Raw genomic sequence first — 288,358 nt, forward strand, 5'->3', positions numbered from 1 at the left:
GTCATTCACAGCTGATGTCCCTCTGCCCACACCCCTTATTTTCATTAAAAAGTAAATTGCAGTCTCTCAGGGCTTTCTAAGGGAGAGGTAAAAGTAGATTCAGGTTTCTCTCGCCGAGGTTAAGCTAGTCACATAGAAACCACATGCAGTCTAAGGGCTGTACAGAGGAATGCTATGCACAAACTAGCATGTGCTGCTTCTCAGGCAGGTTTCAGAGGACTGTCCCAGTACAATTGCGTCTCTTCTGAACTGGACCCCGTCCATGTCCAAGTTGACCAGAACGTGGGCAGAAAAGATTGTCACTTGTAGCTATCTGACTAATTGCTCTTAACTGACCGCTTCTGCCAAAGCTTTAATCACAGAAGTAGTAGTCAGTATTATCTACAGTTTTACAGGTCAAAACTCAGATTTAAAATTTCGCTAAGGAACTGACTAGCAGCCAGTGTAACAAGTTGGATAGGTTTTATTGCAGTTAATATATATTATCTGACATTTTTAGAAATATTCAAGAATACACTTATATAAAATTACTGCAGTAAACATGGCAACTGTACCATGCTTAGCTGCTATAAGATGGACACTCAATAGGAAATTTCCACCAGATATATATGAAAAATACGTTTTCTTCTGTTCTTTTTACATGGACATCCAACAGAACCTATGGATCCAGCATGACCTGAAGTTGTGAACCTGCACAACAGACTGTTCACATGATTTCTCAACTCTGTTCTTTTCTAGTTATTTCCAGCCCACATAAATCTGTAACTCAGTCTGGCCATATATGCAGTAAGCTGCTGAACAGCACCAGCTGGATCTGATGAAATCGATATGTACAGCTGGGTATTATCCTCCTACTGAAGGTACCATAACGCTCATATCATCACGGATTTCCTGTGTGGCCTCATACATACATTGTACTGGCTGGATAACAGAATGAAACACAGGAGAACCCCAGCTGTAAAGTCATCCACAGCAGATTACTAATTATCCAGTATGCAGGTGAGCAATCACCTATTGTTTGTTGTACTCAGTGCCAACCTGTAGAGGCTGACACTATAATAGGTCTACAATTATCACCGTTTGAAGTGGGTATATATAATAATCCACTTTTCCTCAAGGATTAGTGCAGCTATTGAGTGCCAAAGAAATCCTCAAATGAGAAAGTTCTTAATGTGCTGGAATTCTTATCGGGATCTCTGGGGTTGATCCCTAGATCTGTTTTGGGCATCCTGTATGACTTAAGGTATGCCACTCACTTTCCCATGCCTTAGTTTTCCAATATAAGATGTGAATAATACGTAGTCTTACGTAGGTGCTGAAAACAAAATTCTCAGATATTTTCAAGGTATTCTAATGAGATGGCGATGCACAGAAAAGCATCTGAAAATGAAAAGGCACTGACAGGATGAAAGTGGATGTTTGGACTGTGTAGCAATTCATCACTGAGATATACAGGCTGCCTTGTTACCTACAGGGGGAGTAAGATAAAATTCGGAAAGTGGGCGATCAGCTGAATTAAAGCCACTTGTTTTTTAACTTAAAAACAAAATACAGATTGTCCAGTGAAAAAGTATATCCGTGAAGGCAGGAAGCTAGTAACAAATTATGTTAGGAGATACAGCAGAGGACAGGATGAGGAGAAATGTTACTGCTTGGGGAAGGAAGCAGTTTGAAAAGAATTCACTTTACCTTATTTGAGTGCAAGTTATGCATTTGGACTAAGATAGCTGCAGACATTCCCTCAACAGTCAGCTGAGAGGACAAAAGACACTTCCAGAGAGTCCCTCACCTCATCTGGGGTTAGACAGTCTCCCCTGCGCTGGCTGCAAAGGGAACATGGGTCACTAGCTTTGTCTGGCTATCTACCTTTCAGATAGCTCAGAGAAGGCGAAATTAACCCTACCCTCCCGTTTTGATTTTTTTTTTTTTTGATAGTAGCCAAAAGCTTAATGCTAGCAATTATCTCAAATTGTAATAATGAACAATCAGACATTGCACCACCATGAGTAAAGATGTGTCCTTATTATAAGAGGAGTATAATTAACCCTGTCTTCTCCATAGTGCTCTCTTGCGCAACTGCTAGCTGTTTTTTAGCCAATAGCAGAGGTTTATATCCAGATTAAGCAACTCTTGTTTGATAGATTTTGAATATTATTTGAGACCAGTGTTCCTTAAGCAGCAAAGCAGAAAGCAAAGAACAAAGAAAGAAAAAGAACAGAAAGTGGGAGAACCAGAAACATAGATTTATACAAGGGGTAAGAAGATTCGTCAGAAACTATTTCTCCGATTCCCCAGGAAGCAGATGCTGTGGCAAAACAAATCTGACTGAAAGAAACTTTGTAAGATGAGACCCATACTTTCCACGTGATAAAGAATGCTGATCAATTCTTGAACACCAAGGATACGTCTCCCCCAAGTCTTATGGATTCATGGAGTTCAAGGTGGAAAGGACCATTGGATTATCCAGCCTGATCTCTTCTTAGCACAGTTTAGACATTTTCATGTAGTGGCTCTACTAATGATCAGAGTAAGTTATGCTAAACATAACATATTGTACTACAAGCCTTAGCTTAACTGTGAAAAGCAAGAAAACGTATGCATTTCTTTCCAGAGCTTATCACCTCTTTTCCCATTTCTCAGCTCTTTTTTGCTGCCCCTGTGCCTCCCTTTCCCTGTCCCAGACTCCTCCCAAATACTGAACCTGCCTCAAATTCCTTTTTCTCCATTGGCCCCAGATTTGACAAATCTATACTGAAATCTGGTATGGCTGGCACCATTACTGAAGTGATCTCATACTTATGTGGTGGTATTCCTGACGTGGTTACGTAGGTGCTCTTGGTGTTATATGACTGTACTCCACAAAAGATGCCCTTTTCAAAATACTCCACTTCAAATACCCGTGAAGTTTGTCTGTTCCTCACATAACTCCCCAGATGTGAGATCCGGTGACCTTTCAAGGTGTGATCCGTGGCTTTCGTCAGCTTCTCACCATGTTATGTTCAGCAATTTCACATCCCATTCTCTAGATTTCCATGTCTCCTCAGTCGGCTTAACCTCAGGCCAAAGCCTTGTCAACAGCCCCATCATTTGCCTGCAGCCTTAACAGCATCTTTGCATCAAGTTTATTGGCACCTAATTCCTATCACCAATAGAACACTCAAAATACGTCACGGTTAGAGCCAATCCCTGTGGTATCCTTCTGAAACGAACAGCTTGAACGCTTCTCACTGACCACTCCTTTTTGGGGCCTGGTGATTAGCCAGTTTCTAAACCCGTGTGTTGTGCGTGTATTTTACAGACTTCCAGCAAAAACCGGTACCGGGCTCCAGGAAGAGGGGGACAGCTCAGAGAAAGAGCCGCTTTTAGCGGCCTCCGGCATACTGCAGGTGTGGGATCAGTCAGCCCAGAGCCCGCCTGAGGAGAAGGCAGGCGGACCGAGCGCCGACCGCCATCCCCAGCCGCTGGAAGGACCCGCCCCCGTTATGAAGAGCGCGGCGGCCACGGCGCCCCTCCAATAGGCGGGCGGGCTCCGCTGTTTTTCCTTCCTCCGGCCAATCAGCGCTCGCTTCTCCCCCCGCCACGTGAGCCGCTCTGACCAATGAGAAGCGGGCTCTTTGGGCGTCGGTGATATTCAAACGGAGAGCGGCGGGCGCGCTCGGCCGGAGCCTCGTCCCGGCCCTGAGGCGGCAGCGGCGGGCGGCGAGGGTGAGTGCGGCCGGGCCGGGGTCGTAGCCGTCTACCGGCGAAGCTCTTGGCGGCGGTGGCCGCGGGGCCCGCTTTCCGCTCGCCGCCGGCGGGAGGCCCGCGCGGCCCGGCGCACGGCTGAGGGAAACGGCAGCGGGCGGGCGGGCCCGGCGGGGCGGTGGGCTGCGGCGGGGAACGGGGCCTGCGGCCACGCTGGGCTGCCGCCCCTGCGGGTGAGGAGAGCCGGTGTGGAGTCTGTCGGCTCGTCTCCCTCGCCACCGTTTCTGACGGCCTTCCCCCTCCCGGGATTCCTTCTGGGCTTTACCTGGGTGATAGAGCCGGTTGCAGGCTTGGCAGCCGGCGAGAGCATACGGTTGGGTGAGGATCGCAATCCGCTGTGCAAGTTATCCTCGGTGAGGCCGAGGAGTAGTGCTTTCTAGAAATAGGTGTAAAGGAGAACTGTGCTTAGTATTAATTTACGCAAATGGTTGTAACAAGCTGACACATTTGGAAGTGCTTGCCCTCAGTCCAAAAGTAATCTTTGAGCTTTTTTGTTCTGTTTTTATTACTAACTAGAAATAGTTTTGCTGATTAAGGAAAGCTGTATTTCTGGCATGTCATGAAGATTAGGCAAGCTTACAGGGTGTACTGATATTCACTTACTTGTCAATGTCTAACCATTCCATTTTTCATACACAGGAACTTCAGGATGAGGAGCTACATTTCTTGCCTTTGCTGGATTCTTGGGATCATCTGAGATAGTCTGACCCTCATCCATGTTATCTTTTTGACAAGGCATATCCATTCTTCAGGAGTGGTTTTCTCCATATAGTACACGTTGAACCTTGAACAGTTAAGCAGCACTCTGGAAATGTAAGTTTGATTCATATTGATGAGAGTTAAGATCAAATTTATGCAGAAAATGATTTTTTTTGTCTACTACATTTGACAAGCTGTCACTGCAAAAGAATAATGAACCTTTTACATTGGTGAGGAAAATATTTATATTGTGCTTAAAAAAATAAAATCCACCTGGGAATTATTAGCAATTACAGTTGTAATGAGAGATCACAGTATTGCTAAACATGAGGTGAATTTCTTTTGATCTTGGTGCTTCAGGTTCTGGAGAAGCTGACTTTGTCCATACTTTGAGGGAATGGGTACAGTTTAAGGACAGATCTTTAAGGTTTTTCTCACCCATAAAGAGGAGATTTGGAGTATGAGTTCCTGTAGCCCCTTCTACTGTATTTATAAAAGTCAAAACTGGAACATGTACCAAAATCTTCCTTATGAAGAGACAAACCTGTTTTTCCCTATGAAGTAAATTAGTATCATCTTCAGAATGGCATGTGAACAGTCTTTGCTACAGTAATCACCTATGTAATTTTTAGCAACACAATCTCCAAGTGATGGGACAGTTTACAGAGCCAGTCTCAGAACAGCCCAAGTTGATTTTTCTCTATGCTCTTTAGGGAGAAACAGATACTGAAGGAAGTTCCAAACAAGCACTGAAATTAGAATTTATTCAGTGTACTTTTCTGAAGAAAAATGAGGGGAGGCGCTTTTTTTGTCTCAGCTCAGTGAAACAAAAATTGTATTCCAGATTTAGTATGCCGTCTCTAGCCTTCACAGGGTTTTTTTTCTGTATAGGTCTTGCTTCCAGCTATATTTGGGGATGCTTGTTTCTACTTTTCTTAGACCACTGAAAATATTTCATTTTGTAAAGGAAGGAAGGAACCATCTTCAGAACTCAGTACTTTTTTTGCTTTTCTGCAAAGATATTATGAAGTCACATCTTGAACATTTCACCAGACTCTGAGTTGTTAAAGTGATGCTAAGACCTTTTCATAGTGGTAATGTAGATGATGCTTTTGGCAGACTAAATCTTGGAGTTTACAGAGAGACCTGTGTTTTGAACCTACTAAAACAATACTTCTTTATAGACAAGAGCGGACTTATTCTTGGTGGGCCATTTCTCATACAGGAAGAACATGAAGAAAGCCTACTTCTGCTGTATAAGCAAGCTGTGTAAACATGACATCTAGTTTATGGTCTCTGCTTGGGGAACGCTGGGAATCTGCTGCTCTTAAATGCAAACTTGCCATGACTAAAGCTCTAAAATGCACATGGGTCAGAGCATTCCCAAGCACAAATCCAGGCTGGGTGATGAGTGGATTGAGGGCAGCCCTGAGGAGAGGACTTAAGGGGGTGTTGGTTGACAAGAAGCTCAACATGACCCAGCAATTTGCAGCCCAGAAAGCCAACTGTATCCTGGGCTGCATCAAGTGTGACCAGCAGGTTGAGGGAGGTGATTCTCCCCCTCTGCTCTCCTGAGACCCCACCTGGAGTACTGCATTCAGCTCTGGGGTCCTCAGCACAGGAAAGACATGGACCTGTTGGAGCGGGTCCAGGGGAGGGCCATGAAGATGATCAGGGGCTGGAGAACCTCTCCTATGAGGACAGGCTGAGAGAGTTGGGGTTGTGCAGCCTGGAGAAGAGAAGGCTTTGGCGAAATGTTACTGCAGCCTTCCAGGCTTCCCCTGAACACTGCCAGGGATGGGGCATCCACAGCTTCTCTGGGCAACCTGTGCCAGCGCCTCATCACCCTCACAGTGAAGAATTTCTTCCTAATATCTAATATGATCTACATCTATCCTCTTTCAGTTTAAAACCATTACTCCTCATGCTATCACTACACTCCCTGTTAAAAAAGTCCCTCCCCATCCGTCCTGTAGCCCCCCTTTAGGTACTGGCAGGCTGCTGTAAGGTCTCCCCGGAGCCTTCTCTTCTCCACGCTGAACAACCCCAACTCTCTCAGCCTCTCTTCATAGGAGAGGTGCTCCAGCCCCCGGTCATCTTTGTGGCGCTCCTCTAGACTTGCTCCAACAGGTCCATGTCCTGGATTCAGGATGTGATTTAATACAATAGACTTATAGCTATTCAGGCAACATATCCCACCCCCCATTTTATTCAAACACAGGACATAATTGTTGTAAGGGGCTACTGTGAAGCATGGACTAGTATTTGGGCAGATCAGTTAAGTACCAATTCCTTTTGCTCATCTAAGTTGGCTTCTGCTAAGAAGTTTACTTGTATAATGAGATTGACAAAGGCTTAATAGAATATTTGTTACATAATGTGGTTGAGGCTCAAGCTGCAAAATATACAGAGGCTTTTGCATGGTAATTCCAATTAAGGTGAGCTACAACAGGGTTGTTCAGTAACTTCACTGTTTTTTAACCTTGTGTCTGCAGATGGAGGAGGAGGACCTAAGTGAAAGAGGATTGCCACAAATTGCTTCAATCATGAATAGAGTTAGAGACTTGAAAAACAAATACAGAAATGAAGACAATAACACAGATGAGCTTAACTGTACTAAAATCTCGGCAGATACAACAGGTGTGTGTTTTTGTTGCTCGATTGACACTTAAGCAACAGATCTTAACCTAGACTGAAAGAACCATTAACTGAAAGGATTTAAGGTTTAGCATTTCTTCAGTATTAATGACCACAAAACATGTTTCATCTGTTTCTTTAGTTAACTGTGTTGCTCTAATATTAAAAAAAAAAAATCACTAATCATCTTAAATGAAAGGTTATAAAAAGTGTTTTCTGTGCATGTTTGCTGCAGTTTTAATTAATCTCCTTTGTTATTTTTCTGTCAGATAACTCTGGAACTGTTAATCAAATAATGATGACAACAAATAATCCAGAAGATTGGCTGTGTTTTTTGCTTAAGCTAGAGAAAAAGGGTTTTCCTCAGATGGATGTTAGCCTGCTGAATAGACTCATTGGTCGTTACAGTCAGGCAGTGACTGCATTACCTGCAGAAAAGCATAGTCAAGATGAGAGCTATGCTCGCATCCTTGTGAGATTTGCTGAGTTGAAAGCGTAAGTATAAATTTTCAATATAAGAGCTCATTACAAATTCTTCATTTGAATGATAAGTAGCTTGTTTTCATTAGTGGTTTCTGGAACAAGTTATCATTTTGAGTGTGGATGTTTTCATATCAGCTCCTTGAAACTGAGCAGCTTTGGCTAGTCAGTTTATCTGTTGTCTCCACAGTACTTGCATTTTTTTAATATATGCTAATAAACATGATTGTTCAGAGCTATTTGATTTCGAGATGTTAACACATGTTTTTTTCTGGGTTCTATGTGTAAGGTACATGGGGAAATAGCATGAGACCCTTTTTTTTTTCCAGCTTTATACTTCAGCTCAAAAGAAGCTGCATGGGTGAATTCTGATATAACTCTGGGTAACTATAATCTGTATAGTAAATTGTGTATGTTGTAAGTTAGGATTCATTTCCCTGTGGACTTCTGTAACTAATTTGGCTGTGAGTTAGACAATTTGCTATTATCTATTCCATCTAGTCAAACCATAGTGGTCTATCGTTCTCTAGCCTTCCTTACTAGGAGAGACTCATCCCAGCTACATTAAATTAGCTGCCTTTAGGGTAGGAAGAATGTCCCAGAGCATCATTCCATACCTTTATACTTATGAACTTAGTTTTGTGCTCCTTTATTGCTTTATTCAGTCCAAATTTGAACAGTGTGGTGGTTCAGATGTCTTTCAGACATAATTTGGGACAGGGTTATAATTGGATTTTTATTGTACGAGTTCTCTTGTCAATTGAAATATCATTATAGCAAATATCTTGATGAAGAGCTGTGTTTTAACATTGCAGCAATCAACAATTAGAGTGGAGCAGGTGGTTTTCCAGTGAATATAGCTAGTCTTTTCTGGTTTCTTGTATGTCCTCTTATTTGGCTTTTTGGCAGGTGGCTTGATCTTGCAGTATGATATTGTTTACTTTGTCTGTACTGTCATTTGCATGGATCTTGCTGCATCAGTGTTTACTAAAAGCATACAATGTAAGTAATCTGTTGAATCTACTCTTGAGAAACCAGCAGGAGTGAGTAATGACCTGCTGTGAATCCTTAGTAGGATTGAAGAGGTAGGGTGGTTTTATGTAAATGGTGTAAAGTGTATCTTCCAGAAAGACCTCCTGTCTTTAAAGATACTGAGAGATGGTGTTCTTGTTCAAAGGTGTTAGTTGCTTTTCCTCAGAACAGAAATTGCATAGCATAGGCTTCCAGCTCACACTTCCTGGAATTTTCTTTTCCAGAGTGGTGATTGGATGTTATTATCAAGTCGCATCTGTTACCTCATTAGGTACAGTAGGAGTTTAAGTTCAGAAAGATTATTTCCTACCTCCCTAATCACTTCAAAATTCTTGGACCTATTTCCACTTGATCTTTAAAACACGGTTTTAAAGGTGAATAGTTTTAAATGGATACTAGAACTATGTTCAGTATTCTGTGTGTTGTATTGCAGAAAGCAAAACTGAAGGTACTGTCAGTAGCCTGTTAATGCTAGAATGCATGAGTTATTGACAGTTTTAGTTGTGGTGTCCCACTGAAATGTCTTTAGTTGCTTCACTGCTATAGCCTTTAGGGACCTTCTTGGGAGAGTAGTCTGTCTTGTTTCACTACTAAAATGCCATCTCTATAGCTATACTAAAATACCTTCCACTTTGGAAGCCAGCCTTGCTGTAGAATCTACCTAGCTCACTGGGTAGTTCAGATCTGCCCTTTTTGTTTTCTGCTTTGTATTTCTGGCTGGCAAATACCATCAGTCATGTTTCCTGACTTGCTAATGAAAAATAGGATACTGTGTTTGGTGGGAGAAGAAAGGTGCTCTTCAGTAGAGTTCTGTTTGCTGTTCTCCCAAATGTTCCACCTAACAGGAAAAGCAAGTCAGAGCATAAATGTCAGAAACAGTGACAATGGCTTGAGATTTTAGTGCCTATTGGCATCAACACTGTTTTCTTCTGATGAAAGCTGGATTATTCCATTCTTGGCACCAGATCTGTATTGTCCTGGTGTCTTCTCTAGCTGCAGTCTGACAATGCCAAAATCTTTTGACCTGTTATAATACTGAGGTTGTTTGAAGAACCCTTGAATGTATGCTGAAACAGGCAAAGGTGAACAGTTAGCTGCATCTGTGAGTGATTATCTGTAACTATGCCAGGCCTGCTTTTATGTAATGCTTCTGGCTGTAGCACAGTGCCACCAAGTGTGGGGCACTTGATGCCTGTTGCTAATGTTAGGTCTTGTTCTGCATGTTGCTATCCAAGCTGTCACTGCTTTCTGCAGGAACTTAATTTTTAACATACTTTTAAAAAGTGAATGTAATTCATGTTAGAGCTTGATTTCTGTTACTCTGACTTTGCTTGCAGATGGGTTATTCTGTGCCTGTCTGATTGCTTTGCGTGATCGGAGCTGAGTCTGTTAAACTTACTGGAGTCCAGTAACACGCCTAAACTATGATAGAGACTTTTCTCATTATTAATTCCATAGAATTCTAATGGAAATATTTTCTCTTTAGCTTTCCGTTTTCTATTTTTCTGTACTTATTTTTTAAGGCATTGTCATAAATTTTTCACCATCCCTACTTCTATGCACTACCTTTGCTTACCTGTTGATCCAGGGTGGAATTTTGGAAGAAATTCCTTTATTTTTTGATTGTGGATTTTACTAGTAGAAGTGTTAAAAATTCTTAAAAAAAAAAAAGGGGGAGGGATTCAATCGAAATGCAATGTTAATTTATTATTTCATAGTCATATAGATTCAGGCCTTTATCTTGACAAGTATTTCCTTAAGCTGTAGATAGTCTAGAATATTTAAGTGTTGGTGTACTGTGTGCAAGCATCTCTGTTGTCCTACTTAGCAATCTCTGGCTGAATGTAAAAGTAGGATTAAAATTTAGTAAAAGTAAAGAAACTTAAATGTGAAGTATCTTGTCTGGACTTTGTGGCACTATCTCTACATTTTTGAAGTATACCATGTTTGCTATTGCTGCTTCCAGTTTGTCTGCAGAAAATGGACTTAAATCCACTTTGTGATGCCAAATTTAACTGATAAGACTGTGTTGCCTAGGAGTATGGGGAAAACGGGATGAATTCCCTACATTTTGTAAGGAGTCAATGTTCCCATAGAACCCTTGATAGAGGTAGCTATTGGACAAATGTTCTTGTTATGTCCTAGTTTTCTATAGCTATGGTATTATAGATGTACCAACAACCAACTTCCTTCAGTGACCTCCATCTCTGCTGAGGGAATCTGACAGTTTGGGTGCAGTTGCGGAAGCTCTTCAGTGTAGAAAAGCTCATAACCTGTAGCAAAAATTTTGGAGTTCAGTATTACTTTAATGGATTGGAAACTTTGTGACCATATTGCTGCAGGGTGTAACTAATAGTGTATGTAATATTTCTTCAGACTGGATTAATACAATATATTTTTCCACCCTTGGTGTTTCTAAAGCAATTTCCTCCTTGTCCTCCTGCCTTACAACCTCCTTAGTATAGGAGTGGATGCATCTAGAAGAATGGAGATTTTTCTCTGGATAGTGTTAGCATGTAGCCTGGAAGGGCTACAGTGAGTGTTCTGTACAGGTTAGTGGGCATTCTGAGGGAAAATATCTACATATTTTGAGGAATAATATAAGTGGTGACAAAGAATGAGTCCTTAATCTTTCTCTTCAGGTTTGAGCACATTCTGGCTTTTGGAAAGGGTCAGCTTGATATCTTTCAATTATCAGCTTTTAAGACTCTTTGTTTATTTGTACTTCACTGATGGCTATAAGGAAGAAGAAAAACTTCAGCTATAGATGGATTACTTTTCCAGAATTATCTAAAGCCATCACCCAGCACATGGAACTTCATTGTTGTTACTCAGGCTCTTTACCTTTTTTAACTGTTGATATGCTGTCTTTACAGTCTTCAAGATCCAGAGGAGGCACGGGACCAATTTCATCTGGCCAGACTGAACTGCAAGAAATTTGCTTTTGTGCATGTGGCTTTTGCACAGTTTGAGTTATCACAAGGTGTGTAGAAAAAAGTTTGGTGGTGTTCTTCTGTGGTGTTCTAGGTTTTGTTGTTTTAAACTTCTGCTCTGTTACATAATTCTTAAGGAAACTGATGGGTATTAAATCAGAAAAAGAAAAATCCGGTTTTTCTTTTTTGATTGAAATTTAATGACAGCATGTGTGTTCATTTTTTAATGAAAATATGTGCACAGTTCTTAATAGGTTTTTCCTTTTTAGAAATAACTTGCAAACAAGTTGAAAATTGTCAGTGATTTCAGTTTGGTTTTTTTTAAGCTTAGATCTTACTTGGAAGATATGAGTAAGGTTCTTGCTCTGTTGAAAAATGATGCTCAAATTTGGGCGGTAGTTTCCCTTTAGATACTTTCAACTTGCTTGTGGAAGAAATTCTCGCTCCTTCCAAACAGCAACTGTAGATTCTTTGTGTGGTTTTTATTAAACCAAAATATACTGCAAATGTGCAATTTGGTGCAATTACTTTTTTCTCTCTGCCACTCAGGTTCTTAAGTTGCTAGCAATTTGATTTCAATTGATTCTTCTGTTTCCCATTCCATTGTTGAACATTCATATTGGGATGGTGGAGATGGTTCATATCTTCCGTTGCTTCATAAATGTCATGGACTGACTTCTTTGACAGTATCATAGATGCCATGTTCATCATGGGGAGTCAGTTGGGGAGGGGGCAGTTTGCCAGTATTCAAAATAGAATGGTAGTCTTTGCTGTATGTCGCCATACAACAGTGTTTTAGGCAAGCCATTCTGATATGAGAGTGATAATGTCTCTTAAAAATTCTGGTTCCTTTCTTTAAGGTTCCCTTCTTTAACCTGTTCCTTGGTGTACTGGATCTGGCTTGGGTGGTGTTAATTTTATTAACAGCTCATATGATGCTGTGTTTTAAGTCTGTGACTACAACAGTGTTGATAACACACCAGTGTTTTAGCTGTTGCTGAACAGTGCTTGCACAGTGTCAAGGATTTCTATTTCTTTCTTGGCCTTTCCTCTGCCCAAAGGCTAGGGGTGGGCAAGAGGTTGGTAGGGGATGCAGCTGGGACAGCTGACCTGAATTGACCAAAGGGATATTCCATGCCATATAGCTTCATGCTCAGCAATAAAAAAATGGGGGATAGTCTTCACACAGTAGCAGATGATTGGAGACTGGCTGGGTGTTGGTCTGCTGGTAGGAGGTGATGAATGATTGCCTTTGCATCACTTGTTTGTTTTTTATTTTCCCTGTTTTCCTTCACTTATTAAAGTCTTTGATTTTTTCTTGCTTTTGCTCTTTCAGTTCTGCCTCTAGACTATTCTAGACTATATATGTTATGCTGTAATATATCTAGAACAATAGGTCTTCAATACTTTGGGCCAGTAGTCCACAAAGTTCACCTGGGCTTATGTCACTTCTTTCCTATTGTGTGCAGGGGAGGTGGTCCTGGTACTTGGTAGTAGGGCTGTGCTGCCTACCCACAGGCTTGTGGTTTTGGGTGTCTTTTTTAATCTTCTTTCCATATGTGATTTGAGCAATGATCTATGTCACCCTGTTTATCTCCACCCTTTAAGAGCTTGCTCTATGCAGAAAGACAAGCACATTCCATTAAAGCTGTTTTCTTCTTTGAAAGAAGAAGCCTTGGTGGATATATTTTGAGTTTTTTGTGGTTTGTTTTTCTTCATGGCTTTTATCAGTATCATGCGAGCTGTTGTATACTGCCTAGTATGAGAAATCCTCCCCAAAGGTAACTACAATAAATAAAGGAGATTAAACTGTCTATTCTACACTCTGGATTCTGAATACATCTTACTAGTTATTCCTCTTTACATGTACTTTTGTTTATAGACAAAACCACTACCAGTGGAAAATAGACTTTTGGTCCAGTACTTTTTTAACTGTATTTTGGAATACAGTTTAGATGTTCAAAATGTGTCCCATGAAGCAGAGCCGTATTATTAAAAGCAGTAAGTAAATACTCATTTGTCTTCTCAGGTTTTCCAGTTTTTTTTAACTAATAAGTTTATTTGTAATGGAGCAGGAAAGGCTGTGGAAATCCCCCTCAGATGCATGCCATGTAAAATAATTGATGGAGGAAGGATACTGAATTTGACTCCTCCCCAGGATGGGGAGGAGAAGGCAAAAATCTGCATATTTGTGACTTGAAATTCCATGATTTCTCTGTTTCAGATGAGTCAGTTATCTGACTGGTCTTGTTCTAATATAAACTTGTAGTGTTGAATTTATTAGCTACTTTTTACTACTGTTTATAATTTCAGTGAGCAATGTATGCTTATTAAAAAATAATAAAACAGTAATACTGCAATAATAATAAAGATATTGTCAAGTATAATAAACAAAGCCTATTGTGTAAGTAAAGTGTAGAAATGTTAGTACTGTTTACCAATGACTAAATTCATCCTTCTATCACAATCACTTATGAATTTAATTACCCTGTAGCTATGGGATGTGTTCATGCAATAGTTTCTCTGACAGCAAATAGTCAACCTAAAATGAAGTCCTAATCCCAAAGGTATGAGCCATTTATGATTGGCTTTGTTTTTACCTCCAGTGTGCTCTGTGATTGGTATCTGTTATCCTTGAGCTGCTCTGTTTGACATTTGGTAATGCGTATGGTGCTATAGTGTCCCTGCTGGGTGTTTCAGAGAGGATTAATGCAACTTGTACATTACTTTAAGAAGTGCTGTTTCTTTTTCACTGAGTGTGTCCAGCTTAGGCCAGAGGGAAAGCAGGAAGCTAGTGCTTTGTTACTCCCTCATCCCTGTGATTTCAGCAGTGCTTTGGCACACCCGCTAGTTGCTTCTGGGTTAATCTGTATTTCCCTTTTCGTCAAGAAGGATAAGTTAATTATACATTCACTTCCCTATATTGAGCAAAATTGTGACCTAAAGCTCAATTCTGAAATTATGGTTGGCAAATTGATATTGATTTCCTTACAAACTGAATATTTATGACCTGAAAATGGAGTGACACAATAAAGGTACCATTCTGTTTTGGTTTTATTTAAATGCTGAATACAACTTCATTTAAATAGGTCAGATGAGGAGCTGTCTCTTCCTTACTTTTGGCATGCCTTGGGTAGTGTACTGGAAGCCAGATTTGCTGTGAATTGCTCTGAACTCATGACCATAAATAAAACTCTACTTTTGGCTATATAAAATGTTATGCCTAGGTGGATCATTCAGGCTTTTTGTATGTGATGAAATGGACTGGTTGAAACTCACAGATACTTCTGGCTTTACTTTTGTGCCTTGGTTCCTCCTCTGTTAAGGGGGATGGAGCAATTCATTTTTCACATAGGTGTTTTGGTGTCATGTTATTTCTTATTCAATGTGGCACATAATACTAGGAGGAATTAGTTTCATTTTGAGTAGCAGGTCTTGTTGAAGCAATGTGTGGTTACTAAATATAGCCAAAAGTAGAATGCTGGTTAAGGTTTCTTGAAAAAAAAATACTAAGCCTATCCACTTGCTAAAGATTTGGGAGAAAAATAGTATTTGATTATATGATTAAAAAACAACTCATAACTAATATGCACAAAATTTAAATGAAATCATAGCCATTCTTACTTTGGTGTTTCCTTGTGTCAGTGTCCAACATCACCCATTTATTATTCTTAAAATAGGTTACTTAAGTGTAAGTTCCTAATGTATATGACCCTACTCCTGCCCCAGTCTGAACTGCAGGTGATATTGACATCTAACTAGAGTTAATCAGTGGAGTTTTGAGTGCTGGAGACCTCATGAAGCTCTGAAATATACTATTATATAGTAAAGAATTAATTATATACATAGGTAGCACCTGTAAGAACAAAAGTGGTTTACATTTTGCTGCTTTGGGACTGAGGAAGAAGGTCATTTGTGACTTCAGGGGCATTAACAGCTGTAAGAAAACATCGTATCATTTTGCGTGGTGCTCTCTAAACCAAGGAGAAGATATTGGTTGCAGTACACTTTCCTTATTTGACTGTTACTGTTTTTTTAATAGCTGTATGTGTACATACTTATATATGTAAATTAATTGCTTTCAATATGTCTTGTTAAAACACCTGCTCTTCTCCCTCCAGTTCTCTTCAGTCTCCGTTTAGGGCATTTAGTAATGTGTAAAACTAATGAAACAATATCCTTCCTTTTCATTCCTCTTTTCTTAACTGTAGTGCTGTCTGGAGTAATGATGTTTGATTTAACAGCTGCTTTTAACCTTGATTTCTACTGAGTGCATTAAAGATGTTTTGTAATGCATATGCAATAAAGTTTGTATCTGGTCAGATCTAAATGAAAGTCCCTAAAGGTGGTTGTCTTGCTAGTACTACAGAAAAAAATGGATTTCAGAATTTATGTTGTATTTTCTTACAGTTCCTATAACACTAAAAAATACTGAGAATGCAGTTTTGTGGGTTCATAAAGCATATTTTGTGACTTGGTGTTCAACTTCATGTGAAAAATTGACTTACATGATTCACTTGTCACTAGTTGTAGGCAGTATCCTTAAAGTGAATGCCTAAGGCAGGGGGAAGTGTCTAATGAACAATGGCTTCAGAGAATAATACAAAGTGAATATAAGACAGCATGAATGTCATCACGTCTTTAAAAAAAGACCACGTTGCCCCGGTGTAATTGTTTATTTCCTTGATTTCTAACTCTGTGTTCCTTACTACTTAGGAAATGTGAAGAAGTGTAAGCAGCTCCTTCAGAAAGCTGTGGAGTGCTCTGCTGTTCCACTAGAAATGCTGGAAACTGCTCTACAAAACTTTCATTCACAAAAAAAGCAGTTGCTTTCAGATGAGGAGAAGGAGAACTTAGCAGGTAGTTGCAATTTCTTAAAATGTTGCTTGAGTTTATGCATGTTGTAATTCTAGATTGGAAATATCTTTCTAATGTTTGTCACTTTTAGATATGAACTCATAATCTGCTATCATCTAATAAACAGTCATATTTATATTATAAATCTTATTCCTTCAATACTTGCTTCCATCTTCAATGCAGTGACTGTAGTTTGCAGGAGCCATAGGATGGTTAATTCTCTAACTCTGCAGAGGGTGTTCCTCTGACTGTCATTAGGTGTTTGTACTTTCTAATGGAGACTTACAGCTGAAAATGTGAAATAAGAGCTACTGGTGGTAGAGAAGAATTGGAACTAAACCATGCAGGCTGAACTATACAGACAGCTTACTTGGAGGTGTATCTTGTGACAGGTTCATGAAGTTCTGGCATTCATTTCAGTGAAGCTAAATCTAGGAAAAATAATCCATTTCAACTTAATATTTTACAAATGGACGAAACCCATGTATTAGTACAAAATCGAAGTGCTTGGCTTTATCATAAAACATAACTGATACTGATTGCTGGGTATATAACTTCAATAAGGGAACAGTTAACCTCATGAAGTTTTCAAGAGATAAATTTGTTTGGAGTGGAATTGAGCAAAAAATGGTTTGACGTCACTATTGAAGTGCATGTGACTGACTCTTCCAAGAGTGATATCTAACACTTCTATATTTTTGCTTTGTGTAAGGACAGAATTAGTCTGATTTCATTTCCCTAGGGATATGTCTTCAGGAATGTGGCTTGAGATTTGGCTGGCTTCTGTTGAATCAACCTTTGTGTGGAACACTAGTTGTGGTAGGGGGGAGACACCAAACATTTGGTAACACTTGCAATAGTATTCAGTTATGGTATTAATTTTTTAATAAACTTTTATTTTTGGTCCTATTCTGTTTACCACTAATCAGATATAGACAACATAAGTGCCACAGCTGATGTACTGTGCTGCAGAAGAATATCCTGTGGAATATCCTTCATGGATTGTACAATTTCTATTTGATGATATTGGCTTTATATGCTGCAAAGCTAAGGGAATACATGTCAAAAGTCTGTTTGCTATTTAGGAAGCAGTGAACTTTGGGGGAAGAGTAGGCTGATGTAGTATTTCATTTATATGAACTTGTAACATTAAGTATTTGAAAAATGCAAGTATTAATCCAGCTATTTAAAGATAAAAGTTTAAAAGGCAAATAACACTGGACTTGAAATATCTCAAAACTCAGGGATATATGTGGCCTGAATTGCTGAACTTGGCTTTAAGTGAATTTGGTCCTTCTGGAACAATAGAGACTGTTTTAGTGCATAGGCATTTAAGTCTTGTCTGTTTTGTATTTGCATTTAAAGAACTGCTTTTGAAAGCTTTTTTATTTGCAAACAGGAATGCTGTACGTGTAAATGCATTTCTTCACAGCTTCAAAAGATTGTTCAGAAAGCTTTTGACAAGAGCTATATGCAGTTAGTGTAGTGATGCAAATATAAAAACTGTGCAGCAAATCTAGAAGCCATTGGTTTAATTCCTTTTTCTCTTCTTTCATTCATGCACGGAAATCTAAAGTATTTGACATACCAGGTGCAATCAAATATATTTAATTGGGAAAAAATAATACTTAAATGTAGGTCATTAAAATAATTTTAGAATCATTTACGTTGGAAAAGACCCTTAAGATCACAGTCTCTGACTGTAGTCATGAATAGTATGAGAGGCAGATAAGTGTTCTCAGCCTGAAGGAATAACAGTATTGCAGATCACCAACTGAATGTGAGAATCCAGTGGTAAGCTTGGAGAAAAAAAATCTTTCTGTGTATATGAAAAAAAGTGTGGAGTGTGTGTGTGAGCTGGTGATGGTACTGGATTGGTAAACTGCTAATTCAAAACTGAGTATCAATGTTATGTAAAGAAAAACTTAGAACTACATTATATATTGAGGCACTTGTCTTTTTTTATTTAACTTAGTTTGGTCTATTGGCACAAGTAGTTTATAAAAAAAATTAAGGACTAGAAAAATAGCTAATACTGCTGTGTTCATCTGTCAGAAGTCTGTCTTCTGCTGGCTGAAGGTAGAAGGGATACATGGGAGGATTCAAAATAAAAATCAAATTAATTTTAATGAACTGATCCAGAATTTAAAAATCTTAAGAGAAATGGTATATAGAAGTCCTTAAATTGTGATTTCTTGAGAGGCTGTGTATAGCCATGAATTATTCTGTTTATTGGTCAAGCAAATTTCCTATACTGATGGAAAACAAGGCTTCTGTGATGTAGAAGACCATATTATATAATAGTTGTCTTTGAATTTTTAAAAATACATGTTCCTTGGTGTCTGACTGTCTTTAAAAAAAAAAATCTTGTATTGTGGAAAAGATCTTTCTACCTGAATAATCAGATATTAATTTCAATTTTTAAAAGGTTTTGTCAGGAAAATAACTGAATTTAAGATGTTAGTGTATATCTGAAGGCTCTTAAAATAGCTTGTACTCAACAATGTTCCCTAAATGAAGAATTAAGCTACCTTTTCTATATTGTAACACATGAACACAGCGTGTTCATGGGCAGTTACTAAAGTGTTGATGTATTTGCATCAGTGTGTTCTTCTGGTCATTTGTTGTTCTGAGAAATGACTTTCCCTTCACCTCTAGGCAAAAATAGTTTGGATGATGACCATGTTATGACCTGTGTATTTGTGGTTTTGAGGTTCTAGAATGACTTTTCAAATAACTTGATTTCTGCTTCTGCTTACTGTAAAGTACATCTGAAATAATACTTCATTTTTACAAAGCTCTATTAATAATGTGACTAGGGGTTGACTTAACATTTAATTTTAAGATGATTGTACAACTTCACGTAACTTTTGCCAGATCTTCAATAACTGAGCAAGATTCTCTACTGGATTAAGATGGGGCTGGTAAATGAGCTGTTTGCTATTGCCCACGGTGATCTTTCCTGATCTGGCAGTAGAGCATGGTTTATAAGACCACTCTCAAATTTGCTATCAGTGAAATCAACTGGTTTAATTTAACCCAACTAATTGCTTAGACTAATGCAGTTGAATTTACCTGATATGAATTAGGGATTACTCTCCTAAGTGCTGTGTTGGCAGATTCAGTGAGGTGGAGGGATAAGCAAAATGACTTTGGTAACAAGTCACTGAGTTAGTAAATTCTTCAACCGGTTAGTAGAGTTGGCTCTAGAAGGAAATGTGTCTGTGGCCTAACTCTGTCAGGAGGCTTGGAGGTGAACTTTGAAATTTCTTTCAGCCTAGGATTTGTCAGTATGAAAAACATGTTTAGTAACTGAAATTGGGAAGCTTCTTAGGGTTTCAGTGACTAGAACTGTATTTAAAGTGCCTTTCTTTCTAAGAGCAAGAAGGAGAATATGAAGGAGAAAAACAAGTGTTTAATTGATGATTGGTAGTTCTGATGTCCTGATTCCTGTCTTCTACCCCTGACACAGTAGGTGGTTAGGGATTTAGTATGCAGCCTTCCAGAAATTATACTGAAAAACCTAAAGAAGGTATGCCTGTGAAAGACTTACCTACACATGTTGTGATTGCAAAAGTGTCCAGCCTTTTCAGTTCTAGTGGAAGTTATAAAAAAGTAGCGATTGCAGGCACCCTTTAAGTCCTGATGGCTCTACAGAAACATAACTGATGTAGCACAAAAATGGTCTATCAAAATGAAACACCACATAAATGAAGTCAGAGCCCTAAAGCAAGTGCTCAACATGAGGACAACAAGGCAGGTCAAGGATATTATCAATATCTTGGGTCTCTAGTAGCAGGGTCTTTTGTAGGGATTGTCTAGACAGTTGTACCTTTGAGATACTACCTCTGAAACAAGCTAGGTTTTGATGCTTAATTTAGTATTTATTGTAGTTATTTAGGTGTGGGTGTCCTCATCATGTGTAGTGATAAATAATTGGAATGAACAACAAAAGAATCCAAATGTAAGCAGTTTTAAATCTTTTGAGGAATCCTTGCGGAGCAAGCTTCAGAGGCATCCTTCAGATGATGCTGTTTTGGAGTGGAGGTTTATTTTGAGAATGTAGATTTGGAAAATCATCTTGTTCTGAAAGCGTGGGTTTCTTCCTCACTCCCCCAAGATACTATTCAAACCAGTGTTTTTGGTGCTCGTATTCCTTCTGCATATAGGATAAGATTAACAGTGAGGTTTTACAGTTAGAAGTTAAATTGCTTTGGATAGTCTTTGGACATCTTGAATCTCCCTTTTATGTGTTTAAACATAGTTTACAACTATGACTGTGTAGAAAACAAGTAGCTAATATATTTAACAATTGTTACAGGCCATTTTGTGCTTATCCTGGAAAGCTCCTTCTGGTTGTAAGTCTGTGTTTGTTTTTTTTCTCTTTTTATCTGAATTAATGTATCTTATATAATTACATAAAATATCTGTCTACATCAGTAGAAAGTGGTGATGTATGTCATTGATACTAGATTACTGCAAATGTATGTATTTTTAAATTTCACTTATGAAAGAACATTTTTTTTCTTTTGAACCAAATACAATCTTTAGTATTATCTGAATAATTCTAACTAATTTACCTACAGTATCAAGTACACAAGAGTCTGGACTTCAGAGCATAGCTGGAAATCACAGAAGCATAAAAAGGAATGATTCTGGTGAAAATTCTTCTACTGTTACCAGACTTTTGCTTGGGTAATGTCTTGATTTCTTATTTTATTTCTTAAAACATCATTTAAACCAAAACCTAATGCATGCTACAGTGCTGTGGTTTTTTTGTTTGTTTTTTTTTTCTTGCCTTCAGGGAGGAGAAGTCACATGAACTTGATGCTCTAGTTAATTACCACAATCCCTTAAGACCACTAAACAAATCTAACCAGGTAACACATGTAAAATTTTGGTTCAAAATCTTAAACTTTTCATTCTGCTTTACATACCTGATGATAACTTTCAATTTGCTCTTAGGCTTGCCCCTTTGGGAGGGTTCCTGTTAAACTGGTAACTGATGCTGGTGATGATGTGAAGATGGAGGTACCACTTACAGCTAGTGTTATGAAGAGGTATGGTTATTGGGTTTACTACAGCACAACAGACTTTAATGTTCCTTTTCAACAGTGTTTTTACTGGATAGTGGAAATGTCAGATGTTAAGAATGTTAACATTGATCTAAAGATTTTTGACAAATAGTCATTATAGTTGCAGTAGGAATTGAAATAACCTAGTTCATATCTTACTACTCAGATTCTTTGTATGAGAGCATGCAAAGATCAATTTCTTGTTCTGGCTAATCAGTAGGCTCAAAAGAAATGGAGAGTAAGGCAAAAATAAATTTTGTTCAAAGTAACTTACACTTGTGTATTCCAGTTTCTAAAATTAGATATAAGGCAGTCTTGTAACTTCCAAAAGATTTTTTTAAATCCTCATTCTTAACATAATCTATATGATAATGATTATATTAAGAAAGTCGTTAGGGTCACTCTATTGTGAATAACTGTTCAGCAGTGGAAGAATCTGCCAAGGAAAATAGCATTTTGCTACATGTTATCTGACTGTAGCATAGCTTGAAAGTAAACAGAGGAGAAAGCTTTCTGCTTTCCACCCTGCTAAATCAAGTCTGTTACACTAACTTTCTTCCCTTATTGCTGTGTGATTAAATCTATGCAGAAATGGGAACTTTGGGGAGAAATACGTAACCAAAGAGTGAAAACTGCTTACTTAGCCTCTCAGAAGTTAGTTAAAGCCCAATATTCTGAATCTGTGAAAGTAGTGGGATGATGCATTTCACATAAAAGTATTGTTCTGTATTTCAAAATTTACTTCGGAACACACCATTGGGGTTTAGGATCTTATCCATAGCTTATTACTGTTTTCTATGGAAGACAACCAATTAAGTGATCTGTCATTTCATAGGATGATGGTGGCATTGTTAGAGCTTTCTTGTATTGTTTCTCACTGGGCTGTCAGTGTGCCTGCTCTTCTGTATATTAAACTTGTAGCCAAAAGTCTTCACACAACCGTGTTTTTCATCGGGTTCACAAAAGGCAATCGTTACATTATATACTGGCATGTGATATAATTAACAGTGTTATCTCAATAGGCAAATACCCAGTTCCAGATGTACAGCCTTTGTTGCACCTTTTCCACCATCAGAAGTGAAATCTAGTGGGGGTGACTCATACAACCTGGGAGACTTACAGGTAATCTAAATCTCTTTAAAATAGATACAAGGAACTCTACCTGGCTGTCCTATGGTATTAGAAAGGAAAAAAATAACACTTTCTTCAATTCAAGAAAGAAATAATGTAGAATTTGCCTTTATGTTAAGTAATCAATTGTGAATAGAAACATTCATTGTGGTTTTAAATTTGAAAATTGTCATGCATAATCAGGCATTAAGAGCTTTCTCTGAACAATACATCTGTCATATGATTTATGAAGAGGGGATAAACACATTTCATCTTGACTATAGGAGCTCTTTCAGCCATGAGTTTTATCATGGGAAGTACTGTATTCAATGAAGTCCATTTAATTGAGTTCATTAAGTGCTCTATGGAGCTGTAAATTATGGCTTTTGATAAAGATTAATTTTGAGCTATGCCTTGCATTTTTATGTCCTGTGCCCCCTGAAGGAAAATTCAAGAATAGAAAGCATTTAGGTCTTTGTAATAGAAACTGTATGATTGGACATTCAGAGTATTGATGGATTTAAAAATAGTAACAGTAATACTTGTCTGAGTACCCTGCACTGTTTTCTGAAGCGTGTTTCCTTTGTGGTGCATTGTTCATTAATTATCATAAAGAAAAGTCTTTTGGACACTGTACTTGGTATCTCCTTTGATTCTTTTTAAGATGCTTTTTGTTTTCTTTAGTCCTTACAAGAAAAAAATTCTTTACAGTTGCAGATGTTGGATGAGGACAGCTTAGAAACAGCTACCAATTCAACTATAACTCTCAAAACCAAAATGGATGCAAGTCTTGTGATGAAAAGAGAAGGTAACTATTAATACATGATGTTTCAGTAGTTTGAAATAGAATAAGCATTGAAAATTAGCTCTTTATTTTTAAAAAAATGCATTCCTAAATAAAAAATTCTTCAAAAAGTGGAAAAGTTGATCTGCTTGGAATTGAGGAGCATTTAATTAAAATTTGGGTTTTGAGTGGTACCTGTGAAAGTAGTAAAAAAACCCAAGCAAGCCAACCCACCCTCCCCACATCCACCCTGCCAAAACCCACAAAAAAAAATCCTCACTGCAACACTGCCCAAAAGTATGGAGTGCTGGGCTTAAAGTAAAATGCCACAGTATAGTGCTAATTCATTATGTCCTTAGCTCTTACAATACACATGACATAAATAGGCATTGGCATAGCAACAATGCAAGGTTTCAGATTAAGACTTGCCAGCCTAAGTGTAGAAAAAATATTGCCAGAATATCAGATAACAGTGCTAGTTTATACAAAAAAAAAAGTGGATGTTGGCTGAGGGAAATTCAAACTAAGCATTATAATGTTCTTGACGGGGTTGTTTAGATTTTTTTTGAGACAGACTCAAATTATAGTAGTTTGCTTCTCCTGTGACTTTCCTTATGCATGCTCCTAGCTTACCCTATAGATGCTATAGCTCTAATTTCTTTTGTTGAAGTTTAATCTGAGATTGTTTTGGCTGAAGTAAGGTTAAAAAGGTGAGACCATGACATTGTCTTTCACTAGAAAAAAAGTGCAAAGCTCCTGCAATTCTCTCTGAATTCAGAAGGTCTGTGTCATCTGTTGCTTTCAGTGCTCTGCTTTCTATCCTGTTTATCCATTACATGAAACTAGCTTTTTCTGCTGCTGTTTACATATCAGACTATTTCTCAGATTAGGATTCTTCACATATCTGAATTAATTGCTTCTGCTTTGGTCAGGCTTCTCTTTTTCTTGGTTTCAACTGTTAAGTATCTGTTGTCTTTGGTCAGCTTCACTGCCCCATGTACATGTTAACTTTATGTGACTTTGGGGATTTCTTAACTTGTTGTAATATAGTGTTTTCCTCACCTGAGTTTTACCACAGCATATGCATGCATCTTAATCTTTGGGCAAAGTATAGAATAAATAAGTTTCTTTAATGGCATAGTTACTTTCTTATGAGGTTTTCCAAAAGTGTGAAAATGCTTTGTCAAAAGACAAATTGTTTTCCTCTTCTATGTCCTGTGAAAAACCCCTGAATTATTTTCTGTTCTTTCCATATACTCAGTGCAATCCAATTTATGAATTTGTACTGCAGGAATCCTTTGTGTGAATGACACTTGTACTAAATAAATGTGTACTCTTTAGAGACTTAGTAAATTTCAGTCAATCAAATGCACTGTTAGACTTTTGCTTTAAACAACATAGTGTTTCAGCCTTAACTGTATTGTAATTTTTAGAAATTTTATTTTTAAAGAAATCTAAGTTTTGCTACTATTCGAATGGCTGAGATTCTCATTGCGTTATTAACGTACTTTTGAGGAATGAGTTTTAACTTATTTTAGAAACAGATGTTTTTGGTGTATTTGAGAAATAACCTAAGCTCTACTTATGTATTTATCTAATGCATGGAGAGGTGACTTCACACAACAGTCAAACATGACATAGAAATAGTGGTGGTGTGAGACCACTTTACATTGTGGTCTTTCTGGGAAATGTTACAAACAACTCAGATTTATAGCAAGTATTTCAGGGCTGGTAAAATTTAGAAGGTTACTACTAATGACTTAGCACCAACATTGTGGAATATGGAATATGTGTACTAATCTTTTACTGTTACTTGCCAGTTCTGTGCTTCATTAGAAATCTAGTTCCCTAGATGGCTTTCTGATTTCTGATCTTCCTGAAGAAATCCAGTGAAAATGTCTAATATTCCAAGAGCTGGATTTAGGATTATATATGTACCTACATATTGTAGGAAAGAAAAAGATTTCATTTGAAAAATGGTGATTTTTTTTAACTTCAGTGTCCCCTCAACCCCCTGTGAAACCTTTCCCATGGACTTGTATTGGGAACAGTTTGAGCTTCAGGTCATGCTGTCCCTGTTTGTGCTTCATTCAAGCTTCCAGATGAGATCCCGGTCGTACTAGCTCAGTCCTTTGGTAGCTGAATTGCACTCAGCTTCTCCTTAGCATGGAATACTGCTTTCTAGTCATTGGAAAAGAAAACTGAATGACCATGTGCAGGAGCATTCTTAGGCTGTGCTACCTGCAGCCTGTCCTGCAATCTTCTACCAATTCAATGTCCTATCATGTCTGCAGAAGGAACCATGAGATGGAGCATGCTTTCTCCCTTTATGCCTTTGTCTTCAGTCATTACAGCTTGTAGGCTGCCTGTTGTCACACACAACAGACTTCTGATTTGAAGTATTGCAGTAAACTTATCTTCAGTGCTTTATAAACCTGCTCAGTGTCCCAGGATGTTGTAGTAAAAATTATGAATATGATCTTGTTCTGTGTGTTGGTGAAGGAAATAGTTGTATCTCTGTTACTGATATAGTAGTATCCTAAGATTCTGAATAAAGTTGCCATATCACTACACTGAACAGAATATGAATCCTGAAGATTACATTAATGCCTTTTAATGCCTGATTCCAGTAAGTCAGCTGTGTTCATTTATTCTGATACTGAAAATGAGGTAAAATTATTCTAGAAACTATGGGATAAATCTGCCAGAAACTGTTTCAAGTACTAAATATCAAGTCTTTATCTTACTTCTTTTTTTCTTCCAGAAAATAAAATACAGCATCAGGAGCTGAAGATACCACAGCCAAGGAGTCTGGAAAGTCAACAGCAACAATCTAGTTCTGGTGAAAGCTATAGAAAGCAATTGGATCAGATTAAACTAAACTGTGTTAACGCCAGAAAAAAATGGCCAAGTCAAGAAGTGACACAGAAAAGCTGCTACAGAGAGGTAAAGTAACAGGAATACGTAGTGGTTTTCTAGCTGCAGCAGCCTTTACATGTTGAAAAAAATGATTTCTGTGTTCTCAATTGTGGCTCCTTTTGTGGAATAATACCTTGTTTTGCCCTCTGTAGGGAAAACAATCGAGCCTTGAACAATCTGGTCATTCCATTTCAAAAGGATTATCACCACCAGATGCTGTTTCTAAGAAAAGTGATCCATTACATGTTTGTGGAACACCAAGCACCACATATAGTGATTATATGGACTGGTAAGCTACTTTGAGCTATACATTCATAAATGGTAGTCGATCTCTGGAAAGACTTTAACAGTTTTCAACAGGGTTTCTTAAGCTTTTCTGTTCAGATAGCAAACTAGATTTGAGTGCTTCCAATGCTTGATGTCAAATGCCTGACTTCTAAGATTCAGATTTCATTTAGAGAACTTTGTCTTCCCTGTCAGCTTTTCAGCATTTGGAAGTACTTCAAATCAAGAAGGCCTTGTTACAGCATTTACCTCTTTCTCTGATCCCTGCTATATGACACTTTCTTCTGGATGCCTTGCTGTTCGTGGCTGACAGGCTTTTTAAATTGATAACTGTGTATCAGTCTGGTTCCCATGATGCAAATGTCTGGGTTTTATTTTTAGAAAAAAAAGTATAAGGAATCTAGAGGCTTGCATAATTGAGCACTCAAGTTAGGAAATGCTAGCATTTGTTTATCCATGCAGTCTTAAATTAGGCATAAACCCCTGTGCATATGTTAATAAATCTTTCTAATTACATGATTACTTACTATTTTTATAAGTCTCTAGGATGAATCATATAGGTCAAGGCTATATGATGAGTAAGCACTGTTCCTGTTGGTAGGACCTCTGTCTCTGTAGCTGTAGAATTTAGAATATACATAGTGAATGAAGCACATCATCTCATGATGGACCTTGATAAAAGTAGTCCTTGAATAGATTCTGTTCTTGTTTCTTTCAAACTTGTGATAATATGTAAATTTTTTAAAAATAAATTCTCATTACACACCGTGTGTATGATATGTGGTAAACATGCAGAATTGTTGAGTGCTTTTGTGTTCAGTGAGAACCGTGCTTTTGACTGGTTTTGACTGTTTTTTTTTCCCAACTTTTGTCACTTTATTCTCTACAAAAAAAGCCCTAGGCTTATAAATTCTTATGCAGTTCTAATCTTAGCATCAGTTTCTGTAAATACTGTGGAAAAAACATTTATTTTGTAATATAACTAAATATATGGTAGACATATCAAGAGAACAAATAAAAAAAATAAAGGGTTTCTTGCAATCTTTAGTTTTCTGAAATACACGATCTTTCTGCTAATATACAGCATAGCTAAAGTTCTCATCCTCTCGTGATTGCCTTGAAGTTGTTTGTCTCAATATGCTCACTTTAAAAAAAAAGTCTCTTCATCTAAAAAAGTTTTGAATAAAGAACAATAAGCTAAGGAAAACTGACTGTGGCTTAAACTATCTTGCTGTCTTATGGTCAGCTCTTCCAGTTATATGGTGCTTTCATTTACCAGTTTATGCAGAGTGCTGGCTAGTATCTGAAGATGGGGATTTAATTACTGTTTTAAGAAATGTTTCCTAAGTATGTTATAGTTTAAGTGTACTTCTAAAGGACTTCAAAGTCAAGAAGTTGAAGTGGTCTTAATGCTAATTATTGAATGTAGCAGAGGCTTGGGCTTTTGCTAGTCAATAGCGTTTAACTTTCAAGCAGCACTGAAAATTTCAACTTTGTTAGAATAATCTTTAAAAATATACAGCTAAATGCAGATATTGTTCATAATTTCCTTTAGTTTCAGAACACCAGTTGTAAAGAACAACTTTCTACCAGAATGTCAAATTTCTACTCCGTATAGCCAGCTCCCATATTTCTTGCCACATACTCCAGCAACTCCATTTCAGAATCAAGCTGGCCTGCAGGTAATGATTTTAGGCTGTCTTTTGCCATTTTTCAGTGCATATTTTCATTGGAGACTACTCTGTTAAATATATGCATGTATGTATATTTTTTAATCTAAAGTTGCTGTTCATCTTCCTGGATGAGTAATGGAAAGTAGTCTGTATTGCTTATTCTCAAAAGAACTGTTTCTTCATATGTATTTCTGAATTTAGGTAGAATAAGTCATCTCTTGAAAAGTCAGTTCAGTTGTGTCAAAATCCTGAAGCCTTTAAGTCTGAAATCTAAGCAGTTTCAGATTCTACTTCGTGGCAGAGACAAGAACTAGAGTCACTATTTTTGTTCTGCTATGCTTTTATAGTTGTACTACACACTACAGTGGAGTACCCATAAAGAGAAGCGGTGTGCATTGCAAATCATAAGAGTCTGAGGGAGGTAAAAGAATGAAGAATTGCATTCATTCTGCATTTTGTTAGACTTCACAAATTTTGATGCATTTGTAGTGGCCTGAAATCATGTAAAAATGGATTACCTTAGATGGATTGCACATTCAGGTAGGAATCTTCCTAACTGTAGACAGAATTGGGGGATAAGTTTAAGCTTCCTACCAGAGGATTAACATTTAAAATTTGTGGGTGTTCTACAGTTTGGTATAGCAGGTATGGGCAAGACAGGCTGTTTCAGCTTCACAGCACTTAAGTCTGCTAGCTAGTAGTTAACTTCAAATAAAATAGTAGGTGATTTGAGTACAGCTCTAAGTTAGTTGTGTGCTGTGACTGAAAGTGTCTTGGATTTAAAGAAAGCTTCCAGCATTATCTGTAAAGAGGGAGGTGTCTCTAATGATCTGAGAAACCTTATAAAGAACACCCTTTTCTTGATTTCCAGGGTGAAAAGCATTGGTATCTTTTATAAGAGTTCAGTGATGTTAACATGCCAAGTGATGATCATTATACAAATACTTCTGCTATTGGGAACCTTAGCTTTCAAGACATATTTAAAGCTTAGCTTTACTACACTTTATCTTGTTCAGAAAGACCAAGACAACTTAAAGCATATTAACTTGATAAAAAGTAGAGCTCTACCAAGTTCCACTGCATGTATATCAATGTTTTCTTAACTTTTTCTGTATGTACACAGGTTCCAGCTTCTATACCATCACATGAATGTCTTGCCATCAAAGGAAGAATTTATACAATATTAAAGCAAATAGGTAGTGGAGGCTCAAGTAAGGTAAGATGCTCTTCTATCCTTTTAGACAGTCACTCATTTACACAGTAGTAGTTGTAAACAAACATGTTGAAGTTACCTAATAAGGAGTGCGTAGTACTAGCATGTACAAAGTGTTTGAGTGACCCAGAGAATCTAGGAATCTGTCACTTTAATGCTATGCTTAGACTTTCTCCCTCATGGATGCAGAAGAAACAGCACACATTACATTTGGTACAATGCTGTTTTATCTGAATCTTCAGATAGCCTGCAATAACAACTGAATTAATGTATTATGAAAATAGTGCTTCAATTATTACAGCATGTTAAGCATAGTTAGCTGCTTTTTATAAGGAAATTTGGGGTCACAGGAGCTTGGGAAACAGTTTTGGCAAAACCTCTTGTTCAGAAGATAAAGAATTATAACAAAACCAACATAACCAGTTTTGCGTGAGTTAGATTTCTCTTCTGTCGGCTTTCTTCTGTCTCCCACACCTCTGTTTCACCTGTATTATTAGTCACAGGGACAGCCTAAGAATTTCTGTAAGGGAAATTTGATTCATGCAGTCATTGGTTAATCTTCAGTAACAGCCTACGTAGTACTTAGTCTGCAGCACACAGAAAGTGAAATGGTTACTTTGAGGCATGCAGCGAAATATGAATTGGATCCTTAAGTTCAGTGATAACATTTCTGTTTAAAACTCTCTCTTTTTTTTAAAGTATCTTTTTGACTTGCCAAAAATTGCCCAGAGAGCTTTAGTTAGAGCTAGTTTTAGAACTATCTCTAATCTTACCCTTAAGTTCAGTCCACTAAATCATCTGGTGTTTTGTTTTAAATGCATGGATTTTCCTGAACTGGCTTTAAGTATCTGAGATAAGTACTTAAGATTGACCTTGTTTTATACTTTTCGATTTTTTAATTAAAAATATTTGATAGTTGCCATTTCATCAGTAGCTTACTTGGATGGAGGATGCTCAAGCTCTCATGGTGCAATTACCATACTCACTTAAAATAGGCTTCCCTTGCAAAACTGAGGAGTGCAGAAGTGCTATCTTAGTGACAACTATTGTCAACAGCATGTATACTTTATTGGTTTTCAGGTATCTTACAATCCAGTAAATAGTCATGGAAAAGAGCACTAGAATTTTGTTTAAAAATCCCCATATGTCTAGACTTCACAATTTTAAACACATTTATCTAATCATATTTATTTAAACTTGGCTTATATTTATGACCCTTTGTGCCTACTTTTATTTTGGTTTCATGTTTGCATATGCAGAAACTGACAGAACCGAAGTGGTACTGAGCAATCAAGCTATGTGCTTTCTAGTGATAGAAGAAACAGTCTGGGTGTGTTATAAGAGATGGGAAATTGCTTTTAAAAGTTGCAATATCTTAATCATAGAATAGTTCGGTTTGGAAGGGACTTTTTAAAGGTCATCTAGTCCAACCCCCCTGCAGTGAGCAGGGACATCTTCAACTCGATCAGGTTGCTCAGAGCCCCGTCCAGCCTGACCTTCAATGTTTCCAGGGACGGGGCATCTACCACCTCTCTGGGCAACCTGTGCCAGTGTTTTATCACCTTCCTGGTTAAAAATTTCTTCCTTATATCTAGTCTGAATCTACTTTTTTGTTTAAAACCCTTACCCCTTGTCTTACTGCAACAGGCCCTGCTAAAAAGTTTGTCCCCATCTTTTTTATAAGCCCCCTTTAAGTACTGAAAGGCCACAATAAATTGAGAAGAATAACAATAGAATAGAATATTTCAGTTGGAAGGGACCTACAATGATCACCTATTCATTCCAGTTGGACAACTTGTCCAGAAGGATGCTGTGAGGAACAGTATCAAAAGCCTTACTAAACCCCAGAAAAACTACATCCACTGCCTTCCCTTCATCCACTGGGTGGGTGACCTCATGGTAGAAGGATATCAAGTTAGTTAAATGGGGCTTTCCCTTTATGAACCCATGTTGACTGTGCCTGGTGATGGCATTTTCTTTTAAATGCCTTTCGACAGTACCCAGTATGATGATCTCTAATTTTTCCAGGAACTGAGGTTAGGCTAACAGTTCTGTAGTTTCTTGGGTCTTCCTTCATGCCCATATTGTAAATTGGAATAACGCTGGCCAGCTTCCAGTCAGCAGGGACCTCCAGGAGGAAAAGCTTCCTGTGTTGGCAGTGTACAGTTGTAGAATGAGGTAGGATGGAAGGGGCCTCAGCGTGTCTCTTGGTCTAATGGTCTGCTTAAAGCAAGGCCTAAACAGAGCAGGTTGCTTGTTGTCTTTTGCAGTTGAGTTTTGAGTATTGCCAAGCATGGAGATTTCACAGCCCCTCTGGACAACCTGTTCCCCTGTTTGACTACATGATGGTGGAAAAAATTTCCTGATATCTAATTGGAATTTTCCTTGTTAGCTATGCATGTTGCCTCTCATACTTTGATGGTTCAAGAGGAGTCTGTCTTTTTTATACCTTCCCTTTAAATAGTTGAAGACAGCAATAAGATTCCTTGTAGCCTTCTCATCTTCAGACTGGATGGACTCAGTGCTCTCAGCCCCTTCTCATGTGCCATGTGGTCTAACCTCCAAATCATCTTGGTGTGACAAAATGGATGTGCATTGGCAGGTCAAACCCTTACCTCTGTGGGAAGTGTAATTTTGCATGCTTCATCTTAGGAACAGTTCAGACTTGTGATCAAATACACCTAGTGAAATATAATGTGGTACCAACATGGCTTCTGACAGAGGGTTGTTTCTGTTGTTAACTGGTGGCTTCTTAATTTTTCTTCATGCTGACTTGTATGAACTTTCTAAATGTAGTGTTGCTTCTTCCTTTCAAAAAGGTACGCTTTTCCTTTGAAATTCTGGCTGTGGTGAGATGAAGGGCCATGGTAAATCAGAATTGGGATTGAATGAAGTTATTAACTGATACTGTTTTACAGGTGTTTCAAGTACTGAATGAAAAGAAGCAGCTGTATGCTGTCAAATATGTGAATCTAGAGGAAGCTGATCAACAGACTGTTGAGAGCTATAAAAATGAAATTGCTCATTTGAGTAAACTGCAGCAACATAGTGATAAGATCATCCGCCTTTATGGCTAGTGAGTAAACGCTAATTTTATTAAACCAGTATCTTTTTATATAAAGAAGTTGCCTTAAATTTTAATGTAAGTATTTTTATTTATTTTTAGTGAAATTACTGAGCATCATATCTACATGGTAATGGAGTGCGGAAATATTGATCTCAATAGCTGGCTCAAAAAGAAAAAAAACATTGATCCATTGGAACGAAAGAGCTATTGGAAAAATATGCTGGAAGCTGTTCACACAATCCATGAATATGGTATTGTTAAATAATTCTAGGTATTTGTATAGGCTGTATGGGAGAGATAATGTGTTTAAGTTTCGGAGGTGGTACTGCTTAGTTTTGGTGGAAGCCTAGTGATCTTCAAAGATGGGTATTTACTGTATTGTGAAAAAAATTTTTCAGTGAAACAAAAGACAAGAGTAAATATTGATGCAGAAGCAGACTTGCTGACTTTGCTAACTCAAAGGGATCTCCAAGTATCACTGTTGCATAATGCTTTCTATTTCCTTGCAACAACCAGAAAATAATCTTTTCTGTATTGGACTACGTTGTATACTCCCAATACTGCTTGTTCTCCATTAGACTCAAATTTCAGCTACTCATCTTCTCCAGAGAAGCTTTGATGTTAATGACAGCTTTTACACAGCTCTGTTGTCTTTCCTTTGACATAATGTTTCAGCTTTTCCACATAGTTCTTCAGGTCTTCCTTTCATCTTTACCTGTAATTGAAGTGCATGCATCTGTATGCTGTTTGGCTGTGTAATATAAAGGAGAGAGCAGATTTGGATCATTTTCCTATTTAAGAAAAAGTGAAGAGACCTGTACATATAGCAGAGTATCACCTCTTTACAGCACAAGAACCCTAGAACATTCAATAAATAGAAAGACAGCAAAACCTACTAAAGCACAGGCTACATGATGTGTCCTTGAAACAAACAGTTTTGCAAAACACAAAGATGGATTGACTGATTATATGAATAATAATCAAAATTAATAATAAATCATGTGAGTAGGGTTTGTGAGAAGTCAGTCATATGTAATCCTCAGTGAGTGGTACCTTTGAGATCAGGAGGCAGAAAACATCAGACTAAGCAATATAATTCTTTTATTTTAAGTACCTGCTTAGCTGATTATGTAAGAGAAAGCTACAGGAGTGGACAGGGCATTGAATTGCTCCAAAACAGCAGTTCAGTATGGCAATGTGTACATCCAGCCAGAGGGCCTACCCCTGAGAGAAAATATGCAACTCGAGTCTTTTAGAGCTATTTTGGGGTGCATGCAGATTTGAATAAGTAATAATTCAAACTATAAGCTCATGCAAGTCATAACTGTTTAAAAAGAAATGGAAACACTTTATGAAATCTGCAAAGAATAATTAGGTTTTGGCCAAGTAAAGCTGATTGGCAACTTCTCTCTCTGCAGGGGTTATGGCAATTCAGCAATAAAAACCCCCACAGTAGTAACTTGGGTTGACTAAACCTGAATTGACTTTAAACTTTATTTTACAGGCATTATTCACAGTGATCTGAAACCAGCAAACTTTCTGATAGTTGATGGAATGCTAAAACTAATTGACTTTGGCATTGCAAACCAAATGCAGCCAGATGTGACAAGCATCATTAAAGATTCTCAGGTGAAATACTTTTGAAAAATTCATGCACACTTTTCTGTAAAGTGCTATAGTACTTGCTGATTATGTTGATTAATGTAGTAACATCAATGAATACTGAAATTTTATGCTAAATGGTTTTATATGTATAAATAAATATTCATATATATGACTCTTTTACATGTTTTTATTGAATGTAATAACAATGGCCTTCAGCCTTAGTAGAAACAAATTTTCAAGATGCTTTTCAGTGCTTCAAGAGAAAAATCTATCAAGTGAGTTAATTTAAGTGCATGCTTCACTTAAAGGTATATTTTTACATTTTAATGGCTAGGTTGGCACAATGAATTATATGCCACCGGAAGCAATAAAAGATTTGTCTTCCTATGGAGAAAATGGGAAATCTCGATCTAAGGTAACAATCTTTTTTCTCCTGTTCTCTTCATGTTAAGAAGAAAGTAGTTCAGGCATATATTATAAGATTTAGTTTTCTCAAAAACTTCCACTGAAACTAGAACACAAGGAAATCCATTGTGCCACAGTGATGGTGGGCAGAGAGTGAAGGCTAAGTTCATTCCTCTCAACTACCTAAAAGCATTTTGCAGATGGTGTTTAAAAAAAATGTAAGTGCTGAATTAATAAGTAAAATTGAAAACAAAACAGATGCACAGGCTTGGGCATTGGAGGAGCTGATAATATAATGATAATACCTAAACTGAATAATAAATGTAAGAATATTTTAAAATCCATTTTTATGGATCAATATAAAAGTCTTCCACTATGTTATCAATGTGAATGGCATTGAACAGCAATATAGAGTACAGTGAAATGGATGCAGCCTCTCACATATCAGAGGCTGTACCATTGACTAATGTTACAAAAGCCTTTTGATCATCTTAAGGGTCCATCATGCTGTGCATCTCTGACAAGTCCTTCTTTGCACTGAAATCACTTCACAGGCTAGAGCTTTCAGCGGGTGTTTCTGGGAGGTTATTCTGTGGTGTCAAGTGAAAGAATCGTTCCTTGGTCACTTCTTAGTTGCCTATTGTGCTGCCAAAAATTGGTGAAGCTCTTATGGTACTGCTAGCTGCTACACATCTATATTTTAGCATTCTGCATAAATAACCATGGCTTAGAGATCTTTTTCTGAAAGCAAGAAAACTTGCTTTCTGATATAAACCATTGTTAGCATGTTTGCTTAAACAACAAGATGTGATGATGCTTGTATCATTGTCCTATTTTTGAATTCTTTTGAGAGGCAGGTGTTGCAAGAAATGAGTGATACCTAATAAGGTCTTTTATAAGATTATACAATGAAGTCTAGTATGTTAGGGGGCACATGTACGAGTTCTGTGTATCCTATTAATTTTTCTATGCTATAGAGTACTGTGTATTGTAGAGCTTTTTATAACTTCAGTAGGGCAACAATGTCAGTTGTGAAGAAAGTACTGAAGGAAAGCAATTTCACATTGGCAGTCAAACTTCAGTTAAGGAGTACATAGTTTTGTGGAAAGGTATTGAAAAAATCCATATTCATATGTAAGTGCATCTACACATTCAAAGATTGTGACTTAACAGTTCAATGGAAGTATTACTATGTAGCAAAACAGAATTTTGTCATTCTAAACACAGAATACAGTGTTTTATAGATGGATTTCTTTTGTTAAGGATGATACTTCTTACCTCTTTTACATTTTAAAAAATTGTATGCAAAGTGCAGACTTGTTCTGGAGCTCAGCTTATCCAAGCAAAAATCTAACCATTGTGCTGGGAGTCAGGCTGTCTGTGTGCCTCTTTCCCCACCTCCTTCGCCTCCCCTACTCCCCCAACCTTATGTGCTTTTCTTAAAAATGCTTCAGCTTCAACAGGAGAAGTGGAAAGTCCTCCTGTAAGGAACAGCCCAGGTGTGGTGGTTGAAATCTGGATCCTTTTAAACCCAGAGGAACTGAACTATGGCTTCCCACCTTGGGGACATAGCTGTGATGTCTCACTGGTTTTTGGATTAAATTAATTTAGTATGCTTTTATTTACTCATAAAACCAAAATTAGAATCCTGCTGTTCAACTTGTTAAGGACTACCTTTAATTTTATTTTAAGTTAGTTGTTCGAGTAAGTTGATTTTCAAAAATAACTAATAAAAATAGCTTTCTTATGGAATATTAGTGAATGAAGCCACATCACTGTCTTAGTAGATAATGGCATGCTGGTCTGGTGATTTTGTGTGATAGTTACTAAGATCTGTTATCCAATGTAAAATAGATATACTGTTAAGTGAAATGACTTTACAATTACATGATAAGGAACTGACCCTTCAATCAATTTAAGTGAGTAATCTTAGTTTTTTTGTTTTTATATTAGATAAGTCCCAAAAGTGATGTGTGGTCATTGGGATGCATTTTGTACTGTATGACATATGGAAGGACTCCATTTCAACATATAACAAATCCAATTAATAAACTGCATGCTATTGTTGATCCTAGTTATGAAATAGAATTCCCAGATATTGCTGAGAAGGATCTTCAAGATGTGCTAAAGGTAACTGTCCCTTAAGATTAATTTTGATTCAAATAATGGCAATTTCTTTATTTAAATCATATTTTCTGAAACTGAATGAGTTGTGCTTGAGAAACTTTTTAACAAATAAATGCTTGCTGCTACTTGTACGAAGAGGCCTTATTCCAAAAGAAGACCTAATGAAGCTAGAGCTATTTCATGTAGTTTCCATATTTAAAGTCTATTTTCAGCTCAGTAGCAAATAAACAAGTAAATACTTAAAGTGGTCTGACTTAACTCCTTTGGCTGAAAAACGCAAAGTGAATACAGTAGCTTTTGTACATGCCATCCCTTTCCCTAACCCTGTATATTTGTCTGCTTTTGAAACTTGGCCTATGCTTTAACTTGAGCCCTAATTCTGTTGCTCAGCAAGTAACAAACCGAAATCCAGAAATGCTTATCCCCTTAACTTTCAAACCTCGGGGTCAGGTTGTGTCATTTGGAATAAAAGGACATTGTAGGTACTGGGCTTCACCTCTTCCGACACTGTTGCTTGAGTAAAACAGCATACCAAACTTTACTCTGAAGATAATTGCTAATGAAGGCAATTAGGTTAATCTGTTATTGTATTGTGAGTTGAGTCTTTCTGAGTATTTAGTTTGGCAGTAAAAAGTTCTGACATGCATCTACAGGGTCTTTTAAAGATCCTCACTCTTAATTCTTAGGAAAATTCTTAATTTATAGGCAAAGCATTCTTCTTTTTTTCATTTGCAGCGCTGTTTAATAAGAAATCCTAAACAAAGAATATCTGTTTCGGAGTTGCTGGTACATCCCTATGTTCAAATTCAAAGTCATTGTCAAACAGGTACATTTATTTTAAAATACTTTTTTATTAAATAGTATTTATGATTCTGTTTAAGAAAACAAAATGCTTTACTCTTACATGTACTTTGCACTTGCTGGTGTAACAGTATTTTGTTTGATGCCTAAGTATGTTTCAGAAAAGACTTCAGTATTTTAATTCTTAAACCTCTTACAAACTGGTAATTTATACATAGTTGTATACAACTTTATCATAATTATAAATTAACTGCAGGTGTTCCAAATGCAAAAGGAACAACAGAGGAAATGAAACGTATCCTTGGCCAGCTTGTTGGCTTGAATTCTCCCAACTCTATTTCTAGAGCTGCTAGGGTAAGTAAACTTTCTTTTCCATTTTGTATGGTAGTATGTGTTCATGCAAACAAAGGTTAGAATGTTTGGTAGTGAAAGCTGAAAGGATGCATGTATCAAAGCTTCAACCACAGCTGGAAAAACATGACTTTGTAGTGCTTTTGTTTGCAAGCATGCAGAATCTCTCCACATCCTTCTGAATGGGAAGGGTTGAAAGGATGATGGTAATGTTGATTTTCTTTTTTCTTTTTTCCTTTCCACTTCTCAGTACATCTGTATAGTTTTATTTCCAAATACCCGCTGCCCCAGTATCTCCTCTCTAAAACAGTCCTTACTGTGCTGCTTTGCTTTTAAGCTGCCCAAAAACTGTAGTAGGTCTTCTAATTTAAAAACCATCATTATGGAGAAATGATCTAAATCGATCTGTCAAGTGTGCAAGCTTTTGAACTGTATTTGTTCTTACTTCCTGGAAGTTACTGAACTGTTAATGCATTGCTATGTGTTAATTAGTCCCTGTATGTTGAGGTATTATGATTCTAGCCTCTCAGTTTACTGCCTGAAAGAGAAGCTTGATAGCTCTTCAACTCGGTTCTTTCCACGTGTCTCTCAGAAGAGGTGGTGATGGCGGTCAAATATATAATAGGTTGAGATGGAATGCAAAGCTGCTTTCATAGGAAGGAAAGCAAATTCAGTATGTTTAAAGTAAATCTAAAGAAGTTTATTTACACTTAGACTGCTAGTCATACCTGTTTAAATATTGGGGCAAACAAGATATTAACCTTTTAACAATATTGTGATGTGGCTATGTTTCTGGCCACTGATTTTCCTATCTCATATGAAACTTGCTCACCCCAAGTATGCAAATACCTCTCTCCTTCCATGCTAGTGTTTCTATATCAGAGACAAGTAATGGAGTAAACTTGATTTTTAAATTTCGGTAATTAGTTTGTTCTCTGCTGACTTGTGAAGCTTTATACCTTTGCTCATGCTGCTAAGTCAGCATATGTGTTTTCTTTATGCGCTGCATTGCATTACAACTGGTACAACTAAGCAGTCTTAAGTGTATCTTTATTCTCTTGAAAGAGAAATTTTAGTATGGAGTTTGGAATACTTCAGTATGAGATGACTTATTTCAAGTGGTAATGTTTGTTATAAAGATATAGTTTGAATCTGTGTGATACAACTGTGTTCACCTGAATACCTGTGTTTTTATTAACTTTCAGACTTTATATGAACAGTGCAACAGTGGTAAAAGTCTCGATGTATCAGCATTTGCAAAACTTGGGAGTCAAAAATCATGGACAACAAAATGACACACAATTCAGGATGCTACAGAGGTGTCTGGTCTGTTCAGAAATTTTTGTGCTGCTAGCTTTTAAAAGGACACTCAGCATAAAGTTCATATTTTTAAATGTTCTTTGTGTCTTCTGATAATGCTTGCAGATCATTAAAAAGAATTTAATTGAATGCTTTTCATTGTGGGCTGTTTCACTCTTTGTGCCACTTGGATTGAACGATGACAATTGTTAGTTGGTGACTTTGGTCTTTGTTACTCACAAAGCACTACAGTGTTTGGAGTACAGAAACTTTTCTGAGTATCTTCAAGTTCTTTTATCCCCCTGAAGCTAAAAAAAAAAGTTCCTAAAATGCTAATTGGTGTACATGAAAAACATGCAAGTATCTCTTGAAATACCTACTATGACATGAACACAGAGTATTATACTGTTCTGTCCTTTGCCAACAAATAACCTTGTGTCCAGTTTCAATCATAACTAAGGAAATAAGCACTCTGTTTATGTAAGTGATCAGTTACAATACAGGCAGATACTTGTAAATGTCATCCAGTTTTTGAGCTGTTCCTGTGGTTAAGTGACATGGTGGAAACATCAGTACTGCTATGAAGTTATATGAATAGAAAATGGCTTTTGTTCTCTTAAATGCTACTATAAATCCAATATGCTTTTCAAATCTCAAAATAATAGAAAACCCATCAAGATTAATGATGGTCAGAAATCACTAATTTGGATTTTTAAAAGCATTAATACAAAGCACTGTTTAAAATGCACTGATGTAGCCAGACTTTTTTATATGATTGTTAGCAGATTGATCAGGTTTCCTTTTAACTGAGTTACATTTCTGGTGCAAGTGTATTAATTTTAAATATACTTAAATCATTGAAAGGTGTTGAAGTAATATCTAATAGTTTTAAATTGGACAAAACAATCTTGCCTATGGTTTCATGACAGCTGCCATGCTGTTCTTGGATGCCTTCTAAAACATGGAGCTTGTCAGCTCTCTATCTTGATCAAGCATTTTGAATTAGTCTGTTTTGCCTTTCTTTCATAATAGCCCTGCATATAAAGAGCCCGACTTCATTATTAAAGTGTCTCTTTCCTTGTTTATCTGCATGAATTAAAGAGTATGACATACTCCTTGATCAGTGATGGAAAAAGGTGAAGGTCAGCACTAGGGAAGCTTTCCTTGACAATTTCTGCACGTTAGATTACTGAGTTCATGTTTTCTTAGCTTCAGAAGAGCATTGAAATATTTTAAAGGCTTTGTGATAGCAGGTCAATTAGGTCAGCTGTCTGTGGGGGTGTAGGGAAACTGGTCATTCTTGCTGCAGGAGGCTTACTTAAGCCAACACATCTTGCTGCCTTGGAAGATGTGGCTAGAGTCCAGAGAATTCTTAAAGTGATTTTGAACATCATGAAATACTGGGTAGTTTGATGTTCTGAGGATGTGGATATTGTTCTTGAACTTTCAGTTTGACCCTATAAAAAGGGAATTCCCCCTGCCTTTGCCACGTATATTAGCAGTGCTGAGATACCTTTATCTTCCTTTTGTCTGGGTGAGCTTGTCTTATACCTATAGAAATAGGTATATTGTACTGCATGCTCTATTCTACTTGCCCTTGGTGTTTATGGGGGATGACTCTTTACTGACAACTTCAGTTAAAGAAAATGCGTTACCTTTTTATCCCTGGAAGATGCAGCTATGTCTGCACTGATCCAGATGCAGAGTGACAGCTGTACTTTGTGTCATTCTTCAGTTCACAACATACCCTTTTTCCTTGCTTGCACACTGAGCAGTAGTAGCTTTATTGGTATCACTCACAGCACTATCATAATGTTTTGATCTGAAGTTAATAGCAAAGAGAAAGGTAGCGAGTTGTAAATACTGATTTCAACAGCAATATTGGAGGAAAGGCTTTATTTCAATGTGTTCTTGCTATCTTTCCTGCCTTTGATTTATCAGTTTTTTGGATGACTTTATAGCCCTGTAAGAACTGAAGCATGAGAGAGAAGAATAGCACACACTTTGATCTCAAATAATACATGAAACTTGGAAGTATTGTATTTTTTTAAAAACTTTAGTAGCTTTGATTTTTAAATGATATTTTCACAGCTTGCTAGTATAATAAAAGCACCCCTTGATAGGTGGGAAACTTTGTTCTTAATTATTTCATATTCAAAGTAGCAAAACAATTCTTCAAATTAAATTAAAAAATAAATACTTTTTAAAAAAGTTCTTTAATGAAGAATAGTAATTCTGTAATTTTATCAGGCCTCTGATAAAATTGTGTGTGTTTCAAAACTCCCAAGTCCTCACCACCTTCATATGCCAGTTAAGACTATCCTCCTGTGACAGAGCAAGTGCTTGTAAAAGAGCATTAATTATTCTGGGGTGTGGTGTTCCTGTGTCTGTTCAACACCTGCCCACCTTTGTTTCAGGTTAGCAGTGATTCTCTGGATTACACAGGGAGAGTCACTCCTGATACCGGCCCTTCTCCCCTCAGCCTGGTCTGGGAGGAAGGCTGAGGCAGGGGCAGAGAACGTGTGCTTGCTTCAGTGATGGGGCACACACAGGAGCAGCCCGTCTCCCTTGTAAGGGCAAACCTGGAACGATAAACTTAACTTTGTTGTTGATCTAATAGATTTTAAAATCCCAGACTTTAGTACTCCTGTGGAAGTTCAGTGGTAGTACAAGCATAATGAGTACATATGCTAATTGTATTCCGCTTGTCTGTTAGATAAATGTTAAAGTTATAAAACTTGAAGCTACTGAAGAAAAAATGTTAACGTTCTCTACCTTTCATATTCTAGACAGTTTGGGAGACTACTTACGGTGTGGGAACTGAAACGCTTTCTCTGGAGAGGGGGAAGGAAGTATCAACCTCTTCAGAGGAAAACTTGTGAAGAAAATATTTGCTCTGCAGAAACATCTTTTCATGAAGATATTAGTGAAATGTCTCCTAGCTACTTGTCTGGATTACAGGTTTTGAAATGTTTCTGCATAATTATTCTAATGTTATAATTGTTAACTTTCATTGTTTGTTTCTCTGGTTAGTGTTGAATATGCAGAGAAGCAGTGTTACATGCCTTATTTTTTTCTATTGTAGCGTATGGTTTATCAATCCTTTCTCTCATTCCATGACTACTAAAGAACTCATAGGAAATACAGCTGACATGGGAGGGAGATTATGAAAGAGGACTGGGGCTGGTGAGAGGCAGTAGGTTGTTACCAGTTGTCCCTTTGAAATAAAAAGTTTCCACTGCAAATGCATAATTGCTTTATACTCCTTCCCTGCTGCAGTGATATGCTACAAGATGTCAGCCTGCCTTGGCAGCTGCCACTTACTGGCCCTCAGTCTATATTCCTGTTGGATTTTTTTTGCTTCACAGACAACCATCTCCCTTTTCAGATTCTGCTGGGTTCTTAAAAGTGTGTGTGAAGTACATGAGTAGCTTTAAAAGACAGAAAATACCAGTCTTAAATGTTGGGTAACAGAGGTCGCTGCCTGAAGCTTTCTCAAGATTACAAAATGCCCATCATGCATTATTGTCACCTGCAAGGCCACAGTTCAGGACATTGTGTATGTATAAAATGGGGAGAGAAGATGGCTGACTAAACCAGAGTATGTCTGTCTGTATTCACTGTTACTGGGTACAGATATAGATAGTATAATCTTGAGATACATTGATATAGTATAATGCTGAGGTACCACAACTGCATGAATAGTAGAAAGGTAAATGAGAACACTTCAGTAAGTTTCCTTCAGTAATTCTTATTTGAAAAATGGCCTTGGAAACTTGCAACCTTTAATACTGTGGTCCAAAAAACCTTTACTCAGCAGCTAACACTACGAAAAGCCTAACTGCAGAAGGGTGACTTTTTTTTATTTATAGGTGGGTATAGCATTACTCAGCCTGAACAGCTGTATGTATAGTTGGAATTCAAAGACTAAATGGAGTTTAAGTTTTGAAGGCTCTGCTCTTGCAGTCTGTCTTGGTGTACTAACACGCAGACTGAGTCCTTGACAAATGTAAGAAAAGGAGGCTCTTCTCTTGCATAACTACCTGCTCTCAGGACACTTGTCCAAGGAGTAAGACAAGTCTATTCCCATGGCCCTGGAGGAGTCGGAGTTCTGCTTCTCATCCAGCTTTGTTGAAGGCACTCTAAGCTCCTGGTGCTGGATGGGAAAGGAATGGTTAAATCCCTAACAGTAGAGAGTGCAGAGCAGGGTATGAGTTAGTCTGAAGGTAAGTGGTCAAATTGTCACCATTTTGGTCCCTCCCATGGGTTTCTGCTCTTTCTTTAAGCACCTGATAGTGGTTTCATGCTAAACAGATAACTAATTCTGGGAGTGGTGAAACGTATCAAATTAAAAATTAAACAGTTGAAGTAAACTTAAGTTTTAGTCCACCTCTGAAGCCTAGCTTTCACTCCTGAGCTCCTCAGCAAGGACCACAGGCTAATCCTTGCAGGTGCCAGTTATGGCAAGTAAGAGCTGAAAACTCTTTGCTGCTTCCTTCTTGTTGTCTGCACTCTCATATTGCCTTGCTGCTCCCTCAGTTTGAGTTCTCAGCAGCAAGCATGAAACAAATACTACTTTTTATCATATTTGTATCTTAGACACTCTCACAGCTAAGTTGCATCCCTTTTCAGCTAAGTATAAACTGCTAATGCAAAAGTATTCCCTTCCTGTTCAACGCATATATTGTCTCCCAGCTTGGTTATCTGTGCCCACCTGCCAAGAGCACAAAGCCTGTCTGTCAATGAGCTTGCAGAGTATGCCCTTGTTTCCTCACTGCTCCACATAAAGTAATTAAGAGATAAATCTTCTTGGAAGATAAAGGCTATAGAGAATGGAGCAGGCAATGTAGTGTGATTACTTGTAGGATATAGAGGTGTGCACCTGTATGGAAACAGAAGGAGTCTTTGTACAGCCTGCCCATACACTTTCATGGGAGTTGCTGAAATGAAACCAGAGATAAAAATCTGACTTCTCACCTCAATTCCTCCCCTTGGCAGATAGAATATCCACAGCTAAACAGTGGTGCAATTCTAAGATCCCAGCTCTAATCAGATGAACTGCTAAAATCCAGGCAGCTTTTGCAATGAGAGAGATGACTAATGAGGAATAGTGGTGCCACTTTTTTGAACCCTTAATAAACACAAGGAAAAGGTCAATGATTAATAAGCATCAGCCCATTGGTCTTGACTCTTACAGTATTGTAAAGACCTCTGGCTTGTCTCTGTACCCACTTAATATGCACATTATGTGGTAAGTGCAAGTAAACTTTGAATACCTGCTTGTTAAATGCTTTGTCTGTCTGTTTCAAGTTTTTTTCCCTATTTTACATAGCTGTTGAAAACCAATTAAAAATACAACTAAGTAACTATATTTAAGGAAATATGAATTAGATTCTTGGCATTGATGCTTGCTTCCTGTGTGGTCTTGGATAGAATCTAGAATCGTTTAGGTTGGAAAGGACCTTTAAGATCACCAAATCCAATGGTTAACCTAACACTGCCAAGTCAAGGATAAAATATTTCTGGGAGTCTTTGCTCTTTACATTCCTTGTCTGCTTTCAGTTTGGTAGAAAGCTGTTTCATACTACAAGTCTGTACAATGGTTGTTGCGTTCAGTGACTGTGGGGGACAGAGGTCTTGATGCTGCTTTTGCAGAGTGGTATCATACTTTTTGAAATATTCTTACCGGGGGTAAAATTTGTCATCCACGTGGTGTTTGGATGTTCATACAATGGGGGTCTGATTTACAGATGCACAGTTCTGTGCAGCAGAAGGCCTCTGTGGTGGCTGAGGAGTGCTGGACACTGCGGTGGAGATCCGGACTCCTGAGCCATCCACCAGGAAGCACTGTCCAAAACCTGCCCCAGAGGCAGAAGGCGACCTGCAGCTTATGTGTCTCACTTGGCTGAGGAATGTGCTAGCTATTGCGCTGTAATGCAAAACAAAACTTCCACGGCCGCCTCTGCTGCATGTGATTTGGACATATCTAGTGGCCTGGGCCCTTCAGGGAACTTGGCTGCTGAGACAGGGTTTCCAAATTCATGATGGTTTGGATAAAAGGCAGCCAGGTGCTCCTTTCCGACAAGCCAGCGGTGCCTCTTGGCATGGGCAGTGGTGGCACTGTGGTGCTTTGAGTTTTGCAGGTGAAAGTACCCACAGGCAATAAGGTACCTCATGAATGAGACAAGCAGGAGTTTTGAGTCTTGAGCAGGGCTTGGGTACCTGACTCAAAGGTGAGCGTCTCCCTAAATCTCTTCTAGTCTGATCTTGGGACTTAGCAGAGGTACAGCTCTGCAAAGGTGAAGACACTTCCTAACTGCGGTGATTTGTGCTAGGCAATGCAAGTATGAACAGAGAGCAAATGAAGATTCAAAGAAATCCTGGCTTTTGGCACATTGTTTGCCTTGATGTAGAGAATGTTGCTGCTCTTGCTTCTCATCTTCTCTGGGAAGAGAAGACTGTGACAGAAAAAGCAAAGTTACCTGCTTCAGTATTCAGAGCAGAGGAACTCGTCAGTTTTCATGGGAGAGCCTTGTAAGAGGTTAGTCCAAGGAACTATTTGAAATTGATGTGCCAGTAACAGCTTTCTAGGGCAGTTGATAAAATGAGCACCAACAGCTCTCCAGGCCCAGATGGTATTGACTAAAAGAGTCTAAAGGAGTTTGCAGTAACTGTGCTAGACGTTATACTGTGTGATTTTTAAATTAGCCTTATGAACACAGAAGTGGAAGGCAGTAAATGGGATACTGGTCTTCAAGAATGTTGGAGCTTGTAAATTAGACTACCACGTATGACTTCCATAATAAATAAATCAAAGGGAAAAAGTATATTCAAGAGCAGAGTGAAGGGGATACACAAATGAATATAAACTTTCAAGAGAGAATCTTTTGCAGAGAAATAATGCTTACAAATCCACTTAGTTCTTTCCAATGAGTCCATAAGCGTGATCCTCATATATGGCATATATGGATTTTTCAAAAGCTACTACTGCAAGGTCCTTCAACAGCTCTTGAGAGTAGCTAATATGCCAAGACAAAGGAGAAAAATCTCAAGGGTAAATGGATGGGAGAGAACTATGGAATAAGTAGTCAGTCATTCCCACTGAAGGAACATTACCAGTAAGGTAGATCAAGGAGCTGTGGTAATGCACATTCCCAAGTGGTCTTAGGGTTAAATAGCAGATTGATTGTTGATACAGGAGTATTCAGAAAAATAAAACTTAGAGCTGCCTATGGGAAAACAGGTAGAAGAATCCCATATTATTGATGAAATAGAAGAAAGCCTACATTGACAGAACACAAAGGAATTCACATGGGAGGAAAGTATCCTAATACATGTGTAACACAAGGGGCTTGAAGTGGTATTTGGGGAAGGTTTTTCTGCATTATGCATAGTTCTCTGAAAATGTCTGCCCAACCCTTGTACTGAAGGAGCCAATTAGAATATTAATTATTGGGAAAGGAAGAGAACAAAACAAAATATTGATGTGCTGCTATATAAATGTGTTTGGTTTGAATGCTGCCTGCAGTCCTTGAAAAGGATCTAGTTAAACTAGAGAATAGGGAGAGAACCAGTGAAGGTGTCCAAAGAGATGGAACAACTTCCATACAAGACTGCAAGCTGTATGACTCGCTTAGGAGACCTTATCACTCTGGCAGGGTGCTGGAGAGGAGAAATCAGCATTGCATGGGGCTAGGAGCTGATGAAATGATCAGTCAGAACTTTCAAATGGATGAAAGGAAGAGACCGGTTTAGTATGCAAAATGTAATTACTTTCGAAATGAGGCTAATGGGGGATATTGTGGAAGCCAAAGGTATGAGTGTGTTCAGAAAGAGATTAGATACATTCAGGGAGGTTAGGGTGATCCTTGATACTGAACAGAAGTGGTGCGGATGTAATCTCTGGTTTGGGAATTCCCTTTAAACCTCTGATCTCAGGTGTCTGGGATGTTTTGCCAGAAACGCAATTGCTTACCTTGCTGAAAGGGTTCATGTTGGAAAAGGATATCAGAACACACTGCCTCTTGCTCTGACCAACTGTGGCAACAGATTCTTTAATTGGAGCCCTGTGGTTGGGTTTCTTTGGGTACTAGATACTTGATTTCAATCTCCATGCCTGTCAACACAACAATTTTCGCAAGCAGCATTCAAATGTATTTGACTAGATACATCAATCATTTGTGTACCGGCAACGGCTTGACTGTATCTGTACAATGTTATCTGGCATCCCAGCTTCGCCTTCTACCTGAGCCACTGCCTCAAGCAGCCATGCAGGTTTTGTGACTTTGCTGTAACTTCCCTGCTGAGATCATATGCCGAACCTCAGAAGGGCACCTGGAAGCTAGGATCGTGGCAAAGACTTTTGCCTGGGTACAAGCAGCAGAGTCGTCAGCCACAGCACGTTGCGGTAGGAGCAGGGCTCAGGTCTGCTTGTTAGAGGTTTGGTCGTACAGGTTCACCTTTAGGTCCTGCGTATGCGCTATAACATTCTCTGCTCGGCTTGTAACCACGTTCTGACACAGTTGGCACCAGGTCACATTTTGTGCAGAGCCTGCTGATAATGCTGGCAGCAATTCCTGCCGGCAGCTTAGGTCGGTGCAGGTGGTGATGTTCCAGTAACCACTTTGGCACACTGGTGGGTTTTTTTTTTCTGCATGGGCAGGTCTATAACCAGTCCTGCAAAACTTGCTCAACTGGCCCTTCCTTTGGAGAGTTCCCTGCGTGCTCAGCCTTCTTCCCACAGCGCCTCGCCTCACGTGTTGCTGTATGCCTGTCCTTATTCCCTGTTTCAGGGCAATAGCTGGAAGCTTTCCAGTGGTGGTTTCATGGGGAAATGCCAGTTCAAGGAGTTCACTGTTCCTTTCAAATTCTTCTGGGTTTCACTTTTGACAGGTGCCTGGTATCATTTGGGTAAAGTCCTGCATAAGGCTTCCATGTCCTGGAGTTTAGGTCCTTTCAGGATCAGGAGTAAGCCTGATGGAAAATAAGGTGCCCCACAGCATTTGCTGTTCACTGTGGGGTCTGTCATTATATTGGAACGTTAAATCTTGCCCCTTCAGCCACTGGTCAAGGATGTTTTTGAGTTTAGGGAGGCTCTAGTTCATGGAAAACTAGTGAAAAATAAACTTTCCTGCATATCGGACATCCTGCTTTTGACTATGTCTGGAAACCTATATGTTCCCAGAAGGGATGTACATAAAGACTGGTTGTGTAATAAGTTAATCAGTAAACATTGCTAATGCATGAGTTGTGCATCCAAAGCTAGAGCATCCAAGCACACTTTCCATAACAGCTTATTCATCTTACCTGCTTACAGTAAACAGGAGTCATTACAAGTGGAGACTTGCTCATTCTTATTAACCAAAATATCACATCTTTCTTAATTTTGCAGTTCTAATACGACCTTATCTCTATACAGACTTCAAGTTATCACAGAGGTTAATTGATTTTCATTTTAAGCATCTCTTGGAACATCATAGCTTAATAATGAAGAATTTCCTTTCCCCAAGACAGGCCAAGCATAAAAGAAAAATGAAGATATTGATGCAGGACTAGATGAAGCATCCACTTCTTTCTGCAGCAAAACCATACTGTAGTTCCTGGTGTGAATGGAGCCAGTTTAAAAAAAAGAAAAAAGCACACAAAACAAACAAAAAAGCCCAACCAGAAACAGGGATGTGCTGCGTCTCCACTGTTCTGCCTTGTGAGCTTGTGCCTCTCTGGGAGGGTGACAATCTGTCTGGTGCCCTCCTGCTTTCTCCCAGCCTTCCTCCTGCTTGGCTAAGGGAGTTGGGCTGTTCTGTAGAGTGTTTTCCTGACCTGCCTGTCTTTGCCCTTTTGCACATTGTGGTTGGCCACATTCAGAGAAAATGAAATTATTTCTGAAGTCTCACCAGGTGCCTTTTAGAGGGAAATACTAATGCTACTTTGTCTTTTCAGGGAAAACATTTCTGAGTACAATCCCGAGGCTGCCTCCTTTTTGTTGGCTTAAGCAGTTGTGATTGATAACTAATAAAAAAATAACTAATATGGAACTTCCCCCTGCCCTTTTTCGCCTCTGCTAAGCTCACAGCGTGCAGGTGAAATGCTTTGGCTTTGGTTCTAGGTCCTTGACCTGGGCTTTGTATGATTGAGTTTGCTGCAACTTATTTTTATCCCTACCCAGTAGACCTGAATTGACAAAGGTAGAGGTAATGATAAATTTCATTAGAATGCTCGTTTTGTCACTAATGAAAACAGCTGTGATCCTTAAACTTTGAAGGAACTCAAGAGCCCCTTTTTAGCCTACTGAAACTGGTCTTGCTTTGCGCCGAGCTCCTCAGGCTTCTGATTTCTTTCTGACCAGCAGGATGACAGCCAAATTCACAACAAGCAAGACCAACGTTAGTGCTGTATGTTGTCACCTGTCTTAACGGTTCACTTTTTCCCTATTTCAACCAGTAAGAAGGTGGTGTGCCACAAGTTGTATGTGAAGATATATGTGATATGTCCTGATCTCCTGACTGTCAGGAGGAAAGAAATTCTTCAGTGGGGTCTGATTTATCGTTAAAAAACCCAAGCTGTATTTTGTCACTTTCCACATTATTATCGTTACATACTTTTCTTAAATCTAGACATACTTTTGAGATCAGGCTAATTAGTCTTGCATAGATCAGCACCCTTTTGCCTTTTTTTTTTTAATCTTGGTGATCTTCAAACATGTTACGTTCACGTTAAAATGAGTCTACCTCACCTGCAATTTCATATGCCAATCCTTTTGGAATTACCAAAGAGCAGCTTGTTGGGGTCAGAATTAAGGTCCACGTAGTCTAATACCTTGTACCTGACCAGTACTGGGTGCTAAGGAAAGAGTGGCCTGGGGCAAGCGGGCAGTGATGCTTCCGAGATGGCGATCAGCACCTTCCCTTGAGTGCAAATGAAGCTGCCCTTCCAATTCCAAAAGGGTGAGTTGTGCAGCACCACGCTCCATTTCAGGACATTAAGGTCCTCACTGAAAACTGAGGCAGAGAATTGGTTTCTTTTGGGGTTTTATGTAAATTTAGTTATCTGTATATTGTCCTCATTTTGCCCTGTTGTCTTCTGTGTATGAGAGAATATCCTATTTTTTTAATATACTTTGCAAGGTCAATCTTAGCTTACCTTTTAGATGAGAAATAATTTTTCTGAGAAGTCATCTCGCTGTACCTCCCCCCCTTTTTATTTTTTGCAGGTTCTCAGATTTTTTTTATGTCTGGAATTCATGCTCTTTCAGGTTTTAAAAATCAAAAACCATATTTTTAGATCTACTTTTGTTTGTCTGTCCTGCCATTTTATTTTAACCTGTGATCACTTGTTATTTCTAAAAGAAAATCTTGCAGCCCTTCTACCCTTCTTGCTTAACAAAATGAAATAACTGGCTTTTTCCTTACAGATTTAGGGGCTGTTTGGTAAAGAGGAATGTCCCTCTCCAGGTTGTGTCTCAAACATTTTTTTTAATTTTTATTTTTTCTCCTATTTTTTTGAGGATGTCAACCTCCCATAAAGGTATAGTATATGGTGATATTTAGTCTCTGGACAGCGGTCCTCTCCTGTAGGCAGTGCTGCTGCCCAGGGTGGCAGATGTGGTCAGAACGGTCAGACAGGAATCGTAACCCTGAGGAGCTTGGTCTGAAGCAAGACCATAAACCAGTGCCGTCCCCACGCTGCCGGTGTGGCGTGGCCACAGATCCGCCCTGGGAAGACCATTTCAGCTGCGGCCAGGACTGGAGCTTGGTGAGCACTGAGGAACCGACTAGAAGAGACTAATAGCTCAGCAGAAGGATGTTCTGCTGCATCTTCTACGCCCCAGGATCAACTGCTTGCCCTGATCATAACATTGTCTTTTAATTGCTTAACGTTGCATTTCTGCTGTAACTGCTGCTTCCTGGGCTGTCCTTGCATTAATGACCGCCAGCTTCTGATGAGTGTTGTGACTGTATTAAAATCGGATCTGTACCAGCGGCAGCCAGAGCGCAGGTTTGCTTCCTTTGTGGTTATTCAACTCTCCCGAAGTGTCCCGGTCAGAACAAAGCAATGCCGATGTGTGGGGTGGTTTTTCTCTTCGTACTGTTGTCAGGTACTGTCCTGGGGTGTGTTATCATCAGTGATGATGTTCTAGAGCAATAAGTCATTGTCCAGCCAATATCAAATTAATACCAGCATTGGTATAAGAGCCAGTGTCACCAGTCCCTTCTCTTTTCCACATGGGCCTCCATTTTTAGCATAAAACTGGCAGATCTTGACAATGTCTTCAATCTACCTATTTGTTTCAAGCTTAATGTGAAATGTCTTTTAGCCTTCTTAGATCTATCTATTTATTAGTCAGAGTCTAGGTGTACTTAAACAGGTTTCTGCCTGTACTGACACTTTCCTCATATGCCAGTAAGAGGTTGTTCACAATCTTTTGTACTCATAGCTCTGCCTTTTTCTTTTTGGTATTGGTTTTGTTTTGAGTTACAGCTCTTGTTGTTGTCTGAGCTGTACAATACTGACACACCACTGCCTCTGGACTATACTTTAGCTCGCTTCTGATGGATCCTCAGTGAAAAAATTCTGAACTCACCAAATCTCTCCCAGGTTGGCATTTGATTTGCAAATTACATGTGTTGACTTCAAACACGCAGAGCCTTTTGGTGATGTCTGAAAGGTGTCCTTGAGGCCATTGATCATAAATTATTTTTTTGTCCAGAGTCAGACAATGCTGGTCTGCCAATGAGCAGGTTTAAAATTTGTTATGACTATACACTGACCAAATCTGCTGGTTTTGCTCAGAGATGCTGGTTTGGTGTCTGTTGGTGCCTGGTCCTCATATTACCAGCCCCTTGGGCTGAACCATGTGCTGCTAGTGTTTCAGGAGTACGATGCCCATGCACTCCTTCGATGCATCGCTTACTGTAATCAGGTTCTTTAACTCCTTCAAGAGTTAAATCTTTCCTAGGGTTTGTGTAAGTGTGTTGGATGCTTTTGCATGGGAATGCTCTAACGCAGCTGATTCAGAGAGCTAAATTAGGTACTCATTTCTGAACTTAGTTTACTGTTTTAAGGAAGTTTGTATTCCTTCCTCCTCTGCTAGACAGCTGTTTACGATTGACTCCTATTGACCATGATTTCTCTATATACCTAGGAATGCTCCTTCTAATAAGTACAGTTTGCTGTAGCTCTAGTCTTATATTGCCAGTTCTTTCCACAGCTGCTGATTAAGTCATACTTGATGAACCTGATTGCCTTCTGTGATGAAATGACTGGATCTGGGAACGAGGGGAAAGCAAGGGATGGTGTTTACCTTGACTTTAGCAAGGCTTTTGACACTGCCTCTCACAACACTTCTGCATCCAAGGCATGATATTAGGGACTTGGGTGGACGGACGGACAGCTAGATGGGTGAAACGCTGGTTGGATGGCTGGGCTCAGAGGCAGTGGCTAATGGGTTGTACTTTACAGTTCTCTGCTTGTCACTGGTGTGTCCCCTCTTCAACATCTTCATCAGTGGCCTGGAGGAGGCGATGCAATGCGCCCTCATCCCATTTGCAGGTGGTAAATGCTTGAGGGCAGGGCTGCTTTTCTTGGGCAGGCTGGAGGAACGGATCAACAGGAACCCTGCAGAATTCAGCAAGGACAAATGGCAAGCCCTGCCCCGGGGAGGAAGAGCACCAGGACAGGCTGGGACTGCCTGGCTGGGGAGCAGCTCCGCAGAAAACGCTGCGGTAGGCAGCGAGCTGAGCATGTGCGTGAATGTGCACCAGCACCTGCAGTGCTCTTCTAACAGACCTCTGCCCATGGAGTTGTTTAGCTGAGGTGAATTAGCTAAGCGTAGCTGTTAAGATTTACATCACCCACCGTGATTCAAGTCCTCTCTAGTAGTAGCATGACTTGCCCTGTGACCTCTGAGCGGTAAGCTCAGCCAGATTTATTGTATAGCCTTAAAAGCGAGGGAGTTCTTAAAATTATGTGAACTGGGAGTCAGGGTCTTTTTATTTCCAGTCCAGCTTCCCAAGATCTTTCCTGTCGTCTTTAAGGGTGTCTCTTGGAGCCTGTGCTGCCCCTGTATCTTTCTGATATGACAAAGAGCAGGGTGCATTTGTAACGTAAACATGGGAAGGAGGAAGCCATAAATGGGGCCTGTGGCTTTTCTAATGTGCTGTTAACCTATAGGTGTCCGGTTCACTGCTGATTATCTTCATGGTAGTATCTTTATTGCTGCTTCCTGTCCATCCTCTGCTGTGACAGTGCTGTTACTGTGAAGAGCGGCGATTCTGGCATCTGTTTCCAGTTACGTGTTGCCGTATCTCTTGATGACGAGCAGTACGCCTGGCTCAGGACTCGTGCTGGCTTGACAGGTCTGCTTCGTGCGGTGCCCAGATTGCAGCTTCACCCGTGTTACGTGACACAGACCTCCCAGAGAAGCATCCTTCCCTCTGCCTCCGTGCCTGTGTCCGCTCTGGCAGGTAGAGCAGACCAGCACCCCTGGGGTGCTGCATGGCTCACGTCCATACACCTGAACTCGCTTCTGTCCTGGAATAGGGTCATCTCACCCCAACTGCTTCTCCTGAGCTTGGGCTGTCCCTTGAATTTTCTCGGAAGGGAGTAGTTGGCTCAGTGAAAACTTCTGGTGGGCACTTTGCCACCAGCGAAGCAGGAGGGGATAAAACAGAGTATTTCACAGCTGCTGGCACAGCGAGGTGACTGGATGGCACATGGGCAAGGGCTGGTGTCAGGCAATTCGGCATCAACCACTGATTTCCAGAGGAAGGCGAACAATACTGCATCTGGGAAGGGAATCGAGGTCAATGGAGTTTGGTCTGCGGTTGGGCTCACAGTTCCCTCAATTTTCTGCTTAGCCTTGGAAACATCAGGAGGGTAATGCTGCAACCAAGGCTTTTTTTTGGTTTTTTTTTCCTTCTCCTTGCCCTAAATCAAATAATTTCTTGAAAAAAAATTTCTTTTACATATGTGAGAAACTTCTCCTCTGGCACTCTTTTAATGTTGAAGCGCGTTGTCATGGTTTAACCCCAGCTGGCAACTCAGTCCCAGGCAGCTGCTCGCTTGCTCCCCTCACAGTGGGATGGGGGAGAGAATCAGAACAGTAACGGCAAGAAAACTCATGGGTAGAGATAAAGACAGTTTAATAGGTAAAGAAAAACCTGCACACCAGCAAAGCAAACCAAGGCATCCATTCCCCACTCCCCACGGGCAGGCAGGTGTTCAGCCATCTCCAGGACAGCAGGGCTCCATCACACCGAACGGGGACTTGGGAAGACAAACGCCATCACTCCCAACGTCCCCCCTTCCTTCTTCTTCCCCAGCTTTATGTGCCGAGCATGACGTCCTGTGGTCTGGGATATCCCTCGGTCAGTCGGGGTCGGCTGTCCCGGCTGTGTCCCCTCCAGCTCCTTGTGCCCCCCCAGCCTCCTCGCTGGTGGGGTGGGGTGAGGAGCAGAACAGCCCTTGGCTCTGGGTAAGCCCTGCTCAGCAGGGACCAAGACAGCCCTGGGTTATCAGCGCAGTTTCCAGCACAAATCCAAAACATAGCCCCATACCAGCTACTATGAAGAAAATTAACTGTGCACGGATTTATTCCTCTAGCATTGCAAAGGGCTCTTAGGGTGGAAACATGCTGTGTTTGCAGTCTGGGGTTGCAAACCAGAGAGCACAGACCACGCTCACAAGGACTGTAGCATGTTTCTGAGTGTTTTGCATCCACTTGAGGGCACCATAGTATTGCCAATAGCAGAGTTTTTGCTAAATCTTTTAGGAAAAACAATTGCTTTATTTAAAGCCACCACCATCTTGTAAGAACGCCTATTTCTGATCTGTTTTATCTTCCTCTGGATTATGGGCATCTTGCCCTAGCACACAAACTCCTCTGTTGTGGTACACGTCTTATACCAACCCTTTCAGTGACTCCAAACAGGGAGATGAGCTTTGTGGGTGAACAGACTCAAGTGGAGAGAAAGTAAGGAGTAATTTAGCTCTGAGCTCTTCTGAGATACAACCTTTGCCTGGAGAGCCAGGGCTGTGACAAGTCACTCACTTGAGAAGGGCCTGAAAGTAAGGCAGCCGCTGTGTCCAGCATCATGGGTGGGCTGGACGTGCAGCTCCCTGCACCGTCGCTCCAGGAGGCAAAGTCTCCTCCACTGAGATGCCGAACTGCTCCTTCCATCCCTTCTCCTCCCGTGCCCACCTCCTGCCCTTCCTCTCCCTTCACGCGCTGCTTCAATCTCAGCCTCTGACATTTCCAGCTACAACCAGGCTAACGCAGTCGTGGCTTTTTATCATCCTCTGCAACAACCCCTGCGGGCAGGGGCAAGTCCAGATTTGAGTGCAGCTGCATTTGCTCAGCAAAGAGTGCCTTTAAACGAGAAGGTCACCTTCACGTGGCCGCGCAGGTCTGCCCGGTATCACCCAGCTCCCGAGAGCAGCAGAGGCTGAGCAAGCCCCAGGACCAAGCAGAATCGAGTCGCCCTGCGTCCGCTCCAAGATGCAGCATCTTGGCTTTGTCCTCGAAGGAGGGTGATGCTGATGGATGGTTCCTTGCTGGTTTTAGGGGGGGGGGTGTCTGAATTTCGGCTTGACTGAGTGTTGACTGAACTGGAAAGGACAAAAGGGTGTTCTGCTCCTGCTAGGGACAATTGCTAACCACACAGGAGCGCTTCGAAGCACTGCGGAGAGCTGCCCAGGGAAACTTCTCGAGGGGTGCTTTGAATTTAAGCGTATTACCTCAGAGGAATAAAAAGGAGGAGGTGCGTGCTTCTCTGGCAAGTGCTGCGGCCTTGGCATTGTGCCCGAAAAGTGTTTCTGTTTGTATTTCAGACGCTGGGCCGCTTCAGGCTTGTCAGCACAAGAACAGGCTCCCGAATGCATAAAGCTTCAGTAGGAGAGATCTGTCCTACAGAGCGAGAAAGACCATGAGTAGATTTAATACGGGGCTCAGTCGGGGACTCCGAAAGGCCCTGGCTGGCAGGGCACCAGGCAAAGAATGAGGAAAAATGGTTTTGAGTCTCAAATCTACCACCGGTTGTGTGACAAGCTGCGTGGCGAGCTTCACTAGCTGCGCGCCGTACTTAATTATGCTCGAATTCAATGGCCTAAAATGTAAGGGCGACATAGCTGTCTAGATTTGCTTTTGTTATTTATGGCCTCGTTGAGGACCTTATCTTTCTCAGTGACTCATCTGTTCCAGAGCTCCTCTGCAACAGATGAAATTTCACCCGGATAAAAGGCTTTAGGCAGGCGAGCGTTGGTCCGAGGGGTGGGAAAGATGAATGTCTCTTGTCACTGGGCCAGCTACTTGCTCACCAAATATTTATGTCTCTGAGATTTTTAGCTTTGTTGAATGAGGCTGGTGATCAGGCTGTGAGATTTGGGACTGCCAGTCATTCTGGTGAGCTCGTGCTCTCCACAGAGGCCGCAAATCGGGCAACGGCTGATTTTTATGAACTGTTTGGAGAAGGAGGATCGATAGAAGTAATTCCCTGGCTTTCCACGATGAGAACCCAGGTGTCTCCCCCTCGCAGAGCTGTCGCGGTGGGAGAGCTCCACGAGGGTGTCCCGCCGTCCCAGTCAGCCCGTGGTACCTGGACTGTCTCTTGCTTCGCATACTCCATGTCAACGTGTGGTTTGAAAGCCCAGGGATCAACTCCACAAGCCGTTGTGTCCATTGTCCCCTTCCTCTTGTCAGGCCGGCTAACCAACCGATATTCTGTAAGGAATTCGGAACTGTGAACTGTGAACGTTGCCTCCAGGACCATTTCCGAGTCACCCTTTCAAAGCAGTTTGGTATGGGTGTCAGAAGAAAATGGCTCCAGTTCGCCAGCATCTAAGAGATGACTGTTAACAGGCACCTGCACAGTTCAAAAAGGCACTGAGAAACGGGCTTGACTGTATGCTTTTGTGGGGTGTTTCCACCACCTTCAGAGGCCCGCAGGCTCTCCTCTGGGTGTCTGTGAGCTCTGCGCTCTCCCTTCAAGGTGCTGGTAGCTCAGCTCTGCTCCTCAGTCTTCAGCTCCTTTCCCTTCCTGCCCAATTACTCCATCCGTGCTACACGCAGCGCTTACCTGCAAACCCCTCTCCCTCCTTGTTTTCTTTCATATAAATCCATTAGCTTGGCAGCCTCATCTTCTCCAGTGCACGTCTTTCATGTAAGTTTTTACGTTATTGGAGGTGCTCCTCCTGGCCACCATCTCTGATGGGCTGAGATACAGATTCTATCTGTGTCACCACAGAGCGGTCATTGCAAACCTGTTTTGTATTTCTAGCTCTATGTTGTAGGGCAGCACTACCTAAAATAACCTTTGTGGCCCTGTTTTCATTTCACATGGAAATCCTATTCATTCAAACTGACTGAAATATCTACATGCAGTGGAACGTAGGGATGAAAGTGTGAAGGACTTCTTCAGTAAATTTAGGAGGGGATACACAGCTTGCTTTTTTTTTTTTTGTGTGCCCTATGTCTCTTGTAAATATAAACTGGGACATTAGTATTAGAATTACATCACTGGACAGAGGTGCAGAGGTGCAGCAAGAAGGGATCAGTCATAGGTGATGTTAGCTGGGGAAAGCTGCCCCTGGGCTTTCTCTTGGACTGCTCTAAAACACTGCAAGGCATATGCAAAAACCTGATTAGAGAGGCCTGCTTATGCTTAAATACATGTATGTGTAAACGATGATTTTATTAAAAAAAAAACCCCAAAGTTTGGTGCCTTTGCAAAGCTGACATTAAAGCACTGGTTTCACAGTGTGAAGACAAAATCAAAGCAATCCTACTTGAGGCTTGGTGTCAAATGGTACTCACTGCACTGTGGCTTTATAACATAAACACGGTCGTGTCAGACCAGAGATTAACATTTTCCATCAATTTTACTTGTTGCATAAACAAAATGGGATTATGTATATTTTTCCTTTTGAAACAGCATATTTAGCAAGCACATGCTGCTGCTGCTGGATCCCAATTAAAGGTTAACTACAGTCAGCTGTCATATTGGTCTCTTATCAGCTGTTTTCTATCTGTGAAGTCAAGCTGCGTATAATTCTCTGTCCTTGGATTTTGCAATTACATCTGGGTAGTTTGGTTTACCTTTAAGACGGTTAGACTGAAAATAAATAATATACTCATGGAGATCATTGTCAGACCAAAAGTCACTGGGTTCATGCATAGAAGTACCAGGTGCGTGGTCATCATCCTGTTCGTAGCTAATCCCTCTGCACGTTCAGGGACTCAGAAGCGTACCTGGATTTGTCAAATGACGGAATGAGAAAAAAGAAGTCTTGGAAATAGAGTGACAGCGCAAAGCTTCATAATACTCCTACCACAGGATGGGACCTGTTGGTCAGCTTAGTACATCTTGTCCCAGCAGCCTCTCCAAACACTCAGCTGGGAACTGGGTTGAGGTACTACCCTGGTTTCGGCTAGGATAGAGTTAATTTTCTTCTTAGTAGCTGGTACAGTGTGTTTTGGATTTAGTGTGAGAATAATGTTGATAACACACTGATGTTTTAGTTGTTGCCAAGTAGTGTTTATACTAAATCAAGGATTTTTCAGTTTCCCATGCTCTGCCGCCAAGCAGGTACACGAGAAGCTGGGAGAGGGCATGGCCAGGACGGCTGACCCGAACTAGCCAAAGGGATATTCCATACCATACAATGTCATGTTCAGTATAGAAACTGGGGGGAGTTGGCTGGGAGGCACAGATCGCTGCTTAGGCATTGGTCAGCGGGTGGTAAGCAATTGCAGTGTGCATCACTTGTATTTTCTTGTTGTTGGTTTGGGTTTTTTTTATTATATTCATTTTCATTACAGTTATTATTATTGTTATTATTATATTGTATTATTATTGTTAGTATTACATTTTATTTTACTTTAGTTATTAAATTGTTCTTATCTCAAGCCATGAGTTTTACTTTTTTTTCCAATTCTCCTCCCCATCCCACTGCAGGGGCAGTAAGCAATTGGCTGCGTGGTGCCTAGCTGCTGGCTGGGCTTAAACCACGACAGGTACCCTCCAAAATCCTGTCACCTCCATGTGTGTGGTTGCCACCAACTCTAGTCTCCAATGAGATCAAGTAATGAGCTGTGTCATTTGTTCACACTTATGAGATTGTACAAAACATGATTATCAGGTGTGGTTTAACCCCAGGCAGCAACTAAGCACCGTGCAACCGCTTACTCACTCCACCCCCCCGCCCAGTGGGATGGGGGAGAGAATCAGGAAAAAAAGTAAACTCGTGGGTTGAGATAAGGACAGTTTAACAGAACAGAAAGGAAGAAACTAATAATGATCATAATAACAATAATAAAATTACAACAATAATAATAATAAAAGGATTGGAATATACAAAATGCAATTGCTCACCGCTTGCCCACCGATGCCCAGTTAGTTCCCGAGCAGCGATCCACCCCAGGCTAACTCCCCCCCAGTTTATATACTGGGAGTGATGTCCCATGGTCTGGAATATCCCTTTGGCCAGTTTGGGTCAGCTGCCCTGGCTGTGTCCCCTCCCAACTCCTTGTGCCCCTCCAGCCTTCTCGCTGGCTGCGCATGAGAAGCTGAAAAATCCTTGACTTAGTCTAAACACCACTCAGCAACAACTGAAAACATCAGTGTGTTATCAACATTCTTCTCATACTGAACCCAAAACACAGCACTGTACCAGCTACTAGGAAGAAAATTAACTCTAGCCCAGCTGAATCCAGGACAGCAGGGTACAGAATAGGAGGTTTAATATGAAACATTTATATCCTGGGATTTGGGCATTTTCCAGCTCAGCTCTACTTCCCAATGAGCTGAGAGCTTGTTAAGGGTCTTGGCCAGTTATGGGAATAGCTGAGACCTGCCTGACCATGGACAAACCCTCCAGCCCTGTCCAAAGGAGATTCCCATCTCCACAACAGATGGTATCAAGTACTGGCTTAATGGAAGGAAGTGCTAGGACCTTTCCTGCTTGACCTAATGAACAAGGAGTATACGGGCAGGAGGAGGGAGGAAAAGGGGGAGAGGTTTAGACCCTCACCGTTGGATCTGAGCTATAAAGGGAAGCAGGTCTTGAAGGTATAAATGCTTCAGTCCCTCTGAGTTGGATGAACCCTCCTACAGGACTGCTCTTCCAATCTTGTCGGAGGAACCCGGGGAGGGTGAAAGGATTGTTGGGCACTAACCTAAGCGCTCTGCAGACACGCGCTTCTCTTGGTCTTTTGTTTCTTTTTACATGTTCACCCAAGCCTTGCAGCTCTACTGATGGAGCTGGATTCTCCAACACTCTGAGTTGCTTTCAGATGAATCTTGCCTTTCTGAACACGATTTCAAGTACATGGCTGGACTCTAAGGCGTCTGTTCCCTTCAGGGTGGTAGTTGTAGGTATCAGACACTCTCTCGAGGACAATGCTCCTCATACATGTGTTTCCCCGGGTAGCTAAAGGAGAAAAATCTATGTCTCCGCTCAGTTCCAAAGGCCAGTTTGAGAGGTGACAATGCAGGCATGTCTGAAGGAAAAATACCTTTTGGTAGCCACTGCAAGCTAGGAGCAGTCACTGGCATATAGCATGATAAAATCACTCCTCAATTGTGTGGGTCCTGAAGGAGAACATTACACTAAGACTAGAGAACACACTTGATTTCTTGCCTACTGTTTTATAACATGTTTGAAATCAGTACATTGCATACATTTCAATTTCCATTGCTCTAATGATCTGATGATTTCCTGAAACACTTTCATGGAGTTTCCACTGACCTTAAAATAATAGTATTTTTTCTAAAAGTGGTTAAGTGCAGACTTTTATGAGACAAATGGAGCCAGACTTCTCTTTCAAAAATATGATTTTTGCAAATGTGCTTGCTTCTAAAAATCTCAGAGCTGTTTTTCAGAGTGACAGGAATAACATAAACACCAGAGAAGCAGCAGCTAATCTCGCAACACTGAAATCTCAATACTGAGTGAGCAAAGAATTCATTTACTGCATAGAGAAACAGATCCCAAAGAAGGTCTGAATATATTTCAAACTACCAGTGAACAGCATGGAAATGCTTGTGTTTTCTGTCCACCTTTGACTCCACGGGCAACTTGCATCTTCATATGAATATCTGCAAATAATATTTATCCCGTCATAATCTGCTCTTATTAAATGTGCTCAGGTTTACCTTTTCCTCCTTTCCCTTCCTTCAGTTTTCAACCTGTACTATTTAAAATTTCAGGATCTTTACTCTCTCAGCATCCCATTTCTTTCTACACAGAGGCACTGCAACTATCTTACTCCGGGTTTGAGCACATTTTCTTAGCCTTAGTTTCCTAATCCTATTTGCTCAAAACCATACTGATCTTTGGCAAGGTTTTCTTCTTCACTCCTGCTGGACTTCATGGTTATCAGAAAGCTGGCTCTTTCCCCAAAGAATCTTGACAATAGAGCCTCACACATGGAGATAGAAGGATTTCCTTTACAGTTTCCAACATGTATACGACAACATCTTTTCTTCTTCCCCAGTTTTGTCAGGCCAGCCTATTCCTAAAGGAATGATTGCAGAAAGTTTGGCAGACTCTTGCCCTTATTGGTCTTCAGTGGTGCCAGTTAGGTAAATGTTTAACAGATTGAATATCTATTGTATGTAATACCAGAGAATCTCTAAAATCTGAAGTAATTCAAGCTCACACAATCGAAGATGTGCTTAGGCTTGGATGTACAGCTTTTGCAAAGATGTTTAAGCTCCAAAAGTGGACTGGGTTTTGTTATTCCTCTCAATTCCAGGGATCCCCTGATGTCCTAGTCCTTGAATGGAGCGGGTTTGTGAACTGCTCTGTCCCTGCCCCTTTGGGAAATAGGAAGGAAATAGATCTGCAATAAGATCCTACCACAGCTGTGTCTGAACTCTTCCCACCCTTACTTCAAATCAGATGGGAAACCAGCTGTGAGAGAACGAAGCAGGTATCTCCTTGGCAGGGGTGTGGTAGAAGAAAGTCACAGCAATCAAGGTAGGGAAGATGGTCGAAGACAGACAGAGGAAATGGGGCTTTTCTGGGTAAAATGTGGTGAGGAAATATCAGATGAAGAATCTGAGTGAACACTTGGAGATTTGTACCTACATGCTCCATGAGTCATAATCAGTAACTGATTATGAAGAATCAAACCCAAATGATGTAGATTATTCTATCAGGTTTTAAGTAGTCTGAGCTCTAAGAAAATCCAAATTTTGAGGATAGAACTGTTTTCTTCCTTTCCTTTCCCCAATCTGAATAGATAGATATTTAATTTAAGAGTCACTGATAGAGAAGTTATCCTATGGCAAACAGGGAGGGAAGTTCGGGCATGTTAATTTTGTCACAGGGAAAACTCAATGCATTAGTCCTACACCTCTGGTAGAAGTTAGTCGCCCCTCATATATTTCAAAATAAAATGGAAGTGTTTGAGATTTAGTTTTTTGGACCACAGATTACTTGCTACAACCTTGCTCATTTTATCATAAATAAAATGTGTAAAGACAGGTCTGAAGATGTACTCCACGTATCTAATCTGCTATCTAACCTTCACTTGCTAATCTGTGGTATTTATAGAGTGCTAATCACTAGATTAGGCATTTATCTTCAATGATATAAGACAGACTTAAGTTTAATATGATAGTAGGCTCCATACCATGTTAAAACGTTTATCATCTCAACCGCTCTTCTCAGCAGGGGAGGGGGCTGAAGGGAAGAGTCACCTTTGCAGTGCCACTCTGGAGACGGTATTGCTAGCCAGGGGCATTTTCTAACTTTGCTTTTTCAAAACTGTGCCCATTTTCTACCTTGCTTTCCAGCATTTTCCACTTGCTGAGCAATAGTAAATGGTATATGTGTCTATATTTAAAATGACAGATGGTGCCTGTCCCAGTGCTGATAAGGGTGACTGTACAAATACCATCTCCTTGGTGGGGGAGCCATAGAAAAATGGCACAATCTGTACGAGGTCATTTCTGGTTTATTTTATAATGTCTACACCGCCCCCCCCCCCCCAAGGTGTGCCCTTATAAAAAATTGCCAATTTACCCTTATAAAAATTCACCGACTTTTCTAGTATGAAGAAAGTGAACAATTGGGCATCTTAAAGGCTACTCATGTCTCCAAATTCATGCCCCTTTCCATACACTACTTTAACCAAGGGAGAAATGACCCAGTAGCAGCGTGTCTGCCACAGCTCTGCTGCAACTGCAAAGTGATGACTGCTTTTAGGTGAAGAAGGCTCTGACCCCATGTTACTGAGAGGCAGGGTAAGGCTGTTTAAAAATCATGGAAAGAGTTTACTTGTCCAGCTGTTTTTTGTTTGTTTTAAACAACCATGAAAGCCCTTTTGGGTTTATGCACTTGCATAGATGGAAATCCATTGCTGCTTTAGATTCATAAGAAGCTGAAGAGTTAAGAAATATGTTCCTCTGTCACCCCATCTTCTGCCCAAGGAGTATCACTGAGCTGATTATTTATGATCTGTTCTAATATTTTAGTCTCAGATTGGGTTATAGCTCCAGATGGCATGTGTGTTTGCATTCACATTTGCAACAGCTAAAGTATGGTCAGGCAGCACAAAGTCTCTAACAAAATGTCCTCGGTCTAAAATGAAGACAAACACTCTCCCTTCTTCAGCCAGCGACCAGCACCTGCCAAAAAAATCACTTTAAATGCTACTCTAGTGTGTTTGGAAACAAAGAACAGCAGAACATGAGTTAAATGTAGATGCCTGGGGTAGGCTTTTAGGAAGGGGGCTTCTCTGAGCTCCTACTTCATGTCAAGATGTGGGGCAGAAGTTGAGAGGCATCTGCCTTTCCTCTAACTTGGTCACCAGAGGCAAGTTTAAAACAGGCCTAGTTTCCGTGATAGACAACATTTCACTGCAGGGCCTCCGGGGCAGCTGCCTCTCTATTAATTTGCTACTTCTATTCAAATGACTATCATCAAAAAGATGCTGATTTTAGCAGACCTAATCAAGCAAAGTATTTTAAGCACATGCTTAACTTCAATCACTTGAAAAGTTCACCCGCTGACCTTCGAGATAAGCTAGATGTGTTTAAATTAACTGGGTTTATAATTTACATACCCTTGCTTCAGATATAAGGGCCAAATCCTAGTTTGCCATGGCATTACCTGTTGGAGCATAAGCTAAAGGCACTGTTTCAGAGCTTGTTTCAAAGCTGAGCAGGCTTTAACTTGGAGATTATACTTCTCAATGGCAGCTCTCGGTTCCTCTGGTTGAGAAAGGAACACCTTTATTGCTCAGGAAAAGTGGTGTGCACCTTGGGACAAGGAGGAGATGGAGCCCTTCTGGAAAGATATCGGTTTTATTACTGGCTCCTTTTGTCATCATTAAGGCTGTTAGTGAAGTCAGGTGTCCTCAAAAGTACCAGTGACACGAGATTCACCCAACTCCTCCCAGAAAACAAAATGTATAAAACTCCTAGAAAAAATCCTGTTCTGAAGTCATATAGATGTTTATAGGCCAATTAAATGTTTGTACTGGAGACCAGAGAGATAAGAGATCACTGAATCAAGGAATATGTGCATGTATCAGACTGGTGTGACAGGATGACCTCAGAAAGGCTGCTGTCAGCTTCCTACGAAGGTGTTTCCTTCTTGTAGCCCATATGAAATAATAGTAGAAGATTCTTCTCCTCCTGAAATGCATCTGCCTCCAGTCTCACCTTTTAGGAAAGTTGGAGAGCTCGCATCGCTGCTTAGCAATAACTTAGTTACTATATACATTGTGCACCAATGCGTATAGTCCAACATATATGTACTTGTATATATAGACACTGCTGCAAGGACAATGTCAGATTTTCTGCCCCGTAGTTAAATTATGATAGTCTTTTAAAGAACTCACGGCATCGAGTGAACTATTCTGAAGAGCAGTGCCTTCAAAGTTTCAGAATATGAATGTTTGCTGATGATACAAAATTATTCAGAGGAAGACTAGGGCTGTCAGAAGAATTGCAGAAGGGCTTTATGAAAATCATCAACTAGGTGTCAAATGATAATTCAGTGTATATATATATATGGCAAAAGATGCAGATAAGATAAAACACCCCTGACTCCACTCCTGACTAAGATGAGAGCCTCTGAACTGATGACTGTCACTCAGGAGTAAAACTTGGGGCTGCGACAGTTTCATGGCAACAACAGCTCAGTGTTCAGGAGTGACTTCTGGGAAAGACAAAACAATGAACTTCATTCTGTCCCTGTATAAATCCATGCTCACCTAAGTCCTAGGTACCGTGTCCTGTTCTGATACTTTCCCCACTTCCCCTTAAAGAATATCTTAGAAAAGATACAGGGCTAAGAAAGGTTCAAAGAAGGGTAACAAGATGATCAAAGGCATGGTACCACTCTAAAGAAAGAACAATTTTGGAAGCTACATCTCTTTAGTTTGGACAAAGGAAGACTGTGGTAGTCTTACTGAGATTTATAAAATAGAGAAAGCTATAGAGAGGGTGAATAGGGATTGACTGATTCCTTTTTTTTCCCCAAGTACAAGAGCAAGAAGGCATCAAATCCAGCAAATGTCAGGTTTGATCAAGTTTTGTCTCATGTACAGCATCCACAGAGCTCCTTGACATAGGCTGATGGGGGTATTCATGTGGCTTCAGGAGCAGACTGCATGAGATCATAGGGTAGAAATTAACTGAGAGTTATTAAATGCATAAAATCACTCTGGTTCAGGAGTTCCCTAAGCTGCAAATGACTGAAGGCAAGAAAAGTACTCACGAGAAGAGTAGTATATATCTCACACTCTTCCTTGAAGGACTCAGGTTTGGCTACTGCCAAGGTAAGGACGAGATGGCCACGTAAGGTCCTATATTATCTGACAAGTCTCTTCAGCCTTCCAAGTATTCTACTAGGCGAATTAAGACTATGGGCTAAGAGCCAAAAATACTATATGTCCTATACTTTTGGATATTTAAGAATGTGCATAAGTCACCGGATATTTATATAGTAACAAATATCCCTCAGCTCCTGCTGACTTCATTACACTGACCCTGCTGCTGCACACTGGTCAGAGAGGGTAGAAGCCTGGGACCGTCTATGCCGAGCAGACAGCTTGTGCAAACCTGAGAAATCCAGGGATTTTAGGAAAAAGGTAACAACAAAGATGAAGAGCTATATCAAGCATATATTACCTGTAACAGTAATATACAGGCATGCAAAAAACCATTACCTATGGGAGAGACAGAGGATGGCAGCCTTGCTCGGAGAAGGACAATTCCCAGCAATGGTGTGAATATCCACAAGCTGTCTGTAGCAATTTTGTGTGTGGACTTAGGATACATTTTTCACTTGTCCAAATGGTGACACTTGTGCTGGAGGAGCAATTCTGATGGTTTCAGAGAGAATGTGGTGGCAGCGGGTATTTGTGGGTGTGTGTGCTTTGTTGATTGAAAAAATATATAAATGCAAAACAGAAAAAATAACACCGATGTAACTGTGTCTTACTGTTCTCAAACCACCATGCTAGAAACAGCTACAATAGATAAAAGTCCATGGGGATTTCTCATATCCCAAAATTGTTTTTTGTACATTTGTACTTCTTAATATTTGAAAGTAAGAAGCATTGCTACTGTAGCAAGAAGACTGTAGCTGCTTGATATCTAGGTGCATGTAGCTTCAGCCATTCTATAGGTAAGATTTATAAAGAAAAAAATAACTATTGTCTAATTTATGAGCATAGAGCTAAATTTAGCTGCTGGTCCTCTATATTTGAGAAAAGCAAGTCACACAGAGAGCTCATTTCAGACAATTTTGAATCAGGACCACCAGGATCAGTTTCACCTGCAATTCAGTATTGACTCATAATTCTAAGTAATCATTCTCTCAGAAAAAGCTGATGATGTGTTCTTAGCAGTTATACTGAGGCAGTAACTTTTACGCTGTATTTTTGGTAAACAGTCATAAAGCTATTATAATACACCAGGAATTCCTGTTAGAAAAATACCATTTGCTTCTGCCTCTTAGAACTACATACAATCAAAGGAAATCAATTATGATAAATAGAAATGGTATCCAATACCATGTTACTGATATCAGGAGTCTCTGCATATGACTAATTGAAGATCTCAGGAAAAAAAAAAGAAGTAGGAAAGGAACCAATTTAATGTGGAGTAGAACTTTAACAAGCACAATTAATAGGAACAGTGAAATGATGACATGAACCATGAGGGTGAAATGATGGTGAACTGTGAAATGGTGCTGATTGCAGCTGAAGTAAAAATTTTTTTCCTTGGAGGAGTTGGGTTTATGAGAGGTCACTCTCCTACCTAGATTACTGAAACACTACCACGCTCACCAGCAATTAGGAGACAGAACTTCTTTTCACAAGCAAACTCTGTGTAAGAATGATTTTAGCAAGCTCAGTCTCTCTTTCTAGTACGGCCATTAGCCAATCTATGTAACTCATGGAGAACCTCAGATGGCATTAGCCCTGCAACTGGAGTTCATTCCACTCAACCTCAGCCCAGTGAGAATTTTACAGTGAGAATAAGAAGAACGGGACTTCCCTGTTGCTGTGCCACTTTTAACCTAAAAAGCTCTTTGATACCCCAGCAATGGACAACAGTAGAGAGCTGCTGAATGGCTGGAGAGATGGACAAGCAAATCCCATCAGGCATCCAGTGCCCCGTGACTTTCATTGCAGTTAGTGGTAGTTGCAGCTCAGCAGCACTAGATTGCTCAACTTTGGAGCAGTCATCTCTTCCTCCACTTTTTATCTCCTTGGAAGGGGAAAATTTTGCAACATAAATATCATGGAGATGTAAAAAAAAGGAAAATTTAAAATGGCCCAGCATGGAAAAATCAAACAGTTGTAGCAAAGGACAAATTTGCAGTTATTCATCTGATGGGATAGCCTTTACACACCTAAGGCTTGGAGATCTAACAGAAGTAGCTCTTGGAGCTGTTGTTTTTAACGCTCATTTTTTGTTAAGATGTCCTAAGAGCCTAGATGGTAGGAATGCATAAACATTATGCTTGGTGAAAAAAACCTTAGTACCTCTTCCCCTATATAAAAGCAAGCAAGAGAGTGCGAAGTAATGAAAACTTGAAGTATCAGTTTCTTCTTATTAAGGCTGAGTTCCTTGCATTCCAGCTACTTAATGTTCCCTGATGCTGACTGAAGAGTCCTGAGAATTCTATCACTCAGCTCTTGCTCTGCTACAAAAATTCACACGCACACCAGTACGAATTGCCATTTTTCTCTCTTTCTTCATCAGTTTCATTTCCACAGCTTGTATGAAGAATATTTAATTACACAGCAAGTCTGGGAGAAGTCGGTGTGTTCTGTGTTTGAAATTATCATACGTGAAATGCAGGAGATATAACACTGTCATGAGCTATGGCAGCAGGCTTTCTCTGAAGTTTCTCTCAAATCTCCCAGGAATGTGAAATAATTCCTATACATGGGATTTCCATCCCCGGGACTTTCACCTGTGAGCTCCTTGACATAGGTGTCACATCCTATTAGCTACAGGGTAAAGTACGAACACCGTTAAGTGCTCCGTGAAAAGTAATGGTAGACATCCATGGTGTCTTCAGGTGACTCCTTTTAACGCGAAATAAAAACGTCGATTCAAGGGACCGCTCCCACAGCGTCATTCGTAAGTATGAATGTATTTCTGTGCGCTCCAGAGCATTAGCTAGCGGGCAAGGTCAGTGTATCAATAAAACCAGAGGCAACTTGTTCCTTCTTCACTTACAGAGTTTTCACTAGAGTCCCCTCGGGGGCTGGTGGTGCGTGTCCTACAGGTGGCCTTTGCTGCTGGTGGCAGGAGCAGAGACCCTCCGTGGCGGTGGCAGTGGGTGACCGTCACCGGCTCACAGCGGCCCTGCCTCGTTCGAAACGGGCCGGTGCAAATAAAGTTCAAGGTAACTTCACAGATCAGGGTCATATTACTTCTCAGCCGCCCGTCTATATAAAAAGCGGGCAGCGCCTCGCTGCGTGGCAGAAATGCTCTCCCCTGCTGCTGGTGCAGAGCTCCACGTGCACTGTTGCCCGCCGCGGGGAACGCTGGCTCTATGGCTACCGAGCTGCCAGCTGAGAAATTTGGGAAACGTCAGTGGGAGACGGACCACGGTAAGAGCATCCTGTACCAGAGCCTTAACAAAGAACATGGAAGTGAGACCCAGTGGCACCAGCAGGATCGCGGTCCTCACCGCTCCACGGGAAGCAAGGGCTGCTCTTGTATGGACAGGAGAAGAGTTGTCCTGAAAACACCAGAAGTCACGTGCAGAAGAGCTTCTGAAGTGCTCTTGAAGACTTTAACTTTTATTAGAAACTTGCCTTCTTTTTATCACGTGCCTTGGGAGGACCAGCTTGTCCTCATACAGCAGAACTGGGCCCCTCTTTTTGTCCTGGGCATGGCACAAGAAGGGGTGGATTTTGACCTGAGAGAGATTTCAGCCCCTAGTTTATTGAAAAAAATCCTCCTCAATCAGTCTTTGACAGCTAGCAATGAACTGGGCAGTTCGTCACTGGGAGCATCTTTAGCAGAAGTTCAGAAGATGAAGAATTTATTGTGGAAATTCTGGGACCTGGACATAAGTGTAAAAGAATATGCCTATCTTAAAGGAATTATTCTTTTTAATTCGGGTAAGTCCTCCTGGAAATTACACAGATGATTATGTGCCTAGAAGGTCATGTGGCATTTTCATTTACGTATAGACAAATGCTTAGTTCTACTCTTTTCTATTAATATAGCTGAATGTTCTCAAAAATCTGTATCCCACAATTTAATGATCTTCTGCCTGAAGTAGTTTATTTAGGTTCCTTGGATGTGTGCAGTAGGTCACCCACTGTAAGCCAAAACAGCTTCTATTAAACAAATTTCAAGTCATAAAGAATTAACCGTGCCACTTGAAACTGATTTCCAGTTCAAAGGTAATACAGCAGCCTCACCCATAGTACAGCAAAGGAGAGATGGTACATGGGTATGTGATGTGAGTATTAAAAGTATTTTAACAAAGACTTCCTCTGTAGCAAGAACACTGGAGAAGAGAAAATAATCTCTATCATCTGATTTTCATCAAGGAAGCAAAAGGATATTGTGTTGAGGTTACACAGCTTTTATTTATTTATATATTATTTATCTGTCTATCCTTTAGTATCTCTACATGGGACTGCAGTCACGGAGCAAACTCAGACTAGTGATTGCATCCTCTCACTTCTGGTGCCAAGTTCAGCCTCTTTAGGAAGGCAGGTTGCCTAGGTCAGCACCACGGAGTGCGTGAGTCATTAAAAGCTGAGCTCTAAGTCCACTAAAGTAAATGGAAAGACTTATTGACTCCAGTTTGCTCTGGCTCAGATCCCCGTCTCCTTCCACAGCAATCACTGCTGTTGGCTGCTCTGTCAGCAGCATGCTATACTTGGGACTGCACCAAAAGGATACTTGAATGCTTCAGTTATTCCGTGGTATTTCTTGTGGTGAAATGTTTATAGGCTGCTTAAAGGCTGTAGTGACTTTATATTTGTTTCCAATAGGATTCAAATTCTGATTCTTGAGATGTAATGTCATCCAGATGTTTGGTATTGTCTCGTGTGTCTATGCCACAGCATCAAATCAGTGGAGTTCGTTTCAGTGCAAGTTATTTTCTGTTTTTTCACAATAAAATCAGGCTGAAAGAAATGACCGGTTATATCCAGGGTGATGCTAAGAGGAGAAATCCCTCATCTGCAATGGCTTACACAGTTTAACTAGCAGGCATTTTTATTATCTCTGTGGATAAAATGCGATTTTCACTTAAGGAGAAAGCAGCAGAAGCAGTGTTATGTTCTGGTTTTGTGCCTTCTAATGCCTGCTACTTCCCCAGGGTGCCATATGAGAAGCCCAGCAACCCTTCATGCTGTGCAGACACTGTCCAGAGTTTCGGGGGGACTCCCTAGTTCTTAGGTGGGATGACCCTATTCTGCAGAGGTGCCTTTCTCCACGGGCTGCAGAAGGCAGCTGGGAGGACTGCAGTTAAGCCTAGACTGACTCCAGATGAAACAAAGAGTCACAGTCTAACTCTGGGCTGAAACAGGTACTCAGGGCTTATACACAGCCCAAACCACCCTTTCTCTACCTGTTTTGCTGCAAACAAATCTGTACAGCTGTCTGTTTCACAGTTACTATTTTTAAGAGTTTTTGAACACTTTCCACCAAACTCAGAAAATGCTCTCTACATACATGCAGCACATTTTCAGCTGCCCTCTTAGTTTTGGCTTGATGTTTGGCCAAACCTTAATATTTTGCAGGCCTCAGTGCTAAGAGGATTTCAGGCTGCCACCAGCAGCGACAACACTAAACCCTCTGCTGGATCATGGATTACCTCGTGTGGGCTCCCACCCTGAATGTTTTATTCCTGTTGGGACCACCAAAACTGGCTGAGGCAAAGGGGAAGGACGAAGCACGGAGCAGTCCAGAGCTGGGTTATGAGTTGGAGTTCAACAGAGTGCCCAGAAATGCAGCTGTAGCAGCACAGCTAGGACAGTGCTTGGGCAAGAAGCATGACAAACAAGCATGCCAGAGCTTTGCTTGTGCCCTAAGTCATCTCTTGTGTTATAGAGATTGTGCTTACTATCATAAAAAAATCCCTTTGGGGACAGGGTGGCAGGCAGCATGGAGCGTAAGTCCTCCCACAGTACTTCTGTGCGGGAGGCTCTGGCTGGGTCATTGATCGACCACATCTGGACCAGCAAGAACCTGCGAAGGAGAAAGCATGTGCCCAGCCCCGGAGGGGAAATGGGCAGCCTTGCATCAGCTGAATCCAGACTCTCCAGAACATCTTGCCATCCCTGCTTTTCGCAGGATGCTTTGGCCAGGTGGCTTCGGAGAGGTCAATGTGTGTACGGGTGAAGGGTCCGGCTGCAGGACCTTCTCTAGGACCCAAGCAATAAGTCAAAGGAAGGAGCAGGTAGGACCGTCCTGCCATGCATGAACTGCACAGAGTGAGGTGAAACTGCTCTTGCTGCTTTTGACAATTGTCTGAAAAGCAATGAGAACAGCGAAGAGATGGGAATCGTGAAAAACAGTGCTGTTATTGTATCAGTGCCATATATATATGTTTATGGAGTTATATATATATATATATACACACACATATATATATATGTATATATAAAAATAACTCCATCAAGGCTGTGACAGGACTTCTGTTAAAAAAAAACACTCTTAAGAGGTTTACAGTTCAGCTGGAAATACGTGTTTCACTGAATATTATTACAACAGATCTCAGAACAAGAAGTTTCTCATTATTTGTAAATTAAAGCCAGTGTCTGATTACATATAAAAGAAGACCAAATGGGGAAATTAAGCAAATTTGAAGGGATATAAGCAATTGCAATTTCATCCTGAATATATAAAATCTTGACAACTTCCTTTCCATGAGAAGTCTAACACTTGGAACCATCCTCACAGCTTGCAGCTGGTGGTAATCCTGGGAGAGAAGATGACTTTTCCAAACCCTTCATTTCTGGCTAGCCCAGTTGCAGGCTTTGCTGAGGCTTCTCTTCCTCTGGCAGTGATGTCTGGGGAGAAGAGAGCTGCTGAATACTGAGAAAGGGCAGCCAGCCACAGACTGAAGAAAACCCAACCTGGTTGGTTTTGCCGTAGTACAGGGCACTAGGCAAGAAGGCAGAACCTCCCATACTTAAATGAATGTTCCTATATGAAAGACTCCCTGGTCTAAGCTGTTCAGATCCCATCCCAGGGAGGCATGGGGTCGGTCACTGTAAAAGATGCTAAACAGGCCTGAAGTGTGTGTTGGGAGATGGGTTAAAATAGGACATGGGAGGCAGGAGAGGCAGAAGTCAAAACCTGGGGATTCATGCTAGCCCTGTCCAGACTGCAGCAATTCTAGGCAGGAAAAGATGGTGTCATCCTCAGGTGGTGAGGACAGGAGGCAACAGGTTGCTGAGAGCTACATGACAAAGCAATCCCACCAGAGGCAAAGGATAAACACGGGGTGTCCTTTGAACTGAGCCCCGGCACCCACGAAGACCCTCAGCGAGCCAGCAGGTTTGAAGTCACGTGCTGTGGGAGGTATGGGATTGAGGGTCCAGACCACGGCTCTCCAGAGCAGAGACCTCTCCCTCTTCAGAAATGGCTGAGGAAAGGGAGTACGAAACCAGGAAATAAAATTATCTACCCTACTCCTGTGGGTCGTGATACATCTCACAGAGAACCTCTATGCTCTTTTCAGACTGTAAATGAAGATAGCTAGATAGCATGGTGAACCACAGTGCCCCAGCTTAGTCTAGCAAGCAGAGGCAACAGTAGGAGGGAGATGGGGCTGGGTAGACTGGAAACCTATGTCTTTAGACCGCCAGCCTGCTTGCTGCTCCAAACCACCCCCTCTATCTTCCTGATGTTACCTACCTATTTTAGATTAGAGCTGGAATGTTTCCACCTACTCAGACTACGGTCTCAGCATCATTTGGTGGGCAGACAACACTATAAAGCTGCTTCTCCGTCTGTACTGAGTGAAAGTTATTTCCTGGTACCATTTCAAAGCTGGATTTAATGTAATGGGCTAGATTCCAATGTGCCTACAATGCTGCTCAATGTTCCTTCAAATTATTGAACTAGACATATCTTCCTTTTCCAAAAAGTATGTTTAGAAAGTTTTTATTGTTTTCTAGAGAAAGTAGTACTATAAGCTAGAAAGCCAGACACTTACCATTATGAAGGGCACAGAAGAAAAGCATTTACTCAAGATTTATTATTTTACTTTTTGTTTTCACAGGATGCCATGTCCTAAAATGTCTCCCCTATGTACAAACACTGCAGCAGGAAGCTCAGCAAGCCTTGACGGAGTTTATCTCAACAATGTTCCACAGAAACCTAGGCAGGTTTGCTTGGATTCTTCAGCTAATCGCCTCTCTTCAAGACATCAATGCAGATGCTATTGAAGAGCTCTTCTTCAGGCCCATCCTAGGACAGGCCACCCTAAATGTATTACTTCTAGAAACCCTACATATCAAGCCAGACTAGCTTTGAAAACAGATGACATCTGTGCTCTCAAATACTTATTTTTGAAGAGATGAGAGGATTTTGTGAGCTAAACACATTTCAAACAAATCATTGATGCATCTTTGTAAGCCATATATATTTTTTGTACGATGAAGTAATTTTGTAACATTTTAGAATTAAAAGCAGAGAAATCTAAGAATTTCATGATCCTGTGTGCTTTCAAAAACCTTTAGTCTAATGTATTCAAAGACTGTCTAGGAGCACCAGAATTCTTTCCAGTTGTGCTAGGTTCAACTGTATTATTTCTAGTGAGCATTTTTATGGCTGTTTAAAACTATACTATATGCTTTTGACTTTCCAGAAGTTTTTGCTTTCAGGAAAAGGGGCAGTGGCACATTGTATTCAATGCGTCACCAACTGAAAATGAACAGATAGATAAAAGGCTGATCAATAGTAAAATCAGTATAAATCCTTCCTTTTCCTGCGATGTCATTCCCCAATCCCAGCCCCTTTTCTGTTCCACTGAGAACTCTAGTCCTTGGCTGTAATTGCTTGATAGAGCTCCCCCTTATTAACTGCTTTCTTATAGGCTCCTTTTCTAAGTCTTGCTGTAAACTGTGGGCATTAAAACTCTCTCCCATTATTCACAAAGTCCTTCCCTGACTAAGAAACTGAACAAAATGATTAAAAAATTTGTTGACTACACAAAAGCCGCTGTTCAGAATTGTTTCTACGATGGGAATAACAAAGGCTGAAAGCTACTATGCTATGCCATAAACAGTAGAACTAACGTAGCCCAGTTTCCTACATATTTAAGACCTTTGCCCTTTAGCCCTCCCTGCACTGTTTATAATTACCCTCACTTCCCTCCAAACAGATGGTAGATGTTCCTCTGACAGCAGAAATGCTGAAATACGGTTTCCTACAGATGTGTACAATCTGTTCCTCCATCTCTCACTGCAAGAGTTCCACGTCTCCACCTCTGTGTGTGCTGTAGCATGCCCCACAACATCTCACTGTCTCCTGTCCGGCTGGAGAAGGGGCAGCATGTGTTGGGGCTGGCGCCAAGCTATGTGTGTCCTGACTGGTCATCCGTCAGGTTAAAAAAAACATTGAGCTCATACTTTAGTTGCAGCAAGGGAAGCTATTTGTATCTTTCCCGTCCCATCCCTCCCCCAGTGGTTTCCATGAAACTTAGAGGAATTAATTTCTGCGTTGTTTCAGTAGAGAGTCCAATCTAGTTTTGTTTGTCAAGGGGGCTCAAATTCACCAAATGGGGACTGACAGGCAGGTAGACAGACAGGAGGAGGACAAAGAGTATGACAGCTTAATTCATGCTTCCTTAGGAAGTCAAGCTAAAATCATAAGAACTCACATATACACACACACACACACACACACACACACATCAACACATGTTTACATACAGAGATGGATGTTCAAAGGACTTTAAAAGAAAGTCAGTCAAGGAAAAAAGATGTTTAAATAATAAGAAGAGTTTACTACCTACCCATTTTGACTAAATACCACACATTTTTCCCCCACTTTGGTAATTGAGGAATAAACTATAAAAATAAAGGGAAAAAAGTAAATCCTAAACAAGACAAACCAACTAAGCCCCTGGGTACTAGTGATCATGGAAGTAACAACCTCTACAGTAAATACAACTCACCTTCCTATGTTACAGGCTAACCAAACCTTTCAGAAATTAAGCTTTTTGGACTGATATTTTCCATTGAAAGCCTTCAGACTAGCAGTTTTCAGTAGGTTTTTGTTAAAATGGTTCAATAGTACTGCCACAGATCAAGTGGTGCATAGTAACAGGATATTCCGTGGTTAGTTAGTTGTGTTAGTGAATGGAAACATTAGTTCCAGAGATTTGCTTTTCGTCTGTTCTTTTTAAGATTCGCCCAAGCAGTATACATCCCAAAATTGTATTTGTGCATTTGGTATTGACAACACCATATGGTAGTAGACATACGAGTTTGTCTCTCTCGGACACCTCAGAAGTCCTGACAGCTTCTACTAGAAATGCTCCACTTGCACAGGTGACAGCGCAGCGCAGGCCAGGGCTGCCTGAGCGGGAGGCATTGCACATGCAGCAGCTTCTGCGATGAGAATGGGAAGAAGTTCCCTGCTCTGATCTCAGTGCTCCCACTGCTGGGTAGAAGAGAGCAGAGAGAAGAAATGCCCTCAGCTCAGTGGGAACAGTGAGGAATTTTGCATAGAGGTAAAAAGTACAGAAAACATGTAAAATGAGAAATAGTCATGGGTGGTTAGAGACTGGAGCAAAAAGGGAGATCAAAAAAAGCAGAAGAGCGGGACAGAAGCAGCTTATTAATAGAGCTAATTTCTGTGTAGTGCCTACTTTACCTTCATAAGCCAAAGGCCTGCTCAGTGACTCACCAACAACCTGAACCAAGGACAGGGTTTACGATTCAATAGCCTGAATTTCAGGCTACTCAGAGCACATCAGATAGTGTCTGCTTGAATCTTTACTTCTTATCAAAATCTTCTTCAAGGTCTTTGATTTTATCTTCAAGGTTGTGGTGGTGCGTACAATGGCTTCAATTCAACTTCCTTTGAATTGGAGGGCACAGTGCCAACAGTTCCCATGGCTTGGCTCACCCCGATGACAATGCTGTATTTGCTGACTACTCTTTTAGCTTGATGGGTGTCTATGTTACCAGCTGTCTGAAAAGAATGCCTACCACTCCACAGTGAAGATTGTGGTCAAAACTTTGGGTTTTCAAGATGGCATTACCTTCTACCGTGAAGGCAAATACTAGGCTTCAAAGGGAACTCCCACAAGATCTGATACTCATGGACCTCACCTCACTGTGCTCTGAATACAAGATTCAATCCTTCAGGTCTTTAACAAAACACATCTTCATTAGTATGTACACAATTAAAAACCTCAACAACCTTGAGCTAATGCTCTATGTGACTAAACAGTTCTCATCGCACAGACCTGATCACAGAGAGAGCATGACTGTTAATAATAATTTGCTTGATATCCTGTTCAAAGGGGTTGAGATACTACTGTCTTGCTGAGAACAGAGTAAGAATCTGTATCTAATGTAATTAAGCTGCATATGAAAGTGGAGGCGGTGAAGGTACAAGAGGCAGAAAGGAACAGGAGAGGTGAGCAATCATGAGCAGAAGTTAGGGGCAAAAGCAGGAGCTCCCTCTGGAAGGAGGAAAGGCAAAGTGCAAGACAGCCTTTAAAAGTCAAGGGAAATAACCCATTGCAATGGAGAAGCAGAGATAGAAATGAACATACGGCAAGAGGAAGATAAGGGAAAACTCTGTGCCCCCCCCCCCCCCCCAAAAAAAAAAAAACAAACAAAAAAACACCAAACCCCAAACCAATGACGAGACAAAGGTTTATCAACACTTTCTTTAGCTTCTGGAATTGAAACCAGAAGCAGAAGCACTGTTTCTCCGGCTGTGAAATCCACCATCAAAGTATGTGTTTCCATCCCCCTCTAGTGCCCAGGAGATGACAATATTGCCACCAGAATGTGAGCTTTGCTGATGAAGACCTGCCAATTACAGTACCTAGCACTGTTGATGACCCAGACAGAGCTTTCATTCAGACACCTCTCTCTTCCCAGTTGGTGATTTTTTCAAAATACTTTATGACAATGTTTTTAAATTGTTAGAAGAAACCTACATTTGCAAAATCAAGAATGAAAAAATAATTTCAATTTTTTTGTGAAATCTCACTCCAGCCTCCTTCTGAATATTACCATAAGCTCTTTTAATGACCTGGTTGTGAAATCCCATCGTTTCCCCTCTGGACTCCCTGTCTTACATGGGGCAAAGAATGGCCTGTACTGTGGGAATTTGTTATAACTGTGCAATGGAGGAGGCTGCTGTCTGCTAAGGCTCAGGGGCTTGTGCTGCAGCACCAACATTGCAGAACCTGGATTAAAATGGGTCTGCAGTGACAGAAACAATGTTTTTACAGTTAAATTGGATGAATGACAACTTACAGACTGTAGGGCAACCCACATAAACTCAAGTGGCATTACTGCAGGCACTCCAGAGTCGTACGTGTCTCAGAAGAAAGCTGCTACAGTGTTAAGTGGAATAAAAGTTTTTCATTTTTCATAGTGGTAAACACAGGGCCTAGCGAAGCATGGTTTGCAGAAGTCAGTAGGCTCTCACAGCTGCAATCCAGGTCACAACAAACTGCATCTCACACTTCCAAAATGCTGTATAGTGCTGTAAGCACTGAAAAATCAGTCTGTGCACACCCACAGTGCAGGGAAGCTTCCAATGGCCCTAATCTTGCTGCTTTAATTCCGCTTTTGCAAAATGAAATCATAATAATATTGCCTCCTTTCATGACAGATCTTTGAAGATATTAATCAGTGTTTGTAAAGAGCTAAAATGCTGTACCTGAGCACCTTAGAAAGTCCCACTGAAAATGAATAATTCTGTGTTCTATGCTATATTTGATAGCATAAAGTAATGCAGAGGCCTACACATTACAGGGAAAGCATAAAAAGAGAAGATACTGAAAAGTAAGATTTAGTAAGCACTGAGTAAGGCAGTGAACCTGTGGCAAAAATAACATGCCATTTGCTTTGGTGGGATCCACTTGCAAGTGAGTCACTTGCACTCTAGAGCACAGGCAGAGAGATGAGCATGCTCCGAGGGAGGTACGCCTCCCTTCTCTTACACACCTGTCTTAGGTTTGGATGAATCACACTATGAAGTGCTTTACCTCTGCCTATTGATACAGCTCAGGAGCCTACCTGACCATTTGAGATTCATCACCTAACTTTCAGATGGTAAATGTGAGATTAGTCCCACCTCTACAACATATACAGAAGTGGTCTGGATAATACTGCACATGCAGTACTAACATCTTCTGATGTTAGCATGCTTGGCTTTGTAGTCCTGATCTTCTTTAAACAGTAGGTTTTAGACTTACGCTTCCAGCTCAATGTGTATTTCTAATAAACAACAGATATCTGATATGGGCTTGGAAACAAAGATAATTCAGTGATTTTATTCACCTGCCCAGAAAGGACTAGGAAGACACACTATTCCCTGAGAAAACATTCATCAACTTTGTTTAAGTAATACCAGATTTCAAAGTCACATGGGACATCACACTCATACATCTGTGTCCTTATCTATATCAATATTTCTATGTTTTTTTTCTGTGGAATGACTTCATTAACTCTTTTGTAGAAACGAAGGTATTTCATTCAAAACCTAAAATTTCACTTTTGCTAGAAAGCCCTTGCAAGTCATAATCTCAGTCTTAGATATAATTTTATTTGCAGCTGAGCCAACTATTGTAGGGTACAGATATGTGAAAAATGCACTGCTGTACTTCATATTAATATAGCCACACAAGGAAGCATGTCACTTATTTCCATCACAGCTCCACTAATAAAAGCAGCCTAACTCAGGGAAAAAAAACCTGGAGACAAGTTTCTATAATAAAGTATAGGCTAAAGAAGCTCCAATTCTTTTAATGACAAAAAGGGATCTCACTGAAGCCATTGTTACCAATTGTACAGAAATCCTCAATCTTTTCCAGTGGGCCAGGAGAGGGGAGGGTGAGTCAGTAGTTCAGTTTTGCTTGGGCTTGTTATCAACTGTTGTCCTAGGTAAGGCTGTGATTTTGAAAGTACAAGTTGTCATTATTCTTGTGTTCTCTCTCTGCCTGGGGGGGTAGCAGAAATGTTGCAAGATGAAGCACTCCACATCTCACCTAAGATAAGAACTTCTTCATCAAAGGAAGACATGGCCACAGCTATCTGCTAGCAGGTAATCTCAGGAGCCAAGAATACAAAGTTTCAAGTAGCGTGGGAATGGTCCCATTTCAGTCAGGCACACTCACATAAGCATAAATGTTTACTTGGAGGGCAAAATGGAAATTTAGTGTGCTTGAGACAGCAGTCAGGATGGCAGGAGAGGAATTTGCAAAATAAAGGTCTTGTTTATGCAGATGACCACATAGTGAAGAGTCTAACAATCTTTCCCCACCAGGATGTTATTAGCAATTAAAAATAATCTGTCATATGCCTATAATATACAAACATTTGCTTTGAAATACACAAATATCAGTCAGTGCATTGGAGCATACCTTGATGCAGTAGATGGCTGTGGTCACTGCAGCATGAGCAGGGGGCTGCACATTTGTTGAAGACCGATGCAATTTATGGGAGCATGATGTGAAGTGTGACGACAGACAAGGAAGGGATGCTCTGACTAGGAGGAACAGTGGCATCATCTCCACTGCGCAGTGTTGTCTAGGAACTCAGAACAACTGGGAGGGCAATCAAAGATGTAAGAGTAACTCGTTACTGGTGACATCATACACAATGTTGGTGAATCAGACTTCTAGTCTGCCACCAAACATCATGCTGTCATACAGAAGTGACCAGAGAGATGTTGCACGTGTCTCCTGAGAGTGCCGCTGTGGTACCCTGGATTAGTAGATGTTGCTACTTCATTTCTTCTGGGATCTCGAGTCCCCTCAGCCCTGCGACATCAGCTTGCCCAGTCCCTGCACCCCTAATCTAAGTAGTTTTCACACTCCTCTGAGGCACTGAACATGTGAGCCCTGCACAGCCCTCTGAGGGTGTATGGATAGGTGTGGACTCCCTCGCCCACGCTCCAAGGTAGGCAAAAGCAAGCCAGTTCAGATCTGAAAGTCATGTATTTGCACAGATTTAACAGCTTGGGCACAGCCCTGGGCCACTCCAGCTACATAGATTCCAGAGGTGGGTGGCATCCAGTTGGCTTGGAAAGTGAGTGAGGCAAATATGTGTCTGTCTGCACCTGTCCTGGTCAATATATATAAGTCAACAGCATCATTATTAGGAAAATAAGATTTGGGCAGGTCCTCCTACAACATTCAGTCTGGTCTCTCTCTTTGTGGATATCAATCTTGTATACAATTACATCCCCAAACTTATCAAGCTCCACCTGAAGATAAACTAGGATGTGTTTGTATGCTCTATTCCTAATGGGAAAGCACCCAGAGCCTCCTGATTTGATGGCTAGGAACTTTCTAATTCCAATTTTAGATTATTAAAGACTAATATATCTGCACATTCTTTCTTGTATCAATATTGTCATTCAATTCAAATAGCTTTTCTCACTCCAAGGTGTTCATCCAAGACATTTATAGAAAACAGTTGTGTCCCCTATCCTTCTGACTCTGTCACCACCTCCTGCCATCCCTACTCTGATAGTTTTCAACTTCTGGTCCATATTTCATTTTCTTGTTTTTGACCGATGGCCTAACATTATGTTCACTTGATCTGCTTGAGTCAGAGGATGAATCTCTCTGGTACAGAGATGAATCTCAGATTTGCTCCCATCTGTTCTCTCCTTCACCTGGAGGTCATTTTGTTTCCTGTTCTGTGTTGTAGTCTCACATACAGCCTCATTGCTCTGTCTTAGGCTCCATGTCTTAGCTATCTCAATCATATCTTCCTCTCCTCTGCTGCAACTGGCTTCCCTAATTTTCTCTTTTGCCATTCCATCATCAGCCTGCCTTTTTCACATCCCTTTCCATTACTGCAAATTCATTTCTCAACTTATTCTTCTCTATCAGTTAGTCTTTTTTTTTGTTTTGCCACTGCATCCTTCTTCCTCTCTTACTCTTCTGGTTCTTTTTCTAGATCCCAGCCTTAAAGAAAGGATGAAAATCCTCAGACCTTCTCCTATGAATCGCTATACAAGACACCCATGCTGTTGTTTGTTTTGGGCAGGTAAAGCATTGCTTGCAAGAGTAGTTTTTCTTTTGGTCTTGTCTGTAACAGTCTTTCACAAGAAGCTGAATGTGTGTAGTCGTAGGCAGTAGCTCTGAGAGTACATATGAAACCATCACTAGGTCTTGTACCACCTCTTGGCACATCTGAAGGAAAACAACCCTAGGCATTCATCTACTGCAATGTAGATCATCCCAGTATCTTGCAGACCTAAACAAAACTACTCCTGTTTTCTATGTCATCCTACTTCTTATCATCTTCTCAGCATGCTAAGAAAAGCGTACTAAGCAAGCATACTTCTTTCTTCCCACTAATCTTATTTCTGGGTGATGTGAGAAGCCTAGCAGAGAAGACAGAGCAAGATGGTTGTCGTGGTTTAACCCCAGCCAGTAACTAAGCACCACACAGCCGCTCACTCACTTCCCCTCACTCAGTGGGATGGGAGAGGGAATCGGGGAAAAAAAAAAGTAAAACTTGTGGGTTGAGATAAGAACAGCTTAATAGAACAGAAAAGAAGAAACTAATAATGATAATGATAACACTAATAAAATGACAACAATAATAATAAAAGGATTGGAATATACAAATGATGCACAGTGCAATTGCTTACCACCTGCTGATCGACACCCAGTTAGCTCCTGAGTGGTGATCCCCCCCAGCCCCAGTCCCCCCAGTTTATATACTAGATGTGACATCTAGTCACATGTATGGAACACCCCTTTGGCCAGTTGGGGTCAGCTGCCCTGGCTGTGTCCCCTCCCAACTCCTTATGCCCCTCCAGCCTTCTTGCTGGCTGCGCATCAGAAGCTGAAAAATCCTTGACTTAGTCTAAACACTAGCTAGCAACAACTGAAAACGTCAGTGTGTGATCAACATTCTTCTCATACTGAACCCAAAACACAGCACTGTACCAGCTACTAGGAAGACAACTCTATCCTAGCTGAAACCAGGACAGGGGTATAGAGCTTGAGTCTTCACAGAGTCATCATATGCCTAGAAAAATACACTTTGTCCTGCTGCTCTCCTGAATTTTTTGACTTCTCCAACTAACCTGCTTCTACTGTCCTGCCTGAGATCCCCCTTTCAAAGGAAACTCCTTCTGTCACTAATTTGAGTTAGTTCAGACCAAGGGTTTTCCTCCTATCCTACAGTGAAACGTTATCCCTTCTTTGCGTTCTGAAATATGTTTTATTTTACTGGGGGCTCCTCAAAAGAAAGTACTGGAAAGTACAAATTTACAGTTTATTACTGAGAAAGTTCAAGAAAAACAAAACCAAACTGTTTCATGTTCTCTATAAAAGGAGATGAGGCAGAAGAACAAAAAAAAATTAATGACTTTTTTTTTTTTGTGTGCTGAAGCAGGTAATTGTCATGTTCTTGTCTTTATTATACCCACCTCAGAAAGCAGATGGAAGATACAAAATCCGACAAAGGGGGCTGAACTTTGTCCTCTTGGACACAGCTCAGGAGAAATCAAAAAAGTGTTTTGTGACCACTCTTGCAAATAACTATAACTTCTAAGGAGGATCCAGTGAGACTGAATCTTATTTAGGTCCTTGTATTCTCAAAATATGACGATATCTCAGAACATGTTTATCCTCTTCAGGGGCAGACTTCCACATCTGATTGTAAAACAATGAAAGGACAAAAGGCACAAATGGAAATCTTCAGGCTTTGGGCCCAGCTGAGCAAGCAGCTCTTGACATTTCTGATACAACTGTAAAGAACATCATATGGAAAACAGTCTGATAACAGATGAACAGTCTTCTCTAGCTTCAGGCATATGGTAACCCACACGTGAATCATGCAGACTGAAAAGACCTTTCCTTTCTGGAGATCCAAATATTTCATATTACTTATCCATGGTTTTAAAAACATAAGGCACAATAAGTGATCAGCTTGATCTTTATGATTGTTCCTCCCTTTTCCACAAAGATAAGTAAATCACCTCTGCCCCAGACCCAGTCAACAGCATTAACCAATGTACTGTTAGGCACCAAGCTAGTGAGAGCATAGCAGCATCATTAGTATTTACAAGCAGAGATCACTTAATGTGAAATCCAAGCCAGGGGTCACAGTGAGTTGCGGACTCCAAGGGCAAACTGTAACGTGCACACAGCTTGCATCGTATATTGCATTGCATGACAACTACCTGTTCACAGCAGCCTGTCCTTCAGAGAGCCTGGACAGCCCCACTGAACACAATTCCCTCAGAGAAACACACTTGCTTAGTGACTCCCATTTTTCATCAAGTCTTTCAAAAAGACAGCAATTCCTGCCTATTGAACGGCTCACAATGAACCAGAAAAAATATTGCTTGTTTGGTTTCACAAAGGGTCCAAGTTCAGTCTCCTTACACACCGCAGCTCCTCTCCCATGACCGCCAGGGCTATGCTGCATCTTTCCTGGGATATCCATAACCTACAGAGTTACAAGGTAGAAATAGGGTAGGTGATCTATGGACTGACTGCAAGACTAATCCATTTGGAGTACCAAGACTGCCGTCAGATGCTAAGGCTGATAGCATGCTGAATTAGCTTCGATCCTGTTTGACAGCTTTCTGAAATCTGTATCTGTGAGTTATTTGTGAAGGAAACAAATGGCTGTTGAAGATGACCCACCTTTTATGCCAACAGCCATGGTGGCCATGGGACTGTGACGGGCACAGGCAGTAAGTATTTCTATTTGGAAGGAATCTGATTTTCTGCAATCAAAATTACTAGAATCTGTTGCTTAAGTCATCTTGTAGTACCATCATCATTATTGGGTTTGAGATTTTTAACTATTAAAGATTCCTGTTTGGATACACAGTTTCCCACAGGATTGCCTATGCCTGGACTGGGCGAATACAATACAGTCACTGAAACTCAGGGACTAAGATGAAAAATACTGAATCCAAATCCAAGCAGACATGTAGACCTCATGAATAGTGACATGACAGGTTGTGTGCTTACTGTCAGTGTTCTCAGGCAACGCCAGGGCTGAACTGGGGGAACAAAAGACTCCTTGCTTCCAGAAGCGACTGCCTGGGACGAGAGACACACTTTAAGAGTTTTGTGAGTTGCTACCACACATTTTTCTGTGAATAATGGATTTCAGTCTCTCTACTGTCACTCACACAGTCATGTTAAAACTGCATTGAGCTGAATTTCTCTGCATATCAGCTTAGTCAATAGCAAATCAACAGAATGTCCCTCCTGTGCTCTTCCTCCTCTCAAGTGTTAGCTTAACAAATGGGTATGGCAAACTGCAGCTGTATCATATTTTCTGGAATTATTACTTCTTTCCTTGGCATGAGTTTATTACATAAACATATGGAAAAATCTGCACTTGGGACTTTCCAATTAAGCATATGTGACAATATCTGTGGCATAGTTCCTACCAACAGCACTAGAAGAGTTCAAGGGAATAAGAGTAAATCTCTTAGGGACTACTCCTGCCAGGGACTTGATTCTACATCTCTGGGAAATGCTGAGCATAAGCATCCTTAACTCCTACAGAGTCACTAGTAGTGGAATTAACTTCCCATACATCAATCATCGAATGAGTTAGCAAGCAGACAAATCTTGCTCTGTGATTCCTGCCACGCACCCTCTCACCCGTGACATCCACTGCAGTTCTGAAATCAGCGGCCATCTAGATTTAGAGAAGCAAATATTGCTGGCAGTATAAATTCCCTATCTTTTTACATACACCCACCTGCCTGTCAGCCTGCGTATCTAAACCCCATCACTTCAAGCTTCTTGCACCTATGCTATGTAAAAAGTCCTTATTTATAGCTGGACCCAGAAAAAAGCCTAGTCCTTACAACCAGTTTAGAATCAAGGCTCCCAAAAGAACAATAAAGTTCTTGCCTCCCACTAATGCCTGCTGGCATTAGCCTGGCCTAGGGGCTACTTCCAGCAGTCAGATTTAGCCTGACCAGAGGGAGAAGTACAGGTTAGAAGTAGAGCTACAATTGTGGTGAGATTTAATTTTTAGAGAACTCCCAGTAGGATGAATATGCCTTGTTTTTTTCTCATTTGACAAAAGGATTGCACAGAAATGAAATCTGAAACACTCTTGATGAAAGCAGTGAGCCCTGTTGGTAAGTCATTTAATAATTAACTAGACAAAGCTCTTGACAGTTCACAGTAGGAAAGAATTCTGATTCAAAAAGGGTGGAGAGAACAATCTGACAGATCTGTTTTTCAACATATGTATGACACTTCATCAAGCAAATTTTTATTGTTCCCTGCCACCTAATGGTGCATGTGAAAAATTACAAATCAGTAAGACAATTCTCAAGTTATGCTACTTCTAATAGACTTTGATACATTTATTTAGATATAAGGAAGGGAAGAGGTTATGGAAAAAAATGTGAATTACTATTACTGGTTTTCAGCGATATCCAGGCTGCCTAATTTAGACTAAATTCTGGGTGTTAGGGAAGCTGTATTATTACATTAAATGCCTGTGCTGCCTATGGATACCTCTGAAAGCCTGCTACAAGACATTCTGTTCATCTAAATTAAACTTAAGCAGAAGTCTGTCATAATCCTACTTGAAACAACTCTTTATATGAAAATTAGAAAGAATCAATGTACAGCATTTCCCCAGCCTAGTGGTTTTTTGAATGAGGCACAAAAACATTGAACCGATCTTAGATTTCTCCAGAGCCATGTGAATTGCACGAGTGTTAAGCATTCCTGCTTTGAGTAGTAACCAACAGAATTTGTAGGTACTCTGTGGTGATGAAAATCTTTAGTCAAAAGAGCATATAGAAAGATACACTCTTTTTATGTTAAAATTAAAAATGCACCTACATAGTTTTTTGCTGGGATGAAGAAAAAAGATTGGGTGAAGGAAAAAGGAAATAATAATAAAAACCACAACCAGCTACCTTATTTACAGATGGCTGCAGGTGGCTGACTACATTGGTGCAGACACCAGTGCCACACTGACTGCAGCATTAGAATCTGAATACAATCCAATACCTGAAACCTTTGTAAACTAGCCTAGGAAGAAAATACCTAGAATGTCCTCTAACTGCAAAGATAGCCAAACTAAAAGGGAGACGTACATAGAAGGAAAAAAATATGCCGTTTGGATTAAATTTAGCAGAACTGACAGCCGAGTAGGGGGCTTTGCTTTTAGAAAATTAGCATAGGAGTCCCTAGAGTATGATCTATTTTTGGGTAGCTTTGATTATTCACAACCTGAATACAGTTCTTTTCAATCTTCTCATGTTTGAGAGCAATGAAATGTGGGCCTGGATACTGCACTGACTTGAGCAATATTGCCTCTCTGGCTGTTGATACTAGTTCAACAAATGGACAACTGATGCACAGAAATTGATGTCTCCATACTTACACCTCTAAATTTTACAATTGTATGGCAGGACTATGACTTTTAATTGTTCACTTGCTGGTAGAGTACAAATTCTGTATGTTTAATTTACAGAAATGACTATTAAATTTATGGGGTGAGATTCAGTATTTTTGTAAGTGATCACAGCTCCCACTCTGATCAGCAGCACAAAGTCAGTCTGTGGCAAAGTGAATGGAATCTCAAACACTTATTTAAACCTGTGGAACATGTTGCTTGGTACACGGTTATCTCTAGAGCAGTACCTGCCAGCGGCAGGCAGAGCACCGTGGAAACCTGTAGGGAACTCATGTGATCCAAAGGTGACTTCTTTAGATCACATGACTGTTACTTAAAGCCACCTAAACTGAATAAAACCTTATCTTCTGACAAAAGACAATTTACAGACAGTGGATTTTCCTTTCTACTTCCTTCTACCTGTACATGTGATAAGGTTTACAGTTTATTATTATTTAAATCAGAGCTAATGCTATCAGTCTGAATAAGATAAGCAGATAGTCCTCTAATAAAAATAATAGCAGCAAAAATACAGAATTATGCTTCAGACTTACTTATCTATAGAGGACAAAGTGCTTCATAAAGGTAGCTCTTTTAAACAGACACGGGAACTGCATTGTGCTCTAGGGGAATGACTATGGGGAAACAGCGAGACTTTGGCTCAGTAGGTTCCTGGCATGAGCTGATCCATCATACTTTTTTATTCTCCCTTTTTTAACTTCCACTGAACACTATACTATAAGCAGGCATCAAAACTGACCAGTATACTGTAGTGGATTATCAAAATACCAGAGGGCCATTCCAGCATGTTTTATATATGACCTGCTGGATGAGTATGTTTTGCCCCAAGAATCCTGAATACCGGACTTCTACATATTTGCTTTTTGAACACTGCTTGTAATGTCAGTTGTATATATATATGAGAAGAATCCATCTCTCCACTCGTGTCTGAATCTGATTGATTGAGATTTTCTGGCATACTTTCTTGATCTGTCAACTAGCGATTCTCGCTTATTACTGAACAACAACAGATATTTTAGAGCTGGAAGGTATTAATAGAATTATTTCAGTATGACCTCACCCAGCAGTTTGGGTATCAAGATCATAACTCTTGTTTGAGTTATAGTACATCTTCTACAAAGAAATCTAGTTATTATTGAAGAATGGAAGTGATGAGAATCCAGTATGTTCTCAGGCAAATTGTTCCTACATTTAATTATCCTCGAGTTAAAAATGTGGTCCTTATTCTTTGCACAAATTGGATTTCACTATGATTTTTTTTTGCATTAGAGTTATGAGCTGTCAACTATTAGAAATCATTTCCCTGTACAGGTATTTCTAGATTGAGTCACAGTAGAAAATAGAGTTAAATATGCTCTGTGGTTTCAAAGCAATTAAAACTGATTGAATTAAACAGAGGAGAGTGGGATTCTCTTCCCGTAATTATGATACACCAAAATGTCTTATACAAAAAGCTGAATAATGTCTCTGTGGATAGACACAGCTCTTTCTAGCATTGCTTCACTTAATGTTAGGAATTACTCATATAATTTAAAAATAGGATTGTCTTTAACTGGAGTGTGATCATCCTGGTGAAGTGTTCAAAAATCTAAAAAGCAATTGGGGATGAAAGCCACAGTTACTATTTTAGACTGAATGAGAAGCACTGTCTTAACAGAGGTGGGTGATATGGCAGAAGTAACTGGATGATTTCTGACCCTACATGCAAATGAATACACAACTACTTCATTAAAGCTTCTTTTCCTTTTTTTCCTGCTCTCTTCTAGACTACAACTTGGCTGGGTCCAGATGCAGTGCTCCTGGCCTGCTTTTTATTAAAGTCTAAAATAATAATTTCTCTTCTGAACAGCAAAATTGTCCCTGGCTTTTATGCCACCTAAGATGAAACCATTTGCTTCTAAGTCCTTTTGCTCAAAACCATTGCTGCTCTGCTCTTGTTCAGTTTGTCTTTCTTGTTCCTAGGGATAAGACTACCCTTTCTGTTCACAGGTCTAATCTGTACAGGACTTTTATAATAAAAACAGACAGGCCAAAAGCTACATCTTCTTCTTTCCACGGTACACTTCAGAAAACAGTTCCTTGGTTATACATACACAAGAAAGATGACTGTCCCTAACCAGCAAAATAACCCATTCGTGTAAGTGAGGAAGTAGGGACAGGGGAAAAAACAGCTTCAAAGTACCAATAAATTACAGAAAAAGAAGGACAAAGCAGATTATAATTAGGGTAGGAGGAAGACAGAAGACAGCAAAGGAAGGAAGAAAACAGCTGTAGTGCCAAGATATAGTATTAGTGTGACAAGAGTGCTTACTAGCAGCTCCTATAAGAGAGGGTGAATCAGCTAATCGACTGTTGGGGTGGAGAACATGCTACAAAATCCCTTCAATGAACCACAGAGCAGAGAGGAAAACTTACAGCGACACTATAGCATGACAGACAGAATTGACAAGAAAACAACAGTGAAATACGCTCGAAGGAATACAGAAATCACCTGGATGCCTCATCATCTACAGAGATGTAATTTAAATAAAGCAACACCTACTGTGAAACGTGACAAGCTCAGAAGGTGTCTAAGGTTCAGCTGCAAGCTATGTGCAAATTTTGAGAGATTTTGGAGTAGAATAGTAGATGTGGAGCCCTATGCTCATGACAGAGTCCAATACTTGCAGTTCGGTTACAATTAGATCAATGTCAATCATAGGTAACGACACGGACTTCAAAGGAGTTACATCTGATTAATGCTGGCATAAGCATGGGCATAATCTGGTCCACGTCAGTAGGGTCTGCAGTCATCATCAGATCCTCATTAATTGCTCTGCATGATTATTCAGAAATAATAGTAATGACTGCCACAATTTTTTAAAGGTTGCCAGCAACACTAAGGATGTGCATAATGACTAACACACAGAGATGGGGAACGCAGCTGGATTTCAGCTCTTAAAAGTCTGGTGTATGGATTTAACAGAAGTGGCCCTCAGTGACTGAACAACTCCCAAAGCTGAGAAAGCTGTCTTCAAAATGTAATTGAAGTTGCTGGAATACCATAACCTATACCAGGAACAACATGGATGTAATTATTACCCCATCACAGCTGGAAAGACAAATGCTAGGACTCATCTCTGCTAACATGTTGGTCAGCCAAAGTACATTTGCATAAACATCCTTGATTGCCCATTTCCCTTTTAGTACCAGTGCAAATCCCCAAAGCCATGTGGACAAACTACCTTTTGTACTCAAAAGGCAATAATAATTTAGGTGGCAAGCCCCATCTCCAGAGTTTTTTTCTCTTTCACTTAGGTCTGAATAGCAGGTGAACAGCTCTTACTGAACATATTTCTTCTTTCCACCCTTCCATCATAAATGCCATAACGTCCTCTGTAAGATACCGGGCTGCACGACCATTCTTTTCCTTTTCAAGTTCCATATATATCCAGATGTAAGAGACAAGAGTCGCTGAATTGAGACAGCAAGGAATATCCTTTCTCTGTCTGTGTTAAAAACTGGAGCACCTCCTGGAATATCTGACCACAGTTATTGCCACATTTTATAAATACTAACTGTACATAAACCGAATATATCTCATAGCTTATAGTTTGAGTTTAGCAATTCACAGGTCCAACAACTGATTTATTAAAAATAGATGACGGACTTACAAGTAAAATAATACCTCCCTATACTATCTGTTCTCCATTTGTAAGTTTTGCAGACCTGGCCACAATGATGTGCAATATATCTAAATTCCTCCTACTTGAATACATTACTCACTGAAAGAAATACAATTATTTGAATAATAAACTTCGATATGTGTAACCTCTTATACTATTAGCCATACAAAAAATGGTTATATATCATCTGATGGTTGTAATGTTTGCTATGTACTAAACTTTTTCAAATATTTACGTTTTGCCTTGCAGTAGAGTTGGAAGCAATCTCAACATTTGACATTTATACTCCTCTTTCATTGGAGAGATTGCTTTTCTATTGTTTATTAAAATTCTCACCCCCTTTAGATACTCATCAGTATTTTGCTTCCATGGGATATACTGGGATATGTTAGAAGAACTTGTTTGACCCCATGATCTTGAGACCTTTGTCAGCAGTCTCTAAGGATAAAGGGCATGTTAAAGAGTGACTAGTCTCCCCAGTTAGCAGTAGGATTAAGCCTTTTATCTTGCATAAATCCCCATGATTAAGAAATTCAAAATCAACATGAAAAGAATTTTTTTTCACACAATATATAATGAAACAATGGTCTTCACTGAAATGGTCCTGTGCTCATTAACAGGGATATTCAGTAATGGCTTGGAACTCAGGTAGAAAAAATAGTATCTAATCAAAATAGTGATACATATTTCATATTTGATGTGAAACCACATATTCCAGTGTTTAAAACAAGGCCCTATTCAGACGGGGTTACACATGAGCTCTCTCATTTGAAAGAGATGATGCCATATATACATCATTGAAGTGTCTAGTTTTTTTCTCCGAGGCAAGGTTTTGGAGTTAGTAGTTCTTGGAGCAGACTAAAAATGCCTTCCAGTAGGGTCAGTCTTATTGATGATATCAACACAGACAAGGAAGAACAAATCAAAGGGGCTCGTCACACGTGCTGGACGCTGTCTGAAAGGGGTTGATGGACAAGCACGTGTACGGACAAGATGTGATGTGCTGATAAAAGGGAAAGGATTGACACAGAGGCAACTGAAAGGTGGCAACGATGGATGTACAGACGAAGAAAAGCTGCAAAAGTAGAGCAAGAAGATTCACCTGGGGGACAGGAGCATCTGGAGAAGGAATGTGAGGCGGTCACTTTGGTAAGGAAAACATTAGAAGGAATGTTTTATAAAACCTGACAAGAAAAATACATACATCTGCAAGACTGTAATTTCAACTGCTAAAAAAACCGTAAAGAAGGTGCGAGTGGGAGTGTTTGGAAAAAAAGACCTTGGACAAGAAGAATAATTAAAAATAAGACAGGCTGAGAGAAGTTGGATGTGCAGTTGAGAGAGGGTTTGAGAGACGCAGAACAGGTAATACCTGCAGGTGTCTCTATTAATTCTTTTTACCCTTCTGGGCCATCTGCTGGGGCAGAATTTGAGGATTTCGGACACTTTTTCAGCATTTCTCGATGCTGGGACGGCAGTATGAAAATCCCCGCGGTAAAAAAAAAAAAACCGAAAAAAACGTTTAAGGCAAAAGGTGATGACTTTTGTTTCAGCCGCGGCTGCGACGGCACCGAGGGAGAGGCGAGGCTCAGTTGCGCCTAGCCCACCCTCATCGTCAGCGGCGACCAGACGGAAGAAAAGCACCCGCGGAGCCGCCCCTCACGGCGTGGCCGCCCCTCACGGCGTGGCCGCCCCTCACGGCCGCCGCGCGCCACCGCGCAGGCGCTCCCGCCCGCCTTCACTCCCCCGCGTGCCACCCCCACGTGCGGAGCACGTAGCCTCGCCCCGCCCCGCCCCGTTCCCCAACGGCGTGCCTCCCGCGCACGCGCAGTAAACCCTTTCTCCTCCCTCCCACCCCCCTCCACCCACCGCAGAACGGCTTCTGATTGGCCCGTCCTCCACCCGCCGCTGGCCAGTCAGGAAGCCCGCCCAGGACCCCGCCTCTTTAGAACGCGCGGCGGCCGCGGCGGCCCCTGAGAGCGGCGGCGATGGCGGCGGCGGGGACGGGGCTGGCGCTGCGCGGGGCGCTGGCCTCCGGGGCGGCGGCGGTTCGCCGCGTCGGCGGGCTCTGGAGCCGCCTACCCCCGCTGCCGGCCGCCCCCCGCCGTTCCGCGGCGCACTTCTCTTTCCAGCCGGACCCGGCGCCCAGCGAGTACGGTGAGAGAGGGGCCGGGCCGGGCTCACCCTCGCTCTGCTGCCGGGTCCGCCCCGCCGCCGCCGCTGCCGCCGCCTTCTCGGGGGAGGCTCCCGCCCGGCCGGGGTGGAGCGGAGCGGGAGGGAGGGAAGGAGAGGGGTGGGCGCTTCCCGCCTCCGCCGCCTCGGGCCGCCCTGCCCGGCCGAGGCGGTGGCCACGGGAGCGAGGCGTCCCCGGCCGGGCAGCCGAGGCCTCCGGCCCCACCGCCGGGGCTGTGTGTGGGGGGCGAGACCCCCGGTCGGCGTCCGCGGCGCTTCCACCTGCTCGGGCTGTGGGTGGGGAGGCCCCGGCGGGGGCGGGGGGGGCTTCTGGTCCCTTCGGCGCCTCAGCGGTAGCGGCCGGGGCGGCTCGGTGAAGTGGTTTTTTTTGGGCAAGAGTTGCGATGGGCCTACCCGTCATCTGCTCGGACCCCTTCCTCTGCCCCTCTCCTGCTTCGGTGGTAAAGCTTCTAGCAGTGCCTTAATGCCTTACATCCGCCCCCGTACTTTTATCGCATGCTGAAGTGGTAGTAAACCTGTGACTAATAAAGACTGCTGTCTAGCGAAAGGTTTGAAGTAATCTTCACGATCCTGCGATTGAGAGTAAATGCAGATCACTTGGGAATGAACAGCTCGGGACGAAAGTTGGTGTTTTGGCTTTATTTCCGAGATGCCTCCCTGCAGATGTAGCTAGTGCTGAGTTCTCCTGGAAGAAGCCTGCCCGCTGCAGAATAGCTGTTTCTCTTGCGTGAACCACGCTGTCTTGTAGAAAGGTGTTACTTAGTGGGATGCCTTGGTATCCTGGCTTGGTCACTAAGTCTGAGAAAACTCTCGTCCATTTCTGTTAGTCATTGGGAGATACAGGCATCCAAGGTGTCGCAGAGTAAAGCCTGTGTGCCGCAGGTCTCTGCTTGAGATCATAGTGAAGAAGCTCTAGTAGGGCAGGGCGTTTTTTGTTGCCATTTATTACTAGAACACTACTTCCCTTTGATTTAAAATACGCTTTGAAATTCTGTGAAAAATAGTGAAACAGTTATGCCTTTACTGATCCTGATGTTGTTAAGATAATGCTTCTCCAACTCCACAGTTCAAATCTAAAGGGTGCAATTAGCTTCTCCTTTCCCACAGGGGCTGATACAGAGGCCTTTGTTATAAGCAAGAGCAGCAGGTCAGAACAGCCAGTGTGAGGAGTTTCTGACAGTTGCTTAAATAATAGTCATTTATTTATATCAAATACTAGAAGGATTGTATCTTTGTGCTGGTTTTGGCTGGGAAAAGATAACCTAAATACTAATGTGGATGACTTGGGAAAGAGAGAAACAACTACTGTTCCCCAGCTTTCCTTCCCTTGAATTTGTAAATGTTGATTATTTGTAGCTTTCATATAATTTGAACAGTTTCCAGCACAATTCTTTTTAGTTTCTTCTTCTTAAAGGGCCATGTAAAGTGTAACAAGTGAAGCTACCAAGCACAGGAGTGTGTAGGAATGCAGCTACTCAGCTCTGGTGTGGCATGACATGAGTCTTTAACAACAGATGCTAACATTAATTAACAATTTAGGAAGAAGAGAAGCTGAATGGTTTTTGAGAGATACTGTAGCTACTAGAAATGGAATTTAGTTCTCCTTTCTGATTTCTAACACCTAGTCTCATGTTTGCCTGGGATCATCAGCTAACCATCATTTTTTTTTAATGTGCTGTGTGTGCTGGTAGGTAGTATTCTCCTGGGCTGTGGCTCCTAGAGTTTGCTGGTTAAAGAGCTACCAAATGTCAGCCAGGCAATTTCACATTGCTCAGTTTCTGATAAGGCATTATTTTATTTGCTTGAAGAATCTGAGTTGGTCACAGTAGTGGGGACTGGACTGTTGTTTTGTTCCATCTTTGCTTTCGGGACTGTTTGTTTTTCCTTGCAGTGCTGGAATGAAGAAGGGCACTTGGGTGGCCCTCTTGGTTTTGAAGGTTTGCTTTCAATCCGTGCTGCAGATTTTAATACAGCAGTCTGGTGCATTTGCTTTACCTGTTTTAAATATAGCTGTTCAGCATCAAGTTTTCTTTCTTCGAAGTGTGGGTTTGATGCTTCTGACACTTTCTAACTGCAGTCCAGAGAGCAGGCCAGTGGTCTAGAAAGCTTCTGATAATAATAGGTATCTGTAAACTGGAAAGGCTGGAGCTTTAAAAAAAAATAATAATAAAAAAAAAATTAAAGAATGATGAAGTAAGCTTAAATGAGATCTGGTGAATCTTAGCTGAAAGGATCCCAATCCTCAAAACAATAAGGCTTTACTATGGTTTCTTCCTTTGAAAAACTGTTGCATTAGTCGTTGTTCCTAGTGTTTGACTAAGCATTGCAAAGCTGCATTTGCTTTAGCTAAAAGCATAGTATTTGAAAAAAAGGTTGAATGCAGGGTAGTAGAATAATAGTCCTTGGGATTGCAAGGTATACCTTGCTCAATCCCATCTATCCCATAATTTAAGTTTACTCTGGAAATGAGTCTTGGGTAGTCCTGACAGGGATCTTGTTTATGACTGTTAGCTAAGGTTTTAGTTGTGTTTTGCACCAGTGTTTTCTAATGTACTTTATGTTTTGAATCAAATTAAATGGCTAAATAATTGCTTTCACACAGGGCAAACTCAGAAGATGAATCTCTTCCAATCCATAACAAGTGCCTTGGATAATACTTTAGCCAAAGATCCGACTGCAGGTATGCTATACTTGTTAGTGTGTTTTGCTTTGTATAAATAGCATTTTATTTTGCCTATTTGTGTGCCATATTGAACACATTTCTTGTGGCCTTTAAAGTTTTCTAAGAAGTTATTTCTACACTTTGATCTCAAACAAAACTTAAAACCATGTTGTATTTACAGATTATTAATGGATTATGTGATCTAAGATGCAGTTGTGTCTTCTGTATTGGCTGGGTGTATTTTGCTTGAAAGTTGGGACAGGAAGATACATTGCTTCACATACTTCTGGTATTACTGATGCGAAATATACTTCAGGGCAGCTTGAGTCCCACAAGGAAGTAAAGGAGTTTTTAAAATGTAAATCTTAGTTTTTAATTCCTTCAACTCTCTATGCTCTAAAAGTGGTATTTTTTAGAGACTATATATTCCTTGCTCTGTTCATTCTCCCTGCTCTCCTTCCCTGCCCTCCAAAATTCCTTTCCAGCTTTACTGATTTCTGTTCGTAATTGTGCATAGGCAACATAAGATTTTCTAGGCTTTTGCAGTCTGGATAACCTATAACTTTGAAGAAGCTAGTTCATCATAGCTTGATTTAAAAGAGTTATCCTAAACTCTTTTGCACAAAACTATTTACTCCACTTTTAATTCCTTATAACTAACAGGAAGTCTATTACTTCTGTTGTTGTAACAAAGGTGTGATGATGGCCAGGTATTTGAAAGAGATGTTTAATGTCATGAACACAGCTGCAAAAGCTGTATGATCTTGTGTAATTCTGGTTTTTCTTTTTAGTGTGTTAGCAAGGCACTGCTTGAACCACTGCTCAACATGAAGTCTGACTAATCGTCTAATCTGTTAGGACAAATTCCATGTTGTCTGTCCAGTACTATGCCCGTATACATTCCCTCTTGATCTACAGCTGTGTTATAATCGCCTTTTTTAAATTAAACTTGGACAACAGAGGGTAAATTAGTGCCAAGAACAGATTTTAGGACCATTTCTGTAGAATCAGCCATATAAAAGTAAGTAGAATGTTAGTCCAGCAGGGACCTAAACTCATATTTAATCTTCAACCTTTCAGTCCCTCTGAGGTTCCAGTCTTGCTCCTGAGCTTTGCAAGGCTGGATCTTTGCAAAGCCCTTTGCAAGACCGTGTTAAAATTCTACAGTCAAGACATGTGAGTTGTCAGTATTACCCTACTTACTGAATTAATTAGTACTTCTTGCAATAGAAAGCATGTCCTTCATATGTTTTTAGTTGTATGGGAATTGAGCAACTGTTGTCTAAGTAGTGGAAATCCTCATACTTGTGTTGAGGAGAATTAGAATCTGTCCAGGAAAATATTTTCAGTGGCTGAATAGAATGAGTAAATCCACACAAGTTTGCTGATACCAGCATTAAATGGGATTTTTTTTTTTTATGCCAGCTGCTCAAAAGTGAGTAGCCATATGGTGATGGAAAGGCCTTACAAAGATTCTAGAGTACATAAAAAACCCAAACAAATTAGTATTAAAAATGAATTAGAGAGGTGACCGGGGGACACACTTCAATCATATACTCCATGACTACTTTGGTTTTACATCATTATACAAGTTATTTTTCTTTAAGTAGTGCCATTAATACGATTGTCAGAAGTGTGTTAATCCATTTTAGTGCTTCCAATCAGAAATGTATTTTATTTAAATAAAAATAATATTTGGAAGGCAAGGAGGTTAACTTATTATTTTGTATCCTTCAGAATATGGAGAGTATTGAGGAATTTGGGAATTATCACAACTGATCCCGGTTCATGCAAGCTGCTATTGGTGATACTGCTGCACATCTCTTACATGCTTGAAAAAATTGAAATGGGCAATAATGTGAATTAAATAACAAAACTGTTTTAAGAAAAATTAGACATCACCATTCCATAAATTCAAAGAAAAAACCCTCCAGATTAGTTGATATGAAGCTAAATTTTAAAGGCAATTACTTTTAGTGATAAAACTTTATTGGCTACATCCCCCACACTATAAGGATAGTAGTGTTGAATGCTGAGTGTTGTCCTGGTTATTAGATATCCATCTTTTCTGTAGAGGACTTCCTCTGAATTCACTTTTCAGGTATCTGGCAAGTATGTGTGGAGAAGGCTTGAAATTTCATGTTGGATTGATATTTTGAAGAAAACAATTTGACATTTTTCAAAACACTACATTTACTGGAATCTGTGGATGAAGAGTGCAAATGGTTACTGGTTGAAGCAGAACACATAACTTCAGTGACTCTTTAGTGACTGAATATAATTGTTTCTTGGAATTGCTTTTATTCATTTAGATTTAGATATTGTGATATTATAGAATATTTCAGAAAAATAAATAGATAATTTAATGAAAGCATAGATGAGTTGGTTTCATGAATTCTGTTCTGAGATGATTCCTCATTAACCTCGGTTCTTTATTTGGTACAGTTAGGCTGTGCATGAGAAATGCTTAGGTGTAGATAAATTTTGAAGTAAAATGAAATGTTAGGCACTACTTACGTTAGTGTCTCGTATAAAAAACCTTTGAAACACGTTCATTAAAAATAAGATACGTTGGAGTAACATTAGCCTCCTCTACTGTTCTTATTTTTCAGTAATATTTGGTGAAGATGTGGCCTTTGGTGGAGTCTTCAGGTGTACAGTTGGCTTGCGAGACAAATATGGTAAGTTAACTTTTAAATCTGACATTATTTTCATATTAGCATTTCTGTTGTTTTGTAGCCCTCTGTGGTTTGTGGGAGAAGAGAAGAATATGTGGGAGAGAAGCCTTGTAAATGGACTTCTGTTTTCCTTTCTGTCCTTGAAAATAGGAAAAATTTTGAATGAGTTACCATTTATGTAAGCTTTCAAAGCTTTTGAAACTTGCTGACATAGTTTCAGGAGTCTTCTATTTCTTCAACTAACTTTATCAATGTAACTTCATTTTTTTTAAACTGCAACTGGACCAGATATTCATCATCGTGACCCCATTTAATTACTGTAATCAAGTTAATGCCTCTTAGCAACAATACATGGTGATGCTTTTTCATCCTATCTGTCAAGAACTGTGAAGGAATTGCATTAAAAAGGATTTAAATGCTTTGTTAAATAGAGTAATTTCTAGCATGGCCTGAAAAGCCAATATAGAAATGATGTGTTACAACTATGCTTGTGCTTCATCTAGAATGTGATCGATTTACTTGTTTGGGAGACTCATGTGAAGGCATTCAGAGAGATGGTACAACCTTTGTCTCGAAGAATCTTAGAAGTAGCCTTTATCACTGGATAGGAAAAACAGGTTTGCAAAAGTACATGGGAAATAAGATGGTACTTAATCATCTCATGCCTCAGACAGTTGAGGTGAGCTCAGTGGAAGAGGAAAAATAGTCACTTGCAGGAGCTTTTTAACTTTGTTGCAAACTTACTTTTTAATTGAGTTTTAAATAGGCAATTTCTTTAAAACTTGCAGGAGCTTTAAATCACAGATCACACAAGAACTTTTGAAAATTAATCTGTATATTGTGTTCATTTTGGGAGGAACTTAGTTCCACTATTTCTGGGTGACAGTCTCCTACAGCTGAGTATCAGTGGCTTCTAAAAGTCTTTTTCTTTGCCCCATCTTTCTTTCAGACCATATGTTGTTGCACAAGCATCTAAGTGTCATGTTAATCGTTCTTGATGGATAGAATTTAACCACCTAGTTAGTGATACCTGGTTGGCAAATCTAGAGCATTTTTCAAAGTCCTTCACTGTTCTAATTAAGTTTCTTCTTTGGTTATCCATTTGGTGTGGTTTCATTAAGTACCTATTTTGCTGCGAGAAATACTGTTACTGGAACGCTAAAAAAAAAAATAATAAAAAAAATCAATGTTTCATGTATGGCACGCTGGCTAGTACACAGCAGTTTACAGGTCTTGGAAACTGCTTGTGGATACAGTAACCTGATAGCTTTTAATTTGGCAGTTGCTGTCTCCCCCACTGAGCTATTAAACAGAAGAACACGTTATCGAATGTTAAGTTTCAGCAGCTTACTTTCTTCAAGACACAAAGATGACTGTGATTGCTAGCAGCCAGTGATTAAATCTATTTCTTTTTTCTCATCTGGAGGAGATGAGTTACTGCTATCTTGGAGATCACCAAGATCTACTTTTTTGGAGTGAACCAGATGAAGGAAGATGAGGAAGACTATACTTTTAAGAAGCTTTAGAAACATAACCATATTTTGTTGTCTTGTTTCTCTGCTTCAATTATTATGTGGATGTTTTCTCATGGTCTGGTTTATATGTTAATGTTCAAATAGTTTGGATAGGACTTTTATTAGCAATGATCTTTAGTGCTGCATGTTGAGGTGGAGTTAGAGTTCTGTAACTCTGGTGTGATATATTAAGTCTGTTTACTAGACTTCATGTGAAAACGAAGCCCCTGAAACAGCAGTCAGTTGCTGGAAACATGGGCAACAGAAGACTTCATTTGTGAAATAAGCAACAGGAGTAGATGGCTCCATAAGCAACCTTTTGTTTTTTAGTGAACATCTCCAGCTTCAAAGACAAAAGGAACAAACTTTATATTGTTAGAGTGTTGCTTTGAGGGTCGTTTTGAGGGTGCTTTGAGGGCCTGATAATTGTCCTTATGGACAGAGGAGTGTCCTGCTTAAACAGGCCATCTCGGAGATAAACAGTTCACAGTTCCTTGAGATGACTGTCCAGTCCCTCGCACCTAACAATCTTTGAGGCAAACGGTTGGAGATAACAATTCAGTCTCTTACAGTACGTAAAGTGCTGGTGAGATCAAATTGACAAGTTAGGAAACTATCTCTTCACATTTATTCAGAGCATTGCAAAGATTGTATTTGTTAGAGGAAAAGTGTTAGCTGGAAGAGGAAGTGAAATCTGAAAAGCTTTTTGCTGTTTTCCTACCTAAAAAAAAAAAAAAAGATTTGCCTTACAGTTTCATTATAGAAAGATCTTCGTAAGATCTTTCTATTCATTATAGAAAGATCCCTTTGTCTTGCAGATTCTGAGTTTATGGTCTAGGTGAGAAGTGAACTGGAGATGTTGATAGTAATTGAGAGAGAAGTTAGTGGAGAAGGCATGACAGGAAAAATAAGTAAGAGTTCTTTATGCTGCTGATGAGATGCCCATAAGTAAATGGAGTCAGTATCATGGATACAAGTTTGGACACAAAGAGATGTCTACAGATAAAAGGTGAACTTAAGAGTCATTCACATAATGATAATTCAACTTTGTAAGGCAGATAAGATGACACAGGTAACTTTTGGCTTCTTTCTTTACTAATGGTGAAATTCTGTAGAAAACAGGCAGTGGCTGGAGAGGGAATAGCAAAGATGAATTAGAGTACATATTGAAAATATAGTTACAATGCTGAGGAGAACAGGAAAGGCTGAAAGTGCAAAAATTGAAGGAATCCAAAATTTCAAGAGGGGTGTAGGTGGCTGTCAGTGTTGTCTTGGAGATAAGTAAGTTCTGGATGCAGTGCTTGTTTTATGCTAAGGCTAGAGTCCATGTAAAATAAGGAGAAATTCCAGACAGAATTGATGAACAAGCAAGCAACCTTATGGATCTTACCTGTACAAGGAAGACTACATACACTTACTGACTCTTCTTCCCCTGTTCCCTGCCTGAATTTACCATCAACATAATAATTGGAGATACAAGTGATATAATACGAGGTTGTTTCCATATGTTGATGTAAAATATGATAGAACGAATGTTTTTTTCTCCTCTCCTGAAAGAGGTATGCGTTTGGGTTTTTTTTCCCCTGCTGTAGCTAATCAAAATCACTAGGTGGCAGTCTATGCCTATAAGTAGTTATTCTGATACAAATGCTAGCTCCTTTTTAAGCACTTTTATAGAGGTCAAGGTCTAAGTATCACCTAATATTATAGTAGGGAGAATTTAGTATATTAATACTCAGTAGTAGTACTATACAGATGTTGCTCGCTATCCAGACTGTTACTGAAGTCTCTCTGGAGAGATAAAGAAATTTGCTTTTAGAATAAATCTGTCATGAATCTAAAATCTCTTTTTTGCCAGGAAAGCCGTTTAAGCCTGAGTGTAGAGTAATGTAATATAAACACAGCTAGAGGCCTATAGTAATAAGTGAAAGAAGTCAAACTTATTGACTTTGTAAGGAAATAAATCCTAATTTTTGATTGGATGAATTTTTTACATGCTACAAAGAGTTTTGTTTGAAAATGTTTAACTGAGGAATCATATATAAACAAGTCATTATGTGGAAGTTTCTTTTCCACGATAGCTGTGACTCAGGATAGTATATTTGTTCATATACATCTTGTATCAACATCCAAAATAAGCGATTCTAGTTTTCTGCATTGCTTTGCTGTTCATGATCCTTCTGTTGGTGTTAGTGTGTTTTGCAGGAACTGAATGCTTAGAAACCTGTTGCTGTATAATCCTGCTTCCTGAAAATGAGTAGAATCCCTGAATTTTTTTATGTGGAAAGTTCCTTTCAGATAAGGGAAGGGAAGTAAGTCTTGTACAATTTTTTCCTTTGTCCCCTCCTTCCGGCCTTGCACACTGGAAGGCACATTCTTGTTTTATTTCTTGTCTCCTTCCCCATCACCCCCTGCCGGATTTTTAGTTATCACCATTTTGCAGATGTTACATACTCTAACCTGTAGAGTGTCTTTATTGAAGTAATGAATGTCTGCTGTTCCATAGTCCTGCTGTCTTGAGATGTTTCCTGTCTCTAGAGCAAAGATGTAAACTGCATGATTGATAGCCTGCTTCCTTGCCTGCTGTATTTTTGTAGCCTAGGTAATGTGTGCAAACATTTTTTACTTTTATTTTTTAAAAGGGAAATATGTATTAATTTCAGTCTTTTGAAGAAATTGTTATCTGAATAAAATAGCTGTACATTTGTCTTTCAGTCTGCAGATGGATTTGAAACAGTGGTCTTGAGTGTGGGTACATGTGTCCTATTGCTCTGCCTGAAGTGTGAAATAAAGTTGCAGCATGTAAAGATCAGACTCATCCACATGACGACAAAAATACAGACATCAGAGGTAGGGATTAGATGACAGGCGGTAAAGAAATGATGGGAGGAAAAACGGAGGGTAAGGTAAAAATGGAGAAGGGGGACAGAAGTAAAGACTTGAGAAACAAGAATAGCAGAAACAGTGATTGACAAGGAAGGCTACTCAGAAGAATGCCAGAGCAGGGTTTTTTTTGGTAACTCCAAAAAAAGACCCATCTAGCCTACTGTGGCCAAAAGTGAAGATTTTGAGATTATATAAACAGGGGAAGTGAAGTGTATATATAATACTTTTCTTGAATACTCTTGCTGCTGTCCTCCAAACACTTACAGCTTGAGGGCTTCCTTATCCCGAAGTGCCTCTGCGTAGTCATCGGCCTCAGTAGAGATTTGTCTTTAATACCATTCTGGTCTACACTTGAAGGGAGGCTCTAATGTGCACTTACTGCCATGTTAGAAGTCTATCCTTAGTGAGCGTAAGGATCAAGAGCCTCCTGATTATTTCAAAGCTTGATATTCTGAGAATGTGGAATAGGATCAGTCCTTGCTCAGAACTCTGAGAATCCAACAGCAGTAAGATTGGCTTGGCAGGTCTTTCCCCATAGCAGTGCTTTGGGGAGACTGAGTTTTTTTGGTTTATGTGTTCACTTTTATAGATGAGATTTGGGTAGGTGGTAGAAACCAAACCCGGAAGAATTGAATAAATTTAAAAATTTGGAATCTTAGATCAAGTTATTGCCCGTGTTTGTTGTCGTCTCAAAAAGTAATATACATCTTCAGTAATTCGTGTCTCTATGCTAAAAAATATTTGTGTACAGGCTTTCCCATACTAGCACTGTTTGTAGGTCTTATCCGTTACATGCAGATGTCTCACACAAATGAGATGCACGCAGTTGTATGTATGTGTTTGGATAATATGTTTCAGTGAGGTTATGTTTCACTTGAAAGCTGTGAAGTTGTTATACTTGCCAAAAAGTTTACGCTATGGAGAGAAAAGTTGACCTAGTAAAGAAACATGAAAAACCAGAATTTAGTTTTTCTTGTTGCTAAGATTTCATGCAAGCCAGGGAACTAGCAGTTTCCCTTTAGAACAGGAGTAGGGTTTGAGCCTTATGTCTCCTTAACTAACCAGATTGCAGTTCATTTTAGGGATTGCTTTCCTCAGTATATCTGATGTCTAATTAGAGCTCAGTAAAGCTTTTCATGTTCCTGTTAATGTATCTGAAAAACTAGAGTAAAAAAAAATAATTTTGAGTGTAGTCCTCTGAAAGTAGTCTTGAATTATCCACCTAGCAGAGATTAAGGGAGTTGGAAGAAAGGTGGTCAGCAGGTAAAAACGTGAAAAATCTCTTTGTCCTGATGACCAACTCGCAGAGGGTCACAGCGGCTTCAAGAGCCAGCAGGTTAAGTGTAGTCGTGTTTGATCAATGCTCGAATGAAAGAATGATGTTGGGAAGAGAAAATACGTTTCTGGAGTTGTGTGAGGCAAGGAAGGAGCATTAGACTAGTACTTGTAAGATGGAACTTTCTGTGAATGGTGAATTTGGGTAGGAGAGAGATAGTTATTGGAGGATTTTAAAAGTTCAAAGAATCACTTCTGTGATTCTGTGATATTTTTAGAAGAAGTTTTTAAAGAAATTAGAAAGGGGTCTAGTAGTATCGTCAGTCTTCTGCAAAGCCAGCTGTGATTTAGGTATGGATGCAGTGAATCCATGTGTTGGTACCCAACATAGGTTTGTTTGTTTGGTTTTTTTTAATGTGAAATTGGAAAAAATGTGATCCTTAGTAAGGGAAGTTTTAGTCTAACTATTATGTGTGTAGGATTCATCTTGGCAAATGCACCATTTAAAAGCTGGATCTAATATAAGCAAGTAGTTCAGGTTTCCTCCTGGTTCCATATCAATTCTAGCAGGTAATTTGTGCTTTTGAGACTAACTATGATCATAGAATTGTTTAGGTTGAAATAAACCCTTAAGATCGAGTCCAACCGTTAACCTAGCACTGCCAAGTCCACCACTAAACCGTGTCCCTAAGCACCACATCTACATGTCTTTTAAATACCTCCAAGGATGGTGACTCCACCACTTCCCTGGGCAGCCTGTTCCAATGCTTGACAACTGTTTTGGTGAAGAATTTTTTCCTAATATCCAATCTAAACCTCCCCTGGCACAACTTGAGGCCATTTCCTCTTGTCCTATCGCTTGTTAACTGGGAGAAGAGACTGACCCTCACCTTGCTACACCCTCCTTTCAGGTAGTTGTCAGGAGTGATAAGGTCTCCACTCAGCCAGGTTAAACAACCCCAGTTCCCTCAGCCATTCCTTATAAGACTTGTTTTCCAGACCCTTCACCAGCTTCATTGCCCTTCTCTGGACACGCTCAGTGTCTTTTCTGTAGTGAGGGGCCCAAAACTGAGCACAGGACTCGAGGTGTGGCCTCACCAGTGCCCAGTACAGGGGACAATCACTTCCCTGCTCCTGCTGGCCACACTATTTCTGATGCAAGCCAGGATGCCTTCTTGCCCACCTGGGCACACTGCTGGCTCCTATTCAGCCGGCTGTCGACCAGCACCCCCAGGTCCTTTTCCACTGGGCAGCTTTCCAGCCACCCTTCCCCAAGCCTGTAGCACTGCATGGGGTTGTTGTGACCAAAGTGCAGGACCTGGCACTTGGCCTTGTTGAACCTCATACAGTTGGCCTCAGCCTGTCCAGATCCCTCTGTAGAACCTTCCTACCCTCAAGCAGATCAACACTTCCATCCCACTTGGTGTTGTCTGCAAACTTACTGAGGGTGCAGTTGATCCTCTGTCACACCACAGCCTGCACTTCTCTTTCATGGCATGTCTTTCTGTTTGTCATCAAGGGGGTCTAGGTGACTGCTTAAGTTAGATTCCTAGTATTTGGATGCCTGATTAGATTACCTTCAAAGTTTTTGAGCTATTGGAAATTATTTTTGGACTGAAAGAGCAGTGTAAATGAGTTGTTTTACTCTTCAATAGGGAATCCTTGAACAATGCCATTTTAGTTCACTTGCAACTATTTGGAAGTATGGGTAGAATGTGAATACTTTGGATGGTAATTTTTATTTCAAAGATTCTTTCAGTTCCTGGAGGATGCCACTGTGGTGTCTCCCACCAGAAGTGAGTGCTTGTCCAGGGTAGAAGAGACTTGGCCTCAGTTCTGTCCCTCAGGAGTTCTGAACTTACTCCCAGAATTGTTGACTGAGGTATCAAAGCTCATCTCTGTGGAGATGCAGCAGAAATGATTTTGTCAGCAGTTGTTCTTTTGGAATGTTTTGGAATGAATTTGTCTTTTGCTTATGTGATTCATTTGTTGCTGTTTGGGATCCTTGGTGTGATAGCAGAGTGAACAAGAGGAAGATAGGTTTCCTCCTTTCTGTATTAATGTCCCATCACTGGTTGGAGGGTCTCTTACTCATGGCTTTTACTTTTGTCTGTTCTGGTTTCTTTTAGCTGTTCTGTTTGGTCTCTTTTACTGCTCTCTTCCTCTTTTTGTTTGTCAGTGCTTACAGAGGTGTACTGCCCACAGCAGCTTATGGTACTCTGTCATGCAAAGTCAATTAGAACAAAATGCTTTTCATAAGGTTTCTGTGTAACATTGCTAATATGTTCTGGAGTGATGTTTGCTGCCTTTATTAGCAGTGTGGTGTTGACTGTCAGTTTGTGACATGCTTTAGTCCCTAAGTCCTTTTGTATTGTACTGCTCTGCAGCCCGTAATTGCTTCTTTTCTGTGTGGACGCCTGATAAAACGAAACTCAGTAGGAACAACTGTGTGTCACTCCTATACATTGGGTAAAACAAAATCAGTCTCAGGTCACTTCCTTTCAGGTAATTCTGAATTACATACATGGCTAGAGACATTCATACATGCAGACAGTAGTAGATGAGGGCTAAGCGGCTTCAATTTTTTTTCTTCCTTAATAATTTTTCATAGCTAATGTAGATTTCCTCACATAGAGTAGAAAAGGTGCACATGTAACTTGAAATTTAATTCTCTTCTTGCTGTATTCTGTTCAAGCATGTAGGCTTGTTTTGTAAATAATACTTGCTGTCCTTTATTATTTTGGTGCAGCTAGAAGCATAGATAAAATTAGTAGGATTTTTTGCTTCTAAACCATGTTTAAAAAAAAAAACAAGTGTGAAATAGATGGGGAGCAGATTGTAAACAGTAATTAGCGTCTGTCCAGTTGGTCCAGGATATTTTCTTGCAATTTGGAAAATCATGGAAGAAAAGGAAGAGAAGAGATAACACTTTTATTGAATCCTGTGAGGGTGGGGGAAGTTGAATCAAAGATTTCCCCTGTGGAAAATTTCAAACACATCAAAAAGCAAGTGACTGAACTGCATATGAAACCACAGTTATAGCAAGAAAATAACATCCTTATGTCAGGATGACCTAGCCACATTAGCAATCAGCTGGATGCTTTAAAAATGATTTTATTTATCACTTCCATATTTGTTTTCCTCTGCTTTCTGCCTGCCTTACAGATTTAGATCCCTGAAGCACAGGGTATGTTTTGAGACAGATCAGCTGGCAAAGACTGTTCTTAGCCTTCAGTGATGGAGATTACCTGGCTTCCCTACACACACAGTCTCAGTGCATGATTATTCTTATGATTTGAAGCTTTTTCTTATTGATCAGTTTTCTCTGGATGCTGGTTGCTGCATCTGAAGGATATGGGCCATCCAAAACTGGACACATTACTCTGGGTCTTACTGAGTAAAACCTGGTTGCTTGCAGCTTTCTGGTGATACATCTCATGATAATGCTAGCTTGTCTTGCAGCAATAATGATATTTCCAATGTCTGATCCCCTGTAATCCCTGGTTTTCTGTAGACCTTGTGTCTAAGGTGTAAACACCTGTGTGAGTTTTCAGGGAACACTTCATTCTCAGTAAATGAGTCATTTGTTTATAGTCCAGTAAAATAATTTAGTAGTTTCTGTTTATTTGGCCAGGAGATGGCTGTACCTTGCCATGCCCAAGGGACACCAGCCTTTCTAAAACTGTGGTAGTCATTCTTTGAAGAAAAGTATTTACTTGAACACAGTGTTATTATATAAGCTTGAGCTGTAGAAAACTCCTGAAGGGAAGTTCTGTGTTTAAGTGAAATGCCTATGGGGGAAAACATGGGTGAGAAGACAAGGTTGTCCTGAGGTTGTTATGGTATTTGGAAGTTTCTTGGCTAAGGAGGATTGGATACGCTTGCAAAGATTGCTTAATGCCCTGATGGCTTTTAGTGGCATGAGATAATGGAAGACCCTTTTGAAGCTAAGCTAATAGAGGTAGATAGAGTGTGTTTTAAAAAAAAACAAAACCAAACCCCCTAATAATTTGCCTCCAAAATCCCTAAAATACTTTAAAATGTTTATATTGTAAATCTTTTTTTTGTTAGTGATCTCAGGAAATTGTTTATTGTGAAGACTTCACAGCATGTTACTGGTGAGGGAGCAGAGGTCTGTCAGTGGAAGTTCTGGATCTGTTCTTGGGGTGCCAAGTGTTACAGTGCAAGGGCAAGAACTACGAGAACACGATATGGATAGGCTGGTTGGGGCAGTGCATTAAGGTAGTGTGTTCTGCCTCCCAGAAGTTACTAGTGGTTGGGTATTACTTCAACAGGGGGGGAGACACTCTGAGTTTTTTCTGTGAGTTTTTTATCAATAATCGTGGGGTCTTTTGTGTGCTTTAAGAACATGGGAATGTGCTATTATAGGGAGGAGAAAAACTCAGCCTAAAGTAGCATAAGAAATAAGTGTTAGGGGTTTATTTTATAAACAGATAGATAGAAAATGTTATAAGTTCGATGGTTCAGAAGCAGACTGCAAGCTTGTTGCTTCCTCTTTTATGTAGGTGCTGGTCCTTCCTAACATATTGCATGTGGTAGAATGAAGTAGTTCAGAATTTTTGACATGGACTTAAGCTGAGGGTGGAACACATTATTCAGAGTTAAAAATGACTAGTTGTTGTGTATAGACTGAGTAAAACCTAAGTAGTCTGGAGTTTGGTTATCTTTGTTTCTTTGTGGATGGATTTAAGCGAAGAATTCTGTAGCTTGCTTGCCTGGTTCTTCCAGAGCAGTTTGGCAAGATCTGGCTTTTGTTCTGATTTATATAAATGTCTTTGAACAGTAACATCTGGAGAATGTGTTCCAGACTCATTACACAATAGTACATTTTGTTCATTTTCATCTTAAATAGCCAATTCTTTTTTTAAGATTTACAGTTGGAAAAAAAGAAAAGTTATTTGAGAACTTGATACAGTGTAATATGTCCTTTTACATCGTTTGAATCTGTGGGATAGTGATATAAATCATTCTGTGTCAGAGTAGCTGTGGGGTTGGTTTCTTTTTTATAATTGTTCTGATAGTGTCCCTGGTGTGAAAACAGTATTTTATTTGTTTGGGACTTACTAATATTCATTATGTTTCTTTTCATATGTTGCAAACCTGTTTGAGGGAAAGATAAGGGATATACTTTTAATACAGAACTTGATACTCAGTACAGAGCTTAAGAAAGCTGTTCTAACAAATTTTTAAGATATTTCAAGATATATTGCTGGGCAAAAAGTATGTGCTGCTGAACTTAATAAAAATGGAATTTTCCACTTCAGGAAATACTTTAAGTGAAACACTTAAAAGTAATATTTTAGTAATATAGTGTCAAGGAGAATAAAACTTTATGTATTAAAGACACAAGATGGAATTGATGAGCATAACTAGTATTCGCAGTTGGTGTTAATACCAGGTCTGCAAGCACAGGTTGTGTACCTTGTTTTAGATGTCAGTCTTTATGCCTTTACTATCTCTCAGGTGGAATTTAGTGATTCTCAATTTCCTTGGTTAGTCCTGCAATCAGTATGCCCTCTGTTTCATTTGTACTTGTCAAGTGGGACTAATTTAGTATGTCCGCTGTTTTTTTTGCCTCTGAGGTTGGTGATAAGAGTGTGGTAATTATCACCACTTCAGTTTAAGAAGGTGTTGCAGACTTTATTACAGGGACTAAAACACTTGAGTTTTTTTGGAAATAATTTGCTAGAAGCCTAAAAAGGTCAAGACTACCACCCCAGTCCAGTCAATTGTCTAAGCAGCTTTGCCACAGAACCACTTTGAGGAGCAGGTTAATTTTAATTTAACTTGATGCAGAGCCATCTTGCAGTGTCCAGGCTGACATAACATGCTAGTCATTTATTAGAAAGATCTCCTTTCTTTTTAATTTGTACAAACATTAAATCCTCAAAACCTGGTAAGGAGTTTTCACGCTTGTATGGAAGCACCAAGTATAGATCAATTTATTGATTTTTCTCATGCACATGTGTGGTGGGTTGACCCTGGCTGCACACCTGGTGCCCACCAAAGCTGCTCTATCACTCCCCACCTCAGCTGGACAGGGGAGAGAAAATGTATATCCCCACACCCCTCTCTTCTTCCTGGGCTGAACTTCACTCCCAATTTTTTACTACCTCCTCCCCACCAGCAGGTCTGGGGGATGGGGAATGGGGGTTGGGGTTAGTTCACCACATGTTGTCTCTGCCGCTCCTTCCTCCTCAGGGGCAGGACTCCTCACACTCTTCCCCTGCTCCAGCGTGGGGTGCCTCCCACGGGAGACAGTACTTCCTCCATGGACTTCTCCGACGTGGGCCCTTCCCATGGGCTGCAGTTCTTCACGAACTGCTCCAGCGTGGGTCCCTTCCCCGGGCTGCAGTCCTTCAGGCACAGACTGCTCCAGCGTGGGTCCCCCGTGGGGTCACAAGTCCTGCCAGAAAACCTGCTCCAGCGTGGGCTCCTCTCTCCCCGGGCTGCAGGTGGAGATCTGCTGCCCATGGACCTCCCTGGGCTGCAGGGGGACAGCCTGCCTCACCATGGTCTTCATCACCACAGGCTGCAGGGGAATCTCTGCTCCGGCGTCTGGAGCACCTCCTGCCCTCCTTCTGCACTGACCGGGGGGGCTGCAGGGCTGGTGCTCTCACATCTTCTCACTCCTCTCTCTGGCTGCAGTTTCTGTTGTGCAGCAGCTTTTCCCCCTTCTTAAACCTGTTCTCCCAGAGGCACTACCACCGTCACTGATGGGCTTGGCCTTGGCCAGCGGTGGGTCCGTCCTGGAGCCAGCTGGCGTTGGCTCTGTCGGACATGGGGGAAGCTTCCAGCAGCTTCTCACAGAATCTGCCCCTGTAGCCCCTCCCGGCTACCAAAATCTTGCTCCCCAAACCCAATACAACGTGCTTTACATTATCAAGGGCCAGACATGGTTACAAGTGAGACTCATAAAATGTTTTTCATTACTGCGGATCACTGGTCATTCAGCACTTTGTTCCTGAGTACTACTTTAGCAGCATTAAATCCTTGCTGTTGTGTTAAGAATAGTTGCTTCACAAGTTAGGGTAGAACCAGCATGCTTTCAAATTTACTATAAAGTATTCCTACACTACTGATACTGAGAAGTGTAAGAGACAGTGCCTTGTATTTGGCACAGTATTGCTTATTGCTTGGTTTGTCATCCAGATAGTGTACCCAGTCTATTACAGCAGAATTTTCATTAACATGTTGCAGCACTTAGCTTTGGTAACTGTTGTGCATTTTCCCCTTGGATCTTTTGTCATGTCATGTAATGTTACGCGTAGCCTGTAGATGCATGGAACTGACCTAAGCAGCTTAAATAAAGCTGATATATTATCCCTTGGTTATACCTGCATATAAGTGTTTGGTAGATGTCAATTTTAGAGCGTATTTTTGCAAGTGAGTGTTCTGTCATCTGGTATAGCTTTGCACATCTAACTTTATAGTCAGTTATGCTTTTTTGCAAGTGTGCTTCTCACAGAGCAAAATTTTTTGTGGTTGAGCAAGGAATGTTATTAATCATAGCTGGAGGAACACTTGAATGCCTTGGTGCAGTTAGGCATCGTGCTTTTTTTCTTTAGGCTGATACAACTGGGTATATGAGCCAGATGATCAGAATGAATTCGATGTGGACTGGGCTACCTGCATAGTCATCAGTAAAACAGAAATTCTGGTGAGCAAATCTGCCACTTTCATGTGAGCTGCTTATTGAATATTTTTCTAACAATGTGGAGCTGAATCAGTACTATTTTATCAATGTCATGAAATGCTTCCATCAGCAGGACAGGTACAGACTTAAGAAGTTTGGGCAGTCAGCATGTAACCCTGCTTGGGGCTGTTAATGAATCATAAAATAATAAGGGTTGGAAGGAAAAGACCTTGAAGGTCATCTGGTCCAAACCAGTACTCAACATGGAGCCAGTTTAGGTTGGTTGTGGTCTTGTCCAGGTGAGTTTTGAATATGTCCAAGGAAGGAGCTCATACAACTTCTGGGCAGATTGTTCCAGCATTTGACTACTGTCATAGTGAGGTTTTTTCCTCTTATATAATCAATTTCCCTTTTTGCGTTGTTCTTTCACCTGTCACTGTGTACTTGAAAAGAATCTGATCTCCCCCCTGCTTATACTACTGCTTGACTGCTTTTTCATCATGGAAGGATTAAATGACATGCAAGTTTACCAGCATTCAAAGCTATGCCAGAGTTTTGCATTAACCTCCCCTGACCCCTCCTGTTCCCATTTCTTCCCTGAGAAAGGGAGATCATTAGATAATATGTTTTAATGTTTATGCTTTAGCTTTTGGTGGAATGCTACTTTGTAACAAATGACAGGAAATCTGAAGTGAGGGAGAGGGCCAGAAAAGCAGGTTTTCCCTATTTGATTTAGGAAGGTAGAGCTGTTTATAAATAAATTTTCCTGGGTCCTCCTTCATCCGGAGGGCTATAAGACTGACAATTGAGTAAATGCTTAATGTTATGTTCATGCTCTAAACAACAATTTAAGAATTTACTAAGTTTTACTAGAAAGCAAGTTTCCTTTCCTTCCAAACCTGCAATTCAGTAACTGCACAGATTTATAAGTATTTGTAGATAATTGAGGAGGTTGCTCCCCATCCATGGTAACATTTTCTTTGTACTTCAGAAGTTCTCCTGACTCTGGTATTGTTTAGGGTCTTTGAGAGTGAGGATTAAATGAAAAAGCAATAAACATGCTTTTCTCCTAAGGAAATCTTGGGAGAGAGGAGGTGAAAGTACAGTTTGGATCTATGGAGCTCTTGTAAAAAAATCACTGTCTCAAGTAAGAGAATGATGTGTTGAGAACACTTAGAACTAGAACTGCTAGTTCAAATATTCATGTCTATTCAAATGTATGAATGCCTTGGAATTAGTGACTGGGGGAGACTTCAAAGGAAAACTTACCCTTCAGCTGTTTTTAATTTCCAATTTACTTGAAGTACTCTTCAGAAGTGTTGGTTATGTCAGTGGAATAAATGATAAGCTTCTGAGGAATTCCTGTTCTTACCAGTTACCTGTCAGAACAGGTGTCCTTTTCTTTGGGCAATACTGTTGTGATTAGTCCTTCAGAAGTATACATTTTTTTTGTGCAAGTGATTTTTTTTTTTTCCTCTCAAATGGAGCTTAATTAAGACTCCTGTAAACAAGTGAAACCAAGTAAGAAAGACTTATCTGTCATTTGACCTTTATAAATCTTCTGTCTAGAATAAGAAGTTGAGTCTTTTGTTGCAGAGTAGAACGTAATAGTGGATTTTGCAGCAGCAGAAGAGGAAGCAGCTAATTTAGTTTAGTGCATGCAAATCTCTATTCTGACCTTGTTCTTGATTGCTCGCAGATTTCTGAAGTACATTTTTTTTTACTAATTTATATGTCTTATTGCCATTGTGTGACTTTCTGGAATATTTAAGGAAAAAGTAATGGCAATATTTACTAATTAATCAAAATTTGAATGATTTTTTCATTCAGGGTAACTAAATGTTGAAATTCTTTTGAAAGCATAGGCTGTTTGTACACAGTGATATTTGTGTGTGTGGATATGTGTGTTTATCAACACAACTCATCATGCTTGAGACCTCACGGTGACTTAAATGGGGGCTGAGACCTGGCTGCCATGTAGTTGGCTGAGTCCTTGAAGCCTGCTGTGAATGTCTGGGCACACACAAATGTTCTTGGCCCAGTCTGTGCAACTCCTGTAGGATACAGCGTTGGGGAAGGACATGAGGAGTAAAGCTCAATTCTGTAAATTGTATTATTCTACGCACAGTAGGTGAAATTCATCATAAGAAGTTATGGGCTACTTGCGTATGAAATCCTTTTCATATAATACTTTTCATCTGTTAGGTAGGTGAAATGATCTATTCAAGATTGAGAGGTAAACCATCTCTGTGCTTGTGAAACTGAAGCCCTGCTTTGGACAAGTAGATTTGAAATTTGCATATTCACCTGGAAAGCTAATGTGCTTTTACTGGCATTTGCTATAGAGGAAGAGTGCCCATCGCACACCCTTTCTTAAAGCTGAAGAACTGCTATTAGGATATCAATAGAAGTACTTGTACAACAAATTGATTAAAATTAATAAGAAATTACTAGGACCGTTTTGTGTTCAACTGGGAGCTCTAAAAGAGCTGAGTATGAATTTACCAAACCACTAGCTGTGATGCCTGCCCTCTCATAGTATCAGAGAAATGGAAGATAGCAAGTGTCACCAGTTGTAAAACAGGGCTTAAAAGGGATTGTGGGACCAAGAAAGTCTGAATGCTGGATAGATTGTGTTAAATTATGTTAAGGAGTAGAATTAGCAGGCTTATGTAGATGTACATCTATGAAAAATCCTAGATACTCTAGGATTAGAACAGGTCTTTAGAGGCAGGACTGATTTGAAATCAGTCATTTCCATTTGAATTTTCTACATGAAGTCCCCAGTGAGTAGCAAAGAAGCTAACCTGCTGACACTTCCTTTTCTCTCCGGTCCTCTGTTTCTCCACGTGCATCCATGATTGTTGCAGTTGAGGACAGAATATATTTAGCTTGTTGGACTCTTCTATTTGACTTCTAATGGATGTTTTAAATGGAAGTTAATGAGATCATGGGGACAAATAAAATTCTGTCCAGGTACATTGTTAATACTACTCAGTGCTGACATCTTTTAAGATGTCTCTTTTAACACAAGTGATGTAGAAGTATCTTAAAACAAAACATCCTCCTTTGACTAAATCACTGGCAGAACTCCTTTAACCACTCAAATCGGCCAATGTAGGCTCTTAGTGATGTGAAATTACTTAGAGTTGGAGCCTTGGGTGGTGTGTTAACGTTATAGGAGATTTGATATTGTTTGAATACCTCATCTTTGAAGTTAAATTAAGACAGGAACAAGTTTCATTGCAGATACTGAAATCTGAAATACTTTTTTCCTGACAGCTTGGAACAAATAACGATGAAGCAGGCCAAAACATTAATGCACAATAATCAACTACATGTGTCTGTAAACATGTTCTGTTAGGTTGCTATGAAACTTTTTATTCTTGGAGGATGAGAAGATGACTGTAAGACAGCCTTAAAGCTGTTGCCCCTTAGAGGGTCAGTGGTAATTTGAACATTTTTTGGGTACTTAACTCTTTGTTCTGAAAATCACAAAGATCAATCTTTTTTTCTTTAAGTAAAAATAGATCAGGGGAGGATGAAGTAATTTTTTAAAAATTTCTTTTAATCAAATACTTTTTTCCTTAATGTTTTTAATCTTTTCAGATTTACCTTGTTAGGCAACACTTCTAGTGTATTTATTCACTTGCTCAACATGCATCTAACCTTCTTCCTGAGTTATTGGGATGGAGAGATGAGAAGAATCATCCTTTTTTCACATAGCCCTGTTTGCCATATTGCTTCCCTCACTACTTGGAAAAGGGCACCAACCTGTTCAGATGGCTGAAACTAGGGATGTTTGTAAGGCCAGGCAGGTTAATTGAAATGGACACCAGCGTAATGTCTTTAGTCAGAGGCTGACGCACCAGGTTTCAGATAACATAGAGGTACTACTTTCACCTGGAGTGACAAGTCAGCTCCTGGAGTTTGTGATAGCTTGTTTTGAGCTGAGTGGCTGATGCAAGTAATAGGAGAAGAGTACATTTTAGGAAATGTTTCTTCATTGATGTGGAAATGAAATATGGAAAGACAAAATATCTCTGGATTATTTGTCAGCTTCAGTCAGATTTCAGCTGAGACCTGACTTGGGTGGTTTGCAAAGGATGGTGTGAATGGCTGTTTATCAAAGTTGACTTCCTTTTCACATTTTGAAAAAAATGTAAAAAATAAAATGTTAAATAAAAATAGATAAAAATCCATAGGCTTAATGCCTTTAAATGTTCAGTGTTTGAATATTTTGTGTTAGTTTTAGTAATGATTTTCATATTGTATCAATAGAAATAGGAGGTTAAAACCATGCCATACAATTTTTAATGTTCAGGGAAATTAATAATTTGTTTATTCCTAATGATGCGTATATCTTCTTGCCTTAAAGGGCTAGATTTTATAAAGAAAACCGTAACCCTTGAAACTCTATCCAAGGCTTGTTTTTCCATCTAATGAATAGTAAATTGCTTTAGGTTTTGCTCCTAAAGGTTCAGTATTATTGTTTTAAATGTACAATCAAAACAATTCCTGAGTAATGAATCTCATTCAGTGACAGTTACTCGTTTCTTTCTTTACTGTTTTAAGCCATAGTACTTCAGGATTATGCCTTTAGTTCTGAAAGTCCAAATCAGGTGCTTCAAGCTGATCATGTTATAGCAGTCATGTTGTATTTCACATTTGGTGTTATTGATTCTCACTTCATTTATTTCATCATATTCCATTGACAGCAGCATGCTGCCTCTGATTTAATATCTCAGTGGTATTTCAGCAGTTTTAAAAGGATGTGTTTTATATTTTGAATCATAGAAGTGCACACTAGTGTGGTGGATCTAACATGCTTTTAAATACATTCACCTACCCTAGATTGATATTAAAGAATTAATTTTGAAGTTTTTATCAATTATTAGTTAAAAGCTCATTTTACAGGATTGTTCAAATACATATCAATTTTTGTGTGATGATATAAAATTATTTATGGAACCAATGTGTTAGGCTATTTCAGTATACTCTGAAAAATCTGTTAATAAGATTAGGTAAGCTTAGTATGATCTGACTTCTGGGCACTTCTCAACAATCTGGGTTTTTTTGTTCTTCTCAGACATTAGTCTATGTAGGTTACGTGGTAGAGTTCTTAAAGCAGACCTACCTGCATTTCAGTAAATTGGTATGTGTTAAAAATAGAATAGAAATTCACAAGGAAAAAAAATGCTAATTGAATATTTTGATTTCAATATGAAATGCTATATTTTGAAATTTACTGTGAATTTAACTTTTTTTTCTTCCGTCTCTTCTGTAGTCTTATTTTTTCAGTGTTTTCTTTGCTGGCTATGTCCTATATCAAAATATCACGTAAGCAAGTGAAGTGAAATACATTGATCTGCCAAGGGACTTTTAAGAAGTAGGAAAGTGTAATATGTCTTGGTAATGTTCATGCATTTTTAGTTTATTAAAATAGGAGTTGTTTTAAATGAAATTAAAAATTTAAATGCATCAGTGAAAGAGAAGGGAAACAAGATGTCTTATTCATGGTACCCTAGATTAAATAAAAAAAGAGGGAAGGGGATGTTTGCTATGTGTTTATAGTGTTACAGATGGATATGGGTACAGGGACAGCTCTTGTGGTTGCATCTGAAGCAGGGCTTCCCCACCTTCACAGATGGTGGTGAGGCCTGGGGCAACTACACATTTGCGTAGGTGGTTTATGCTTCTGTTTCCTTGACTGTGACGCCTGTCAGTGGAGGGAGCACACCAGAGGATGCTGTATAGCTTGGGAACTGAGATTGCAGCCATCCTTCAGGGATGAGAACAATTTACACAGTATACATTCTCTAGGTTCAAAAATAATCTTGCATTCCCCTTGTTATAGAAGTTCTTTCATCTTTCCACGGCATTGTTTTCCTTCTTCATCCTATGGATTAGTTTACTGATCTATTTACTCTGTAGAAGTGGGACTAAATAGCCCTGAAAGCCGAAGTTTCTTATTCTGCATGGGAGAAGCATGGTACTGAGGTGACTGAAATATCCCCCTTTTGTCAGCTCTTAAGGGAAGAGATAATTCCTGCGTGAAGCTTTTTGAACTGACTTTTAATTCTTGGCAGAAAAGCCAAGACACAATTGATGTCTGTCAGAAGTGAGTATAACTTAATTATGAAGACAATAAAAACAAGTTACATATTCAATAAATATCTTGCCCAGTTCTGGGTTTCCCAGAGCATTCTGTCTTTCTGCTACTCAGAATGAGAATCTTTCAGGGCTTGGGCTGTTTTTATGTAGTGACATTGCCAGGCACATTGGTAGTACTAATTAAGAAAGAATAGAAATATGCAGACTATTAGTGTTACTGCAGCATGCTGGTAAAATAAATGCCCAGCAATAATAAATGGCAGTGCTATGAAGTTACTACCATTCTCACTTCCTATGCCATTTTCAGTCTGAACAACTTTTAAGCACAGTACCTGCAGAGATTATTTTTTTCTTCCAAGAGATATGAAGCAAAGTACAGATGACCCACATCTGGAAATTACTGAGATCAGCTTGCTCATATACCTTGGAAATGAGAGCTAGCAGGTTTTTCTACTTGTAAAATGTTCTCTCATCTGCAAGGTACTTCACTGTGATTAAGAGCTGGTCAGGGTGATACTGGGTGTGTTTGAAATCCAGACAACAAAACCCCGCTTTCTTTCAAAAGCTATGCAATAATTTTGTTAATCTGGAATTCACTGTTAATTACTGAGCTAGCAGTGGTAACATTGTTATCTCCAGTGTCAATAGCAGGACTTGTAAGTCATAAGAATTTAAAAATGTTTCTTGGTAATTTGTTTCTAAACAAAAAGCAGCCCAATGTGCATGTATTTTAAAAGTACTGTAAGTCTCCAGGATTTTTGTTTCAAATACTGATTTATAAGAAATGGGTAGAAGTCACAGAAGTTTGGAATGACCAATTTGAGAAAATGGTGCTTCCCTTCAAAAAGGTGATCTTTAAGGTGGTTGAAAACGTTTCCTCTGTCCTGTATGCAAAATCGTGGGGTGTCCTGCAGTTGTGGTAGCCCTTTGGACTTGTGTTGGCTTGTGTAGCCTCACTGACAACACCAACATTGTATCATTCCATGGCATTTTTTTCACTTGCCTTAAATGAGTGGTGTCTTAAGTTCCTTGTAGAAGGAGAAGAGAGGAAGGCAGAAGGAGAGCCAAAACCTAATTACTGATGTATCAAAAAAAGATCGCTCCCAAACAAACAAACAAAACTCCAAACCAAAAAACCAACCCAAAACAAATTAACCCTTGAAGTATGAGATTCAAAACACCAGGTGAAGCATATGGACAGGGTACAAGCAATGACAGTGCTGTGCTGGGTGATGTGTGAAGATGAAAGACATGTACTTGAAAGATATGTATTAACATGCCTCCCTTTACTGTATTGTAAATACAGCTGTAGGCAATGGTTCTGCTCTTATCCCTTTAAAACCTTTTGTTAGCTTCCCTTCCTCTAGTTTAACTTGCAGCTATTGAAATTAGGAGTCTTCATAGTAACAACTTTCCTAATTAATTATTAATTGATTAGTTTAGTCTTTCTTTTTAGTAATTTATTTGGTGGTTATTTAGTTATTGCTTAGTTTATTTCATGGTCATTGGTGTGCACTGCACTCACTTTTTTCCATCCAGTTTGAAGTCTTGGCATATTCATGCATGACAGACTCCTATAGAAACCTACTGTTTATTTCCCAATGTTCTAAAGGGAAAATTTATTAGCATAACTAGGTTTTCCTGTTGATCTGCTGAGGGAGTGCGGTACTGCTGGCAAATATTGTAAATATGTCTTATAGAGGTTATTGTAGTGGCGTTTCATCTCCCTCCCCCTCCTTGTTTTTAATTTCATGAACTGAACAATTTTGCCTTCAGCCATCTATTAGATTGATGCATATTTGGAATTTGAAATTACTGTGGCACAGAAATATGTCAGGGCTAAAATGACCTTTTGCACTCCCATAGGGAAGACAAAGCCTGAAATATTTGATTTCCAGTTTTGTGCCTCCAACAGCAAGAACAGCTTCTTTTTCACTTGCCTTGGAGACAAACCAAATTCTTTAGTAAGTGCAGCCTTACCTTATGAAAGAAGAGTGGTAAGACTGGGCACTGCTTATGGGGAGTGTGGGCAAGAGACAGTGTACTTTCATACAGATGCTCTCGTAGATCATCTGCCTTTGAGTATGGATAGTTAGTTTTGACTGTCTAAAAAAAAAAAAAGTAGTAACAATACTTTTCTGCATTATGACTTTTTAAAATGCTTATAAGTATTCTTTACTCCTCCCATATAAGCATGAGGGGTATGCATGCTTATCTGTATATACATCAGAACAAATTATTTTCCTTGAAGTGTTAAGAACATTGTAAGTTACAGAAACTGTTCTTATCTTTCATTTTTTTTTCTCCTTGTCTTCCTCTGTTATAAATTAGTGAAAGTATCTTTATCTGTAATGGATGTTTATTGTTCCTACACCAAAAAAAGCCCATCTAAAAAGCCGTATACTTAATTGCAGGTGACTTGCTTATAACTCGAATATTTCTGGGGTTATGTTTTCCACTTGGAGCTGGTGTGTTAAAGGAATTGTGCATGTGTTTTTTTTGTGTGGTTTTTTTATAGGTAAAGATAGAGTTTTCAACACCCCCTTGTGTGAACAAGGAATTGTTGGCTTTGGTATTGGAGTTGCTGTCACGGGTGCTACAGCCATTGCAGAAATTCAGTTTGCAGATTACATTTTTCCAGCATTTGATCAGGTTAGTTCTAATAAATTTGAGAGAAGAAATCTTATGACTGTTTAAATTACTTGTCTGTTAGCATTAATGCTTGGTTTGAATATGTAATTTTTGCAAATATATCCACAGCTGTATTACTAATATTTATGCATGCTTTAAGTAAACAGGAAAGTACCAAGGCCAGTTTGAAGGCTCATTAAATAATGGAAATTAAAGATGTGGTTTGAAGCAAATGTCTTTGTTTGTTTTTATTTCTGGTTTTGTGGCTGTGTTGGCTTCAGTAGCCTTAAATTCCTCAGCTGTGTCTTCCCTACACCATCTCTCACTTCTCTGCTGCTGCAACCAGCCATGTGTCCACAGCACAAACTACAGATTTGAACTGGGCTGATTGACAGTATGGGAATGGGGAAACAACTGGGTTATATGGCTACTCCTGAGGCCTAAGCATCTAACTTGAACACACTAAATTATGGCTTCATTTCCCTTGGAAAATGTTGCCTTTCCACTGATTTACAAGATTCTTTTACTTCTAATTTGGTCCTCTGAATCCCATGCATGGTGCAGATGATGTACTTACATCTCATGTATTGTAGAAGCTTAATGATGCATAACTAAAGGTATTGGACTGAATGTTACTTTCGTATATAAATCTTTCCAGATTGTTAACGAAGCAGCAAAATATCGTTACCGCTCTGGAGATCTGTTTAATTGTGGAAACCTCACCATCAGAGCCCCCTGGGGCTGTGTGGGTCATGGTGCACTATATCATTCTCAAAGTCCAGAAGCTTTTTTTGCTCACTGTCCAGGAATAAAGGTACAGTAACTCTTATTTTATGAAGATTGATCTTGTTTGGTTGGTTTTTTGTTTGTTTGGTTTTTAATGGACCTGACTAACAATGAGTCTGTTGTCTCCATGTGGTCCTGGGCAACTGGCTCTAGGTGGCTCTGCTTGAGCAGAGGCATTGGACCAGATGATTGCTGGAGGACCCTGCCAACCTCATCTGTTCTGTGATTCTCTGAATGATAACTTTAAGCAAGCTTTCTGCGTGAGACGGTGGCATGCCTTGAAGCTAAGATTCCTAGAGCTTAGATGGATAACTCCTGGAGAAGAGGGAGGAGTGGGATCTAGTCATCTCAGTTTGAGAGCACTTTTTGCCAGCTCTCCATTTGTTTTCTGAGTAAATTTTTGTCTATGGACTTGTCTGGGTTAACTGGCATCCAGTCCATTGAGAAATGACTCATAGCTTGATTAATGTGGAAGACTTAAGCAAAACCAGTATTTGCATGCTGAAGACACATGTTCACTGTTTATCTGTTGTTTAAACTACTGTCTATACATGATTTTGGTGTTCCAAAACTTCAGATATTACTCATTACTCCCTGTGCGAGGCCATAGCCATTTCTCATACTTGTTTCTCTTTACTTAAATAAAAAAAAAATCTTGTAGTATTCACATTTTATTTCATGATATTTGAGAAACAGAATGCATTTTTGTCTTTGGGTGTTCTTTATGATCTTTGGGGTGTTCCTATTCTGAACTTGAAAATATTTCCTGATATAGACAAAAGCAACCTACAAAGTCTTTTGCCATGTAATTGAATCACACAGTTTCTTGAGCTTGTTTAAAAACTAGAGTAGTTTATTATCATATGGAAGCACAAGATAACTTACGATTAAGATACTGATGCCAGGTCTAGCTAATTTATGCTGATCTTGTTGATCAATCTCAGATCTTTACATACTGAACCAAGTGCTGAGATTTAGTGGTCCACTCTGGTGATTAAAACTTTCTAATTCATAGCAATCTAGTACTATTGTGCTTTGTCTTCTGAGTAAGTTAGTAAGTCAGAATTTTATTTAATCACTCCAGTTAATTTTATTTCTTTTCTCTCATCTCTGATCTTTCTTCTTGTTTTTTCACTTTCTTTCACTTTTCCTTGGGTAAAGTGCTAAAATAGGTTGCTACCACTAACAGCTGTCATCTCAGTTAAAGGTAAAGGGCATGCTAAATTCTGTGGAACTGATGAAACAATATACTAATTCTTGATGCACAGAGAAGTATTTTAGACTTAATCTTCTGAGTTCTGTATAGTTGTGGAAAAAATGTTGCTCCTTTAATATTTTTTTGCAAAGCTGTTCATTAATGCAGTTAATAATGTTTAAGGCTTTACCTTTCAGGTTGCAGGTCTTTTATTTGATGAACCCAAACCTAGCCCTTAACATATGAATCCAAAAATGCAAATGAACTTGTGGTTTAGATTTATTTGCAGAAGTCCCATATTTATGCATATTTTCTTTAAATTAGAAGAGGATAGGCCATGTATTACAAGCTGGTAAAGGTAGGATTGATCTCTGGGGAGAGTAGTTTTCAGAACTGCCCTCTTACTAAACTCTGCGGCATGTTCCTGACAAGATTTTTATTTTGTGTTTTTAGTTAAGTGAAGGTTTGGATTTTCCAAGCAAAAGAGACTTTGTACAACTTTGGCTGTTCAGGGGAAGGATTGTAATCATTAGTACTTAAGGCTTGTTGGGGTGACAAGGGCATTGCTAGATGATTCTATCTTTTGTCTACTGTTCTGAGGGTGTATGTCTTAATGGATCAGACTGTCTTCCAAAATTCCTGTATTGACTGTCTCTATTCCATTGTAAGACTGCTCCAGAATATTTGTCATCATGGCTAGAAGGTTTCTTTTAATTTCCAGCCTAAATTTGTTCCTGACTAACTTGCATATTTAACTTATCTGTCCTTCATTTTCACTTTCATATACTGAGAGAACAATTGTTTCCCCTTTAGTCTTTGTTTTCTTAGACTAAACAAATCAAACTATCAAAGAGATGTTAACATTTTCTGAAGCTCTTTTGGCACCTGTTTAATTAATTTTCTTTCAAAACAGTTGATATTGTCATGAAGTATTCCAGCTGAGTTTCTAGCAGTGATTTTTGCAATAGCACTAACACTTCCTTGGCTACATTATGCTTTTTTGGGGGCTGTACTGGATAGTGTCCTATAGTCATCCTTTGAGCAGATAATAAATTCAGATCTGAATTTCTACTGCTGAGTTCTAAATTTATAAAAAAAAAATGTAGTCCTTACATAATGAGAAGTCACACATTTATTGTTCAGTTTACTTTTGCTTTTGTCAGTTATGTCCTCAATGTGAATGATGAATGTATCATTCTCTGTGGTGGTAGTGACTCTCAGCTTTTGAATAGTTTTCATTACCATGTTGTGACTTAATATTGTAAATTAATAAGGTAAATAAAGTCTGTCCTAAAAATGATCCCTAAGGAGCATTCATCAGTTGGGTAATTTCCCATGTGTCTGTTACCAAATGCTTTGGTGAAATATTAATAGACTGCTTCTTCCTTCTTTATAAAAATCACTTACCAAGTTAATTTGATGCGATAGCAGATTTAGGTTGTGTTTTGACTCTTTTTTTATTACTTTTATATAATTAAATGTTCTTACTTTCAAAAATTATTTGAAGCCTTGGAAACTCATGGAGACAATAAGTTAACATGTCTGTAGTTACATGGATTTTTTTCTTTTTTTTTTCTTTAAACAAGTGCTACAGGTAATGTTTTCAGAGTGGGCCACTTCTAACTTCACAGCTATAAAAATGTTTGCTAGTAGACTTCATGCTGCATGTGCCAGCTCTTTGAGATCTCTGGGATGTAAATGACCTTGTCCTTCTGATTTGAGGGAATTGATCTCTCGGGTTCTATTTTCATTTAAACTGTGATAATTTGGTAATTTTCTGTTCATAATCAGCATTCTCTTACATCATCCAAAATTAACTCTTCTGTTGGCAAATCAGTTATACTTTTTCGTTCCAAGTATTCATATTACACCTGGAGGCCTTACTTAGTTTTGTCTTTGCTTGATAGTAGTTTCAGGTATTTTTTGGTATTTGTTTGTTTCCGAGATGAACAAATTTCAGGCTTCCACTATAAGAAAAGGAAGTAAACTTTAAATAGCTATTTCTGTGTTTAGTCTTCAAAACTTACTGGACTAAGTCTGAATACCTTCCAGGCCTGCTCTGATGAATCTTTACCCAGACAACTGAGAATCACTCAGCTGTATTTTTTGTCATACTTCTATATTAATTTTATTAAACTAACATGTAATTTTTTTTTTAATCTCACTGACTTCTGTTCTTTCCACCTCAAAATGTTATTGTTAGGGTGTTAGTTCTACCTTATTGGATGGGAGTCCAATAGTATTTAAATCATGGTGTAGAAGGGAATTATTCAAGCCTCATCAATGAACAAAATAAAATTCAAAATTTGGAGTGTGTGTTAGTAATGTAAGACTGATGTTAATTCACTTTGTAAAAACTAGTCAATCTGTATGTAGGCTTACTTAAAGCAAATAATTGCTTCGTTTTTAATATTAGTTGAGGAAGCTTGCAGCAGAATTGCAGTTTAAATAAACTATTTTAAAAATGTTTTTACAGATTGTAATTCCAAGGAGTCCTCTTCAGGCCAAAGGACTGCTGCTGTCTTGCATAGAGGACAAAAATCCATGCATATTCTTTGAGCCTAAAATACTTTACAGAGCTGCAGGTAAAGACTCATATGCTATGTTTTCCAATAAAGCAACACTGTTTTGGGGTTGGTTTGTTTTTTTGGTGTTTTTTTTTGTTTGTGGTTTTTTTTTTTTGCATATGTATGTTGATAGTCACAGTTAAAACAATACTGTAGCAGAAGTCTTGACTTGTTTTGTCTCTAGCTATGTTTGGAGGTTGTGTTTTTAGAGGAATTGTGAAAACTGAGTAAGATCTCTAAATTTGGCTGCAAAGATAAATGAACAATTACAGTCCGAGTCATGCTCAGTTAACTTTGGAAGTGGAATGCTTTGTACAGTCTTGGGTTAAAAGAAAAAAAAAAAGAAAAAAAAAATAAATAGAGCTGAGAGGCATCATTCTTTATCAAACTGCAATATAAATTTGACAGAAGTTAAACTGCTTTCTCTTTGATAACTGTAGATACTAAAATAAGTTTCCAGATCAGTTCTTATTTTTCCAAAAGAACTGAACATCACCATTTCCCCAAAGTTAAAATTTCCTTGAAGTGCTTTAATTTCTAAAAATCTTGAAAATATGCCCTCTTAGATTTTAATCTTATGTGGAAGGAAGTGTGATTCCCATTACTTCTTTCGTTTGTTTTAGTCATAGTGAACTTTTTGGTTCAAAGAAGTTTTAACAGCTATCATGATGCATAACATAGAAGAATAGGGTAATTTGAAGATGATAGTGCTTGACTTGGTTGTAAAAAATTAGCTTGTTACTTCTTTGGACTAGAGAAACTAGACTCAGAACAGATAATGGATGAAAACAAAATTTGCATGTGGAGATAGGCAGAGTGACTGGGTGAGCAACTGATAAAATAGAACTCAAGCCATCACTTACCTTCAGCGTTTCTATGTCATACAGCTTTATATACCAACTATGCTTGAATCCAGCAATGCAGTTTATAAGTTGATTCTGTGTGTGGACTGAAGTTGAGCAAAGGACAAAATGTTTGTATTTCACTTTGGACCTTTTAACAGCACTTTTCTATCAGTGCATCCATTTTGTTAGTAAATTTATCCTCTTCCTAGAGGAGAGAACCAAAAAATAACAAGGGAAAGATTTAGAAAGCGCACATCAAAGCTACAAAAAAAATAGCAGAATAACTCAGGAACAAACAGGATATTTACTGAGGAAACTGCTTATTTGCTTTTATATTTTCAAAAAAGACCCAGAATTCCTGTTAGCAATGTATTTTTAAAAGTGCAGCTATTTTTAGTGTGGTGTGATGTACCCAAAGGGTATTGCATTCCTTGCGTTCAGTGTGTTTTGAGATCTTATTGAAATTTAGCAATAAAGATCTCTGACCCTTCATTTAGATGAAGTAGTTTGGAAAATGAACTTGAGTCTTACAGTCCTGTTAAACAAAGAAAAAAAATATGGAAGTTTAAAATTCCTGTGTCCTTAAAACAACCCTTTCTTTCTTTCTTTTTCTTTTTTTTCAGTATTTACTAGTCACAAATACAGACTGCAGAGTTAATGAAATACTTGCTTTCATAGTGGAATGAACGGCTGCACATCAATATCACACAGTTTTTGAGAATATAGGGTGGTTTTTGTGTTTGAAGAAATGACTTGTAAAGCAATTGCTGGATTGTGTAGTGAACATAAATCAGCCTTGTGATTGAAATCTTGAGTAAAGATGTGCTGAAATAGTGGTTAATGTGGTTTATGTGCTGGTCAATAACCAACCGCAGCATTGCTGCAAAATGATGTTGGTAGTTTCTGAAAGACTGTGACTTCCTCCTACATTCCAATGGCCTGATTTTCAGAGATATTACCTACATTTTTGTCTTAATATTTCTAAGAATATCAGTTTAGTGATGTAGGCTGAAATTTATAGTACATTTGTGTCAACATGTGATGATTGTAGGTAACTTCCTTCATTTTGAAACAATTTTGAGTGGACTTTTTATTATTTCTACAATATAAAGCAGGAATATTTTATTGTGTGAAAGGGTTTTGATGTTCCTTTTATTTTCACCTTTTCCTCTGGCATTGTTAGTTCATAATCTTAGTTCATAATCTTAACTGTTTGGCTGTCCTTTGTGGGTTGGGTCAGCTTGAGCTGGAAGAAGAGTGGTGCCTGGGAGTTTCTCCTAGAAAATTAATCTCTTGGAGTTCTTTATGCTGCTGGCCATGAGCAAGGTTTCTTGTAATTCCACCATAGAAACAAAGTGGCCTGGTGAATTCAGAAATGGACCAGGGTCATCATGATTGTTCGGTCCTGATGCAGCAGCAATAAAACACAAGCCTGATAAACAAGAACTGGATAAATGGTGGAAAGAAGGATTTTAAAAATGCAACTGTCTTGTGTTTTGAGTAGAGCAAGATTTTATAATATCCTATATGAATGTGTTCATTGTAGCAGGAGAAAGAAGATAGTACAGATTCAGAAATTCACTTACACAGAAAGCTTGAACTATACATGTATTTCTTGTCTCTTCCCATTAGTGTCTCAAAATACTAAAGGGTCTTCCAAAGACTGGGAACATTCAGGCTTTCCAAAACAAGAAGAAAAAATCAGATGTCCTCTGTTGCTTTATTTATCTCCCCCCCCCCCCCCCCCCCCCCCCTTTCCTTTTTGGGGGGGCAGGGTGGGAGGAGTTACTGACTTCTACCAGAAACTTCCACTTTGACATTGATACATTTTTAGGGGAAAGACAGGATATTAATAGTATAATATGGTATAAAACCCTACCCAAGATTTGGGGCCTCATTGTTCCAGACAAAAAATAATTTTCTTTATTTCCATGATGATGGCTAAGGCATTGAATGATGAAATTTTATTGCCCCTCCCAGAAAATTTTTTTTTGTTCTAGCTTCATCTGAATAGATATGTTTGTTGCAGAGAACTTCACAACTGATGTTACAGTGGGTGTGTAGGGACTTCATTGAAAAATAAAGGTGTCAAAGACGATAATGGGAAATAGTATTTTCTATCTGTAAAATTAATGTAGGCATCTGAGCTTCATCATTCTCCTCTAATGGAATTTTCTTTCTCCGTATGAGGCCTCTAAATAGCTACCCATGATATTTTGCTCAGAGTTGTTAATATCTTTGAAATTTCAGCTGAAAATAAGCTGTAGATGGGATAGTCTTTAAAACACAGGATATCTGTTCTTGTTCATGTGGGTTGAAGCTACTAATGCTTTGTTTTAAACAAATAAAACGAAAAAGTGAACCAAACAAAAAATGACAAAACTCCACATCCACTACACCTCAGACAAAGAAAAAACTAGGCCCTCTGCTTCTGCCCCCAGGTGTTGCTATTATTGTTGAAATTAGCTGTTGGATCCTAGTGATGGAAGATAATGTATATCTAGCTTAAGATGTATAACCTGAAGTTGCTTTTTGAGAATGTTAAGTAGGGTGCCAGGTCATTGCTGTTTTATGGAAGCTTTTGTTCAGAACCAACCTTGTGATTCTGCATGTGATGCATCCCTTCAAGGAGCTATATAGGCCCACTAGTCGCTTTCAAGTTTTTTGGTTGTTTCTTTTTGTTGTTGATGACAGGGCAGGTTTTTCAAGATTGAAGAGCAGATTTTTTTCATAACAGTAAAGACATTGTACAAAAAAAAGAAGAATCTTCCTTCGTAAAAGTTTTGAAACATAAGTCTGGTCTCCAAGGTAAATCAGAGCTGTAGCACAAATTATTTCAGTTTGACTATCACATGGATACTGTGATTGCTTGCTAATTTTTTTGGAATAATGAATTTAGCTGGATGTTTTCCCAAATGAACACAGATTTGGTTATGCAAACGTGTTGTATGCTTATTGAGACATGACGTGAAACTGTGTTATTAAATGAACATTCATTTCTATATGAATATTTGCTATCCAGACATGCCTTTGCCCATATAAGATACAAGAATAAAATTAGGCCTTAAATCTTCACCTTAGTCATCCCTGGGAGAAAGGTGGATATCGAAGTAGCATTGCCTTAAGTTCACCACATTCACACTGTGATGAACTGAAGACAAAAGGCAACTTCCAAAGTGAAGAACAGCTTTGCAAGAACATTTTGAAAACATTTTCAGTTCATTCAAGAAGTAACTCACACCTTAGATACCCAAGAGCCTTAGTAACACCAAAAGGAGGGAGTGGATTTAGAGCTAAGATCTTAAACTTTGCCTGGGTGTCTGTTAATAGTAAGTTTTAAGTCACAGAAGAGAAGTATCTATTTTGTTTGAATGAAATACAGTTAACTAGGTTTGTTTCTTGTCGTTATGTTTGTCTTCAGGTTTGTGTCTCTGTATTGTGTTTATAGCTTCTTTTTGTTTATCATCCCATTTGGCAAGGTCCTCCATCAGACAATTGTACTGAAAGAAACACTCCCACGTTCCTCATACCCTTATCAATAAGTGGGACTGAGCAGGTTTGGTTCTTGTTACAGCCTCCCTCGTTGGTTAGGTTTGTGTCCCTGTGTGTTCTTCCTTATGGCTTCTCCCTCTTCCTATTATCCTGTTTTCCATTGAAAAGATCCTTGTCCAGACACCCTTAAGGTAGCAGATGCTCCCTTCTTCCACATAGTCTTACAGTGGTCATCAGAAGTTTTGTGTATGTTAATTTGCCTTGTATAAAATTAGAAAGGAGCAAAGAAATACAAGCCTTTCTGGGTAAATGTCCAGAGTTAAATATGCAAGTACACATATATAGAGAGAATTCTGTTGCTGATTAATTTATGAGATTATAATGTTACTAAATGTGCTGTGGTGATGTCCTCCTAAATGTCAGAGATACTAAGAAAATATCTGAATTAAAAAGAAAAAGGAGGCTTTGATTTATAAAAAATAGTTAACAGCCTGTGCAGCGTCAAGAGCACATAATGATTATGAATCAAAGGAGAAGATGAGTCACCTTGACATTACCAGGTTTAGACATCTTGTGGAGAACCTACTCTGATGTTTTTTGACCTTTTCAGTTTCATTTAATTGTACTATATATGACATTGGTGGTGTAGAAATAAATACGACTTGCATCAGTGGTTGTTATAGAGACAAGACAGGTAAGATGAGAAAACGTGTTTTCTTTCTGCTGTTCAGATTGCTCTTTAGAAAAAGCAACAGATGGTGCAGCCTTTTAAAAATTGACTTGCAATGGCCTTTTTTCCCTGATAATTACAACCTTTTGTTAATTGCTTTATTTGAAATCTGTATTTGAAATATTTGATTTAAAATATTTTATTTATATCTTCAGTTATAGATGAATGGGCTGCTTTGTATAAACATTGTTGTCCTGGTTTGGTTAGTTATTATGGAAGAATATGCATAGAATAATTTCATATGCTACTTTTCATCATTTTTAGTGGAGGCAGGAGTTTTTGCAAATAAAATCCTGCCAAATCTGGACTTCCCTATAAATTTTTGACAAGCTGAATTTTGCATTTAAAAGTGGCAGGAATTTTAGATGAGCTCATCCAATGGACATCTTGTTGCAGAAGAAATTGGTTAATTTGTGTAATTGTATGTTTAATCTCCTTAAGTGGATAAAACCATTACACTAAGAAGGAGCTCTTTTTGTATCATGTACACCTTCCAGTTCTTCCTTTGGTCATTTCAAAAAAAGTTCTTCCCACTGTCATTTCAAAACCTCTTCATTCACGTCAGCTGCCTGGGTTTCCACTCAAAGGTCTGGTGGCATCTTTATAAGGTTTTTGTTCTCTGGGTGTCGCGTACATGACAATCCCATGAAAAACATAGTTAGTCAATGCCAGTTAGTATAGTTGTGGGTTTTGTTATCTTTCAGGATCTCTACTTTCTTTAGCCTGAGGGTTTTACAATGTGCAATATCCACAGAAGCCTGGTCTGCTTTACTGTCAACCAGTAATGTGCAGTGAGCGAGGGCTGGATGTGCCTTTGCCCTCTTTGTATCCCCACCCTATATTCCTTTAGGTGCTTGTTATTCAAAGAAATCATTACAGGAAGACACTGATATTTTAATACATTAAAAATAATAGTTTGCAAAGAGATCTGATTTTGTGCTGTTTAAAAGCACCTTGTATTTAAAATTTGGGTTTTTTTCTTTTTCTTATTTCCTTGTTTGAATGCATGTGTGTTCTTGAATTGTGCTAGAAAAAAAAATACCTGTTCTGTTTTTAGGGAGAATGATTTAGTTAATATGTGTGTCTCCTCTGTGCCCATTCAGGTGAAGTGAGATATCTCTAATGTAAGCATAGGCAAAAGCTTTTTTTACTGTGAGGTTGGTCAAACACAGGAACAGGTTGCCCAGAGAGGTTGTGGAGTCTCTGACCATGGAAACACTCAAAATGTGGCTGGACATGGCCCTGAACAATCAGTTTGAGGTGACCTTGCTCTGAGCAGGTTGCTTGGACTAGGTGATCTTCAGAGGTTGCTTCCTACCTCAGCTGTTCTGTGATTCAGTGAAATTTGTAGCACTTGTTTCCACACTCCCCCCCCCCCCCCCCCCCCCCGCAGTAACAATATACAACAAAAAGCCTGCTGTGATTTAAAAACAATATTCACTGTTTGATTTATTGAAAAGTTATGTTTATAACTTGTAAGCCAGGAAAAAACCTAGGTCATTCTACTTGTATTGGATCTGGCGAACCAATGAAGGAAAAATACAAACCACTTAATTTGTTGTGGTGGTATCACTCAGTAGGATTCTTTATCATGACTTCAGGAAGCAATTTTGTTCAGCAGGAACTCAGTAACTATTTTATGAACTATGAAATATGTTAACAAGAAAAGTAGAGTGCCTTCTTTATAAATTGTTTTTGTGTATTTAGAGTTGAGTAAAATCTCTCCCCCCCCCCCAATATCACTGGGATTTATTTTAAGAAGTACTGTTTGACTTGCTGGTACATAGACAAGTTCGCCTTTAGATCAGAACAATATTTCTTTTAAAATATGATATGGATTTCTCTTATCACAGTTTTAATCATTAAACCAGTCAAGATATAATGCATTGGAGCACTGATTGAAAACTAGCATGATTGACCTAACGTGTTTCCACCTGAAAACTAGTAAATGGGTCTTGAGTTGAGTGAAACCACCTCTAAAGTTTTCGAGAAGAAAAGACGTTTAATTTTTGTCTGCTTCCTCTAATTGTGGTGTATTTTTGTGGCTAGATAACAATTTTTTCAAAGCAAAAACATTTAAAGTAATTTAAAACTGCTATAATAACAAGTTCTTGTTGGCACTTTTTGTGTAGGTTCTGAAAACTTTTTCCCACTATTTAGACATAAAATTGTGGGACATCATTCTTGGCAGATATCAGGAGGGTGCCGGCACAGCTTTTCCTTGTCACCTGACTATTAAAGTAAAATTTCAAGGCTCTCTTGATGCTTATTAGAATTAACTGCAGCTTTTACTTGAGATTTTTTTTATCAGTTGTAGCAGTGTCCATATCCAAATCTGATGCTGATATTTTGACTTGGGATACATCAGGACTTATTACTATCATTATTGTGTATATGTGTATCTTATTGCTGTGGTATATAACATAAATTAAACACTACACTGAATGTGTTTGTAACAGTATAATTACAAATACTTTTAATTACAGCTAAGCCTTTGAAATAAAGATTAATACTCAATGTGATTTTGGTCTATTGTTTTAAATGGCATTAAAATTGAAGAACATTTTTAGCATATATATTTATGGGATAATATTGAATAATAAAGGAATCTAATGCTTATTTTTCCCTTTGTTTTTATTTATTCAGTGGAACAAGTCCCTGTGGAGCCCTACAACATTCCACTGTCTCAAGCTGAGGTGCTGCAGACAGGCAGTGATGTGACACTGGTTGCTTGGGGCACTCAGGTCAGTAAGGCTGTGACAAGTTATTTGTCATCCAGCAAAGCCAAAGCTAAGGGTTAAATGATGTTTGAATAGTGTTACGTTCAGGCTTAAATGCCGGACAATAAACTGCGTGCATCTTCCATCGCTATGTGCTTGAATAAATGATTGCCAGTGTTTATACTTATATGAAACCTGCTTCTTGTTGTGTAAGATTTTACTCATTTTTGGTTGAAGCTGACTCTGGAAGTGTGGAAGAGGTACCTGTGCAGGAGGTTAATGATTTATCTGTGATTATGAAAGTGATATATTTAAGAATCGGGCAGTGAGATGTGACTCTGAGGAAGGCAATGGGAAAGGAGAGTTCAAAGTAGTAGTATGCTGAAAAAGTATAGATTTTTACTGCATTATTTTAAAAAGTGCAGTCTGGGGTTTTCTTTATACAGAGTGTTAAAATCTACTGAATATTTAATACAAATAGGGATCAATATAGTTTTGATTCTAACAGTTATATTTCAAAGCTGTCCAAGAATATGATTGGAACACCCCTACCATCCCACCCTCCCCATTAAGATGTGCAAATATTGAAAAATCTGGTAAAAAAATACATGTTAATTTTCAAGAATTATAGAAAAGAAATTTAAGTCTAGTTTGGAATTAGCAGAAAAATCTTTTTATTGTCTTTAACCTATGATTAAGAAGATTACTATTTTCCTGGCCTAATTATATCTGAGAATTTTTTAGAGGATGGAGTGTTATTAACTTTCATCACAAGAGTAATGAATTGATCTTTGGGCTTGTGCCTTTTGGAGTGTGGTTTTTTTTTGGTGTGGGTTTTTTTTTCTTTTTGTTTGAAATCTGTAATCTTCAGTGCTTTTCTGTGATAGTTTCCTTGTCGTCAGACTACTTGATCTCCTTTATATTTATGTTTATCCCTACTAGTTGCTGATACTTCGCACTGGTATTAAATTATGGACTCCTTCAATATTTTTACTTGTACTTGTTTCTCCAGTAGAAAAGTTTCTATAGTTCTGCCTGTTCCCTTTTGAAAGTGCAAATTTTTGTTCCATTTGGATGAAATCTTAGTGTTCATCATATCCCCCAAAATTGAATTGATAAAGTAATGGTTTGAAAGCTGCCCGTGGAGACTTAATAATATCCTGAGTTCATCCAGTAGGCAGTAGTGCTGAGAGGACTTGGAGTGACATCCTTCAAAAAAACTATGTGCTTTGGAGCTTGGAAAATGTAGGCCAAGTGTTAAGACAGGAGGTTCTTTTGATGTGAAAAGTAATAGGACAGATGTGCAGCCCTAATCCAAATTTAGGAGCTGACCAAATCACGGGTGTGGCTGTATAATACAGCGTGGGGACACATATTTAGCGCATACACACTAAATGCAGCGTGCTCTGGATGTCTCAGATCAAATGTGTTCCGTGAGTTTGTGCTGAGGGTGTTTGCAGGCTGCGTACAAAAACTTGGAACTTGATTGCGAAATGTGCAACCAATCCAGAGTTTATTGTCAATAGGCAGCGTGATTGCACGTACTCATGGGTTGCTCCTCGTATGATTTTGGATGCCAGGTAGTTGCTTGGCAGCTGCTGCTCTGGTGGGGTTGCCTGATGCTTTCTTGGGTGGTACTAATAAGGAACAGTAAAGGCTTTTAGTTCCTCTCCAGTTGTGCTCAGTGTTTTATGGTCATTAACTAATCCTTATCCCTGTGAACTAGGTAAACATTCTCACTTATACATCAGAGAAACGGCAAAAACATCCGTCCCATGTGTCCTGTGGAAAATTCTCAAACCTTCTTATTACAGCAACAGATGTATTAAAAGTTTAAACAAAAGTACTGCAATCTATATTTTCTTTTTACTATTACCACACTTCTATTGATTTACTTTTTAAAATAGGCTTTTGTTGTTTAGCTATTCATATCTGCATTATGTAGATGCATGTTTAAATCCTTAATCATCTTGTTTCAGCATAGATTTTTGCTCTGTGGAGAATTCAATGCTGCTGTCTGACCATCAGGCAACTGACACTGCCTGACCGTGTCCATATTAAATTCTGTTGCCTTCCAGACCAAGATGACCTCATCTAAATTGCTTATTGGAGATGGTCCTTGGCCTCCGACCCCTTACCTATGCTTAGAGGTTTCTCAATGGAGGTCATCTGCCTCCGTCCAAACCTAGTATTACAAAATGTTCTAACAATAAGGAAAACATCAGAATTTATTGACAATGTCATATCAAGAAATTCTTTATTACCTTCATATCTCATGAGCAAATACTTTTTGCTGAGATACTTGTGGAGGATAATCTAAGTTGTTGTTATAACGGTTATTTTCTGTGTTGGAGCATTTGCTTGCTAATGTTTGTTTTAGGGAAACCAAGGCTTACAATACATTTTGTTTAAGTGTTATATAACATAATGTCAAGATACAGTTTTGAATGTATGCAGTATTGCTTTCTTTTCTGTTCATATCATAACATAGCTTATCAAAAGGATACCAATAGATGTGGATTGTTTTGCATCTACTTTGACACACTTACATGTGCTGCTAAATATATTCCTTGACTGGTGGATAGTATTCTAATATATTCTAATTTAGTACAAGCCTCTTTAGCAAGAGGGGAATACATTTTTGGTTTAGTAAAATGTTAATTGTAACAATCAGATAATGCAACATTTGTACTGTTGGTATTAAACTCTGTTGGAAGACCAGTGAATGGTCATATTGTCATATTATTGCCAATATGCTTTGATTGTGGGGGTCAGGACTGGATGTTTACAGGTAATTTTTTACACGGTACTTACTCTCTCTTAACTGTTCATAAGATAATGCTTTGGAGATGATCACTTGGTAATCTATTGCACTTTCAGTAAATTTCAGTAAGTGTAGTTACTAGGACTATTTTTGAATGTACATAATGCTTCTTGCAGGTTTTCATGTGACTGCTACATCAAAATACATTACTCTGATATATTTGGGTCTTAGCTTAGTTACAGTCCGAAAAAAACCTTATCCTAAACCCCAAACTGACTACAAATATAAAATAGTGAGGCCTGATACTGTTCACTGAAAGATACTTTTCTAGAAAGCAACAGTTTTGTTTTCAGCGATTCTGCATTGAAGTTAGTTTTTGAAATGGTGCTAAAATACTAGGAATAAAGTAAGTGGTAAATAAGAATGAACTGAGTAATAAATGCTTATTATATTACTGAATAAAAAAGTTTCTGCTAAACATGCAGGTAATATGTTAAATCACTGCTTGTATTCAGTAAGTGTAATTTAGAACATCTTAAACAGAAACTAAATGTTTACTTGGTCATAATATGTTGCCTTTTCAGGTACATGTGATCAAAGAGGTGGCAGCAATGGCTCAAGAAAAGCTTGGTGTGTCCTGTGAAGTTATTGATCTGAGGACTATCTTACCCTGGGATACAGAGACTGTTTGTAAGGTAAGGAAATTATGTATGTTAATTTAAAAGCACAACAAACTAAAAAAACCTCACTAATAACAACAATTTAAATGCAAATAATGATGTCTGTTCTTTAAGGTTTTTGAAAGGCCTACATTTTTTTTCTCTGTATTGTGTATATTGTTCTGTATTTTTTGTTCTGTATCATATATATATGAAGAGTAAACGTACATCACATAAACCAAACATTTGCTTTAGCATTGAACAAGAATTACATTCCAGGGTTCAAAATAATCTTAGAATACATGTTCTTTGCATTGAAGCAGAGGGCAGGATTTAATCATATTTGTGTTTGAAAACTGCTTTTCCGTGATTTCTGGCTCTTTCTGTCATCTTTGCTGTCTTTGGATCTGAAAAGATCAGGTGAAAGCTCTTTTTCCTGCTGTTTTACACCAAGACCTTTATCTAGTTTTAGGTCTGCAGTAATGTGCCCTAGTTTTGTTTATCCATATTTCTAGAAATAAATGTTTTGATTTAAGGTATATGAATTCTTGGGCTGGGGAGAAAAGGTAGTATTTACTATTCTGAGACTATCTGGTTTGAAATTCATGGGTACTGTGAAGTCCTTGTCTGCTTTATGGGAGTCTTTGATTTTGCAAAGAATTTCTTTCAAAGCACTGGGCAGCTGAAACTGTCATTAGAATTTCCATATACTGAGAGACCATGGGAAGTGGTTATTGTACTTACATATACCATGGCCTGCTTACCTTCCCTGCGCCCCACCCCTGTACTGCTTTCTCTTTAGCAGCTAAGAGCTATTGGGAGGAAAGACCTTAAAGGAAATAGAAGGGGGAGTATTTTCCAAAAGTCTTTCTAAATGTAAGAAAGAATCCCAAGGTACACTTTCTAAAAGTGCCATTTGGGAAATAAATAAAAAAAAATAAATTAAAAAAAACCAACAAAAAAACCCCCAACAAACCCCAAACAAACTGGAGATCATGAAAGTGAAACTTTTTATCTGGAAAACTTGATTTCCCCCCTCCCAGTTATTGTCTGACTTTTTTTCCTGTTGTCCTGAATTAGCAATTTTTTGTGTGCATTATTTACAGTGCTTGTAATATCCTCCCCCCCCCCCCCATTTTTGACTTAGCTGTTTGAGGTACTTTTAACATGATAAATACATGAATAAATGTAGATTCTGCAAGATAAATGTTATTATTGGTGCTTTGGGAGCACTCTTAGACAGGTCTTTTCTGTAACTATCTCATGAAAATTAGTCTGAAGTCTCTTCCCTGAAACCATTCATTTTTTGTTAAGCTACTTGAGAACTATGAGAGAAGAGCCTCCACCTGATTGCTGTACAAATGCTGGTGACTGTGCTTTTGGACTGCAATGCTCTGAAAGGTTCTGCAGGTGCTTTTGTCTCTGGATTATTTACAGCATTAACAATTAGAGCACGTCCAAAGTGTACCCCTCACTTTACAGTAATGGCTCCCTTGATTTAAGCTTGGACAAATTGTGTGGATTAGCAGAATGCTTGCCACTTGTTCTGCGAGTTTCCTTAATCTGGCAAATCCACAGTCCTGCAGGACCATCGCTAACAACTCGATGGGTCCTGTTTCAATCTCTGTACACTAGCTCATTTTATGCTGCTGATCAAATCACTCTGAAACTTGAGAGATGTCTGCAGCTTAGTTAACTCAGGCCTAGTAACTGTAGTGTACTGAGTTCAGATAACCGTAGGGATGAGAAGAGCCGTGGGCTTGAAAAAGGTGTGTGATTCCATCAAGGACCTTCTCCGCCTACAGTTTCTAGTTTAAGGCAATAAGGTATCATATCTACAGCTAAGTCAGATTGTACAGATGTTTAAGTAGGGCAGATCAGGCACACCTCCTTATCTGACTCTCTCTCTGTATTTGGAGTATCTTAATTGTGTAGACAAGTGTTTTGTCATTCTGTAGTCGCTCAGTAAGGGGCTCGCACTTGGTCAGGTGAAGTATAAGCAGAATAAGTGTGATGAAGGGAAAGATGAGCCGTTGGTCTGCTACTCTATGGCAAAGCTTGTGTTTCTCCACAGTAGGAATTTCACTGTTACGTTTGTCTGAGGGTCTGCCAGTGGGACTGGATGGAGCAGGTTATGGGAGGAAAGATCCATGTTGGGCGCCTGCTGTTGGCAGTGTCCTGTTGTCCGGTTGTGGATGTGTAACATGTTGTGTACTTACACGCATAGCTATGTGTTGCTTCATATAAATTCGATCTTCTCAATTGAAGTGTTTTCAGTGCTTATTTGCAGTGTATTTCATGTTACTTGGATGTACTTTCTATCTGTAAAAAATGAAATGTGTTGAGTTGTTGTCATCAATATGAAGAGAAACTTTGGCAGTAATAAATGCTTTATAATCCCTTCTGGACAAGTAAAATTATTCCATTTTTTTCGCTAAATTTTTCTTCTTTAAAGATTTGAGCTGTCATTCTATGAAAACAAAGTATGTCTTTGAAATAGCAGTTAAGTCTGTTTCATTGGACTGGACGTGCACCGAAACACTGTCAGGAAAAAATGCAGCTCTGCACAGAAAGTGCAGAGGTTTAGTTGTACAACGTCTTGCAAATGTGTACTTTAAAAATAGATACTCTGTGAAGATATTCAGCTTATGTTCCATTCTGAACATTTTTTAAAGTAACTGTGCCATAAATAAAGGGATGGAACAGATAGACGTGTTGCTTTAAATCTGTTAATGAGTTTACTATTAAGAATTAAGAGAGTTATTTCAGGACAAATACACTGCACATTGGTTAGGCAGTTCAGCTATTTATTATAATAAATACCAAATCGTAAATGTTTTTAGCATTGCTCTTATGTTAGTGCGCCTGCAGGCTGGCCAGTCTGATGGGAGAAATGTTAAATTATCTTCTGTAGATCTTGTCTGTTTTGCTCAGCTGAAAATAATTAGTCTTTGTATTTGGTTCTATGCAACACTGAAACTTTTAAACTTAATTTGCATCCTGGACAGCTTTTAAAGTAATTGCCAACATAAATAGAAGGATGGAAGCTGTAGTCGTAACTGCTTGCTGTAGTCTCATCCCAAGAGGAACTGCTTGGTGCAGCTGTTGCAGGTGACAGCAGCTTACAGTGTCAGTTCTGGTAGTGGAACTTGTTATTCCCTTCCTGAAATGCCAGTGTCATGACCAAGAGAGTGGTAGAAAAGTTGGCCATGCCGGAGAAAGTCCTCGGCTGTCCCTTGGTCTGCTTAAGTCCTCTTCACAGGCTCTTAAATGGTAACGGGATTGCTTTTACTCCAGTCTAACCAATAAGCAAATCCTCAGCTGTTACAGGCTGCCCTTTGCCACAGACTATTACTTATGTCACCTTCCATAAATCTCAGGCCAAGTTTTTATGGTTTTCCTTGTCTCACATATGTGTTTGAAATATGTCTGTCATCTCCTTGTCCTGTTGGACACAAAGGAAAAGGATGGTGCATGTGATAACGCTGCATCCTTATTGCCCTTCTGCTGGTGCTGGGATGCGTGGTCCTCTGCTGATGGGAGTCTGTGCTGTGATCTTACTGGAGAGCAGGACTTTGGGTTTTGATATGAAAACACAACTCTCAGTTTTACTGCTGGGAACAGTGTCCTCTGTGATCAGTACAGGCTGTTATTTTAGTCCTTGGCCTGCTGCTGCTTTCAGTCCCTGCACATGCACATTTCTGCTCCCATGTCTTTCATACCAACCTTAACATACCTGTTATGATTCCCCATGTTATTATGATTCTCCTGTCTGCTGGCTCTTTCTAGAAGGCAGAGAGCCTTATCTAGCTTCTTGTAGGCTGTGTGATTGTTCCTAATCGTGTGCCTAATGTTTGGGTTCCCTATGTTCCATATGGGTCAGTGTCATGAAGCTTTAATAAAGGAATTGAATTTTACAGAAGTTGTATGCATTTGCCAGTCTAAAACCTTTTACTCTGCAGGCTTATTTCATTCTTATGCTTCCCCAAGAAATGCTGTATTTTTATATATAGAAATATTTCTGTGAATTTTCCTTATCAGTCAATGTAATTTTTAAATAAAATCAAGGAGCTTCATGGTTGGTATTGGGGAATGAGCAGGGCTCATAACCTTAACTTAATTGTTGCTATCTTTAGAAATAAAATAACTTTTAACACTGACGTTTTCAATGCAGCTATTTAAAAATGAGATGCTTTACTTAACTGGAAATATATGCAACTTTAAGACTAATTTGACAACTGTGGTGTAGGCATGAAGAAGGATGGGCTGAAATGGGTAGTGCTTTGGAGATGAGCAGTAATATGTCAAAATTTTCACTACAAACCTAACTGCTTACTCTGCTTTCTGTAGCTGTTTCTATATAGGAAATTAGGTCATAAAAATACATATTTCATAAAACTATGAGAAGTTATACTTCACAACTGCCACCAGAGGCCTCTTTTTAGCCAAGTTAAGCAGCTGCTTTGACTTTGCATTGCTCCTATGAGCATGTTTATGAATATATAGCTCTGAGTGAAACATAAATACACATAAATATAGTGAACATATCAGTAAAATTAGGCAGCAATTTTAATTTATTTTCTTTGCATTTGTAAGATTTTGAGATTGTGTTCAGTTTTGAAATAGGTTAGCATTTGTCATCTGCCTGAGAAGGAGATGAGGGTGCACCTGCCTGGAGCAGACTGCCATGGGATTTGAGTGGATCCCAGCAGTAATTGAAACCTTTTCTTCAGTACAATTCCTGGGATTGGTAAACATGCAAAGTTAAGGGAACCCTGATTGAGTGTAATGTAAAGTCAGGTGAGATAAATTGCCCCCTCATTGTATAGCTGAGAGATGCCACCTATTCCTGACAGAAAGGACATAAGTAGTTGGCCTGTTTAAAAAAATAAAATAAAAATCTGACATCTCTTTGCTAGAATAAAAGCAAAGAATCTCTCTGTGTATATATTTATATATATAAAATATATATACATAAGGCTCCATTGCTATTTAACTTGGGAAAGCTTCTTGTGAAAGAAAGATGTCCTTCCCTACTTAAAGGCAATAGATACAGCGCCTTGCCCCTGAAAATTGATCTAGCCTGTTTCAAGATTCTCTAGCATTCTTAAAAAAAATAGCATTCCTGCTCTGGATCAAGAGAAAGCATTGATTTTATAGGCTGACAGCTTAAAAAGACATACAGGAAATATTTCAAGTCACTTAAGTTAGTTTAGACCTGTATTTTATTATTTGTATTCCTTAGTTGTCTATATTCAGTCAGAATTTGTCATTTTGAACATATTTCAAACTGTTGAATTTGTGGCTTCTGTGCATGTATTGCTTGATAGGCTAAATGCTGTGAAAGCTTAATGTGATGTTTCTTCTGAGCTTTATATTTGAGTTTTCATGTGCTTAGAAAACTGCCTTCTGAAGTGATTATTTTTCTGAATTTTATGAAGTGTTTGTACCAGAGAAACTTTTTTAAAAAAACTTGACTTTTTGTTTTCTTTTGATGATGGCAAGGACTGTTTTCAATAAATAACTTACTTTCTGGTTATATGCTTGGGTTTGAGCTAGTGTGCTTGTGTATGTCATGATCACTGAAACTTGAACTGTTCTTCTCAAAAGATTCAGATCACATTGAAAGTGTCACCTGTTAAATCTGCCAGAATTTGATGCCTTTTGTGCTGTAGAGCCTTTTAATAAAATGCAGCATTCTGAAGACGAAGATGGGAACCCAGGACCTTTTCCTTTTGGAGAGTGCCCTTCCTACAGGAATGATCACATTCCCGTTTGTTTTTTCTCTTACTGTTGTCTGGAGTTTATTCTGTGTGATTTTAGGGTAATAACAGCAATGAAATATGAGCAGGCTGATCTCTCAGTTTATCCGATATTTTGATAACAAGGTCACATACCCCAGGGAGATGGAAGACTGGATTGGAGAACCCATGTGCTGTCAAGGCAGTGAATCCAGGTCTTGCTCCTCTCGAACGTGTGCCCTTACCACCATCTCTGAAGAGCTGCGTAACTCATACACTTTTGTCCCCAGGGCCATGATACTTTGCTGTCAGTTCAATGTTAGCAAATTATCAGCGTGCTCAAAGCACACTTTGGTCTCTGAAGGGTATAATTTGTTGTGGTTGCTTAGGCAGTGAATCCTAAAGAGCTGTACGTATGAACTGTGTGTTGAGGTTCTTAAGTAAGCCTTTCATCATGCCTTACTTGAGAAGCCTGGATCTACTGCAGACCTGATGCAATGAGTGTCCTAACCTCCTGTCTTTGTGATCTGCTTTTGTGCCCATGTCAGGTTGCTTTCTGCTCTCTCTGCATAACATTGCAGTGTGATGTGATGTACTGTGAGATATCTGGGTGTTTATATGTAGTTATTTTATGCAACTTTCGCAAGAAAAATGGAATAGATTGTATAGCTTGTATGTGAATGAGACACCATGCAGTTCTTTGTGCTTTACAGAATTGAAAGTGAACTCAACCTTGACTCCCAATATGTAGCTGAATAGATCAGCATAAAAAGTTGTGGTGTTGTGTGTTGGAAAAGTGACACAAGCTTGTCTAAAGAGTATGTGCTGCTTTTGCTGCTTCCTTAGGAAATGTAACAGGGAATACTGTCTTTAGATTACCGAGCCTCTTGTCTATATGTACGTTCTCAAAGCACGATGTCATTTCATGGGCCAGTGAAAAATTTGGTAAGACACTTGTTTACTTTGACAGTCTTCGCTGATTTCTGACTAAAGCTCTTGCTTTATTCCCTAGGGCTGGAGTATGAGTGATATGGTGGTTATGATTCAAAGAGAGGAGTTAACTGTCCATAGAGTGGATTACTTTTTTTTGCAGGAGAGAATGCATTCCCTGTGCTTATTCTAACATCAGCATCCTTTGTCTGTATGTTTCATCCATGTATGAGGGAGCTGGGATCAGGAGTGATTTCTCCCCATTATACCTTCAACTGTAAACACTAACACATAAAATTAATGTGCTTCTCAACATACACTGCTTGTAACGAAACCTCTGCCTTGACCATGCTCTGCTGACTCCCCAGCTGTTGCATGTGCATGCCGATGTCTGCATTTAGTGCAGCCACAGCAAAGATGTCAGTTCCTATCCAGGCAGGTAAGGCTTTCCTACTACTTGATTGATCAGCTGTGTTACTATTGGAAGGCTGAGCTATCATGAAGGGTGCTGCTTAAGTAACTGGAACATGAGATGTATATGAAATATCTATAAAATTTGTTACTTTATCTTTAAACAGTTTTGTAGGTTATACTTTTTGTCCATTTCAGAAACTGAGTTTTGAGACAAAACTTTTTTTTCCCTTCATTATACTTAACAGATTTTCTTGTAAGCTTTGGAGAGATTAGGCTGTGTGGATTTTTCTGTCTATGAACTGTTGGGTTGTGTGGTATTGATTAAAAAGCCAATGGCACACTTCCCAGTGCTTCGCTGGTCACATTCAGGGTAAAATTCTGTGGTTGTAGTGTTTTTTATATTGAAATGCATATGTTACTGGAATTGGGAAATCTAGCTCAGGATTAAGTACTCTTAAGGGATTGTGCAAATTATTTTTATTCATGCTGAATTGAGCCGAGCATGTTATTTAAACTTTAAATCAATTAGTATCAATCTGTCATTTTCACTTTTGCAAGTGAAAATTAGCAAATGCACATTTTTGTGCTTTTGTGTTATTTAGAAGGCAAGTATTTGCCATGCGTAATGATGCAGATTTGCATTTATTACTGAATTAGTTATCCTAACTTCCTCTGAACTGTTGCTACTGTAGTACAAAGAAATGCTGAGAATTCCTTCATGGCTTAGTAATAAAAGCACTGTAAACTAAACTGCAGTATAAAGGGATTGCGTGCTACTGTGAGCCTGAATAACTGAATTTTGCAAAAAAATAGTGGTGTCTTTGCAGAAACATAGTTTTTTGGATTGATGTTACCAACGATACTAATTCTGAAGTTGCTTCTTTAGGACTCTATAATACAGACAAGTGAAGGGGTGTATGTTCTGCTGGGCACTTGGTGTTGCTTTGCTCTTCTGTAGGAAAGGTTCTGTAGACCTCCCCACGGAGGTCAGCATAAATGCTCGGCAGGCTGAAAACACATCTGCCTTCTCACTGGAAAGAGCAAATCTCAGCAAAAGAGAAAGCAGCCACGGTGGGGACCAGCACTGGGGAGCAGATGAGGGCAAACTCCGTGCCTGTTTTCCATTGAGGCTATTCGATGGGAGCCATTTCTACAGTGTGTAGTAGAGCTTTCTCCTTAATGCACAGGTGGCATTTTTCTTAGCTGTTTTCATCGAAGTGATTGAATAATTGTCAGTAGTAGAACTTTGGTGTCCTATACTTAATAGGCAGCATGTCCTAGCAGACCTATTGGTCTACCAGCTTGTTGTTCCCATTCCTTTAAGTTTACTTCATCTAATTGGACTGTGAATAAAGGAAAATCAAGATCAGCAAGCCTGATGTGGGTTTTTTATGCATTAACTGCACTCACCAGGCATCGAACTGTACAATTGTAGTGCAGGTATCCTGGGATCAGATTTATGTTTCTTGGCTATCTGTTCTTGATTTTTTGCCATTTTATGTGTTGCTCCTTGGATTTCTTACTGAATGGATCTCGTACCTATAAAACGTGATTAAAATTGTACTGCTTGCATGATGACAGTTAACTTTGTCACTGTTTCCATAAGAAACTTGTGTCTTTTGGTCTTGTAGTTTCAGGTTGCTAAAGCATGCTGTGGACTGTTGCTTGGCTTCCAGAAGCAGAACACTGGAACCATGCTTGCAGACAGTCATTTTAAAGTTATGAGTTTATATATAACCATTTTAGAAACCAATTATCCACATCTTTTGCTCTTCTATATTTCAAGAAAACTTTGAATGGAAGCCTTGTTGTTTTTTCCTGTGCATCTTGTTGTTTCAGGAAGTACCTCAAAGCTGAGGCATTTGTGTATATATGGTTCTGTTTTCTCCTTTCTCCCTCCCAATATAAAAATAGTCTTTAAATTCCTGTGTCTGGTTTTCATGTATGTATTGGTAAGTGGTACTTGAGAAAGAGTCCAATTATTGAAAACCTTGATTAAGTAGAGAAAAGGCATTTGTGTGTAGTTTCTGTTAACCTTGAGTGTAGCACTGATGATATGGTCCATGAATTCCTCATAAAACCTTTTCCCTTTTGCCCACATTCCATATTACAAGCTTCAAATTTAAAGGCACTTATGCAAATAAATGTGTGGTGTGTAGTCTATAGTTAGAAGGTATTTCAGAGCTCCAATATGTGGTGTTGGTTTTTTTTTTCATTGCAACTGGTGGTAATAAATTCTAATGGAAGTTGGGATGATGTTCTGTGATGGTAATCATATATGAATCATTCTTCCATAGAGATAATTATTACTTCTTTACAGTATTGTCTTTCTTTAAATGTCTATAGCTATTTATCCTGCTATTATCACTTAATTGAGCCAGCTACTTTTTTAAACTATTTTTTTTAGGATTCAGATGCTATAGATTCTTACTATTTGTGCATTATTACATTCTCCTGGGGTAGAGGTTGTTACAAGTATTCCCAAAATACTTTTGTAGTTTTTAAGATAATGTTGAAATTTTTGATGTTAAGATTTAATCTGCTTTTTACTGAATTATTGTGTAATAGCATAAGCATTTATTAATAGCATAATGCATCGTATTTGGCTTATTGTGAGTATTTTTCTTTTCACAGTGAGTATTGATTAGCTTTCTGTGAAGGCAATCTGAACTGCTTTTAATACAAACACAAACATAGACTGCATCGACTATGTAGGATGCAGAGATTTCCAAATTTAAATGTTGTTTTAATTTTTTTTACCTTTTTTTTTTACTATAAGATCTTTGTTTTTCATTAAGGTATTTAGCAAAGCTCTTAGAGCTGTACATGGTAGGATGACAGGCTAAATGCTGATGTGATACATATATATTTATTAGACTTCACTTTCATTATGCTGTTACCTTTTCTACTGCTACTAATGTGTGACTGGACAAGCCATTTACCTTCCCTCCTATCTTTGTTTTGTGATAAAGAGCCTGTACTTATGGACTGCTTTCAATTCCAGTCTGATACACAATAATGGTCACCAAAGTCAAAGGGTGTCTGCTAAATAAACTTAGTATATTCTACAGTAACTTTTTCTATTAAGCTACTATGGAGTACTACTAAAATCCCCCAAGTTTCTTGTAATTCTTTAGCCTGTTTAACTATTTCCCCCTCCAAATCTGGTGAGCTGAATTAATGCATGAAATTCTGAATGTTTGGTAACCTAATTGACTCATTATGATAGAAAACAGTCATTTCCTTGTGTATTATCCTGTGTTATATTGTCTTATGTACCTTTTGAAGGTTCTGACACACACTTAGAACTTTACCGTGTCAGGATGCTTTACTTTTGCATGTGGATGTAGGAAAACAAAAAAATTACTGTCATGTCATAAAAAATGTCCTAGAATGAGGTGTATGGACTTTAATTATCGCATGACTGTATAGTGGATTAACACATGGAAAAACCAGGTCTGGAAATACTCCCCCCCCCCCCCCCCCCCCCCCCCCAAAAAAAAAAAATCAGACTAACTTTTTATAGCTCTTTACATTTGGAAAATATGCTTTTTATATTTAAAACTGTTACTACAAGTATTCAGAAATTGTTTCATTTGATGTGCACTGAGAATCTTAAACTGATATGTGTATTTCAGAACTTTTTGAAGACTTTTTTTTTAAATAACTGGTATCTTTTTCTTTGTGATGTTTTAAAATATTCTGGGATAAGTTTCAAGTTGCAGTTGCTTTAAATTGAAGAAAATGGATATAGTTGATTAGTGATGCTGTGGCACCCATGTGGCTTCATCTTTTGGAAAATGCTCCACTAATTTACCTTTAATATCAGCCCTTTAATATATCTGGAGATCTGTGTACCTGTTCAGTATTGGCACCTGATTGTATTCTGTTTTCTGTGCTGAAAAAGAGGAAAGCTTTGCTCTTGTTCTTGATTCTTCTCCTAGGCACTGAAAAAAAAAAAAGTAATAATGATAGTCTTTGATTCCAGTGGTTGTTTTTGTCTCTTCCAAACACAAAGAGCAGGAGGATTTACTGTTGCACCATTTGCTGCTGCTCTTGTTGCTCTCTTCTTTCAGGTGTCCATTTTCAGGGATGTGTTATATTAACTTCTATCCCTTGTACTTGAAGTACAAACTAGTTAAAGCCATAAATGCTGGACAGGGAGCCAGTGAAGGGAAATATTCTGAGCTATGGCATATGACATTGATACTTTGAGAAGAAGTCGTGTGGCCACAGTGGTAAAATAAGCAGGATGGACCAGTGGCATGAGGGAAAAGCAGGAGATTCAATTGGCAGTGCTGGAATGTCGTCATATTTTTGATTAGTGTCCCCTTCTTCTGCCCATGACTTGACTAAGAACTCTCCAGCTGTATAGTTCTGGAGGTGTCGTGATTTTACTTACGCATAAAGAATCTCAGTACAGTGCTAAGCATGCATGGTAATCAGGTGCTGTTTGCTTTTAGTAAATGTTAGTACAAAGTATGTTTCCTCTAGTCTCTCACTGAGACTGTTCTTCCTCTCCTACTTTTGCTGCTAATCAAGATTGTCACTTGTGAACTAGAGGAGCTAGTGTTATGTGGTGGTTTTATGAGTTTAGGTAATTAAAAAAAAGTAAGATTTTTGTTTATGAAATTTAATTGCAACAAAGAAGTTTTTAGGAAGAATTAGTTTGGGCCATTTTCTCTTCTCTTTGAAGATGATAGAAAATGAAAGATAACATATTAGAGAAAAAGCAGCCAGAAATTGAATTAGTAAAGTACTGGAACGTCTTAATCTGAAGCAATCTAAAATAACTATGTTATGCATGAGAATAATCTTTCTCGCTTTTTTTTTAAAATCAGGTGATGTGAGGGGAATTGTTTATTTGGCTTTAATTTCATGAAGAGAAGAGGCTGCCAGTATTATAAATACTTACAATGATATCATTTTAAGATCACGCAATTCATTCTTTGTTCCAGTTGAACCGTATGTGAGGTATTTATCCACTTGTCTAAGCAATATTTTGTTTAAACTACAGTCACATTACTTAGATCAGCAGTTCAGTGTGCTGTAAGCTGGAACTGTACTTTGGTTGTCTTGTAGCTTAAGACTTGTTATTGTTTACAGAGAATGCTAATCAAAATTTCCAGCTGAGAAAAACTGTAACTGGTAATTTATAACCACTTGGTTACAGTATAATGCTCGTGCTGTAAGTGTGCATTAACATTTCTGCATCCAGCTAAAAAAAAAAATATATTGCCAGTTACTTGGCCTGCAAATGACAAAACTGTGAAACCACTCTTTTGGCATGTAGTCAAACATTACCACTAAGTACTAATCATCTCTGGCATTTCTGATGCATTTACTGCCATGTTACCTAGACTTTAAAGTTCACAATAGTGCTCTGTTTGGAAGATTACAGATTTGTTAAGGAAAAAGGGCTTAAATGACTTTACTGCAAAAGGGGAATCTATTTTGAATTTAAAGAGTAAGTGGCATCTATTTGTCATTTGTCAGTAAACTGGTTCATTATTTTAGCACTAAAAGCAGAAGTTGAATTATTAATTTTTTCAAAGTTTTGAAAGATTTCTCTTAGAAATGTCAATTTCTTGAATAAATTTAGAAGGTGTGATTCTTTTCTATCTGCTGTTCCCTACAGGGAAAATGGAATTAGAGTTGAGAGAAAAAGATTTGGATAATTAAGCACAGCAATGTGACAGTTTTCCATTTGTTAGTGTTGAACTATTTGCAATAAGATGGCAACAAATGTTGCACTTTAAAAAGCCTATGGAAACAATTAATTTCTAATTACCAGCTACAGTGTTTTGTTGACATTAGAGAAATCTTTATGCTATCATTTTTTTTTTGGCTTAGAGCTTAATGATGTTTTAAATAATGGATTGACTAGAGGAAAATGGTTTTTAGATCTTAAAAATATTGTCAGCAGTTTGTGTTAATATAGTTTTATTTTCCCATGAAAGAAAATAAATCTATCAAAGTAATCTGTCTACCTAGTCACATGTAAATTGTCCCTTCTACTGGACAATCAAAATATGTATAAAGTAGTTAATGCATATGTTACTGGGTATGTATGCATCTGGATTTAAGTATCACCGTGATTGATGTAGCTGTTTTGAAGTTAAAACTTAAAGATCTTGGTTGTTTTACCCAATTACATTTGCTTGCACAAATGAGATGTTGCAGTATGTAGAGACTTTCTTGGGGCAGTTACTTGGAGTAATTGGAAAGCTAATATATGGAGCTTTCTTATTTCAGAAATTACTTAGTATAACATTGGAATTTGCTTATTACAAAAGATAAATTTAGCTATATTTTTTCTATGACTTCAGTAGTTGTCAAATATTTAATAAGATTGTAACTTGTTTTACTTAAAGCATCATAGTGTTAAGTAGTTTTCTGACCTATAATACACTATAAGAAGATACTGATTTTTTTCAGTATTGGGAAAAGATCAAAATAAAGGTCACTGTAAAGAAGAAGGTAAGACCCATATTCCCCCTCCCTCCTGTATCCTTTATTAATTTCATCTTTATTTCATTATCACCTAAATTAGTATCAGAACCAACATGATTGAGCAAGCTGATGATTCAGCAAAGTATGGAGGACATTGCTGTTGTGGTGCAGTCTAAAGCTTTCACCATATGCGTTCTTAAAATGTTGTGAATCTTGCATACATCTGCAAACTTAGGAAGAAATAAAATATTTAGTGGTAATACAGGAATGCTGATCTTTAAGTAAATAAAAGACTTTGAACAATCTAAAATTATATAATTGAGAGGCTCAGTGCTTTTATAAGTAAACATCATTAGAAATGCATGAGTATATAGAGGAAGAGATTGTGATTTGCATTAGTCAAGTGCCTTAGTTACGAGTCCTTTCTGCCACAGACTTCCTAGGATATTTGGCAAGTTACTTAATTTCTTTGTGTCATGGTCTTAACATTTATAAAATATGTCTTAATCTGTCCTTTTTCCTGTGTTGTCTAATGTAAATACAAGTTCATAGTTTTGAGCTTCCAGTACCTTTTAAAAATATAGGGGTTTTTTTGATTGTTTAATTTTCTTCAAGGCACTACAGTACAACCACTTAGTCCCTTTTTCCACTTTTCTGAATTCTGCATGCTAGCTGTTTAATATCTGCTTTACCAATTCCCCTTCGAGGATAATAAATGACAACAAAGGCTAAGCAACAGTCTCTCTCTAAAATGATTACATTTTATTCTGGAAAATTTTACCTGAGAAATCTAGAAACTCTAATATACTTGCTCATGAAAGGCTTTCTGCAAAAACAGAGCTCCAAAGAATATCAGAGAACACAGATTTTGTTATTGAGCAGTAACTTGGTGAGCTTCTGTGAAAGGGAGTCTACAGTGGTTTTCTTATTACTCTGTAAGAAAATGAAAATATTGCTCAGAGTAGGAAAATGGGAGACAACTAGTAAACAACCACATTTTGTTTACCACCTATAATGCTAGGTATTTGGTCTTCCCTTTGGCCTTTCTACTACCAAACCAAGTTTTATAACGATCCGTAACAGATCTACATCTCTGCTAATTACTGCTCTCCAAGAATGAATTGACATTCTGGTCAATACAGTTTTGCTCAGTTGACAAGTTGACAAGTTTGGTTATGCTTTTTTCTTTGACATGCTCTGAGATGTACAAAGTTCCTTCGTATTTCTAGGGGTCAGTATTTAATATCTTTTCTCACTGGTCTTTACATGTACAGAGGGTGTAAATCAGGAGTTCTCTACAGGCATTTCAGTGATTACAGTGATGTAGAATTAATTTCTGACTTGGAATGAGTGTTATTCTACAGCATTACATTAGGAAATCAAAGCTTCAGACAAGAAGGGCTCATTTGCGCCTTGTATGGTTCTTAAGCCAACTTCATGGTTTTCTGTCTGCATCATATCTACCATTGAGCATAAAAACTGCCATAGTGATTTGGGAGAAAAATCATCATGTGAAAATTAGACTATCACACTTCAAAGTGTTTAGAGTAAACACTGTCTTTAGGTATGTTAATAATGTAGAACAGGCAGAAAGGAGGGAACAGAGACTTTATTGTTCAGCAATATTTAGAACTCTGAAGTGAATGGTTTGCAGGCTTTGATTATTATTCTGTCATTTACAAAAATGACTGCTGTCTTCTAGTTGATAAGCATGTGAAGGGTTTAACACTTCTTTTAAGCTGTTGATCTAAATGAAAAATGCTAATGTCTATGTATCATGTTGCATTTAGATACAAGAAACGAAGGAGTTGGTTCTTTGAGGAGTATACACTTGATAAATAGGGTATATTTATAAACTCTTAATGCTCATAATTTGTTCATGCTGCTAACTCATTTTGATGCTATGGTGATCAGTACAATGGAAAAAATTTTTATCAGTTAATGAAGCAGGCTGGTTTTTCCCAGGTTACTCTCACGATTTTTCAGCTCATCCGGAGAGGCTATTTAAAAGTAAAATATATTTTTTGGTCTATAGGTAGATTTTCTTCTGAGTACATCTTAAAATCACTATGAGTAATGATTCTTGGGTTAACACTTGTGTTGAAAGATTGAACGTAGCAATTAAATGTAGTCCTATTGTGTGTCAAGAAATGACTGTCTCAAATATGAGGCTTGATTTGGTGTCTGTCATTGAAGAGACTTCCATTGATGTCAATGAAAAATGCATCTATTTCATGACAGTTTCTAGGTCGCTTTGTATGTTACTGCTTTATTGTCCTGTGCTAACCCATCAAATGTCATTGGCTTACTGTAGCTCTAAGTAGCATGTCACTTGTGCACAAAGACCATTAAACTTAATGGAAATGGAGAATGAATTTGGAGTACAAATAGAGCTAAAAGGCACATGATTAATCTTTTTAATGTCTTTAAGTATTGGGAGAACTTTTATTTTAGTGTAATCTAATCTTTTTATTAGTTTTTACCTTGGGTATGTAAGATAGATGTTGATGGAACATGCTGTATGATTTTAATAGTGGCATTTGCCAGAAAAGAGAGTAATAGATTCTAAAACTCAATTTTATCTATAAAGGAAAGGCTGCCGAATCTTAGCCTCTGTTTATGTGATGACTCGGTCAATGTAGTTTTGCACTTTTTTCCTATTTTCTGGACCAATTGTCTGTGACAAAGTCTGAAGCTGTATGATGTAATCTTAATTAGTTGATATTGAGGTAATGTCTTACCTCTTTCCCAAGCACTAAGATTGTAGTCACTCTTCTGGGGAATAAGAAGTTACTCAATCCAGTAATTCGGATTTGAGACTGTCCTGGTTTTGGCTGGGCTAGAGTTAATTTTCTTTCTGGTAGCTGGTACAGTGCTGTGTTTTGGGTTCAGTATCAGAAGAATGTTGATAACACACGGATGTTTTCAGTTGTTGCCAAGTGGTATTTAGACTAAGTCAAGGATTTTTCTCCAGCAAGAAGGCTGGAGGGGCACAAGAAGCCGGGAGGGGACACAGCCAGGGCAGCTGACCCAAACTGGCCAAAGGGGTGTTCCATACCGTGTGATGTCACGCTCAGTATATAAACTGGGGGGGAGTTGGCCTGGGGGGGGTGGATCACTGCTCAGGAACTAACTGGGTATTGGTCAGCGAGTGGTGAGCAATTGCATTGTGCATCACTTGTTTTGTATGTTCCAGTCCTTTTATTATTATTATTATTATTATTATTATTATTGTGATTTTATTATTACTATTATCATCATTGTTATGATTTTTTTCTTTTCTGTCCTCTTAAACTGTTCCTATCTCAAGCCATGAGTTTTACTTTTTCCTGATTCTCTCCCCCATCCCACTGGGTGGGGGGGAAGTAAGTGAGTGGCTGCGTGATGCTTAGTTGCTGGCTGGGGCTAAACCATGGCAAAGATGCATCAAAAACATCAAACTAAGGCTATTGTAGTAGAAGTGACAAAGTTGTTACTTAAATAGAAGGTAACTGTTGTTTTGCATTTCATGGTATTTTAATGGACATCTAAATTAAAAAGTTGCAGGCAAATTACTGAGTGATAATTCTCTGGTAATAATTTAAAAGTCCCAAGAACGCAGTAGAAATGTTTCATGAAATGGAAGTTTAAAAAAAACAAAACAGAGAATTCCCAGATATGGGTTCCATGGATTTTTGATTTGGCCTTACAGTCTTTTCTCCTTCCATGCAATGCTGTGAAGGCAAGAAATGAATTTTTTTTTTTACTTTGGATAACAACTTTATGATAAAAAATGAAAAATAATTGCTGCATGAGTAACGAAGCCTGGTTTTCTATGGATTTATGTTCCATATTGCCTAACTTCTACCATTCCATATTCCCCATTTAGGTACATTAGGTTGCTCAGCTCCTTTCTAAATGGCTGGCTGGACAAAAACTAGCAATTAAGACAGTTTATTGGTGCTTACTGGTTGATGAAAGAGCTGTGGGAAAGATAGTGTTAAGTGCAGTTTGTGTTTTATTGGGGTACTAAGTTAGTAGGAGTGCTAATCTCTTTCACTCAGAGAGACTGATTTTTACCAGGCTTGCTGGAACTTCATATCTTTAAGACTTGCATTTGGCTGCGAAGTGGCTATCAGGAGACTGGCAAATGGACAGAAAAATAAGATTAGGTCACAGAACCCTCATTTCCTTGGCTAACAGGCTGAAAATGAATATAGACCTCGAAAATGACTATTCATTCCTCCTTAAGTTGAAGTAGGTCAGATATGGAGAGTGTGTAACTGATAGAAAAGAACGGAGATCAAAGAAGAAATGAGGTGAGGATTGCTTAGATGGCTTTAATGAAGGAGGGCACAAAAAATAGAAAGGAGAATAGGACAAAATATAGCACTGAAAGAATGAAAAGAGAAAAGGAATTGGTTGTTGCTTTAGAAAAACTAATTTAAATGGGAACTAAAACAGAAAAAATGTATTTGGAAGAACTAAACAAAGGGTACTGTAGGTTTGCAAGGTTTCTGGCACAAAATTCTGTAAACAATCTATCATTTAAATAGGTATCACACCCATTAGATACTTGCTAATGCTTATTTCTGAAAGGGGTCAGAGATGGCACAGGTCTCAATTTCAGACATCTACTAGACCATCTTGGTCTACTTCGTATTTTTCTTAGATTATTTAGTGATTATTTTGCTCAGATTTTTTTTGCTCAGGTATTTCCCTCATGCTTTCCCGTATGATCGATGTTAGTAATTCAGATGCTAAGTCCAATGAATCCTAGGTGAAGCTGCTATTTGAAGCCACTATATGGGGATGAAGAGCAAATTGCATCAATCTGGCTAATAGTGGACTGTCATGACCTGAACAAAGTCTCACAGCTGTCCTGGTCATGCTAGAACTCCAGTATGAACTGGAATAAAAACTGGGTAAGTAGTCTGCCACAACTTTTCCTCAATTCCTTTCTCCATACCTTCCAGAATCCAAGTCTTTCCTTTCTGAGACTTGGCATCTCTCTTGCTTTGGCCCTTTCTTTTTTTTCTTGCTGTTTTTTTCTTCATCTACGTTTCTGTACTTCTTGGTTCCAGAGTTCATGGGTTTTTTTCCTGTCCTGCCTTCAAGTTCTTACATTCTTCTTCTGACAGTCTTTCTCTTCATCTACAGCTTTAAGAACTGTCAGTTTCATTTTAATCTACTTGGAAAATAGAAAGGGTGTTCAGGTAGTAAATGACAATTGCAGGCTATCTTGCATCTGTCTTGCTGTTCTACCTACTGGCTTTCAGTCACATGCTGCACCTTCTTACTGACTGAGAGCCTTTATATTAGGAGGTGTGTGTAACTTGCCGTATATTCTGTTACGGTTTTCATTACAGCTTTAATGTAATTGTAAAGACGAAAGACAATGGTTCAGATAGTTCAAAGGATATCTCTGGTACACCATTATCTGTATTTGCTGTATTTGCCAAGACTCTTTGATTTTGCTTCCATAAACAGGCAATTAAAAAGTAGTATAGTGGGGGAGGGAAGGACAAATTTGTCCATGGTGTGTTGTTAATGATGGGTCAAAGAAGTGTGAAGTGTGGAGGCTGCTGCTGAAGTTCTTCTTTTCTGAAACCTTTACTATTAGTTTTATGTTTGAGGCTACATGCTCAGAAAGATTGTTTGAATAGATGTATTTAATTGTAGTTAAGTAGGCAAATATAGTTCAAAGTATTGAGGGATTATGAGTTACCAGTCCAGTGGATTAATGAATATTTTCCATTAGTTCAGTTGCCTTTATACTTAAAAAGACTATTTAAGGATGCTGTTAGTAGTTATTACTAGAAGATAATGACTGGGAAATATAAAGACATTTGGTCAAAAGAAGCTTTTTTATATTTATTTCAGTAGTGTTATCCAGGTAGTATGCAGGGTCCTCAGAAGTAAACAGGGACTCCTTGCACTAAATGTGTATTAGAAGTATTGATTGTCACTGTTAAGGAGAGCTTCCAGTATCAAAAAAACCCAAACAAGATGCGAAGAAGTGGACGATATGAGTGCGGTAAAATCAATATACTGTATATGAAGTGATAAGAATGGGCCAGGTGGGTTATATTTTCAAATATACTTTCGACTTCTTAATCAGTTTTCTTTCCTAAATAATTGATTCCAGTGTATATGTAGCAATTTATCTTAAGGATATCAAGAGGTCATGCTGTGGAATTCCGGAAGTAATTTTTCTTTGCCTGTCTCTTACTGCTGTTGGTTAGTATATTTCTAAATCTCTTTAGGTTAAGCAGGAGTATTCATCTGCGTAAAACATAACTTTTCTCCATTGTCTTCACATCCTATGACCATTATCAGCAGCAGCTACTGTTTTCTTAGCAATTATCTGCTTTAGACTATGTAGAGTAGTGTTATGGAAGTATTAAAGAGTGTTTGTAGCAGCGTTGTTTTACAAGAGTAAATTTACTGAAAGGCATTAGAAAGTTAGTCACTAGTTGATAGAGTATCAGTCCTTTTAATTTCATTTAGCGCTCATCTATTAAAAAATAAATCAGGCGGCCCAAACTGTGCTGACATGCACTCTGCTGTGTGTCATATCTCTTCTCTTTTCACAGGCTCAGCTATTTAAATTGAAAGTTGTTTTGGAGAGGAATAGTCTGCTACTCTGTATTTTTATGGTGCCTAACACATTGGGAATCTGTCTTTCATTCTTGGCTTTGCAGGAAGCTTATAAATCTCTCCATTGAACATCTCAGCCATACCCTGACAATGTTGTGTGGGATGTAAAGGCCATAACTGTTTTATTATCCACTCTCTTCATTGCTTCCTAGGATGTTCTGCCTAGCCCTGTAGCCAACCTTTTTGGTTTTGATTGTAATTTTTTAAACTTTCCAGGTTACTTTGCATTACTCCTGTGCCTGTTTTAATTTCTCATTATCTCTGCACCATTGTCTTCACACTCCAGCATTGTTTTCAGTGCTATGCAGAAAGAAGCCACGTTAGTCTTTCAGAATTATTTTTGGCATTTATAGTGTAAAATGATACATATTGGAATAATAAAATCCTGGTGTGTTGAGGCAGTAAGTTTTATGGTTGCGCTAACATTTCTCTGCAAGATGTTTCATATGTGCATCCCAGCTGTGGTCACATTAGTTCTTTATGAACTGTTCCTGCCATGCATACATTTTAAACTGGGGAAAAGATCCCTCCTGATGTGGATTTCAAAGTGGTGAAGTTTAGCCAGCGTGTTATGCAACATCAGCATAATAGCATAAACTATGCAGTCCTGTCCCTGGGCACCACCGAAAAGAGCCTGGCTCTGTCTTGTTTGCGCCCTCCCTTTGGGTATGTATATACATTGATGAGATCCCTTAATTATTACTGTGGCCCTTCGTTGGACTCTCTCCAGTATGTCCGTGTCTCTTGCACTGACGAGCCCAGAGCAGGACACAGCACTCCAGGTGTGCCCTCACCAACGCCGAAGGGAAGGATCAGCTCCCTTGACCGGCTGGCAATACTCCTCCTAATGCAACCCAGGATACCATTACCCTTCTTTGCTGCAGGGGCATGTTTCTGCCTCATGGTCAACGTAGTGTCCACCAGGATGCCCGTGTCCCTTTGCTGCCAAGCTGCTTTCCAGCTGTGCAGCCCCCAGCATATACTGGTGCCTGGGGTTGTTCGTCCCCAGGGGCAGGACTTGGCATTTCCCTTTTTGAACTTCGTGAGGTTCCTATAAGCCCGTTTCTCCAGCCTGTCCAGGTCCCTCCACGTGGCAGCAGAAACATGTGGCATATCAGCCACTCCTCCCAGTTTTGGGTCATGTGCAATTTTGCTGAGGGTGCACTCTATGCCATCATCCAGATGTGACTGAGTTGCCTGAAAAGCAAACTGCAATAATATTTTCTAAATAATGATTTAGAATACAGTTCTTCAAATGTGTATTGAGATTGCCAGGGTGCTCTCTACTGTGGGTCATCTCACTGACAACACTCAGGCTGCTTACAGATGCATGTCTCCTGCTTCAGTGAGCACTCTGTTGCCCTTTTGTGATCAAATTTAGGAAAATGTTGTATATTTCATAAAGGAATTATCAGTAAGTGCTTTGATCTGGTTTCTAATTGCTAAAATTAGTATTCTTCAGCCACACTGAAAGTTTCCCGTAATTTCTGGACATATTAAGGAGAAGATCAGGAAAAGTAGGCATGGCCTTGCTAAGGCTAACTCACGCTTGACCGATGTGATTGCCTTCTGTGATAGAAGTGTCTGGATCTGTGGACAAGGGGTAAGCAATGGATGACACTTACCTTGACTTCAGCAAAGCTTTTGATACTCTCTCTCAGAATACTCCTGTCTCCAGGTTAGGACGTTACACTGATGGACAGCTGGATGGGTAAAATGTTGTTTGCATGATTGGGCCTACAGGGTCATGGTTAATGGGTGGAGTACAGTACTCGACCTGGAGGGCAGGGACAAGCAAGTACCCCAGGGGTCTGTGCTAGGACCTGTCCTGTTCAAACATCATTATCAATGATGTGGAGGAGGTGATGGAGTACACCATCCTCAGGCTTAACAGATGAGACCAGACTGGGGAGGGAGAAACAAGTGATACGCTTGGACATAGATGTAGACAAACTGGAGGAGTGGGTTGACGAGGAGGGGGCTAACAGTGACTTTACGAAATTCAGCAAGGTCGAATGGCAGGTCTTTCACCTGGGAAGGAAAAGCTTGTGACAGCAGAGACTGGGAGTGCCTGGCTGGGGAGCAGCTCTGCAGGGAAAGCCCTCGGGGGCTCTGGTGGGCAGCGAGCGGAGCATCAGCCTGCAGCAACGAGGGCCAGCGCCATCCTGGGCTGTGTCAGCAGGAGCATGACCCGGCGACTGAAGGTAGAAATTGTCCCCTTCCACTCACTATGCAAGTCGTGGGCCCCCAGTAAAAGAAAATCTTGATAAGGTGGAGAGAGGGCTATCAAGATGGTTAAGGTAGATGGGCACGGTCTAAAGAGTATAAATGGTTATGTAAATAAATGGGGCAGGCAGACTTTTACAGCAATGCTGATGCTTTTATTTATAATCCTTCTTATTAAAAGGAGATGCTCAGTCAGATACATTGCTTGGAAAATGTACTTCCATGGAGGAGGAAGTTGGGATGACAAACACAACCTGTTTCAGGAACCTCACCTGAGATTAGTGACAGTAAAGTCTCAACTGCTTAATGCAGTGCTGTTTGAGGTGTAAGGACCATACTTATTCCTGGGAACTGTTTTTATTCTGCCAAAAGAGGCTGTGTAGGTTTTAACAGGAGAACAGTATTAAATTGTTTAAGTGAAGCTGATAAGAGACTGGGAATTAGTTGTTGGATATAGTTTACTTTTAGACAATGGAGACATTATTTATACTGAGTGGCAGAACAAGTTTTGAATGATGACTCCTGAGCAAAATATTTTTGTTGCTTTGACACACTGAATTTGAGCCATTCATTTCAGTCTTCAGAGAGATTTTTATTTGTTTTGGTCTTGATCTTCTGAGATCAATGTAATATTTGCATTTCAGTTGGTAACAACGGAAATAATTACATAGAAATATGCATCTGCATGCAGATAGCTAGATATGCGTATTAAAACTGACAGACTGCAGAGAAGTCTTCAAGTAACTTTTTTGAAAGCTTGGTTGGCTCCTTAACAATTTATCAACAGGAACACTTTTAATACACTCCCTGTTCATGGTTCACTGTAACAAAGAAAGTATTAAAAAACCTAATAATCAGAATTCTACCGATTATGGTAATTTTCTTTCCTGCATGGTCAGAGTTCTTGAGAATTGTCAGAAAATAGGTTTTGAGAATTATTGCAAGCCTATTAACCTGTTTCCTCACTCCAACTCATCTAGTAGAAATATAGAATTCCTCTACAGAATGTACAGGTTTATTTTTGACCACCAGCTCCGATGTAGCTGGAAGCCTTGGAAATGATTTTATTCATAACCTTTCTGAGAACAGAAACAGGGCTCACCAACTCCAGCAACAGGTGATGCACATGTATGGGCTTAAGAATGCTTAAAGGGAAAAAAAGTGTTTACTGTCTTTGGACCAGTTGAGTTATGGGCATGCATGTACTGTGTACACCTATCTGTACGTATCTAGAATTATATCAAAGGGTAAACCTTACAAATTTATTATGAATCTCTGCTTTGTTTAGCATATCAATGTGATTACATTTGAAGTCCTTTAAAATCCAGATTCCTTGGGCCACAGAAACATACTAATAATGTTGCCTTTAATGTATCATCTAGGTTTTTTCTACAGAGAACAGTATTTATAATATGAAATATCTCTTGATACTTTAAGCTTATTCATAAACATAATGTTAAAGGAGGGTCAAAGGTCAGAGTTATGATGGACAGTTGGCTATAAATAGAAGTATGTTTGATTTTATTTCTTTCCCCATCCTGCTGTTAGCATCCCCTCCTGCTTCTGCCTTTGCCACTGTCAAAAATGTGCTCCAACTTTTCCCTGTGTTCCAGATTGTTTGTTCCTTCCCCTTCGTTTGAGATTTCACTAGGATTTTCAGCTGGCTGTGTTGTGCTAGTACGGTGGAGTTGGTAAAAGTAGTAGCCAGGTAGAAGTACAGCAAGACGGACCTTTTAGGGAGAACAGATTTAATGTGGCTGTGTAAAAATTAACTGAAGTTCTTTTCTGAGAGCTTTACTCCTTATCAGTAATCAGTATTTGAATGCACAGTAATAACTTTGAAAGAGCTCAGGGGACAGTATGTTGGCTGTCTACAAAACGCTACACCTTAGTATGTGTTTTGATAATTTATTTCATGAAGCATTAATTGTTTTGTTTCAGGTAAACAGCTCACTGGGCAGCAAATAAATTTCTAATGCTTCTCCTTATTTTCCTACATTTTTCTTCATTACTATGATACTTGGAGTTGTAATGCATTATACTTTTAGATCTTTGTTTATTTTCTCTAAGAGCTGGTCTTTGATATGAAATTAATTGGAAAGGAGGTTAGACTAACAACTTGTGAGTTTTTTAGGTTTTGGGTTTTTTGTTTTCATCTTTTGCTCCAGAGAAGGCAGGTGAGGCTATAGGCACAGTGTCGGAGGAGGGCTGTGCAGCAGGACAGCCTCTCTGATCGCCCCGACGCGCTAAGGTCGCGTGCTGTGTTGAACCCCAGTGGAGGGCTGTTCTCCGTTCTTTCCCTTGTCCCTGTTTCCTGCTGGCGTTGTCTCCTTCTACGGACTGCCTTTTGCTTCTCTTTGTTAGAAACCAGAATCAATGCCTCTTCATCTTTGTGCTCTTTGCAGCCCGGGAGCTCTAATGGATCTGCTCGTCCTTACCATATAAATTGGTTATCGCAGATCTTTTTCCTTTGGGGAAACTCATTCTGCGCTTCCGTAGCTGGCGGTAGGTCTGAGCTCCGTCTGGGCCATGGCCTGTCCCAGCAGCCTTGGCCGTGCCATCTGCAATCAATGAATTCCAGGCTTGTAGGTCAAAGCACAAACCTCGGCTGTATCAGCGGAACCAGCAGACGGTAATGGATTAAAAGCCTCTGTTTTGGTTAGTTACTAGCAGGAAGATAGATTTGTGCACTGCTAATGTGCATCAGTTAAAATGATTGGCAACTTTTTAGCTATTTGTGTCAAGTTAAAAGGAAATTGGATTTCTTTTTCATTCCCTGCTGTTAATCAGCATGTTCATCTATTACAGAACTGCCTATGGTTTTTTCATTTTATTGTTTGAAAAGTTTTTGTTAAAAGATTTTTCTCCAATGGCTTTCCTAAGTGATGGAATAAGGATGACGTGTTTTCCTTTCCAAGTAGTTTTATCTTTGATCTACATACATTGCTGTCAGTGTTCGGCTAGGATTCTCTGTTATATTATTGCCGTACTGCGATATGTTTGTTATACTTAAGTAGCCTTATGCATCTTAACAGAATGAGTGTAAGGCTGACTGTCTTACTACAGTAGCTGAGAAATCTTACTCATGCTTTGGGCTGTTGAGCTGTGTGTGATGAATCAACGGTTTTTCATGTCACTTGTGCGTCTTTGCATCTTGATTTTACTGATAAATGAGTTTCAGTCAACTTTTGGGAGTGTAGTGTAGACATGATATAGTAGATTTGAAGGTTCGCTCTCATCTTCCTTCTCTGGGAATTTAGTGCTGTTGAAAACCACACCAAATGATGTTATTTCCTTTTCTTTTAATTCAGATTAATCATTTAATGTTTATTCTTCAATGTTAAGAATTATTTTTGCTGCCGAGTTGGAGCTTTAAAGGGTGCATGTTATTCCTAGCTTTTACTGCTTCTAAGGAAAGGTAGTTCTTCTGGGCAACTGATAGTTATAATTTGCAAACTAGATTGTGATCATTAGGAAATTACAGGGCTTTCTTGTGTCCAGGCTATTAGGACACATCCTATTCTTCTTCCCTTCTATTTCTTGTCTTGGCACCCCCATTTAAAAAAAAAAAAAAAAAAAAAAAGTGCTTGAGGATCTATTTGGTTTTCCAGAGATCCCACAACAATAAGGCTCTGGGATGTCTGGAAATTGGGGACATAAGTGCATTTTTTAGGATTGTCAGTATATCACATGCACAAATAATTCATTTTATCTGGGATGTGTCATCCTATGGATCTGCACATGCTATGTAAATGTAATCCTCAGCGATTCATCTGGCAGGTTATGTTCTATATTTCTCTGTGGGAAATGCTGAATAGAAATTTGGGCTCTTCTATCCCTAAGCTTATGATGTTCAGTACCAAGAATGCTGCTATGCAATTTCATTTGTTAATGAAACATTAAAAGGAAAGTAGAACGAATGGATTGGGGAACATAGCCTCCCTCAGGTTTTACAATTTCCAAGTACAAATTCATTAAAGCTGATCTGAAAATGAAAATGAAAAAGAAAAAAAGTTTTTCAAGGCATTTATTGGAACTTTACCAAGGTTTGTTTTTTTTTTTAAGCTTCCATGTGCTGATTGGTTTTCAGTGAAGGCACATATCTATTAATAATCATTTTGATACAATTTTATAATTGTTTCATATGTGCTTAGTGCAAAATGGAATATAATACAAATACAATTTCAGTACTGTTGCCAGCTTATTTAAAATTATTTTGGAAAGCTAGTTTTTCAATTTTGCAGGAAATTTTTATAGCTTCTAAAGAACACAATCAAAAGTATGCAAAAATTTAAATGTGAAAGTGAACATTAGAATAATTCCTTTTCTGTAAGAGATGGAAAATCTTTTTATTCTGAGCACAAGATTTTCCTCTTAAAGAAAATAGGCAACTTGCCATTGTGACACAATAACAGCCATTTGTAATAAAATTCTGACTTTGATCATTTCTTTAAGGGCAATTGCTGTGTTAGTGAAGCAGCTGGTTACACTGGAAGTAGTGCTGTTGCTGTGTGTGGAGAGTAGTAGTGTAAAATGCAGTTTACCATAAAAATCATTTTGGTTTCAGTCTGCTTTCTCCTAAGTAAGGGCATAGTATGTTATTGGTAGTGTCAGCACTTAGATTTCAGAGTGCTTGGAAGTGCCAGACTTGTTGTTTTCTTCTGTCATCAGTGCCTGTAGGAGGGGAGAAAGTGGCCAACATGACGAATTGAGAGTTGAACAGAAAAGTGATTATAGAAACTCTTGGATAAAGAGTGTGGTCAGGGAGGTTGAAAATAATTTGCTCAGCTGCTTCGCTACAAAAATGCTGGGCTGCAGTTCAGAAAACCTTCAGAGTGCAATCTGAAAGCATTAGTCTTGCAAAGTCATTAGGGTTGTTTTTTTACATTTCATTATCAGGGCGATCATGCCGCTAGCCTTTTGCTCTGATGCAATGTCATTTGTCGTCCTTGTGGATGACACCGATGTAAAACAGTCCTGACAACGAAATTTGAGGTGGGAAAGTATAGGCAGTATTGGTTTCTGGGTTTGGTTTAGGGTTAATTTAGTACTTGAAATGCCTAGAGTCTTTCTCTAATGACTGGATATAGTGCAGGTGACAGTGGTGTGCCATGACTTGGGTCCCAGCTGCCTTCCAGTGGGAGGGAGAGCACTGCTGAAGAGTTCTGTGAGCAAATCCTCATCTGCCTCTGATCTCTGAATCTCTCTGGAGTGCTGTTTGCTGCTTTGTGCTAACTGTATGCTGCTGCAGGATAAATCAGATTATCTCCTTCAGCTGGCTTACCCTGTGGCCCCTTCAGTGTTTGAGGAGATGCCAGGGATGGGCTGGGAACAGGAGGTTCTGGGTAGGGTAGGACCTCTCCCTTTTGGGAACAACCAGGGTTGCATCAGCTGAGCTCAGCTGTGAAAGTGCCGAGTGACCGTAACACAAAGAAGAGCCATGTTCTCTAAATGCCCGGATGTTGCTTCTGACTTTCCTCTGTGGTCTGTTACTGAACACGCAAAAAAAGTTTCCATTTTCATTTAACTGGAGATAGGAGATACCTACAGAATCTCTTAGCACCCTCAGAATTATCTCTGCACTTCAAAGGTCAGCAAACAACAACTTCTGGTTGTGGATGTAAAGAAGGAACATTTTGAACAATGCCGATCTCCTAAGCCATACCATATTTTTTGAAGATGCATTTTTAAAAGTATCCTACATGAGCTGCAGAATGTGTATGCGTTTCAAAATTTTAATCTTTTACTGAGGTAAGAAGTGTGAAGACTGGGGTTTTGGAAGATGGAGTGGGGATGTTGGGGAAATGGAGGAGAATCAAGCCCTTACAGCAATGCAACAAGTGTCTGGTTTGAGGGGACAAAATACTTCGTTCTTTGAAAGGCCATCCTTTTCTTTAGCTAACCCAAATGAGAAAAAACACAGACCCCTCCAACTACCCACCTCTTTAAAAGGTGATAATATGGTAGGATTCTGTGCTGGCCAATTTGTTACACTGTGCTGATTTAACCATTTTTCTCCATTTTTATGCCAGTGCTATTTCCCATTAAGTCTGGAGGTTGAGGACCCCAGTGCCTGATGTTACCATGCTGCATTTAATTGGACTGTAAATGCTCTTCTGAGTGTTAGGCTTTGGTTATCCTGGAAGTCGAATGCTTGCTTCGTTTGATTTAACGAGGACTAATGTTTTATAACATATTTTAAAAATGAATTTAGTGTTTTATAGAAGAGCATCGATATCTGCAAATAATCATTAACAATGTCCACTGTGCCCTCTAGACTGTAGAGCAGTTACTTTTGAAACTTTCGATTGATGAACTATTTTACGTCCAGGAAATAAGATTAAACTTCCATATGGAGATACAGAAATCAAATAAGTTAGCCATTTTAAGACACTACCAATGTAGGAAAATGTTTTTTTTTTTCATTATGGACTACAGCTTTATTCTAAGCTATATGGACTGAAACATTTTACATGGTAATATATATTTAAAAATTTTGTGTAAGAAAAAATCACATCTGTTGCTGTTGGCTGCTGTTATTACTGTATAGTACTGTGATCTCTAAGATAATAAAAACAATGTCATAATTAAAATGAAGAGGGCATACAGAGACCCAATGTTTGCTGAACCAGAGTATATCTCGACCAGGAGTTTTAGTCTGATACCTTACGGAGCAGTTTTTCCACAAAAAACCTGTGTACCAAATCAATTAGGAAGAATGACCTATAAAGTAAGGAACAAATTAACAAGGAAAAAGCAGCTAGGCAAAAATGACTTAGAAATACATGATCAACAATTCAATGTTGCTTGAGAACACTTTAGGTGCTCACAAAACAAATTATCATAGTTTGAGAAATAAGGCATTAGTACTGCGCTGACTTTAACTGTATGGCATAGAAGGGCAGTGTTAGTGAATGGAAGTAGTGAAATCATGGGGTCCTGCAGAGTTGGATTTTTAACCTGTTTTTTAATATTTCTGTCAAAGATATGGAAAACATTCAAAACCATTACTGATAAAAAATTACAGGTAACAAACAGCTGGAGAAATACATAAAATAGACAGTCACTGGTAGAGAGAAGATAGGTTCATTAACTGAGCTCGATTCAGGCACACAGTATATTTTTCAGCATATCCAAACATAATTTTGTATCTTGAAATAATAAATGCACACTATATTTCCATCTTTATTCCAGGAAGCAATTATCCTTTAAGGACAAAACCCTCTTTCCCCAGAACAGGGAATCGCAGTCATCAGTTGAAGCTGGACTCGTGTTGCTGTGCTTTGGCCAAAGGCCTCGTACATCCAAGAGCTGCAGTACCGAGGTTATATTATCTCCGTATTTGGCGTTGTTCTGAAAAAGGCTGGAATGCTGGTTCCAGATGGGTGTGCTTCGGGAAGGACATTGAAAACTGGAGATGATTCAGGGTAGGGTTGTAAGAATGATGAAGGAATTGGAAGTGTGCTGTATGGTGAAAGATTTGGAGCTCAGTCTGTTTAGTTTAGCAAAAGCGTGGTTAAGAGATCATTTGATCACAATATTAGCATATTCATGTGGGGAGCAGAAATGTGATAATAGATAGCTTTTCCAGCTAGCAAACAGAAGTAAAATAAGAACCAACAGCTTGGAAGTTGAAGTCAGCCAAATTAGTTTGGAAATAAGGTGCAAAATTTTAACAGGGAAGGCAGTTAAACACTGGAACAACTTACCAATAGCTGTGATGCATTTGCAAACACTGGAAATACCATAATTAAGATTGCATGTCTTTCTGAAAGACTCACTGTAGTTTAGGAACAAGTGTTAATGTGAAGTAGAAATTGATGCAAGGGAGCCTGTAATACTGAAGATTCACAACAAATCCTTCCTTAAACTCCAGGACTGTATTTGCAATGCAGTATAGTGGTTAATTTCTGCTCATTTTGATTCTGGTTTAACCGTTAGGAGAATTTTTAAGGTATTTCTACATTGCACGATGTGGTGCGGGTATCCACGCTGGCCCTGAACAAGCTAGGATGGATACTAAAAGCACCAAAGCTATGCTAGCATGGTTTCCCACCAGGAGTGATATATGGTGCTTTTTAGCAGGGCTGATATGCTTGTACGCAATGCTTCGTGTTCACAGCTGCTTGCTTGCTCTTAACAAGCTCTTATAGGCAAGGATTCCTTGAAGCCCTTGGGAATCACATGTAAAAATAAGGATTTCTCATAGAGGAGAAGCAGGTTTCCAAAATAAGATTTTTTTTTTCCCCCTTTTTTTCTTCTTTATTGTTTACTTGAGTTCAATTTGAGAACGGATAAATTCATGCAAGAAAAGTTATCAGTTACTTAAAGCAAGAAACCATATTGGACTCAAAAACCCTGTGATGTGAAAATAGTTGGAGGCTGAGAAATAGTGAAGGAACACATTGAAGGCCCTATTCTTACTCTTTCCTAGACATCAACTTATTTCCATTGTGGAGAGAGGATACTGGACTGCTGGGTTACTGGTCTGATCCCATGTGGATTTTCTTATACGTGTTCTAACAGTGTCTGTTTCATACAGTAAAATTCTGAGAAACCAAACCTGTAACTAATGATAGCTTGTAATATTTCAAAGTGTGAACCTCTCAGAACAAATACATGCAAAAGAATCTCTGTTAAAATAAAACTAAAAGGATTCTCGAAAAAAACCCCAGCCTTTAAAGTTGATTAATTGTATCAGTTTTACCATAACAACTTAAAATTGATTGTATCAGTTTTATCATATCAACTTAGAACTGGAGCGTACATTTTGTTCATTGAACTGTCGTTTTGATGTATTGGACGGATTTGTAGTGCTGTTAATGCCTCTGCTCTTTAGATACGAGTTTCCAGTGTTGGCAAAAGAAATTCAAGAAATCGGTCTATGTAACTGTGGATTACTGTCCAACTGTTGAAATGCCTTTTCCTGTCTTGTTTAGCTCTAAACATTGTCAAACCACTTCATAGTACAGTATATAGGTCATCTTGTTTATAGACCTGTGACTTGCCAGTACATCTGTGCATGAGCTACTTAGAGCCATTGATTAAGTCATTGCTAGAAAAGCAAAAGAATTAGAAAAGTCCTTGAATCAGAAGGAAAACTGTATAATTAAGGTATTGCCTTTATGTATTCTATTATGTAGACAAGACGGAGCTGGCCAGCTGGAGAATGTGCTGGTGTAGACATTAATTGAAGATCCCAGCCTTGAAGCCTGACCTGATAGCTAGCACTTTCTTGGGCTTTCCCCTTGATGACTAATGGTACATCAGCAGTACGCTATGTACTTATCTTAAAAATCAGACCGTAACTGTTCTTGAATTAACATACACATTATTGTGTTTGGTTTTTTCCTGATGTGCGTCTCTAGAAGTTCATGAAACTTTTGTATGCACCATATGAAGTTATAAAATATATATTATGAAAAGTGAGACTTTGCTGCCATATTTCTGACCAAAGGTATCTGATACTGTTCGATTCTAGGCAATTTAGCTGCAATAAACTTCGAGATATTTGGGTGTGGTGAAGCATTATACTCCCATCAGATTAAAAATATTTTGCTTTCATTATTATATTTCACAATGAATCCAGTTTTGTTTGATTAAAAGATGCTTAGATCACCTTCTGTATATATTGTGCCATCTAATTATTTATAAAGTAGATCACATAAAAACTGCACACATATGAAGACTTAAAATTAGAAAATGTTCCTTCTAATTGCTGTGTAAAACTTAAATAAGCAGCATTAACCCACATGATTGTTTTCTTGCTAAAATTTTTATTTAAAAGTTTTACTTTCTGAGTAGCTATGATTCGTGACTTTATGTAGGATCTGGCTGTGCAGAGGTAGGAATCTGAAAGATTTCTTCACATGTGTATCTTTTAGTATTTTCAGGATCCATGTTTTTACTGACTTGTTAAAATGCTTATTCTCCTTCAGAAATCTTACAGTTTGCATTGATAGGGTAAATTCATACTCAGTGGAATAAATTTTTGTTCTTGATATTTGCTTAAAATGGAGTGGAAGATGTGAACACTTTTATAGTAAATATAAAGCCATCCCATTAATTACTCAGTTTAGGCTTTTAGGATGATTTATCTTTCAGTGAAAACGCAAGAGGGGAAAAGTAACTATATTCTAACATTGCTAATGATGTCACATACTTCATATATTTCACAAGTATTACAGGTAAGTAATCAAATTACAGCTCTTGTGATTTCATTTTTGGGCTCTGTTTTTCCTTTTCAGTCAGTGGCGAAGACTGGGCGATTGCTGATTAGCCACGAGGCTCCCTTGACAGGAGGTTTTGCATCTGAAATCAGTTCCACAGTTCAGGTACACAGGTTATTTGTATTTAAGTGTCCTGCACGGCAGAATATGTTTACCTGTAGAAAACATATTTATTACTACATTAAAAGTTGAGGTTTTCATATATATATATATATATATATATTTTTTTTTAAGTTATTCTCTTTTACAATTGTATGAAATTTCAGTTTTGTGGATGCTTGTGTTACTTTATCTGAGCAGCTGAGAAGCCGTATACCTACCAGGCACTGTGTGTAGTATCTGTTAAGCTAGAAAATTTAACTTTTGCTGAAGAGTGGGGAGGATGTGCTGTCAGATGCAAAGGAAAAATTGTTACGTATAATCTGTTTTTCAATGTACTTTTAACTTTATCATATTTGTATCCCCAAAGCATCTGAAAAATACATTCTAGGACTGTTGAAATCAGACACAGAAAAAGCACCTAGGTCCAATACAGTATAATGTGGTACTAGATGTAACGTTCAGAGACTGCATTAGGAAAGCAGTCTGTGAAAGTAGTTTATGTATAGTTGTGGTGATGCTCACACGTGTAGAGTTTGTATGCACAGAACAGCTTTGAAAGGTTGAGAAGTAGATCAGTATCAGTATCAGTTGTCTGGAGCACAAGGCTTTAACTTTTTTGGAAGTCTTTTTGAGCTTTCTGACATGTCTTATATCTGTACTTGCATACAGACTTTCCCCTTAACGTGATTTCTTTTCTATGCACATCAGTGATACTGGCTTATAGGAACATCTAAACTAATTGCATCCATCATTGTCTGATTACTATTTTCCCATTATTCTATTCTTAGAGTAGTTAAATTATAGGACTAGAGAGAAATGGCATTCTAAAATTCACAAAATATAAGCCATACAGGCAGTAGTTAAAGCTTGGGAATTAGCCTTTTTGTAGGAAGGAATAGAGTTAATTGTTCTGGGAGTGTAGTTTTGAATTCAATATGCATAAGGAGTTGGAAAACTATGTTTCTTGATCTTTGTGATACAATTTCTTTTAAAGAGTAATTGTATTATTTTTAATACAATTAAATGAAGGTCATTCATTTTTTTCTACCAAAATTTTGTCTCTAAGAACAAAATATTTATCATCCTTATAAGTAATTATTATTTGACCTCCCTTCTTTTATAGGTAGCCTCTTTGATTAAAATAGGTCTAGTAAAGTCATAAGGTACTGCCAACTGTGAGTGTTGAAGGTGATGATTTTTCTCAAATTCTTACAAAAATGTGAAATAAGCTCAACCAAAAGAGCCTGTCTTTTAGTATCTTGTGTTATTATTAACACTTGAGAAAACTATTCTAAGCCACGCAGCAATCTCATAATTTATTGGCATAACAAAGGAAAGCATATGTGTTGGAGAAAAAAGTGAGCTGAAAAGAAAAAAAACTTATCAGTAATTATTACTGGAAGAGCATGGGGTGCTCAATATATTGCTGAAACTACAAAATGAGTTTTTAATCTCCTCAGAGCTCCACTAAGAAGGGTACTTAGATGATTGATCTATCTTGGGGTTGTTTTTCACATCAGAGATGTGTCTTGACAAATATTACTTATTTAGAAAACAAAATTTACAATGCTTTAGTAAAGTGCTATTTATTTCTGTCAGTTTTGAAAGCAAATATTTGTTTCATGATAGTAGCTCATAATTTTATATTCATATTTTTAAGGAAACTAGGATTTGTATCTTGAGAAATATTAGTTAATTTATCACACATGCTACCTCAGAATAAATTGGAATATAACTCTGTGGCATTTAATTTATCTGTGGCAAGTTTCTTTCCTATAAATTGGTTGACTTGAATCTGTGTTACAACCATATTGTCATTTCTCTTTATATCTATTCTTGAATATTTTATAATCTGTACTAAAATTTTTATACCAGTTATTTTTAAGAATATTCATACTGCAGAAGAGATTAGAATAATATTTAGAAAGCCTTACAACTTTTTAAAGAACAGTATTGCTTTAGGCATAATGAAGACGTTGCTTTTTTTATTCAGTTAAAACACTTGATCTCTAAACGATCAAGTTAAGTCCATGTGTCTAATATCACTGTGCTGTAAAAATAAAAACGAAAAGTGAAATTCTCTTTTACTGGATAAAATGCATACTGAGAATGCCAAAAATTGGGAGTTGCAGTTGGCTTTAGTTTCCTCTTACACATGGAAGTAATAAGACTTCAATAAAGTGTGTCCAGTTGGATTAGTTGGTTAGTTTCCATATTGTTATTCCATCCTTGCTGTGAGGTCTCTCGTCGTAGAAATAAGGTGAATAAAAGTACACAGGTTATTTTAAAAGTTAACTGTCACAAACACTTCATGGTGATGTACACTTCAAGAAGAGTACGAATGCATATGATGGCTTTCACTCCTGAACTACAGAACCATATTGAACAGGTTTCTTTTTGCATATGGGAGATTAAAAGCAGTGTTTGGAGAGCATATTAAGTAAGATTTGTTCTGTGTCAAATACAGAATATTTTAAAGGGGCATGTTATTGCGTTAAGTAGTCATTTACTTTTTCTCAAACACATAAAACTAAGCACAGGATGAAGTGGTGTCGTTAAAACTCTACGTGATGGGACTGCCCTTCGTACTGATGTTTCGTGTATGATCACAGTGGGTATTCTGAAGCGAGCAGCAGATGATAGGATAAATTCAATACAGGTACAGTTAACACTTACATTGATTATATTCTGTATAAAAGCTTGCAAAACTGTCATGTTCGGCAGAGAGGGCACTAAACTTTTTCTTAAGGTGAACGGTTGGAGCACAGTTTGAGAAGCTGTGATCCGTGGCTGTCTTTCAGTGGTGGCCCTGCGGTAAACAGCTACCTTACAGAGCAGCAGCTTGCAACCCCACTGCCTCCTCATCAGTCTTGTTGTATCAACAAAATGAAGATGATGGTGTGACACAATTTCAGAAAGAAGTGCAAGACTTAGTAGGGGAACATGAAACAATAGGTTCTACAAGGGAAAATGAGCTCAGTTGTGTGAAGAACTAATCCTTGATTTCAGAAGTCTTTCAAGCTTGGAATGCTTGATAACCCTTTTATCGGATCTCTTTATTTGTAGCTGCTACTGTGACACCAGCATTGCGGTTTAAATTGCAATGTGTTGCTTTTTTCTTGCAAATGAAGGGTTTATTATTTTAGGTTGCTTTTACTAGGATGAGGTTTTGAGCATAGCTATATTGATCTCTTTGTAGAAAGATGAGTTCCTTCTGAATGGAGCACTCCTATTGAGCTTGCAGTGTAAAGAGGGTAAGGAATCCAAACATGAAGCTGTAATTCTGCAGTAACCAACCATCATCATTTGAAAGACTGCTGTAGATAATAAAGGTTTTGGTTTCAACAAGTAGTTATTGAAAGGCTCACCTAGAACTAATTCAAAGGTGATCTTTTTTCTTTAAGAAGTCATTACTGTCACTTTCTCATATTATTTCAGAATTACTTATCTGTTACTCTGGGATGTAATATATTAGAAAGCTAAGCTTACACTGAAGGTCTTCTGAATCTCATTGTGGTGTAAGCAACATAGCAGATTTGAAGAGGATTCTCAGATTCTGTTTTAGGAAGGACTTAAATGAAATTTTTTTCTTTCCTCTGAAAGTAGGTGTACTTTTGATATGAAATCTCAAACACTTATATTTTGTTTGTATGTAATATATTAGAAGAGAGTTTTTGAAATTTGGGTATGGCTGAAAATTTCATGGCAATCTGAAGAATGCTGTCTGGTATTTCATTTAAAACATTTTGAAGTATACAATTTTGAGAGAAATTTCATGTAAGTGTGAAACAAATAGCTTTTGTTTTTAAAACTGAATAGTCACTAATATAATATGCAGTTCTTGCCATTGCTATTTGCTGGTTTTATGCAGCTTCTGTGTATTACAGAATGTGCACATATTTTGAACATTAGAGGCTATTCTGCTTAATTTCTGGCACATTTGGGTCCAATAAATAGCAACTGCTTGACTGCAAGACTTTGGCAGCACTGAATTGGCATGGTATGATATGTAATGTTCGTTCTTGTTATTCAAGTCACCTTTCTTGTCCTTCTTCATCCAAACTCTTACAAAACCTATACTACTGTTCTGAGAAATGAAGGCAATTTGATGGAGAATCCATTTAGAAATTGGAAGTTGAGGAGAACAGAATTAAGATTGCTGGCAAAATCTATAGATTGTCCTTGAAGATATGTGCATGTTGGGAAAGGATTAGGATGTGTGTACTGACTAGTGGCTTGATTTTTCATTTCCTGGTTTTTAGGTCTTGTACCTCAAATGTATTGTACAATTCCTGCTTTCTGTGGGACTAGGTGTGGGAAGGTTGTAATATGGTTACAGTAATATGGTGGTTAGTGTTTTCATGTGACTGAAGAAAGGTGTTATCTGGCATGGTAAAAGATCGTTGCTGTCTGTAAAACAAGTTGGCACAGTGTTTTTTGTAGAGGGTTGCACAAATGTAAAAAGGAATGTATTTTCTTCATTCTTGCAAGAACAGAGCCATTCTGGTTTAATTGTGGTTTTCTGTCTTAGTAGCGCATTTTCTTTTCTTATTGCCTGGTAACGACTTTGTCACTGGGCATCTGGCTACACCTTGTGAGGGTCTGGGGAACAGGGGATGTTGGGTCAGCTACCAAAAAACATACAGGTGAACAGAGGTCAGTCCTCAGGAATCCTTCCAGAGGAGTTGGTGTGTTTCTTAGAGTTGCACAGGAGTTTCAGTCTTAAAAAAGATTTGACATTAATCAGGGGATAGGTCCCAGCAAATTCAGTGAAATAATCTGTTTCTGAGGATTGAGTTACGTGATCTTATTTTTTCAGTTCTTCAGTTCTGTATCTAAAAATTGGATATAATAACCTTTTGTCTATTTGGACTGGTGGTGCTTTAGATTTCCTCCTGCTGCTGCAAAATAAGGCCTAATCTCCAGTAAGTGGTGTAATTTCCTGCTAGTGTGTGACATTAGGAGAAACTATTAGATGAGCTATTTTTGTGAGAAGTATTTCAGGAAAAAAAAGTGGATGTCTAGGAATGCTTTTCAAAGTTGCAAGAGTTTCAGAGCCATTTTATTCTAATGCAGATTACCATAGAAAGAATTTGCCAAAACAAAAAAAAATTGAACATCAACAAAAAATTTCAATTATTTCAGCAGTATGAAGATTTAAAGTAAAATAGCCCTAAGTCTGACACTGGACAGGAACTGTCTTAAGAAGTTGGAGGAGTTTGAGGTGCAAATTGTTAGAACTACTTAATTGTAGAAATGAAGGAAATTTGAAATAATTCTCTGTTCAGTTGGAAAATAATAAAAGAAGACTCAAACATGTTTTTCCAAGCTGATTAGAAAGATGATTGAGCACAGGCCAGCCTGGACAGCTTTTTGCAGGACAGAGACTTTTTTCACTGTTGAGTACCATTTCATGGAATGGCAAAACAAAGAGGCTCTGACTAAATGTAACATAGATACCTTAGAAAAAGGCATGCTAAAACATGCAGGTACAGGAGTATGGTCGTTCAGCTGACATAAGAAAATTATTAAATCTGAATTCATGTTCTTTAACTTTGCTTTGACACGGGCACAATAGGCAGTAAAGTTGGAACAGATGAAATATTGACACAATGTAGTCCGTCATTTACTGTCCTATTTAACTTTGCCACTTCCACTCTTTTAGCCCATCTAGCAGGAATCACAAGCTATAAAAGCCTGGTTTTATAGATCACATCAATTTCTGTCACTAGGAGTATGATCTAGGAAATGTTGGTATAAAGAAAAACTGGAATAAACAGAGGGAAGTAAATTCAAGTTGGCCATAAAACGTATAATAATACCATAGAAAAAGAGCAGTGATTTGAAGGAAAAGAAAATCAAAACATATAGAAATAAGCCAGAATAATGGAAAATAATAATGTTACTTTCTAAGTAAGGAGTTGGGAGTAGTAAGGGAAATATCATCAACATAAAATTGCCATTCAGTGACTTGAGTCAAAGGTGTATGTGAAAGGTGCATGAAGATGTTTCTTGGGTTTATAAAATATGAATATTGGCAGTTCAGCAACCCCCCAATTTATGATGCAGCAGGAACTAGAAGCAATTTTTGCTATGCAAGTCTGAAGTCTTGCATAGTATTGAATGACATCAGCACATTTTGATAAGCAATGTAGAAAATAAAAGTGAATAGACAAAATGTTACAAAACCAAGATTTCTTGAAGGAAGTAAAGCTGTATTATTCATCAATAAAACCTGAAGTTCATATACTACGAAAAAAAGTAAAAAGATTCACCAGTGATACTGAAAAGTTCAGTAAAATCAATATAACAAAAGTGATCTTTCATATTAGGAATTTGACTTGTGAATTTAATGTGAATCTTTTATACTAATTATCAAACTAAGAGTTATTCTGTATCTTAAAGCGCTTGGATACAGCAACAAACATTTGAGATTTTCTGTTTTCGTTTGTAAATAGGAGAACAAGTTTTGTACTCCACTGTGTGCCCCTTTCTAGACCTTTGCCCCTCACTGCCTGTGAGATTCTCTGCTACAGTGCCTGCACATTACCTGGGGCTTGTGAGCCTAGCTGTAGGGATTTGGTGGTCATGTTTGTCTGGCAGAAGTGATAGTTTCTGAACCTGTATTACTTTCAAAAGGGAACCAAAATCCAACAAGCAATGAATTTTTTCAGGGTAGTGCCTGTATTTTCTCCACACTAACTTTTGAGGCCAAAATTGTTCTGGATGTTACAGTGAAACCTCTCATTGTACAGTTCAACTCACTGTGTTGGAAGTATCTTAATTTCCATCGTTTCATGTTCTGATACCTGTGACCCATACAGAAGTCTTGTTTTATGAGAAATGCAGCAAAAGATGAATGGACTTCTAAGAAGCTTTCTTTGGTGTTACCATGTGATAAAGCCCAATTTACTCATGAGACTTTATGCATGCTTATTTTATTTTTAGTGGACATGGGGAGGAACAAATCTCTCTAAAATGCAAACAGAAAGATCATTATAATAGTGGCCTGTGTTATCAGTTCAGGCTACAAGGGAGTGTTGTGTTCCTCTAGGCTGGAATAAATTCAGTACTGAGGAGAGAAAAATGATTTAATGAATTGAATATAGCCAAATATTAAACGGGGCATACAGTAATCTGCCTGTACTGTGTAAAACTCCCAAATACATTTCTTAAAATAAGCAAACAACCCCAAAATCCTAAAATAACATTCAAGTTGGAAAATGAAGTGTTCAATGATTGTGGTGGAATTTTATAAAACCTGCCCCAAAACGCACTCTCTAAAGTTGTAAACACAGAGTGTTTACATGTCCAATTAGTCCAGTCTCTAGACAGAACAAAAATCAAAATGTCTTATTCATCTGCAGCTCAGCTTGAAGTCTCTTCAGCTTCTGTGAAACACGTCATGAAAAGGTCCACACAGCAGTGGGCACGTGTGCCAAGAGATGTCCCAGCCGTGGGGTTGCTCATGCACACTCGCTCCTCTTGGTTTTGGGGGACGGTCTCATTCCCTGGCTGAGAGGGAACACAAACCAATGCCAGGCAATGTTTCAGCCGGCCACTTGTAGCACATCCTTCTGATGGCAAATGATTAACCCAAGCTTGAATCCCACTGGCGCTGATTTGGACATGGATTTCTACACAGTGAGAGTGTGCCCTGCCTACTTGGCGTTGGATCTATCCTGTCTGAAAATTCTGGGTTGGAGTAAGCTTTTCACATGTACCATGGGAGTGTCCTCACTGCTGGCAGGAGCTAAAACTGGTTTTTTTTGTTTGTTGTTGTTGTTGTTGTTGTTGTTGTTGTTGTTGTTGTTGTTGTTGTTTTTTTTTCTATAGAGAGGTAGAGGCAAGAATGAGACAGGAGCTTGGCAGTTTCCATAGGCACTGAAAGGAGAGGGTCAGTAGGTGCTGCCTCATTAGGAGTCTTCAGTAAGTGAGAGAACAAGGCCACCAGTAAGGTTCTGAGGGGCCGTTCCCAGTGTATGAGAATAAATGCCTGCCGCCTTGGGGTATGCCACACACACCAGCTTTGCTGCTGTGGGATCAGAGTTCACAGAAAGGGTGGGTAGCACAACCGGTGTCTGCCAGTAAACTGCTTGTGGTGGATAAAGCAGGGAAAGCTCAAGACAGTGGGCAGCTTGAGACTGCCTGCTTCTCCAGACAGACGTTTGTGGTGGGCAATACCTGGCAAGATCAGGTGCTTTTTAGGAAAACACGTTATATTCCTTTTTAGGAATGTTTTTTTAAAACCATTAACTTGTATGCTTTCTATAGAGTTACTTATTTTCAAGTAATATATTGAATATTTATTCAATAGAAGAGGTGAAGAGGTGGGCCCCTGTGAACCTCATGAAGATCAAGAAGGCTAAGTGCAAGGTCCTGCATATGGGTCAGGGAAAACCCAAAAACAAATAACGGCTGGGCAGAGAATGGATTGAGAGCAGCCGTGAGGAGAAGGACTTGGGGCTATTTCTTGACGAGAAGCTCAAAATGACCTGGCAATGTGTGCTCCCAGCCCACAAAGCCAACTGCCTTCTGGGCAGCATCAAAAGAAGCGTGACCAGCAGGTCGAGGGAGGTGATTCTCCCCCACTACTCTGCTCTCGTGAGACCCCCCCTGGAGTATTGTGTTCTGCTCTGGGGCCCCCAACATAAGAAGGACATGGACCTGTTGGAGTGGGTCCAGAGGAGGGCCACGAAGATGATCAGAGGGCTGGAGCACCTCTCCTGTGAAGACAGGCTGAGAGAGTTGGGGTTGTGCAGCCTGGAGAAGAGAAGGCTCTGGGGAGACCTTACAGCAGCCTGCCAGTACCTAGAGGAAAGGGCTACAGGAAAGATGGGGAGGGACTTTTTACAAGGGCATGTAGTGATAGGACAAGGGGTAACAGTTTTAAACAGGAAGAGGGTAGATTTAGGTTAGATATTGGGAAGAAATTCTTCCCTGTGAGGGTGGTGAGGCACTGGCACAGGTTGCCCAGAGAGGCTGTGGCTGCCCCATCCCTGGCAGTGTCCAAGGCCAGGCTGGATGGGGCTTTGAGCAACCTGGTCCAGTGGAAGGTGTCCCTGCCCATGGCAGGGGGGTTGGAACTAGACGATCTTTAAGGTCCCTTCCAACCCAAAACATTCTGTGATTCTATGATAAATGCTTCTGGCACTGAGGCAAAATAACCCTCTCCTGTCTATTTTCAGCTGTGCTGTCTGTTAGGCAGCAGGCAGCATTTCCTCCAGATGCATCAAACCCTGTTCGTCTTCTCCTGTCTGAACTGGTTTTCCTGTATTGGTGGGGTAGTCAAGTGTCCAGCCAAGTACTTTATTTCTTATACAAATTCTTGAAGAAGCACAAGGAGTTTTATCCCAGGACAACACAAAGTGGTAAAGTGGCAGAACACACTGAGTCATTGTGGTTCAGTGAAATCAAAAGTTTTGGCTACTGAACAAGTTCAGTGTTGGAATCACCTTAATCACTTGAGTGTGTAGTGTTAGATATGCTCGTAGTGTATTTACTGAGGACATTTTTTCCACGTTCTGATATTTAATTTGGCACGCAAATGTTCATATGCCCGAGGCTGAACTTCAGCATCATTGTCCTGCTGATGCATCCATGTTCATTCATTGTGATTTATAACTTTGAACAATGTGTTTGGCCTTCCATACACTAATTCTGAAAAAGACCAAAAATATGGGCACTGAGGCAGAATTACAATTTTCTCTTTGCTATGCGCTCACCCTCTGTTTGCATGTTCATGTGTCTAGCTGTTAGAAATCGTTCTCCAAGGGGAGAGAAATAGTTTGTGTTTATACTTACTCTAAGGTACCGTTTGCATTTTTCAGAAATACAATTTTAATTCAAACTGCTTTGATTAGAACCATGTTGTGATTCTAACATTACATTTCTGATAGCCCATGGAGCTGATAGAAATGAGAAGGCTTTGCTCCAAATAATGAGGAGGGCAAAAAACCTTCTGTGGACTCCATATCCCGTGTTTTCTGGTCTGTGATGTGGTGATATTTTTCCATTTTTTATCTCTAATACCATATTAGAGTTCAGTAACATCAGCATTTTTAGCTGGTGTGTAAACATAACTAATGATGATTTAGAAGGACATCAAAACTATGAACTCCCCCCACTATGAATAGCAATTTTGGGTAAATGTTAAAGCTGTTACTGAGCAGGCCTTTATATTATGCCACGTGAAATCGCCAACTTGTTGCTTAATTTAATGTAAAAAAATCCCTTCCATTTTAATAGGCTTCACAGTGCTTTGAAACTCTGACTCTAGTCTGATAAAGATTATCTGTGGCAGGACTCTAGAATAAAGCAACTCTGCGAAGTAATTACTAACTCAAGGATATTTGACTTCTCTTCTGCTTGAAAACCTAACAATACTGCGTTAAATTTGCTTTATTTTGTTTGGCATTATCTTTTCTTCCGAATGAGTTACGAGTCACTTTAGAACTCCAAGTAAGTGGAGCTTTGAACAGCAATTTACGATGGTGTGCCCAGGAGTCCCCCGTAAAGTGTGGTAATGACCTTGCTTCCAATTTCCAGTGCTTTAGAGCTATAAAAAACTTCTTGGGTGGTTGAAGTCTGTAGAACTTTTGCATCATTTCTCAAAACACTTCAGTGGGATGCTAGAATCTTTTATTAGCCACAGGTATAGCAACTTAATATGTGCTAAGGCACCCTGGCAAGCCAGGGTAAAGAATAAGGTGAAGTTTTTTAGTTGCACTGTATGTCAAGTTTAGTTTTTCGGAGCAGATACTCGTTAGCTTGTCTTATTTACTTAATTTACTTTAGTGGGTTGGTTTGGGGTTGTAAGGTGTTGATTCATGAAAGCATATTGTTCTGTTTTTTCCTGGCCTTTCATATTTTGATATGTCCACTAGAAATGGTCTGGCTAGGCCATCAGTTTAGAGCAACAGACGTGGTTCAGAGTAGCATGACAGGAGAAGAGTGGTCTGTGGCCTATAAAAATCTATGCAGCATAGAGGAGGAAATGTAGTATAAAATAGAAAAAAAAATCTACGCTTGCATGTTAATGGTTCACTGAAGTTTTTCAAATACTATATATAAAGATCATTGCTTTTTTCTTTTCTTGCAAGTTTAATTAATACATAAAAGGTCTGTAAAACAGTGTGTATTTATTGATACGTTATGTACGCACACAAAAACAAATTATTTCAGTTCTGTGCTGAATGTATTCATAGGAGAGGATGTAAAAAGAGCCTCTTGAACTCTTCTGCACTTCTGTGCCCTTCCAGAGTGCTGTGAATTTTATGCTGTTGCTGCTGGCTACGTTAAGATCTTTAATACAGAAGAGAAAATGGAGGCTGTGGTTTTACTGCCTAAAAAAACTAGTCCAGCAGCTTCTGCTGTGTCCTTGAGAAGGGAACTGCCTGTTCTCCCTGGGGACAGACAGAGCTTGTCAGTGCCTAAGTGTCACCCTGGCTTAAAGTCTCAAATCTGGACATAGGATTGTAGGGTAAGTTATGACAGCACTGAGTTTCTGTGTGATAGTTTAGACGGGTACAGAGGAATAAATTTTGGAATAGTCTTTTTTTCTCCAATACCCCTTTTGAATGTAAGTGGGCACATGTTCATCACTATCACGTAGGGATGTACAATTAAAAAGCTACAGAAGTGATTAAAACAGATTAAGAATTCTTGAGTAGCAGATTAAACCCAGAATTAGTTCTGAGAAAAAGAAAATTGTGAATTTCTGTCCGTTACCTGAGAATAACTACAAGACTGGGAGAGAGCCCAGCGTGTCCCTCTGTTCCTATTGCCATATCTGCAACGATGCTTTAGACTGCTGGTGGAAGGTCTGTTATATACTGTGACACCAGCGTAAGAGAGTGAACATGAGTTACTGTCCTAGTTGTAGATATGATTCATATGCTGTATATAGGCAGTGCCTGGGAAGTTTTATGTAGTTGTGCTGTCTTTGCTGTCAAAGTGGGATTTTTGAAAGGCAGTTTTATTGGAAGAGCAATAGCGGGACAGGCATCTGTCTGTATCCCACTGGAAATGTTTGTTACTGTTGCCACGCTTAACAATGAACATCTAAGCAGGAAATGAAGTTAGAGACGTGCATAGCGCAAATCATTCTACCAACAGTTGTCTCACAAGGAGCAAAAATCTACGAGGATTTAATGTTAGATGTGGCTGAGTCAGGAAGGATGGTCTGCCTCCATGGTACCAAACATTGAAGCGGTGATTTTATAAAACACCCTTCAAAGCTGAAAAAATTTCTCTACAAAGAGCCAAAACCATCTTTTATTAATCCATATATGGAAGTTTCTGACTCTGGAAAAGTTGATCTGTGTAGCTGGAATTGTTCCTAAGATACATTGGCTTGGAAATAGTGTTTTGCTCCCTGTCATCACTGAATAAGTGCCTTGTGTCTGTGTTATGGCAAGTGGAGTTCGGATCACCCAACTGTGTTTTGCTGAAGCACTAAGCGTGCACAGATGACTAGCAGTGCAGTAACTTTGCTGTCCGAGGAGTGTACGTATCCTCTTGGATGGAAGTCAGAAGCGGGGGGCAGAAGGTTTCGCACTCTCCCATCATATAATGAAAAAGTACCATTTCTCCTGTGCATTCTAAAAGTGCTCTCCTAGGTTTAGGGTATTGCAGACTAAGAAGGAATATAGATAAAATGTGGCTCTTTAGTAAAGGTAGCATTAAAAAATGCCTAACTGTGAGGCAGGGAGGTGGTAGGAAATACAGGCTACTGAGATTTCAGAGCCATTGTCTGGATACTGTGTCCTCTCCCTCCTCACATGTCTCTGGCACTAGGGGCTTGGCTCTAAGTCACCAAGAGTGAAAACCTAGGCCCAGGCGATGAAGTCAGTGGAATTAAGATTTCATTCCGAATGCCTCTTTTTTTAGTATTCCATTTCTCTTACAAGTCAGTGTGCAGAGAGGATGGTTGGCCCTAAGTGTCACCTGTTAATTTTTTTCTTTAACTGATTGCACATGTGTAGAATTGGAAAGCTTGAGTTCTTCACAGCAAAAACTACAGTGCTTTGCTTTTTTTGTACCTCCTTTTGTTTGACCGATGAATGCACACCAATAAATAACCTTGTGATAAGTAAATCCATGAAAAGTGCAGTGGCTTTGGGCAAAGAAAATACCCAGAATGTACTCTAGTAGTACAGCGTTATGAATTATGTTATTGATATATTATAAAAAAAAAGAATATTACTGTATCTTCTAGAAAGGAAATGTCTCGTTTTTTGCTCTCTCTAGTATTGTTGATTTCAGCAATCTTATATTAGAATCTTACATGACTTTGTACTTTATATTATCTACAGTAAACTCTGGTTATTCATATTATGAGATATAAACAAAGCTGTTTAGCAGCCAGCTATTAGAGTAAACTTGTAGCTTGCACACATTTATCTTAAGCTATATTAGTCAAAATGTTGTGCAATTTTTGAGAGGACTCAAGTTCCCTCAACACAATGATTCATTTCAAAATTTCACCCATGCCACATCAAAAGGTAAAAGTAGCAGTAAAAAAGGAATCCTGGTTTTGAATTACATGCAAAAAGTATTACACTCATTATCCATTAGTCCTTCAAAAATGCAGTTTAACTCTTAGAAGTATGCCTTGCCTTGCTGGAAGTTATGGAAGGCAATGCAGTGCATTTATGGACAACACACAACCTTTTGGAAAATAGGCCACAGTAACAGTGGGTCTGTTGTGGAGAATCAGAAAAGGTAATTTTTTTTAATTTTTCTTTTAAACTTTGATCTTAAATATCATTTGTTAGACTATGCATTTTTCCTTTTTTCAGTCCTTTTCCTACACAGCTTTCTTTTAAAAGGGGTCTGTTCTTTTTCTTTGTATGGTACATGTAGTTAGACAAAGAAGTCTGTATTTGGCTACCTAAATATATGGCCTGACTTACAAAAACCCACATCTGTCCTGAAGCTTACTGAAACATTCCTGCTGACTTCTTTCTCTTAGAACTTCTCATTCATGAAAAACAGAGTGATTATCAGGTATATGAAAAAAGTGATCTAAGTATCTCCCAGTTCTTACTTTAAAGTTGATATTCCATAAATCATCTGCTTAAATAAGAGAAAAAGGACATAATCACAGTGATACTTTTTCATAGGAAAGTGCTGAAAGAAAAAGGAAAGAAGCATCATGATTTAATGCCAGTGACATTAGTGACTGGTATTAATCTATCTGTATTGAAGTTTTCTGTCGAAGGATAATTGAACCACTGAGATCAACAAGTCATTAGTTAACTTTAGCAGAACCAGCATTTCAAAACTCTTTAAAGAAGCTTTTCTAGACTAACTGAAATGATTAGTAAGGTGCCTTCTGAGAGATCAAGTTTTTGAGCAGCAGCTTTGCACTCATAACTGTGTGACTGAAAAAGAGTTAGGTTTTGTGTGCATATATGGCCATTTATGTACTGGTTTGAGAACATCTTTTAAATATAGAGTGCTTTAAAAATAAGAAAATACAAAAAAAAAGTGTTTAAAAGGTTCTCTTAATATGGATTGTGGTTTTGGAGTATCCGATTTCTTCTGAGACAGCAGCACTTTCATGGTTAACAGTGGTGTTTCATAGTTTACAAATTAAATTATCAAATTCAGCTTCCCAGGGTTGGAGATTGATACTTGGCTTGCATGTGTATTATGCTAATAGGTACAGAGATCTATTATGCTAATATATTGAGAATTTCTTTTGAAATAGGAATATAATTAACATTTGGAATACAAATTACTTTTCACTTCCTTCTCTCTGATTTATTTCTTCAACCCTGGGCTGAACTTGCCCCAGAGCAAGCATTATTAATAGGTGGGATGGCTTGCGAAGGATAGCCAAGAATTATTGCAAACTGTTTCGGGCATCTTTCTGTACTAAATTCAGAGTTTTCATATGTCAGGGATGTGTGCCTTTTAGAAAGTTGTCTGACTTCTGTGATTATATAAGTATGTAATTTTGGCCTCCTACAGTTAAAAACATTGCTTTTTCAGGGATTGATTTAGTTAGAAGATGCAGACGTAATAATCTCTACCATGCACACAACATTTGTTGGACAGTGGAATATCCACTATGGTAAAATATTTTTTTTCTGTTAAACTGATCATATATTTTGGTTTTAATGTGTGTGAACGGTCTAATAAAAAGTAAGCAGAAATAATTGAAGCTCTGCTCTGATCCCATAGTGAGGCTGTTACTCATTATTACTTCTTCCGAACACCACAGCTCAATACACTCTAGATGGCATAATAAAATTAGCTGCTAGTAATTTCAAGGAAAATACCACATATTGGTTTTAAAGTAGAATACAGAATTATAGTGGTACGTACTAGAGTTGTCCTATGAAAACTGTTAAAACTTTCACAGCCAAGCGACTTCATATTGCAAAAGTGAATTTCTGGTCTGAGTTGTGGTAGTACACGCTACTATTTGAATTAAAGAAGAAAGAAAAATCTGCTATTGAAACTTCTGTTCCAGTGCTAGTAACTGACACTGTGATCAGAATAAAATTTATTTCTAAGCATACAAACATGTACTGCAAAAGAAAATCTCTTCACTAATCTGACTGCAGCCCAGTAGTTAAATAAAATTGCAGAATACCTTAAATAAAACAGTTTTACAGTGTTAAATGGAGTTTTGGTTTGTTATTGAAGTTTACAGGCTACATGTTTTTATAATTATGTGGTTAGTTTTTCTTTAATCAGCCTATGTTTTATACTATTAAAAATAAGTCATCACTGACATTGTAAAATATTTTCTGGAAAAAAAAAAAAAGCTGGTTGCATATGTTCCAGTGTTTTACTGTGGGATGTGGTTCTGTGTTCTGTTAGTCTCACTCTGTGTCATTAGCTGGGAGTTCTGCTGAAAAGATAAGGAGGATCACTCACACCTGTGGAAGTAATTCAGCTTTATCTGATTTGAAAAGCCCTTTGCAATATTAAAAATTTATTGCAAGTGTGAGATCTCGGCGCTCTATTTGCACGCAAGTGGGTATTGTGCTGGCTTCAGTCAGGAGCCCAGCGCTCACTGCCTTACGAGTTATCTGGCACTTTAAAAAATGAGAGGTCTGAGACCTTGAGTAATGTGAATCTTAATCCGGTCTTGCTTCTGCAATAGTTAAGGTTGAGTAGTACTGAGAGACAGAAATAGTGCCAGTGATGGCAGTGTTTCAAAACAAGGCTGAAGTAAATTATGAAATATGTAAGGACCAATGTATAGGTTACTTTTATTCTTGACTGACTGTGACAACACTAGTATCGCAGCCAGGATCGCAGTGAAAGTAAGCACTTAAAATACTGCTCTGAAACGATCAGGAAGAAAGACTGAAAAGCTCTAAAAGCGTGGGATAACATTAGGAAAGGCTGTTGTTTCATCGTTTACTGGATGTACAGATTGTCTTGCTGGTGGCAAGCTATTCAGTTGTGGTAACTGAGTTAAACGCATGTACGTTTCCTTTACTTTCCCCGTCATCACAAGCAAAGGAAGGAGAGCCTCTTCAAATAGCTGTAAGTTTATTCAATCCACATATAATATATCCATAGGGAATGCTACAAAGGATCTGCTTCCTGAGAGGGAAAGTACAACCTGAACAGCTGCAAATGACAGGACAAAAAAGGTTGTTCAAAGTATCAAAACACCCCGCACCCTTCTTCTGTCAGAACTAAAGTCTCCTCTGGTACAAATCCATTGGCTAGAATGGAGTCGCACTGGATATTAAGCTTACAAATGTGTTAACTTCAATAGAGCATAATGGCATCATTTTGAACAAAACCCAAAGGTGGTATCTTCTCCCTCTCTCTCTCTCTCCCAATATCTGTTGAGGGCTATAAGGAAACCCCTTAGTTTTCTTTAAGAACTGCCATTTACATCCACTTCAAATGCTGGACCCTTAACAATTTGCTTGGAAATAGCTGCGTTGTGCAATAGCTTTAAATAAACTGACAGTTTATGCAAAGGCATAAAGGCAAATTCCTGGCTGTATCCCAGGCAGCCCCACCGCTTAAGAGTCTTGCACGTTCATCATTGCTTTCAGCAGTCAGTTGCAAAAATTTCTAATCTGTGTTTGCTTTTAGTTTTGCCATAATTTATTAGCAGTAAGTATATTAAAAACACAAAGCAGTTGAGGAAGATGGCTGATATAAAGAGTTTTCAAATTACTATTAATTTTGGCTTTACCACTGAAGTGATTAAAAGCAATCCCATTGCAACATGTCTTTTTTGTCTTCTGAATGAAGTGGCAATGTTTGTGCTTTCTGGAACCTTAGGGTACACAAATCGGAAGGAAAAAGAATGGAGAAATATGGCAGATTTTACTGGCAATTTTCAAGTTTGAAAATAGAGTGAAATAAATATCATTTTGGTGTGCTTCCAAAATGGAAGAATTCCTCTTAACTTTTTTTAATTGTAAAAAGATTCCTCAATTTTTTGGGAAGGTTTTGTTCTTCCCATTGTTTTAGCTGGATTGTTACATGAATGATCCTGAACTGCTGGTATACATCGATCATGGAAAATCATGCCAATCGTTGCATTAAGCTTCTTATATAGGTGTGGGTTTTGGGTTTTTTTTGTGTGGTTTTTTTTTTTTTCCCCTGTACATTTTGACAAAACATTTTGTTAGATAACAAGAAGTAATAGGAAAAACTAATTTTTGGAAGATGTGTGCAAGCATGCTGCCTTCATACTTTCCTCTTACTATCCTGCTTGCAAAACCCACATCTTTAGTGTAGTCTTTCTGCTACAGAGCCATGTCTGTGTTCAGTGCTAAAGATCATCTTGAATTATTCCTATATAGTTTCTTTGGGGCTGAAAAGGATGTGTTTGTGCTACTGTTCTTCTGGGCCATTTTCCCTGCTTTCTCACTTGCACTTGGCAATGTGAGCTGCAGCTCTTTAGAAGATCATTAACAGATATTTTTGCAGCCATGGCCACTTATCCTTCCATTTTTGCCTGCCTTGGGGATGGGCACAGGAGGCAAATAATGGCTCATGATTAAAAAAAGAGTATGTCATCTTGTAGTCTGTGTTTATGGGTTTTAAATTATCATATATTGAAATTCAAGGGTGTTACGTTAGCAGAAGACACGAACATTTGCTGCCTCTGTCATGCAATACCTGGGACTGTGCCCACCATAGCAAAGAGTGTTAATTAGGGAAAGCAGGGCAGCGAGGGCTTAGAACTATCTCAGTTCTCACAGTAAATCCATATCTGTTATTTTAGTAAGATTTCAGAACGTAAAAGCTTTTTGCAAAGGGTTGTCCAGTGTCTAATAACCCTACAATACTGATGTCAGTGACTACGCAAGCAGGCTTTCTAGTTTACTTTGCACTTCCCCATATACAGTGCAAACAGATAGCTAATGACTGGGTAAATACAATGGGAATGTACTTTGTGCACTGTGTGTTCTGAGCTTGAGTGTTTTGGTCTTTATTTTGTTTGCCTATTTTTATATTCTTTCATAAGCACATTTTGTAATGATGGAATATTACAGAGTTCCTAGTACAGTACAGAGGAATAACACAAGGAATGTATTGTGCTCACTCTTTTAAAATCTGAAATCCTTGCCAATGCCAATTATTTTTGGCTTTTATTCTTTTGAACTAATACAGTATGAACAGGGGTTATGTGTTTTGATTCTTTAGCACAAGAGTGTTACTTCTAAGCAAAAAAAAAAAAATCAGACAAAAATGTATCTGTCAGAGTTTGGCATATCCATTTTCTTTTCCTACCTTTTTAACTTATTTTTTAAATGAAAATCTGTGAAAAGTTTAAATGTGTGAAAGAAATGACAGAGCTGAGGAAAAAGTCATTCGCTGAAAACTACTACCAGTTGTAGTATTAACCCATGAGGATTACATTCGAGTCATGTAAGGAATACGATTTACAAAACCACGAAAGGAAGACATGGAAAGCAAAGTCTTTAAAACCAGGCTGATCTTGGACTTGCTAACAGCCCAGTATGCCGTTCCCTGCCTTTGCTGGAAGTGCTTGCTGCTGCCTGGTGTGTAGCTCATTGCCTGGCAGGATTCATGGCTTCTTTTCTGCAGAGCTGCTTTCCAGCTGGCTGCGCCCAGCTTGCACTGACTGGTGCAGAGGGTGCTTGGAGCCTGGGTGCAGGATTTGTGCTTCGTGAGGTGTTTGTCAGTCCGTTTCTCTGGCTGCCAAGGTGCCGCTGAAGAGCTGCTCCACGTTCCAGCTTATCGGTGTTTTCCCCTGAGTTCGGTGTCACCTGCAGTCTTGCTGAGAGTGTGCTCCATCCCATCGTTAATAAAGACGTTGATGAATGTTGATCCCTGAGGAACGCGTCTAGTAACCAGCTGCCAATTGGATTTTCTCCTGCTGACCACTACACTTTGAGCCTGACTGATCCAGCCTGTTTTTCACCCATGCTCGCTTTTTCAGCCTGTGTTTCACCAGCTTGGCTAAAGGGAGACTATGGGAGGCTGTTGATAGCCTTGCTAAAGTCCTGGTAAAACAGTGTCTGCTGTTCTCCCCTTGTCCATTAAGTGTGACATCTCATCCTAGAAGGCAATCAGGTTGATCAGGCAAGATTTGCCCTTGTTAAATTCATGTTGACTGCTCCCAAACATCTTGTGGTCCTTGGTGTTCTTGGAGATGGCGTCGAGGATGTCTTGCTCTATCTAGAAACTTGACATTAGGCTGACTCGCTTCCAGCTGCAGAATCACGTTTCTGTAGATCCTCCTTCTTGCTTTGCCTAAAAATGTGAATTAATTATGTTGCTATGCAGATCATGTCCCAGTTGTCTTGTTCCTGCCATTGTACTGGATTTGCGGAAGAAATCAGCTATTATAAATCTTTCTCTGATACCAGAGAGTCCCTCTAAGCAAAAAAAAAAAACAACCAAAAAAAAACCAACCCTGTATCTGCCACCTGGTTTAGTTTAAAGGTTCTGCTGGGTTTTGTTTATGCAGTACCCAGTGGCCTGAGTGGAATGGATTGGCAGAAATGCATTGTCTAGTCTGTTCTTACATAACTAATTTTCCTAATTAGTTTAGAATATTACAGTGGCAAGAAAGGAAGACTAATGATAGCATTTCTGCGAAAAAATCCTAGTGCCTCGCAGTTATTGTGTCAATATGAAAAGCTGCAGTGACCATGTGAGACTGGAATGCTTTTGCTACATATTGTATTAACATCTCTCACTGCCTACATTAGCTCTCATCTGGTCTGTCAAGCCCAGTCATCATCAAACAGGTCAATTTGAATTTTGTTTGAACGTTCTCCTGACATACTTATCTTTAAGGTTCAAGCAGTGACACAGATATTTGGAAAAGATAAACTAAATTAATATTTTGTTGTTTTTGAGAGAAGGAAGGTATTTATTTTGGAAGTTCGGTAGGCTTCGTGTCCTGAAGGGTTGCATGGTCTTCAGCATCAAATTTCTCTGAAGTTTTTTTGCATTGCATTGCTTTGCAACAGCTGGGATTGGCCTCAGAAAGTGGACAAATGGAACAGTTCTCTGAAGAAAATTTGGAAAACTTTTTCTCCTAGATTCCTGTTTTGTATATTGCTGGCTGATTTAGATAAAACTGAACTTTAGTTTGGAAAGTTTGGAAGCCCATGATGTGTTTGTGTGGGAATAATTAGCATCAAAAGTGCAGTGTTGCAGCTTGGGTGTTTATCTGTTATCTGGGATTACTTGTACATATTTCTCCTGATCAGTTCCTTGATGTTGGATGAGCCTTGGCTGCTGACAAACAGCTTTCACTTTGTCTCTTGCTTTTTGGTGTCAAATAGTTTCTGCAAAGTTCTAGTGTTTGAATCCATTTTATATTTGGGATTACTGGAAGCTATCTGGGTGAAATGTAATTGCTTGCTCTTTATGGGGCAATGGACTAGATGTTCTGATCTACACACTATCAAGTTATGTGGCCATGTTACATAATTAAAAATTTGCCTGCTCTCAAATTCAGCACTATTCACTTATTTTAGCAGCTCTTTCAAATGTTCTTGGAAGGGAAGCAGTCATATGGTCTCGTTTACAAGAAAATATTTTAAAATGATCTAAGGAAAACTTATAATGGTAAACTGATTTGTTTTTAACTCAGGCCATAAAAAAAATAATTAGAGAAGCATTTTGAAGTTGCAAGTAAACCTGTTATTGTCTTAAGATGAATTGCACAGTAAGCAAGTGCATTCTATAAGGAATTTTGCAGAATGCAGCACAAATTGTTTCTGGAAGTCACGGAGGTGCTGTGACTTAGAATGCAGGATACGTCCCCCAAACCTTGGCAGTATCAGCAAGCAGCTAATTGATCTTGCTGAGACTGCTGCTTTAGGTGGGTGCTCATCAACAATTATTGTGTAGTTGTATTGAATTACAGTATAACTGAGCTCCACTGCTCATGTAACGTACCTCCACTCAGCATCAGTGTAATCAATAAAAGTGTCAACAATTGAAAAGAAGTCCTTTAAACTTTCAGTTGTTGTACAAAGCTTGCTAGCTTCACTTACCAATGATAACAACATATGATCTTTTTAGTTCAGCTAAGAAATGTGTTGATTGGTGTATTTGCTCATTTTGCATTACTTAAAAAATGGATATAAAATTGTTTAATAACATTCAAAGCAAATGTTGAATTGATTACATTTGTGAATATTTTATATTCATACACTACATATATCTATGCTTGAATGTCAATGTTCTCCAAAGGCAAATGTGCTGCTTTTGTAATTGAATATTAGCTGACAGTTTAAAGTTGTACTGGGGATAGTCAGTTTCTTAATATGAAATACCGATCAGAATTTTAATTGATTAAGATCAGATTTTTTTATAGCTGATGAAACAGACTTTTACAGAGAATAGCTGACCCTCTTCTAAAATAGATTAACATGTGCAGAGGGTGTATAGTCTCTGCTGTGTCTTATTTCCTATCTAAAGAACTTTGATGCTAGGTTAGTTAAGATGCCTGACTTAAGCTGAAGTTAGGGTAAAGTTCCATCTTTAGAGGAGAGAAATAACAGACAGCTGAAGTAAACGAGCAGCACAGAACAAACCACATCATTCACAAAAGATGATTTACTAATTCTGTGTCTGGTAAGAATTACATGCTGAAAATCTCTAATTTTGAGTAAGAAGTGCTAATGTTATTTATTCAGACAACTCATAAACGTTTACAAGAGAACACATTGTATTTAGAAGTATTTTGCTCAGTTTTATTGTTGAAAGGAGGCATGGTAATAGTAAATTATTTGTAATTAGCACTTGGAGACACTCAGGTTTGTCGATGTAGAGTCAAACAATTTATCTCCAGAGTAGACATTCATTGCCAAGTAAAGGAGTACTATTGCACTATTTCAAAAGACAGTTGTGTACTTAGGATACTCTCAGTGTTTTTAATAAGGTAAAGAATGCATTTAGAACTGAGATTAACATGCTTATCTCTGAAAGCCAGGTGTGGAGGAGATTAGCTTTAAAATGTAGAGGCGATTAAGAATTTTGCACTGAGGGCAATATCTAATAGTAGTATGACATGAGCTGTAACATGAGCAACCTATTAATAAAATGCAAATGAAGCAGAAGGAGCAGCTACCCTTTAAATATGTATACCTTTGAATGTATATACACCTGTAAAGATATTTATGTACCTCTATATTGCTATAAAATAAGGACTCACAGTTATAAATCTCAGTGAGGGAAAATGTTCTCGCATATGAATATGTATGTGAATAGGTATTTATGGGACCAAAACCCAATCAGAATTACTATTTAATCTACCATAGCACCTTCAACAAAGTTAACATCCTGCATGATCTAGCAAGATACAGTTTTCTAGGTCTCTAGAAGCCTTAGTTTTTTATGCTTACAGCTCACTGGCTTGTAGGAGCACCTTGCAATGGTGTCTGTGAAAAGGAGGAATTAAAGGCTAAAGATAAACTTCTCTTCTGAAGACAACTGCAAAACCAGCCCTTTACCCTATAATAACAAATATTCAGTGGGAAGTTTGTAAGTGAAATCAAACTAAATTTTCAAATCCCAACCTTAAATTATTCTCACAGAACGAATAGCATACCTTTTCAAACATTACTCACTTGATGGATGACAGTTTTTAAATCATTCATGAAGAATAAGCAGTAATGTTTTACACAATGGAGCTGAGAAATGTGGGGATTAAAAGTTTTTGAAAATGAATTAAATAATAATTCTCTCAGAAATTATAATACAAGAAGTTGAAATAGGTCTGTCAAAAATCTGACTGGTTAGTGTAATGCTATAGACAAAATGACACTTTAACAAATGAAAGTAAGCAGCTACTGCCTGAAATCTTCAAATATTAGTAAGAAATGCATTAACAACATGAGCTTGATCAGTTTGGCACATTTGCGGGATGCCTGAGTTTTCAGATATCCTGAAATAGTGACTTTGAAATCTGAATTTCCATGCAAAGCAATTACTCTAGTTCTAATCCTCTCACTAATATTACTGGAAAGAAATAGTATTGGAGTTGAGAATGGAGTCCAAAAGGAGAACTGAGTTCAGGGGAGCTCAGGAGTGTTTGCAAAGTTCAGAATTCATAAGGAGAAAAGGAGGGGACACGCAATCAAGGTGATTGTCTTGAGAAGGACAGATGACGTTAATTCTGGAGGACAAGCATATGAGGCACAACAAAATAAATAAGTGTGATTGAAGCTATGATATAAAACTGGCTCTGCCCTTGACTTTACTAGCTTTGATAATTGTATAGACTGAGAGGATTACGTACATAAAAATGTTCACAGATTGTATTTAAAAATGAAAGAGGACTATATCAGGAAAATATATTCTATTGTTGAGAGGTATTCTTCATGATAGTCAGGCTTTTTGACAAATATTTAGTTATGGAGAGTTGTTTCATAAGCTTATAATTGTTTAATTATGTTGATGCTTTTCTAGACTTTAAAATTTATTTTTTTCTTCATTGAGAAACACAGTTTCTGGAGAATAAGATTAAGAATAAAACATAGTTGATTAAAACTGAAAAAGCTGTTCTTAATTTTTTGCTCAGGTTCATAAGATCCAAATTGCTACGTGTGTGCCAGATTTTACAAGTGAGCAGTATTCAGCAGACACAAGAATGATCTTTTGTTTCTGAATTTTTGAAAATCAAGATATGTGCAATAATTTGCTCTGCAAATGCCGTTGGTGCTTTGATTTGATCGTGTACTGTAGCCTCTAATACTCAGTTCGCTGGAAAAGCTGATGCAGACTTAGCAGAGCAAAACATTCGAGCTGGTTGGAACCACTGACGGTTTCGATTCCATAGCTGGGAAATGGTGAGCGACCCATTACTCATGTTTCTCGTGCAAGTCTTCACCCTTGAATATAAAGGAGAGGAAATTTCTTCTTAGCTCAAGAGTGCTAAATATTAATAGCAAGAGAGTTAAAAACTAGGATTTCCAGCTGTAAAATGTGGGTCTTTATGTTTTAAAATGAGCGAGGTCAGAGCTGTTAATCCAAGATAGACTCACTTATTTCATCTAGGCACCGAGCGATGCCATAAAATGGTGAAGTGCTGGAGCCAGCGTCTGACACTAGTGCAGTAGGAAGAGATTTGATCTCTGATATAAACCAAATTAGTTAAAGATGCTGCCGTGCAGATAAGTACGCTGATAGTGAAGTGTGTTACAGTGGTATAAACTGTTGAACATTTCAATACCACAAAAGTATTTTTATACTTTCCTTTTACGCTGTAGCGCTTTTTGGCATGTGGAAGTTTTTAGTACTGGTTCTTTGCAGTTCTTTGGCTGGACAGTTTTTAGCTATTCCTCAGTGGCCCTCTTGATTTAAGACATGCTCTACGGTGACATCTACCAGCATGTATTGATTTATTGCACTGTATGAAAAATAAAGATATCATTTCACTATGTAAGCAGCTGTTGGGATGACCAGGGCTCATGGTAGTTGTGTACACTCTGTATGTAGTTCTGCATGTTCTTTATGGCTTGAATAACTTACATTTGGTGTTGATAGTTTTTTATAAAAATGGGACTCTGATTTTTGATTTAATTGTTGCTTGACCGGACAGTTGCCCGGGCCAGATGAACTGAAGGGGCTGGGAAGTTTTGCTGCCATAAGCTCCTACTGCCATTGCAAAGCAGAAGTCTCGGTCAGGCAGAGCTCCCCCCGGGGGCTGCCTTGGCCCTGGGAGGCCGTGGGGGCTGCCTTCTCCCTCACATTGTGAGGAGGTTTCAGACAACTAGCTTAAACCAGATGCTGGCTCTAAAATAGCCAACTGAGGTTAGAAACTGCCCACTCTAATGGACCAATTTCAGGCATTTTGTTGACGAAACAGTTTTAAATTAAATATTTTACTGTCCAAAATGCATTCTGAAATTCCTTCAGGTAATACTCAGCTGCGGTTGCTGCCGTTTCCCTCCTGGGTAATACAGTAACGCAAATTTATTCAGTGGCTTCTGAGTAACAAAAACTGCTTTTAGGTGTCTTAAACCTGCTAACCCGGGGGTGCAGGGCTTGCTTTGCCGCTTCAGGGGCTGAATTGCACCGGCGAAGGTGGGAGGGCGGTCGTCGTGCCACCCCCGCCTGCTCGGCGGAGAAGAGGGGTCTGTCCCCTCGGAGAGGTGGGAGGTGGGGGAGATGCCCCCTTCGCTGGGGTGGGGGGCAGTTCCGCACTGGGGAGCTTTGCCAGTCACCTTGGGAGCGCATTTTGTTCTTTGAAGTATGTCCCGAGCCCCGTGGAAGTTTTGGGTCAGGAAGTCTCTTGCCTAGAGAATTTGTAGAAGGTGTTTGCTGTTTGAATTCAGAAATGAACGTGGAAGAGGGCACGCAAAATTGATTTTCTTGAAGGAAACCTGTGATGAATGGAACACGCTGCCATGGCTTTTCTCAAGGGCTTACTGCCAGACCAGCGGTCGAAGCAGACTGGTGGCTGTATTTGAATGAATTGAATTACGGTAAACATAAAGCAAAATCAGTTGTCTTAGCTTTTACAGTTTTTGACCAGATATCATGGAAATACGAATATTTGACAGTGTGGATGCCTATCTTCCTGTATGGCCAATATACCCGTGGAGCTGAACTGGAGTCCTGCCCGAGGACACAGAAACCAAACCCGAGAGTTGTTCTACAGATGAAACGTTTTGTGCTTTAAATCCACAGTTTAGTGGGCTGTAACATGTTCAAACAGTAAAATAAGTAAAAAAAGACAGTTTAGTGCATTAATATGTTTTGTACTGTTTCTTTCACAAAAAAATTCAGACCTAACCCTTTGTCTTGTTTATTACTGTCATTTCTCAGGGAGGTGTGAGAGTTTTAAGTAACCATGGAAAGTCTTTCACAGCTCACAGGACTGGAGTTGTTAATCTCTGTGCAACGTTAACCTTTCTTTGACAATTTTGAGCCAGCCCTTTTGTTTACGTAGTAGAAAGAATTCAGAATGGTAATTAGTGAAAGTAATAATGAAAGAATTTAGGTTGTCTTTCTATATAAATATTAGTAACAATTATGAAATACATTCCAGAGAAAATGTATGGTTTTGTTATTACCTCAGATGGTATATTTCTTTGTATAGCTTGACAATAAAAGATAATAAATTACCTCTAATTCTCTTTATGTATAGAACAAGCATATTTGCAAAATATAACCATTTCAAATAAAAGTTATTAAAGCTTTATTTTCTATAAACACAGCATAAAATGAGTGCAATTTGAGTTAATTGCTAACATGTGCTCTGGTTTGTAGTAGCACTGCAGCTTTAAAATCTGAAAGCCATTCTCATGCCTATTTCATAGCATGAGATTTTACAGTAGATTATGGAACATAAATAGAGAACTTAAATACAGGACTGTAATTTTAAATACAGATTATTAGTTTTCATTCTAAAGATCAGAAAAATGTTGAACATACTATTCGTATTAGCTGTTCAGAAAAAAAATCATAATTTTTTATTTAAAAAAACCATTGATCATTACATTGTAAACCTGAAACCTAAGTTTTCCATAGGTAAAAATTATTATATTAATTATGGTATTGTATCTGGAACTCTGCATGTTCAATTTTTATTTTAAAATTATTTTTTTTACAACTAAAGTAAAAATCTTCCTTTTTACAGCTGTTCATAGGTTTTACAGTCAAGAACAGTTTTGACTAATACAATGGAAACTTCATGGGGCTGCATTTTTACTTTTGCCCAATAATGTAATTAATTCAGTGCAAAAAATACGTTAGGGTATAATATTATAATTGTAAAAATACACAAACTGTAAAATGAAGTGCAGTCATCTTATTTTGAAACAATTTACTGAATGTGAATCGTCTGTTAGCTGAAGCTGAAACAGAAGTCTAGTTCTGTGTGCTTTATAATCTGAGCTCAGTGTATAAAATCTTTGGAGCACTATAAACATATGTGTAAATGAATTGTTTTAACATTCAATTTTTATAATATAATTGCCTTGAATCATGAAACCTCAGACCTAAGATATTCCGTCAGGGAGGCAGAAATACTGGTAACAGTGAAATCCAAAAAGCATACAAGAAACAGCTTTTGGGTTTATGAGTCCAAAGACAACTCACGTGGTGTTCCTGCAAAAACTTAAGGGGGAAAAAAAAAAACCCAGCAGAAAAAACCCAATCCTTAAATCCTGCATTATAACGTGAAAGCTCCATGCTTTTGTTGGACAGCTGAGATGGATGAATCCTAAAGTATTTTAAGATTGGCTGCTGCTCTGAATACAGTCAAACTTATACTGTTCAGCATTGTCACAGAAAAGAAGTTATCTGCAAGCCCAAGTTTTGGTAATTAAATCCTGGAAGGCCCCTTGGGTGGCTAGCATTGACTGGTGTTATTCAAGAGAAACAAGCATCGCATTTCATTTATGAAATACTCGAGTAGAAATATAATGTATCTGTCTCTCTGCCCAACATAGTTTAAATGTTTTTCTTTAAGATGAACTGTAAAAGATGTGCAGACTCTTATATCTGAATGTGTCTGTAAGTGATGGCCAGATCCAAGGCAATAAAGGTAGGGAACGAAGATGACAGATGAAAATTGCCGAGGATGCGGAGGAGGAATGACCATCCAATTCCACTGTTTTGGGGCTGCTAGTATTTAGTCCCTGCAAACCTATTATTTCAATCAGGCAGGAAGATAATTACATGCAATGCTTTCATCCTTTAGCAAAAAAGATAAAGTGCCTCTATTTTAGAACTGGCTGTGGATTTTTTGACAAAATACTGTTCTGTCAGAAAACTCCAGTGTCAGATCTTTTTGCAGTTCCACCAGGTGGTTTGTCAGGGAGTATGTTCTGTCTTTCCAGGTGGAATTTCTGGCAAACTTGATGTTCTTGACTGAAAGTCTAATTTTCTTCCCTGGGCCGTTTCTCTGCTCTGCATTCGCAGCCGTTGCATAAAACGTGTGTATGAGGAGGAACGGGAGTTGGGGAGCTGCCACCCCCGAGGTGAGCACCCCCGGCGTCACGCTTGTGCTCCCTGCTTTGCTGTTCGGTGGCACAAGGAGAACGCTGCTCTTCCCAGTTTTACCCCTCTCTGTAGCTAGTTATTAGGGTGGTTCTGCATTCATGTGAGTGAATTAGTCATAAGCGACATCATGGGATAAAATACTTAGTAGTACGGCTCCCTTGGCCACCACCAAGCAGCCTTGAACGAAGGTGTCTGTGAGCTGCTTTCTGGTGTTAGTGCAGCGCCATTCGCTGGCCTTCCCCAGGGCGCAATTCCCTATCGGATTTTGGGCCGCAGAGCACTTAGGTTGCGGGTTCTGAGCAGGATCAGGCGTGGGACAGGGAGAGCTCTGCTAAAATGGGAAGGGTTCTTGGAGCGCGGGGAAGCGGAGCTTTCAGTCCCTGCACCGCCTGTAAGGCGGGCGACGGGCCGGCGCCTCAGGCGGGCCAGGCCGGGTGCTCTGGAGGTGGGGGGTCTGCCTAACGTTTCCCTAAGGTCCTCTGAGACCTCTCAGAACCCGGGTTTCCAGAATTCAGGACATCTGGTTTGTTCTGTTTGTACCCGGGGCTTGTGTTTCTGGATCAGAAACTAATAGGCTTGTCCCCTTACAGACTGAAGAAAGCGTCTTTGGAGCACACTCCGATAGTAAAACTGAGCGAGGCTTAAATGTGTGTTTAATTTTACACTACCTACCGTTATAATGCTGGTTTTAAACTCACTGTGGAAGTATGAGGATGAGGTTAACTTTCAGGAGGTCCCTCGCTCACGCTGTTTCTCTGACTCATTGTGCTTCCACTGCAGGGAGGAAAGGAAAAATCCGTGAGGGGGTGGCCAGAGTCAACAACCACCCGTAGCGGATCTGGGTACTGGGGCTTGTATTGGGAGCGAAGGAGGCTTGAGCTTTTCCCCTGCTCGAATACCTCACACATCACTTGCTCTCAATTCTCCTCGCCAAGCAGGGAGGTCTCTGCTGGCCCAGCACCCTCAGGCCAAAAGTCAGGGTCCCTCGCGCCGTCCCCCAGCTCGCTGTTGCTGGGCTTCGGTCCCTGGGCACGCCTGCTCTTCGTCTCTGTTCTGCCTTCAGTTATGGGCATTGCTAACTTTGTGCTAAAACTTGGTGGTACTATCTTTTAGTCTCTACGCAGGCTAAGAAAAGCGAGAGTCGTGTTTCTTTTTTTGTAACGAGAGAAGCATCCCTTACACAGCAAAGTGTAATTGTTGTCTACGAAACCATATTGATCGTGGAGTTTCTCCCTGCAACAGATTGACAAATGCAATGTTCAGTAATATAAGTCACCAAGTCTATATGTTACTACCAATGGGAAGTTAAAAATAACCCCACATCTTTGCAAAAGATACATTTCAGAAGGATACTCCTTTCACTAGCGTAGTGATGCAAGACTTCAGTGTCGTCTTAGCGAGAATCCTGACAAATGGGCCTCGCTATGTCCTGTGCAGCTGCTACATCTGGTTATGACCCAATTTATTCCTCTGTTCTGCTGTGATCATGTGGGTGAACCTTACATTTAGGAATACTACTTGGCTGAGAATAAGATATATTGAGTATAAAAAGCTAACATTGAATATGCTTGTGTATACTGTAGGTGTCAAGATCCAGTCCGTGGTATATGCATGTGTCTGAGTTGACCTCACTGTATATTGATGTTAATGGAATTAATGTGATTATATGCTAATAAATACATTGGTGGAGATATACTGTATTCAGTCTCAAAGGACAGAAGTGAAAGGAGAGAAAATGTCTCTGAAATAGGAGGTGTAACATCATATGTTGCTATGTGTTGAGTCAGCAAATTGTTCCCGTTTATTCAGAATGCTTCAGATAAGCAATTTATCTTCAGAATGTATTGAGAATGCTTCAGATGAGCAAGGAACCTGGTAAGTAATACAGAAGGAGCAATCCAGTGTTATTCCAAACTGAAATTACATAATCAGTGTTGCATTTCCGAGAGCATTTTAACAACTTCTTTTCAGAGGAATCCTGCTTGGTTAAACCAAAATTGAGAAATCTAATTTCCTTTGAGGCAAAATCCTCTAATCTTTATGTATTTAATCACTGTCTATATTCAGAATACTAAGAACAGGATTTCTCAAATAAACAAGCGTGACAGGATTAAGTGACTAAATGTGGATGTTATCATCTTTGCAAAAGTTATAAAGAATCTTTTACTATTATTTAATGATAGAAGTTCTCTGATTTAGCTCCGAGTAGGAAGATCTGAACTTCTCCCATTTTCATCCAGAGTTTTGAGCCACTGGAGGGAAACATCTGTTTCCAAGTACTACCTGTAACATTATATACAGGTTTAGACATGCAGGGTTATGAGTCTGGATCAGTGAATTCTGTAGACATCTTTCCTTATCAGTTAAAATATTTGCATACATTCATTACTCATAGAAAGTTAAGAAATATTGTCTAACTGGATTCTGTTCTTAGGAATTGGTAATTTCCATTAGTAGCCTCATTTGGGAAGCCAGTTGGTTAACCTAAAACATGCTGAAATGAATTTATAGGAGCAACTTCAGAAGTTATCAAGTCACATAATGAATGTCATTTTGGGTTTTTTTTATAATGTTTTTGATTACCTGCAATCTTCATTCACCTTTAAAGCTGGATATTATACCAACTTTGAATTCCAGTAGGTAGTCCAGAAACTTGGAAGACCTGAAGACCTTTCACCGTCTGTGTACTGACAACATGTTTTCCTGTATTTTATGTCCATAAAGATTTTACCAGTTTTTGCAGTTGATAAGGACTGAAAAGAAAGGGAAATATGGATGGATTTTTAAAGTAACATTGTCTCTTTTCCTGTTACTGATGGACACTCTTGCTAGGTACTACGGATTTTGTATTGGTCCAGTTTGGTATTAAATAGCTTCAACAATAATTACGTTTAACTGTGAGCATTTATCTCATCTCTGCAACTGCCTGTGTAAAGACAGCCACTGCAATGAGGTGGCATGGATTTTAATTTTTCTTCATAATTACTCAGGTAGTAATTAATCAAAAAATTAAATCTCTAATCCATTCACTCCAGGCCTCCTTCCTAGTCAGTAAGAGTAAACATCTTCAAAGGGTGGCACATTTCATTTTAGAGTACATCTCCTTATGGAAAGATTTGAAACTTTTTCGCAGCGACTGAGAATTAAAGACCCAGTTGAATGTCTCCTGAAATAACTGTTTCCCTTACAAGAACATAAATAGCATTGGACATCTGGCCTCTAGTCTGTCAATGCAGATATATGGCAATTGAGATTATCCACCTTAAAGCTGCTCAGCTGTTTTGCAGTGTTAGCAGGCTGTCTCCAAGGTGGATTGCAATTATCTTGCAAACTGTATTCTAAACCACCTTAGCTTTTATGAATTTTTTTAAGAATAGTATTAAAGTTTCAATTTGCTTTTAGTATGAAATTTTTTGAGGTTTTTCAGTTAAGTCAATTCACTCCCCCAAATATTTACTTTTTAAATTTTAAACAGCTTATAGCTTTACTCTCCTGTTGTTCAGATGTATTAGTTGTCCATTACCATAGTAATATTCTGCAGTTTACTTAATGAAAACCACTCACACCCTCTGAAATGACCCATCCTGAAGGAAAATCCTAGAGTAAAGGAAAAAAAGCCTGTCTTAATAGTTTTGTTTCTGTTCTCAGAGAAGTTGACAAACTTAACATGACCTGTAACAGCACAGAGAAGAGTATTTAAACACTGGTTAGAGCTGAAAAATTCAGATGCATATTTCATATTCCCATTTTTGGGGGGAAAAATCAGGAAGAAAGAAGTCTTGAAAACAGCTGTTTTAAGATGCAAACAGCAATAATTTAGAAAAATTATATCAAATAAGTAAGAAAACCTTCAAAAGATGTTTGGCTGTTGGAAACCATTGTACGCAAAATGAAAACTGCAAAGCAGCCACTTGAATTTCAGCATGCTTTGATCACCATGCTGCAGTAAACCTCAGCTATTGCTTGCTTTGGTCAGAGGGTCTTCTAGGCTGAAGTTGTTTATTAACCACTAAAAGCTAAGCTTTTCTTTCTCTCTATAATTTGTGGCAACCACTAAAATAAGTAGAAATATCTTGAAAAATTATATGCTGTTCAGAGAAAGCTGCTTAAACCTCTATTTCTGTAGAGCGTTCAAAATAATATTGATTTTATGATGGATAGGAAACTATGCAGCCAACAAACCCCATAATTTCTGGAGTATCCCTGAATTCATAGCAGATACAGACCATGAAAATAATGTGTTATATGTGAGCTTATTTCTGTGGCTTTTTTTTTTTTAACCAACCACAAAAGAAGACATTTGAGAGCATGTTTCTTGTCTTGATCAAGACAAAGTACAATGTCACACACTTAAAGCTGGATCTTCAGTAATATAAACCCATGCCTGCAGTGTCTGAAGGCTTCTTTCTTATAGTTGTTAGCAGAATTGGTTGACTGTATTTCTACCAGCTGACATGAAAAATCCAGAATTAATGTAGTCACCTAATACTATAAGAAAAACCCTGTAACAATTCTTGTACCAGCTGGTTTTGTGGTTTTTCTTCAACAGTGGTTTTCCATCTTTATTGCTCTGAATTCCCTCCTAAAAGCATGAAGTACTCATTTTCTTCAGTTACTGTATTCTGATAAAAATTTTTGTCAGGCTGATGTTTTCTTAAACTTAATTTTTTGCTGAATTTGCTGGGCTTTATATGGCAAGAGTATGTTGTGCCAGATTAACCTGAAAGATTAGATCCTGACATTATGAAATCCTGACAGTACAAGAACTTCAAGGCATATGATGAGGAGACTGGAGTATACTGGGCTCTCAAAAATGTTACCAAGTTGTAAGAGGCTACTAGTAACGTTTCTGAAAACTTGGTTAGATCTTAACACTTTCCTTAGTTTCTTAGTTACAAAAGCCAGAATTTGTGAATCATAAAGTCAGGCTATTGTTAATACAGTAAAAATTAGAATCTTAAAATGAACCTGGATGATGTTGAGGGTCTCACATGGAGAAACAGAGTACAGTCTAAGTGGGCGAAGTGCAAGGTTAAATAGCTAGGAACTAGTAACTTTTTTTTTTACATAAGATTATAGCTTATTAGTGGGGCAAAAGAGGAAGAGCTAGTGTATCAGTTACACAACTGAGCACAAGGTATCACCAACATCATGGAGTTGGTTAAAAAGACAAGTGTGTTTGGAGAGGCCCTTACAGTAGAAATAGTAAGTACTTACTTTATTGTAGAAGATAAGTGGTAGCCATCCCATGTGGAATATTGTATAAGTGGTCGACTAGTTTTAAGGAAAAAAACAATGAAACCAGACGAAGTGAGTGAGGAGCTGCTTGGGTAATCGGGAGGTGCGGAGAGCCAGCTGTATGAAAATAGCCTGAAAGCGCCTGCCTTCTTCCTACTATCAAAATGAAGGCTACAGGAATGTAAGTCCTGTTTATAAATTTAGTGGAGAAATGAGCAAAGGTAACCAGCAGAAAAGGACCTATTTTACTAAAGTAGTGCTGGGGAAAAATAATGTATGAATGAATTTAGGCTTGAAATTAGAAAAAGGGTTTTAAGATCACCTGCCATACAGAAAGAGTGGGGATAAAACCCAACAGTAACTGCAGTATCACTACAGTACAGTATAATACATGATCAATTTATGATAGAAATTGTGGCGTTCTATGATGGCAGATTCTGAGACCTCATCAAATCTTGTGTCTTTACGCCTTCTCAGAAGTTCAGGAAAGCAAAACAGTTCAGCTGGGCATGGCCTGGTGGTCTCATTTATCGAGGGGAAATCAGACGCATGGGCTGGTGGGAGCAGGAATTGCCCTGCCTGGATAACCGTTGTTTAAAAATGTGTCTTGGTTTTGTGGTTGCACAGCTGGCAGAGCACATCAGTGTCAGTGCACCTAATCCCTGACTTCTGCCATCAGTAGTGACTTTATGCGACGGGAAGTGTGATTTGAACAACGGTGGGTTTGGCCACCAGCAAAGCAAATGGACCTAAATAAAAGCTCAGACTTCCACAGAATTCTGCTTTTTGGTTTCTCTCTTTATGCTTCCTCTTGTATATCATATATCACAGTCTCTGTGACTGTAAATGGCTCGAGTTTATGCTACTATATAATTACAGTACTGGATACAGGGCAAAACAAGAAGCCCAATGTGCTTCGAAAAATGTGTTATATATTGAAAAAATCAGCTGACATAGAGACCTTTAATTCTTAAATGATCCTGCTTCAATATAATAGCTGTGGATTTTTTTTTTTTCAGGGGAGGAAGGTTAAGATGCCTGTTTACTAATTAGCTTCACAGAATCAGACCTTGTCAATAGTAAATTATTCTTCATTTGCACTATAGTTCTATTTTATCTTTGTGATACTGAATGCCATTTGTTAGTGATCTCCTGTAGAATGCAGCTTGTGTTGATAGATTAATCTCAGCAAAAATGTTACTTATTGAATAAACTGAGAAAGAACTTCCTAACGTACTTACATGAGGGGAACATTTTTATTTTTACTGTTTAGCAGTCTTATAGGGGGAAAAGAAATTCTCAGCTTGAAATGAGTTGCAATTTCCTTTTTGCTATATTACCAATGGCTTACTTTTACATTTCATTCATGGCAACTGTCCTTTGAGTGCTAACTGTGTGTAATTGAAAAGAAGAAAAATTGTTCTAGGTGCTTCATTAACTAAGGCAGCTGTGTAGGTATTTTCCTTTTCACTCTTTCTTCATTAGGAAATTTGGTATACAATTGATAACATTGGTGGAAGAGATAGACTAGGTTATGTAAAAGATTTATAGTTTTGGCTGTAAAGCAGAAAGTTTGCTAGTGGAGTGAAAATTAAAATTTCATAATTGATTTAGTGTAAAAGTAAAGTTCACATTATCATTTTAAGTACGAAATTTATTTAAACAGTCATTTCTAAGACCAAGTTAAATACTTGGGCTTAATCCAATGAAAACTTAAGTGAGACTCCTAGAATATACAGTTAACCTCTGCCATTATGTTTTTCTATTGTATAAAAATAATTAATTCTGTTACCTGTATTTCTGTTCTTCAGTTTTGCTGGATATTTCATAGGTCCCATGCATTTGTTTGTACATGCACATGTACTTCATTAACACTTCAAAATCAGGTGAAAAATTTTGAATTGTTAATTCTGGGATAAATGTAAACTAAAATTTCATAGCCTCTGAAATATATTATTCCTGGTCTTCATTTTTAGACCAGTTTTTAAATTAAGAGATGTAATTCTAACTGTTTAGGTAGTTTTATTAAACATTTTAAAATGAAAGTGTTTCATTTACAGTACATTTCTTGGTCTTTTGTAACAGAGTTGCATTAACTTTTTATAGCTGGGAAAATTAATAAAGTATTAATTTTTTCTTTTCTTTGAGGTTTTGGTTTGCTTTTGATTTTGTTTTTCTTTTTTTGCTTTCTTTTAGTTTTTTTGATAATTCTTCTTTACAGTGGAATAGCAGTGTAGCCTGTTTGTGTGAAGAGTAATGTAGTGAAAAATGATCAAAACTAAAAAAAAAACCATCTCTCTAGCAAAGAAACTAATTATTATAAGAAAGTTGGGCCTAACTTGGTATAAAGATTTGAACTTTATACGATAAAGTAATTCTTTCATGCTTTTTAAGTCAGCCTGTACCCAAAAGCTCAGTCTCCAGTATGGTTCATTCAGTGTTTCTAAGTATTTTTTGCATAAACCTTTATACTTTCTGTAAAACCTCACTGCATTTCTCTCCAATTTTTTATAATTTTTCTGTAGAATAAAAATTGCCTCTCTACACTTACCAGTCAGCTTTCCTAACAGTTACTTTTGCCATTATATGAGAGGGTATTTAATATAGGAGTTGAAGCTTTGCACTAGAATTCTTCCACCTGTGGGTTTGAATCATGAAGCAGCTTCCTATAAATTAAATACATAAGTAAAATGGCAGCTTGGTTTAAAGAATACACTATAAAATTCCTTATACTTCTGTTTTTAGTAATCTTAATATTTCTCCCCTGCTCCAAGTCCATTTTACAAAGATGATAATGTTAAAAACCGCTGTGGAAAAATACTAGATAAGCCCCAACCTTTTCATGGGTGGACGGGATAATTCCTTTGTACTTGCCTGTGCCTGGCCATGCTGTGGGTTTGCACTGGAGAAGTGTTTGGTGACGGTCAGTCAGAGTGACAGCAGCATTCTCACTGTGCTGTTCCAAAATGCAAATGCTTCGGTATAAAATGGGAAATACGCTGGTTTAAATTGTTTAATAACAGCAGTTGAAATTGCATTTCCTTTGAATTTCATTAGTGTGTGCTGAGTGAAGTACTTCTGTGAGGATTTTAGTGTGCCAGATACATAGATTGACAAGGCTGCCTTTGCAAGAATCTCTCAGCTGCCTAAACAGCTGTAAAAATAAAAATACCACTCACTGGCTATTAAAACTCTTAACAGCAAATCCTTCCCATCACTTCTGGCATGCTGAAATTAACCAGGGGATGTTTTTGCAAAATAATTAAATAAGTAATTAGGATGGTAGGTGGTAGAGGATGTTCTAAAAGTATGAAATCTGATTATATTGGTAGGATATATTTCTAGTGTTGTGATTAAAAGGTGTAGGTTGTAATTAGGAGGATGATCCTCACTTTAAAAGCTTAACAAATGTTTAATATATTGCTCATTCATGTGGAAAAATGACTTGTAATCCACAAACGTTTTCACATATGAATAATTTTACACAGGCACTTTAGCTCCATTGATTTCACTTGGATTATTCACCTGTGTTAACATATATGTAACAGCTGGCAGGATCATTGAGTGAACAGTTGAGTTAATAATGCCAAGTAACTACATAAAGCAAGTATCTTCAGATATTCATGGGTCTGGGAAGTCATTCTAACTGTCTGTGGGGCTTAGGGCATGCTTTTAGAAAACGTGTGGGTCCCGATGCAAATATTCATCATTGCCACTTCAGGAAAGTAAACTTGGAATATCCTATAGAATAACATAATTTGTAGTGAACGTGCTGTAAGGTTGTTTGCTACCTTACAGAATAAATAACTTGAATTTGAAGAATTTTGTTGTATTTTGGGTATATACTGTATAGCATATGTCATTTGTAGGAAACACCTTAGATTGTTTCAGTTATGGTGTAGCAATAATTGCCTAGGAAAAAATAGTGTTTCTAGCACTTGTAGTGAAAAGATGGGAAGGGATCATCTAGTGGATTACCATTAAATATCAAAAAATCCTACTTGCCAAAGAGCGTTGTTAGGGTTCATTTAAGGCAGTAGCGTATTCTAGCGGCCTGGAAGTCCTGTTGCATCCTCTCGAGTGTATCTGTCTTGTGCCGTTTATCTTGTGGAGAAGAATCATGCTGGCTGCTGGACCTCATGCCCTAAACAATACAAATTATACATGTACTGGGAAGAACTTAATTTCTGTCAGTGTGTCATTCTGAATTGAATATTATTTCAGTTCTGGTCCTAGACTCCACCAGGTTGGATTTAAAATGTGTAAAAGTTTCATGGAAGGGCTTAGCCTTTTGCATAAAACATAGGATGGGATGGGAAGAAATGAAAATTATTTTTTATTTGTTTGCCTCCTCTTGTGGGAAGGATAAACAGTTTGGTTTGTGGGGGTTTTTTTTGTTTTGTAAATACCTTGGGAATGTGGTGCTGATTTTTTTTCTGCAGTTCTACCAGCAAGGCAACTAAGCTACTGACGAAGGCTCTAATCCCAACAGCTTCAAGTTAATGCTGTTGCTGTGACTGTTTGTTGGAGTGGTTGTGTTGTAAACTTGATAAAAATTTAAGAAACACTATCCATCTTGCATTGGGTTATTAAAGATGTTTCTGTTCATTTGTGAAGCTAGCCAAAATGAAATTTGAAGACAATCTTCAAACCCTTGTGTGAATGAGAACTTAACTGCATCAGGGAGCCATTGCTAAGATAGCTGGTGTTGTCTTAAGCAATGCAACTAGTGAAGTTCAAAAGAAATGTAAAATAAGTAAGAAATAAAATATTCTTGAGTCCGTATAAAAGTCTTCAACGTATAATGGGGTTATGTTATATAAATGAATAGTGTTGAGACCCTCTGTAAAATCTAAGATAGATAAACATGTCACTTGGTGTCTCCTGTCAGCTGCAAAATATTGAAGCTGGAGAAGTTAGTTTCAGTTCTCCCTCTTGGAAACTGCAGAACCTTTTACATTCACCGTGAATATTTCATAAGCAGTAACGTTATTCTGCCTGTAAGCAGTTCAATGCAGCATAAGTGAAGGACAAAAGGTATGACTCCCCCAAAACAATGCATGTGGATTTTAAAAACGAAATTCAGCTCATAGCGAGGTGTCTGTCCTGAACTGCTGGTCAAATCCTCTTTCGGAGTGTTTACAACTCCAGAGGTACAAGTGACAACGAAGACAACATTATCCTCATTTGTTTTACTTGTCTAATTATGCGCATTCCTTTCTGTGAAATGGAAGTAGTGAGCTTCACAGGGTAAATTGGTTATTTTTTAATATAAAGAAATTGCAAGTGGTCTGGAAAAATATGCAACATAAACATTTTTCAGTGACTTGAATTAAAACATATTTTCATTGTCATTAGTTTCATCAGCTGATGATGTGCCAGGAGCAAAACACGCAAATACATATCTGCACTGAAAGTCAACAGAGTATGCAGGATTACAGAAAAATAACATATGGGATGCTCTAGATACTGATTTTTCAGAAAAAAGTGCGTTTAATATTTCAGTCAACTTGTGGATTCTTTACTTCCACGTGGCAGAAAAAGCCTGTATTAACAGCATTGGCTTGCAAGACTGCTGCCAGTGTGTAGCTACCCCATAGCTGCTGTAGTGACCTAACATCATCTTATAGGATTGTAGTTAAAGCCATAGCACCAAAAATTCTATCCTGCCTGAAGAAAGCAGTTTCAGAAATACTTGATTTAGTACATAGGAATGTTTGTATTCTTACAAGTCTGGGTTACTTCCACTTGTATTATTATCATTTTACATTGCTTGCAATTTAAACATCTTTTGTTCAAATTCCTTGAACATTTATTGGGAAACCTTTAAAGTATATGGTATATAGTAGAAACACGTTTTCAAAAAGTGTGTGTGTGTCGTATAGAAGGAATTTATATTAACTGTCACCATCCTCCCCACCCAGTCCTATGTGTTTCTTTTGATGAAGACAACATTTCAAGTACACATGCACTCCCTTTCTTTTCTAGTAAAGATGCTCATACAGAGAATTCATATATCAAGCTTTTTTAAATTGTGACGAGTATCATAATGCAGCATCTCATAGATAATTTAAAAAAGGTTTAAGTAATAAAGTATTTAAGTATTAAAACAGGATTAAGAATTACTCTTAAAATGTTGCATTATGTTGTATCTGTATTCTAAAAATGCTGTGGTCAGAAATATATTCACTGCTAATACATTCAATGCTTGTGATTGAAAATAGCTGAAGTAAATTCTTATTTTAGCATGATGGATTTAAGAGGGATGTGAATTATTTGGAAATACTTTTCTTGATTTTATGTTACAATACTTCATCTTTTGTATAGTAAATTTGACTTCATGTATAAATTGTTTGATGTGATTCAGTACTATAAAGCCAATATTTACCATTAATTGCTTTTTAATGGTAACAAGCCAATGAATTACAGAGAACAGACTTTTTTTCCCCCTAAGTGCTTCTTTATTTTTTAATTGCTGATGTATTTTGTAAAGTAAAAATATTATCTGCTTGGCAATCATAAGATAAATAATTTTAGCAATGAACTATTTCTCTGTATTTGACAAGACATTAATTATATAAATTCAAAAAATTGGTAACATAAAATGTATCATTGCAAGCTGTGCTAAGTTATAAAAGGATTGTTTTAAAGTGATCTCAAAAAGGGGAAAACTGATAGAAGTTAAACCTTTACAACATATAACTGTAGAGCTCTCTGAGGAAAAATTGTATCACTATTGTAACTATCAGGAAAAGTTTTGTAAAAGTATTTTAAGACGAATATGGCTAAGCTGTTGGAAAAAAATGCTCCTTCTAAAGAGAGAGAGAGAGATATCTTAACTTGAAAATATCTCATGGGTGTATAGTACATATGTAGCTCATAGAAGCAACTATTCATAAGAACGTAATATATATGTGTTATCAGAGAAAATTCTGTTTAAAACTTGTAGCATTTGGTCCTTACAGCTGTCAAGGAGAGTACTGTGCTACAATTGTGAGATATAAGAAAACTGCAGATGCTTGACTTTTCTGTTATTGAAAGTAAACTGTTCAAATTGGACTTTTTTTTTTTTAAGCAGAAACCAAGGAAAAAGACCTTTAATCTATATTTAGTGTCAGCTTTATTGCATGAAATCCCCCTTTTATAAAATAGGGTTTGATCAACTACCTCTTTGGAAAGCTTCTTGTGAAAATCTTTATCTAAGCTTTGACGTAAAAAATAGGTTTTGTTGTCAATGAGATGATCATGCTCGTTACTAAACTATAGTAGGATTCATCTCATTCTTATAATAGTGTGTAATTTACAGTTGAAAAGCCATCTGAGGAAGTGTTAGATAATATAAATGTAACAGTCATCTATAAAGTGATATGGAATAAGTTTTCTTAACTGTTTGAGCCCCACACTTTAATTTATGACAACAGCATAAATAAATCAGAATAAAAATATCAGACCAGAAAGTGAAACTCTAATGTGGTAAGAGTTTTCTTTCTGAAAAGTCCTTCAAATATGTGTGTGGGTTTTTAAAATTTTATAATCTATAGATGAGATGGCAAAATTCAGAGTTCTAACCAACAGAAACCACAACTGAATTAAACCTTTGCACCTAGTCACTGAGTTCCTGGGTCTAAATTTTGTAGTTATTGTCAGCAGAAAAATAAGTAATCTTGGCTGAAAAACGTTCCTGCAGTTCACCTTGTGTAATGGACCTTAACCTGATGTTTAGCCGTCTTTTTATTATAATAGCTATAATACCAAAAGAAATATTAAAATTTCTATCAAGCTCTGCCTGTTCATATTAGTCTTTAAAATCGACTTTTTTTTTTGTCATCCTACAGAAAGTAAATTTCTGTACTGAAAAAAGGAGTTGTAAAAACAGTGTTCTCATACAGCAACTCCATAGTCATGTGATATTCTCGTAGCTCTTAATTTTTTTGAGTACCTATAGTGTTGCAAAATAAGAATAGCATGGGAGAGACCCCTGGGACATAAAATGTTGCAGAAATTATTCATTTTTAAAGGAAAGTTTTCTCACCTTAGGGAGTATTCTACAGAGTAGTAGAATTTAAAAATATATAAAAATATTTCCTTTTTACTGATTTTAGTCCATGTCAGTCAGAGGGGGAAAATGAAATAGATCCAAAAGATATGAAAGTAAAGAGAATAAGACCAAAATAGGATAATTAAGGGGAAAAGTATCAGTTTGGAATTGTCTGTCTTGCTAGCTGCACGTTAAATAGTGTCATTTACTGGTACTTACCAGAGTGTTTGCATATGGAGGTTTGTTTACGATGAATATGTAGGTTGATAGAAATTCCCTTCAGAGGAAGGATGGTCTGGAGCAATAAACTCTTCAACTATTTTCTTCTTGGCCAGATGCCTACAAGCACTTCCCCTAAAGTGCGGACCAGATTGCTTTATTTTTCTATACGTTGCAGAAGGATGAGTAATGTTTTCTTTCAGTAATGCCCAATGATGGGTTTTTGTTTTCTTACTTTATCCTTTTTGAATAATTGCATATCTCTATAAATGCCTGCAATTCTCAGTTGTACATGTTTTTAAGAGTTTTGCACTCAGAACACTGATTTAGGAATGGGTACCTGAATCTTTGATAAGAGTAAAATGTACACTTAAATAAAGCTAAAATAAACTTGGATGAAGTTTTCCATATTAGCATACTAGAATATTATAATCTGGGGAGATAGAGGGCACTTTGCTGCAGAAGAGCATAGCTCTTTGACTGTTTTCTTTGTGGGTCTGGTGAAAAAGGACGGGTAGATAATCCTTCACCTTCTGTTTTGCTGAGCCAAGTACAGGGGAAGTTGGCCAGGATGTCTCAGTTGCTGCAGTCCATAAAGGAGAGGCCAGGAGGAGACAGGTTTTGTCTCTTCATTTGTCTGCTCTGGAAAGCAAATACATATGCCAAAGATCTGGGGAGAAAGGGAGCTGATAATTAGCATCAGCATCAGTTTGATCTGGCAAAGTTATTTCTGCATCTACTTCTTGCAGATTCTCATGGTCTGTGCAATCACTCTGGTACCCGAGAGTGGGAAGATTGAAAGCCTACTATTTATTTGGTTATTAAAGCTGGTAATGTTACACATATTTCCACAGGCTACTTCCAGATTAATATGGTGTATTTGTAATATTTTGTACCCTACTAGGTTGACTAATGAAACTCTCAGTTGTTGCCAAATCCAATCTCCAAATAGAACACAAGTTGTGGGGTTTTGTGTAGAGCATGGATTTGATTCAAGGGTTAGAGATATGCAAATCCACTTGTTCAAATTTGTAATTTCCATAACTGCTTAATGCTTCTCAGACAGAGCCTTATATCATCTAAGGGTTCAAAGAAGTTTGAATATGATGTTCATGTATCCAGCAAATAATACACACTCTTAGATTATGTAATTTTTCTATATAAGTGGCACAGGAAAGAAACTCTTACTCCTTTGTTCCTAAAATACTTGTTTCTTGGCAGCACTTCTCTGGATGTATAGGAGATGTACTAAATATAACCTGCCTATGATTTAATGCAGCACACATGCAGAAAATGAAAATAACATTAACACAGGTTGTTATTTTAATATGGACCTTTGAGCAAAAGAAAGCACTGTTCTGGTCTGGACTGCTTATGCTGTGATATAAATAGAAGGTTTGAGTTTCCTGGACAGTCAGTCTGGCAAAGTTCATTCGACCTCAATTTGTGATGCAAGACTCCTGAAAATAATGGCCTCACTAACATTTATTCTGTATTTCTGTTAATAGGAGGAATGCTTTTTGAATTTAGAAGCTCCTATTTCAAGAGTATGTGGCTATGACACTCCTTTCCCTCACATCTTTGAGCCTTTCTACATCCCAGACAAATGGAAATGCTATGATGCTCTTCGAAAAATGATTAATTACTGAGCAGTAGTACAGGTGAGAAATAACGTCTTACACGGACAGTTTGCCTGTAAGGATTCTGACGGAGTGATTGCAAGGTTTGGGGCTAAAGTGCTACTCATTTATTTATTTATAACAAGAATTACCTCTTATGACTTTGGGCCTTTGGTCTTAAAGTCATCTGAATATTTTTAAGTAGTGCCATTGAAGTCAGTGTTTAAAATTAATTACCTTGCTTAATCTTTAAAATTAATTACCTTGCTTAATGAATCTGAAAATTAAATGTCTTGTATCCTGAGAAGTGAAAAGAATGTAAAGTGAAAGGTGAAAGGAATAGTAATGCACAGAATGTATTTTCACCTATATTAGAAGACTTACAGTTATTTCATAGGCAAACCATAGCGTAAAATTTTATAATTTTTTTACTCTTCAGGGTGGTGTGTAAACCTGTGAGGTACTAATAAGGCCCAATTTACACCAAATATAGGCACTGCATTGCAAACATACGCAGAGCATTGAAAATACATGGAGTATCTGTAGTATCTTACAGTTCTGTTCAAATACAAGGCTTATATTTAATATTTATTCTAAAAAGAATTTTTATTTATAATCTTTTATGTAATTTGGTCATGCTTGAAGATTTCTGTTTGCAGAGCCCTTCAGGCACCAGGCCTGTGAAGTAATATATATTTCTATTACATGTCTATTACGGTCTGTAACATCTTTTGTCTTTGTTTCATTGTAACAGAATACTAAGTAGCATTAGACTGTGCAGTGGCCAACCAGGACTTAGTATTTATTGTGCGTTGCTGCGGGAGAACTTCTGTTGCTTAATGACCGAAGTTTAATAGTTAGGAAATGTGTCAATGCCTGGTATTCTCTGCTTCCTTTGACTAAGTGAATCAAGTACCCTAGTTTTTCAGAATAAGTCTTGATGGGTCTTGCGCATCTGAACTAAAAGGAAAAGAAGAAATCAACAGGCCTGTTTTCCTTTGGAATAAGGAGATCCTGTAATAGGCAGGCAGGGGATTTTTAGCTGTGGAGGGGAGGGCTAAGGTGGCCCCTATATTAGGGGCGCCCTCTCGTGTCCATTTTACCTATACCTTAAGCTGTGAATTAAATTTAGGGCCAGGGATAGCAGGTTGTCAGTATTGTAACGTTAATCTCGTTTATTTGCATACTTACTTTCAGGATGACTTTTTGCATTTCATTCTGTTTCCTTCCATAGCTGATGGTGGAGTGTCTGTGTGTGAAATGGGAACGCTACCAGTGAGGCAGTGTCTCCGAAAAATAGTGTAGTTCCACTTACAATATTTCTCCGAAATCACCTGTTATTGACACACCAGAGCATTTCCTTAGGATTAAAACTAAAGAATGTCGTGATCATTTTTGTAGAGTATGTGGTAAATGCTCTGTCTTTCATGACACCCATCCTTGCGTTTTATCTGAGTTGAAGTAAACTAATAAGTTTACTTTCTTATTAGTAAACTAATAAGACTTTCTTTTTTGTTTGGCACCTCTGTAATAAGGTCAGTGAAGCTTTCCTGAAGAGCATGGGTTGTATCTGCTCTTTGAGGCGAGTTACAGGGCCATGCTAGGTAACCTCTAATCTGTTCCTTTCCAAAGGAAACCAAAGGACCAAATATTTTTACCTCTGTGTAAGGAAAGGGAGACAAACCAAGGACATTTGGGTGGTTCGGAGACTTAGTTTAACCCCCATTCCTCTATAGGATGGTAAAGTGAGGGAGGTATGAGGAGAAAAAAGTAGGTTCTGAGATTGCATTGAATTTGTACACAATCCAGTTTCCACACTGGAAGTTCACACTAAACCTTTCTGTGAAGGTATTATGAACTAAAATGTGGACAAGTCATCTGCATTTGTATTTACATTTCTCCTGTGGGCTGCACCACACATAAATATCAGAAGAGGTTATTGGCCAGCTGAAAACATGGATTTAGGATGTCAAGGAGCAGGTTTATTAGGGGCTGTCTGGAAAAAAATTTAAAGACACAGAAAACTCTGCTTTCTGGTTTGTCTAAGAAAAGATCTGAATGGTGGAGCCTGTAACACGATGTCTTTAGGTTGGTGTGACTAGTTACTAGTGTTACAGAATGAGCTGCTCAGAGGTTTTTCTAAGAGAGAACCTTAATGTGCCTTGTTTTAAGGCATGTTTCAGGGGAGTATCAGATTGTTCTTTCTAACATGGTCTAAAATCTCTGTAGTTTGAGTTAGAAGCTACCTGCAACTTCATTTCATGAAGTCTGCAGCAGTATGATTCCCTCCCCTTGTTACTGGGTAACACCAAGTTGTATAATGTTTTGTGGTCTACCACTGTTCGAAAGTCCTCTTCAGACCTGAGAATGGGTTCTATATTAAAGCATGGGGACGCTAACTCCAAACTTATTTTTACCAGTCACAGTATGCTTTTCTTCAAGTTATTTGTGTGACAAAGTCTTTCTGTCCTTATTCACACAAGGAATTATTTCTCACTTAAAGAATAAATCTGCATCTTCTTTAAAAAATGAACAAACAAAACCCTCCCTGAAGTATGTTTGGCTGTGTATACAAATGTACCTCTTACCCAGAAAGATTCCTCTCAGGCACCTGAATTAACTTTGTGTCTGAGGCTAATTCAGGGTCTCAAGCTGGATGCTACAGTCAATCATTTCTAAACTTAGCCTTGTTATCTTAAAGTACATTTGGTTTTACTCAACCTGTGTTGACAGTGTCTCACACATGCATAGCTGCTTATCTCAAGATTGACAGTACAGATGGTTTTCCTGCTCAAAGACAGCGTTTGACAATGCATACTGTATACCTCACTGATGAGACAGGCAAGAGCAAAATCCGTATCTTTCAGCAGCTTCTTAGTTATTAAAATTTATAGCTATGTTAGCTATAAGAGAAATAGCTTCCAGGTAGGCAGCTGTGTTCCAGATAACTCTTTGTAGTTGGAAAAAAGATAAAGAGAAAAGGAGCAGTGAGATTAGGATGGATATACATTTCCTGGATAGATGGAATGGTGTCTGGCTGTTCATTTGGCGGGGGCGGGGGGGCATGGCTAAAAGAAGAAGCAGAAGGAAATAGCCACAGATTTTATAAAATATACTCTTACGATACACAAATATATTGAGGGTTGGATGTCACATAGAAATGGCAAACAGCCAAGTGCCTTTTTGTTAACCTTTTGCAGCTTTTTCTACCACATTTGCATGTTCTGTTTTCTTGTCAAATTCTGAATTTTAAAGCTGTCACTGACAGCTGACACTTTACCTCCATGGGAGAGTGTGTGTGTGTGTGTGTGTATGTAGACACACCATTACTATTGCAAATTTAGTCTCTGAAAATACAAAGTTATTGCACTGAACTTCATTATGGAACTGTTTTATGGAAAATTTATTCTTGGTGCTTAAAGGTTAGGCAATGTTAGAGGATGATGGGGGGTTGATTTAAATTTATTTTTCTTTCCAAGCATGTATTTGAAGTTGTATTTCAACATCCAATACAGTTTGCTGAGAACCAGTGGTGCAGCTGGGAGAGACTTGCAAATGACAGCAATGCTTTCCCTTTCTCAACCAGTAAGTTGTGCTGGGAAACAGGAAGGGACTTTGGTTAGTGAATATCTGTTCTTTGCACTCCTGGTTATTAGGCAGGGCTTCTCTCAGGTTAACTTGAGGCACAGGAAAAATATAATTCCTCTCCCTGTTTGGTAAATAAAATATGAGAGACTGTGCAAGATCATTTCTTTTTAACCTGAGACTAACAACCAGGTTCTTTTCAACACAGAATCCCAAATGTGACAGGCTAGACTGCCTGCCTTTTTTAATGCGCTGTCTGTAACCCACTAGAATAAACAACCTCCAGAGGCTTGAGTAGGACACAACATTCCTAGTTTATAATGTTTTCCTGCTGGACGGCAAAAATCACGCAAATGGCCAGTGAATCATGTCTTGTTCACAACCAGGGAGTAGTCCAAATATAAGATAACAGTCTACTAGCGCTACGAGTTAGTCTGTTAGTGTGGCTGTTGCAAGTCTATGCTTGCATTCAGACCCTGCTGAGAATTCATGCAAGGTCAGGAATAATGAAAGTATCTTTTAAAAAAACTATAAATGGGAAAGGTATTGACTATAGTTTCTTTACAAGACTCCTCTTCACTGTAATAGCAGATTGATAGTATATCTAGTAGAGCTTTAAAAAACCAAAACATAACACTTTGCTTAACATGCTAGAGCGGGATGGAAGACACTTCATCATAAAGTTTTTCTGTAGATGGTGGTAATTAGTGTTGTCTTTACACTGGATATTAGTTGCAGCATTTCTAATTTCTGAGTGTCTACTTTGGCAGGTTTAAAAATTTAATATAGTTTTTAATGCATAATAAGTGTTTTGTTATGGTTCACACACCTTGAGGTTAAGACAACATAAATTTAAAAACTGAGATTGCCATGGAGGGTGCTGTGTGTTTAAGTTGTGGATATTACTTTCAGCCTTAAGATTAGTAACTTATTTTGTCATCTTCTTCTGCAGAGATGAGAAGAACGACAGGGAAATACAGAAGCTGCCTTCAAAACTCTTGATACTTTACTCAAATCTTTTGCGTTTGGAATTCACATAGCAGACTGTTTTCTCTGAACTCAGCTATCCTTAATATTCATCTTGGCTATTCTTCAGAAAGTTCAAATCATCCTTAATTATGAAATCCGTGATGGTCAGGTGATTGCTATAATGAGTAGTTTCAGATGTATTTAAAGATATTCCAGATGTCGTATGAATGTTACACATCGCCATGCTTCACCAGGTTACATCTCTAATTTCACTGTGTAAATATTAGAAGCAGGATTTTATTCAATAAAACATATTATGCACATGTTGTCTCTTGGTTTTGTTATTGTTTTGGGAAAACCCAAAGAAGTTATTTGAATGTGACTGTATTTTCAACAAAATAAACCTTAGACAGCCACACCAGCTTGTGCATCTGGTCTGACAGACACCTCCTTTAACCAGCGTTATTAGTTGTCTTTCAGAGGCTTCATGTAAAATGTCCTAAATACTGATTCTCCTTCTGCAAGCGAAATGAAAACTCCATTTCTCTTGAGAAGGGAGGAGAGATTTTTTTGCCTTGTTGCTATAGGTGAGGGGCTCCATTGGTACATCTTTGCTGCAATATCTTTGTTTAATTATTTTTCCTCTAGATATGGAACGTGTCTGCTGCTAAGCAGTTGTGCAAAATGTGCCAGTTTGTCAAGAAAAGGTAACAGTACCCTGACATGTTCATGCCAGTGGTGGGAGAAGAGGCAGCACATGTACCACTTTCTGTTGGTGAGGACACAGAAATACAAAATTACCCCAAAGGCTCTATTAGAATATTAAACCTGAATCGTTATTTTTCCTGTGTTAATATAAAGGGCACTGAATATCCCTAAGTGCAAAAAGGCATCCAACCTTTCAGACTGAGAGCTTCTCAGCTCGGTGGAGGTTTGCTTAATTTTTAACAGTGCCCTTCTTTTCCATGTGACAAGCCAAGGACACAGCAAAGATGTTGTGAAAATTATCCTCTCTTGTCCTACGTTCCAGGACTGCTCAAAGGGCAGCAGATCTTCTTCCAGCACAGTAGTTTCAAAGCTTATTACTGAATTCCTTTGGTACCAGCTCTGCTCATTTTTCCACCACCTAAATTAAGTGTGAATTCAGCAGTTCCTAGTCTTTTTGGTTGCTTTGCTCTCTGTACAAATCAATCTCATGCTGCGTTGCTTCTTATTATATGGGGGAAGGAGGGGAGGGGTTGGGAAGATGTATGCCAGTAGCCAGATAACCACATTTCCCTTATTATTCAGAGGGATCTTTCAGGGAGAAAGGAGAATACCTTTGTACACAGACTGCTCAGGGCAGTCCTCAAGGTGATGGCTGAAACACGCCAGGGAGAAAGCTCAGGAGGATAACTTCACTCTGAATGTCAGTGGATATTCCCCCCCATGCCCCTCCGCCACCCATTCCGATGATCTGGGAGGTAGTTAATCGAGCAGATGCACCAAAATCCAAGGGAAATCTGGCCTTTGGGACAACGTCCTTGATTTATGGGTACCGAAGTGCACGCGCCCGCATCTCAAAGTGGTGTGCTTCTCAGGGCTCCTAGATGGAGGGTGCTAAATGACAAATCTTTTCAGGTCCTACTACCATTGTGTGTAAGATTCTGTGTTTATAGTTCATACATTCCCTACGGAATCCCACAACTGATAATGAAGCCATTTGTTAATGTTTCTAATCAAAATGACATTATTAGTCAAGTCTTCTGTCTGTAAGTCTCTTGTAAATGCCATGTATAGAATTTGTTTATTGTTTTAAATAAGATAGATGCATTATGTATTTTATATTTTTTTTTGTGCTGGATGGAAACTATTTTGGTTTTGCAAAGAAAAATGGTTTTAAAAAATATTTCTCTCTTTGTAGAAAATCAACATGTTTTAGTAACTGTCTTCTAAAAATGCACCATTACTATATTTCAAAGCATATAAAATAGATACAATTATGGTACTGCCATAGTAAAATGTGCTTTGGTAATTAAGAGCCTTAATACTATATACTTTGTATTGTGGTTTTCATAGATAAAAGCAGTTTGTAATTTAGTGGAGAGCTTAAGTTCAAGTTGCATGTATGGAAATACAGAATAATATATTTCTCAATAAACATGTAGAGAATATTTGCTCTTAATGTGGACTACTACAATCTGGTTGAGGGGCAGGTTTTGTATTTTCAGTGCGTGGTGATGTGTCACTTTTTAATAGTTTAAAAAAATGTTCCTTTCTCCTCCGTTTTGGATAATAGAGTATTTTTCCCTGGCAAAGACAATTAATGTTCTAAAATAGGTGCTGCTCCCAAAAACCTGCCTAGATGGCAGTATCCACTCATGTAACCCGTGCTCAAGGATGGTGGCTGTTTAAAGTGCGTGTTACGGAAAAATGACATATAGTTCTAAACTGGACAGGAAGGTGTATGCTGTTACATACAAATAACTGTTTCTCATTAAATTCCTTAATAATAAAATCCAAAGACCAGTCACGTTTTCTGTTTTTTAACCAATTAGTCTCTTAATTAGATTAATTAGATTATGCAAAAAATGCGTGGAGGAATATTCTCAGCTTTAACCTGGGCAGTGATTGTTTCACTCCAAGTAACTCCTCCTAAAGCAAAAATCGTGTCAGTACTCCTTGCCGATAGTCCAGAATGTTAGTAATCTATCTAGTCATGCTTATTTAACAGTAATGCTGGAAATACTTATGGTACATAGTTTAATGCTGGATCCTGAGACCAGCATTCAAGACAGACATACATAGCCTTCATGGAATCCCAGATTTATTAATTGCCGCTGAAAGACTTGTATACTCTTTTTCTGTCATCTAGCTCAGTTAAGACTATAGTGCCATAACAACCTCCTCGTAATAAACAGTGCACCAATTAATAAAATTGGATTTAAATCATTGGAGGTATTCTCCCTCGTGGAAGTGCACGTGTTTGTAAGCGGATTAGCCAGTAGTACGTTCTCACTGCAGTAGCCAGGAGCCTTGACAAAACGACCTTCCGCTCCTACGGTCTGATAATCAATTCTGAGCTCATGAATCTTTTCAGACAGCTCTTTTGCTCGCGTAGCTAAAAAACGGTGTTCCCGGTGCACTGGTATATTGCAGAAGCTCTGTTCTAGCCACATAACTTCAGAGGCAGCAACTGAAAGGAATCCATTCAGCAAGCTGGCAGAGATTGTTATCACAGCAGCTCATCGGGTTCAGTGAGCATTATATGTTCATAACAAAATAAGCTGACACAGCCTGTAAGCTCTGCCAGATTTCAGTAGACCCAAAATAAGGGTGCAATTCTTTTGTAGCTCTTTTGCTGCTTAGCTGCTCTGCAGGATACATGTTTGTTAGATACGGGAGATGTGCATCTGACTTCAGTACAAACAAGATTTTTAGAACTTGATTCAGTTGCTCGTGCTTTGGCATCAAGTACCATTGGAGAGACCCCGGGGTACCCTGCGTGGTCTCCGCGTCTCCAGCTGCTGCTTCCATAGGTCCTATGTGATATCTGCCAACCCCATGTGTATCTTGGGTGCCTTAGGGCATCTCAAATGGCACCAGTTGCCTGCATTCAGGCATCTCAATGGAGCCCTTTGTTTTCTGGGGCTTGGGTAGCTGATGTCTGACTATTTTTCTGTGAGCTTGCATAAAATGCTAGCACTGAGATTGGTGCATGCCTCAATTTTCAAAATAAATTGCTCAAATCCCCAGTAAGTACATAAGGTGGGGATACATGACATGGGGTGTGTGTGAAAGAAAGGATTGTCTCCAGGGTGATGGGCTGATGCTGAACTGGGCAGTTAGTTCCTTGAGGCAAATAATTTAGAGCAAAACCCCAGCCTTATATATGTCCCCTGGCTGGAGTCGGTTGCTGTAACTCACAAGGTTTCCGATGAATATCTGAAGAAAACACGGGCAGGACCTGGTTCAAGTTCAGCAAAACCATGAGCAACAGCGGTGAGTTAATGGGAGACGAGGGAGCTGCGGTCCCCTCGCTTCCCGCCGGAGCAGGTATGTGGGATTCATCTCAGGATTAAGCCACCTAAATTTAAGTGTTGAGACATAGGTGTGTATGACCGAGCAGAGCAGTTGAGCTAGCCAGTGAGTGCCTTTAGGGTTTTCTGATTAATTCTGTAGACCGAGCTGACTCTGCTGACTGCCTCGGTTAAGTTGTCTGTGCGTGGTGCCACATGAGATGCTGTAGGGTATCCTGCCTGGCCTTCAGCTGCTGGTCTAGAAGGGTTCGGATCTCCCGTCGGTCCTCAGTCATACCTGCCAGCTCAGGTATGTCTTTCGTGCCCTAGGTGCTTGTGTGGGCAACGGGATCTAATTCTCCAGTGGCTGTGGCTGTCATGGGATCACAGCCCAAATGTGGGTGTTAGATGCTGAACTTCAGATGAAATTGCCCATTCCATGCTTTTGACAGAAGGGAGAGAGAGCGGAGAAGCAGCACACGAAGCGTGAGGTGGATGCTGGGGCCACGCACTAACTGGTGCAAGAAGCTGGGAGAAGATGGTCTGTTCCTCAGTCCAGCTGCTACGAGCAGCAATGGCCTAACCCATACTTAACAACACGTTAGTCATTCCCAGCCCTCTAACAGAAAGAACTAAGCCTCCCGATTAACAGTACTGATTAACTTGATCATTAGCCTATTTCATAGTACAACACTGAATCAAGCCCAGCTTTGAGTTTATGTTACTTGATTTGAAATTGGTTTATGGTCTTTGGTTACATTTTTAAACCCTATTTTTCTCTGTCTTGGAGGAAAAAAATAAGCCGAAATAATTGTACTACATTAAGAGTAAAAACTAGTGTCTGTTCTTGCTCACGTAGGTCTGTGGGTAACTCTTTTCAACTGACAGTAACGTGCCACCAGTGTTTGAGAAGGACTCCCTGTTGATTCCTGCATCTAATGAATTACTTTTATATGATAATTAAATCATTGCCGTTTACTTGCGCTCCGTTTGCTCACAGCTGAATACTTGCTGAAAACAGAAATCGCCTGAATTTACGACTCCTGCGGCCGCACTCTCCTTGCGGCGTTTGCGAGCCCTGCCGTGCCCGAGCCCCTGCTGGTCCCAGCTCCGCGCAATCTCGGGCAGTTTTGAGTTCGGTGACCCGGGCTGCGGGCAGACGGTTTCTTTCCAGTCTTTCCACCGCAGCCCTTGCCGTGAGGGAGGGCAACGGCGCGCAGAGCCGGCGGTGAATCCCTCCGGCAGCAAATCCCTCCGGCAGCGGGGTCCGGGCGGTTTGGTACCCACCAGGCAGGTAATAAACCAGGACAGGAGACAAACGGAGGAGCCGGCTCACCCCTCCACGTCCAGGCTTGCGCTCCACTGTCTTGCGCTCTACTTGCTCATCCAGGGTTTTGCGGGCAGGGGCCAACCTAGATGTGTTCGAAATTTGGGGCTGGTTTGTGCAGAAGACAGGGGTAAGGTGCCCCCAACAGGACCCACGGTGCAACGTAGGTGCCTCAAGTCAAGGCAGAAGAAGCTTGAGAGGTATATGTCACATATTAGAGTGTTTTCAGCTAATTATTTAGCCCATAAACCCAGGAAGATCATGTCTGCTGTGGTGATAAAGCTCTAATGCCTACTGGCTTGACCTCAGGGATTTTCAGAGATGCCTCTCGAGAGAGCAGTGGAGGAACAAAGCGCAGCTTTGTTCAAGTGCGGCTCCAGTGGCTTCACGGCATCTCATGTTGTAACCCACTGGTCCTGTGTTTGAGTCACAAAACAGAATTTAACTTGGGAAGGAAGCTGTGAGCAGGTTGCCATTCTAATGTTAATACATGGAGAACAAAAAGGACTGAGGACAAAGTCAGAGTAACCATAACTGTTACTCCTTCCCAGTGATTTTTTTCTTGTCACCCTCCCTCCCATCCATCTCTCCAGTAAAGTTTTCCCCCTCCCTTTTTGCCCACAGTCTAGCTACTTTTTCAGCTACAACACTTTTAAAGTAACTTTTGTCTTGCTTGTAATAAACCCCAAGTGTAGGTTATTGAGCTGTTCCCCATTGGGTGTTTTTTACCCTTGCGTTAGAGGTGTCTGAAGCAAAGGCGAGTGGCTGTTGAACCACCTTGCAGAGCAGAGACGGTCTGATGCCCCTGCTTTTTCCCTCGCTCCTTCCCTTCCCGGCTTTGCCCCATCCTGCATCCAAGCCCCAGCTTCCCTGGGTGCGGGGAGCCGGTACCACCGCGGCAATGGGAGCGAGAGGGCGAAGCGGTGCGAGGTGGGCACTGGCATTTCGTAGCAGGGTCGTAACCCGGTGATCCCAGCTTTCCCGGGCTTCCCTTCTGCTGCCGGTCCCAGCTCCGGCCCCTCGGGAGAGGCAGCCAGCACGGACTGTGCATGGCCATTTGGTCTTGTTCCTCCTCCCCCAGGTGGAGGCAGTTTTGGTGCCGCGGGTTAAGCGAAGCCTGCCGCAAATTCGTCTGCGTTTCTGCTGGTGCCGCGCCAGCTCGCTCGCCCCGGGTTGATGCTACCTCTGCTCTTGGGAAGCTGGTTTTGTGGCAGCGCGGGAGCTGCCCGCGTTCAGCCTGCTGTTTGGGGAGGAGGGGGTTCACGGTCTTGGTACGGTTAAAAAATGGTCTCGGTGGAGCGCAGCTGCAAAAGCAAACTGATGTTTGAGTGTGTCTGTATCTGTACGCACTCGCCGAAATGAGCGAGGCGGCTCTTGAATGAATCTGGCTCCCTGGGACTGAAGTTTAAAGTATTTTTCCCAACGAGCTTGATTAATTTTATTTTTAAGGACAAACAGTCCTTGGCATTTAGTCATTTCCCTCCGCTGTGTTGGTAACATCAGTCCATATCCATAGATGGAACCTTACAATCCTTCATCTAGGTATGAAATATGGGGCCGTTTTCTAAGCAGGTTTTTTGGATTTATTTGCTTATTTTTCAACTGGGGGAATAGTTAAATTTAAGTGGGCTTTGTTCTTTTATTACTTATTTATGAAGCTCTTTAATCCTTTCATTAACTCTGATGCTATGCTGAGAAATCTGCCAGGCAAGCCTCGCCACAGCCCCTTGCGACAAGGTGAGTTATGGCTGCGAACGCTCCCCGTCCACTGCCAGGGAACTTAGAGACCTGACCCTGTATCTGGGAAATAAAGCCACGACTGTATTGTCCTGCATCCCGTACACCTGGAAAACATCAGTGCGTGCTGCCCCGTCACCAGGTCCCGGCCGTGCCAGCTGAGACGATGGCAGGGTTTGTGCAGGACCGGCTCGGGGAGGGTGCCAAGGGCTCTGCACCGGCACGACCACCGGGTCGGAAACGTTCCCATGAGAATCAGAAATGTTCCCATGCAAATAAGTGGTTCAGGTCCGGGCTACCACCACCTAAAAGTTGTGCTGAAGAAAATTTCAGCCTCTCAGCGTGGTCCCCGCTCGCCGAGCCCGTCGGGCAGGATGATTTCAGGCTCTCCTTCGCACACAAACCCTCTTTTCTTTTCCCGGGCCGTTGAACCGTGTGGGTGGTAACCCTTTCGGCTTCACCAGCTGGTCGTTGCCTCTGCCCGCAGTGGAAACGATTAGGTGTCCCGAGACGACGACTCCTCGCTTCGCAGTTTGCCAGCCCCACCGCGACGGGAGCGGGGCGAGCGGCAGACGGCTCCCGAGGCTGCGTCCCAAACCGGTGCTCGACCCCAGGTACTGCTAGTGATGTGGAGCCGAAGGGGGATCTCGGCTGGGCTGGGGCTGTTTACACACTCCTGATTAGTTTGATCGCTAATTATCAGCCATGGAGATCGGTGGGGTTGGCCCCATCCAGCTGGGGTTAGAAGTAGATGAATTTTAGGCTGGTGGAGCAGTGGCTGCTGGCTGCGTGTGCGTGTATTATATCCGCACTTTGGTGAAGAGCATACTCAAGATACTTCTTCAGTATCCTGGAGAAAAAAAAACAAACAACAAAACACTGCTCATACATTTTTAAGAGGCTGTATATAGTATGGTACTCTAGCTGTGTTTCTGAAATGAGATGTTCAGAAACATCTCGGTCAACAAACAAGAAAGTGACAAAATGTGGTGAGGACTATAAATCATAAACTACAAAGCAAGCCCACATCTTGCAACAAAAGCTGCTTTATTCAGGCAAGGAAGTGCACTTAGGCGTAACTTTAAATAGCATGCATCAGAAAAACTCTCAAATTCTATATAATTTGACATAATTAAATGTAGGTATTTCATCCTACTACAATTTACTGCCTTGCCTCTTGTGCCTACAATGTTGATATTCATCATAGATTTCGAGCAGTTTATTTCAGTGAAAGCTAACCCACACTTGCAGAGCCCGGATTATAATTATCCTACTCCAAAGTGCCAGTCACGGTTCCCTCCGCTGTCCGTCCGAGCGCGTTCGCGGCGCAGCGGGTGCGGATCCCGGAGCAAGCTGCCGCCTGCCCGCTGCCCCTGTCTCCCTTCTGGGCTCCTGTTTTCAAGACCGCTCCGTTTTCCTCCTCGTTTTGCTCCTCTTGTCCCCGGCGTAACTGCAGCTTTGCCTTTTGACCGCTGAGGTCTGGGTATGTCACGTTTCTACGAGAAAAAAACGTTGTTTTGAGCGGTATAAACAGGAGGAGAAGGTCCTGGAAACCTTTTTTGTCCTGGCAGGGTTTGGTGCGGGACCTCACGAGGCTGGGATGTTCAACGTGGAAATAAACCGGCCGCGGGCACGCCACGGGGTCCCCCATTCCGGCACGTACCAGGGAATTGCTGCCGGCCCACGAAAGAGGGCAAACGTCCCCGAAGGCGGCGGTGGGGTGCGCGGGGGTACGGGGGGCTGCAACCGGGGCACGATCAGCTCGCCCAGAGCATTGCTGGCACACGGGGAGTGTGTTTCAGGAGGGGTGACCCGGCCGTGCCGGTGCCTGTAGCAGCTCTTGTTTGGACGGCTGGTGGGCAGGGGCTGGTGCTGAGGACACAGGCAGCACCACGCCACGGTGCCGAGAGCAGGGCTGGGAACGAAAGGCCGTTATCCAGCCCAAACCGCAGTCCCCGGCTTACTTGCTGTTACTAGTGCGATGCCACGGGAAAAGATGCGGGAGATGCAATGAGCAGGATGAGACCCTCGCCTACCCCTGCAGCCAGCGGTCCACTGCAGGGGGAGGCACAGGTACACCAGGGAACGGCTGAGGAGCTTCTCCCTCAGCACTGTCAGCACGACCACCTGAAAACCCACCTCATCACTTGCGTTTCTAGTTCAAGCTTACCATGGTATTGTCAGTAAATGTGGTACGCTGATTTATTTCTCTATTATATACACTCAGCCTGGTATACACTATCAGACTGACTATATTTTTTGCTGGGATGGCGTCTGCACATATTACCAAGGTTCAGCTTAATTCCTTTGCTTCCCCTTTCCTTGCTTCTTATGTCATCGTTGGAAGGGAAAAAATGACCAAGAGGCTTCTCCAGTGATTCATGTGGAGAACATCTAAAAATCTGGCCAGCAATGAACTGAATTAATTCCTTCATGTGGACTTGACACCCAGATCTGTGTTTAAAAGAATGAAGTTGGTTTAAGTTCTGCTATATCAGCCTGAACCTACCTAACCATTTTTTTCACCATCATGGTTTTTTGCTTTTGTAAACTTTTGTTGTTGTTGTTGTTCTATTCCTTTTACTTGTGTGAAAAAATACACCTAAGAGAAAAGTGCCAAGTTTCTGCCAGTGTGCCAAATGCCAGAGACTCACCCAGGTAAATGCATTGGAAGAGACGGATTATGCTTTGGTTTGTTTGCTGGGATCTGGTTTTAGCTCCAGAGACTTAAGGCAGGGCTTGTAGCAATGGTAGCTAAAAATACTTTCATGCAGATGCAAGATTTCCAAATTGACGCAATTTCTTTAACAGAAAAACCCATTTAAACAAAGCCCTTGATTTATTTTTTTCTCGCCACTGCCTCTCAGACTTGGCCGCCCTCAGCTTGCAGCATAGGTACAGCTAAAGACGATGAAAAACACGCAAGGAAGTGTGATGGGGGTTAGCTTGTGTGTTTAGCCATTCCCTAAGCAACACTGGCCGGGCTTTCAGGGAGGGATTACCATATCCATACATTTCTATTTTTACCTCCTGCAGCAAACATGTTATTACCACTGAACTGAGCGGGGCCCGCTGAGAAACGAAGCTTCAGGCATCGCCTCTCGCACACCAGAGGAAAGGAGTCCCACCAGCCCAGCCAAGGGGGTTTTCACCAGGTCGGCCCTGGAAGCAGTTCTGGGGACGGGACGGGATCCCACGGGGATGCTCGACCCAGGGGAACTTGCTCCTCACTTGGCCCCGAGGGACCCTCAGCCTCCCCCTGCCCCGGCTGCGGCTCCCGGCACGGGAAGGGTCCCGCTGTGAAAATCGGAGGCAGTTCCTTGTTTTCCATACCCTCGAGGAGAAGCCGTGGGCCGGTGCCTGGACCCAAACCTACTGGCACCTTCGGGGCTTTGCAGAGAAGAATTTTTATCAAGCCCTTTGTAGGTTTTCTCGTTTGCAATTAGTACACAGGTCGGTGGTTTCACTGCTCAATTCAGCTACCAGGGTTAAAGTCTCAACAGCGCTACTGAGCTTCCAAAACAATAATCATAATTAAAAACCCCCAAATTTTTCCTATTGCATGAACGTGCCAAAAGATACAGGAAATCCATGGAAAGATAGATGGAGTTTTCATTTTGGCAGCTCCTGTAAGATTAATACATTTGCTGAAAAGCCCTTTCACAAGCAGTATTTATGCCAAGCGTTCCCTTCTGAAGCTCACAAAATATCTGAAAGTATTAAAAGTATCCAAGTTCAGTACCTGTATGGCTTCCAGTGATAATAAAGTCAGTCATGTGGCAGATATGATTGGACTGATCTTTTGTAGCATTTTGGGATTGTTTACATATTTGAAGTTTTCTAATTCAGATCCCTGTGCCAGAAACATGTAGCAACCTCTTCACACTGAAATTTTTTTGAAGTATTACTTTTCACCGTGTTGTCCCGCAATCCCACTTTGCGTTTTGATACAAACTGAGAAAGGCAATAAACGAAAGGTAAAACTGGTGCTCCGGGCGTGATCCTCACCGCAAATGTTTGCTGAGGTGAGCTGTCCTCTACAAAACATACCAGCTTTTGCTCTTGAGACCTCCTTTGGGCAAAATCATGTTCGTGGAAACGGGGGGCAAGTTAACAAGAAAACAACAGTCGGTCACAGAGGGGTGTCTTCTGCAGCGGAGAGCCCTGTGGCTTGGCCAGCCCAGAGGCACAAATGCTAATAGCAATAAGAATAAGTGAGGATGTCTTGGTTACAGGCTTAATTCTGGTGAGATCTCCAGTCGGCGTGACCAGGTTGGCTCTATAGGAAGGGAGAGGGGCTGCCGATGGGGGTAGATGAGGAGGGTTCAGAGGCGGGAGGTCGTGCACGGAGCAAACAAGGGTGCTGGCAGAGACTCCGGGAAATGCACCGGAGAGCCAGGGCCAACCACCAGCCATCCCGCCTTGGCGATGGTCTCCTCATAGTTGTGGTGGTTTGCAGAGAGCCCGGGGAAGGTTAGAGCACCTGGGAGATGTCAGAAGAAATAGAAAAAAAAAATTGCAACTCTACGCCAGCTGTGAACGTGGTGTAAAACCCCATCCCCAAACCCAGCAGGTCGGTTTAAGGTAATGACAGAAATCGGGCAAAGGTGATGGCAGTTGCCTCTTCTTTTTTTGGGCAGGCTAAGGGATGCCTCAGGCAGCAGCGGTGGGGTGGCATCGGCTGACGGCAGGCGCCCTGGGTGAGCAGATCCCTCCAGCACCTTCTCCTGGCACGCAGGCAAGGGTGCCAAGCAGCGTCCGACGTGGGAAGGAGGCCTGGGTAGGTCTTGTTTGCTTTTCACTGGAGGAGAACAGCAGATGCGGCTCAACAAGAGGCAGTAAAGGTCAGTAGTGCTGAGGAATTTCGTTTCCTTGGTGAGCCCGTACTGGTACACCACAACAGAAAGGCCAGAGGAGAGGTCGAGGAGAGAAGCTGGTGAAAACCCTTCAACAGGTAAAACACTGAAGCAGCGAAGCACCAACATTGTGCTTTCTGGTGGAAATAAATATGGATGGTAAGAGTTAAAACCGTTCACTTGGTCTCATAATGTTGTCAGAGGATAAGAGCTGAGAGAACATGCTGTGTTATGGGTCTGGAAATGTCTGAGAGAGCTGGACCACAGCCAGTAAGCTATGGCAGGAAAGCTGGTTAGGTCAGGCACATAGTGAAGTGGAAAGCTGGCAGGGTCCTGCGGCCAACATGGGTCCAGAAAATGTTTGGGAAGAGAGGCCATGGATGACCAAGAGCATTGTGTCAACAAAACATTAACAAAGACCTAAATGAGCTGAAGATCAGCTGGGAAGAAGTAGACGAAAGCGCCAAAGGCTGTGGTTTTGCAGAAATCCTCTGCTGGGTTTATGAGTCATGGAGACCAAAACCAGATTGGAACGAGAACTGGGCAGTCACAGTTATGGCCTGCTGGGTCTGGGGATGAACCGCTACTTTATTTTGCATGTACTATATTGCTGATCCCCTCCATATTTGAATTAAAAAATAGGGCTTTTTACACCCAGAAAATTGGGTAATGCTTGTGAGCTTAATTCATACCACTTGTATTGCTGCTTCTGTGAATCTGGTGGCCAGCAATTTTAAATGTACGTGGGAACCTCAGGCTGTTCCCTTGCTTTCATTTCGTCTATTTACTACGCTCATGGTGAGACGCTGGAAGTGGCGATGAACGTTGCAGAACCAGCTTGCTTTTGCTGGATCCCACTGCGTTGCAGCTCCAGCTGCTTTCCTTCCCCGTGAAGCCAGTGCCTCCTGCATGCTGCAGCGCAGAGCTTTCCGTCCCAGGGCGATCGCCGGAGAGGTGACGGCTGTCACGCACTCATGGCCAGATGTGTGCGCATGGCTGCATCTGTATCTCTAACAGAATGGGATGCAGCAAGTTATAAGCTGCATTTTTTATGATGTGCTGGCCTTGCTTGGAGCCTGGCTGAGGACAAGCCTTTGCTGTCACATTCCTGAGAGTTTGGGGAAAGGTTTCTGAGGGCCTTTTTATGGGGTGTTACTGAAGGCCATCATGACACAGTAATTTAAGTATGTGACACTGACTGTTTCCCAGTCACTAACGGCCTCAACTGTGCCTGGCAGATGGGGACACCAGCATGACTGATGGATCTGGTGTTTTTCATTGCTCCTGATGCTCATTGACTTAAAGGGAGAGGTCTGTGATGTGCTAGTATTTTCCTCCTGTTTGTGTAGATAGTGGCATATCACATCTTGTGATTGCCGTTTCTAGTAACAGCGAGAACCACGGTAAGCCTAGGGTACACATAGGAAGACCAGTGGAAGAAGAAACAGTAACGGTGATCTACCTGGGCTCAGTTTCTACAGCTCTAGTTGACAAATTCAGGATTTCCCCCAGCAGACAGAACAGAAAGTCTTGTCAAAAACATCTTTTACCTATAGGAAGAGGTCAGATCTGTTTTTATCCTGAATGAAACTTTGACGCCATCAGTCATGGGTTGTTCCTTGTTACTGCAGTCCCAGAAATATAAGGCACATGGTTCCTTCACAGGTCATTTCAAATAGTTCAACTGAACAGAAGTTTGGCTTTTCACTAGAAAAGGTAGTTTCCTTTTCAATTGTCATCCCAAAGGAATGCTAGGAATGTGGTTGAGAAAAGCTATGACGTAAAACTTGGACTGACTTCAAAATAAGCTCTAAATGTGTTTTCTGCATAATCATCTCTGCTTAGACCTAGACCTTTTTTTTCCAAAACGCTGATGGCAGTTCGGAGACCACAATACATCTCTTCACAAGTGCAGTAAGCTCCCGGCCCACATCTTCCCACAGTCTGTCCAGTTACTTCCCTGCGCAAATCCCAACAAAGAAGCCTGTAGCTCACCAAAGAGCTCCATTTTGGTTACATTTTCGTAATTATGCAAGAAGCACAGGATATGTCTCTCTCTGAGCACACTTATTTTTCTCCATATCAAAGACACTTGTTCCCTTGTTCAGATCAAAGAAAGACACTTCTCAGTGTTAGAAGTTTCTTGCATTAATTACTAAGCTGAACAATTACCACACAGTGCGCTTGCTTGATCTCTATCAGACCGTACCTCCGTGTGTTCATTACTTTTTACTTTGTGCTCTCTCTGCTGTGTTTACTCTTTGTTTGTTTTCTGTTAACCTCAGAAGCACAGGAAGCCTGGCACCAGGCACTGCAGCAGCTTTGGTATTCCTGTTGTAATACAGCCCTTTTCTTAGTTTTTTTAAGTTTTGTAAAGTGCTTGGGTACATATTCCAGAAGGTTATGACAAGTATTTAAAACTGGATTATGGGGTCCCATAGAGAATTGTGGTAATGAGAAAAGAGACTAAAAGTGCCCAGCCAGGTGAGTGCAGCAGGCGATGGGGAGCTCCAGGGAACTGTTTCTTATCACACTTGGGTGTATTCCTTGGAGTAATTGCCTCTACACCCTAGAAATTGCTCTGAGTGTCAGACCATATGCGCTTCAAAAGCACAAGACTGCCCTTTGCTATTTGCTAATTAGTCAGAAAGCTCTGGTAACACTGGTTAAGGAAAAAAAAAAAAGCAAGTGGGGCTGGCTGTCTTGTCTCCTTCAGTGGAACCTGCCCAAAATCTATGGAGACACTGGTTTCAGCACCATGGTCCAGTGAATCAGCAAGGCCAAGCATATATTCCCTCCCAGCACTTCCCTTACCCAGTGAGGACAGGGGCGAGGGGATGGGGTCTCACAGAGCAGCGAAGTGGCTCTGACGTCCCTGAGCCTTCAGAAAATCTTTTGTGCCTTCAGAAAGGAAAGGTGCCCGTGAGAAAAATGCTTCAGACTTGGGGGAGTCAGGTTTGAGCCTCTTTAGTATTTTGGGGTCCTGGTGATAGGCAAGACAGCCAAAAGAGAGGGGGTGGCTTTCTCTCCCTTTCCTTCCCGTGGTGCCCATGGACACTTTATAAAAGACCCCAGTGGGTGAAGCCCCAGAAGTTAAGTACGAAGTAGGTGCTGATCACGGGAGTGCTGAACATACAACAAGGAGCAAGGTGTGTGGCAGGATTCCTTGCTCCTTTTGAGCCGTCACAGCAACCGAGCCCTCCTGCAGGAGACCTACCGGCTGCAGACAAAATGGGGGCTAAAAAGATCTAGTCGAGTTTTGGGATGAGACAGCATCTTCTCAGTAGAGATGGGAAACATCAGCACTACTGTGCAAGGATTTATGTATGATTTTTGTTTAGAAAACTGTTTCCAGCTCTGATCAGCTGTGTTTTAATAAAAGATAAACTGGAACAGATGTGGTGAAAGGCTCTAAGGGTGATCAAGGCGATGGGAAATCTATCTTCCACATGGAGAGTGGGAGTGACTTGTTTGGCTTAATGATATGAAGAAAGCAGGACCTTCAGGAAGAAATAATGATGTGAAATTATAAGGGGAGAAAAGAACTATTTAGGTTAAATGGCAATGGTGATAGTAGAAAAAAAATTGCTGATGAAGACAGTTAGAAATTGTCCAGTCACCCAAGGAATGGTATCTGAAAGGAGCTTTCTAACAAAACAGAGCAGTGAGGAGCTGAGATGGCTTCAGAAGGACCTCGCTACCTATAGGGAAAGGTTTGTGTGACACTGGGGATGAGCCTTCACATCCCCCAGATGTCCTTGAACCCTCCCGGTGCGGTGACGTGCCTCCTGCTGCCCCCCGTATTACAGTCCCTGTGGGGCACTGGAAGGACAGTTGCTTGTCCCCGTACGCGCCTGAGCCCCCCGTATACTGTAAAAGCCCCTGCCCTCAGGCTGTACGTGCTGCCAGATCCACGTTACATTTCGTCGTGCTGGGCAACACAATGCCTGAGACTTTTTGCGGCTCTAGCCTTTGGTCCCTGTCCCGCCGTTCACCACTTGCTATAAAGCAGAGCTGTTACAGCTGGGCTGCTTAGCAGAGGTGCTGGGGAGATTATTGGGTGAAAGACGGGGTGAGATGCTCAGATGCTGCAGTCGTGAAGGTCATGTGAGTACGCGAGGCAAGCAGGCTGGGATTTCAAAAGCTTGGAGAAAATTCTGCTGAAAGACAGTGACGCCTTTATTCCTGTCTCCCTGCGGAACTTTTGAAAATTCTTCGCTCTGACGGCAAAGAAAACCCTTTTTTTTTGCAACTGCTCCTCTGAAAGTTTAGTGGGAAGAAGAGAGCAGGGGATGCACTACCTGGCCTGTGGTTAGCGTGCACTGAGCAGTTCTCCCACAATTCTATATCCCTCTGCTGTATACTCCAGATCCTCATTCTGCCCTTCAGCACCCAACCACGTCTGCTCAGATTTTCATTTGTCCGTGGTCTTGCAGAGCTGCTTGCAGCTCAAGCTGCTTAGAAAGCCGATGCCTGCAAAACAAAGGTAGTTTCTGTCCTTTGCCTTTTGGAAGAGTGCATTAAAGCCTCTTCCCATTCCCAGCGAAGGCAGCTGAGGTTAAATTATTATCCTCCAGATGTTCCCTCCCCTCTGGCTGGAGGTCAGTCCCACAGTAATCAGCTGGTCTAAGTTTATATGTACAAATGTATACTTTTGTGTAAAAAGGAAGGAAAAGTGACACGGCATTTGTGTAGTTTGGGTATTGCTTGCAGGACTCCTGAGGACTACCAAAGCACCACGGATGGGCAGGAGTGGGATGACGATTGCTCCGATCTGGTGATGGTCTTCAGGATGTCACCTGCACGTTTCTGTCAGACACCTCTGCGGAGAGCACACTGATCACAACTCGTATTCGGTGGTGGTTAGGAGGTATCAGGAAAGGAAAGCAAAGGATCAAAACTAAATCATTTGCAAAGAAAAAACAGAGCAAAGTAGCTGGGACAGGTCTTCAGCCAGCTGAAACAGCAGTACGCTGCTGCTCTCCTATCTGTAGGGTGTGAAGTGAATGAGCCCAAAAAGAACACCTCTTCCCCACCCACCCCCTCGGGCTTCCTGCTGAAGTTTCGCTCTGAGAAGTAGTTGACGATTTTCACCTCGCTTTTGATAGAAGAAACGTAGCCCACTTGTGTGGCTCGGATTCCTGTTTCATTTATCTCTGCGTGTGTTGCATCTGTGGCTTTACTGAGGTTATTTCTGAAAGAATAGGTCCTGCGGTGCTCTAAGTGTTACCCAAGCACAGCTCTAAGGAATTAATAGACTTAGAGGATCTGGTCAATATAACAACAACAACAAAAGACCAATTTCCTCCCAGTCAGCAGCCTAATCAGTTTTATCACAGCTCACGCATTATCAGCACTTGCTCTTTGATCAAGACACCTATCGGCTTAGGGGGTTGTCGTTGCTGCTCCTCTGCTTAATTCAATTACTTCTTTGATCACTTCTGAGAATTACCTGTAGAGTAAATTTCCATTCACTTTGTGTTGGACATGAGCAAAGAACTCATCAGCTGCAGCACTCACCTTTCCCTCGTTTCCTGGGTTCACAACAACAGTGTGAAGTCTGTATTTATTCACACACACATCAGCCACGTGCCATTACTCCCTGCTGAGGGCTTTCAAATGCAACATCAAGTTACCCCCTTGCACCATGGACCCCAGTTATCTGCTGGGAACTATGAGAGCCCCCCTCACTCCCCTGCAATGACACACACCTCTCCCAAAGCCTTAACTGGGACCCCACAACTCTGCTACGCTGTTTAAAAATACTACTTCCCTTCTACTTTCACCTTGCAGCCCTCACCATTTCTATGGTAAGCTGCCTGCCTTTTTTTAGTTTATGTTTAATGTAGAATATACTTAAGAAATGCGGAAGACCATCAAGCTGTGAGATAGTCGTTCAGTGAGTCCCGGGGCCCAAATAGCTCTGCTGAACAAACCAGAAGCCGTTCCCAGCCTTAACCTTCCCACGGCCCCCCCTGGTCCTGGTGCACCGCCAGCCCCTACCTACCCCCGCTGGGAGCGAAGCTGCGGAAAAGTCCTGCTCGGCGAAATGTGCCGAGGTCATAAGCAAGACCTAAGCACGTTTGATATGACCCTTGTGATTCAAAGGGGGTTACACATGTGCTAAGTTCTGTTGTACGTGGCAGGACTTTACCATCCCCTTCTGTTCTCTGATGAACTGGGGTCCTAATGCATCGCGCCGGCTGCAGCCCTATGGGTCATGCAGCTCACGCTGCGTTTCTTAGTCAGTTTTTCTTTTGCAAAGTAACTTGTGACATAGCGTGATTTCCTCCATGAAATTTTAATGATGCGCTAATTGGCTTTTTCCTAATTGCTTTCCCAGTAGAAAAAAATCACTAAAGCACTTTATTCATGATGTAAGTACAGGTTCTCCTGCTGAAGCCCCCCCTCAAAAGCCTACAAAATAAAAAAAATTGTTTGTATTTTATTTCTTGCAGGTTTAACTAGAAGAAAGGCATATTTTTTTTCAAATCATTAAATTCTACATTTTAGAATTAACTGTAGGAACAGCAGTGTATAACTGGTATTGTCTAAAAACATAGTTTAGACATGATTTTAATCTTAAAAATATTGGAAAACATTGTATAGCTAAATGAAGAGTTGCAAAACATTATTATTCTTTCCTGACATGTTCATGCAATTCTTTACCTACAAAAATAATTCGCAATTTATTATTGTGCTGGGGCATTTTAGAAGATTGCACTCATATGCTAATAAAACATACTTTATCTTTCATTTACAGATATCATCAGAAAATAATACTGAGCTGAGGACTCTCATGACACATTTATGATTTTCAGCTCCAGGTGGAAGTTGTTGAAGAAATATCAAGTATGTGTTTTAAACATGTCATGAGCAGTATCCTGATTACCTGTTCTTTTTCTGAAGTTGTCCACTATCTATCCATCACACTTCATGATGATGTTACATAAATTATGCTGAAGGTTGTAGTGGTATTGTAAGCGTTGTAACTTAGATGGTTTTGCAAAAAGAGTTATGACTCTTTCTTTTTCTGCATGTTTAAAAGAGAAAGTTACAATTACTGCAGGCAGCAAGAGGAATCTATAATTTCCGCATCAACAGGAAACTCAGCAGCAGGGGAGCTTGGGTGCTTGATGGTTCCAGGAAATTTTACTATGGTTTCAGAATGTGCTGAACAGTCACAGAGTCAGAGCAGCTCCGGCAATGCTGTCGTTGCCATCAGAGAAATCAGTCACCTCGCTCACTGATTTTTCTTCGCCCTTATTCACCCTATGTTCACCCTTAGTGAATATAGTCGATAAAAGGTAGGTTTGCTGTGGGAGATGACCCTGTGGGTTTAAATGCTGCCGGTGTGATGGAAGTGGAGCATGTTTCATCCCCTGTCCCTCATCCCCTGCTCTGGGTCCCAAAGGAGGAGCCAGGATTTGGAGGCTGCCTGTCAGTGGGAAGGATGCTGCAAGTGTCACCTCTAGAGCTGCCTTTTGGGGAGGTGTTTATCACAGCCAAATTCATTGCACATTTACACACCCGGTCTTCAGGAATTAGAACACAGACTCACTACCCTAATGGGCTTTCTGAAATCGGGGGACTATTTATTGTATTTAATTCTGATAAGGGATTGTGTAGGTAATTAACCCATTAACTTCTGTTTCATTTGTGTTTTTAAGTGAAAAGAGCTTGTTAGCATCAGTAGAGGTTTTGTGAAGTTGGCACTGTTTTGGGCACCGAGGATTAAATCAAAACATCTGGCTGGGCTGGTGTTCTGAGGAGCTGCTGCAAGTGTGAGTGTTTTTCAGGATGAAAAGAAATGATAGAGGACATGGCAAAGTATTGCATGTATGTGTCACTGTGATTACCGTGGTAGCTTTGTCACCCTGGGCTGAACACCTGGCCCCAGGGGGGACAGTCAGTGTGTTTTAGTGATAACCGTAAGGATGTCAGTTCTGGATTGAGATCCGTGTTTGTATAGTGTCACAAATGGAAATGGACTGGTAATCTCTGCAGAGTCTCTCTTAGGTCTTTTCCCAAGTCAAGGAGCCAGTGCAGATTTCAAGCCAAATTCAGACTGTTTTTTCCCCTTCTCTAAACAAGAAAAGAATACCTGAAGTAATTGTGTTATAAAATCAGTGCTGACAACATTGTGTTGCAAAGTAAAATAACCCATTACTTCCTATTAAACAGTCATGACTATGGTGTTGCAGAATGGAAATGTCATGACCATGCTGGCTTATTTAGTATAATGCGGCGAGGGATGTTGTACAATTTACCTGAGGCACGAACTAAATAAATATCCTTTATAGGCAGGTATCACCAGCATGCAGCCTTGTTTGCTGTTTTTAGTTAAAGCAGAGCTATTGGCTATTTAGGAAGGTCTTTATGGAGCCAAATGTCAAAGGTAATGGCTCTTTACTGGGTTGTCACTGCTTTATCTACATGCACTCAGCCACTGTAGCACTTTTTGTATTTCTTCTTGCTTGTAAATATGTTCCTCTGCCTGTTGTTTATGAGGCTGGTTGAAAACGGACCCCTATGAGTGATGTATGTGGGGTTACTTTATGGGATCCCAGTTTCTGGGGCTCTGCCTTGGCAGAGCTGAGAGGAATGGGTATAAAGCCTGACTGCAGGCTGTGAGCTTTGGTGGCGTTTGCATGTGTGATCTGGGAAACAGCAGGCTGCTAAAGTTTGATTATATTTATGGGCATTTTATTGCTGTCAGAGCGATACTCCAGAAATGCCCTTTCTTTCTCCTGATGATTTCATTGTGCTTATGCTTCTTGCCAGCACTTCTGATTTCATTCATGTCTTCAGCTATAGAAGTCCTTCACGTTTGCTTGTAAATCTACCCAAAGATACCATTACTGCTTAGTTAAATGTATAACAACCAAACATTCCTATAAAATTAGGTTGTAATTCTAGGTCTGATGAGCCTGAAATCTAATAAAATACTTTTGGATATATGAATGTACATCCATGAACACAGTCCAGACAGTCACCTGATATTAAGAATCTTCAGCCGAGGCAACGCTGACTGTGCCCCCGTCCCTGGGGCTGCCGTGGGCTGCACTTTGGGGAGAAGTGGAGGGATGAGTTTGAAGCCCAGCTGGGACAAAGAGCTCATACAGGATTTGCCCAGCCTGAAGGATGTAGGGATGGATGCTTGTCCAGCATCCCTGCCTGCGGCTCCAAGCTGGAGCCAGTCTCACGGGGCTCAGCCCAGAGCTGCCATTGCTCCTTGGGGCAGCGCTGCCCCACGGTGTAATGGGAACGGTGGGATTCAGCAAAACAGGAGGGAGGATGGCTCTTGGCATCGTTCTCTCTCAAGCTGTTTATTACCAAAGCGTCTCCATGGCCCTCAATCTCTCTCACTTGAATCCCTGCTATATTTTCAACTGCAGCCTGGAGCATTTTGAATATGTAATTGAAAAAAAAGAAAAAAAGTTTAAATCAGGAAAATCTGAGAATGTGCTCATTAATGTAAATGTTTGGATGTGGGTCGTTGTTTAGTCCTTCACAGGGAAATTAGACATTCGCCTTCGACAGGTCTCACAGTTTTGTTTGAAGAAAAACACCAGGCACAGAAGAGGGTGACCTATCGGCAGCTCCTCATTAGTACGTCCCTGTCCAGAAGAAATCTGCGTTACCCACTGAAGCATTCACGCCTTCAGCAGAAACGGCCTTTCCTAAAAACGCATGGGGGTTGCAACTCTATTCATGTGTGTGCATCGTGGGCTCTACCTGAGGGGCAGTGGCCATCAGAAACAGGAGAGAACTGAAGAGGTATTTAGGTATCTGTGGAACACGTGCAAAAGGCTGTAGCGCTCTGATCAAATTTAATCTCCCAATTATGCTGTGATCGACAACCCCGCTCTGTACAGCACCGGTTAAACTAGGATATGAGCTCATCTTTGGAAGCGGCAAGCAAATCAAAAAAGCGTCATCCCACCCAAGCTCCTGAGATGCTAATGGATGGCAGAGCAAAGGGGTGGCTGTGTCACTGCACAAAAAGGGAAAGAAAGAGAAATGAGGTGTGTCAGAGGGCACATTTTCTTGACAAAATGGTAGAGAGCTCATATCTGAAAATAGTAAGTCATAGCTATCTGTGTGTAAATAATCAAAATAATAAATCAGCGCTATCTGGAAAGTGGCAGATGCTCGTACAAGTGTCAGAGGATGAACTCTGAGCTTGCCAAAAGCCGGTGCCAAACGTGCTGCTACTGAATAGTGAAGCCAGTTTTAGGGCAGCAGTGCCCGGGAGCCAGGGCAGGCGCTTGGAAGTGTGGGGGCCTGGGCACAGGTCCCCCCTCCTCGCCTCGCGCAGTCCCACCAGCGGTGCTCGGCATGCAAGGCAGGCCATCGTCTCCATGCCCAGCAGGAGCAGCGAGAGGGCAAAGGGGAAACCCCAAAGCACCGCAAATGTCTGCTCCGTACCCTGTCCCAAGTGTCTGCGGAGGCTACGCGGTGATTCAGCTGCGCAGCTGCAGGATGTTTACAGTAAGCTGAGTCACCCCCCGAGCTCCATCTCTAACAGGATTTCAGGCACCTACTTCAGAAGAAGGCACTTTAAATTTAGGTGTCTTAACCTTGAACTGCATCCCAGCCTAAGTATTCCCTGTCGGAGAAACAACTGCTTCTTGCTAGCGAGACTTTTTTCCCAGTCTCTTTAAAACGCCTTTGAGCTCACCCAGGGGTGAAATCAAATACCAATTAAATAAAGCCCAACAGGATGAAATAATTCTGATGAACAATGACTTCTAATGACTGCCTGCAACCAAATAATTTAGCCTCTCTGAGTGGACCAGTTCCTTTCAGACTCTCCAGTGCGGCTCTCCAAGGCTCCCTTTGCAAAAATGAGAACAGAAATAAAGGAACCTCAAAAACATTTAGAAAAAAGCCAATGAGGGTTTCTAAACTGCTGTCTAATGTGGGATTAGAAAAAGGGAAAGGTTATTTTCAGGCTGCAAGGAGAAAAGAAAGTACTGGATTTCCAGAGGTGCTAGGTACCTGCACTGATTTTGACTGGAACCACACGTGGCTGGAGAGTTTGCGTCTCTCCAGGGCTGTTGTTCCTGTGCCATGTGAAGTCCAGTGGGTAGTAGGTAACAGTCATGTTTTTGTGTAGCCTGCTAGCAGATTACTAGAAGTGAGTGTTACCAATGCTGTGGTACAGAGTGAGTTGAGTAATGCCACAGCATCCCTTCTGGCAGAGCACCAGGTCCTTCATCTGTCATATGGGATTGGGACAAATTCTGGCTTCTGATAGATATGCATTAGCTGTCCATTTTCTTATCATTGCATGTTTAAGGATCCTTAAGTGTACAGTAATAGCAATAGCCACACACGGCGATAAAAGTGAAACGTCGAGTTGTGTTTCTGAAGAGCTTACACTGAAATTGCACACAGGACACGGCAAGAGGAGAGGAACGGGAGGGAAGGGTGAGGAGCATCGGCGCTACAGCGAGAAGTTCCTGCAGTTACTTGCTTTGGGCAGGTGTGGGGACCGTCCAGTGACTGCTGCTGTGATTAAGCCCCTCAATGGAGAACTCCTCTGCTGCTCAGGGCTGACAGCCCACCTCCCCGGGGCACCTTGTACCCCCTTCAGAAACCTCCACACCTCTCTGGCTCTATAGTTTTGTGCCATGCGAGGTATCTATTTCCCCCCCCGCATGGCCTGAGCAGCGGTGCCAATTTTTTTTTTTGCCGGCAGGAAGAATCTGCCTCCCTAAGAATAGTGAAACTCCAGGGCGAAGCACAGCTCTGCCCGGGCAGCCCACTGCGGCCGCGCACGTCCCCGTCCGCCGGGGACCTTGGGACGCTGGCCCAGTGCCACCGCTCGGCTCGGCGGTGGCTGGAGGCACCCGTGGCGTTTACTGGGACGTCGTTTCGAACGTCTGCCTGGTAAACCCCGGGCTAAGGCTGGACGGAGCCCAGCCGCGGCGGTCCTTCCCCCTCACCATCGCTTCCCTCGGGCGCTGGGTGCAAGGGCTCCTCTTCACGGCCTGACCTCACGTCCCTCACAGCAGGACAAAACCCAGACGAAAATATCACCTTGTTCGTACATAATAAAAAAGTCATTTTCACCCTAAACCAGGACTAGTTTTGCTCTAAAGCTGGCATGCTCCCAATGGAAAATGGGCCTGATACTGCTTTAACAAAATGTGCAGAAGTGAACCCATTTGTTTACAGTGAGCTAGGAAAATCCCTTTACTTTGCTGTAGTTACAAATGTTTTTCACACTACTGTTCAGGACTCCTGTTTTTTATGTCTGGCCTAAGAGACAACTCTCTCCAGCCATCGAGTACTTGTTAACCCCATTTATGGGAAATGGTTGCACACTGAGTCAGAGGGAAGAATGACACTTATTGAATCACCAGCACCAGCGTCCCATGGGTTTTCCTTGGAGGCCTCTCAACTAAATATTAGCTAGGAAAACACAGGGCCATAGGGACCGCCGCAGTGACTGCAGCCGGCGGCTCACCTACCCTCCTCCTGTCCACACAGACATGCCCGTAACCGACGGAGCCCAGGCTCTGCCTTGGCGCAAGGTCAGGTACCGCAGGTTTGCATCCAGAGCTCGCGGCGTACTGCCCATTCATTCTTTCCGAGCGGCGGATGATGTTCTATCCTCGGCGGCAGCAGCCGGCCTGCTGCTCTCCGACAGAAAATTAAAACGCTTCCAGGCAGCGTTCGCTGCCGCTTCCCCCCCCCCGCCAGCTCTGGCAGGGGCAGGGGGTGACAGCACCAGCAAACAGACCTTCCCTGCCCCTGGCGGCCCCGCTTTTTCCCTTTGGGTGCGACGCTCGCCAAAGCTGTCCTTCCAGCAGGGGCTTTGGTTGTGGCACCCCACCACTCCGCGCCCTCCCCGTCCTTGCTCCCCTCTTCTAAGGAGGTCAGTTGTGGCATCCCAGAGCCGGGGAAGAGGAGGAGGACGGCTCGGGAAGGCAAAGTGCTGCAAGCGGAGGATCTGAGACCTCGGAGGGCACCACTGGTTGCGTTGGAGGAGTCATTTGTGCGTTGAACTCGGTTTCACGCCTGACTGGTCTGAGCAAATCATGACCAAGAGAGGATCACGCTGTGTCTCTGAGCCCTTTACATCCTCACTTCTTTCTGGACTGCTGGGAATCGGGGTGCTCAAACTGGCTCAGAGTTCAACCTCTGACTCAGGTCTGGAGTGAGCGAGAGACATTTCCGTGTGGAAACAAGGCCTTTCCACCATCAGAATGGGTGAAGCTGTCTAGGTAGGCTGGGTAGCTGCAGAAGTGGGTGCCAAAATGGGTATTTATCCATAATTGCCCAGAAAAGAATGTTCTTCTTAAGCTGAGATCACAAAGCAGTATTATGTTGATCCTCTAAAGAACTTTTTTATCCTGAATTTTTAAGGTGAGAAGGTTCTCCTTTAAAAAAAAAAAATCCTCTTTGCTACTGACTTACATTTGTCTAGAAGTTTGTTATTTTCTGCTGTGTAATAAAATAGGGTGTATTTGTTATTCTTCTGTTGCACAGATGCCTTTTTAAAATTTCTAAGAAGATGGTAGAAGATATTTTATGCAGTCTGGATGCATTCATTACACAGGAGATGCAGTCTATAGTCTCTTATGTAGGCTTTGCATTCTTTGTTTCACCTGAATGTGTTTTAAAATGCAGATAACAGTAAAAAAGACATTCAGGTGAAAAAAAGACAGTACTCTTTCTCAGCTGTGTGTGTGAAAGCAAAAGAGAAATGGAGAAAAGCCATCATTCACCACGGTTAGCAGGTGTGAAAGCTGCTCAGATCTTTGCCCAGATCCCAGTTGCCTCCCACATTATGCCAAAATATCACCAAGCACACAAGTCAGGAGTCCTGAAGGAGGTTGTGGGACTGAAGGGTGTTATACTTCCGTCAGCCAGCAATAAATCAATTCAGCAGCCTCTGTAAATCTCAGCAGGAGATTTCGATGTGTGGTCAATAAAAGCTTGATCCAAGCCAAGGTCCCTGATGCAGCTGGTATTCCCTTTGTCTCTTGGAAGAGTCTTTGAACCTGGCTGCAGTTATGTCACCAAATTTCTGGCAAGGTCAGACGTTTCATGGCTGCCCCCTGCCAAATGGAGGTTATTCTGATAGAGCAGTTTCACATGCAGAAATGACGGTCTTTCTTCCTTCGCTTTACAAGCCATTGCACAGGAATGGCAATTCAAAATGACTTTTCCAGTGCAGCTCAGACCTGGATGCACTTCAGTGGTGTGTGAGGTTCTTTAGTACTCTCTCTTATGAGGTCCTGTTCTTAGGCACCAATAATTTTGTTAAATTTTAACCATTTGGTCTGACATTTTCCATCCTGGGCACTGGCCTCAAGCTTTTTTGGTTTGTTTTTTTGTCTGTTCTTATAAGAAGGTGAAGGAAGAACTGCAATTTGACAAGGTTCCTGAGCAATCGTTTCCAGGAAGGAGTCTAGAGGAAAATATACTGATTTACCAGAGAGATTTGCAGGGAGAAGTCTTGTGCCCTTTCCCCTGAATGAGGGCCGTACTTTTGGGATGGTTGCAGTGGTACAGGCTGGGTGAGAGATGGTACAGGAGAGGCTAGAGAGGGCCAGGGACTGGGAGGTTGAAGATCCGATCCGGCTCTGGGCTGCCGTATGCAGCAAGGTGTGAACCCCGGTCTCATGGACCCTGTGAGGCTGGGGAACATGCATTTATTTTTTCTAGGAGGAACAGATCCAGTTGTACTGCAGAGATGCTTGCTGTCTGCATTTTACAGCATTTTTGCCCAGCCCCAGCTTTGAATAGTACATTCATAGACGGTAACCTCCCTCAAGCCAACGGCAGTGTTTTCATTGATTTAACATAGCCAAGGTTTCAAGCCAGGTCCCAAAAAATAAATAAGAGATGATTTTTTCTCAGTTTAATGGGGGCTAAACCATAGCATCTGAAATATTGCTCTCCCGCCCTCTCTCAGGACTGAAGGACTGAGCATATGTTATGCAAAGTTTAAATCAGACAAATATTATTAAAAAAATCTGTTGTGTTGGCTGTTGCTGGAGAATGGTAACAAGGCTTGGGTATGTCCTTGGTTTCAGAAGTTTGACATGCCTGTGGTCATAATGCTTGCAACTGGTTATTGCAATAATGCATAATGCTTGCAACTGGTTGAGCAATAACTGTTTCACAGGGCAAACTTTAACAGCGCTGAGGAGTAAAGTAGCAGTTTCAGGTCTTCTTAAGCAGGGTAAGGAAGAGCCGTTCTCCAAGAAGCCCTGGTTGTGTTGACATGTTCTCTCTTTGTTGACTTTTTTGTTTTGCTTTTCTATTTTATGTTTCTCCAGAGTACCAAGGTCTAGCTGCTGGGCAGGATTCACGAACCCTCAGACTGTGCAGCAAATCCTGTTGGCTTCACTGCCCGACTGGTGCATCTCCATCTTCTTATCATCAGCCAAAGCTGACAGGCCATCTTACCTCCTGGCCATCTCTTCAGCATACTGGGAAGGATCTTGATGTGATTTTCCACCTCTTTAGTAGCTAAAGGTATAAAATAGCTTGTGCTATGATCTGAGCTTTTGTGTGATTAGGTTTTTTGCCTTTGTAGAGGGCTTGCGTATCAGTGGCTCCAAGCTCTTTCCCACTTTCTGCGTGCTTCTTACTTTTAGTTTCTTGAAGAAGGAAGTGACAGTTGAAGTTTCTGGATTTAATAAAGGTATTTGGGTGATTTCTGATGACTTGGGTGTACAGGATATAATACTAAAGTCTCCTTTGGAGATATTTTCAATTAAAGTGTGCACATAAAAGGACTCAGGCCAGCAGGGCAGGGTTCCGTAAGAAGGTAAGAACAGCCGCGTTGGGTCTGACTCCTTTTCCAGGCTGGAGACCCTGCTGGGGACAGGGTACTGCACCATATAGACCCTTGGCCTGGCCCAGCATGGCTGAGCTCATGTGTGTTTTAGCACGCTCAACATATTGCAGAAGTGACTTCTGCAGCTGAATGACCTATTGTGCAAAGAAATCCTTTCTTTTATTTTGTTTCAGCCTGCCCCTTTCTTCTCTCAGCTTATGCTTCTCAGTTCATGTATTGGAAGAGATGGTGAAAAATTTATCAAGTGTGGAAAGTATAATCAGCAACTATTGAGAAGGTTTAAACATAAAAGAGTCATTAACATTCTGTTCTACTAAATTTTTGATAACAATATCAGTTTCAGCAGCATTCCCAGAAGCATGAACGCATCTTAAGAATGTTGATATTTCAAGAAGTCATTGAGATGACTTCCACCACAGCACACATCTTGGTTGTTTTGTTTACAGTCAGTGTCTGTTGAACCTCAATGTGCCCATGGGCTGGGGATCTGCAGGCAGCAAACTTGGCTGTTGTTTGATCCTTTCCCCCTGCCTCATCACATCTCCTGCTGAAATGCACTCTGTGCAAAGGGGGTATAAGGTGCAGCCATTTAGATTGCATTTTGGACTGAAATTAATTTATAATATGAAATGACCATGAGCTCATGTGGACGACACTATTTTGTTCAGTTTAAACCGGTATTTTATATTACTTACATATAATGGAAAAGTATGCTGTTCTACAGGTCTGCCTATTTTCCTTTCTCTCTCTGTATAGACTATTCTGGGGAAGTGGCTTGGGAAATGTAGTGAAGGTTAAAGCAGGTTATTTCTGCATTATGTAACTACTCCAACTTAGTGCTTCTCTAATTTATTTAAAAGTAAGTCTGCATTACTTTCCTGTCACTCATAAATACTGATAGGTATTATTTGGCTAAATAAATAATTAGGACAATCAATTTCACTTTGGAAACCATCTGAAGCTGCACTGGCTAATCATCAGCTAATAAATACTGGCCAGCTGTGTTTAGCAGTGTCTTCAGAAATCCAAAGATGGGGGCACTTCAGATTTAATACAGTGTGCTTCTAGTTTAATTATTAACTTCCTACACAGATGTTTTCATCAGTTGGTAAGGGGAATGCTTATCCTTTAGCATTGCCATTTGGAGTACCGTCTGTCATCCAGGGAAGCTGGTTTAAGGAAATGTAGGTGCCTTGGGGAAGGAAAACAAACAGGTTCCTGCATGCTGCAACAGTGAAGGAAGAGACAGAAATTTGTCTCTGGTGAATTATTGCTCTTCCAGGGGCTTTCCCTGAACTGCAGCAATCCACACAGCTCAAGCAGCAGCACGTGTATGTGAGTTTTGGGAACATGGGTGCATTACCTTGGGGTATGACAATATGGGATTTCAGTGCATGTCATCTGCTCTATAGCACCTCTGCATACTTTGCTTAGTAAAATAACTGACTCATCTTTACTGGGAAAAATAACTGGGCACCAGCTTCTGCAAAATATCTTGGCGTACAATCCCCTTCATGCCCTTATCAATAATACTCCATCTGTCCTAGATGAGTTGAAATTGACACAGAATCTTAAAAAATTAAAGAAATTTTTTAATAATAAATTGAAATAAAATGAATAATCTTGCCAGGTACTTGTACTCACTAAGAAAGTCCAAAAAACCTCTCTCCAATACATTTGATCTGATTCCAATCACAGCCTTTCTTGAACCAGAACAGAGCAGAGTTCTGGTGTTCAGCTGCAGCTCAGCTCTTAGGAAACGCCATCTCTCAGCTCGACTGCCACCTTCAAGAAGTAAAAATTTCCCCTGCTATTTCAAGAAGTAAAGCAAATATGTATCTTTACTGTTTGCACAGTGCAAACTTTCATTTAGCTAGCATCAAAAAGAAAAACCCAAACAAACAAACCACCACCACCTTCCCATTAGAAAAAGTGTATTGAAATGGAAACCAAAATAATTTGTGCGAGTTATCTTCCCAGTCTTTCTATGCTAAAGTGTCGTGGTTTAACCCCAGCCGGCAGCTCAGCCCCAGGCAGCCGCTCGCTCACCTCCCTCGCAGTGGGATGGGGGAGAGAATCAGGAGGATAAAAGTGAGAAAACTCATGGGCTGAGACAAAGACAGTTTAATAGGTAAAGCAAAAGCCTTGCACACAAGCAAAGCAAACCAAGGCATCCATTCCCCCCTTCCCACGGGCAGGCAGGTGTTCAGCCATCTCCAGGACAGCAGGGCTCCATCACGCCGAACGGGGACTTGGGAAGACAAACGCCATCACTCCCAACGTCCCCCCTTCCTTCTTCTTCCCCAGCTTTATGTGCCGAGCATGACGTCCTATGGTCTGGGATATCCCTCGGTCAGTCGGGGTCGGCTGTCCCGGCTGTGTCCCCTCCAGCTCCTTGTGCCCCCCCAGCCTCCTCGCTGGTGGGGTGGGGTGAGGAGCAGAACAGCCCTTGGCTCTGGGTAAGCCCTGCTCAGCAGGGACCAAAACAGCCCTGGGTTATCAGCACTGTTTCCAGCACAAATCCAAACCGCAGCCCCATGCTAGCTGCCATGAAGAAAATAACTATCCCAGACAAAACCAGCACATAGTCAAATTTTGAAGGATTCAGAACAACATAACATTTTTTAATCTTTTCTGCCATGGACAAAACCTCCCTGGGAGTCATGTTTTGTGTTTCAAGGAGTGCAAAATGATATTCTACTTCAGGAATGTATTTCATAAATAAGGAGGGTTTTACTGTGAGTTATTAGCCAAATAAAATTTCTGTTAGAAGAATGGGTTGTGGAGATAATATCCATTGTAACTTGGGGTTAGGTTACTTGAAACCATATTCTTACCAGAATAGAGTCAAATAGGAGTCTCTTCTACTTGCTGGAAAGCTGAGGCTTTGGTAGGATGGAACAGGCATCAGATTATTTGATTGTTTTAATTTTTTGAACAATCTGAATGGCATGATAAGGGCAAAAAAAAAAAAAGGTTTATTCCTTGTGTCTGTCCCCATGATGGCTTCCAGCAAGACGCAAGAGCAATTGCGTGTAAAGTCCTGACCAAGCCCCATCAATCCGTAATGGAGCATGGTCAGTGAAACACATTTTGGGATAGTTTTGCTGCCAAACACAAACAATTATTTGCATTTGTCTTTTTTCTTCAGAACCTTAGCCAGATTTGGGCAGTTTTTCTTGGGCATACCATTCCTGCCCGGTGTTAGTGCAGCCTTTCCACCAAATTTCAAGCCTCTGATACAAGGATGGGAGGCAAAGCTAGAGCTTTTCAATAAAGGAGTAAATTTCACAGCGTAATTCAGGTATGGATACCATTTCTAAGACATTTGTTATGACTGACCTCCAGCATTTTCCAAATCTCTGTTGTTGGATTCAACAGCAACTTTTTTCGTCAAAATATTCTTTTAGAGGCATACTTCTGCATCTGAATACACAGTTATGTCTGTTCCAGCGTTATTTTTCAGTTTTGGAGGAAACTAAACTTGATTACCAGTGTTTTATTCCCTTCCCTGTACATTTTAAAAGGCAGTGCACACGGTTCTGCGTGCAATGAGGTGACAGACATATATTGTTACAGACGTTAAGCACTTTTCAAATGAGTATGAAGGAAAGCATTGCCTTCACTGTCACTATAGTGTTGAGACTGATTGCATTTTAATTTGATGTTTGCCACCTGCATGTCTCATAAAAAGCACTAAACACCAAACCAGGAGAGAAAGAAAAACAAATCCCTGACTCCTTGCCTTGCCATAACAGAGCTGGAGTTATTTCAGGAACAAGCTGGACTGGTTTTGCCCGGGACTTAAAAATATACAAGAGACCGTGGTTTCCAGAAAAGAATCAAATGGAATGAAAAGCCAGCACTGGAAGAGAGAGAAAGACCCTTCCCAGACGCTGGGTTGTTTTTCACTGGGTTACTCTGGTCCGAACCTTGGGCACAGGGTGTTCCACCGACCGCGATAGCTCCTCCTGTGGCTGGTCACAAATCCACACCTCCCAGGGAGAAGAAAGCCGTGGATACTGAGGAAAATTAATTCCTGAGAGCAGTACGTTTGTTAGGGAAGCACGATATAATAAAGCAGAGCCTTCCTGTCATCAGCCATTGCTAACGGCACTTTCCACCGGGAAGGGCTGATAATGATGTACCAGCAGCACCAGGTCCAGAGCATCGTCTTTTACCTCCAGTGAGTGTGAAGGACAAACTCAGGATGACTAACAGCAGCGTAGGGTAGGCTTTCCTACTCCTAATAGGTTTGCTCTTAAGCTTTTTCTTGTTAACAAAAATAGTAGAAGTTCATCCCTTGAGCCTCCTTAGCATTGTTTGAGTGCTAAATCCTTTGTTTCAACAAGTTCTCCTCAATTTTTGCTAATTATATGGGCAAAACCTGGGCTAAGACTCTTCTTCCTTCTCCTGATGTGGGTAAAATGCTGCTGACAGGGAAAATGGTGATGCTCTGTCTGCCGGTTTTGGGGGCCACTTGTGTTGCAGACCTGAGGGTGTAGGTCTTGTTCCACCGAGTCTGCCGTTACCGCGTCCCGGCTGACAGCCACCCGAGGTACCCTGACTACCTCCTCTCATCACGGGTGTGGTGGGACTAGCAAAGGGGGGGAACCTGTGTACGGCAGAATCTGCTAACACAGACAGCCCCCACATGGATGATGACATTGTATCACGCATTTGAGATAACAAATTTGATTTGCTGAATGCATCACAAACAGTACAGTGGATCACGCACTCTTTTTGTTTCACAAGAACATAAACCCACTTATTTTAGAAGCTCAGTTGGGTTACCTCTCGAGATAAACTTAAAAGATGCATTCAGATTATAATCCTTTTGAACCTGGGAAGCCTGATGCTGACTTGTCTTCATCTTGTGCTGCTCAGGACAGCCAGGCATGGGTCTGGATCCCATTTTAATAGGCACTTTACAAATATAGAATAAAGAGTTTCTAAGTATGAGGCAATAGATGGATACAGACTGAGCAATAATGAGAAGATATGCCTTAGCTTTATAAGCAGCCATAATAGCGTTGCCACTTTTTCTTTTTTTTTGGTGTTGGCAAAAGACAGCTTAAGGAAGGATTTGAAGGATGATAATGAAGTAACTATCAATCTGCAGTCTAATTACAAGCATGCAACATAAAACCACAGTCCTGCTTCATTCTAGTGGTTTGGGTTGTCCAGTGTCTGGAAGAGAAACGTCTTTGTTTTGTCCAGAGCTTTCCTAAAATCAAAGACTCTGTTCCAGACATCGTGGTTAGCAATTGGTGTTTCATTAGAGGGATTCCTGACGTGAGAGGGCTGATTTGTGATAAAAACTGATCTGTCCCTCGCTTATGCAGTGGTTGATGACTGATTCTGTAGTAATCTGGGTTTCAACCAGGCTCAAAGCCCATTGACTGCAAAGGATTGGGGTTAGACCATGAGCTCTGCTCTGTTTCCTAAGTCACTAAGTCTGTTCTCAGGAATTACATGCTGTGAAAAGTGTGAGAGCTAAGTGGAAAGATAAGGCAGTCCGTTTCTCAGGATAGTTTTCCAATGAATAAACACTGAGTACTTAAGGGTTCAAAGGAAAAAAAAGTCCAAATCTTTCTTTGGTGGGAAAGGCAAAAGTCTTGGGGAAGAAAAGGGGTTTGCATGGGACAGATGAGACCTCAAGGCAGGAAAATTGCCAGCATTTTTTTTCCTCTTTTAAGCTCGGCTCTCTATTTTTGTTAAAAGCTTGGGGTTTTTTTAGTCAGATGGAGTGCACATGGGTTGGTTTCACTGGAAATAAAATTCCAGCAAAAAACTAAATTTTTAGCCTTACTGGTTTACAGAAGGCAGTAAAAAATGTCTAAACATCAAATATGCCAATAATAGCAGTACAGTATGAAATGTCTAACAGAAAACTCCAAATTCTACCTAAATATCCCACATCACCAAGTTTACCAAACTGTCACAAAACTAATTGTGCCTTGGTAATTTAGTGGAAACAGTAACAGTGCCCTGCAGCAAACCTTGTTGTGTACCAGGCACAATGTCGCAGATATGAGACTGCCTGGTCCATACCTGGTGCATTTGTGCACTTGTTGAACACAGCTATTCCATGAGTTCATTTTTAAGAAGGCAAACTTATTTTTGACGTTTGCAAATATTAAGGGGATATTGTTTTTTTTAAGAAATGACATGTTGTGAGACTGTGGAGATTGCCTTGGTCTGGATGCAACATGAGCTTTCATTCTGAACTGAAACCACTCTAGAGCAGTCAGTACTCCTTTGTCCTGCATAATATAAGTAAATGGGAGGAACATATCTTCTCCCTTTGACCACAAGAAATTTTATAATCTGGATTAGTGGTCCTGCCTCTTTATGCTCAGGGTTGGTTTGCATCCTGACTGAACAGACATTGGGGGTCTCATTGCTATTCTGTGAGTCTGCCTGAGCCTGGCCCATTGGGACAACATCTGGGTGGAGGGAGATTAAATTTTGCCTTCATGTTCCTTTTTACTGCCAGCCAGGAGTTTTGCTGCTGTTGCACTGTTGTTGTTTGTTGGTAAGGACCAGCTAACACCTTTTCTATGAGATGCCATCTAAGAGTGGGATGCTGCATCATGAATGGCCACAGAGTAGAAATGAGATGTTTTCTGGCAGCAAAACAGTTAGACCCTTGAAGAAGAGACAAGTAAACTGAACCTTGTTTTAGGCTGACATCTGTTTTAAAACAGGATACAACAAATAATTGTTTTTATCTGAAACTTTTTGGAGTTTCAAATGTTTTGTTTTGCACCTTCAACAAATAGAAAGTTCTTTATCTTGTAAAGATAGCAACACATGGTGGTTTTTGATAATACTTTATAGAGTTGAATGACTGCCCTGGGTATTCTTATTTTTCAGAATCACTTCTGTGGGAAACTGCGTCAGGAAATAATCCTTTGCAAAGCTGAAGACATAAACTTGGCCTCCTGCTCTTCTTTTTTTCTGATGTGTTTGATTTTGTTTTGTTATTCTCTTCAGTCTCATTTATGTAATTTTCCTTTTCCCTTTCCATCCTTTTCAAATTTTGTTGCTTTTGTTTTTTAAAGTGTGTAAACAGAGATGGAAAGGCTGGGTTCCAGCTGCTAGTTTCATTTATCAAAATGTACAACGATAGCTGAGAATCCCAAAGAATATAATTGAAATCAAACCTCTGAAATGGTTTTAAGGCATTTCTAGCTAACCACTTGAAATTTGTGTGGCCATGTTGGTTGATTTGTCTCATGGTGTCAAGTCATTGATATGGTGCCCTGCAGAAAATAAAACCAATTAATAAATGGATTTCCATTAAAATAATAATGATAATAATAAGCTTTAAAAACCCAACAATATTCCATAAAATATTGTTTAAAGGTCTTTATATAAATTAAATAATATTCTAATGGATGAGGATGACAACTCACCCCCAACCCCAAACCTGGAATGTAGGTTGCCTTGGTCTAGAAAGTTTCCTGTCTTAGAAATCTATATAACTAGCTAGTGATGAGATAGTGATTCCTAAAAAAATTCCATGATGCAACACAAGTTCAAATAAATTACAGTTATTTATTTATGAGTATTTTCTGTTTCCATCTAAAGCTGAGTTTAGAGGCACATTAAAAATAAGAAAAATATATCCCTTCCACTCCCTTAGTTTAAAGCAGATCTTGTGGGTGAAATTCATATCCTATGCAGAAGTCCTCCAGTTTCATATGAAGAATAAGACATGTTGTTAGGAATCTTCCAGGTTTGGCAGAAAAAATATCACCTTTAGTTTTCAGCAGAGTATTCATACCTAGTATTCCTAGTTATGCATCTAGGCAATAGCCTCCTGCACCATTGCCTCCTTTAGTTTAATTTTGTAGCTTCATATGTATACACATTACCTGGCTTTTCCTTGTGGCTGATGCTGTGAGACCTGAATATTCTCCTGTCTGAGTATGGCTGGTGCCACTGCAAATGTAGTAGCACGAAAATTGCTGTCAATAGAAATGATTAATAACTATTCTTCTGTACTATATATGTTCATAACTCCAATAGGAAATGAACTTATAGATGTTACTGTGTACACTAAGGAAATTTTTCTTACATCACATTACATTTCTTTGCCAGTTTTTTCCTTGGCTTCATTCATTCTATGTTCTCTGCGCAGCAGGCCAGCTTCATCCTCTGGTGCAATTTCATAAAAACTTGAGCTTCCACAAGGGCTAAAGTTGGATGGTGATCAGTCAGGAGGTGTGTGATTAATATCCTGCTCAAAGGCTGGAAGAGGTGGAGGACAAGGAGAGAGCCAGAAGTGGGACCAAGAAGTTTATTTCATGGTATTGACAGATAGGTCAGACTGCCTCATCTCAGGTTCTTCATCTGTATTTGAAGTATTCAAAATACATTTTAAATGCAACAAAGGTTTATGACAGCACTCAATGGGGCTAGAAGAATGAAGCCAGTTAAATGAGAACACAGACAAATGATTGGAGTGCTGCAGAAGTGGTGAAAAGCACAGTAAGACCACTGTGGATTTTTATCTGAAACATATGGTTCTCTCCAGAGTGAGGTGACCAAGCTGAATCAGCATTGGAAGTGGTAGGAGAAATGCTCTGATCTAATGAGAAACAGTTCTTCCAAATGAACAATATCATCATCCCTTTTCACCCATCCTAAAAAGATCTGGTTTATGTGCAGGACTAGGATTTTTATTTCTTTTCTTCTTTTTCTTTCTCTTTTTCTTTTTTTCCCCTTTTTTCTTTTTCTTCCTCTTTCTCTTTCTCTTTCTCTTTTTCTTTTTCTCTTTCTTTTTCTTCTTTCCTCCTCTCTTCCGCTGTCTCCTTATCATTGGTAGAGTAGAAAGTTTTTTGAAAGTTCAGAATACTCAGTGTCTCTTATATGTTCAAGTGCTCAATCCTACACATTTGCAATATTTTCAGGGGAGGGTTGTGGGGAGAAGAATGCAGAGATTGTATCATCAAGTTTGCCTAACTCATGGGCAGCTGATCTTTGAAGTCAAATTCAGGACTGTCAGTGAGGAATCCAGACTCCCTATCCACTGTTTGGGAAAAAACATAAAAAGAGAAAACATGATCCAAAATGATCACAGTTGAGTGTAGGACTGTTCATAACCAGTCAAGATCTGGCCAAAGCTGATGAAAGAGCTGGGCTTCCAAAACGATGCTCTAAGGAAGTACCTACACCTGCCTCAGAGCCCCAACACAGATCCTTTTCTATAGCTTTTCTTTGCAAGAGTTAGCAGGGAACAGCTTGCCCAGAACTCAGTAATTTCCTTTCTTGCCTGAGGTGTTTCCTGGACCACCTGGACCAGTGGCATCTGTACACTACTCTTGCAATTATTGTTTCCATACTTAAACTAATGGCTGGTTAAAGTGTTGTTCCCACAAGCAGGGGAAGAAGAGGAGCTGTATTTTTCTTCTCTTAGGAATTAATCACCTCTCTTAAAGGCATGAAGGCCTTAATCCAGCAAAATATGCACTCCACGGTAGAGGTACTATTATGTCTGGTTTTCCTGGTGTTGTGGTTTAACCTGGTAGGCAGCTGAACACCACACAGCCATTTGCTCTCTCCCCCGCAGTGGGATGGGGGACAGAATCAGAACAAAAAAGGTAAAACTCGTGGGTTGAGATAAAGATAGGTTAATGGGACAGAAAAGGAAGGGAAAATAATAATAATGATAAAAGAATATACAAAACAAGTGATGCACAATGCAATTGCTCACCACACACTGACTGATGTCCAGCCAGTCCCCGAGCAGTGGGCCGCTGCCCCCCCGACCAAGTCCCCACAGATTTATTGTTCAGCATATGTCCTATGGTCTGGAATATCCCTTTGGCCAGTTGGGGTCAGCCGACCTGGCTGTGTCCCCTCCCAGCTTCTTGTGCCCCCCCAGCCTCCTCGCTGGCAGGGCGGTGTGAGAAGCTGAAAAGTCCTGGACTTAGTGTAAGCACTGCTCAGCAACAACTGAAACATCCGTGTGTTATCAACATTATTCCTTCCTAAATCCAAAACACAGCACTATACCAGCTACTAGAAAGAAAATTAACTCTCTCCCAGCCAAAACCAGGACACCTAGTTGAATCCTTTTTTTTCCACTCAAAAGTTCTGACTAAGTGCATTTTGGAGATACATTACTCTTGCCTAGGATCCTCTGGATGTTTGGTTGCTCTAGCAGGTTGGATGCTACTGTGCAGGTAAAGTAGCTCCAGCCCAGCTGCTATACATGTGGAAATCATAGTTAAGTTCGTAATGCATGCATGGATCAGCATGCATTGTTCATGCCCAGTAAATCCATTTCTGGTGGGGTATGTCAAGCTGTCTGTGCATAGTTGTTACACAAATGCATCACATAGTGATACAATAGAAACCTTGTAAAGTGGAATGATGTTCTTCATAATCCTGAAAAACACTAAGCAGAAGGATATGAAACTCTTTGCTTTATTTTCTAGAGGCCATGCATGCAAAATATGGTCTGAGATTTGTCAATCACAGCAGATAATTCCTGAAGCATTCTTCAGTTACTGTAGATAATGCAACAGTTCTAAATATGTGACTACAGAATAGCATCAAGGTCCTAACACAAGAAGGAAAAATACTGCTGAACAGCAAGTCTCCCTTCTACTATTTCTGTTCAGAAATGTTTCCCGTGATGAAATGTCATCTTGGTTATGAAACACTTGAATGATGGAAGAAAAAGGCTGAGGTTTTGATGATTGAATAATGTCAGAAACCTACTGCCTGTGGAAGGGCTGGTCAAACTCCAGATTTTGTTGCTGTTTGGTGCCCATAGTGGATCTCCTGCATTTTTCAGTTTCACAGAATTTTGCATGAACAAGGAACAACCATGAGAGTCAGATCAGCTCTTCCATATCATACACCCTCAGACCCTACCCATCACTGTCTTTCAGGGAAACAGCTCTCATTTAATTACTGTGAATTGTGTCATTCTTCTTTCACATATCACTTTGCATTTGTTTCAGTTAAAGTGTATTTTGCTCCAAATTGATCTAATTGTTGTGTCCGCCAAATTATTTGTCATTTTGCAGATAGCTAATTTATAAATTTAAACAGTAGCCATATTTTTCTGTTTTCTCTCAGTTCATGTTTAAAGCTACTGAGAGTAAAGATGCTGAGACCAGAGCAAATTCTTGCTCATTATTTGGAATAACTTTCTGTGATCTCTGAGAAGCCAGCTTTTAATTCTTTTAATAGGAAAAACATTTTTTTTAAACTTTGTGCATTCAGATACCAAGGTGATGACTGATGTAAGGGTATGAATAGAATAGCCTAGTATTATGAAACATGCCATGTGGACAATGTTTTTAATAGTCTTAAACTTTGGAAGTTTGAGACACGCTGTTTTATGTAGGAATCATTTCCAGATATTGAAGAACAGTGTTAGTTTTCTCAGAAATGTTCAAGTAAAGTTGACTTTTATATAACTGTGAAAAAATGTGCTGCTATGTGCAGAAATCTTCAAGAAAAGTGCCAATTTATATGTCTTTTCCCCTAATATTCCTAAAATGGTATTTATTTTCTTAAAGAAAAGAGCCAATATGTCTTCCTTGCCCAGAAATATTTATTTGAAAGCACATTTTGAAAAGTAAATATGTTGAGTGAATCAATACATTGAATTAATTGAAGAAATAACAAGTTCAAAGGCTAATAATAATAATAATGATGATGATGATGATAGCAACAAAAGTCCAAACAATGTAGCTGTCATTAAAATTTAGACCCTGGAGAAAAGTTAGAGCTTGTCAAATGAGAAAAGACTGGTCTGTGCAAACTGTGAGAAAAAGCAATGCCCTAAGATTAATTTATGTATTATGCTATTCATCATTATTTGGATGTCCACATGGAATGGGTGAAAATATTCACAATTCATGAAAAAGGAAAGATTTTTGGGACATGATTTTTTCATTTGAAGATTCATAATGGAAGTGAACTTTTGTTTTTCATCAGTATCCAGATTTAAGCATTTGTCACTGATTCAGGGATTAGAAACAATGCCATATGGTTTGAGTGGCCAATCACACAGCACAAATAACAACGAAAAATGGTCAGGGTGAACATCTGGTGAACATTCTGGATCTGAAGATTATCCTGATTATTCTATGAATATTTATGACTAAAATCCATATAATAATGAGCTCGTCCATTAGTTCATAAGTTGTTCACAGTGAAGAGAAATAATTGCATATGCAATCAATATTATTTCAAATGAATAATTGAATCAGTTCAAATTTAACATACTTCTGGTTATAACAAGCTTTTTGCTCTGCTGGAATCTCCGTCTTTTTTTACAGAATACAACAAAGTTTAGGATAGTGAAACATAATTGTACACATGTTAAAGTGTGCAATAAATTAAGAAGTTGAATTCACAGGAACTCAATATTTAGGAAAGTCTGACTAGGCATACTTCTTACAAGATTTCCTTCCGTGTGCTCAAAACTTTCAATAACTCCAAATGCAGAAAACCTGGGAGATGAGAGAGACTCACTGAGTATTGGTAAAAGTTCTTCAGTAACTCTGTAAAAGAACACCGCAGAAAGAGTTGTTAGACAGATGCTGGGAGCAGGCACATGCCGCGTAGAGTTGAAATACAAGACTTCGGTCACTCAGTCAATAGGAACTTTGACAATGACTTTGATGGATGAAGTGTCATAGTCTTCAAATTCTTTTTAGAATCATAGAATCATAGAATGGTTTGGGTTGGAAGGGACCTTAGAGATCATCCAGTTCCAACCCCCTGCCATGGGCAGGGACACCTTCCACTAGACCAGGTTGCTCCAAGCCCCATCCAACCTGGCCTTGGGCACTGCCAGGGATGGGGCAGCCACAGCCTCTCTGGGCAACCTGTGCCAGTGCCTCACCACCCTCACAGGGAAGAATTTCTTCCTAATATCTAATCTAAATCTACCCTCTTTCCATTTAAAGCCACCACCCCTTGTCTTATCACTACATGCCCTTGTAAGAAGACCCTCCCCAGCTTTCCTTTGTGCCCCCATTAGGTGCTGGAAGGCTGCAGTAACATTTCCCCAAAGCCTTCTCTTCTCCAGGCTGCACAACCCCAACTCTCTCAGCCTGTCCTCACAGGAGAGGTGCTCCAGCCCCTGATCATCTTCATGGCCCTCCTCTGGACTCGCTCCAACAGGTCAAAGTCTCTTTTATGCTGGGGGAGGCCCAGAGCTGAACACAGTACTACACGTGGGGTCTCACAAGAGATTTTAATTTTTAGTCTGAAACTGATGAGAAATTCTGCCATTAATTTTACTGGGCTAGGATTTCAGCCTTGCTATATTGTGATCGCCATACCCATACAGACAATACATCTGCCTGGGCAAGGCATTGCAGTGAGGGTTAAGATTTTAATTTCATCTTGTCTCAATTGCATGTCTTCTGTAGCTCACTCTTTCCTCTGTGTCTTTTGTTTTCCCCATCAACTATCATTTGTGCTGCTTGTTCATCTCAAACATGAATGCTTTGGAGCAGTGTTTGTCTCCCTTTCACATTACCTAACACCCTGAGGCTTGAAAATCATTGAAGTATTTAGATGGTATTGCTATATGAATAATAACAATTAGAATGCTATTATTTGGAGAAATCCAAGCTGGCTTGCTGCATGGATTCATCAAATTCTTTACAGGAGCAAGGCATATATTTTTAAAGGATGTTTAATTTTTAGCACTGGCTTCAGCTGATATTACAAGTCTATGCAAAAAATGTATGCATTCTGAATTTCTACAAAAATAAGTTTGTTTTCTTTAAAAATAATGAGTTTATACTAGTTATTTTTGGTGATGTTTCAGACCAAAATAACACTATAACTAGCTGCAGAAAGTCTTGTGGCTCACACCACAGCAAGTTTTAAATCTTATGGAGTCAATGGTGCAGTTTTCGCTTAGAAAAATAGATGAAAATAAAGAACTTCCTAGATTTGTTTTCCCAAGCCAGGCTACGGGCGTGACCAGCCTAAAGTAGTCTCTGCAGTCAAACACTTCTTTTGTTAGTAGAATAATGTTAAAATCTATTGAAACCACAACATTTTTCTTCAAAAAACGGGCTCTTATTTTGTTCTGTCCACAGTGTGCTAAGCAACAACAACAGCTCCATTTGAAAATTATATCTTTAGAAAAATTAATTGGGGGCAAAAACTTCGATAATTTATTCATATTCTATAAATGCATTGCTGTCATTAAATTTCAAAATGGCAAAATATTTGAGAAATAAAATGTTTCTGGTGCCAGTATTTCCAGAGTAGTCATTGGCTCAGATTTTATTCCATACTTATTGCCATTCTGGCAAAATAATAAGAGTTAATGTGATCAAGGTGCCATTGAAGTCAATGCTAAATCAAAATACTTTTCTGAGCTGGTGACAAGAGCTCTGCTCTCTTTTTATTTAGACTTCTTTAAAAATCAATATTTTATGATGATGCTTCCAAGAAAATGGGATACTGTATTTCACAGTTGTTTAGAAATGTTTGATTTTTTACCCCTTCATGCTGCACAGTAAGTCTCAGGGAACAGCAGTGCAGTCTCACTGTTCATACTTGATTTCTCCTTCCCAATGAGTTTCCCTATTCTATTGTCATCCCCACCACCATGTCACATTTGAAAACTGCTGCAGGCAGTAATCTGGTCTGTCTAATCCATATTTTAAAGCACCTTGGTCCCTCCTGGGCATTGTCAAATAAGCAATAACAAGTTACAATCATTTTGGTGGGAACAGAACCTGGTTGCTGGAGGAGCACAATGGTGAACTTGTTTCTTCACTTTAAGGACCATTCAGAGCAGGTGTTTTTCAGAGCAGTCAGGAGAAAGGAGAGCATGCAAGAAAATTTGCATTGAATCCAAATGTCTTGCAGCAGATAGACTCTAACCCTTGATTTTAGCATTCCAGCAAAGACCAAATTCTTCCTAGTTTTAGTAAAAGTCTCGCATAAGATAATGGCAAATGTGAAAGCCTGCCTTTTTAGTTATGAGGAGCTCAGCCAGTGGGTCCGTGGAGGAAAGATGATCTATCTTGTATAAGGCAGAGCATCTGAACCAGGAAAGGCAGAAATGGAGAACATCAAAATAAAAAGGATTAGACTTCATATCCACCAAAAGAAGGACTGCCTGAATCAGACAGATGTTGTTCAAGCTCTTTCTCAGTGCTTAGTATGATGTTGCAGCCTAAGCAACAACAGAAAGAGAGGAAAGGACAAAATTAGGGCTTCTGGCATCTGCTGCTGTTTTTAGCCCAGTTGCCTAGCTAGTTTCACAAAATGTAATGGAAACTCCAAAAGATTCCTGTGACTTTCCGAAAGATAAGCAGCCAGGTAGGGGAGAGAGCAAGACCCCTTGATATTCCTGTCAGCCTGTGTTTATTGGAGACCAGAGGACCACACAAGAAAGTAGCATTACAGCTCTCCCAAACTGGACAGTATTTTAATGGGACATTTAGAATTTGGGGGACACCAGAGAATTCAGTCCTGAGACAAGAGATCACGGGAAACTGGGGTTTGTTAGCACCAGTGCCCAGGGAATTACTTGTTTTTATTGTATTGGCAACATCGTCCCGTGAGGGCAAACCTTTTACATTTTAATTTTTCCCTCTGTTTTTTATTTTTCCCTTGAGCACTTCATTTTCAGGCAAGTCCCACTCTTCAGCTGGTCAGAGCAGTGTTAGTAACTAGAGCAAGCTGCCGTGTTCATCTCTACAGAGACAAACAGGATTTCTGGTGATGGGCAAGTTGCTTTAGGACCTGGGGAGCAACTAAACCTCCTTTTTTTACAGGATCTGATGCTGGATAACTACTCCTTGTGTCCCCACTCACAAAATCTGTCATTTCAAGTTAGGCAGATGCGGCTTTTCTGGCCAAGGATGGTGACGGCAATGAAGGTGGTGGCAGTTCAGAAGCTTACATGAAACCAGAGCTGCTCAGTGCTCCCAGGTGATTTTAAACATAAGAATAAAAAAAAAAGGAAGCAGGAGCATCCTAGCCCATGCTTGGATGCCTCCAAAGACCAGAGGTCTTGCTTGGCAAGGGAGGCACAGGATGCATCCTCTCCTGGAGAAGAGAGTCTGAGCCAGGAAGGTCTTTTCCCATTATGTCCATCAACAAGGAGGTTTCACATGGAAAGAAACCATTTATGATGCTGGGCTGAACGTGGCAAATCAATGGCTAATAAGATACCTAAGGGCAGAGGCATTAACATCCTTAAAAGAAAAGGAAAAACTTTATTTCTGCTAATAACCTACCCTATTTTTCGTTTATTTTGTAATGTTAGTTTCTGTTTTGATTTGGCTTGAATGAAATCTCTTTCTTTAACTTTTTTTGGTTCAGTCCCAGACTACAAACTATTATTTGCTGAGCTCTACAGAACCTAGTTTATAAAGAGAATCTAAGTGAGTTATAGGCCTGTTGTTCCAGAAAAAAATTATGTTTAGAGCCATTGCAATATTTCACTTGGATAATGTCAAAACTGCAATATAAAAAATGAAATATGTATAGGAATATAATACTAAAATTAAGATCTAGAAGTTAAAATGAAATAATGGAAAAACTGTTGAAAGGCAAAATTTTGCCATGATTAAATAAATTTTGTTGACACCTGAAAGGAAAAGAAGAGTTGGTACTATTGATTTTTATTGTCAGCCATTGTAAGCCGTCAAAGTTAACACAATTCCCAAATGTTTCATACTTGATAAAAATCCACGTTTTGCTGGACGAGTGAACATTTTTTTGAATACCACTGAAAGTTTGCACCTACAGCAGCATAATGTTGATTTGCTGTGATCTGTGGTGATCCCAGCAGCGTTAAAAAAAATAATTACGGTGGGACTCACTTTTTTTCTGTGCATCTTAGACAGGAAGGGGAAATTAATACAGATGAATATTTTACAGTGACAGAGTCCATTGGTGAAAGCAAGGGGAGGCTGGCAACAGGAATAGAGTCTGAAGCAGATGGCCTGGAGCTCGTAGATCTGAGGGCCCTGGTGGAAGAAGACGTGTGATTGCTTGCAGCCTTTCTCTCCCTGGGGATACCAACTGCATCTCTCCACCCACCTCCTGGGAAGCTGGTAGGGACTGAGTAACTGGGCACCCACCTGCACTTTAAAGTGCTCTATCTACTGCCAGGCTCCAGTCTGGGACAACGAAGGTAGGAGAAATTGAGATGTAGAAGGGAGAAAGTGGCCTTGAGGACGATACCCTGCAGTAAGAGCAGATGTGAGTTATCCAATACCACTCCGTCCAGGGACCAGGGCTTAGCCTATGTGTTGTGGAAACACTCCAGAGTGAGCTGGGAGCTCCAATCTTCTGTCAAATTTAGCTAGGATCATCCAACAGCTTCAGCTCTGCTGGACTGGGGGAGAATGGGCTGGTGGGTCCCTGAGCAGACAGACAACCATATATGCACATAGAACATGCAAGTAGAACGTAAAATAAACACAGAGAAGAACACTTTGTGATTACTTTTTTCTTTTCTATGTGTTGCAATGACTGTCAACTGTCATAGTAAATTACTGATGTATTAAAAGTCTTAGGACATAAACTTGCAACATGGAAATCCCAGCCATTTTCCCCCTAGCTTTTCTGGGAAAGCAGATGGAGGTGGCAAAGGCACTGAGCCCCGCTTCCCACACTTACCCAGGAAACATAACCATCGGCACTAGTCATGCGGCATTCAGTGAAGCAGAGAAATGTAAAACATATCTACCCTTGGGATCCCAAGTTCCCAAGCAGTGCTTTGGCTTCTCTTCAGGGAGTACGTGGCACACAGATGCTGGCAATGACAGGGGAAATAAACTTAGGCTGTTTCGCACAGGGTATCTGGAGGCATCACCTTCTCTTAAGAGCACATTGAAAAGCCCACCTAACGTGAGTGAGGAGAAGTTGAATATCTCTTTGTTGATGTCGTGGGTATGACTTCATCGACCAAGGCTGGGAAAGGCTGGACTGGATTGCCAAGAATCACAGTTGGTGCAGAAACATCAATCAAGTTGTGTGGTAAGAGCAGTATTGCTGCCCGTCTCTTCCTATGTCAGCTTCAGTTGAGTTGTTACTAAGGTGGTGGAGATAAATAAGATTCACTAATGACTTAGGAAGTAAATAATGCAAAAGAAAAGGAAAACATTTTGTAAATTACATTTGTCACTGATGCGTACAAAAAAATAGCTCTGTGAGCCTACAGAAACAAATGTACAGGCAAAGGGGTTTTGTGGTACTATCCATGTACAGAAAAGCAGTCACTGTACACAACTGCGACACTGGCAATGGGAGACAGAAATCTGGAAATAAGAAAAGGAGAAAAAATATGTCTCAGTTTTAACTGCGCTGACTTGTTTACAAGATACCAACATCTCAAAACCACTCCTTTGTACTAGCTGAGACGTAGCTAGGAGTCTGCCTGCAGGACCAGTCCTCCTCCTTCTTTTGGTTTTGGGAGCAGAAGCCAGCCCACCTGCCTTACAAGATGTGTGGAGGTGCAGGACCAGGAGCAGGGGTGTTTCAGGCTCTTGGTGCTCACTGCAGGCAAAGCTCGGGTGTTGGTGCAGCGGGTCTGAGTACCCCGTCTGCACAGTTGCACAAGTGGAAAACAGCGCGTGGCACTGGGGTGCAGCAGGCAGTCAGGCTTCTGGACCTTACCTGGGCGTGGAAAGATCGATGTGTATAAAGAGCGTATTGATAAATTTCTTGCAGTCCTTAGTGGTATGAAGAAGGCAGACGCTACAGGGGATAGTGCTGGCCAAAGCGCTGTAATGAGGCAGTTAGGGCCAGATGGCCCAGGTCCCTGTAGGAACACAGGCACCCAAAAGGTTCTTCAACGCACCTGACCCAAAATGACCTTGGAGGGTTATTCTGTCCCCCTCACTCCAACTAAGTGTTTTCTTAAGTGCTGAGAGGAAAGATCACGTTTATAGTTTACCTGTGTCCCATTAAATTTGTTTTTGGTCGAGTCTTGCCTATGCTCCTAAATCAGCATAAAGTGCAGTATGCAGCTACATTAAGCCAACCCCATCACTAAGAAGGTGTACCTCCAAAGAGAAGAAATTTTTTCTCCTGCTTTTCTTGATCCTGAAGATTACCACTGGTTGTAAACAGCTCTGAGCACTATAAAATTGCTAACCCTATGTGGTGACACAACTGTGCTGACTATGCCGTAGCATATCTATCAAAGACATCTAGATGTACATACAACTGTGTGTGTATATGTGCACTTACGTACATGCACACTTGCTCGTGATTATCTTTTCAGATAAGGTCTTCCTGTTTATTTTTAATTTATAACTAAATACTTTTAATTTCTTTTATGAAACACAGTTGGAGTTCACAGAGCAGTGGCATCAAGGCATTTCTGCCCTGTATCTATGGTGATCCTTACCAACGTGAGCCCACAGTATCTTGCCACGCTCTGTAGCCTGAAGCTCTGGGGCGATATCTGCCCCCAAAGTAAAAAGCTACGCCTGTGTTTAGTTGCATGGGCCACCAGATGCCTGTGTGAAAGAGAGTTTTCCAGTGACTAAACACGACAAACTCTGAGGTTCCCATGGGAGCTAGTGATGCACAGCTGATTGGAATTACAAACAACCTTTGAATAGGATGTCTTAGATGGAACATGTGACTAAATATAAATACCTTTCCTTAAAAATAATAATGACCATCTTGTCTCAGGCCCAATCTTCTTGTTCTTGGTCACTGCCAAAAGTGAGATGTTTTGAGACCACATACTGGCTTTGAAAGAATGCCTTTGACATTTGTTGAATTTGGTTTGATCAGTGATCCTTTTAGTTATGAAAAAAGGAAGAAAGTTAAGAAGTGGAACGTCAAAGGCTCTGGGCAGCAAATGGAACAGAGGGGTTTTCTTAAATGTAGGCTGAAACCTGAAAACAAAGTTGGAATCAACATTTAACCCTCAGGGATTAAGTTAAACCATTTCTGTGCCATTTCGTTTCCAACAAGCATGATTGACACCATCTTTCTGTTTATGTTCTTTAGCTGGGCTTCTGGGATGCTGATTCTAGAGAAACCACTTAAACCACATTTCTCATCCGCTTGGGTTCTAACCAGCTCCTAGGATTAAATGACAGGCTTATTTTCTACTAATTGCTCCTTTGCCTGTCATGTAATTTGCCCTATATACAGTACAAGTCCTTCAGTATTTGTCTAAAATCTTGTTTTCCCTCTCTCTATTAACCTGTCTTATGTCTTTTCTCACCATTCATTGCTTCAGACATGCCTATTTCTCTATCTCTGGCCTCTGGTTTGATGAGTTTTCTTGCTCATTCACTGTTTGTTTTTTTTTAATGCATCTTTTCTCAAAAGCCTCCTTATTATGTGATACTTTTAAATATCATCTTTTGAATATATTTTATTTATAATATTTTGTGTGTTAGCTCTCCTCCACTCTTACCTTTTCCATTTGTAGACAATTATTTTTCCCTGGTTCAGTATTTACAGTTCAGTACATTTTCTGTTCCCTGGGCCTTCCTGTGTTCCTCTTGTCCGTGCTCTTGCTTTTGCTCTCTTTCTGCAGTGATTCTATTTTTGCCCTTACAGATAATTTCTCAGTAAAGCCTCTTGGTCCTTCTGTAACTAACCTTTTCAGACTCCATTGTATTTAAGAGACCACAATTTTTCTGGTGCATTATAACAAACACAATGACGTAGTTCTTTATCTTGCAGCCACGAAAGAGATATTGCTCATCATGAAACAGCAAAACCAGTAAAAAAATATCTTATGGTATATATTTCTAAGCAGAGGCAGAATATCAGAAAGATCCTCATTTTGGTCATGGATTCATAGCAGTGTTTAGTCTTTTATCACCATCTGGCCATGTACTACCTAATAGCTTTGGTCTGCTATTTCTTCATCTTCTCAATGGTAAAGATATGGAAAGCGCTAGAAGAAAAAGTCTTCCCAGATTCTGTGGTAGGAAGCGAGTAAGGAGAGTTTTTATTAATTAATTGCCATCTGGTGCATGCTGTCGTCTCGTCCTCTGTGCCTTTGGCACAGAGGGTGATGGTGTTTTTCTGGCAGACCCAAGCAGGTGAGAGTATTCCTCTGGCTAAAGTGTGAAAACCTTGTGCTGTTGCCAGCGAAGGTCCTTGGTGATGGCGAAGGCATATTTTTGCGGGCCTAGATTCTACTCTCGTTTCAGACAGATAAAACCTGTGATACTGCAAGTCAGTTGATCGGTAATCTCTGTGCTTCCACAAGGAGGTTGCGTTATGATCACCCTGCATTTGCAGGAGTTTTAGGCAAAATGTTTGGGACTAATTGTGGAGCAAATCTGCAGAAACCAAAGGAGTTGTTTGAGATTCACATCAGAGGAGCTAAGGAGCAGAAATTTCCCCTGTTTTTCCAGATCTCAGAAGCAATCTTGCCCTGCTTTGGATTGGTATTATGCCACTTCTTAGTCGTAAAACCGAATTATATGAAGTTCCTTCCCCAGTTTTGGTTTGGGCTTTCCATTTTTCACATCCTTAGTTTGAAATATTTTTCTAATATATTCATATTTATTTCCAGGCATCCAGCCGACTTTTATTCTGGCCTTTGCATCTTTTTTTCCTTCTCTGTTTTAGTCCAACATAAACGATTCCCTTTCAGCACACACAGTACCCTGCTATTTATTTAAGATTGAAAGAAGGCAAGAAAGAAGTTTTCTCATGCAACTTCTAGGACATCTCCAATTTTGTGGCATGTTTTGGCCAGTTCCTGGGTAAAGCCCAGTTACGGTGATCGGCAAAATAAGTTAGTGTGTATGGCTAACAGAACTTGCCTACAGATTAAAACACCTTGGTCTAATCATAATCATATTTTAAGGGCTACTTACTAGCAGGTTTTTATGTACTATTTAATTGTATTTGCAAACAAGAGATGCAATGTTGCATTCAGGTAGTTTTATAATCAACTTTTACATTACCTAAATTTGCTATTCTAGGTATGGGGCCAGCCTGGCTCTTTGGAAATCACCAACACAATAAAATGCCAAAGCAAAAGAAAAAGAGGTCTTTCTTGATGTTCTCTGTTTCCAAGAAGGAAAGGCACATTGTTGTTTGTTACAAATGCATATACTTGATTTCATGGTGAACCTCAGTTTTACAGCCTGGTATTGGATACTTTCCTGTGGGTTTTTTTTTGTGTAAAAATATATAGATGGTTTATTCGTTAGGGCAAATTAGCTGCTTTTTTGTAGTGTGAGTAATCACACCGAAGCCAGTGGGTTTCTCAGACTTATGTCAGGAAGGATCTTAGTTCTGTTTTTATATATCATCCATTACAGTGGGGTCCTGGCCCATGACTATGGTTCTGAGGCTCTGTAATAAAACACAAATATAATAGTTAGTAATGCTTTGGCTCCTTGGGTGGAACATCTGTCTGACCTGCACTGTAACCAAATTCAGCTTTCTTCTTTAAAATAATACCGAGATTGGAATTTTGTCCCTATTTACCGCGAAAATAGGCTGTACCCACATATTTTCTTGAGAGGTCTAGTGCCTTCAGTACCAAGAGATGATTCGGTCTATTTTCAGGGCTCTCTTTACTGTGGTACGTGAAAATAGCAGTGTTACAAAAAGTTTCCAGGACCCCAATCACTCTTCAGGCTGGATTTGCAAGGTGGGTGTTTAGGCATCTATTTGTCTGCAGGAATTCGTACAGCGTAAGCTGGGTATGCAGGCTCTGTCTGGAGTGCTTCGGGGGGATTTTGGCATCTCAGCTGTGATCTGAGCCCACATGGAGTTCTGCCTGGGTAGGAATACAATGGGAAACGCTCATGAGAAGAAATGATGTTTATAGTCTGCCCCGTCTTTGGCACCTTATCCAAGACGTCAGGAAATTGTTCTCCTACACGCAGGGTACTTTGTGAGTGAGGCAGTCACTTTTGGGACGTGGCTGACAGAAGAGGCCGTGTATCTTTGTGCAGTTGCTAAGCAGGCAAAGCACTCTTTCAGCAGGTAGGGGACCGAGAGGATTCAAAGACGTGTTGACACTCAAGAGAGTGCCCCAGTCCCAAAGCCAGATCCCAACCCCTCTCCGGCACACCTGGAGCTGTGAGGATGCTCTCACCTCTCCCCTTCCAGAGCACTCGTCTTTATGGGACTGGGCCAGTGTTGATGAGGCAGAGCAGGTAGCTGTGCAGGTCCCTATCCCACAAGTTGAGGCATTAGCTGGAGGGAGTGGTAAATTAATTTAATCAAAAGTTAAACAGCTTCAACTGTCAGGAATGGTAGTACCTCTTCCCAGCTCCCTGCTCTCCTCCGCCTTGGTAGCGTACCCTCTGGCTCTGTAATTAATGTGCTCGTGAAGGACCGAGATGTGGGTTTAGATGCTAGATCAAATTAAAGATTAAAAATGTAGCCTCCTCCCCCTTTTGTTCTGGTGAGCTCTGGGACCACTGCCAGACCTGGCTCGGAGGAATACCGCTTGGTGACGCTGCCTTGCATTGCCTCATCCCGAAGCGATGCTCCGCATTGCCAGGTCTGAGGCACTTCTGGAGGCACTCCAGGACAGAACTTGAAATGCCCAATACATTCTGGTATCAAAGAAATAGATAAATAGGTATCTACCAGAACCAGGAAGATCTGTGCAATGCTTTTGTGGGTGGACAGTTTTAGCACGAGTACCTAACATGGTAAGTCAGGTCATAGGTCTTCTCCTTAAGTCCTTCTGGTCCTATGCTGATTTTTTTCTGAAGCCTGGCTCCCAGGCTTCTCGGTACCCTTGGAAATCTGGTCATGGGTATTTCCTGTGAGTTTCTAACTGTAAGGTTCCTACCCCATGGATATTTAAATTTTGGATATTTTTATGACTCCTGTCCAATTTCTTCACTCTTCTGTTCCTTCCTGCTTCTTATTTTGGTAGGTAAATCAATGTTTATATCTGTGGAACTCAAAATATTTTTTGCATCTTTCATGTGTTAAGTTTCCTTCTCTAGACTCCACTGGAGCTGCTCAAATATACTGACAATTTCTGTAGGATAGCTTTTCTCCATTTTAATATGTTTAGCAGACCAGAGGTTTTAGCTGTTATGTCAGTTCGCTGTGCCAGTGACTTTAATATTTTTAGCTGCTGGTATGAAGAATGTGTATGACTGAGGATGCTTAAGAAAGCTCCTAGGCTCTCTTTGGCTAGAGCACTGAAGACTGAAATTCCTATTACAATACCTTGGCTGAGGAGCATGATACATTTAATTCATCTGTATGTGACACCCCCCATACCCCCCCAGCAGGTGGACAAAAACTGAAAAAGGACTTGGCTGGGAATCTAAGGGGGTGTGTACATGTACATCAGTTGATGATGGCATAGGACAATAATAATTTTCACGTGCTCCTGCTTCCATTTACCTTTTCTTCCTCTTTCTCCCACAGCAGCAGTATGCTGAATGTGAATCTTTTAGAAGGATAATTAATTCTTTTTTGCTACTGCTGAGCATAGCGCACATGAATACCCCTCTGGGCATGGGTCTTGCATCTTGGAGCAGAGCCACAGCCTAATCCTTACTAGTAGAGCCAAACTCTTTGTCTGTTCGTCTGTTTTAAAAGCATTTGCTAGTTATGTCATGAAAGGTTGCATAAACAATTCATCAACTGAAAGCAGAATAAATGTGCCTAATGATGTATTAGCAAAGAGTGTGGGGAAAGCTGAAGGTGGGAGAAAGGGAGTCCAGTTAGTGCTGCAGCTGCGTTTAGTTTCTTCCTTAAAACAGCCTGAAAATGAAAATCCTCAGCTCCTATCCTAGCAGAGAAGAGCAGTTCATAGTATCACAGGATGATGCAGGTGTGAAGGGACCTCAGGAGGTCCCTAGTCCAGATTCCTGATCAAAGTAGTGTCAGCTACAAAGTTCTGAAGGGTGATGAAAAAAGGGTCAAAGATAAAAAAACTGAGTTGAGTTCAGACATTCAGATAAAAGGATCAAATCTCAAAAAAAAAAAAAAAAAAGAAAAAAATGCAAGGGTATAAATAGGGCGAGCAATGAACTAGTTACAAATATATTGGCACAAAGGAGAGGCATAGCTTGCAGAGGTCTTGATCCATAGTCTGTTATAATCTGCTGAAAGATTTGCAGCAAAGTCAATGAGCTATGGATCAGGCCCACAGACTGAGAGTTCGTGGAAAGACTGAGTGACTTGTAATGCAGTTGGGCAGTGAGAACACATTGGTAGGTTTTCAGCAGCATTACTACATGGTGGAGAGAGTCTAATCTTGGTTCTCATTACATGTGTGTGGAAGGGCACAAAGCAGAGGTTTTTCCCCCTGTGGAGGAGGGAGAGAGCCAGCCCTGAGGCTCTGCAGCTCTGCAACTGTTGTGTGGGTCACAGTCACTCTCTTCTGGGAAGTCCAGCAATTCTTCGTTGAATTTCACAAGATTGGCCCATCCCTCCAGCCTGCCTAGCTCTCTCTGGACGGTAGCCCTGCCCTTGAGCATATTGACTGGTCCCCCCCCAGTTTGGCATCAATTGCAAACTTGACGAGGGTGCACTCTGTCACCTCCTTCAGGTCACTGATAAGGTCGTTAAGCAGGACAAGTTCCATATAGACCCCTGCAATGCTGTTTTGTCACTGGCCACCAAATAGAGTACAACCCATTAACCACTAACCTCTGAACCCAATTGTCCAATCAGGTTTTTTTTACTCATTTGTTTTTCCACCCATCCAGACTTTAATGTCTTAACTTGGATGCAAGATTATTGTTGGAGACAATGTTGAAAGCCTTGTTAAAGTCAAGATAAATGACACTCACTACCCTCCTCTCAGCTAGAAGTCCAGGAAATTTATCATAGAAGTATATCAGGTTGGTCAAGCACAATTTAACTCTGGTAAATCCATGCTGGCAATTTGCTTTTGCTTCTCCATGTGCCCAGGACCATTTTTTTTTGTCTGGGTCAAGTTTTTGTCTGCAGTCCCTGACTCAGTCCTCATACTGTGCTGATAGCTACTCTCCTCCCTGAACCCTTTCACTTAGCACAGAGTCCTGGGAGACCTTGTTGGTGAACACAGGCAAAGAAGGCATTCAGTACATCCACTTGTCTGCTATCACTAAACCACTCCATTTAGCAATGGCCTCATATTTTTCTTGTTCAGCCTTTTACTACTAATTTGGTCATAGAAGCTCTTCTTGTTGCTCTTGACATTCCTTGAAAGTCTTAACTCCAGCTGGCCTTTGGCTTTTTTGACACCACCTCTGTGTGCCCTGGCAACGTTTCCAAACTTCTCCTTCATAGCCTGGCCCAGCTTTCACTTTATGTTGCCTTTTTGCATTGGAGCTCTGTCATGACTTTCCTGTTCAGCCAAACCAATATCCTGATAAGTCTGCTTGGTTACCTAAAGATTGTGACGAACTGTTCTTTAAAGACCCGCCCTTTTCCCTGAGCTCCTCTTACCCTTCAGAGATGCAGTGATGCCACCTACCAGTTCCTTGAATAGTCTGAAGCCTGCTCTGCTATCTTCTTCCTTGCTCCCCTCTGGAACTCAAACTCCACTATTTCATGGTCACTGCAGCCAACATTGCCATTGATTATCATGTCTCCAATCAGCTCTTCCTCATTAGTGAATAGTAGATCCAACCGTGCATCACCCTTAGTTGCCCATCCTGTACCTGAGCCAAGAAGTTATCTGCTTCCACAAATCCTCTTGACTGTCTGTGTCCCACCATATCATCCTTCTGGCAGCTGTCAGGGAGGTTAAAGTCCTCTTGAGATCCAGGGTCTGTGATCCAGAGATTTCTGTTCAATTGAATTACTGCTATGATGGAAATACGCTACTGAACGATGAGACTCCAGTGCAGATTATTTCAGCTATGAAATTGAAATAATAAATCTTAGGATCATAGCATAGTTCAGGTGCAAAGGGACCTCAGGAAGACCACCTCCAGCTCAAAGCCAGGGCAGCTATGAGATCAGACCAGAGTGTCCAGGCCTTTATCCATATGGGTTTTGAAAACCCATAGGGTGGAGATTGCACAGCTTCTCTGGTCAATCTGTTCCTGTGCTTGACTGTCCTCACCTTCTTATGGCTACCAGTAAACAAGCAAAAAAAGAGTTAGAAGGAATGGATAATGCTCGTCATCATTTTGTGGGTGACAATTTAATGTGTCCACTAGCAAACATTCATAAATCTTCTTTTTATAACTAGTAGATCATGAAAAAATTTATAGTCCATTCCATGAGATAGCTGTTGAAAAACAAGTATAACTGTCTTCCATAAATTAGTCTTCGTTTTAAGATGTCATCAGAAGAATCTTAGTGTGTCAGCAGCTTCTCTTCAGAGGCTCCCTCAATCAGATCTGTAGTGAGTATTGCCATTGCAATGCTGCACTGTATAATAAGTATTAAAAAAGTTATAAGTTCAGCCTTATTTTGCTCTTATGGTTTGAGGTTACATTGCCACAGACTGATGGAGGCATAACATAGTATGTAAAGTAGAGCTTTACCACATCTGCTATCGTATCAAAGGCATATGTCTTAGAGTATCACCACAGAAATTTTGTAGACTAACAGAATGATATTACGTTGCCATCATATTAGTACCGGTTGTACTCTGACATAATTTTATACCCTCCTTTTCCCACCAGTGTTTCAAGTCTGGTATTCATGCAGCAATTTGGGACATACTTTGGTAATGATGTAGATTTATGAAGACTGTAACATGGATGATTCATGCAAAACTTTTTTTTCTTTTTTTTTTTTTTTTCATTTCTGGACAACTTCTGGCAAAACTTCCAAAACCAACCACTAATATAACATAAATATAGAGGATACTTTTCTATTTCTAGAGGCATATGTACTTGAAATGGAGCTTTATTTTAGTACTTTATGGACTGCCAGCATACAGTCATGTCCTACCATCTGGGGTCACAGTCACTTGGAAAGCAGAGCAATGTCCATTCGCAGTCGTGACTATTTGTGCTAGTTCCTACTTCCCCCCCCCGAGATGTTTTGGTTTTGTTTCTGACATTGGCCATTTTAGCTCCAAGAAAGGTATGCATTTCCAACACCAATAAGATCCAGAGAGGGAGCTCACACTGAAACGACTGAAAGCGCTCAGTGGAAGAAGGGGGAAAACCTCTTTGTAATGAGACTCTCCCTTGAGATGAGAGAGGTTTGGCAAACCTGAGGGACACACTGAACAGCTTCTTCCTCTGCCTGAGGAATTGAGCCCTTTTAGTGAGGAATGTATAAATGCCCTCCCTGGACTGGTGCAAACACATGATGTACCCCTGCACCATCGAAAAACAATCAGACATGAAGCTCTGGCCTGTTCATGAGGATGTGCTGTAGCAGAGGAGCTTTCAAAAGGACTTTAATTCTCTTTTCATTTCTCATGTGCTTCAGGCTGACCCTGCCTCTGGTCCCGAGCTCAGCTTTTGGGAAGATGGGCAAAGCTGGAGAGGGGAAGAGAGACAGGGCATTGCACGCTAACTGCAAGAGGTCTGCAGTGCCAGATGCTTTCCCTCAGACAAGGTGTACCTGACTGAAGCTGTGCCATTTCTTTCGTGCTCCAAAGAGAACAGCGGATACAACCTGCACCACCATAACCAAAGGTAAGAGAGAAGAGTGTCCTGGGTACTTCCCATAGGAGAGCAAGCATCAGCTGCATCCGTGGCCACCATCAGTGGGACTGATGGGCTCCAAAGAAGCTAAAGAAACTCTGGCAGAGAGCTGGAAACTTTGCTATCCTACAATCCAGGAAGATATCCCAAATATCCTGGTGCTATCTTCTCTGAGAGACTGGTGCTCTTGGACTCTGCTCATGGAGACGTGGACTGTGAAATATTTGAAACAGGGAGCTAAACCTGAGTCTCCCACATCCCAGCAGATGCCATTTTTGGTGGGCAGTCAAGGTCTTCACTCTGTTTCTGTGTGGCCCCATAACTGACTTTTTCGCAGATGTAAATCAGATATGCAATGGCCCAAGCAGCCAGGACATTTGAGTTCCTTCTATCAAAAGTCAATCAACAGACTGACTCTCAACTATCAAATGTAAGCTTTTCCATGCAGATTTTTGTAAATATTGGCTCAAATATGATATATTCTGATTTAGAGTCTCACAAATAGGTTGTGACTGTGAACCTGGTACTGAGCACAAATCCAGGCCCTGCTCAACAAGCCACCATCTGCTCTTTATTTAAGTTACTTCAAAAGAAAATGCTTCTTCCCTGGTGCCTGCAGTACATGATCTGATTAACTTAAGTAAAATAAATCAGTTAATAAATTTGCAAGTACCACAAGGACATGCCTATGTAAATAATTCATGAGTACATAGTCCTTTGCTATAAATTTTATCCAATTTCTCTCTGTCCCTCCCCTTGTTTCTCGGTGGCACCTGGGACATCCCACACAAGAGAGGTCTAGCTTGTCACAAGCATCGAAGCACTGAACTATGAACGAGCCGTCGCACTTCCAGTGAGGTGCTTGCAGTTTGCCTTCCCTTGCTTTCCATAGGAGCATCGTCCCCTGCAAGCACCCCAAAAGCAAGAGGCAGACTCCTTCAGAAGGCTATTTAGCTTCTAGGGAAGTGGAATCATTATCTGATACGCCTCATTTTTCTTTGAGGATTTCTAGAGGGAGTCTGCATTGACTTGACTCCTGATTTAGGATCCTTTGGTTCGATGAAGTGAACCTGGGGCCTCAGTAGGACTTGAGTATGTAAGCCTTTGAGGATATGAGTCTAATCTCTTTGTACAAGGAGCAAAGTCAAATCTTTCCTATTTGCTCTTTAATGCCTGACAAATTTTTGGATGCTATTTAAAAATAGTAATCTCTGATAATGACTCATTTATGGAAGTTATTACTTGCCTTTAGTTTTCTTTTAACACAGCTAGAGATAAGAGCAAAACTGGATTATAATCTTTTTATAATACAATCTTGTCTTTTATTGGGTTTTTAAAAGCCAACAAATCCAGAAAGTCTGATGTTACATTTTAATTTGAACTGCATGTATTAACGGAATTAGGTACAAATCAGAGTTTAACATCTTGAATTTATTAACATCTTTGCATTCCTTTTAACTTACTTAAGGGCCTTTTTGGCTAACCATGTAGAACTGAAATGGTGAATTAGTAATTACACAGAGACCTGGAGTATGGCACATGATTGCCCATTATCAGATAAGAAAATCAAATCCAGAGAAATAGTATAATTTTTGCAAAGATGTTTGCCCTCGCAGAAGCACCTGTTTTGACCTACTGGTTTGGCAGACAACCATTCATTTAAAACAAAAGATAGATAAAATAGGTTCTCTTTAATCTTGCTCTAACGTCTAAAACAGCTGTTGCTATGGGAAATGTATTTCCCATGCAACTCTCCTGAATATTACATGATGACTCTAATCCTCGCCTTATGCACACATTCAGAAAAGAGAAAGGTGATGGTTTTTTGTGTGTCCTTCCCTTCTGGCCTCTGCTGTATTTGATCTGTTCAACCTGCAAACATACTGCTTATTTCCACAGCATTTCACTCTATAGAACATGATACATCTTTTAATGAGTCATTGTGTTGCTATCTTATGAATATTCAAATTACATTTGAAATTACTAGATGAAAAGAAAAGCAAGTTAAATACCAGTACCCACTTGGTTAAGCTGTCACACTATTGTTACTCTTCTACAGAAATGCCAGCCAAATTTCCCAGGTGCAGTTTCCACATCTCTCACATAAAATCAAAATAAAATCTCTGCATTAAAATAATGCATACAAATATACTGGTGGTTATTAGGGGAAAAAAGCCACACATGCTGTAAGTTCATCCAAAAGAAACTACATTAAAGATCCGGTGTGAGACAGAATTTTGGATGAGCTCTAGCAACTTTTCATCAACATGGTTCTCTGAAGAGAAACACTTTCCAGTGTTGCTCCTCTTTATAAATGAGCTAACCTCAGACGTTACCAAGCACCCAAACAACTGGGCTGTTTCAGACTTGCAGTACATTAATAAATGATGATGTTTATGAAAGATATTGCAGACGTTTTTCCAGGGCTGTGTAAAGCCCAATAAAGAAGAAAAAAAAAAAGAGAAATCCAAAAGAAGTCTCTAAGGTCTTTTGGGTTTTTCGGTGGGTCGAGGACATACAAGCCTAATGCAGGAAGGCTACTACAAGTGGAAAGGCCACTGGTGGCAATCTGTGATCTTGGTGCTAGGGAAAGGGCAGATGTCCTCAGAGCGAGCACACCGGCTGTCTGAACTGGCAGCCGTAGGTTTGTTTATTTAGTTGTTGTGGCTGTTTTTTGAACAGTAGCTCAGCAGAAGGTGGCTAAATGCAAATATAATTAGAAAGGTCTGAAAATCCTCCACTGTAGAGCCTAAGCAGCAGAAGGAATGAGTAAGCAGATCCAGAGGAACAGACGGTGTACTTCTTCGATGGTCTCCTGTCAGAGAGGGTGATACAAATCCTCGCACACTTTGTTCAAGGTCTCATCACGCAGCTTTGAGGAAGATTTCAGATGACTATTTACGCTTACTGAATGGGACTGTTTGTGTACAAAGATATCAAAATGTTGTCACACCTCAATTAGTTACTGCAATAGGGCCTCTGTGGTGGAAATTAAGCATGAATTAAGTATGAATACAAGGGCACGCCGAGTGCCTCGGAGCTGCCTTGGTGCTCTCCCAAGCCTCCCGTGGGGCTACGTGCTTTGCTCTAAGGTCTGCAGAAACCTTATCGCAGGTTTCTCCGGAGATACCTTGGTGTGCAGTCACGTTCTAACAGGGTCTGGTATTGCTCTGACAAGCTCGAAGAGAGGATTTCAGAGCATCTTTAAGTGCTTTCAGGGGCCTTCACTTGTTCGTTTGTCTCTAGCAGCCCAGCTATACAGCATGCCAACTTTTTGGGGTTCTTCTTCGACGAGTCTATGCCCAGCCTGGCAGAAAGGAGAGCTTCCCGGGGTTACCCACACCAGCGCCATTGGTGTGAAATAGAATATCAGTGTTTGTCAAACACTCATGCCAGCGGATGCCCAGAATATGAATTAATCAGAGGTGATCAAACAGCTCAAGCTGTTGGATTTGGCAACTATGTGGGTTCCAAGAATCCGGCTTACAGAGGGAACAGATATTCGTGTCCTTGCACGTGGCATCCATTTTGAGTATTGTGCTTGTTCTTCACTCTAATGATAATTTTGCAGATGACCAAAGGATGAAGCTTTTAAAAAGAAGAAGAGAGATTTTATCATCAATTATGTGGCATGTATGAAATGCGTATTTTGAAGTTGTTAACAATTTACATGAAGATCTTTGCCCTGCGCTTGTTCAGGACGCTACCTGTGAAGTCACTAAAAGAAGAAAAGTTCTAGGCTGAGAAATGAGTAAAAAGCATTTATTATAGATTCTTTGGTGGTGTTCACTGGTCAGAAAAAAGCCCACTCAGTATGCAAGAGATACAGGGACAAGAGAAGCAGTGTGAGGTAGCAGTCATCTGTAATCTTGTAATACAGCAAACATATCACAGGTGACAATTTGTCAATAAGCCCAGACACAAATAGTAGGTAGAGGAAAAAAAAAACCCCTAAGGCTATTGCAATATCAGGAAACAGAGGGCTGGAGGATACATAGCTTAAAGAAATGCAGTTTGTGTAAAACGGGAAAGTAGAAAACAAATGCCCAAACCGAGACACGTGCTCTTTTAATTTTGTTCCTTCCCTTGATAAAAATATCAGACTAAATTAAACCCTGATGTAACTGCAACAAAGTCAGTGGAGTTACACTGAGGATAAATTGCTGCCATAAATCATCAAAATCAATGACAATTGTGCCTGTTCATGCCAGAAATTAATCTAGCCCATTACAACAACAATTTTTTTGACACCCAAAGCTAAATTTAATTTCTGTTTTCTATGCAGCGAAATAAACTTGAGCTTTGATGTGTAAAGAGATGCCCATGTCCTCGGAAACATGCCTCCAAGTCTTGATCTACCACCTCCGTGGATGGGAGGGTACGGCATCCCCGTTCTGCTGTCCACTTTCCCTTCAGGTGTGCCTGGCTCCACGCTACCATCCCGCGTGTGCTGGAAAGAAAGGATTTTGCAGTGCACGGAGGCAGGTGTGAGGTAAGGAAATCATACATACCGTACTGCGCCTCGTACCCTGACCTTGCTGTGTGCAAACACGTGCACACCCAGCACTTGGTGCATCTTTAGGGTGGTCAAAGACAAGTTCTGCTAATAACAGGTTTGTAGAAGGGCGTGTAAGTGAGGGAGGGGAGTGGGAATAAAGGAAAGGGGTTCTGCGCGCTGTCTCAGATTTCTCACGACAAATAAGTTAACAGAAAAGAAACCAACTCAGCTGAAGTGGGGGCCTTTAGAGTTCAGCCAAGGTTACTCTGCCATGTTTTTGGACCTTGCCTCATTTTTTTTGCCATGGGATCCTCCTCAGAAACAAAAGCAAAGACGATTCCTGCATTTGGGCACCAGTGAGAGATACCAGATAGACAGGACTGGAGATGGAAGCCACTCCTTATGTGGGGAATGGGATCCGAAATGTTAGTTTTCTCATATTTGCTCCCCAACTTTGCCTTCAGGGACTTTTGGGAAGAGTCCAGGGTGGCACAGTTCTTATTGTCCTGGTGTGCAAAGGGAAGAGGTGGGCATGCTCTCCATCCTCATTCTCTCCCCGTTCATTCTGCGCTTTGCAGCGGGAACTTATGTTTTTTCATATCTTGTTCTGGACACGTTTCTCTTTTGTTGAAAGAGACAGTCTTTAGGATCTAGTTACTAATTTCATGCTCTAGGTAATCCAGTATTAACTTGGCACTTGCTTATAATATGCCCTGAAGTGCAGCTTCCTCTCCTAGCCTTACCCCTTCTGCAAGGAGGGATTGACCTCAGAGACGAACTCCAAAATGGAACTTTGGAAGAGTGATTCTTAAACTTTCTGACTGTGACTCAACTTCCAGATGTAACACCCACTTCTCTCACTATGCCACCCCCAAAAATCGTATCAATGATTGTGTTTGTCAGGGGTGCAACCTCCATTGTAGCTGCTATGGATCGAAGTCAAGTCAGCTACCTGAAAGTGGGGGAGCGATGGTGTTGTCCCTTACAATAGTAAGTGAAAACTCGACGCAAGGGGCTGTTGAGCACCCAGCCCCACTGGACAGCCAGCGATAGCTGGACATCTCTGATTTCCATTTACAAGTTTGAAAACTGCCTTCATGTGGCGTACACCTGGCAGGAACTGCTACCAGCTTATTATCCGTTAGACTGCACAGTACTGACACAATGCTAGTGCTGCCTACTTTACAAGAAACTTTGAGAAACAAGAGTATTAACTTGGCAGCCAACAATCTGTATTTGATATTGCCTTTGCCTTTTATCAAGAACTGTAGCAGAGACAAACTGAGATTATTTACGTACCTGATTTTTTGTATGCCTATGTAAGACTCCAGGTTAAGTTAATTCATTCTGTTTCTGTTAAAACTCTGTGCTAGTTTGAAAGGCTTCATTTACATTCCAGCTAGAGTGAAGGTTTTATTTTCTAGCATGAATCTCACCATTAATCAGAGCTAGATGCAATTTACACCACCTTCAGAGAGCCTGTAAAAAGATAAAGAAAAAAATGCTAATCAAATGGCAAAATCCACAGAGAAAAATTAGACTCAGAAATAAATTATTTCAGCATGCATGACTTCTGTGGCATTGCCAATGTAAATCTATGCAGTAGGTCACCACAGTGGAGTTCATAGTGGCTAAGTCTGAGGTTTTGCTTTATATATGTTTTTATAAAAGCATGGCTTTCTAGTTGCACAGTGTTCTGGGGTAACTGAAAAATGTGTCTTTAATATAGCATATGCAAAATAAGCCAGATTTCTTTGCTGCCATTACTGACATGTGCATAATGAAATCACACACAGAACTTCTCTAACTTACTCTATTGTGCAGATCTTGAAGATCTTATTATGATCTTTGTTTGTCATGGCCACTGTTCACTTGCCTAGGCAGCCTGTCTTCACAGTGATTAAGATAATGAAAACAACATTATAGGTCAGGCTCTATAAGGACAACTGAGTTTTACAGGATATTAATTCTTTTAGGATTAGATAGACGTATCTTTAAAAAAATTCTGCATATGTTTTAAATTATATAGATGCAAAGATTTAGAATAAAATAAAAAAAAGGTTGCTTTTCATTATTTGTATCAGTTTCAACCCACATTTCTGTAATCTTCAACAGTGCACAATCTAGCCTGTTTCAGGTTCAAATTCAGGAATCTGTGAGATCTAAACATTGAAATGCAAACCAATTGAGAGACCAATCATTAAAAAAAAAAATAATTCGTTATGTTTAATAAACAACTGAAGCATTTTTTTGTGTGTCCAGCTTTTGCAGAAAGCCTATGGGCCAGAAGCAGCTGTCGGCCACCCTCGTGCTCGTAGACCCGGAGCTGGCTGCGGTGCAGCAGCTCGTGGTGTCACGCAGGGCACGCTCGGACCTCCTCTAATGCACAGCGGCTGCGGGCAGCTCTTGTGTTCACACACGCTCCACACTTCTCTTTATCTTAAATGTAGGACAGGTGGCAGCGAAAAACTCCCCAGCATTTACCTCTAATTTAAACTCAAAGCAAAAGGACTTCAACCAGGCCAACTAGAGAGGGGATGCTTCAAGTAAAGGCTATAAATACCCCTGTGAACAGAAGTATCTTTGCTAACCTGGATTTTTGGTAGTGGGGTGTGTTGAAGCTTTAGATGAATTAACTTGTTTGAGATGCTGAACAGAGTCAGAATATCACAAACCAGTACTATATTTATTTAATAGTACTGCAACATTCAAAATATTACACTCTATATACTCTGATGTCATTACCCCATTGACTTGTGGAAATTAAAATTATGACAAGGAAATGATAGTATTTGCACATGAGTGCGTTTTATTTCCCTGGGAGTAGGGACATATGGAGGCATACAGGCTGTATTCTCAGCATTTTGTCCCCTAATTTCCTCCTAGTTAAAATGCATGCAGTGTTGCCATCACAGCTCGTGTATTTAATAATTGGAAGCATCAAACCATCCAAAATAATCTGCAAAATCAGCACTCCTAGGTTATGTTTTTGTATACCATCAGAAGAAAACTGTGCATGTTACGAAGATGAAACAAAAATACCCTGTTATGTGTATCACATACAGTGATGCTATTAACCCCAAAATGTAAAAATATGATGGTTTTGTATTGAAAATTATTTTTAATGTGTTGCTTAAAAGGGGTGGAATAATTTTTAAAAAGCCTATGTGAACCTTTAAATTGCCAATTTTAGGTATTAATATGACAATGATAATAGCATCCATCAGATGCTGGAAAATGTCAGGGGCTGAAGTCATAAATTACTTGGTTTATACCTGTTTTGTTGTTAATTTTGCAAATTCCTCTTTGGGTGAAGATGGTCCTGGTGTGTGCAGTCCTTGCAATTCACTCTTCTAGTAGAGAAACAAAACAAACCCAAAATGTGAAGAACACTTATGTCTGAAGGCAAATGTTTTGAAGAGTCTCAGTCTTTCGAGATAATTTACATGGTTTGGAGGTCTTATTTTTTTTTTTCCCTGTATGATACAGGGCCAGCAGCCCTAGTTTTGTCCGGCTCCCCTGATCGCCCAGGCAATGACCGCTGGGGTCTGTATGATGGACCTGGAGCCGCGGCTGAGCGCAGGGCAGCTGCCTCTGCCACCAGCCGATGTGTTGTGGAGCACCAGTCCTACAAACTGGTTTCAACCTTCCTGCAAGAAGGTGTTCCAAGGCAGCCCGGGTACCCAGAGCGGCAGATGATCTGTTACAAAATGTGGTGTTCGCCATTTGGAGCCGAAAATCCCATCTGTCGCAGGAGGACAGAAAAGGAGCACCAAACTTTCCTATGCTGCAATGTGAGGTTGTTTTGGGGTTTTTTTGCTCTTTCATGCACATTTTTCTAATCTGAATTCAAGCCTGATGTCATCTGCCTTCCCTTCCTCAGTGCATATGTGGGTTTTCACACACACTCATCACTTCAACGACAAGTCCTTAAACAGCAGGGAATGGGTCCAAATGGCTCATCCATTTTGGCGAAGTTGATTTATCATCAGGATCAAAGCAAGTCTCTGCTTCAAGATGTTTCCCCTGCTGCATCCCCAGCTTCCTAGGGACGTGTTTCTCCTCTCCCTGCTCCTGAGGAGGTAGACCCTCCTTTTCTTTTTCTGTGGTATCTTGGTTTTCTTGCTGCAGCTGTGCTGGGTATGGCCCGAAGCCCAGGACCTCGATGGAGCTGTTCTGCCACTGGAGTTTTCTTTGTCCTGCCTGCTTTTTTTCTTTGCTTTCCCTGGGTTTCTAAACTTCTTTTTGTCTTTTCTCCTAATATAAGCATCGGCATCCTGCCTGTGTGCCATGTCAGTGTTTTGAGAGAAAGCATTTTCCTCTGCAGAGACGTTCTGCCATCTCCTCATGTTTACACTGAAGTCAGACCTAGCAAATTCTGCCATGTGTTTGTTGGGTATAGGTGCTTTTTTGCAGAAGTGAGCACAGCAGTTAGCAAGGCCAACCTCTTTAAATGTTTCCTAGTGTGGTAACTTGCAGACTCTGCAATAGGTGGACCTTTTCCATGCACAACTTCTTTAAAACTTATCTATATTTGGTCTGTAGAGATATTTTTATGCCATTTGTGGAAACTAACGGAGCTGTGTTGTGATGATGAGTTAAATTTCCTAGCTGGAACAGTAGCTCTGTGACAGGCAATGAGCTTGGACTGGTTTGTCTAGGTCTGCATCTACGCAAAGTCCTGTCTTTGACTGGTAGAAATAGGAATTCCCTGTGCAGGGGAATGGGCACCGGCCACTTTTAGTGAAACCGTCTCCCAGTAAGCTGTAGTCCCTACAGAGCTCACTGTGTGCCCTCTGAACAGTTCCTAAATGGTCTCCTGAGAAAGATTAACACAGGCAGATCCTGGGATATGGTTGTATCCCTCCGAAGGGGAAGACAGGACTGTTTTCACCCAGCATTCAGACCACCTGCCACAGTTTCTGTGCACACTTTCATTTTACAGGTATGAAGCCACCTAATGAAATGCCGACAGCAGAGTTTTTGGGTCTGCCTGAGCATTGGGAATGTGTGTGGTGGAGACAGAAGCCTTGCACATTCCTGCTCTGCGTTTGTAAAGTTCTTCTCTGCACAGACTATTGAGATGCTCTTGAAAATGTTCTTGAGGTTCACCTCAAAATGCAATTAAATAAACCTTATAAGTCCAGGTTAAAATACTTCTGTCTTACTGTTTTCTCCCTCTCACTGCATGTATCAAGGTTAGAGGGAGAGAACTGGCAGCCCGTACATGCATTTGAGTAAATACAGCAGAAGATGTTGAAAATGAAAGGGTGGGAGAGCTACTACTAGAGCCTGTGAGAAAAGCCTATGACTTTTATCATTCTTTTGAAACATTTTGAAGAATTTCTATCCAGCTGTACCACCATAGTGTCTTTGACACTGGAGGAGGAAACCAAAACACAGTATTTCACACAGGTGTCCATATAAATTTTGTAGCCATCTACATAGGTTACTGTCAGAGGAATTAGTACAGTAAAGATGCTTAGCACTTCCAACAGCTATGTCACTGCTGAAAATGAGCGTTATTTATCATCCTGTTCATGTCTCTTAGAGCTCGGATCATTTTTCTCTGAGCATGTAAAGATCTTGTCATTTAAATTTCCCAATCAAGTACAGAAGGTGAATAGGGCAGCACAGGCTGCAATGGGGGGGAAGGAGCTCAGTCATGGATAATGCTTTCTGTGCTGCTACTCAGGGAGCAAAAATAAAGTTCCTCCACTCAAGAGGCAAAAATATAGTTCCTCCACACTTCAGGCATCTATAGCAGCCAAAGGTGGACTGTGTCTACAAGGATACTTTCTGGTGAGAAACAAGTGAAGATGCCTCTGTTGAATCCAGTGCACAAATATTAAGAAACCTTTTCCTTCATTTACGGGGGAGAGACCGACAAATATTGCTTTATTCACTCCATATGGCATGATTACAGTGAAAAGAGGTTACACATCAGTCAGTTCCTCTTCTAACTGCATCTCATTCATCCTGTGGCTTGCTTATGACCAGCTGAAAAACATGTATCTTTCTTCACAGTATTTGATCACCAAACATGTAAATCTCTCTTTTGAATCAAAAAAGAGGAATTTCAGTTACTGTTTGTAGGTCTCTTGATGTAGGAATAAATACTAGAGTTCTCTGGTCATAGTGTTGGTTTCTTTCTATGATTTACTGTCTCCTTTTTATAGTGGAGTATTTACTGACAAAAGAATACAAATGCTGGGTTCTCGTCTCTTGACTTTATGCTGGTTATTACAGAAACATTAATACAGCTTGTATCCCCACAGAGAAAAAATAAAATAAATGTCAGCAATGTGCCAAAATCAAGTGCCGTGTTCTTTAAAAGAAGAGAGAAACAAACAGAAACTCTTGCTTTGATAAAAGTGTTAGAAGAATTTAAATGAAGGCATCCAAATTACTGGTATACTGAATATGGAGAGTTAAGTGCATAGCTAAAATCGATATTCCCTGACACTTGTATATCTTATTAGGCAGTGCTTTGACTAAACACACAAAAATGTTCAGCCTGTAATGGCACTATGTAGTATTTTCCTCTGCTACTAATTTATTTTGTCATGTTCCATGGTATGAACAAATTAAATACCACACATGTCTCAGATGTCTCAAACAATTAGATTTATCTTGGTTATTCTTGCTATCTATCTGCTCGTCTGTCTGACAATATCAGGTCGATGCTCTTGAGAAGTGGCGTAGAGTGGGAGTACCATCAGCTAACCAAATCTTACAGAAATATCTTTGAAGTGTCCCTCGAAGCTGTTGTGGATTTTTAAGAGGGAAAACCAGCTTCTGAAACAATGACAGTTTGGGAAGTTTTGCTGAGACTGCAAGGACACAAGCGGGTCAGACAAGGCATTTGATGCCTGGGACAAAATCCCATGCAAGTTTTTTCAGGTCTGGAAGGACACCAGTAGACTGCCAGAGGCAACCTTCCAAACGTGGTGTCAGTACGTGTTGCTGTAAGTGAAATTTCTTTGCCATCATGCGCAGGGATAATCCATCCTGGAACTATCTTCCAGCTAATCCCCTGTTAGCCCGGCCTTTCAGCACAGACCAGCCAATGTGTCCCAGATACCGCAACTCCTTCTCTCAGATAGAGTGGCCATCATAAACCACCAAGGTAATAGTTGTCTTCTGATATAAAAGCACAGGCTTGCTTTGTTTTGTTTTAGTTAAATCTAGCTCTGCGTGTGTGCCGGCCAGTGGTTGAGTAGCATCTGAGTGCCTCTGCAGAGACTATTGGCAAGCCCCTGAGACATGCAGGCACACCATGTCCAGGTAGAAATCTTGCTAGTTCTTGAAAAATGCTTTCTTTGAAAACTGGAGTATATAAACAGCACACTGCATTCACATTAAAAGAAAATTAACAGTCCCAATGTATTGACTGAGTTGGGGGTCCCTCAACTTCTGCACGTCTCATCTAAGCCAACTTGAGCAAGACCCCTGGTGCAGGCAGGGCCCTCTCCTCTTTGTGACTGCAACGAAACCTTCCCAACCTACGTGCTGAAACCCCCCACGCTTCAGGGCTGATCATTGGGAGGATGGCATTACCCCTTGCCATGGAACTTTGGCTAACTGGCTTCTACATTTTTCGGCCCGGCCAGACACTACAACAGCCCGGTGGCTCAGCAAACGTGTTTTACGTTGCCTTTATTGCAGCAACCAATGTGTCTTCAAAGGTGCCTGGGGCAGATGGTGGGATGCTGTGTAGGGTGTAGGGGTGCTGGCTGCATCCACTGGGGCACTCTGGGCACCGTCGAGCTCCGTGAGCGCCTTCCTCCGGCATGTCCCGCTGTTTGCCCAGGGATGGAGGTGCAGTGCGGTCCCATTAACACCCCCAGCAGGTGTTTTTGGGTCAGGACCGCAGGGAGCACTGCGGGATGGCCTCTGCCTTGTAGCACAGGCACAGCCTGGAAGTGTTAGCCCTCGAAAGCTGAGCGGACATCACCCGTGCCCGCGTGCGACCAGGAGGCGTGTTATCAGCACGCAGATGGTCGGGGTGGGCTGGCCGCTCCAACCAAGGCAACCGATGCTGGCCGGCCATCCTGACCCTTCCCCATCGCCTACAGATGGGTCTGAAGGCGTCTGGGCATGCCGCCGAGCGTGCACCCTACAGCTTCAGTGTCTGCGCACAGCCTTGAGAAGAAGCTATTTTTATTCCTAGAGCCAGCAGTGCTTCTCTGAAAGGTCAGTAAACACCAGCCGCGGCTCAGTGCCAGCAAAGTCAGCGGGGATCCAAATAAAATGAGACATGTTTTAAACAAGATATTGTACTTTATTGCTGTGTAACGATCCATGGGTGCATACATACAGACAGCACGGGCTGTTAGCCAGCTTCACGCATGACTCGTTGCCAGCTCTGAAAATACTGACTGCTGCCTGGTGAGTCCCTCTGCTCGCCCGGGCAGCAACGATGTCCCTGAAGAGGTAAAAAGGGGCACCGGCCAGCAAGGAGCACAGCTGGAGAGGCATGGAGAAGGTCCCTACCGTGCCATAGATTGGTGTTTCTTCTGGTAGTTTCTGACCCTATAGGGCAGGACACGGGACTGTTTTATACTGGATGAAACTACAAAGCAAGCTTTCCCCTAGAAAGCACCTGGGCAATTGCTCAGATGCATTTTCTCTTTAATAAAAACGTTCTTTACAACTTAAACACTGGTGATGGCAAAGTTAAATGAGGTCATTATTGCCATTTTAGTTGTGCAAGTTAGAACCGGACACCAAGAACATTTTTCTGTGCGTGAATCATGGAAGTTTGTTTCAAGGAACTAGAAGAAGACTCAAAGGTCTAGATCTAGCTCCTAGACCTGTGGCAGATTTCCTGCAATATTTCAGTCATCTGCCCCCTTCTACCTCAGTTCTCCATTTCTGCAAGAAAAGAGACCTATAAAACCTAACTTTTGTTTTGTACTTAGCTTAACAAATTTTTTTTAAATTTTGTTTACGATATTTTTAACTCATCAAAATATTATTGGAAAGGTTTAGAAATAAAACCTTGCCTCTACTCTTAGCAATTGGAATTTAGTCAGTAATTTGACCACTACAATAAGGACTTCGTCCTGATCAGAAATATCACTAAAACTACCACTCAAGATGAAACTTCAAAGCAGACCAGTATTCCATCTATCTAGAAGTTAACTCCAAACCAGTAATTGGTATCATTTGCACAGCTTCCCCTCCCAGTCCCTGTTTTTGAGGGAGCTGCAAAACAGACATTTCTACAGAAAAAAAATGAACTAAGAAAATAATCTGAATTAAAAAAAAAAGAAACAGAAAGAATGACTTAAACTAAATTGAATGGAAATGGGGAGTACACTGGGGAAAAAATAGAGGCTGAAAAATGCTCACTTTAAAAACTGGAGTATATAAACAGTATACCACATTTGCCACCTGTCCTTCAGGATAAATGGGGGAAAAAAAATATAAAATTCAGAGCTTCAGGTAGCTGAAACAAGAGGAAGACTTTCAGAAATGCGGGGACCATCCAAGATTGGTCAGAGATTAGGTCAGAGAGTATTTGCAGGGAATGTAATGCAAAGATACTTTCGGATTTTTCTCTTTGGTGGAAGTGAAAATGTGTGTGAATGTGTGTTAACAGCAGAAGCAGACAGGGAACAGAGAGAGCATTGGAAGCAATCAGAAAATCAGGTATCTGTGTGAGAGAAAAAGAAAACAATCAGAGCAACATGCAAGTTGGACAGGGACCAGTAACTGTAAATAGCGATTGCCTCTTCCTTTTTGATTCCTGCTATGTTCAGGGAAACTAGACTTTGTGCATTTTTATTTTTTTTCCAATGGCACAGCATCCTAGAAGAAGCTGATAACATCAATTCATTAATGAAAACAAAATTTTCAGAACATCCTCACTGCCACTTTTCCAAAGCCCTTGACAACTGTAGAGACCCAGGGTGTGGCTGTCAATATTTTGTTATACATGATATTAGGGGAGAGAAAAGTGATCTCATTATGTCAAGGTGGAGAGTATCAGTGGGTGGGTACTTGGAAAAATACGATTCTAATGTTAGCTTGAAAAATCAGCCCATTTGCAGTGTTAAGTTGTTAGACAATGCAGACGAGGTCGTGTGGAACAGGATGCTAGTTCCAATGTTGATCTGATGAAATAATATTTTTAAGTAAAATTTTGCTTTATTTTTAAGGCTTATCTCAACTTTTGTTATTTTAGTAATGCACTTGGACAACTTAAAACATAAAGAAAGTAGAGGAGTAGCAGCATACTGAAGACTCCAAGTACCCCTTGGCTTATGAAAACAGAAAGAAAGGTAAGACTTTCCATCAGACCTATTTTTCGACATTATTTATTTGTCCTGCAGTGTAAATCTACATGCTGCCTATAACTTACACAGATAAGCAAAACTACTGTCCCAGAAAGCCTATACTCTGAGTATGCTCAAGATAATTACGAGTCAGGAGCTGAAGACAGGCAGCCTTCCTAGGTTTTAAAGAGGAACTTGAAGGCAAACGGGGCATTTGTCAGGTG

General features: G+C 39.9%; 3 protein-coding genes across 5 annotated transcripts; all 3 read left to right on the plus strand.

Moving 5' to 3' along the window:
* The first annotated feature begins 3,645 nt into the window (after positions 1–3,645).
* On the plus strand, positions 3,646–48,706 carry TTK (TTK protein kinase). 2 transcript variants are annotated; one of them, XR_012652984.1, is made up of 25 exons: positions 3,646–3,705; positions 4,384–4,557; positions 6,939–7,083; positions 7,350–7,575; positions 11,469–11,575; positions 16,242–16,385; positions 20,969–21,077; positions 21,187–21,262; positions 21,348–21,442; positions 22,480–22,579; positions 23,279–23,375; positions 26,116–26,297; positions 26,423–26,559; positions 28,111–28,237; positions 29,352–29,444; positions 32,360–32,517; positions 32,608–32,759; positions 34,013–34,137; positions 34,448–34,528; positions 36,472–36,648; positions 37,381–37,471; positions 37,703–37,800; positions 39,003–39,123; positions 41,886–42,057; positions 48,610–48,706. XR_012652984.1 is itself a non-coding variant. In XM_075046355.1 (23 exons), the coding sequence occupies exons 3-23, from the start codon at positions 6,939–6,941 to the stop codon at positions 39,090–39,092; spliced, it is 2,610 nt and encodes an 869-aa protein (XP_074902456.1). In that variant the 5' UTR covers positions 3,646–3,705; positions 4,384–4,557; the 3' UTR covers positions 39,093–39,234. The 2 variants fall into 2 exon arrangements, 1 of the variants encoding a protein (XP_074902456.1); XM_075046355.1 differs by lacking the exons at positions 41,886–42,057; positions 48,610–48,706 and having other exon boundaries at positions 39,003–39,234.
* Positions 48,707–69,064: 20,358 nt separating this feature from the next.
* Positions 69,065–74,752, plus strand: LOC142039617 (nuclear receptor subfamily 0 group B member 2-like). Its single transcript, XM_075046356.1, has 2 exons — positions 69,065–69,697; positions 73,828–74,752. Exons 1-2 carry the CDS (start codon positions 69,124–69,126, stop codon positions 74,073–74,075), a joined length of 822 nt encoding a protein of 273 aa, XP_074902457.1. The 5' UTR covers positions 69,065–69,123; the 3' UTR covers positions 74,076–74,752.
* Positions 74,753–92,789: 18,037 nt separating this feature from the next.
* BCKDHB (branched chain keto acid dehydrogenase E1 subunit beta) lies at positions 92,790–217,385 on the plus strand. Of its 2 annotated transcripts, XM_075046493.1 has the most exons (11): positions 92,792–93,009; positions 95,648–95,725; positions 98,320–98,388; positions 120,350–120,483; positions 121,121–121,276; positions 124,920–125,028; positions 132,724–132,821; positions 136,146–136,256; positions 168,871–168,957; positions 212,398–212,550; positions 217,046–217,385. In XM_075046493.1, exons 1-10 carry the CDS (start codon positions 92,841–92,843, stop codon positions 212,536–212,538), a joined length of 1,152 nt encoding a protein of 383 aa, XP_074902594.1. In that variant the 5' UTR covers positions 92,792–92,840; the 3' UTR covers positions 212,539–212,550; positions 217,046–217,385. The 2 variants fall into 2 exon arrangements, with proteins under 2 accessions (XP_074902595.1, XP_074902594.1); XM_075046494.1 differs by lacking the exon at positions 212,398–212,550 and having other exon boundaries at positions 92,790–93,009.
* Positions 217,386–288,358: the final 70,973 nt, after the last annotated feature.

The sequence above is a fragment of the Buteo buteo genome, chromosome 15, assembly GCF_964188355.1.
Source record: "Buteo buteo chromosome 15, bButBut1.hap1.1, whole genome shotgun sequence".
Taxonomy (NCBI): Eukaryota; Metazoa; Chordata; class Aves; order Accipitriformes; family Accipitridae; genus Buteo; species Buteo buteo.

Coding starts and splice junctions, on each gene's coding strand:
- LOC142039617 (XM_075046356.1), top strand. CDS start 69,124: ATGGCTACCGAGCTGCCAGCTGAGAAATTTGGGAAACGTCAGTGGGAG. Junction 69,698..73,827: donor AATTATTCTTTTTAATTCGG/GTAAGTCCTCCT, acceptor TTGTTTTCACAG/GATGCCATGTCCTAAAATGT.
- TTK (XM_075046355.1), top strand. CDS start 6,939: ATGGAGGAGGAGGACCTAAGTGAAAGAGGATTGCCACAAATTGCTTCA. Junction 23,376..26,115: donor TCTTGTGATGAAAAGAGAAG/GTAACTATTAAT, acceptor TTTTTCTTCCAG/AAAATAAAATACAGCATCAG. Junction 28,238..29,351: donor AGAATCAAGCTGGCCTGCAG/GTAATGATTTTA, acceptor GTATGTACACAG/GTTCCAGCTTCTATACCATC.
- BCKDHB (XM_075046493.1), top strand. CDS start 92,841: ATGGCGGCGGCGGGGACGGGGCTGGCGCTGCGCGGGGCGCTGGCCTCC. Junction 120,484..121,120: donor TTTTTCCAGCATTTGATCAG/GTTAGTTCTAAT, acceptor AAATCTTTCCAG/ATTGTTAACGAAGCAGCAAA. Junction 132,822..136,145: donor TGGTTGCTTGGGGCACTCAG/GTCAGTAAGGCT, acceptor TTGCCTTTTCAG/GTACATGTGATCAAAGAGGT.